Source organism: Phyllobates terribilis, unplaced genomic scaffold (genome assembly GCF_046119375.1).
Source record: "Phyllobates terribilis strain yellow unplaced genomic scaffold, ASM4611937v1 Scaffold_12__6_contigs__length_324123572, whole genome shotgun sequence".
Classification (NCBI taxonomy): Eukaryota; Metazoa; Chordata; class Amphibia; order Anura; family Dendrobatidae; genus Phyllobates; species Phyllobates terribilis.
The window spans coordinates 68,190,696-68,479,053 of NW_027362772.1; the positions used below are offsets into that span (position 1 = coordinate 68,190,696).

The following is a 288,358-nucleotide window of genomic DNA, read 5'->3' on the forward strand; positions in this document are numbered from 1 at the left end:
GTGCAATACGTTCTGACGTATAGCCTGGGCCAACGAGATCCAGAGGTGGGGCAAATCACGCTGGAGGAGTGGTCTCAGATCAGGGACCTATGCACCCTTCTGCACAGTTTTGAAATGGCGAAGAAGATGTTTAGTACTGACGATGCCATTATCAGCATGACTATTCCGGTGATTTACATGCTGGAGCATATGTTAAACAGAATTCGGAGTCAGGTGGTGGCACAAGAGGAGGTGGAGGAAGTAGAAGAGGAGGAGTTATATGCGGAAGGGCTAACATCTGCAAGGTCCAGACGGTCGGCAGCACCAAGGCGGCAGGCATGTGAGGGTGGGGGAGATGGTTTTACCAGGGCGCATGGTAGCAGCCAAACTAGTGAGGAAGGTGCAGGAGCCCAGGAAGAAGTGGAGGACGAACTGATGGAAGACTCATCAGATGAGGGAGACCTTGATCACATTTCTGTTGTGCGAGGTTGGGGGGAGAGGACAGAGGAAGGAAGCATGATTGTTACCTCGCCACCAACACAACAGGGACTTGGTGCTCCTGGATGCGCAACACACATAAGTGCCTTCTTGCTGCACTACCTGCAACATGACCCTCGAATTGTGAGAATTAGAAATAATCCTGACTACTGGGTTGCCACACTGTTAGATCCCCGGTACAAAAGTAAATTTGCAGAAATTATTCCTGCCATAGAAAGGGATGCACGCATGCAGGAGTATCAGCAGAGACTGTTGCAGAATCTTACATGTGCTTTTCCACAAAACACCAGTGGTGCACGTAGTGAATCTCACAGTTCCAACTTGCCAACCGTGGGACCGTCGAGTCTTCATCACTCAAACCGTAACAGAAACACAGTATCTGCTGGTAACATCAATTTTGCGGAATCATTTCACCACTTTTTTAGCCCATCCTTTGCAAGGCCACAGGAGACAAGAAGTCTGACACATAGTCAACGCCTAGAGACGATGGTACAGGAGTATCTCCAAGTAAACATTGAAGCCATGACTGTGTCACTGGACCCTTGCTCTTTTTGGGCTTCCAATCTGGATAAATGGCCGGAGCTAGCCACTTACGCCTTGGAGATCTTGTCATGCCCCGCAGCCAGCGTTCTGTCTGAACGTGTGTTCAGCGCTGCTGGTTGTGTGCTGACAGATAAGCGCACGCGGCTCTCCACTGATAATGTAGACAGACTCACGTTCATAAAGATGAACAAATCATGGATCCGAAACGACTTTTCTACCCCTGTGTCATCCTGGGGAGAGTAAAAGCTTGATGATTGGTTAAAATCACCCTACCAACCGTTTTAAGCTTTCAAATTACTAATCATGTTTATCTGTATCTTGGCTGGAAAATAATTTGGGCTTTGTAGCAGTGTGCAGCACTGATCCTATTAGGCCATCTATACTAAGCTCCACCAGATTTAAAATTAATAATAATTTTTAGCTGCATCTAGCCCGGAAAATAATTTTGGGGCTCCGAGATGCGCAAGACACATAAGTGCCTTCTTGCTGCACTACCTGCAACATGACCCTCATATTGTCAGAATTCGAAGTAATCATGACTACTGGGTTGCCACACTCTTAGATCCCCCAAACTTTTCGATCAACCTTTTCATTTTAATAAAGACCAAAAAAATGGTCATTTTTGAAATTATAAGCATTAGCAGGTTATTAGAAACAGAAATCAAACAGTTTTCAACTCAAAACTTTATTCTAGGTGATGTTACATTTTCACATAGGACCCCTTGTTCGAAAGGAGCTTCTGAACTCTCTCGTCCATTGAATTTGTCAGGTTTTGGATGGTTTCTGCTTCAATTGTTTTGCATGAGGACAGAATACCCTCCCAGAGCTGTTGCTTAGATGTGAACTGCCTCCCGCCATCATAGACACTCCTTTTGATGATTCTCCAGAGGTTCTGAATGGGGTAGAGGTCAGGGGAGCATGGGGGTCACACCATAAGTTTGTCCCCTTTTATGCCCATATCAGCCAGAGATGCAGATGTTTTATGTGCAGCATGAGATGGTGCATTATCATGCAAAAAAATGATCTTGCTGTGAAATACATGGTTCTTCTTCTTGAACCATGGCAGGAAGTGCTGTTTGAGAAAATCCACATACATTATGGAGTTCATCTTTAGCGCCTTCAGGGATCCTCTCTCCCCATGATTCCAGCCCAAAACATTACTCCACCTCCTCCTTGTTGGCACTGTAGCCGTGTTTGCGTGGGGCTTCCATCAACCAGCCATCCTCCACTCCATCCATCTGGACCATCGAGCGCTGCACGGCACTCATCCGTGAACAAAACAGTTTTGAAATCAGTCTTCATGTAATGTTTGGCCCACTGGAGCCATTTCTGCTTGTGTGAAGTGGATAGAGGAGGTCGACAGGATGGCGTATGCACAGCTGCAAACCTCTGAAGGACCCTGCATCTTGTTGTTCGGCGGACGTTGGAGGCACCAGCAGCTTCAAAAACTTGTCTGCTGCTATGACAAGGCTTTTTTGCCGCTGCTCTTTTAACCTGACGTAATTGCCTGTAGGAAAGAGTCCTCAATTTGCCCTTATCAGCACACACACGTGTGTACTGTGAATCAGCTACATACTTCTTGATTGCCAAGTCACTTCATCCTGATCATCGCACAATGTTGATTGTAGTCATGCCTTGACCTAAACACTCCACAATTTGTTGCTTCTCAGCAGCCGACACATCCTTTTTCTTTCCCATTTTGGCAGAAAATGTAGGCTGCTTAATAATGTGAGAGAGCCTTCTTAAGTAGTCTTGCCTTTCATTGGACACACCTGCCAAACTAATTAGCACAGGTGTCTGCAATTGCTTACAGTGATATAAAGAGCCCTGACACACATCACCATCAATGAGTTTAACTGACAAACAAACAAATTCTTCCCTTATCACTCCTAAACACTTTTTGCATAATAATTTGGAACACAGTGTATATGTGCTTTTCCACAAAACACCAGTGGTTCACGTAGTGAATCTTACAGTTCTAACTTGCCAAACGTGGTCTGTATGGAGTTGTTCAATGAAGGGCCCAAAATTAAGATAACATAGATGGGAGAGGTCTCTATGAATAGGAATTCCTAAGTATTTGATACCCTGTGAGGGCCAGGCAAAGGGAAAGTTGGACTGGATGGAATCCTATATGGATTTGGGGAGGGAGACATCGAGGGCCTCAGACTTCGCTGCATTGATTTTAAAATTTGACCATGTAACAAAGTGATCTATTTCAGCCATAACAGCATGGATGGATATATGTGATTGAGTGATATATACTAGGACATCATCAGCAAATAGAGAGCACTTGTACTCGGTGCCTCCCACCTCAATCCACCTAATATTGGGGTTATGGCGAATTGATGAGAGCAGGTGCTCCGTCACTAGGATGTATAAGAGAGGGGACAGAGGACATCCCTGCCTTGTCCTATTGGTGATTGTGAAAGGTGATGAAAATGTTCTGATGCACCCCCTGGGCCTTGGGACACCCGGAGCCGGACCCTTTTTGGTGGATGCTGGTGGTTGTAGTCTTCGTGGCGGTGACCCGGTTCCGTGGCTCAGGGTGGTCAAACCAGTGGCGGAACTATTTATGTGGTTTTGATGTTTAAATGTCCGACTACGCCACCCGTGGATTGCGGTCAGAGTGAACCGCCGCTGCAGGGCAGACCGCTGAGGCTGGTGTTGTGGGTGCAGCAGAGCGTAGCATAACTCCCCACGGGAGGAGTATAGCCTCAGGGCAGTGTATGCGGAGGATGGGGGTGATGGTGCAGGGCAGCAGCAGTAACAACGTGGAGTTAGTGATGCAGTCCAGGGCCTTTACTCACAGTTCTTATTATCCAGACCACGTCTGCAGGTAACGGCTGCCCACGTCGTACTGTGCTCACCAGGTGAGGGGCTCAGACAACTCCCAGATAACTTTGGAGCGCTTCACAGGACCCCCTTTGTGTGTCCTTTGTCTGGCCTTTCTTACCAACCCTTCTGTCCGGCTGCCTCGGGCCTCCTCTTGGTAAACTTGGCGCCAGTTTCCCTAACCCTATGTGCTGCCCTCCTAGCGGGTGTAGCGAGGGGCTGCGCCACATAAAATGTCACAGCCTCCGGTTTCTAGCTGAGGGTCGTTTCCTGCCTCCACTAGTTTCGGGGACCGGTCTCCCCCTTTGGCCTGACCCCTCCACGCAGGTGGATTCGGGCGTGCGGTGGCGACTCGCCCGTCCGCACCCCTGGGATCCCTTCATTCCTCGTTCCTGGAGCCTTCTCCGCTCCTCTTCCTTCCTTCTCCCTCTTCCAGGCCTGGGCCTCTGTTACTAGGCCCGCCTCCGGAGCAGAGCTCATGCAGAGCCCCTGCTCCCTGCCACTTCTGCTCAGACTTCTCTGCACTGAACTAAGATGGTGCCCACCTTTTATACTCCCTTCTCAATGCACCCAGGAACTGCTTCCTCCCTGCTCCTGCACTCAGGGGCATATTGGTCGCCCTGCCCCACGGCAATGTGGTGTAATGCATGCAGGTGTCGGGTCCTGATCCACACTCCATCCTTACCTGAAAGTGAGATATCACACCTCTGGGTGAGGTGCAATACCTCTGTAGCAACCGAGCCCTCAGGGTGCTACAGTTCCATTTATCTTCAGCCTAGGTGACGTATTGTGATACAGGGCCATGATTTTAGCTATAAAAGGGTCCCCTAGACCCCTACCCCAAGCTTTTTAAGAGAATCATATATGGCGTGCCAGGAGACTCTATGGAATGCTTTCTCAGCATCCAACGAGAGTATCTAATTACAAATTTTTAACTGCATCTAGCCCAGGAAATACTTTGTGCCTAGTAGCAGTGTCTGCTAGTCAGCGGATTATCCCGGCTGTTAAGCAAGCTACACCACCTGTAGTTTGGACACTTAATTTTTTCAAAGGAAATGCTTCGGGACCATGGGATACTCAGTGAAGAGCATCAGGAGGCACCCCAAGGCATAGGGGCTGGGACTGGCAGTAGGATGCCTTGCGGTGGACAGCCGAGCTCGATCCTTATAAAAGCTTTTTAACTGCAGCAGCTTTAGTGGACGCTACTGGAGCTGGAATTACGCGGCTGCTGGCATGAGACTTGCCCTCCAATAGATCCTTGTAAATGGATTTAAAGTGTATTCATTCAAATTAGAGAGACAATTTAAATTAAAAAGCTTAGAGCTGCCTCCACCACAGGGGGGCTCGCTCGACCCACCAGCGGACAGGCACCAGTATTGGGAGAGGGGGGCTGGCCGTCAGGGTTCACCGCGGCTCTGGCACAAACCCGGCGACACGGAGGTGGCACGGGCAGGAGCGGACTGAACGTGTCGGCTTCACACTTTTTGGATTTTAGAAGGGCATGACATGCCTATATCTGTGTCTCCCCCTCCTTTTACTCCTCCACCTCTTTTCTTTTCGCATGACTATATGTACTTGTCACTTTTCCATGTGTTAGTTGTGTCTTCTGAGCAGTTTGTCAGCTTTTGGACACATTTGAAGGTGTTTTCTATGTGTTTCTATGTGTTTTTGTTTGCCTGCCATTGGTTCTAACGGTGTTCGAAGGTGTTCGACGAACAGTTCGACGAACAGTTCGGCGAACACACGGGTGTTCGACGAACCGAACTCGAACACTACGGGGGTGGCTCAACACTACCAGTGACATCCATTTAATATCCAGAGAAGAAGACTCAATCACTGTGTAACCACATTTGCCATCATTTGTGTGCAAATAAGTCAATAACTATGGTGCACATCACCAACAACATCCTCAGGCGATTAGAAACACAATATGTAGCATAGAAGCAGTTAAATTTTTGATGATTTAGAGCAATTTCTTACCAGTCCAAAAACAGTAATACTTGGGTCTTCCCAGCTGTGCCATCATCTCCACAGTACAACCCACAAGGTCTCTATTTACAACCACTGCACCCAAAGTCATGACCAGGTACGACTAGTACGGCTTTCTTACCGTATTTACCTGGTTCCACCTTCTCCAATGCTACACCTTACCCCCATGAATAAAAACACTTCAATAGAGGATTCTTTGTATAAATTTGGCCACAGCGGTCATTTTATTAACAAACAAACATTAACATATTAACAATAATAATAATACCAGATAAATTAAGAGGGGAGTGTTCTTGAAGCTAATAGGTCTGGCTTTTATAACAAGAATGAAATCCAACTGTCATCTTACCCTCAGCCATGCACCACCAGCTCGAGGGCACCATACTTCCACAATACGTGAAATATTAATCACCTAAGAGCTCCCAGGGTAAAAACCCCGTCCAGAGCCCTGACCAGAAATTGCCAGACCACCCCCATGTAACTTCAAATTACCCGGAATTCTCGCAAATTCCTTGTATCAACAAATCCGTACCCACTCCAAGAACCCCACCCTCCACTAATCCAGCCACTGTGACAGTCACGAAGCCTCACCACCCATCTAAAAAACTTCCCTATACCTACTAGCCCTATTCCCTGCATTACAGAACTTATAAATAACGCAGTAAAAAAGAGGGTGGGTGGGTCTTCTCTGTCCGAATCCTACAGAAGAATGGCCCTTCCCACACTATTCCCCATAGCCACCCCTCAATCCTTATAGTGCCCGCCCCCATACTTCGGTACCCAATCCTAAACCCCCGCATCTTCCAAACTCAAATCCTCCCTGCCAATCCCAGTCATGGGGGGCTTATCTCTAACTATGCCCGACTCCAGTCCCCTCCTTCTTCTTCACTCTCAAACAGGAGAGCACTTGAAAAAACTGTCTGAATACAGATTCTTACTCAAACTGTTAGAACCCTCCTGTTTGTTTTTGTTTCTATCTTGTGTTTTGCGGTCATGTGACCATCTTCCTATATATTCCAGCTCCGCCCTTCTGGCCTTCCTGGACTTCAGTGTTGTTTTGACTGTCTCTCTAGCCAGGTGCTTTTGTGCCTATCTATCTCTAGTTTGCTTGGTCCTCTGGACCGCTAGTACTTTTGTCAGTTTATCTTTTGCTCTGCAACAACTTCTGTTAGGAGGTGTCCCATTTTTGTCCCAGTCCTTAGTTCTTTTATGGACCCCTCCCTTTCTCTATAGGTCTCCGTTCAGACTAGCCGAGGACGAAGGCGGGTCTGTTCACAAGGAACAGGTCGCCCACTACAACGTAGGGACTCAGCTTAGTCTTACTGTAGGGACAGCTCTCCTCTTCTTTCCCTAGTTTATGTTGCAGATCATAACATTAAGTCCAGCCCAAACAATAAAAAACTTTAAGGAAAGAAATCCGGGGATCAGTATGGTTTCTGTTCAAGATTTGGCTCAACGCCTGCAGGGATTGTCTCTGGAGGTGTCCGAGCTCCGGCAACACGTGAGTAGCTGTCCTGGAGCGCATTTTGTCGAACCCAAGGTAGGACTCCCTGATATTTTTTATGGTAAACAACAAGATTTTTTTTCCTTTAAAAATGCTTGTTTATTATATTTTTGTTTGAGACCAAGGTCCCCTGGGAATGAATCACAGCGCATTGGGTTTTTCATGTCACTTTTGGCAAAGGAACCACAGGGGTGGGCCTTTTCTCTCCAACCTAATGATCCATGTTTTAGGTCAGTGGAGGATTTTTTTTCTGCTATGGGGCTATTGTATGATGATCCAGATAGAGTCTCATCTGCTGAGACAGAACTGTGGCGTTTGAATCAGGGGTCAGGTGATGTTGAAAATTATTGTACACACTTCAGAAGGTGGTCCTCAGAAGTGAAATGGAATGATTCGGCGTTAAAATGTTTTTTTCTTGCTGGTCTAAGTGAAAGGGTTAAGGATCTGCTGATTGCATTTCCTGCACCTGAGACCTTGCAGGAAGCCATGCAATTAGCTATACGTGTGGACAGGAGACTGCATGCCAGGGTTAATGATGAAAAAATTCCTGCAATGGCAGCTCCTAGTCCCCAGAGGGTCTGCTCAGACGGCAGAGAACTGATTGAGGTTGGTGCGATGTCGCTCCGCTCTCAGGAATGAGACCGCAGGTTTTCCAAGGGATTGTGTTTTTATTGTGGTAAAATTGACCATTTGATTAAGAACTGTGAGCTTCGTTTAGGTAAAGATAAAAAAAGGTCAGTTATGCCCGTATTGCTTGTTTGAGCTCTAAGGGAGTATTTCTTTCAGGGAGTACCTCATTGCAGGAAGATTTGATTGAATTTCAGGTATTTGTGGATTGTGGTTCAACACTTAATGTGATTGATAAGGGGTTTTTGGAAAAACTTAAATTGGAATCCAAACCTTTGTCATCACCTATTTCTGTGATTGCAATTGATAACACTCCTTTGAAATGTATTACTCACAAGGTTGCTGCATTTCCCCTCACTATAAATGGCATTCACAAAGAAAATTTGGATTTGGTGGTATTAAATAATTTACCCTCTCCAGTCGTTTTAGGTTTGCCTTAGTTAAAACTGCACAATCCTTTACTGAACTGGTCTACTAATGAGATTAAGTCTTGGAATCCTAAGTCCTATGATAAATGTTGTAATGGTCGCATTGTGGCTGTGGAAAAAGGGGAATTACCTGTACCTATTCAGGATTTTTGGAAGTTTTTTTCAGAGGAGGAGTCGCAAGTTTTACCTCCTCATAGGGACTATGATTGCACCATTGAGTTTGTTCCTGGAGCTACTCTTCCCAAGAGTCGCTTATTTAATCTAACTATCCCTGAAAGAAAGGCCTTGGAGGAATTCATACAGACGAGCATGGCTGCTGGTCACATTAGACCCTCTAAGTTGCCTGTGGCCGTTGGATTTTTGTTTGTTAAAAAAAAAGGACCGTGGTTTACGTCCATGTCTGGACTTTCGTGAAATTAATAAGATTACCGTACGCAATTCCTACCCATTGCCGTTAATTCCGGACTTGTTTAACCAGTTAGTGGGGGCCAAGTGGTTCTCTAAAATTGATCTCCGGTGGGCATACAATTTGTTACGAATGAAGGAGGGTGATGAATGGAAAACTGCTTTTAACACTCCGGTAGGTCATTTTGAGAATCTGGTGATGCCTTTTGGTCTTACCAATGCACCCGCGTTTTTTCAGAACCTTATTAATGACATCCTGAGACCTTTGATTGGTAAGAATGAGGTTGTGTATTTCGATGACATTCTGATTTATTCACCAGATCTGGAGTCCCATTGGCAGAGCGTATGTGAGGTGTTGCAGTTATTGAATGATAATTCACTTTTTGCTAAGCTGGAGAAATGTGAGTTTGCTGTGCAGAGAATTAGTTTTTTGGGCTACATTATCTCCAGCGAGGGCTTTGAGATTGACCCGGTGAAGGTTCAGGCTGTGCAGGAATGGCCTAGGCCTATTGGTTTGAAATTGATACAGAGATTTTTGGGTTTCGCCAATTATTACAGGAAATTCATTAAGAATTTTTTCTATAATTGTTAAGCCGCTGACTGATCTCACAAAGAAAGGTGCGAATACGGTCCAGTGGACTACTGAGGCCATTGAAGCTTTTGTGTATCTCAAGAAGAGGTTCAGTTCTGCCCCTATCCTTATGCAGCCTGATGAGACCAAGCCTTTTTTGGTCGAGGTTGATGCTTCTTCGGTGGGGTCGGTGCAGTTTTGTCTCAGGAGAACAAGGATGGAGTACATCCCTGTGCTTTTTTTTCTAAAAAATTTTCAGAAACCGAACTTAATTATGATGTTGGTAATCGGGAATTGCTGGCTATTAAACTTGCGTTTGAACATTGCCGTCATTTCTTGGAAGGTGCTAAATTTCCTATTCAGGTTTTCACAGATCATAAGAATTTGATCTATCTGGATGCTGCGAAACGCTTGAATGCCCGTCAAGCTAGGTGGGCACTTTTTTTTTCTCGGTTTAATTTTTCTGTTACCTATATCCCTGGTACTAAGAATGTTAAAGCTGATGCTTTATCTCGCAGCTTTTCTCCCATGGTTGGTACCGAGGAGGAGGAGAGCATTTTACAGGAAGGAGTTGTGGTAGCAGCATTGGACTCCATTTTGCAAGATGGGATTCTGAAAGCCCAAGAGGATGCCCCATCTAACACACCTCATGGGAGGTTGTTTGTGCCTAGAACCTCTAGGAGAGATTTGTTTGTGGAGTATCATGAGTCTCGGTTGGCAGGTCATCCAGGAATTTCTGAGACTAAGAGACTTAACAGTCGCAGTTTTTGGTGGCCTGGGTGGCAGAAGGAAGTTATCAAGTGGGAGCGTCAATGTACGGTGTGTGCTAGGTCAAAGGCTTCACATACCCCTTCTGCAGGGTTGCTTTGCCCTCTGGAGGTTCCTAGTGCGCCTTGGACGCATCTGGCAATGGATTTTATTACTGACCTTCCTGTGTCCGAGGGTTTCACTGTCATCTGGGTGGTCGTGGACCGTTTTAGCAAGATGTGTCATTTAGTTCCATTCATTAAGCTACCCTGCGCTAAGACACTCGCTAAGGCGTTTGTTAAGGAAATTGTCAGGCTCCATGGCGTTCCCACCGACATTGTTTCTGATAGGGGACCTCAGTTTGTTTCTTGCTTTTGGCGTGCTTTTTCTGACAGGTTGGGAGTCCATTTGTCATTTTCGTCTGGTTATCATCCTGAGTCTAATGGACAGACTGAAAGAAAGAACCAGGATGTTGAACAGTTTTTGCGTTGTTTTGTGGCAGACAATCAAGAGGGGTGGTCTGAGTTTCTGCCACTTGCTGAATTTGCTCTTAACAACCATACATCCTCCTCTGCTGGGTGTTCTCCTTTTTTTTGTTGTACTGGTAGATATCCGTCTTTTGGTTCGTTCTCCAAATTGGGGTCGGCGGTGCCGAAGGAGGAGAATTTTTCCGGTGATTTGGAGAGAGTTTTGACTAATGTACGTTGTAACCTTCAAGAGGCTAACAAAAAGTCCAAGAAGTATTTTAACAGGAAACATAAAGAGGTTTTGTTTACTGCGGATGACATGGTTTGGTTGTTCTCAAAGAATCGGCCGTTGAGGATTCCCTCTAAAAAATTGGGTCCGAAGTTTGTGGGGTCATTTAAGGTGCTTCAGGTGGTTAACCAGTCTGCTGTTAGGTTGGAGGTTCCCTCCTCCTGGAAGATTAATCCTGTGTTTCATGTTTCCTTGTTAAAAAAGGCTGATGTATCGGATAGGGAGGCCACTGTCACAGTTCCTCCGGTGGTGGAAGACGGCGAATATGAAATTTCTCATATCCTGAATTCCAGAGAGCATAGAGGGAGATTGCAGTATCTCATTGGTTGGAAAGGTTTCGGTCCCGTGGATAACTCCTGGGTAAAGGCGGATGATGTCTCTGCCCCTAGACTTGTCAGAGCTTTCCACAGGAGATTTCCGGATAGGCCTGAGCCTGGAGGATCCGGAGGATCCTCATAAAAGAGGGGGTACGGTTAGAACCCTCCTGTTTGTTTTTGTTTCTATCTTGTGTTTTGCGGTCACGTGACCATCTTCCTTTATATATTCCAGCTCCTCCCTTCTGGCCTTGCTGGACTTCAGTGTTGTTTTGACTGTCTCTCTAGCCAGGTGCTTTTGTGCCTATCTATCTCTAATTTGCTTGGTCCTCTGGACCTCTAGTACTTTTGTCAGTTTATCTTTTGCTCTGCAACAACTTCTGTTAGGAGGTGTCCCATTTTTGTACCAGTTCTTAGTTCTTTTAGGGACCCCTCCCTTTCTCTATAGGTCTCCGTTCAGACTAGCCGAGAACGAAGGAGGGTCTGTTCACAAGGAACAGGTCGCCCGCTACAACGTAGGGACTCAGCTTAGTCTTACTGTAGGGACAGCTCTCCACTTCTTTCCCTAGTTTATGTTGCAGATGATAACACGAACAGCAGTTGAAAGCAGCTTCTAAAGAGCATAAACTAGTCACATAAAAGAGCAATTTCAGTATGATGTATGGAAGAGAAGTAAGCAAAATAAGATGATCGAAGGTATTACAAAGACTCATAACTTTGATCAACAGAGAGTAGAACTTTTTTAATTTTAGTATGTTTGCTCTATATTTTGTACTTGATATCATGTTTAATCATTTTTTTTGTGGTAATAAAATATATACATCTTTTTCTTGCAGGATTTACAGTTCAGAACTGAGAACACATACGCAGAGCTCAAAACCTAAGACAGCACAATTCACTCTGACACAAGAATATTTGCATTGGAAGTCAATGATGACTCCAGGGAACTTGAGCACAGACTGAATTCCACCATAATCCTTGTCCTTTTCCCAAGTCATTCGTACAGGGATTATTCTCTTTATATATTTTTACAGCATCAGTTATAGCAGCTCTATAATATGAGAAGCACATGCAATAACCGAAAGAATTTCTGAAAATGAAAAGTGTCTGGTGACATTCACACTCATTTCTGATCCTTACTGAAAGGATAAAGTATTTGGTAATCCAGTCATCTTCTCTTAGACTAGAATCAAAATATCTAGGAGCTCCACAGAGTCTTAGTCCTCTTTACTGGACAGGTAATGTTGTCACCAGTCCAGTAAACTACAAGCCTGATTTGGATTGGATAGTCCTCCTTTGCTCAATATGCTGCACCTTGGCTTTAGGTTAACATGACAAGGAATAGCTGAGAAATGTCATTGACCGCTGCAGGAGATTGATATGGACACGGTGCTTTAGACGTTCCAGCAGATGGACATGTGTACACTACCTGATTGCACCAACTTAAGAGTCAAAACTGGAGGTTGGAGGAATTCATCTAAAGTCCAGTAAGTCATTGCCCGTCTTACCCTCCCAGATTTCAGTAGAAGATCAGAAGTGCAAAATCACAAACTTACCCACATTTTTCCTGTGTCAGAATGCAAACAATTTGCAAAAAAACAAAATTAACAAGCACCTCCTGGCAAAATGGAATAAATTGACAGGTGCAGATGGCTGTGACTGCATTTGACTAATAAACAAAAACCGATACAACATCTGAGCTCTCTGAGGTCTAAGTGAACATTGAATATAATGAAAATTGGACTGCATTACTGTTACATAGACTTCGTGCACATTTTGATTAAATTGTGTGAGCTTACCTGCTGGCAATAAAGCGACATCCATGTGTTCATCTCATTTATTTTTCTGGCAAAATTGTTTAAAATTGAGGCAAAAAATACACAAAAGTGTCCAGTGTCCTTATTCCAAGAAACTCAAATTAAAAAAAGTTGTTATCACCCTATAAATACCTTTCAAAATTCGTGCAAGAATGGTCGTACAATACCCTCAGGCAGATAAGGAGATTTAGTTTTAGTGATAACAGGAGCTTGGGGGCAGTAAAAAGCCACCACTCACAGGCACAAAGTAGCAGCTTTTGGTGGACACCATGGATTGGATCCTATGCCTGACTTTTGGGGTTAGAAGAGGTTAACTGTTTTTTGAAGGGGCTTAAAGAGGGAATTTTTAGGGAGGGGATTTAAGGTCATGGAGTACATGGGCTCACCACTTCAGTTTCAGTGGAAGAGTTCAAAAGAAGAGGATATCATGGGATGTTCATTTTAAGCAGCAGACCATTGATCACAGAGCTTAAAATTACTTGGAATTTCTATGGAAGGCAAATTGGGGAACTTTTTCCTTTGTTGGTATAAAAAAAGAAGGCGGTCGTTGAAAGATCTATTTCTTGGGAGGATAGTGGAGCCCATCACAGGTATAATAGTATTGCAGTATTTATATAAGAAGGTCCATACTGGGCTTAGACTACAATGGGTCACTTGTATGGGCAACAATCAGCTGAGGTTCCCTCAAGTCATTGTGGAGTGTCTGAGGGCCAAGTGGAAGAGGGAAAAACGTTGAGCTAGATCTACAATGCCCCTCCTTTTTAATTGATATATACAGTGCCTACAAGTAGTATTCAACCCCCTGCAGATTTAGCTGGTTTGATAAGATGCAAATAAGTTAGAGCCTTCAAACTGCAAACGAGAGTAGGTTTTATGAACAGAAGCATAAATCTTACAAACCAAAAAGTTATGTTGCTCAGTTGAATTTTATTAAATTTTAAACATAAAAGTGTGGGTCAATTATTATTCAACCCCTATGTTTAATATTTTGTGGAATAACCCTTGTTTGCAATTACAGCTAATAATCGTCTTTTATAAGACCTGATCAGGCCGGCACAGGTCTGTGGAGTTATCTTGGCCCACTCCTCCATGCAGATCTTCTCCAAGTTATCTAGGTTCTTTGGGTGTCTCATGTGGACTTTATTCTTGAGCTCCTTCCACAAGTTTTCAATTGGGTTAAGGTCAGGAGACTGACTAGGCCACTCCAACACCTTGACTTTTTCCCTCTTGAACCAGGCCTTGGTTTTCTTGGCTGTGTGCTTTGGGTCGTTGTCTTGTTGGAAGATGAAATTATTACCCATCTTAAGATCCTTGATGGAGGAGCGGAGATTCTTGGCCAAAATCTCCTGGTAGGCCGTGCTATCCATCTTCCCACGGATGCGGACCAGATGGCCAGGCCCCTTGGCAGAGAAACAGCCCCACAGCATGATGCTGCCACCACCATGCTTGACTGTAGGGATGGTATTCTTGGGGTCGTATGCAGTGCCATCCAGTCTCCAAACGTCACGTGTGTGGTTGGCACCAAAGATCTCGATCTTGGTCTCATCAGATCATAGAACCTTGAACCAGTCTGTCTCAGAGTCCTCCAAGTGATCATGAGCAAACTGTAGACGAGCCATGACATGACACTTTGAAAGTAAAGGTACCTTACGGGCTCGTCTGGAACGGAGACCATTGCGGTGGAGTACGTTACTTATGGTATTGACTGAAACCAATGTCCCCACTGCCATGAGATCTTCCCGGAGCTCCTTCCTTGTTGTCCTTGGGTTAGCCTTGACTCTTCGGACAAGCCTGGCCTCGGCACGGGAGGACACTTTCAAAGGCTGTCCTGGCCGTGGAAGGCTAACAGTAGTTCCATAAGCCTTCCACTTACGGATGATGCTCCCAACAGTGGAGACAGGTAGGCCCAACTCCTTGGAAAGGGTTTTGTACCCCTTGCCAGCCTTGTGACCCTCCACGATCTTGTCTCTGATGGCCTTGGAATGCTCCTTTGTCTTTCCCATGTTGACCATGTCTGAGTGCTGTTCACAAGTTTGGGGAGGGTCTTAAATAGTCAGAAAAGGCTGGCAAAAGAGATCTTTAATCCATACATGTGAAGCTCATTATTCTTGGTGCCTGAACTACTTCTTAATACTTTAGGGGGACCAAACAGAATTCTTGTGGTTTGAGGGGTTGAATAATAAATGACACTCTGAATTAACTTTTAACGTTTTAAAAAAAAAACTTGCTGCAGTGCATTTCCCACTTCCAGGCTGATCTACAGTACAAATGTCACAATGCCAAGTTAATTCCGCATGTGTCAACCAGCTAAATCTGCAGGGGGTTGAATACTACTTGTAGGCACTGTATATATATATAATGTTATAATAATTATTGTTATATATTATTTTAATAAAAAGGCTGCAGAGGCCATCGCATCCAAAGTCACACAGTCTTGTGTTTTTGATTTATAGGGAGGAGGAGCAGGACTTTTTAGTAAATAAAAAGTGAAAGGAAAGGGCCCGATATAGTTAAATTCCAAAGTGATGGTGTGAGGGTGTGGATCACAAAGGAGAGGAAAATGGACATTAGTATTGGAGGGATAACTTGGAAAATGTAACACAGAAAAGAAGAATGGCTGCTCCTCCACCTCGCCCATTTTAAAATTTGCTGCTTGACATCAAGGTAACATAATTACAATGATGGGAAGACAGCAGAAGTGAGACAGGTCATCAACTTGGGGCTATTCATATTGGGAAAAATATGTCTTTGAAAGATCTCTGTAAAGTCCATTCATATATTTATAGACTGTAATTGGATCATGATCCATTTTTCATATGGGCATCGACTATGTCTAGAGGAGAGAAGGTTTCCTCATTGTCACAGACAGGGATTCTTTACTAGAAGAGCTCAAGCTCCTGAAGCGCCTTGATGCGTTTTTAGAAAAAGTTATTGGTACTTGATTTCTACGTGTGCTGAAGCCCTTAAATTACTTTCAGGACGAGCTATTCTGAAAATACCTCGGAAAACTCTTTTAAAAAAAAGTTTCCTTCCAGCTTCTTCTTGATTTCTGCTCCAAACACTCATTGAAAAACTATGCATGCACATAGCCACTGAGTGGAAACTCTACAAAATTCTGCTGAGTTTCCAAAAACTCAGGAAAAAAGTTTCAATGTGGAAATATCCTAAAATTTCTTGAAAGACTCTTCCTATTTATTTGTGTTGTAAAATCCCTTTACTTTTCTTCATTTCAGTCTTTTGAGCATATTTTTTCTGTTTTAGATTTTGAAAAACTCCAGGTAGGAAAAAAATGTAGGTCACTTTTCTGAAGCTGTTTCTGATGGAATCCACTCCAAACAAAGCACCGACCAATGACAGGGCTGCAAAAAAACAGTTTAGGGAAAAAAAATAACTATTCAGGAAGCGAAAACTCCTCTAAAAACTCCCCCCCCCCCAAAAAAAATAAATTACCATTTCATAAAGTAGTTTTCATCCAAAAAAAACCAACATATTTTTTGGCCACCTCTAGAAAACTCTGTGTAAATTACTTTAAGGGTAAGTTCACTTTACTTTTTTGGGCAAGTTTTAAAAGTTTGTTGTTTTTTTTTACTTTTTCTGAAGCATATTGTTGCAATTTTTCTTCGGGGTTTCCCGTTAAGGTTTTCCGAGCATCTTTTTTTTTCTCCTCTTAGTGTCTTTTGGGGGCGATTTTCTCCTGTTTTTTTGTAAAATCCATGAAGCAATGAAAAAGGCACTAACACATGCAAAACTACACTAAGAGTAATGTGGTTAATTTCAGAGGTAAAACAACAGGATGTTTATTGCTTCATTTCACTGGAATCAGTGATAAAGTTTGCATCTCAGACAACTTCCTTATTCTATGATAAATCTACAGGAGACACACAATAATCCACCATCTGCAATGAGGGGATTCATAAAAACAGGTAAGATCTGTATAAATATAAGATGCTTTCTTAATATAATAATAAGCAAGTGACTGTTCTGCCGTTAGCTACGTATCTTTCCTATTAATTAGACATTGCACATGGTGTTAGTGTAATGATTGGTTACTGGTCACTATTGCTTCTCCTTTTTTGTACTAGTCTAAACCCTTCTAATAATATTTGTAGACAGCCACAAATTATGTGATGATTGCCCGTGTTTGTCAGGAAATCTTCAAATGTTTTGTGGCTGTCTAACAGCCACGAAACATACGGCTGCGGGGACTCGAGCATGTCACTCAAGCACCCACGATACTCAATACATACCCAATCACGCTCGGCAAACTCTAGTAATGAGCACCTGCGCCCATCACTATTCCGCACCATTCTAGCAGCACTATAGATACAGTAACTTACTTTCTCTTGCATTTCACCATCCATTTGTGGCAACCTTACTTAAAATCTGCTTGGATTCAGTTTGACAGTCAGGAGAGCAGGAGCACAAAGACAAAAACCTTCCCCCACTTTCAGTAATCTGTCTCATTGTCTCTGCTGTTAGAGATGGATTAAACTTGACAACAGGCGGTGGACAGCAAGTTATGCACAAAGGAGACGCCTAGTGATTTTTTTCAGGGACTATGCAACAATTTTAAGTAAAGTGATTTGACACATCTAAAGCAATATGTAAACCAATTAAAATTCTTCCAGGGGCAAAAATACAACCGTAGCAGATATAGTGACCGATCCTGGACTCAGTATGTCAGGGAGAGCCCAGCTGCCTCTGTCTCAGTGTGTTCTTGTTCCAGTATGAGTTGAGACAGTCTTGGGGTCGTGCAGCTCAGCACTGGGGAGAATTACATTTATAATGTATATAATGCATTCTGCAAAGCGATGAGCTTCTAGTAATGTAAGATTTGTAAGAGGCTGCACAACAACTATCTACAGTGGTAGCAGAGCATGGGAGGACATGGAGGCTGAAACAACAGTCCTGTTCGGGCTGTATCCGCTAGCTTTCTGCAGCTGGTCATCATCTTTCTCTTTTATGTTCCCCACCCCATTTACATCTCCCTTGGGTAGGGGCAAGTGCAATGCTTGCATGATACCGTGTATGTACAGCATGTGTGTGTGTATATATATATATATATCCATATATATATACAGTGGTGGCCAAAAGTATTGGCACCCCTGCAATTCTGTCAGATAATACTCAGTTTCTTCCTGAAAATGATTGCAATCACAAATTCTTTGGTATTATTATCTTCATTTAATTTGCTTGCAAGGAAAAAACACAAAAGAGAATGAAGCAAAAATGAAATCATTGATCATTTCACACAAAACTCCAAAAATGGGCCAGACAAAAGTATTGGCACCCTCAGCCTAATACTTAGTTGCACAACCTTTAGCCAAAATAACTGCGAACAACCGCTTCCGGTAACCATGAATGAGTTTCTTACAATGCTCTGCTGGAATTGTAGACCATTCTTCTTTGGCAAACTGCTCCAGGTCCCTGATATTTGAAGGGTGCCTTCTCCAAGCTGCCATTTTGAGATCTCTCCACAGGTGTTCTATGGGATTCAGGTCTGGACTCATTGCTTGCCACCTTAGAAGTCTCCAGTGCTTTCTCTCAAACCATTTTATAGTGCTTTTGGAAGTGTGTTTTGGGTCATTGTCCTCCTGGAAGACCCATGACCTCTGAGGGAGACCCAGCTTTCTCACACTGGGCCCTACATTATGCTGCAAAATTTGTTGGTAGTCTTCAGACTTCATAATGCCATGCACACGGTCAAGCAGTCCAGTGCCAGAGGCAGCAAAGCAACTCCAAAACATCAGGGAACCTCCGCCATGTTTGACTGTAGGGACCGTGTTCTTTTCTTTGAATGCCTCTTTTTTTCCCTGTACACTCTATGTTGATGCTTTTTGCCAAAAAGCTCTACTTTTGTCTCATCTGACCAGAGAACATTCTTCCAAAACGTTTTAGGCTCTCTCAGGTAAGTTTTGGCAAACTCCAGCCTGGCTTTTTTATGTCTCGGGGTAAGAAGTGGGGTCTTCCTGGGTATCCTATCATACAGTCCCTTTTCAATTAGACACCGATGGATAGTACGGGATGACACTGTTGTACCCTCGGACTGCAGGGCAGCTTGAACTTGTTTGGATGTTAGTGGAGGTTCTTTAGCCACCATCCGCACAATCTTGCGTTGAAATCTCTCGTCAATTTTTCTTTTCCGTCCACATCTAGGGAGATTAGCCACAGTGCCATGGGCTTTAAACTTCTTGATGACACTGCGCACGGAAGACTCAGGAACATTCAGGTCTCTGGAGATGGACTTGTAGCCTTGAGATTGCTCATGCTTCCTCACAATTTGGTTTCTCAAGTCCTCAGACAGTTCTTTGGTCTTCTTTCTTTTCTCCATGCTCAATGTGGTACACACAAGGACACAGGACAGAGGTTGAGTCAACTTTAATCCATGTTAACTGGCTGCAAGTGTGATTTAGTTATTGCCAACACCTGTTAGGTGCAACAGGTAAGTTACATGTGCTGTTAATTACACGAATTAGAGAAGCATCACATGATTTTTCAAACAGTGCCAATACTTTTGTCCACCCCATTTTTTAGGTTTGGTGTGGAATTGTATCCAATTTGACTTTAGGACAATTATTTTTGTGTTTTTTCATTGAAGACAAATTAAATGAAGATAATAATACCCAAGAATTTGTGATTGCAATCATTTCCAGGAAGAAACTGAGTATTATCTGACAGAATTGCAGGGGTGCCAATACTTTTGGCCACCACTGTATATACAGTACAGACCAAAAGTTTGGACACACCTTCTCATTTAAAGATTTTTGTGTATTTTCATGACTATGAAAATTGTACAGTCACACTGAAGCCATTAAAATTCTGAATTAACACATGTGGAATTATATACTTAACAAAAAAGTGTGAAACAACTGAAAATATGTCTTATATTCTAGATTCTTCAAAGTAGCCACCTTTTGCTTTGATGACTGCTTTGCACACTCTTGGCATTCTCTTGATGAGCTTCAAGAGGTAGTCACCGGAAATGGTCTTCCAACAATCTTGTAGGAGTTCCCAGAGATGATTAGCACTTGTTGGCCTTTTTGCATTCACTCTGCGGTCCAGCTCACCCCAAACCATCTCGAGTGGGTTCAGGTCTGGTGACTGTGGAGGCCAGGTCATCTGGCGTAGCACCCCATAACTATCATTCTTGGTCAAATAGCCCTTACACAGCCTGGAGGTGTGTTTAGGGTCATTGTCCTGTTGAAAAATAAATGATGGTCCAACTAAATGCAAACTGTATTGAATAGCATGCCGTGCAAGATGCTGTGGTAGCCATGCTGGTTCACTATGCCTTCAATTTTGTATAAATCCCCAACAGAGTCACCAGCAAAGCACCCCCACACCATCACACCTCCTCCTCCATGCTTCACGGTGGGAACCAGACATGTAGAGTCCATCCGTTCACCTTTTCTGCGTCGCACAAAGACACGATGGTTGGAACCAAAGGTCTCAAATTTGGACTCATCAGACCAAAGCACAGATTTTCACTGGTCTAATGTCCATTCCTTGTGTTCTTTTACCCAAACAAGTCTCTTCTGCTTGTTGCCTATCCTTAGCAGTGGTTTCCTAGCTGCTATTTTACCATGAAGGCCTGCTGCATAAAGTCTCCTCTTAACAGTTGTTGTAGAGATGTGTCTGCTGCTAGAACTCTGTGTGGCATTGACCTGGTCTCTAATCTGAGCTGCTGTTAACCTGCGATTTCTGAGGCTGGTGACTCGGATAAGCTTATCCTCAGAAGCAGAGGTGACTCTTGGTTTTCCTTTCCTGGGGCGGTCCTCATGTGAGCCAGTTTCTTTGTAGCGCTTGATGGTTTTTGCAACTACACTTGGGGACACTTTCAAAGTTTGCCCAGTTTTTCGCACTGACTGACCTTCATTTCTTAAAGTAATGATGGCCACTCATTTTTCTTTACTTAGTTGCTTTTTTCTTGCCATAATACAAATTCTAACAGTCTATTCAGTAGGACTATCAGCTTTGTATCCACCAGACTTCTGCACAACACAACTGATGGTCCCAACCCTATTTATAAGGCAAGAAATCCCACTTATTAAACCTGACAGGGCACACCTGTGAAGTGAAAACCATTTACGATGACTACCACTTGAAGCTCATCAAGAAAATGCCAAGAGTGTGCAAAGCAGTCATCAAAGCAAAAGGTGGCTACTTTGAAGAACCTAGAATATAAGACATATTTTCAGTTGTTTCACACTTTTTTGTTAAGTATGTAATTCCACATGTGTTAATTCATAGTTTTGATGGCTTCAGTGTGAATGTACAATTTTCATAGTTATGAAAATACACAAAAATCTTTAAATGAAAAGGTGTGTCCAAACTTTTGATCTGTACTTCATATACAGGGATTTCTTGCCTTATAAATGGGGTTGGGACCATTAGTTGTGTTGTGCAGAAGTCTGGTGGATACACAGCTGATAGTCCTACTGAATAGACTGTTAGAATTTGTATTATGGCAAGAAAAAAGCAGCTAAGTAAAGAAAAACTAGTGGCCATCATTATTTTAAGAAATGAAGGTCAGTCAGTCAGAAAAATTGGGCAAACTTTGAAAGTGTCCCCAAGTGCAGTTGCAAAAACCATAAAGCGTTACAAAGAAACTGGCTCACATGAGGACCGCCCCAGGAAAGGAAGACCAAGAGTCACCTCTGCTTCTGAGGATAAGTTTATCCGAGTCACCAGCCTCAGAAATCGCAGGTTAACAGCAGCTCAGATTAGAGACCAGGTCAATGCCACACAGAGTTCTAGCAGCAGACACATCTCTTCAACAACTGTTAAGAGGAGACTTTGTGCAACAGGCTTTCATGGTAAAATAGCTGCTAGGAAATCACTGCTAAGGACAGACAACAAGCCAAAGAGACTTGTTAGGGCTAAAGAACACAAAGAATGGAGATTAGACCAGTGGAAATCTGTGCTTTGGTCTGATGAGTCCAAATTTGAGACCTTTGGTTCCAACCACCGTGTCTTTGTGCGACGCAGAAAAGGTGAACGGATGGACTCTACATGTCTGGTTCCCACCGTGAAGCATGGAGGAGAAGGTGTGATGGTGTGGGGGTGCTTTGCAGGTGACACTGTTAGGGATTTATTCAAAAATGAAGGCATACTGAACCAGCATGGCTACCACAGCATCTTGCAGTGGCATGCTATTCAATCCAGTTTGCGTTTAGTTGGACCATCATTTATTTTTCAACAGGACAATGACCCCAAACACACCTCGAGGCTGTGTAAGAGCTATTTGACCAAGAAGGAGAGTGATGGGGTGCTACGCCAGATGACCTGGCCTCCACAGTCACCAGACCTGAACCCACTCAAGATGGTTTGGGGTGAGCTGGATCGCAGAGTGAAGGTGAAAGGGCCAACAAGTGCTAATCATCTCTGGGAACTCCTTCAAGATTGTTGGAAGACCATTTCCGGTGACTACCTCTTGAAGCTCATCAAGAGAATGCCAAGAGTGTGCAAAGCAGTCATCAAAGCAAAAGGTGGCTACTTTGAAGAACCTAGAATATAAGACATATTTTCAGTTGTTTCACACTTTTTTGTTAAGTATATAATTCCACATGTGCTAATTCATAGTTTTGATGCCTTCAGTGTGAATGTACAATTTTCATAGTCAAGAAAATACAGAAAAATCTTTAAATGAGAAGGTGTGTCCAAACTTTTGGTATGTACTGTAGTATGATACCCCCACATTGAATTCCTCCACACGCTCAGTATGAAGACCCTGCTGTACCCCGTCTTAACTCCACCAGGAAAGTATAATAACCCCAACACAATAGAAACCCAACTGTGACCCCCACACAGCCATCCATACAGTATTATGGGTCTACTATTATTATTATTATTTATACTATATATATTATATATAGTATATATATGTGAGGAGCTGCCCACTTACTAAAGACTATGATAGTTTTCCAGCAACGGACCACCATTTGTGTCAATATTATTATTGTGTATTATTAGTGATTTACTTGGTATGTTTTATATAGTTCTGCTTACTTGTCAGTATATAAGATTCACTTGTAAAATGTCCAGCATTTCACTAATCTCATCTTTTTCTCAGGAGTCCATTGTTTCAACAGCCAATGCTCTCATTAGTTGAGTGTGGATTGAGACACAGTGGAGCCGTCACCACAGGGGGTCTTGCAGGCAGTCTCAGATGCAGGCTTCTAGAAAATTCTTCATTGCTTTTTGGCTTACAGTGAATGCTTGAGGGGGGTGGTGATCATTTCTGACCTGGGAGGGGACTGATCCCAGGGAAAGAAAGGAGAGTCATGTTTTAGAGAGTGGTGTGGGAGGATTGAAGGAAGAGGATGGAGACCGTGGACTTGGAAGGATGGATTGATATACAGTGGTGGCCAAAAGTATTGGCACCCCTGCAATTCTGTCAGATAATACTCAGTTTCTTCCTGAAAATGATTGCATTCACAAATTCTTTGGTATTATTATCTTTATTTAATTTGCTTGCAATGAAAAAAAACAAAAGAGAATGAAGCAAAAATGAAATCATTGATCATTTCACACAAAACTCCAAAAATGAGCCAGACAAGAGTATTAGCACCCTCAGCCTAATACTTGGTTGCACAACCTTTAGCCAAAATAACTGCGAACAACCGCTTCCAGTAACCATCAATGAGTTTCTTACAATGCTCTGCTGGAATTGTAGACCATTCTTCTTTGGTAAACTGCTCCAGGTCCCTGATATTTGAAGGGTGCCTTCTCCAAGCTGCCATTTTGAGATCTCTCCACAGGTGTTCTATGAGATTCAGGTCTGGACTCATTGCTGGCCACGTTAGAAGTCTCCAGTGCTTTCTCTCAAACCATTTTATAGTGCTTTTGGAAGTGTGTTTTGGGTCATTGTCCTGCTGGAAGACCCATGACCTCTGAGGGAGACCCAGCTTTCTCACACTGGGCCCTACATTATCTACATTATGCTGCAAAATTTGTTGGTAGTCTTCAGACTTCATATTGCCATGTACACGGTCAAGCAGTCCAGTGCCAGAGGCAGCAAAGCAACCCCAAAACATCAGGGAACCTCCGCCATGTTTGACTGTAGGGACCGTGTTCTTTTCTTTGAATGCCTCTTTTTTTTCCTGTACACTCTATGTTGATGCTTTTTGCCAAAAAGCTCTACTTTTGTCTCATCTGACCAGAGAACATTCTTCCAAAACGTTTTAGGCTTTCTCAGGTAAGTTTTGGCCAACTCCAGCCTGGCTTTTTTATGTCTCGGGGTAAGAAGTGGGGTCTTCCTGGGTATCCTACCATACAGTCTCTTTTCATTCAGATGCCGACGGATAGTACGGGATGACACTGTTGTACCCTCGGACTGCAGGGCAGCTTGAACTTGTTTGGATGTTAGTCGAGGTTCTTTATCCACCATCCGCACAATCTTGCGTTGAAATCTCTCGTCAATTTTTCTTTTCCATCTACATCTAGGGAGATTAGCTACAGTGCCATGGGCTTTAAACTTCTTGATGACACTGCGCACGGAAGACACAGGAACATTCAGGTCTTTGGAGATGGACTTGTAGCCTTGAGATTGCTCATGCTTCCTCACAATTTGGTTTCTCAAGTCCTCAGACAGTTCTTTGGTCTTCTTTCTTTTCTCCATGCTCAATGTGGTACACACAAGGACACAGGACAGAGGTTGAGTCAACTTTAATCCATGTTAACTGGCTGCAAGTGTGATTTAGTTATTGCCAACGCCTGTTAGGTGCCACAGGTAAGTTACAGGTACTGTTAATTACACGAATTAGAGAAGCATCACATGATTTTTCAAACAGTGCCAATACTTTTGTCCACCTTCTTTTTTAGGTTTGGTGTGGAATTGTATCCAATTTGTCTTTAGGACAATTCTTTTTGTGTTTTTTCATTGAAGACAAATTAAATGAAGATAATATTACCAAAGAATTTGTGATTGCAATCATTTTCAGGAAGAAACTGAGTATTATCTGACAGAATTGCAGGGGTGCCAATACTTTTGACCACCACTGTACATGTTACCATTATGGATTATGTTGTTTGGATTTAAACTGTTAAAAGGACTGCTGCTACTGGACACCTGTGCTTTCATCGTTTTATCTGCCATCTAGAGGATCATGGACTCTGGCTACAGACTATACTGGCTGGAGATACGAAATCTGTGGGCCAATCAAAAGTTGGGAGTAGAGATGAGCGGTGTTCGACTCGAACTGTTCGCCAATCTCAAATTCGAGCTGTTTTGGGCGGTGTTCGAGCCATTCGGCGAACACGAACGATTTGAAAAAAATTCGGCTGTTCGAGGTTATGTTCGATAACTGTTCGTGCACCAAAATCATAACTGGATTTTTTCTCAGTAATGCTGAAAATTAATGTTAATACGCAGTTTGAGTGTACAGCGGAAATAATGAAGATCTCCATTTTTTTTTCTCTTTCCCACATTTACAGTGGGGAGGTGCAATCTGTCAGCCTATCAGCAGCGCACACACGGAGCGAACTGCTTTTTTTTCACACAAGCAAGGGCATGTGTCATTGGCAGTGTATGTCACATGTCCTTGCCCTATAAGACCCAGCCATTTTCCCCGTCGCCACCATTTTCTCACTGCTGCAGCTGTGTGTTAGACGGCACCGCTGTTGCTGTGTGTGCTATACTTTGTTAATTTGAAGCCAATTTTCGCACAAATCTACAGATAGCTTGGGAGTAGGGAATAGTTGTGATTGCAGTCCTTTTAAGGACTAGGTTACAACATTTCCTACGACTTTTATCAGGCAGGTCTGTGCTCTTAAATAGATAGGTTGGGAGTAAAGACTAATTGTAATTGCAGTCCTTTTCATGGCTAGGTTACATCAGTTCCTATCACTTTTATCAGGCAGGTCTGTGCTCTTAAATAGATAGGTTGGGAGTAAAGACTAATTGTAATTGCAGTCCTTTTCAGGGCTAGGTTACATCAGTTCCTATCACTTTTTGCCAGGCAGGTCTGTGCCAGTGCTGTGCAAGTATTTTTCACAGCATTTGGCTAAATCTAACAAAGCAAATCCTTTTTGTCCTCTTGCAGTGTGTGTTAGTCAGTGGAGAAGCCTATCTGTGTTGCAAGCTACACCACCTGTGTATAGAATACAATTTTTTTTACTGCACTTAGTGAAGTAAAACCTTTTGGGCATAGCATCATTCTATTAGTCCATCTATACTAACCTCCATCAGGTTGCAAATTCAATATAATTTTTTTCTGCATCTAGCTCTGAAAAAATATTTCGGCTTGTAGCAGTGTGTGGGACTTGTTCTATTAGTCCATCTACACTAACCTCCAGCAGGTTGCAGATTCAAAATAATTTTTTTCTGCATCTAGCTCTGAAAAAATATTTCGGCTTGTAGCAGTGTGTGGGACTTGTTCTATTAGTCCATCTACACTAACCTCCATCAGGTTGCAAATTCAAAATAATTTTTATCTGCATCTAGCTCTGAAAAAATATTTCGGCTTGTAGCAGTGTGTGGGACTTGTTCTATTAGTCCATCTATACCAACCTCCATCAGGTTGCAAATTCAATATAATTTTTTTCTACATCTAGCTCTGAAAAAATATTTCGGCTTGTAGCAGTGTGTGGGACTTGTTCTATTAGTCCATCTATACTAACCTCCATCAGGTTGCAAATTCAAAATCATTTTTATCTGCATCTAGCTCTGAAAAAATATTTCGGCTTGTAGCAGTGTGTGGGACTTGTTCTATTAGTCCATCTATACTAACCTCCAGCAGGTTGCAAATTCAATATAATTTTTTTCTGCATCTAGCTCTGAAAAATATTTTGGCTTGTAGCAGTGTGTGGGACTTGTTCTATTAGTCCATCTATGCTAACCTCCACCAGGTTGCAAATTCAATATAATTTTTATCTGCATCTAACCCAGCCAATACTTTTGGGCCAATACCACAATTTGGCCACTCAGCTCTGCTCGGTTCCCATCCACTGTTTTTTGTGCAAACAACTCCAGAGTTGTGAATTAGTTAACCACCAAAATGAGTGGAAAAAGGCCTGCTCCTGGTGGAAAGGGGAATAGGCGTGTTGGGAAGGGAAAAAAAGATTGTGTCCGTGGGGTAGGTGTTAAAGCAACAGTAACATCTGCAGAAGAAAGACCATCTTCCAGCCAAACTAAGATGTCTACTTCTTTTAGCGGACAATGTGATAAGATCCCTTTCTTACGGCCACTCCAATCGCTACAAATTCCAGATGAGGCACAAAAACAGCGGGTGCTTCAACGGATATCAAGTGCTCCTTTAAGTGGGCTCTCCTCCACCTCAACTTCAACATCACAAATACTCCAGTCCTCAGAGGTGTCACCCTAATCGCACTTGCTTCCTCACAGCTCCCAAGTCTCCAGCTGCCCGTCTGAGTATGAGGTAGAACAGATGGTTGAGTCTGCAGAGCTGTTTACTCATACTATAGCCTGGGAATCAGAGGTCAGCTCAAGAGCTTCTGTGAATCCAGACGAGGAAATGATCTGCACTGATGCCCAGAATCTTTATGAGTCGGATCCAGGAACAGACGCAGAAGGTTCTGACCATAATATAGACCCTCGCTCCCAAACTGTAACTCCTGTTGGTGGAGACAATGAGGAAGATGATGATGAGACCCAAATACCTGATTGGAGCGACAACTTTAGTTTTTTGTCAGGGCAGGAACAGGTTGGCTCTGAGGATGACGGGTGTGATAACACACAGGGTGATGATGACGAGGTTGGAGATCCCAATTACTGTCAACCCACAGTCAGCCAAGAGATGAGGTCAGCAGAGGAGGTGGAGGAGGATGCTAGTGACGACGAGGTCAGGTTACGCCTTCCTGGACAAAGACGTAGTACTGGAAGCACGTCAACAACTGCATCATCAAACACAACTCTGCCTCTCACCACAAGTCGTGGTGGCTCTTCAGGTCGCATGGTTGCTAAGCTTTGCATAGCCTGGGCATTTTTTCAGATCGATAAAGATGACCCAACTCGTGTTATCTGTAACATTTGTCAGCAAAAGCTAAGTAGAGGACAAAAAATCCATAGTTTGAGTACTTCATGCATGAACCGGCACATGGATATGAAGCATAAGTTGCAGTGGGAAGCTCACTGTGCTACAATGCGGCCTAGCCGGCCGGGCCAACCACCGTCTGCCACATCTTGTGCATCCGCGGCCTCTTCATCCTCTGTCACTGGGGGGACAGCAGTCACACCTGTTTTGGGACGCAGACCTGCCACCTCTTTACCCGCAACAGCCAGCGTGATTGGCAGGTCATCATTTTCTTTGGAGGTGGAAATACCAGCTGGTGTTGAGCGCTGTCCAACATCAATAGCACCACCTTTGGATCAAGGCAACCTAACATGTCCGCCTGCATCCTCCTCACAGACCGTCAGTTTGCCGGCGACACCCTTCTCAACCCCGTCTAAGCACAACAGCCAGCCCTCGGTCCTTCAGATGTGGACAAGTAAAAGACCATTTCCTCCTAGCCATGACAAAGCTAAGAGGTTGAATTTCACCATCTGCAAGCTCTTGGCTACAGAAATGCTTCCTTTCCGCCTTGTGGACACAGAGGATTTTCGAGACCTTATGTCCGTCGCAGTGCCCCAGTACCAGATGCCCAGTTGGCACTACTTCTCAAAGAAAGGTGTGCCTGCGCTCCACCAGCATGTCGCACACAACATCACCGCTTCTTTGAGAAACTCTGTGTGTGACAGGGTGAATTTCACCACAGACACTTGGACGAGTAGGCATGGACAGGGGCGTTACATGTCGCTGACTGGGCACTGGGTAACTATGGTGACAGCAGGACAAGGGGCTGCTGTCCAAGTCTTGCCGTCCCCACGAGTTGTGCGTCAATCCTCTTTATCTCAAAGTTCCTCCACTGCTTCTGTCTCCTCAACCTCCTCTCGGTCCTCCACCTGCACCCAAAGCCTGTCTGGTCATGCCACAAGCTTTCTAACTGCGCAGAAGGGATCCTGCACACCTCCTTACTATGCTGGCAGCAGGGCTCAACGTCATCAGGCGGTTTTTACTTTGAAATGTCTGGGAAATGTGAGTCACACAGCTGAGGAGTTGTGGTCAGCTCTGGAGAACCAGTTTCATGAATGGTTGTCTCCACTGGACCTGAAACCAGGGAAGGCCGTGTGTGACAATGCTGCAAACCTCGGTGCGGCCCTTCGCCGGGCAATGTCACACACGTGCCTTGTATGGCTTACGTGTTGAACCTGGATGTCCAGCAATTTTTAGCCCACTATCCCGGACTAGATGGCCTTCTGCAGTGGGCACGGTCGCTGTGTACTCACTTCCACCATTTGCATCCAGCAGCTCAGCGACTTACATCTCTACAGAAGTCGTTGGGCCTGCCACTTCACCGGCTAAAATGCGATGTGCCTACCAGGTGGAATTCAACTCTGCACATGTTGCAGCGACTGTGGCAGCACCGACAAGCCCTGGTTTAATACGTTGTGACGTATAGCCTGGGCCAACGAGATCCAGAGGAGGGGCAAATCACGCTGGAGGAGTGGTCTCAGATCAGGGACCTATGCACCCTTCTGCACAGTTTTGAAATGGCGACGAAGATGTTTAGTGCTGACGATGCCATTATCAGCATGACTATTCCGGTGATTTACATGCTGGAGCACATGTTAAACAGAATTCGGAGTCAGGTGGTGGCACAAGAGGAGGTGGAGGAAGTAGAGGAGGAGGAGTTGTATGCGGAAGGGCTAACATCTGCAAGGTCCAGACAGTCAGCAGCACCAAGGCGGCAGTCATGTGAAGGTGGGGGAGATGGTTTTACCAGGGCGCATGGTAGCAGCCAAACTAGTGAGGAAGGTGCAGGAGCCCAGGAAGAAGTGGAGGACGAACTGATGGAGGACTCATCAGATGAGGGAGACCTTGATCACATTTCTGTTGTGCGAGGTTGGGGGGAGAGGGCAGAGGAAGGAAGCATGATTGTTACCTCGCCACCAACACAACAGGGACTTGGTGCTCCTGGATGCGCAAGACACATGAGTGCCTTTTTGCTGCACTACCTGCAACATGACCCTCGAATTGTGAGAATTAGAAATAATCCTGACTACTGGGTTGCCACACTGTTAGATCCCCGGTACAAAAGTAAATTTGCAGAAATTATTCCTGCCATAGAAAGAGATGCACGCATGCAGGAGTATCAGCAGAGACTGTTGCAGAATCTTACATGTGCTTTTCCCCAAAACACTAGTGGTGCACATAGTGAATCTCACAGTTCCAATTTGCCAACCGTGGGACCGTCGAGTGTTCAGCACTCAAAACGTAACAGAAACACAGTATCTGCTGGTAACATCAATTTTGCGGAATCATTTCACCACTTTTTTAGCCCATCCTTTGCAAGGCCACAGGAGACAAGAAGTCTGACACATAGTCAACGCCTAGAGACGATGGTACAGGAGTATCTCCAAGTAAACATTGAAGCCATGACTGTGTCACTGGTCCCTTGCTCTTTTTGGGCTTCCAATCGGGATAAATGTCCGGAGCTCGCCACTTACGCCTTGGAGATCTTGTCATGCCCCGCAGCCAGCGTTCTGTGTGAACGTGTGTTCAGCGCTGCTGGTGGTGTGCTGACAGATAAGCCCACACGGCTCTCCACTGATAATGTAGACTGACTCACGTTCATAAAGATGAACAAATCATGGATCCGAAATGACTTTTCTACCCCTGTGTCATCCTGGGGAGAGTAAAAGCTTGATGACTTGTTAAAATCACCTCATCAACCATTTTAAGCTTTCAAATTACTAATCATGTTTATCTGTATCTTGGCTGGAAAATAATTTGGGCCTTGTAGCAGTATGCAGTACTGATTCTATTAGGCCATCTATACAAAACTCCAACAGATTTTAAATTACTAATCATGGTTATCTGTATCTTGGCTGGAAAATAATTTGGGCCTAGTAGCAGTGTGCAGTACTGATTCTATTAGGCCATCTATACTAAGCTCCACAAGCTTTCAAATTAATAATAATTTTTAGCTGCATCTAGCCCGGAAAATAATTTTGGGGCTCCTAGATGCGCAAGACACATGAGTGCCTTCTTGCTGCACTACCTGCAACATGACCCTCAGATTGTAAAGTAATCCTGACTACTGAGTTGCCACACTCTTAGATCCCCCACACTCTTCGATCAACCTTTTCATTTTAATAAAGAACAAAAAAATGGTCATTTTTTAAATTATAAGCATTAGCAGGTTATTAGAAACTGAAATCAAACAGTTTTCAACTCAAAACTTTATTCTAGGTGATGTTAAATTTGACTCTCTCGTCCATTGAATTTGTCAGGTTTTGGATGGTTTCTGCTTCAATTGTTTTGCATGAGGACAGAATACCCTCCCAGAGCTGTTGCTTAGATGTGAACTGCCTCCCGCCATCATAGACACTCCTTTTGATGATGCTCGAGAGGTTCTGAATGGGGTTGAGGTCAGGGGAGCAGGGGGGGGGGCACACCATAAGTTTGTCCCCTTTTATGCCCATATCAGCCAGAGATGCAGATGTGTTATGTGCAGCATGAGACAATGCATTATCATGCATGAAAATGATCTTGCTGCGGAATATACGGAATATACGGCTCTTCTTCTTGAACCATGGCAGGAAGTGCTGTTTGAGAAACCCCACATACATTATGGAGTTCATCTTTACCCCTTCAGGGATCCTAAAGGGGCCGACAATCTCTCTCCCCATGATTCCAGCCCAAAACATTACTCCACCTCCTCCTTGTTGGCGCTGTAGCCGTGTTTGCGTGGGGTGTCCATCAACCAGCCATCCTCCGCTCCATCCATCTGGACCATCGAGCATTGCACGGCACTCATCGGTGAACAAAACAGTTTTGAAGTCAGTCTTCATGCATTGTTTGGCCCACTGGAGCCGTTTCTGCTTGTGTGAAGTGGATAGAGGAGGTTGACAGGATGGCTTACGCACAGCTGCAAACCTCTGAAGGACTCTGCATCTTGTTGTTCGGGGGACGTTGGAGGCACCAGCAGCTTCAAAAACTTGTCTGCTGCTATGACAAGGCTTTTTTGCCGCTGCTCTTTTAACCTAACGTAATTGCCTGTAGGAAAGAGTCCTCAATTTTCCCTTATCAGGACGCACACGTGTGTACTGTGAATCAGCTACATACTTCTTGATTGTGCGATGATCAGGATGAAGTGTCTTTGCAATGTTGATTGTAGTCATGCCTTGAGCAAAACACTCCACAATTTGCTGCTTCTCAGCAGCCGACACATCCTTTTTCTTTCCCATTTTGGCAGAAAATGTAGGCTGCGTAATAATGTTGCACAGCCTTCTTAAGTAGTCTTGCCTTTCATTGGACTCACCTGCCAAACTAATTAGCACAGGTGTCTGCAATTGCTTACAGTGATATAAAGAGCCCTGACACACATCACCATCAATGAGTTTAACTGACAAACCAAAAAATTCTTCCCTTATCACTCCTAAACACTTTTTGCATAATAATTTGGAACACAGTGTACATGTGCTTTTCCACATAACACCAGTGGTTCACGTAGTGAATCTTACAGTTCTAACTTGCCAACCGTGGTCTGTATGGAGTTGTTCAATAAAGGGCCCAAAATTAAGATAACATAGACGGAAGAGGTCTCTATGAATAGGAATTCCTAAGTATTTGATACCCTGTGAGGGCCAGGCAAAGGGAAAGTTGGACTGGATGGAATCCTGTATGGATTTGGGGAGCGAGACATCGAGGGCCTCAGACTTCGCTGCATTGATTTTAAAATTTGACCATGTAACAAAGTGATCTATTTCTGCCATATCAGCAGGGATGGATATATGTGATTGAGTGATATATACTAGGACATCATCAGCAAATGCAGAGCACTTGTACTCGGTGCCTCCCACTTCAATCCACCTAATATTGGGGTTATGGCGAATTGATGAGAGCAGGTGCTCCGTCACTAGGATGTATAAGAGAGGGGACAGAGGACATCCCTGCCTTGTCCCATTGGTGATTATGAAAGGTGATGAAAATGTTCCATTTATCTTCAGCCTAGGTGACGTATTGCGATACAGGGCCGTGATTTTGGCTATAAAAGGGTCCCCTAGACCCCTACCCCAAGCTTTTTAAGAGAATAATATATGGCGTGCCAGGAGACTCTATGGAATGCTTTCTCAGCATCCAACGAGAGTATCTAATTACAAATTTTTAACTGCATCTAGCCCAGGAAATACTTTGTGCCAAGTAGCAGTGTCTGCTAGTCAGCGGATTATTCCAGCTGTTAAGCAAGCTACACCACCTGTAGTTTGGACACTTAATTTTTTAAAATGAAATGGTTCGGGCCCCTGGGACACTCAGTGAAGAGCATCGGGGAGGCACCCCAAGGCATAGGGGCTGGGACTGGTGGTAGCACGCCTTGCGGTGGACCGCTGAGCTCGATTATTATAAAAGCTTTTTAACTGCAGCAGCTTTAGTGGACGCTACTGGAGCTGGAATTACACGGCTGCTGGCATGAGACTTGCCCTCCAATAGATTCTTGTAAAAGGATTTAAGGTGTATTCATTCAAATTAGAGAGACAATTTAAATTCAAAAGATTAGACCTGCCTCCACCGCAGGGGGGCTCGCTCGACCCACCAGCGGACAGGCACAAGTATTGGGAGAGGGGGGCTGGCTGTCAGGGTCCACCGCGGCTCTGGCACAAAGCCGGCGACACGGAGGTCGCACGGGCAGGAATGGACTGGCCGTGTCGGCTTCGCACTTTTTTGGTTTTAGAAGGGCATGACATGCCTATATCTGTGTCTCCCCTCCTTTTACTCCTCCACCTCTTCTTTTCACATGACTATATGTACTTGTCATTTTCCATGTGTTACTTGTGTCTTCTGAGCAGTTTGTCAGCTTTTGGACACCTTTGAAGGTGTTTTCTATGTGTTTCTATGTGTTTTTGTTTGCCTGCCATTGGTTTTAATGGTGTTCGAAGGTGTTCGATGAACAGTTCGACGAACAGTTCGGCGAACATACGGGTGTTCGATGAACCGAACCGAACTCGAACACTACGGGGTTGGCTCAACACTAGTTGGGAGACAGTGAGTATGGCCTTATACAAAGCCAGTGGAACTACTGAACCCAGATTGGGAACTTGAGTACTGAGAGAACTGTATTTTGGCTATTTACCTTGAATTGCTTTATTACCATGGCTGTGATCAATAAAATATTGTTGCATCGTTAACCTGCCTAGGTGATTATTTACAACCCACAACCTCATATCTTTACAAGTGGTGGCAAGCGGTGTGATCACCTTTCTCTGGAGAGCATACCAGGGAAAGTTACCGAGCGGTGACTTGGTAGAAGAGATGACAGAGGATGGACCGTCTGAGTTGAGGTGGATGCTGGACAAGCTAGGAGATTGGGCTACGGAGATAGAGCAGTCGGCAGCGTTAAGCAAATATCTGGGTGTGCATGTAGCAGTACCCCAACCCCCCCCCCCCCCCATTGCAGAGGACAGTGGATAACAGAAGAGAGGGGCCCGCATCTTTAAGGTACCTGGATATACCACAGTTCATTGAGGACACCTTGGATATTGATGAACATCTCCGGTTATTTGAGGACCTCTGTATGCTGCATGAGGTATCAGTCAGTGACTGGCCCAGATTTTTGAGTGTTGGCCTGACTGGAAAAGCAAGAGAGGCATTTAATAACTTGTCTTCTGGGGATCAGAGATGTTACTATACCATTCACAGCGCATTACTAGAGAGGTATGCGGTCACACCGGAAACCTACCGGAGGAAGTTTTGGGAGACTGAAAAGCCCGCTGCACACACACATCGGGAGTTTGCCAACAAATTACATACGGCATGCACTCGGTGGATAGAAGGACTGAGGGCTCAGGAAGCAGAACATGTAATGGATATAATCATGCTGGAACAATTTATGTCAAAGCTCCCAGGTAATTTAAAAGAATGGGTGGCAGATAGAAAACCACTCAGCCTGGATGAGGCCGCAAGATTGGCTGATGATTGGTCTGCTAATCGACCTGGGCAATGTGGAAGTACAGCCCCAGTGAGTCAGGAACAGGAGCTTACTGGGAGGCCATCGAGACCCATAGACTGGCCAGATGAGGAACTGCAGGGATTTTGGACTTCACAAAGAGGGGGAGGTTTCTCTAGCCCCAAGTTCGGTCTGTTCTGGGGCGAGGAGGGCTAAACTGCCATAACTGTGGCCACATGGGGCATTTGGCCAGGGAATGCTGAGAACGTTCTAGCCCACATCACAACCTAGGACGAGGATTGGTGTGCCACTGGGCAAATGTCGAAACCCAAAGCCAAAGACCGGTTCTCAATGCTTCAGCCGAGAGGGAGCGGCACTATCGGCAGACTAACCCCCCACCTGTGGTGAGTAATACACAAAATACAATAACTGCAACCATGAAGGAATGTGACCGGGGGAGGGAAATGACAACAGGGAGGAGGGTCAGGGACTTCGGGACACTTGTTCTACCATCACTCTGGTCAGCCCAGATATTGTCCCCCCAGAACACTATTTATCAGGCCGCCAAGTGACCATCCCCCTAACTGGGTGTCAGCACTCTGGGGTTGGTCGCAATGGATACAAGTTTGGTTCTCATCGGGCACGTGTGGAGTTTCCCAGGACAAACTGGGGATCAGGGGGAGGATATGCAGGACTCCGTGGAAGGGACAGAACCCTGATCCAGCAAACTAAATACAGAGTCCTCGTCTCAGGGCTTCCCCCACTGGGAAGTTGGCAGGATCTGAAAGACCATATGAGAGAAGCTGGAGATGTCTATTACACTGACGTATACCAAGGTGGAATGGGGACTGTGGAGTATATTCATAAGGATGACATGGAATATGCTTTGAGGAAACTGGATGATACAAAGTTTCGTTCTCTTAAAGGCAAGACCTCTTACATTCGTGTCCATGCTGTAAAGTGGGGGAGGTATGTGAGGAGCTGCCCACTTACTAAAGACTGTGATACTTTTCCAGCAACGGACCCCATTTTTGTCAATATTATTATTGTATATTATTTGTGATTTACTTGTTATGTTTTATATAGTTCTGTTTACTTGTCAGTATGTAAGATTCACTTGTAAAATGTCCAGCATTCCACTAATCTCATCTTTATCTCAGGAATCCATTGTTTCAACAGCCAATGGTCTCATTAGGTGAGTGTGGATTGAGACACAGTGGAGCCATCACCACAGAGTGTCTTGCAGGCAGTGTCAGATGAAGGCTTCTAGAAAATTCTTCATTGCTTTTTGGCTTACAGTGAATGCTTGAGGGGGGTGGTGATCACTTCTGACCTGGGACGGGACTGATCCCAGGGAAAGAAAGGAGAGTCATGTTTTAGATAGTGGTGTGGAAGGATTGAAGGAAGAGAATGGAGACCGTGGACTTGGAAGGATGGACTGATATACATGTTACCATTATGGATTATGTCGTTTGGAGTTAAACTGTTAAAAGGACTGCTGCTACTGGATACCTGTGCTATCATCGTTTTATCTGCCATCTAGAGGATCATGGCCTGTGGCTACAGACTATACTGACTGGAGATACAAAATCTGTGGGCCAACCAAAAGTTGGGAGACAGTGAGTATGGCCTTATACAAAGCCAGTGGAACTACGGAACCCAGATTGGGAACTTGAGGACTGAGAGAACTGTATTTTGGCTATTTATCTGGAATTGCTTTATTACCATGGCTGTGATCAATAAAATATTGTTGCATTGTTAACCTGCCTAGGTGATTACTTACAACCCACAACCTCAGATCTTTACAATATATATACTATATATATTATTATATACCATTGATTCCATGGTGCTGTACAGAAGAAGGGGTTACATACCAAATACAGATATCACTTACAGTAAACAAACTAATAATGACAGACTGGTACAGAGAGAAGAGGAACCTGCCCTTGCCGGCTTACATTCTACATAGTTGGGGAAGGAGATAGAAGGTTGGGTGGGTTGCAGTAGCTCCAGTGTTCTTGAGGTGGCAACAAGCAAGGTCATGGCAGGCTGTAAGCTTGTTTGAAGAGATGAGTTTTCAGGTTTCGTCTGAACGATCAAAATGCGGAGGCTAATTGGACGTGTTGAGGCACAGAATTCCATAGGATGGGGGATATTGGGGAGAAATCTTGGAGGCGATTGGGTGAGGATCAAAGGAGTGTGGAGGAGAAAAGGAGTTCTTGGTAGGACCGAAGATTATGTAATGGAATATATCGGGAGATTAGTTCAGAGATGTACGGAGGACAAAGGTTGTGAATGGCTTTGTAGGTCAGTGTTAGTAGTTTCAACTGGATACGCTGGGCAATTGGGAGCCAGTGAATGGATTTGTAAAGGGGGGTAGCAGAGGAGTAGTGAGGCAACAGATGAACTAGTCACGCAGCAGAGTTAAGGATAGACTGGAGGGGTGCGAGAGTGTAAGCAGGTAGGCCACAGAGGAGGGTGTTGCAATAGTCGAGGTGGGCAATGGTGAGGGCATGCACAAGCGGTTTAGTAGATTGAGGATTGAGGAAAGGACAGATTCTGGAAATATTTTTGAGCTGGAGACGACAGGAGGTGGCGAGAGCTTGGATGTGGGGTTTGAAGGACAGGGCAGAATCAAGGGTTATTCAGAGGTTGCGGATTGCCGATACATGGGAAAGTGTGATGTCATTTATTGTGATAGAAAGATCAGGTGGGAAAGATATGCGAGATCGGGGAAAGATGATAAGTTCAGTTTTGTTCACATTGAGCTTGAGGAAGCGAGAGGAGAAGAAGGAGGATATGTCTAATAGACATGCTGGAATTCTGGACAACAGAGAGGTGACATCTGGGCCAGTGAGGCAGATCTGGGTGTCATCAACGTACAGATGGTATTGGAAGCCATGGGATTTTATGAGCTGTCCCAGGAAAAGGGTATAGATTGAGAAGAGTAGGGGTGCTAGGACAGAGCCTTGAGGGACTCCAAAGAGAGGGGGCAGGATGAGGAGGTAGTGTGGGAGTGGGAGACGCTAAATGTGTGGTTAGACAGATATGAGGATATCCAAGATAGGGCAAGGTCTTTGACACCAAAGGAAGAGAGGATCTGTAGTAGGAGGCAGTGGTGAACGGTGTCGAAGGCAGAGGACAGGTCAAGAAGCAGGAGTACAGAGAATTGTCTGTTAGCTTTGGCTGTAAGTAAGTCATTAGTAATTTTGGTAAGGGCAGTTTAGGTGGAATAGTGGGGGCGGAAGCCAGATTGTCGATTGTTGAACAGAGAGTTAGATTAGCAGGGAGAGAAAAGTTCAGCATGAACATGTAGCTCAAGGAGTTTGGAGGCAAATGGGAGAAGCGATATGGGGTGGTAGATGGACAAGGCGGTTGGGTCAATGGATTTTTGACGATGGGCGTGATTGTGGCATGTTTGAAGGTAGAGGGGAAGGAACCAGAAGTTAGTGATAGATTGAAGAGATGGGTTAGGGCCGGGATAAGTGTGGAGGTGAGATTGAGGAAGAGGTAGAATGAGATGGGGTCGAGTGCACAAGTGGTGAGGTGTGATTTGGAGAGGAGAGGAGTGAGGTCCCCTTCTGTGATGTTGGAAAGGGAGGTTATGGTGGAAGGGCAATGGTCTGGGAAACAAAGGGGTTGTGGTGGTTGGACAGTAAAGACTTGCCTTGTTTGGTCAATCTTGTTTTTTAAGTGTGTGGCAAACTCCTCAGCAGAGATAACGAAGGTCTGAGGGGGCAGTAGAGGGTGGAGGAGAGAGTTAAAAGTGTTGAATAACTGTTTGCGTTTGTTGGATAAGGAAGATATGAGGGTTGTCAAGTAGGTCTGTTTAACAGAGGTTAAGGCTCATTTGAATGTGAGTGTTGCTTGTTTGAATGCAGTGAAGTCATCTTGCGAATGTGTTTTCTTCCATGCCTCTCCCCAACCCTGGCCGCTTGTCAAAGCTGTTTAGTGAGTGTAACATACCTGGCGGCGTCCTTGCATAGTGGTCCATCTCCCACTGTGCAAGAGCGCGCACTTGATTTCCAGTCCAGACTATCACTCTGGCTTTCCTCCATGCTGTCTGCTTGCCTCTGTTTCTTCTGCTTAAGGGCGGCGCCCGATCACTTCCTGCTTCTTGTAGCTGCTGCGGGCACACCCCTTGTGCGTCCTCAGCCTATTGCTGTCTTTCACCTGGTATTTAACCCAGCTCTTTCCTGGAATCCTTGCCTGAGCATCTTGTTCTGTCAGTTGGCCTTTGGTTGCTGACGTGCCAGGTCCATCCCTGTTCCCTGCCTTACGGTATCAGTTCCCGTGTCTGAACTGTGTCCTGTCTGTGCACTCTAGCCAGCTACCTGTCTGAATACGCTCTTAGCATTTTCATCCTGCCTTCTAGGGGCTGCATACCTAGATCTGTTTCTATGTTTGTTTGCCTGTCTGTCCGCCTTCCTGAGACTGTATTTCTAGGCGACTCTGAACACGCTCCTTGCCTGTTTCTCCCGCCTCTCTGGGGGCCGCATACCCAGACTTGCTCCTGTCTCTCGCTGCAGTGTCGGTTTCTGTCCGAACACTCATTTCCTGTCTGAACACTCTCCTACCTTTTACCTGTTTTGTTTATATGTCCGTCTCTTCCCTTTTTCTGGAGAGTCTGAACCTGCTCCTAACTCCTACTCGTAGTCGCTGTACTTTCGTTTGTGAGTTTAGTGTCCACTCGCTACTTCATTGCAAGTATCCAGTGTGTATCTGGTTCTGCTTTTCCCTTCCTGTCTGATCCGTGTGAACAGAGCCCTGTCGCTCTGCTCCGCCTTGCTCACCGCTCCTGCGGTTTCCGCTCTGCTCCGCCTTGCTCACCGCTCCTGCGGTTTCTGCTCTGCTCCGCCTTGCTCACTGCTCCTGCGGTTTCCGCTCTGCTCCGCCTTGCTCACCGCTCCTGCGGTTTCCACTCTGCTCCGCCTTGCTCACCGCTCCTGCGGTTTCCGCTCTGCTCCGCCTTGCTCACCGCTCCTGCGGTTTCCGCTCTGCTCCGCCTTGCTCACCGCTCCTGCGGTTTCCGCTCTGCTCCGCCTTGCTCACCGCTCCTGCGGTTTCCGCTCTGCTCCGCCTTGCTCACCGCTCCTGCGGTTTCCGCTCTGCTCCGCTTCGCTCACCGCTCCTGCGGTTTCCGCTCTGCTCTGACCCTTTGCTCGCTGCTCCGGCAGCCTCGCTCTGCTCTGACCCTTTGCTCGCTGCTCCGGCAGTCTCGCTCTGCTCTGACCCTTTGCTCGCTGCTCCGGCAGCCTCCCTCTGCTCTGTCGCTTTGCTCGCTGCTCCGGCAGTCTCACTCTGCTCTGACCCTTTGCTCGCTGCTCCGGCAGCCTCGCTCTGCTCTGACCCTTTGCTCGCTGCTCTGGCAGTCTTGCTCTGCTCTTGCCCGCCGCTCTGGGCGGTCTCACCCTGCTGTGTTTGTCCACCGCATCTGCGGTTCTGTTCTGGAAGTCCCAGTCTGTACTGGGTTCTATCCACTCTGTGCTCCAGCCTGTCATACCTGTCAGTACCTCCCTGCCTGCATACCAGTCGTGCTTACCAGCATCCACCTGCCTGCATTCTGGCCGTACCTGCCAGCACCTCTCTGCCTGCATACCAGTCGTGCTTACCAGCGTCCACCCATCTGCATACCAGCCGTGTCTGCCTATACCCCCAGTCTGTGTTCCAGCCTTACCTTCCAGTTCCTGTTTTCCCTGGTGTGGGCCAACAGCCGTGTCCGGAGTCTGACCTGGAGTAGACCCTGGTCCCTCTGCTCGGTTCCTTCCTGGTGCACTGGCGTCGTATGCCGTCTTGCGACCTTGGTCGGATCGGGCAGATACTTAGTTACGCCCCTCCCGGCACTCTCCGGTTCATGGCCCAGTGGAACTACTAAACACGCACACGCCAGTCAGTCCGGGCGTGTGCATTACAGCATGCTCAGGCCATGGTTCCCATTGAGCCGCACGGCCTTCGCTATCTGAGACGTTTTCCAGCGAATACTTGCTTCTAGAAGAAATTTTTTTTTTTTTGCTACCAGCTGAGTTTCAGGCGAATTACGCACCGGTCCAGATGGATCTATCAGCACTCGTTCCTGCGGATCTGCTACGGTACTATGGGGATCCAAGACTGAGTCGTGCATTTGTGGAGCAATGCATGCTACGCTTCAAGTTCTACCCTCTTTGTTTTCCCACCGATCGGGTTAAGGTGGGATTCATGATGTCTTACCTAATGGGTGATGCCTTGGAATGGATCAATCCCCTATGGGAAGCACAGGATCCTATCGTCCTGGACCTTCAGGCCTTCCTGGTGGCCTTTCTAATGGTCTTCGATGACCCTAACCCAGAGACCCCTGCTGAAGCTTCACTTCCCAATGTCCCGGAGCAGCCCCGATGGGTCATGTATGTGGGTAGCGCACTAGTCCTCCTGCCCGAAGAGACTACTGCCCACCCAGAATCCACACAGGATGACTACACTCTCCGGAATACTTCTCCCAACCTCAAGAGGTAGTCCAGACGTGCTAGGCGGAGAGGCAAGCCGTCACGTCAGCGTCTGTCCTCCCAAAGACCTCCTGATCCCAACCGTGAAGTCCCTGCTGAAGATTCATTTCCCTGTATCCCGGAGCAGCCCCGATGGGTAATGTGCGTTGGTAGCGCACCAGTTCTCCTGCCCGAAGAGACTACTGCCCACCCAGAATCCACACAGGAGGACTTCCTGCACCCGGCATCTGATACCTCACCCACTTTAACCAGTGAGCCTGTCCAAGGGTGCTCCGAAGCAGTGATTACCTCCGAGTCTGTGCACCTCTACTACCTGGCAGAGGACCCCCTGTTGCCTCCTGAATCCTCCGGGATACCACTTGATTACAAATGGAGAGAGACTTCCCTATACCCGGTACCCGATACTTCGTCCGCTCCGTCCTGTGAGCTTGACAATGGGTACCTCAAAGCGGTAGTTACCCCCGAGTCTCTACACCCCTCCGACCAGGCGGAGGACCTCCAGTTGTCTCCAGAACCCTTCGGGGTGCTACCTGGTAGCGAATGGACAGAGACTTTTCTACACTCTGTACCTGATACCTCGGCTGCTTCATCCAGTGAGTCCGACCTAGTGTACTCCGAAGCAGCAGTTACCCCCGAGTCTCTACACCCCTCCGACCAGGCGGAGGACCTCCAGTTGTCTCCAGAACCCTTCGGGGTGCTACCTGGTAGTGAATGAACAGAGACTTTCCTACACTCTGTACCTGATACCTCAGCTGCTTCATCCAGTGAGTCCGACCTAGTGTACTCCGAAGCAGAGGTTACCCTCTAGTCTCTGCACTCTTCCGACCAGGCGGAGGACCTCGAGTTGTTTCCTGAATCCTCCGGGTGACCACCAGATAACAAAGGGACAGTGACTTTTCTTCATCTTGTACCTGATACCCCGCCCATTTCTTACTGTGAGCTTGACAAGATGTACCCCGAAGCAGAGGTTACCCCCGAGTCTCTGCCCCCCTCCAACCCGGCAGAGGACTTCCAGTTGTCTCCTGTACCCTCTGGGGTGCCACCTGAAAATATGTGGAGAGAGACTTCCTTGTGTGCTGTTCCTGGTACTCCACCCGTTTCGTCTGTTGCTAAGGATGGCTGGATAGGAGGTAGCATCCTAGCTACCCAGATGAGACCAGTTTTTCCTGTGGACAGTGGGAGTGATCTCCTTGAAGTGAAGGATTGGCCCTCGAATTCCCTGCGGAAGATTCTGGCAGGCCTGAAGTAGAGGGGGCGTAAGGGGGGGGGGTACTGTAACATACCTGGAGGCGTCCTTGCATAGTGGTCCATCTCCCACTGTGCAAGAGCGCGCACTTGACTTCCAGTCCAGACTATCACTCTGGCTTTCCTCCATGCTGTCTGCTTGCCTCTGTTTCTTCTGCTTAAGGGCGGCGCCTGATCACTTCCTGCTTCTTGTAGCTGCTGCGGGCACACCCCTTATGCGTCCTCAGGCTATTGCTGTCTGTCACCTGGTATTTAACCCAGCTCTTTCCTGGAATCCTTGCCTGAGCATCTTGTTCTGTCAGTTGGCCTTTGGTCGCTGACGTCCCAGGTCCTTCCCTGTTCCCTGCCTTACGGTATCAGTTCCCGTGTCTGAACTGTGTCCTGTCTGTGCACTCTAGCCAGCTACCTGTCTGAACACGCTCTTAGCCTGTTCATCCTGCCATCTAGGGGCTGCATACCTAGATCTGTTTCTGTGTTTGTTTGCCTGTCTCTCTGCCTTCCTGAGGCTGTATTTCTAGGCCAGTCTGAACACGCTCCTTGCCTGTTCGTCCCCCCCCTCTGGGGGCCGCATACCCAGACTCGCTCCTATCTCTCACTGCAGTGTCGGTTTCTGTCCGAACACTCATTTCCTGTCTGAACACTCTCCTACCTTTTACCTGTTTTGTTTATATGTCCGTTCCTTCCCTTTTTCTGCAGAGTCTGAACCTGCTCCTAACTCCTACTTGTAGTCGCTGTACTTTCGTTTGTGAGTTTAGTGTCCACTCGCTACTTCATTGCAAGTATCCAGTGTGTATCTGGTTCTGCCTTTCCCTTCCTGTCTGTTCTGTGTGAACAGAGCCCTGTCGCTCTGCTCCGCCTTGCTCACCGCTCCTGCGGTTTCCGCTCTGCTCCGCCTTGCTCACCGCTCCTGCGGTTTCCACTCTGCTCCGCCTCGCTCACCGCTCCTGCGGTTTCCGCTCTGCTCCGCCTTGCTCACCGCTCTTGCGGTTTCCGCTCTGCTCCGCCTTGTTCACCGCTCCTGCGGTTTCCGCTCTGCTCCGCCTGCTCACCGCTCCTGCGGTTTCCGCTCTGCTCCGCCTTGCTCACCGCTCCTGTGGTTTCCGCTCTGCTCCGCCTTGCTCACCGCTCCTGCAGTTTCCGCTCTGCTCTGACCCTTTGCTCGCTGCTCCGGCAGCCTCGCTCTGCTCTGACCCTTTGCTCGCTGCTCCGGCAGTCTCGCTCTGCTCTAACCCTTTGCTCGCTGCTCTGGCAGCCTCGCTCTGCTCTGTCCCTTTGCTCCCTTCTCCGGCAGTCTCGCTCTGCTCTGACCCTTTGCTCGCTGCTCCGGCAGTCTCGCTCTGTTCTGACCCTTTGCTCGCTGCTCCGGCAGTCTCGCTCTGCTCTGACCCTTTGCTCGCTGCTCTGGCAGTCTTGCTCCGCTCTTGCCCGCCGCTCCGGGCGGTCTCACCCTGCTGTGTTTGTCCACCGCATCTGCGGTTCTGTTCTGGAAGTCCCAGTCTGTACTGGGTCCTTTCCACTCTGTGCTCCAGCCTGTCGTGCCTGCCAGTACCTCCCTGCCTGCATACCAGTCGTGCTTACCAGCATCCACCTGCCTGCATTCTGGCCGTACCTGCCAGCACCTCTCTGCCTGCATACCAGTCGTGCTTACCAGCATCCACCCATCTGCAAACCAGCCATGTCTGCCTATACCCCCAGTCTGTGTTCCAGCCTTACCTTCCAGTTCCTGTATTCCCCGGTGTGGGCCAACAGCCGTGTCCGGAGTCTGACCTGGAGTAGACCCTGGTTCCTCTGCTCGGTTCCTCCCTGGTGCACTGGCGTCGTATGCCATCGTGCGACCTTGGTCGGATCTTGCAGATACTTAGTTACGCCCCTCCAGGCACTCTCTGGTTCATGGCCCAGTGGAACTACTAAACACTCACACGCCAGTCAGTCCGGGCGTGTGCATTACAGTGAGGTTGTTGTGCCAGGGTTGCCTATTGACTCGTCATGCTGTGCCATTCACAAGAGGGTCGACCAAGTCAATAACTAATGCAAGAGTGACATTGTAGAAAGCAATGGTGCTGTTTGTGTCGTGGAGTGAAGATATGGATGTCAGTGGTAGAACAGAGTCATAGAGTGTGTGAGTGTCTAGATGTGCAAGGTTTCTGCGGGGGTGTGCTAGTTGCTGGACATGGGTGACAGGTAAGGAGGACAGGGATAAGAACGTGAGTAGATGGTGGTCAGATAGGGGTAGGGAGGAGGTTGTGAGGTTAGATAGAGAGCAGAGTCTGGTGAAGATGAGGTCTACTGTGTGTGTGTCTGTGTGGGTGGCTGAGGGGGACCACTGAGCAAGTCCCTTACAGTATAATGGCACCTACACCTATTCAAATACGTGGGCGGCGCCAGCAGTGACTGTATGCGGCGCCGCCCCTGACTGAATAGCAGAATCACACCCCTATGACTGAATACGAGCAGGTAGGACAAAGTATATATAATGTTATAGAATCATTATACTGCCACCGATTTTAATGAAAAAAGCTTGTTAGTGATGCACATTGCATCACTAACAAATCCACGGGGGCAGTGTAGATAGCTACTAGGATGTGACAGGTTCCCTTTAAAGCCAGGAATGTCAAATTCAAATACACAGAGGGCCAAAGTTCAAAGCTTGGACAAAGTCGCGGACCAACCTTGATATTTATTAAAAAATATGTCTACAATTGAGGAAATTTTTCTTTATCAAATATAGCGATTAATTTAAAAATTATAGTGGAATATTATATGTTATGTAAAAGCAGTAAAAAGCATATGGCTCTAAGGCCTAATTTAAATATGTAATTTAACACAGGATAAAAATCCTTGAATGAAACAGATAATGATGTATGATCCAAACAAAAGTGCCCCACACCCAGTATAATACTCCCACAGTGAATTCCTCCACACTCACAGTATGATGACCCTACTGTACCCCTCCCTCAATCCCCCCAACAAAGAATGGTGACCCCATCACAGTATGATTCTCCAACTGTAATCCTCACACAGCCCTCCCTATAGTATAATGGCCTTACATAATCCTTTATACAAAATAATTGGCCCCATATAGTCCTCCTTACAATATAATGGCCCCACATAGTCCTCCAGACAGAATAATAGTCACAAAGAGTCCTCCATACAGTATACAGGGCCCCACATAGTCCTCCATACAGTATAATGGTCACAAAGAGTCCTCCATACAGTATAATGGCCCCACATAGTCCTCCATACAGTAAAATGGCCCCACACAGTCCTCCATACAGTATAATGGTCCCACATATTCCTCCTTGCGGTATACAGGGCCACACATAGTCCTCCATACAGTATAATGGCCACAAAGAGTCCTCCATACATTATAATGGCTACAAAGAGTCATCCATACAGTATAATGGACCCACATAGTCCTCCATACTGTATAATGGTCCCATATAGTCCTCCATACAGTATAATGGCCACACATAGTCCTCCATACAGAATAATGGCCCCACATAATCCTCCATACATAATAATGGGCCCACATAGTCCTCCATACAGAATAATTTGCCCCACATAGTCCTCCATACAGTATAATGGGCCCCACATAGTCCTCCATACAATTTAATGGCCCCACATAGTCCTCCATACAGATTAATGGCCCCACATAATTCTCCATACAGAATAATGAGCCCCACATAGTCCTTCATACAGAATAATGGGCTCACATAATTCTCCACACAGAATAATGGGCCCCTCACAGTCCTCCATACAGAATAATGGCCCTATATAATCCTCCATACAGTATAATGGCCCCACATTATCCTCCATACAGTATAATGGGTCCCACATAGTCCTTCATACAGAATAATGGGCCCACATAGTTCTCTATACAGAATAATGGGTCCCACATAGTTCTCTATACAGAATAATGGGCCCCTCATAGTCCTCCGTACAGAATAATGGCCCCACATAGTCCTCCATAGAGTATAATGGCCCCACATAGTCCCCCATACAGAATAATGGACCCACATAGTCCTTCATACAGAATAATGGGCCCCTCACAGTCCTCCATACAGAATAATGGCTCCACATAGTCCTCCGTACAGAATAATGGACCCGCATAGTCCTCCATACAGAATAATGGACCCACATAGTCCTTCATTCAGAATAATGGGCCCCTCACAGTCCTCCATACAGAATAATGGCTCCACAAAGTCCTCCGTGCAGAATAATGGACCCGCATAGTCCTCCATACAGAATAATGGGCCCCACATAGTCCTCCATACAGTATAATGGGACCCACATAGTTCTCCATACTGTATATTGGACCACACATAGTCCTCCATACAGAATAATGTTACGCTAGCGCCCAGACTGACTGACGTGATTAGTGATCCCACTGGACCATGAACCGAGGAGTGCCTGGAGGGGTGTAATTAAGTATCAACCCGGTCCAACCAAGGTCGCACAGCAGCTCAGTCGACTCAATGAACCAGGGAGGAACTGAGCAGAGGGACCAGGTGCTACTCCAGGTCAGACCCCGGTCACAGCTGTTGACCCACACCGGGGAATGCAGGAACAGGCAGGTTAGCTGGTATGCAGACAGGCGGGTACTGTCAGGCATGGCTGGTATAAGGGCAGGTGGGTACTTAGCAGGCACGGCTGGTATGAAGGCAGGTGGGTACTGGCAGGCACGGCTGGTATGCAGAGAGGCGGGTGCTGACAGGCACAGGTGGAATGCGGACAGGCAGATACTGTCAGGTATGAACGCAGGCTGGATAGGGACCAGTACAGACTGGGATACAGGTACAGAGCCGGTTGGCTAGCAGAGCAAAACCGCAGGAACGGTGAACAAGCAGAGCGGAGCAAAACCGCAGGTGCGGTGAACAAGCAGAGCGGAGCAAAACCGCAGGTGCGGTGAGCAAGCAGAGCGGAGCAAAACCGCAGGTGTGGTGAACAAGCAGAGTGGAGCAAAACCGCAGGTGCAGTGAACAAGCAGAGCAGAGCAAAACCGCAGGTGCGGTGAGCAAGCAGAGCAGAGCAAAACCACAGGTGCGGTGAACAAGCAGAGCAGAGCAAAACCACAGGTGCGGTGAACAAGCAGAGCGGAGCAAAACCGCAGGTGCGGTGAACAAGCAGAGCGGAGCAAAACCACAGGTGCGGTGAACAAGCAGAGCGGAGAAAAACCGCAGGTGCGGTGGACAAGCAGAGCGGAGCAAAGCCGCAGGTGCGGTGAACAAGCAGAGCGGAGCAAAACCGCAGGTGTGGTAAACAAGCGGAGCAGAGCGGAACCGCCGTAGCGGTGAACAAGCAAAGCAGGACAGAACCGCAGGTGTGGTACACAAGCGGAACAAAGCGGAACCGCCGGAGCGGTGAACAAGCAGAGCAGAACAGAGCAGAAGGTGAAGGCATACAGGACAGGTCTCTGTTCACATGGAACAGACTGGAAAATACAGGAAGATGGTTAGAACACAGGAGGAAGATACGGAGGCAGGGAAAGGGGAAAAGCAGAACCAGATACACACAATGTACTTACAATGAAGTATCGAGTGGACACAAAACTCACAAACAGAAGAACAGAGACAACGAGTTGGAGTTAGGTGCAAGTTCAGACACTGCAGGAAAAGGGAAGGCACGGACATAGAGAGAAACAAATAACGGACTAGGACACTGTTCAGACAGGAACTGAACCGGGAACAAGATACAGGAACGAGCCTGGGAACTTAGCCCCCAGGGTGGCGGAAACAGACTTGAAGTCAGAGATACAGGTAGCGTCCCTGGGTACTCAGCCCCCAGGGTGGCGGAAACAGACTAGAAGTCAGAGATACAGGTAGCGTCCCTGGGTACTCAGCCCCCAGGGTGGCAGAAACAAACTAGAAGTCAGAGATACAGGTAGCGTCCCTGGGTACTCAGCCCCCAGGGTGGCAGAACAGACTAGATACAGGACAGGACCTGGCAACTCAGTTACAAAAGACAAACTGAGTGAAAGTGTAGCTCAGGCACCTCCTACTGGGTGGAGGGGGTTTAAGTATAAAGTGACTCACAGCAAGAGGCTGGGGACGCATTAGGACTGTGCACACAGTAGCTATAAGAAACAAGCAGAAAATGGCGCTGATGCCCTAAGTAATCAGACAAGAGACATGGACACAGCAGGTACTGGAGCAAAGAGTGCAGCATGGACTGACAGGTAAGATTGCGGTCTTGCACGGTGGGAGGTGGTGCACCATGCAAGTACTCCACCATAGGATGTTACAAATGACCTCAGATAGTCCTCTATACAGAATAATGGCCCCACATAGTCCTCCATACAGAATAATGGGCCCCACATAGTGCTCCATACTATATACAGGGCCCCGCATGGTGCTCCATACTGTATACATGGCCCCACATAGTGCTCCATACTGTATAAAGTACATGGCCCCGCAATAGTGTTCAGTACTATAAACATGGCCCCGCATAGTGCTCCATACTGTATACATGTCCCCGCATGGAGCTCCGTACTGTATACATGTCCCCGCATAGTGTTCCATACTGTATACATGGCTCCGCATGGTGCTCCGTACTGTATATATGGTCCCGCATGGTGCTCCGTACTGTATATATGGCCCTGCATAGTGCTCCATACTGTATACATGGCCCCGCATAGTGCTTTGTACTGTATACATGGCCCCGCATAGTGCTCTTTACTGTATACATGGCCCTGCATAGTGCTCTGTACTGTATACATGGCCCCGCATAGTGCTCCATACTGTATACAGTACATGACTCCGCAATAGTGTTCGGTAATATAAACATGGCCCCGCATGGTGCTCCCTACTGTATACATGGCCCCGCATGGTGCTACGTACTGTATACATGGCCCCGCATAGTGCTCCATACTGTATACATGGCCATGCATAGTGCTCCATACTGTATACATGGCCCTGCATTGTGCTCTGTACTGTATACATGACCCCGCATAGTGCTCCGTACTGTATACATGGCCCCACACAGTGCTCCGTTCTGTATACAAGGCCCCGCATAGTGCTCTGTACTGTATACAAGGCCCCGCATAGTGCTCCATACTGTATACATGGCCCTGCATAGTGCTCCGTACTGTATACAAGGCCCCGCATGGTGCTCCATACTGTATACATGGCCCTGCATGGTGCTCCCTACTGTATACATGACCCCGCATGGTGCTCCGTACTGTATACATGGCCCTGCATAGTGCTCCGTACTGTATACAAGGTCCCGCATGGTGCTGTGTACTGTATACATGGCCCCGCATGGTGCTCCGTACTATATAGTCATAGTCATAGTTTGTAAAGCCGAATAAAGACTTGCGTCCATCAAGTTCGACCTGTTAGTTCTGTAATTGCTAAAGTTGATCCAGAGGAGGGCAAAAACCCCAAATGATTTAGCCAATCTTCACCTGAGGAAAAATTCCCTCCCGACTCTGAAACCAGCAGTCAGAATAAATCCCTGTATCAACCTACTATTTTATTTTATTTTTAAGTATATGCTGAAATCTGCCTGGTATCTAGAAATGCATCCAGTCCCCGCTTGAACTGGTGTAGTGAATCTGACATTACCGTCTCCTCACTCAGTGAATTCCATATTCTCACTGCTCTTACCGTAAAGAACCCCTTCCTATGCTGGTGCTGAAACCTTTTCTCTTCCAGTCTAAGTGAATGCCCTCTTGTTACCGTAATATCCCTCCTTTTGAACAAATCCCGGGCAAGATCTCTATACTGTCCCCTAACATATTTGTACACATTTATTATGTCCCCCCTCAACCTTCTGTTTTCCAGGCTGAATAGTCCTAGTTTTGCCAACCTCTCTGGGTATTGCAGTCCCTCCATTCCCTTTATTAATTTTGTTGCCCTCCTTTGTACCTTTTCAAGCTCATTTATATCCTTTCTATATATTGGGGCCCATAACTGAGCACAGTATTCCAATTGTGGTCTGACCAGTGCTTTGTACAGTGGAAGAACAATGTTCTCATCCTTTGCAGCTATACCTCTTCTAATACATCCCATTACCCTGTTTGCCCTTACAGCAGCGGCCTGACTTTGGGCACTCCAATTTAGTTTGCTATCAATCAAGATGCCCAAGTCCTTCTCCATCTCTGAATTCCCCAATGATTTCCCATTCAGTGAGTACTGGTGATTTCCATTTTTCCTTCCCATATGTATGACCTTACATTTCTCCTCGTTAAACCTCATTTGCCATTTAATGTTCCACCTACCCAGCTTATCCAAATCCCTCTGTAGGTCTGCACTGTCCTCTTTTGTATTAATTGTTTTACATAACTTTGTGTCATCTGCAAATATTGATATTTTACTATTTATCCCGTTGACTATGTCATTAATAAAGATATTAAATAACATTGGGCCGAGTACAGACCCCTGTGGTACCCCACTAGTGACGCTTACCCAATCTGAGAATATTCCATTTATAACCACCCTCTGCCTTCTATCCTTTAGCCAGTTAGCTACCCACTTGCAGACATTTTCCCCCAGCCCCATCATTCTCATTTTGTATACCAACCTATTATGTGGCATGCTATCGAACGCTTTTGAGAAGTCGAGATACACGACATCCACTGGTTCCCCCTGATCTAATCGAGAGCTAACCTCCTCGTAGAAGTCAATGAGGTTTGTTTGGCAGGAGCGATTCCTCATGAATCCATGTTGGTTCGGGATTAAAAGATTATTAGCATCAAGATGCTCCATGATTGCCTCATTAATAAAGCTTTCAAAAATTTTGCCCACAACGGACGTCAGACTCACCGGCCGATAGTTTCCGGCGTCACTTTTCGTTCCCTTTTTGAATATTGGCACTACATTCGCCTGTCGCCAATCAAGTGGTACAGACCCAGTCTCAACAGAGTCCTTAAATATAAGATATAACGGTCTGTCTATCACATTACTTAGTTCCGTTAGTACCCGTGGGTGTATGCCATCAGGTCCTGGTGATTTGTTTATTTTAATGTTACCAAGGCGTTTCTGTACCCCATCTTGGGTTAGATTTGTCATACTTAGTGGAGGATTAAGCTTGTCACTTCTCATTTCTCCTGTTAGTTCTATTTCCTTTGTGAAAGTTGTCGAAAAAAAAATTATTTAATAGATTAGCTTTATCCTCATCTTTCTCTATGATTTTGCCTTCCTCACTTTTTATCGGTCCAATATTATCCGATTTAATCCTTTTACTATTTATATACGTAAAGAACAGTTTGGGATTTGATCTACTTTCCCTAGCAATACGTCTCTCTGTTTCCTCCTTCGCTATTTTTATTTGTTTTTTGCAGGTTCTCGTTTTTTCCTTGTAACACATTAGTGCCTCCTTGCTGTTTTCCTTTTTTAATCTCTTGAATGCCTCTTTTTTGCTATTTAACGCCCCTTTTACGTTCTTATTCAACCATATTGGTTTCCTCTTATTTCTGGCCCTTTTATTCCCATACGGTATATATCTCTCGCACTGAGTATTCAGAATTCTTTTGAAGGTTTCCCATTTACTATTCGTATTCCATTGATTAAGAACTTTGTCCCAGTCAATAAGTTGAAGGTTTTCTATCAGCTGATCAAACTTCGCCCTCCTAAAGTTTAATGTTTTTGTTGTTCCCTTATTGATAACCCTACTGAAGGGCATTTTGAAGTCGATAATATTATGGTCGCTATTACCTAGGTGCCCCCCTATCTGTACGTCAGTTATTCTATCAGGCCTATTAGTCAATATTAAGTCCAACACGGCCTTCCCTCTCGTTGGTTCCTGCACTAGTTGGGAGAGATAATTATCCTTAATATTTGTCAAGAACCTTTTTCCTTTCTGAGATCTACAGGTTTCTGTTTCCCAGTCAATATCCGGGTAGTTGAAATCCCCCATTACAATCACTTCATTATGTTTTGCTACTTTGTCTATTTGTCCTAATAGCAGATTCTCATTCTCCTCTGTTATATTTGGTGGCTTATAGCAGACCCCCAGTAATATTTTATTATTATTTTTTGCCCCCTCTATCTCTACCCACATGGACTCGACCCCCTCTTCTCCCTCTCCTATATCTTCCCTTAGTCTGGGTTTTAGACATGACTTTACATATAAGCAGACTCCTCCGCCTTTCCCCTGTTTCCGGTCCCTTCTAAATAAACTATAATCTAATAAATTTACCGCCCAGTCGTAGCTATCGTCTAGCCAAGTCTCTGTTATACCTACGATGTCATACCTCTCCTCCGATATAAGCGCCCGCAGCTCATCCGCCTTATTGGTCAGGCTTCTTGTGTTGGTCAGCATGCAAGATAAAACTTTGGGGTTATTTAGCATCCTATTCTTCTCTAACGATCTAACTGTACTATCCCCACCCCCCTCTCCACCCTCATTATATTCACTTCTCCCCTTCCCCCTTGCTTGACTCACATCCCACCTATTTCCTTGGTCCCCCCCCCCGTCTCTAGTTTAAAAACTTCTCCAACCTATTAGCCATCTTCTTCCCCAGCACCGCTGCACCCTCCCCATTGAGGTGCAGCCCGTCCCTACGGTAGAGCCTGTAGCCGACCGCGAAGTGGGCCCAGTTCTCCATGAACCCAAACCCTTCTGCCTTGCACCAACTCTTTAGCCACTTATTCACCTCCCTAACTTCCCGTTGGCGCTCCTGTGTGGCTCTCGGGATTGGTAGTATTTCTGAGAAAACTACCTTGGAGGTCCTTGCCCTAAGCTTCCTTCCTAGGTCCCTGAAATCATTTTTAAGGACCCTCCAGCTACCACTCACTTTGACATTGGTGCCGATGTGGACCATGACCGCTGGGTCTTCGTCAGCCCCACCCAGTAACCTGTCAACCCGATCCGCGATGTGCCGGACTCGAGCGCCAGGGAGGCAGCACACCGTTTGGCGATCCCGGTCTTTGTGACAGATTGCCCTGTCTGTCCCCCTAATAATAGAGTCACCCACTACCAGAACCTGTCTTGCCTGCCCTACACTTCCCCCCTCCCCCTCATTACTGGAGCATACACTCCCCCGGCGGTCAGAGGATCTGTCGTGCTCCAATAATGCCGGTTCTGAACCAGCCTTCCTATACTTCTTCCCTCTATCCCTCCTAACTGTTATCCAGCTCCCTGCCTGTTCAGGCCCCGCATAGTGCTCCATACTGTATACATGGCCCTGCATAGTGCTCCGTACTGTATACATGGCCCCGCATAGTGCTCCATACTGTATACATGGCCCTGCATAGTGCTCCGTACTGTATACATGGCCCCGCATAGTGCTCCATACTGTATACATGGCCCCGCATGGTGCTCCGTACTGTATACATGGCCCCGCATAGTGCTCCATACTGTATATGTAGCACCCCGAGGACTCGGCTGCTACAGGGGTAGTGCACCTCGAGCCAGAGGTGTGGTATTCCACTCCCGGGTAAGGATGGAGTGTGGGACTGAGCTCAGCTAGCTGCATGCACTACACTCATCCCATTTCCGGGGGACAGAACAACGGTACTCCCACCAGATAGATGTGCAGGTACGACAGCGTCTGTCCCTGACTGGAGTGGGAGGGGGGGAGGAACATCCCAGTAGTGTAGGGGCAGATAGGGGAGGGACTCTGGGCATAGAGGTAGGAGTCCATTGGGTGCTAGTCACCTGGGCTCACACATAGAGGGAGTATATATGGTGGGCACCATCTAGAGACAGGGCGGAGTCCAGGAGGGAGCTCTGAGAGAGAGTTCAGCCAGGAGGGCTGACGGGGAGCTGTGGCTCCGGCTGGGCCCAGCTCCAGGGCCAGGCCTGTAGTGGAGAGGAGGAGGAAGAAAGGCCCAGAGACGCAGGACAAGAGGGAACCCTGAGATCCCACAAGTTAACGGGTGAAGGGTTGGCAGATCAGGGTACCGGATCCCAAACTGGTGGAGGCTAATGATCCTCAGCCAGGAACCGGAGGTCGTGGTCAAGTTTTGGCACGACCCTCACCACATCCACCAGGAAGGCACACCACGAATAGGGTCAGGAAAGCCAGAGAAGGTTTTACCACCAAGAGGCCCGAGGGAGCCGGACAAAAGTGGATCCCTGGTGGGAACGGCCAGTAGGAAGGAAGAGAGGGGAGCTCAGGACCACGGACTGCCTGGGAGTTGGCCGAGTCCCACACCTGGTGGACGCAGCACGGCTCGGGTGGTCACTCAAGGCCGGAGTGACCAGAGCAACACCTGTGAGTAAAAACCCTGAAACTGCATCGCATGTCTCTGAGCTTCCTTGCTGCACCATCACAACCACCATCTTCCACATCTGCTGCCCTGAGGCCATACCCCTCCCGTTGGGGGTTATACCATCCTTGCTGCACAATCCTACCACCGGCCTCAGCGGTCTGCTCTGCAGCGGCGGCCTCCTAGCCGCAATCAACGGGTGGCGTAGTCGACACTTAAACAACATCTACAAAGACTGCCACACACGTAGTTTGACCACCCTGGGCACGGACCGGGTCACCGCCACAAGGACTACTACCCCTATCCAGATCCGGCTCCGGGTGTCCCTTGAACATGGCCCAGGGGGCGCGTCAACTTTGGCATAGTCGGCAGGATTACGTGCCCGCAACCACCGGGTACTGCGTGCCTGAAGAAAAGTTCATATTTACCGTAAGAAGAAGTCTCCCGCCGGTTCCGGAGGGTCCCCGCCATCGGACGCCATCTCGGGTCGTTTCCCGCCGTTTGCCCGCCATCTGCAGCCTTTTCCCGCCATCTGAGACGATTTCCCGCCCTGGCAGAGCGGACGCCATTATGGGCGTGCCAGAGGGTGACAAGAGACCACCTCCCATCGTGGGCCTGGTCCCAGAAGAGCGCCAAAAGCGGAGACCGCCCCCACCAGCAGAGACTGCAATGATAGAGATGTCCATCAGAGCGAGGGGTCTGCCCCTGGAACTGACAATCACCAGGTGGCCCCGGGACCACCCTCAGGAGGGGCGGATCAAGAACAAAAGAGAGAGGATGGGTGCAGCCTGGAGGAGTCTGGAGAGATCGCACCCGGAGATGGAGGGAGAGTCAGGCAGCACCGACCCTCTGGTCAGGAGCCTGTTGCAGGCCACCACCCCAGAAGGCCTGGTGGAGATTCTGGCACAGCTCCCCAAAGATCGGGAGCATGCACAGACCGCGCTGGAGGGCTTGGCCCGGAAGATGGCCCGAGTGCAGCAAGAAGTGCTGACAGAGTGGAGCAGAGAAATGGCCTTGCAGGCTGGAACCCGCCAGCAAAGGACGCCACCCGGGACGAGGAGTCTGTCTGCCTCTGAGGATGGTGCAGGAGGGACGAAGGCCGGAGACGACGCCGTGGAAGGAGCTGAAGAGATGGAAGCAGGTAAAGGGGACGTCACCACCCCAAGCCTAGTAGCCGTAAGCCTGCCCCAGCTCCCCGTCGCAGAGCCCGAAATCCCACCGACCGTGCCCGTTGCTGCACCGCCACCGCTCCGAACTAGGCCTCAAGCGGCAGGAGCCGCGGCCACGCCCCCTGTGACGTCACGCGCCTTAACTCTGAGCGCGGCCAAGCAGGAAACGCCACCGGCCTGGTCGCAAGGCCGAGTGCCCCCGGGCGCCGCCGTCTCCACAGTGCCCTTCACCTTTAAAGTGCCACCGGCCTGGTCGCAAGGCCTGGTGAATCCGGGCGCCGCTACCACCACCGCGCCCTTGACCTCCACAGTGCTGCCCCTAGGCGAAGACCTATTAGCGCAACATATTTGCCCGGATGGGCAGCCCTTTGAGTGGCCACCGGAATACCTCAATCCCCGATTCCGGAAGGAATGGCCCCTGTGTGAGCCCCTGATCCCGGCTCCGGCACCCGCCAAGATCACCCCACTCCCGTTGGAGGAGGCGCAGTTCGCATGGGACCCCACCGGTGAAAACCTCATGGGGTTCACCCAAGAGACCCGGGCGGCCGCAGCCCAGCGTGCGGAGTGCTGCCGGCAACAACTGGAGGTCTTCGACAGGGAGCGGCGAGAGAGGCGGGTCCGCGAGGAGCGGCTGCAAGTTCAGAGTGCGGAGCAGAAAAGCCGGACCCGGCGAAACCGCCGTGCGGCCCACGGTCCCCGCGCCACCGGGACCGTAATCAAGTTCCAACTGGAGCACGGTTGGGACTTTATCCGGGATCACCGAACCCCCGGCGACGTCTTTGTCACCCGCAGGGATGTCGAGTCTCATCTGCCGGAGGGACATCGCGGATGTGACCTTTACCTGGGTGACGAGGTCACTTTCACCCGGCACCAGTGTGCCAAAGGACCGTACGCCCTTCATGTACACCGGTTGACGGAGGAAGAGCTGCGGTATGAGGAGAATCAAGAGGACCCGGACGGGTTTGAAGATTACCCTCAGGAAGGAGCAGGAGGATGCCGTTACTGAAGTACGGTAAAGTGGAACTGTACATAGTTACCCGTAGGGTACTTGTTATGCTGCTAGAGTAAAGTGAGTTCCCCGTTGGGACAAGTGTGAACTGTTACCTGCGTCCCCTATCCTTAAACAGGCTGAGGACTGTGAGCAGCCATTCCCCTATTCCCACTGACCGAGGACTGAGAGCGGTCGTTCTTTCCCTTTACCTGGCCGAGGACTGAGAGCGGCCATACCCTGTATATAGTTGCGCTTTCTAAAGCGCCCCCTTCCGGTTTTAAAGAAAAACTGTTTTTCTACAAGTGACTGTTGCACTTTACCTGGTCACAAGTTGCACGGTGGCCAGGGATCAAGAATGTTTCTTATGAAAAAGTTTTTATTATGCTAAAAGAGTTAATGATATTTTATAAATGTGTGTGTTCGTAATGTTTTATACTTGTAACGTTAAAAGAGAAAAGTACCTCCCATAAAGGGATGAGTGAAAGTTAAAATATCTTATATGTAAGTGCACTTTAAAAATTTTTTTGTATGTTTGTATGTTTTGCTCTTTTACAGCCCGAGGACGTGCTGTGGTTTACCAGGGGGGAATGTAGCACCCCGAGGACTCGGCTGCTACAGGGGTAGTGCACCTCGAGCCAGAGGTGTGGTATTCCACTCCCGGGTAAGGATGGAGTGTGGGACTGAGCTCAGCTAGCTGCATGCACTACACTCATCCCATTTCCGGGGGACAGAACAACGGTACTCCCACCAGATAGATGTGCAGGTACGACAGCGTCTGTCCCTGGCTGGAGTGGGAGGGGGGGAGGAACATCCCAGTAGTGTAGGGGCAGATAGGGGAGGGACTCTGGGCATAGAGGTAGGAGCCCATTGGGTGCTAGTCACCTGGGCTCACACATAGAGGGAGTATATATGGTGGGCACCATCTAGAGACAGGGCGGAGTCCAGGAGGGAGCTCTGAGAGAGAGTTCAGCCAGGAGGGCTGACGGGGAGCTGTGGCTCCGGCTGGGCCCAGCTCCAGGGCCAGGCCTGTAGTGGAGAGGAGGAGGAAGAAAGGCCCAGAGACGCAGGACAAGAGGGAACCCTGAGATCCCACAAGTTAACGGGTGAAGGGTTGGCAGATCAGGGTACCGGATCCCAAACTGGTGGAGGCTAATGATCCTCAGCCAGGAACCGGAGGTCGTGGTCAAGTTTTGGCACGACCCTCACCACATCCACCAGGAAGGCACACCACGAATAGGGTCAGGAAAGCCAGAGAAGGTTTTACCACCAAGAGACCCGAGGGAGCCGGACAAAAGTGGATCCCTGGTGGGAACGGCCAGTAGGAAGGAAGAGAGGGGAGCTCAGGACCACGCTCTGGACTGCCTGGGAGTTGGCCGAGTCCCACACCTGGTGGACGCAGCACGGCTCGGGTGGTCACTCAAGGCCGGAGTGACCAGAGCAACACCTGTGAGTAAAAACCCTGAAACTGCATCGCATGTCTCTGAGCTTCCTTGCTGCACCATCACAACCACCATCTTCCACATCTGCTGCCCTGAGGCCATACCCCTCCCGTTGGGGGTTATACCATCCTTGCTGCACAATCCTACCACCGGCCTCAGCGGTCTGCTCTGCAGCGGCGGCCTCCTAGCCGCAATCAACGGGTGGCGTAGTCGACACTTAAACAACATCTACAAAGACTGCCACACACGTAGTTTGACCACCCTGGGCACGGACCGGGTCACCGCCACAAGAACTACTACCCCTATCCAGATCCGGCTCCGGGTGTCCCTTGAACATGGCCCAGGGGGCGCGTCATATACATGGCCCTGCATAATGCTCCGTACTGTATACATGGCCCTGCATGGTGCTCTGTACTTATACATGGCCCCGTATGGTGCTCCGTACTGTATTCATGGCCCCGCATACTGCTCCGTACTTTATACATGGCTCCGCATGGTGCTTCTTATTGTATATATGGCCCTGCATAGTGCTCTGTACTGTATACATGACCCCGTATGGTGCTCCGTACTGTATACATGGCCCTGCATAGTGCTCCGTACTGTATACATGGCCCCGCACAGTGCTCCATACTGTATACATGGCCCCACACAGTGCTCCGTACTGTATACAAGGCCCCGCATAGTGCTCTGTACTGTATACAAGGCCCCGCATAGTGCTCCATACTGTATACATGGCCCTGCATAGTGCTTCGTACTGTACACAAGGCCCCGCATGGTGCTCCATACTGTATACATGGCCCCGCATGGTGCCCCATACTGTATACATGGCCCTGCATAGTGCTCCGTACTGTATACATGGCTCCGCATAGTGCTCCGTACTGTATACATGGCCCTGCATAGTGCTCCGTACTGTATACATGGCTCTGCATAGTGCTCCATACTGTATACATGGCCCCGCATGGTGCCCCATACTCTATACATGGCCCTGCATGGTGCTCCGTACTGTATACATGACCCCGCAAGGTGCTCCGTACTGTATACACGGCCCTGCATAGTGCTCCGTACTGTATACATGGCCCCGCATGGTGCGCTGTACTGTATACATGGCCCCGCATGGTGCTCCGTAATATATACATGGCCCTGCATAGTGCTCCGTACTGTATACATGGCCCCGCATAGTGCTCCGTACTGTATACATGGCCCCGCATAGTGCTCCGTACTGTATACATGGCCATGCATAGTGCTCCATACTGTATACATGGCCCTGCATAGTGCTCCGTACTGTATACATGGCCCCGCATAATGCTTCATACTGTATACATGGCCCTGCATAGTGCTCCGTACTGTATACATAGCCCCGCATAATGCTTCACACTGTATACATGGCCCTGCATAGTGCTCCGTACTGTATACATGGCTCCGCATAGTGCTCCGTACTGTATACATGGCCCCGCATAGTGCTCCGTACTGTATACATATCCATGCATAGTGCTCCATACTGTATACATGGCCCTGCATAGTGCTCCGTACTGTATACATGGCCTCGCATAGTGCTCCATACTGTATACATGGCCCCGCAAGGTGCTCCGTACTGTATACATGGCCCCGCATAGTGCTCTGTACTGTATACATGGCCCTGCATAGTGCTCCGTACTGTATACATGGCCCCGCATGGTGATGCGTACTGTATACATGGCCCTGCATAGTGCTCCGTACTGTATACATGGCCCTGCATGGTGCTCTGTACTTATACATGGCCCCGCATGGTGCTCCGTACTGTATTCATGGCCCCGCATACTGCTCCGTTCTTTATACATGGCTACGCATGGTGCTTCGTATTGTATATATGGCCCTGCATAGTGCTCTGTACTGTATACATGACCCCGTATGGTGCTCCGTACTGTATACATGGCCCTGCATAGTGCTCCGTACTGTATACATGGCAATGCATAGTGCTTCATACTGTATACATGGCCCTGCATAGTGCTCCGTACTGTATACATGGCCCCGCACAGTGCTCCATACTGTATACATGGCCCCACACAGTGCTCCATACTGTATACATGGCCCTGCATAATGCTCCGTACTGTATACAAGGCCCCGCATTGTGCTCTGTACTGTATACAAGGCCCCGCATAGTGCTTCATACTGTATACATGGCCCCGCATGGTGCTCCATACTGTATACATGGCCCCGCATGGTGCCCCATACTGTATACATGGCCCTGCATAGTGCTCCGTACTGTATACATGGCTCCGCATAGTGCTCCGTACTGTATACATGGCCCCGCATAGTGCTCCGTACTGTATACATGGCCCTGCATAGTGCTCCATACTGTATACATGGCCCCGCATGGTGCCCCATACTGTATACATGGCCCTGCATGGTGCTCCGTACTGTATACATGACCCCGCAAGGTGCTCCGTACTGTACACACGGCCCTGCATAGTGCTCCGTACTGTATACATGGCCCCGCATGGTGCTCCGTACTATATACATGGCCCCGCATAGTGCTCCGTACTGTATACATGGCCCCGCATAGTGCTCCGTACTGTATACATGGCCCCGCATAGTGCTCCGTACTGTATACATGGCCATGCATAGTGCTCCATACTGTATACATGGCCCTGCATAGTGCTCTGTACTGTATACATGGCCATGCATAGTGCTCCATACTGTATACATGGCCCTGCATAGTGCTCCGTACTGTATACATGGCCCCGCATAGTGCTCTGTACTGTATACATGGACCCGCATAGTGCTTCATACTGTATACATGGCCCCGCATAGTGCTCCGTACTGTATACATGGCTCCGCATGGTGCTCCATACTGTATACATGGCCCTGCATAGTGCTCCGTACTGTATACATGGCCCCGCATAATGCTTCATACTGTATACATGGCCCTGCATAGTGCTCCGTACTGTATACATAGCCCCGCATAATGCTTCACACTGTATACATGGCCCTGTATAGTGCTCCATACTGTATACATGGCTCCGCATAGTTCTCCGTACTGTATACATGGCCCCGCATAGTGCTCCGTACTGTATACATATCCATGCATAGTGCTCCATACTGTATACATGGCCCTGCATAGTGCTCCGTACTGTATACATGGCCTCGCATAGTGCTCCATACTGTATACATGGCCCTGCATAGTGCTCCGTACTGTATACATGGCCTCGCATAGTGCTCCATACTGTATACATGGCCCTGCATAGTGCTCCGTACTGTATACATGGCCTCGCATGGTGATGCGTACTGTATACATGGCCCTGCATGGTGCTCCGTACTGTATACATGGCCCTGCAAAGTGCTCCGTACCGTAAACATGGCTCCGCATCGTGCTCCATACTGTATACATGGCCCCGCATAGTGCTCCGTACTATATACATGGCCATGCATAGTGCTCCATACTGTATACATGGCCCTGCATAGTGCTCCATACTGTATACATGGCCCTGCATAGTGCGCCGTACTGTATACATGGCCCCGCATGGTGCTCCGTACTGTGTACATGGCCCCGCATAGTGATTCATACTGTTTACATGGCCCCGTATAGTGTTCCGTACTGTGTACATGGCCCCGCATAGTGATTCATACTGTTTACATGGCCCCGTATAGTGTTCCGTAATGTATACATGGCCCCGCATAGTGATTCATACTGTATACATGGCCCCGCATAGTGCTCCGTACTGTATACATGGCCCCGCATAGTGATTCATACTGTATACATGGCCCCGCATAGTGCTCCGTACTGTATACATGACCCCGCATAGTGCTCCGTACTGTATACATGGCCCTGCAAGGTGCTCCGTACTGTATACATGGCCCCGCATAGTGATTCATACTGTATACATGGCCCCGCATAGTGTTCCGTACTGTATACATGGCCCCGCATAGTGATTCATACTGTATACATTGCCCCGCATAGTGCTCCGTACTGTATACATGGCCCCGCATAGTGATTCATACTGTATACATGACCCCGCATAGTGCTCCGTACTGTATACATGACCCCGCATAGTGCTCCGTACTGTATACATGGCCCTGCATAGTGCTCCGTACTGTATACATGGCCTCGCATAGTGCTCCATACTGTATACATGGCCCTGCATAGTGCTCCGTACTGTATACATGGCCTCGCATGGTGATGCGTACTGTATACATGGCCCTGCATGGTGCTCCGTACTGTATACATGGCCCTGCAAAGTGCTCCGTACCGTAAACATGGCTCCGCATCGTGCTCCATACTGTATACATGGCCCCGCATAGTGCTCCGTACTATATACATGGCCATGCATAGTGCTCCATACTGTATACATGGCCCTGCATAGTGCTACATACTGTATACATGGCCCTGCATAGTGCGCCGTACTGTATACATGGCCCCGCATGGTGCTCCGTACTGTGTACATGGCCCCGCATAGTGATTCATACTGTTTACATGGCCCCGCATAGTGTTCCGTACTGTATACATGGCCCCGCATAGTGATTCATACTGTATACATGGCCCCGCATAGTGCTCCGTACTGTATACATGGCCCCGCATAGTGATTCATACTGTATACATGGCCCCGCATAGTGCTCCGTACTGTATACATGACCCCGCATAGTGCTCCGTACTGTATACATGGCCCTGCAAGGTGCTCCGTACTGTATACATGGCCCCGCATAGTGATTCATACTGTATACATGGCCCCGCATAGTGTTCCGTACTGTATACATGGCCCCGCATAGTGATTCATACTGTATACATTGCCCCGCATAGTGCTCCGTACTGTATACATGGCCCCGCATAGTGATTCATACTGTATACATGACCCCGCATAGTGCTCCGTACTGTATACATGACCCCGCATAGTGCTCCGTACTGTATACATGGCCCTGCATGGTGATCCGTACTGTATACATGGTCCCGCATAGTGTTCCGTACTGTATACATGGCCCCGCATAGTGATTCATACTGTATACATGGCCCTGCATAGTGTTCCGTACTGTATACATGGCCCCGCATAGTGATTCATACTGTATACATGGCCCCGCATAGTGCTCCGTACTGTATACATGACCCCGCATAGTGCTCCGTACTGTATACATGGCCCTGCAAGGTGCTCCGTACTGTATACATGGCCCCGCATGGTGCTCCATACTGTATACATGGCAGGGCATAGTGATCCGTACTGTATACAAGGTCCCGCATGGTGCTGTGTACTGTATACATGGCCCTGCATAGTGCTCCATACTGTATACATGGCCCTGCAAGGTGCTCCGTACTGTATACATGGCCCCCTATGGTGCTCCGTACTGTATACATGGCCCCGCATGGTGCTCCGTACTTTATACATGGCTCCGCATGGTGCTTCGTATTGTATATATGGCCCTGCATAGTGCTCTGTACTGTATACATTACCCCGCATGGTGCTCCGTACTGTATACATGGCCCTGCATAGTGCTCCATACTGTATACATGACCCCGCATAGTGCTCCATACTGTATACATGGCCCCGCATAGTGCTCCATACAGTATACATAGCCCTGCATAGTGCTCTGTACTGTATACATGGCCCCGCATGGTACTCCATACTGTATACATGGCCCTGCATAGTGTTCCGTACTGTATACATGGTCTCGCATAGTGCTTCATACTGTATATGACGCGCCCCTGGGCCTGAGTCGCGCAGCGTTGCGCACGCGGGAGCCTACCCGGAGCCGGATCGGATAGGGAGTCAGACTAAGTGGCGGTATATTAGCAGTAGATGTAGGACGACTACACCACCCGTTGAATGCAGCTATGGAGCTGCCGCTGCAGGGCAGACCGCTGAGGCCGGTGGAAGGATGGTGCAGCGTGGATGGTGTAACCCCCAACGGGAGGGGTATGGCCTCAGGGCAGCCGACGTGGATAATGGGGGTAGCAGGAACCACTCAGAGACGATGCGGTGTAGTTCAGGGTCTTTACTGGTGACAAAGATGGACCCTCCCGGAGTACTGGCTAGCGGTCAGGGCCTGGTCAGTCCTTGAGCAGATGGGATCCCCCTTGGCCAGGCGGAGTTGTAGGCCTCCCCAACTAATTGTACTCTTCTGGCTTCCTTGCTAGAGGCGGGTAAAGGTAGCCCACGTCCCTGAGTGTATCGTGTGGTGCTCACCCGTATGGCCGGTGACTCGGGGCCTACTAGTGGCTTCCGCTCCACGACGGCGGTGCTGGTCCCACGCGTGTGACCGTGCCTTCGGGTTTCTTGGCCAGAGGACCTGAAATCCCCTGCTGGTCGGTTTCTGCTGCTGGGTCAGGGTTAATCCCCACAGCCTCGGACTCCGGGTCCGGTGGTAACTCTTCAATCAGGGCGAGCTCTTCAGCTGCCAGCCTCTGATTCCTTTTAGCACTGCTCCCACTGAGCTCCTGATCTTTCTTTCCTAAGCTGCTCCTCTTCTTCTTCTCTAACCCTGCCTCAGCCCCAGTTTTATATAGGGGAAGTCCTTCCCCTCCCAGGACCGGGCATGGAGGTGTGGCATGCATAGGATTCCTGACCAAGAGACCTCCCACCTGCTCTCAGACATAACATTGCTATTACTGTGGAGACCAGACCCCTGGGGTGCCACATTCCCCCCTAGTGAAAGTTAGTACTCCGGGACTAAACACACTTTTGAGGAAAACAATGGTGTCAATTTCACCAACACAGGGAGACGTAACCAGGTAGGGGTCTGTCCTGCCCCGAGTCCTTAACAGTCTTTCAGTCCATTCCTGGGTTACGCTCCAACATATGTACAAAGGATTCCCGGTAAATCCACCAAAGACTCCTATAAATAACTAGAAACACATAATTATACACAAGCAACAATAAACAGGTAAACATTAATAAAATAGCTTGAACATTTAGATCCTCCACCGTATGGGCAGCTGGCCTCTAGTGACCCTAGTGGACCTACGGGGCTGGTTGATTGGTCCTGAGCTACAGGGTATAGGAGCTGTCAAGGGTAAACTGGGCAGCCGTCTACGGACTCTTTGGCTCACTAGGGGTATGGCAGGCTCACTATAAGCAGAGGGTTGATTTTCCTGGTCTGCTTGTGTGGGGCCTTCTGCCTCCTGGACCGGCTGTTCTTCCAGCTCTACCTGTGTCTCCGTAGGCACTTGGGATGCTGGTTGGAGGAACGTGAGGACGGGTACCACAACAGCACCATTGACTTGAGTCCAAGACCGAGGGAAGTCTCCGAGCACAGTACTAACCATATCTTCCCTTTCCTCTACGGGTCGAGGGTCCTCTTGTTCCTCTTCAGGGTTCCGTAGCTGTTCGGGACACTTCTTTAGGTGATCCCGGGATACAATGGCTGTGGTTTCCCCTCCGTCTTTACTGATTGTACAGATCTTTGGGTTGTCGTGGCTTGAGGGCAGTACGGTGTACGGGTCCTTCTCCCATTGGTCGTCCAACTTGTGGAGCCGTCTTTTCCTCTTCAAGACCTGCTCTCCGGGCACCAGGGGAACAGCGGGAGCATACTGGTTGTAAGTTTTCTCTTGTCTTTCCCTAGCTTGACAGAGACTACGCTCCACGCTCTCCTGTACTTTTCGGTATTGCTGCTGCCTCTCTGTGTCCCAGTTGGCTTCTGGTGAAGTGTCCTCGGGTGTCAGGACTCCCATCTCCTGATCAACAGGAAGCTTACCAGGTCTTGCCCTCATTAGGTAAGCCGGGGTACAGTTGGTGGAACCTACAGGGATGTGGTTGTATAGGTCCACCAGGTCGGGCAGCTTCTCAGGCCACAGACTGCGTTCCTCCAGGGGCAATGTTTTCAGGAGATCTATCACCACCTGGTTCATTTTCTCACAAAGTCCATTAGTTTGCGGGTGATAGGGTGTTGTTCTTATCTTCCGGCATCCATACAGGGTGCAGAACTCCTGGAAGACCTCCGCTTCAAAGGCAGGCCCCTGGTCCGTCAGCACCTGCTCCGGGTATCCATGCGGACGGCAGAAGTGCTGCTGGAAGGCTCTAGCTGCTGTGTGAGCCGTTAAGTCCTTGACGGGGACGACAACCAAGAACCGGGAGTAGTGATCCACGATGGTTAACGCGTAGACGTAGCCACTTCTGCGTGGGGTCAGTTTTACATGATCCAAGGCTACCAGTTCCAACGGCTGTCTGGTGATGATGGACCGCAGGGGAGTCTTCTGGCTGGCACGGTCCCTCCTTCTTAAGTTGCATGGGCCACAGTCTCTGCACCACCTTTCGATGGTTCCTCTCATGCCTACCCAATGGAACCGCCCGCGCAGCAGGAACTCCAGCTTCTTCCATCCGAAATGCCCAGCTCCGTCGTGGTATGCCTCCATCACCATAGCTGCGTCTCTTCTTGGCACCACTACTTGCCAGACTAGTTCATGCGTCCGGGAGTTAACCATTCTGCGGCACAACTTCCCCTTGTAAAGGAACAGTCGACTCTTCTCAGCCCACAGTTGCTTGGCTTCCTCCGGAGCGTCTGGGTCAAGGCGTGCATCTGGCCGAGTCAGCATCTCCTTTACCAGTCGGACGGCAGGGTCACTGTCTTGCGTCTCCACCCAGTTGTAATGAGGTAAGGGGTTGAACGTAGCGGTTTGCTTACTTCTTACACGGTGGGAATACTGGATAGTCCCATGACGGTGGAACGCGGGGAGCTCAACTTCTTTCAGTTCCTCTGAATCTTCCCCTACGTCCGGTAGGTTTGGCACTCTGGACAAGGCATCCGCGTTGGTATTGGAGCGTCCTGCCCGGTACTTGATCGTAAACTCATAGTTGGACAAGCGTGCCATCCATCTCTGCTCTAGGGCACCGAGTCTTGCAGTGTCCAGGTGTGTCAACGGGTTGTTATCCGTGTACACGGTGAACCGGGAAGAAGCGAGGTAGTGCTTAAAGCGTTCGGTGACTGCCCACACCACTGCCAGGAACTCTAGCTTAAATGAGCTGTAATTCTCAGGGTTTCTTTCGGTGGGTCGCAGTTTTCGGCTGGCGTAAGCAATTACCCGTTCTTTCCCCTGCTAGATCTGGGATAGTACGGCTCCTAGCCCGATGTTACTGGCGTCGGTGTAGAGGATAAAGGGCTGGCTATAATCAGGGTACACCAGGATTTCATCCCCCGTGAGGGCCATCTTCAGCTGGCGGAAGGACTCTTCTTCCAGCTTCTCCCATCTGAAGGGTGGCTTCTGGTTCTTGGCCTTCCTGGACTGGCCTATCAGGAGGTCCTGCATAGGAGCTGCCTTTTTGGTGAAACCGGGAATGAACCTTCGGTAGTAGCCTACCAACCCGAGGAACTGCCTCACTTCCTTTACGCTGGAGGGGCTTGGCCATTCCTTAATTGCGGTGATCTTATCAGGGTCGGGAGCCACTCCGTCAGCACTCACCACGTGTCCCAGGTACTGCACCTTTGGCTTCAGGAGGTGACACTTGGAAGGTTTCACCTTTAGGCCGTAACTTGCCAGAGCTTCAAACACTTCCGCCAGGTGCTTCAGGTGGTCCTTGTAGGTCTTGGAGTAGACGATGACATCGTCCAGGTATAACAGGACCGTCTCAAAGTTCCGGTGTCCCAGACAGCACTCCATCAATCGCTGGAAGGTTCCTGGTGCGTTGCAGAGTCCAAACGGCATGCAGGTAAACTCGCTAAGTCCCATCGGGGTGGTGAATGCGGTCTTCTCCCGATCCGCCTCTGCTACAGGAACCTGCCAGTACCCGCTAGTGAGATCCAAGGTGGAGAAGAAGTTAGCAGATTTTAAAGCAGCCAAAGACTCCTCTGTTCTTGGTAAGGGGTACGCATCTTTGTGTGTGATACGGTTAATTTTCCGGTAATCTACACACATTCTCATGGTGTTGTCTTTCTTTTTGACCAAGACTAGTGGAGCTGCCCAGGGGCTACAGCTATCCCTGATTACCCCAGCCTCCTTCATGTCTCTAAGCATCCCCTTGGCGTGTTGGTAGTGTGCAGGGGGTACGGGTCGATACCTCTCTTTTATGGGAAGATGGTCTCCCGTGGGGATGTGGTGTTCTACCCCCTTGACTCGCCCGAAGTCTAACGGGTGTTTACTAAACACTCTCTCATACTCTTGAACCACCCGGTAGACTCCCTGTTTCTGGTGGGAGGGAGTGGAGTCAGTACCCAAATGTAGTTGCTGACACCAATCCTCCATTATTTTCTCAGAGCCGTTACCTTCCTCCGGATGAGATGGAGGCAAGTGTTCCACAGACTGTATAGAATTTTGGTTGATAGTATATAATTTGGCTAGCGTAGCATACCGGGGCAGGTATACTTCCCTTTTCCCAATATTTATTATGCGAACGGGTACCCTCCCATGGCGTACATCAACTACCCCCCGGGCTGTCAAAATGGTGGGCCTACTGTCTGAGTAGACTGGCTCTACCATGGCCTGGTAATCTCTACCTCTCAGACCAATAGCTGCCCGGCACCAAATCATCATTTCACTTTTCGGGGGTATGGCAATAGGGAAAGGGTCACACATTCTTACGCTACCAATCTCACCGCCGGAGAGTTCCACTTGTTGCCGTCGCATCAGTGCCCGGATCTCTTTCTGGAGCACTCGCTGCTGGCCGGAGCTGGCGTTCTTGGCAACCTGCTGTAAAATGAAAATCACCTCTGCAAGACAACTTTCAATCACATTAGTTCCTAGAGTTATCTTTGGGTGACTCTCGCGCTTGTCAATGTCCACAATGATCAGTCCCTGTGCTGCCAGTTCGACTCTACCGATTTTAATGGTCAACTCTTTAAATCCGATCTGCGGCACGGGTTGACCATTGCTGGCAATGATACTCAAGTCGTCGTCAGGGTAGCGGGTTATATCCGAGTCATTCCAGTACTGCTTGAAGAGCACGTACGGGATGGTGGTGACCTGTGACCCGGTGTCCAGTAGGGCACTCATAGGAATGCCATCCAGTACCACAGGCAAGACTGGACGTCCTCCCACATATTTGTCGCGCTAGTTCGATGGGCCTGGTGATCTTTTTCCTGGGGGTTGGCCCTCTACCCCAGGTTGTGCCAGTTTAAAGGACAGTACCTTGCCATATGTCCGGGTTGATTGCAGCGGCGGCAGATGGGTTGTCCGTTCTCGTTGTATCGGTCGCTGGGTCTTCCTCTGGCCGGTGGGGTCCTCCTTGGTCGACGCCACGGGATGTCCTCCGGTCCGGATGCCAGCTGGATCTTCCCTGGAGTGGAAACCTGTAAAGACTGCACAGTTCGGGTTAGCGCAGCAACGCTTTTAGCTAGCTCTTGGACCTGATGGTGCAGGTCTGGAGCCGGGTCATTGTTCAAAGCCTGCGCATCAGCCCCCACAGGCCCTGCCGAAAAGGGCGCCGCCTCCTGGTGGTAAGTGATAGCTGGGCGCCTGTGGGTCACAACGCCACCCGGTGCCGGTCCTCGGAGCACCCGGATGGCTCTGTCCTTGAACTGTGCAAAGTCCAGATGAGGATACTGTAAGGCTATGGCCCGCAACTGGGTTCGGTGGACATTGCAATATAGTCCCTCTATAAATTGTTCGGTCAACAGCCTGTCCTCGTTTCCCACGCTGTCGGGGTCGGTCTGCTTAATGGCTCTCAGGGCCTCTTGTAGGTTTAGTGCATAGTCCCTTATACTCTCATGTGCTCGCTGCTTGCACCCATAGAATTTAAGCTTAATCTCGGCTGAGGTGCGGGTATCAAAGGTGTCCCTCAGCCGGGTTAGTATCCCCGCGACAGTCCTCCTCCCAGGTGGCCAGGACTTTACCTCCCTTTGGGCTGCCCCGGTTAGTTGGGCCACCAGGATGCTCACTTTTTGCTCTTCTGTGAGGGGGTACACCTGGAAGAGGCTATCCAGCTTTTCTCTAAAGTCATTCAGGGTATGTGACTCCCCTGAGTATTGGGGTAGCCAGGCTGCTCCCGGGATATAGGGCATGGTAAAAGGCATGACTGCAGCAGCGCTGGCGCTGGCGGGGGTTGAGGCAGTGAATCTCTCCTCCGTATCCGACATCTTCCTCCCCCCTAGTGGACCGTGGCCTACCTTGCGATGATCCTCTTCCGTAGGCCGCGGCTCCGCAGTGGATCGTCAGGGTTGAGGACCTTCCGTCGCGCTCCTGTGACGTCAACGTCTGCTGGGCTCCTTCCAGGACCTTACGCGACGTCTGGACGTGAGGCGGGGCTTCAGTTCTCGCGCGCTTTTGGAGTCCACGCCCCTCTTCTTCCCGCGCGGCGTCTTCAAGATGGCGTCCAACGGCGGGAAAACTCCACGGAAGGCGGGAAGAAGGCTGAAAATGGCGCCGGATGGCGGGAATCTTCACCGATGGCGGGAAGAAGGCTGAAGATGGCGCCGGATGGCGGGAATCTTCACCACAGGTAAGTTTAAAAGTCTCTTTTTTTTCAGGCACGCAGTACCCGGTGGTTGCGGGCACGGGATCCTGCCGACTACGCCAAAAGCTGACGCGCCCCTGGGCCTGAGTCGCGCAGCGTTGCGCACGCGGGAGCCTACCCGGAGCCGGATCGGATAGGTGTAGTAGTCTCGTGGCGATGACCCGGTCCGTGCCCAGGGAGTCAGACTAAGTGGCGGTATATTAGCAGTAGGACGACTGCGCCACCCGTTGAATGCAGCTATGGTGCTGCCGCTGCAGGGCAGACCGCTGAGGCCGGTGGAAGGATGGTGCAGCGTGGATGGTGTAACCCCCAACGGGAGGGGTATGGCCTCAGGGCAGCCGACGTGGATAATGGGGGTAGCAGGAACCACTCAGAGACGATGCGGTGTAGTTCAGGGTCTTTACTGGTGACAAAGATGGACCCTCCCGGAGTACTGGCTAGCGGTCGGGGCCTGGTCAGTCCTTGAGCAGATGGGATCCCCCTTGGCCAGGCGGAGTTGTAGGCCTCCCCAACTAATTGTACTCTTCTGGCTTCCTTGCTAGAGGCGGGTAAAGGTAGCCCACGTCCCTGAGTGTACCGTGTGGTGCTCACCCGTATGGCCGGTGACTCGGGGCCTTCTAGTGGCTTCCGCTCCACGACGGCGGTGCTGGTCCCACGCGTGTGACCGTGCCTTCGGGTTTCTTGACCAGAGGACCTGAAATCCCCTGCTGGTCGGTTTCTGCTGCTGGGTCAGGGTTAATCCCCACAGCCTCGGACTCCGGGTCCGGTGGTAACTCTTCAATCAGGGCGAGCTCTTCAGCTGCCAGCCCCTGATTCCTTTTAGCACTGCTCCCACTGAGCTCCTGATCTTTCTTTCCTAAGCTGCTCCTCTTCTTCTTCTCTAACCCTGCCTCAGCCCCAGTTTTATATAGGGGAAGTCCTTCCCCTCCCAGGACCGGGCAGGAGGTGTGGCATGCATAGGATTCCTGACCAAGAGACCTCCCACCTGCTCTCAGACATAACATTGCTATTACTGTGGAGACCAGACCCCTGGGGTGCCACATATACATGGCCCTGCATGGTGCTCCGTACTATATACATGGCCCTGCATAGTGCTCCGTACTGTATACATGGCTCCGCATCGTGCTCCATACTGTATACATGACCCCGCATAGTGCTCCGTATTGTATACATGGCCATGCATAGTGCTCCATACTGTATACATGGCCCTGCATAGTGCTCCGTACTGTATACATGGCCCTGCATAGTGCTCCATATTGTATACATAGCCCTGCATAGTGCTCCGTACTGTATACATGGCCCCGCATGGTGCTCCGCACTTTATACATGTCCCTGCATAGTGTTCCATACTGTACACATGGCCCTGCAAAGTGCTCCGTACTGTATATGACGCACCCCTGGGCCTGTGTCGCGCAGCGTTGCGCACGCGGGAGCTTACCCGGAGCCGGATCTGTTGAGGGTTGTAGTCTCGTGGCGGTGACCCGGTCCGTGCCCAGGGAGTCAGACTAAGTGGCGCTGTATTAGTGGTAGATGTTGTACGACTACGCCACCCGTTGAATGCAGCGAAGGAGCTGCCGCTGCAGGGCAGACCGCTGAGGCCGGTGGTAGGATTGTGCAGCGTGATAGTATCACCCCCAACGGGAGGGGTATGGCCTCAGGGCAGCCGACGTGGATGATGGGGGTAGCAGGAACCACTCGGAGACGGTACGGTGTAGTTCAGGGTCTTTACTGGTGACAAAGATAGACCCTCCCGGAGTACTGGCTAGCGATTGGGGCCTGGTCAGTCCTTGAGCAGATGGGATCTCCCCTAGCCAGGCGGAGTTGTAGGCCTCCCAAACTAACTGTACTCTTCTGGCTACCTTGCTAGAGGCGGGTATAAGTAGCCCACGTCCCTGAGTGTACCGTGTGGTGCTCACCCGTATGGCCGGTGACTCGGGGCCTTCTAGTAGCTTCCGCTCCACACGGCGGTGCTGGTCCCACGCGTGTGACCGTGCCTTCGGGTTTCTTGGCCAGAGGACCTGAAATCCCCTGCCGGTCGGTTTCTGCTGCTGGATAGGAGTTAGTCCCCACAGCCTCGGACTCCGGGTCCGGTGATAGCTTCTTAGTCAGGGCGAGCTCTGCAGCTGCCAGCCCCTGACTCTTTGTAGTACTGCTCCCACAGAGCTCCTGTTGTTTCTTCCTATGCTGCTTCTCTTCTCTGTCTCTACTTCTTCTCTACTCACCAACCCTGCCTCAGCCCTAGGTTTATATAGGGGAAGTTCTTCCCCTCCCAGGACTGGGCAGGAGGTGTGGCATGCACAGGATCCCTGACCAAGAGACCTCCCACCTGCTCTCAGACATAACATTGCCGTTATTGTGGAAACCAGACCCCTGGGGTGCCACATTCCCCCCTAGTGAAATTTAGTACTCCGGGACTAAACATATTTTTAGAAAAACATAACAAGGTATAAACAATAATAATACAATAAGAAAAACACATAAAAATGGTTACGGCGTGTCCGCAACCGGGTGCAGTCTTTGAAGAAAAGCAAGGTGTCCATTTCACCAAAACAGGGAGACGTAACCAGGTAGGGGTCTGTCCTGCCCCGAGTCCTTAACAGTCTTTAGTCCATTCCTAGGTTACGCTCCAACCATGTACAAGGATTCCCGGTAAATCCACCAAGGACTCCTATAAATAACTAGAAACACATAATTATACACAAGCAACAAGAAAAACAGGTAACCACAAATAAAACAATTTATACACTTCAAATCCTCCAACGTGCGGGTAACTGGCCTCTAGTGGCCCTAGTGGACCTACGGAGCTGACTGTCTAGCCCTGAACTACAGGGTGTAGGAGCTGTCAAGGGTAAACTGGGCAGCTGTCTACCGGCTCTTTGGCTCACTAGGGGTACGGCAGGCTCACTATAAGCAGAGGGTTGATCCTCCTGTTCTGCTTGTGTGGAGTCTTCTGCCTCCTGGACCGGCTGCTCTTCCAGCTCTACCTGTTGCTCCGTAGGCACTTGGGATGCTGGTTGGAGGAACGTGAGGACGGGTACCACAACTGCACCATTGACTTGAGTCCAGGACCGAGGGAAGTCTCCGAGCACAGTACTAACCATATCTTCCCTTTCCTCTACGGGTCGATGGTCTTCTTGTTCCTCTTCAGGGTTCCGTAGCTGTTCAGGACACTTCTTCAGGTGATCCCGGGATACAATGGCTATGGTCTCCCCTCCGTCTTTACTGATGGTACAGACTTTCGGGTTCTCGTGGCTTGAGGGCAGTACGGTGTACGGGTCTTTCTCCCACTGGTCGTCCAACTTGTGGAGCCGTCTTTTCCTCTTCAAGACCTGCTCTCCGGGTACCAGGGGAACAGCGGGAGCATACTGGTTGTAAGTTTTCTCTTGTCTTTCCCTAGCCTGACAGAGACTTCGCTCCACGCTCTCCTGTACTTTCCGGTACTGCTGCTGCCTCTCTGTGTCCCAGTCTGCTTCTGGTGAAGTGTCCTCGGGTGTCAGGACTCCCATTTCCAGGTCAACAGGAAACTTACCAGGTCTCGCCCTCATTAGGTAAGCCGGGGTACAGTTGGTGGAACCTACCGGGATGTGGTTGTATAGGTCCACCAGATCGGGCAGCTTCTCAGGCCACAGACTGCGTTCTTCCAGGGGCAACGTTTTCAGGAGATCCATTACCACCTGGTTCATTTTCTCACAAAGTCCATTAGTTTGCGGATGATAGGGTGTCGTCCTTATCTTCCGGCAGCCATACAGATTGCAGAATTCCTGGAAGACCTCCGCTTCAAAGGCAGGTCCCTGGTCCGTCAGCACTTGGTCCGGGTACCCGTGTGGACGGCAGAAGTGCTGCTGGAAGGCTCTAGCTGCTGTTTGAGCCGTTAAGTCCTTAACGGGGACGACAACCAAGAACCGGGAGTAATGATCCACAATGGTTAACGCGTAGACGTAGCCACTTCTGCTTGGGGTCAGTTTTACATGATCCAAGGCTACCAGTTCCAACGGCTGCCAGGTGACGATGGACTGCAGGGGAGTCTTCTGGCTGGCACGGTCCTTCCTTCTTAGGTTGCACGGGCCACAGTCTCTGCACCACCTCTCGATGGTTCCCCTCATGCCTACCCAGTGGAATCGCCCACGCAGCAGGAACTCCAGCTTCTTCCATCCGAAGTGTCCAGCCCCGTCGTGGTATGCCTCCATCACCATGGCTGCGTCTCTCCGTGGCACCACTACTTGCCAGATTAGTTCATGCGTCCGGGAGTTAACCATTCTGCGGCACAACTTCCCCTTGTAAAGGAACAGTCGACTCTTCTCAGCCCACAGTTGCTTGGCTTCCTCCGGAGCGTCTGGGTCAAGGCGAGCCTCTGGCCGAGTCAGCATCTCCTTCACCAGCCGGACGGCAGGGTCACTGTCTTGCGTTTCCTCCCAGTTGTGGTGAGGCAAGGGCTTAAACGTAGCGGCTTGCTTACTCCTTACCCGATGGGAATACTGGATAGTCCCATGACGGTGGAACGCGGGGAGTTCGACTTCTTCCAGTCCCTCTGGATCTTCTCCTACGTCCGGTAGGTTTGGCATCCTGGACAGGGCGTCCGCGTTGGTATTGGAGCGTCCTGCCCGGTATTTGATTGTGAACTCGTAGTTGGACAGACGGGCCATCCATCTCTGCTCTAGGGCACCGAGTCTTGCCGTGTCCATGTGTGTCAACGGGTTGTTATCCGTGTACACGGTGAACCGGGAAGAAGCGAGGTAGTGCTTAAAGCGTTCGGTGACTGCCCACACCACTGCCAGGAACTCTAGCTTAAATGAGCTGTAATTCTCAGGGTTTCTTTCGGTGGGTCGCAGTTTTCGGCTAGCGTAAGCGATTACTCGTTCTTTCCCCTGCTGGATCTGGGACAGTACGGCTCCTAGCCCGAAGTTACTTGCGTCGGTGTAGAGGATAAAAGGCTGGCTGTAATCAGGGTACGCCAGGATTTCATCCCCCGTGAGGGCCATCTTCAGCTGGCGGAAGGACTCTTCTTCTAACTTCTCCCATTTGAAGGGCGGCTTCTGGTTCTTGGCCTTCCGGGACTGGCCTATCAGGAGGTCCTGCATAGGAGCTGCCTTTTTGGTGAAACCGGGGATGAATCTGCGGTAATAGCCTACCAACCCGAGGAACTGCCGCACTTCCTTTACACTGGAGGGACTTGGCCATTCCTTAATTGCGGTGATCTTATCAGGGTCGGGAGCCACTCCGTCAGCGCTCACCACGTGTCCCAGGTACTGCACCTTTGGTTTCAAGAGGTGACACTTGGAGGGTTTTACCTTTAAGCCGTAGCTTGCCAGAGCTTCGAACACTTCCGCCAGGTGTTTCAGGTGGTCCTCATAAGTCTTGGAATATACGATGACATCGTCCAGGTACAACAGGACCGTCTCGAAGTTTCTGTGGCCCAGACAGCACTCCATTAATCGTTGGAAGGTTCCCGGTGCGTTGCAGAGTCCGAACGGCATACAGGTAAACTCGCTAAGTCCCATCGGGGTGGTGAATGCAGTCTTCTCCCGGTCCGCCTCTGCTACAGGAACCTGCCAGTACCCGCTAGTGAGATCCAAGGTAGAGAAGAAGTTAGCAGATCTTAAAGCAGCCAAAGACTCCTCTATCCTTGGTAAGGGGTACGCATCCTTGTGTGTGATACGGTTAATTTTCCGGTAATCTACACACATCCTCATGGTGTTGTCTTTCTTTTTGACTAAGACTAGTGGAGCTGCCCAGGGGCTACAGCTATCCCTGATCACCCCAGCCTCCTTCATGTCACTAAGCATCCCCTTGGCGTGTTGGTAGTGTGCAGGGGGTACGGGTCGATACCTCTCTTTTATGGGAAGATGGTCTCCCGTGGGGATGTGGTGTTCTACCCCCTTGACTCGCCCGAAGTCTAACGGGTGTTTACTAAACACTCTCTCGTACTCTTGAACCACCCGATAGACTCCCTGTTTCTGGTGTGAGGGAGTGGAGTCAGTACCCAAATGTAGTTGCTGACACCAGTCCTCCATTGTTTCTTTAGAGCCGTTACCTTCCTCCGGGGAAGATGGAGGCAAGGGTTCTACGGACTGTATGGAATTTTGATTGATGGTATACAATTTGGCTAGCGTGGCATACCGGGGCAGGTACACTTCCCTCTTCCCGATATTTATTTGCGAACGGGCACCCTCCCATGGCGTACATTGACCACCCCCCGTGCTGTCAAAATGGTGGGCCTACTGTCTGAGTAAACTGGTTCTACCATTGCCTGGTAATCTCTACCTCTCAGACCAATAGCTGCCTGGCACCAAATCATCATTTCACTTTTTGGGGGCATGGCAATAGGGAAAGGGTCACACATTCTTACGCTACCAATCTCACCACCGGAGAGTTCTATCTGTTGCCGTCGCATCAGTGCCCGGATCTCTTTCTGGAGCACTCTCTGCTGGCCGGAGCTGGCGTTCTTGGCAACCTGTTGTAAAAGGAAAATCACCTCTGCAAGGCAATTTTCCATTACATTAGTTCCTAGAGTTATCTTTGGGTGACTCTCGTGTTTGTCAATGTCTACAATGATCAGTCCCTGTGCTGCCAGTTCGACTCTACCGATTTTAATGGTCACCTCTTTAAATCCAATCTGTGGCACGGGCTGACCATTGCTGGCGATGATACTCAAGTCGTCGTCAGGGTAGCGGGTGATATCCGAGTCATTCCAGTACTGCTTGAAGAGCACGTACGGGATAGTGGTGACCTGTGACCCGGTGTCCAATAGGGCACTCATAGGGATGCCATCCAGTACCATAGGCAAGACTGGACGTCCTCCCACATATCTGTCGCGCCAGTTCGATGGGCCTGATGATCTTTTTCCTGGGGTTTGGCCCTCTACCCCAGGTTGTGCCAGTTTAAAGGACAGTACCTTGCCATATGTCCGGGTTGATTGCAGCGGCGGCAGATGGGTTGTCCGTCCTCGTTGTATCGGTCGCTGGGTCTTCCTCTGGCCGGTGGGGTCCTCCTTGGTCGACGCCACGGGATGTCCTCCGGTCCGGATGCCAGCTGGATCTTCCCTGGAGTGGAAACCTGTAAAGACTGCACAGTTCGGGTTAGCGCGGCAACGCTTTTAGCTAGCTCTTGGACCTGATGGTGCAGGTCTGGAGCCGGGTCATTGTTCAAAGCCTGCGCATCAGCTCCCACAGGCCCTGCCGACAAGGGTGCCGCCTCCTGGTGGTAAGTGGTAGTGGGGCGTCTGTGGGTCACAACGCCACCTGGTGCCGGTTCTCGGAGCACCCGAATGGCTCTGTCCTTGAACTGTGCAAATCCCAGATGAGGGTCCTGTAAGGCCATTGCCCGCAATTGGGTTCGGTGGGCATTGCAATATAAACCCTCTATAAATTGTTCAGTCAACAGCCTGTCCTCGTCTCCCACGCCGTCAGTGTCGGTCTGCTTAATGGCTCTCAGGGCCTCTTGTAGGTTCAGGGCATAGTCCCTTATACTCTCATGTGCCCGCTGTTTGCACCCGTAGAATCTAAGCTTGATCTCGGCTGAGGTGCGGGTATCAAAGGTGTCCCTCAGCCGGGTTAGTATCTCTGCGACAGTCCTCCTCCCAGGTGGCCAGGACTTTACCTCCCTTTGGGCTGCCCCGGTTAATTGGGCCACCAGGATGCTCACTTTTTGCTCCTCTGTGAGGGGATACACCTGGAAGAGGCTATCCAGCTTTTCTCTAAAGTCATGCAGGGTATGTGACTCCCCTGAGTACTGGGGTAGCCAGGCTGCCCCCGGGATATAGGGCATGGTGAAAGGCATGACCGCAACGGCGGTGGCGCTGGCAGGGGTTGAAGCGGTGAAGCTCTCCTCCGTATCCGACATCCTTCTCCCCCCTAGTGGACCGTGGCCTACCTTGCGATGATCCTCTTCCGTAGGCCGCGGCTCCGCAGTGGATCGTCAGGGTTGAGGACCTTCCGTCGCGCTCCTGTGACGTCAGCGTCTGCTGGGCTCCTTCCAGGACCTTACGCGACGTCTGGACGTGAGGCGGGGCTTCAGTTCTCGCGCGCTTTTGGAGTCCACGCCCCTCTTCTTCCCGCGCGGCGTCTTCAAGATGGCGTCCAACGGCGGGAAAACTCCACGGAAGGCGGAAAGAAGGCTGAAAATGGCGCCGGATGGCGGGAATCTTCACCGATGGCGGGAAGAAGGCTGAAGATGGCGCCGGATGGCGGGAATCTTCACCACTGGTAAGTTTGAACAGTCTTTTTCAGGCACGCAGTACCCGGTGGTTGCGGGCACGAGATCCTGCCGACTACGCCAAAAGTTGACGCACCCCTGGGCCTGTGTCGCGCAGCGTTGCGCACGCGGGAGCTTACCCGGAGCCGGATCTGTTGAGGGTTGTAGTCTCGTGGCGGTGACCCGGTCCGTGCCCAGGGAGTCAGACTAAGTGGCGCTGTATTAGTGGTAGATGTTGTACGACTACGCCACCCGTTGAATGCAGCGAAGGAGCTGCCGCTGCAGGGCAGACCGCTGAGGCCGGTGGTAGGATTGTGCAGCGTGATAGTATCACCCCCAACGGGAGGGGTATGGCCTCAGGGCAGCCGACGTGGATGATGGGGGTAGCAGGAACCACTCGGAGACGGTACGGTGTAGTTCAGGGTCTTTACTGGTGACAAAGATAGACCCTCCCGGAGTACTGGCTAGCGATTGGGGCCTGGTCAGTCCTTGAGCAGATGGGATCTCCCCTAGCCAGGCGGAGTTGTAGGCCTCCCAAACTAACTGTACTCTTCTGGCTACCTTGCTAGAGGCGGGTATAAGTAGCCCACGTCCCTGAGTGTACCTTGTGGTGCTCACCCGTATGGCCAGTGACTCGGGGCCTTCTAGTAGCTTCCGCTCCACGACGGCGGTGCTGGTCCCATGCGTGTGACCGTGCCTTCGGGTTTCTTGGCCAGAGGACCTGAAATCCCCTGCCGGTCGGTTTCTGCTGCTGGATAGGAGTTAGTCCCCACAGCCTCGGACTCCGGGTCCGGTGATAGCTTCTCAGTCAGGGCGAGCTCTGCAGCTGCCAGCCCCTGACTCTTTGTAGTACTGCTCCCACAGAGCTCCTGTTGTTTCTTCCTATGCTGCTTCTCTTCTCTGTCTCTACTTCTTCTCTACTCACCAACCCTGCCTCAGCCCTAGGTTTATATAGGGGAAGTTCTTCCCCTCCCAGGACTGGGCAGGAGGTGTGGCATGCACAGGATCCCTGACCAAGAGACCTCCCACCTGCTCTCAGACATAACATTGCCGTTACTGTGGAAACCAGACCCCTGGGGTGCCACATATACATGGCTCCGCATAGAGCTCCGTACTGTATACATGGCCCCGCATAGTGCTCCGTACTGTATACATGGCCATGCATAGTGCTCCATACTGTATACATGGCCCTGCATAGTGCTCCGTACTGTATACATGGCCCCGCATAGTGCTTCATACTGTATACATGGCCCCGCATAGTGCTCTGTACTGTATACATGGCCCTGCATAGTGCTCTGTACTGTATACATGGCCCCACATAATGCTCCATACTGTATACGTGGCCCTGCATAGTGCTCCGGACTGTATACATGGCCCCGCATAGTGCTCTATACAGTATACATAGCCCTGCATAGTGCTCCGTACTGTATACATGGCCCCGCATAGTGCTTCATACTGAATACATGGCCCCGCATGGTGCTCCATTCTGTATACATGGCCCTGCATAGTGTTCCGTACTGTATACATGGCCCCGCATAGTGCTTCATACTGTATACATGACCCTGCATGGTGCTCCGTACTATATACATGGCCCTGCATAGTGCTCCGTACTGTATACATGGCTCCGCATCGTGCTACATACTGTATACATGGCCCCGCATAGTGCTCCGTACTGTAAACATGGCACCGCATAGTGCTCCGTACTGTATACATGGCCCCGCATAGTGCTTCATACTGTATACATGGCCCCTCATAGTGCTCCGTATTGTATACATGGCCATGCATAGTGCTCCGTACTGTATACATGGCCCCGCATAGTGCTCCATACTGTATACATAGCCCTGCATAGTGCTCCGTACTGTATACATGGCCCCGTATCGTGCTCCGTACTGTATACATGGCCCTGCATAGTGTTCCGTACTGTACACATGGCCCCGCATAGTGCTTCACACTGTATACATGGCCCTGCATGGTGCTCCGTACTGTATACATGGCCCTGCAAAGTGCTCCGTACTGTATACATGGCTCCGCATCGTGCTCCATACTGTATACATGGCCCCACATAGTGCTCCATACTATATACATGGCCATGCATAGTGCTCCATACAGTATACATGGCCCTGCATAGTGCTCCATACTGTATACATGGCCCCGCACAGTGCTCCGTACTGTATACATGGCCCCGCATAGTGCTCCATACTGTATACATGGCCCTGCATAGTGCTCTGTACTGTATTCATGACCCCGTATGGTGCTCCGTACTGTATACATGGCCCCGCATTGTGCTCTGTACTTTATACATGGCTTCGCATGGTGCTCCGTACTGTATACATGGCCCTGCATAGTGCTCCATACTGTATACATGGCCCTGCATAGTGCTCCGTACTGTATTCATGACCCCGTATGGTGCTCCGTACTGTATACATGGCCCCGCATTGTGCTCCGTACTTTATACATGGCTTCGCATGGTGCTCCGTACTGTATACATGGCTCTGCATAGTGCTCCATACTGTATACATGGCCCTGCATAGTGCTCCGTACTGTATACATGGCCCCGCGTGGTGCTCTGTACTGTATACATGGCCCTGCATAGTATTCTGTACTGTATATGTAGAATGAGCTAAAAAGCTTGTAAAAGAACTGCAACATGACGTTTCAAGGTTGGAGCGAGACTCCCATCTACTGGCCAGAGACAGTCAAACGGAACCAAAATATACAAAGGAAGTTGCAGGGAGGGCAGAATCAGAGGCTGGACCCGATCAGGTGACTTCCAGGAAGGAGTTCAGAGAGATAAGAGGCCAGCGCGCCAAACCTGAGGGGTCTTTGGCGCCAAGCAGCAGAGAGGAGCAGACGTGCTCCCTGCGTCCTGAGAAACCCCGCGTGATAGGCCAAATCCAGAGGCCTGAGAGGTGCTCCAGCCGGGCACTGGTAAAAGAGCTCCGGATCCCTCACAGTTGTGACTCGAGTGCTGTGCCTGCTGAGGATACTAGGAACCTGATCGCGGTGCTGAGTGAGTTCGCGGAACCCGACGTCGGCCGACAGACGAGGCCTGGACCCCCCTATCCAAGGCTCGAGAGACTGCCCCCAACAGCCAAGCAGAGAGGAGCTACATGCGTGAGCAGGGCCGTCACTTCCACTGCTCACCCACGGTACCGGGGACAATTGGGTTTAAGTACTCAGGTTGGGAGGGGAACGGTTGGGGCTAAAGTAGCACAACGTGATTTAATTGAATTCATCCGGAAAGAGACTCACGGCCTAGCGGGAATAACCGGTGACCCCCGCTAGGGCCAAATTCACGGTTAAAGAACTTGTGTGGTGCTTCTCATGCTTGAGGGCATCACCTTACTTTAAGAGACTGCGCCTTATTTTAAGAGACTGCGCCTTACTTTGAGAAATTTCGTATTTTTCTGATATTTCAAACCACTGTTCATTACCCTTGTTGCTAATCCCTTGTTTCAGTATACCTGTTGTATAAAACTGTTTACAAACATCTCTGACTGTTCTCGCCTTGTGTCTCTGTGCGTTGCATTCCGGTACCTGCATTACATTTGGCGTAGTCGGCAGGATGCAACATTCAGACGCAGAGATGGCGGATCAGTCTGTGGCTGGGTCCGGCCAGAGCCATATACCCCTGGGGGCTATGCTCAGCCATCTTCCCAAGTTTACAGGGCATGGCATGTCACTTTGGGACTGGGCAGAAAGACTGAGAAGTATGCTACGTATGTATCCCCTTGACCCTCTAGCCCAGGCGGAGCTGGCCCTCCTAACCCTTGATGGAGAGGCCCGACAGACTGTGATGTACCGCCCACCTGGGCACCGTGACACCGTGGATAAAGTGATAAAAATTGTAGAGGACATGCACGGTGACACTACAGATTTGGGACACTTGCGCTTACGGTTGTTTCAGCGGGTCCAAGGGGAAAATGAGACAGTAAATCAGTATGTTAATGCATTACAGGAAGTGACGGCCCATATCACTAAGAAAACTCGAGATGGGAACCGAGGACTGGGACCATTGGATGAGGTGTTGCGTGATCCTTCCCTGAGGCAGATCCTGAAGGAGCGGCTGCGATTGAGCCCTGATATGGGCTTCCTGGAGGTAGGGGCTGAAGCTAGAGTCCTGGAGAGAGAAGTTCCTGTTCTCAATGCCACAGTTAGAAGTCATGAGGCAATTGCTCCTGGATTCACCAACCAAGAGCCTGATTGGGTACGGGAAATACATCAGGAAATTCGAGACATTCGGGGTGAGCTGAATTCTATTAGGAAGACTCCTACTGCCCCCTTGCCGACGGACCGTACTGCTCAACGTGGACGGAGACCAGAACGAGACAGACGTTCCTATCCGGCCACAGCACGACATGTACCAGACCTATCGGCAGAATGAGGACCGGAGTGCTGGACCTGCGGAGGTAGGGGGCATATCTCCAAAGACTGTACCAACCGAGAAAGGAGGAGGAGGGGACAGCCGTTAAACTAAAATGCCCCACGGTTGTGGAGCATACCGTGGGGTCTTGAGCTTCAGAGAGTAGAAGAGGGAGCTCTGAAGACATTGTCTCCGAGAGGCCCATTATCTGGGCTGAATTCAATGGGCAGTGGATCCGCTGTTTGATGGACACCGGGTCTCAAGTGACCACTATGCCTGAGACGTACTTCCAAAGTCACTTTCCTGAAGTCGCTCGTTCCTGCCGGGAACCCACTGTCAAACTGGTGGCGGCTAATCAACTACCTATCCCAGTAGCGGGAGTAGTATTAATGTCCGTGCGGGCATGTGGAAAGGACCTCGGTCGAAAAGGGATTGTACTGACTACCGGGCCCGGAGGCGATGGGCCCATTGTAACCCTGGGCATGAATGTGCTGAAAGAAGTCGGACAGTTCCTGGCTGAGGGCTGTAGCAAAAACATCTGGACCCGCGCCACTCGAGACCCAGCTAACAAGAGAGTGTTCCAGCACCTCGTGCGGGTCAGTCAGATTCAAAAGTTGCCCACTACCTCCCAGTACCTTGGTAAGCTATCGATACCGCCCGAAGCCACAATGACACTGCCGGTGGGACAGACTGTACTCACTTTGCCGGTGATGGCACATGTGTCCTTAGAGGGCGTGGACATTCAAGTTGAACCAATGGAGGGAGAAGAAGCGCCCTCTGGACTCCTGATTGCTCGAACTCTGGCCACCGTGCGGCACGGTCGAGTACCCGTGTGCTGCATCAATTTAAGTGGCACCAGTTTACAGTTGTTGCCCCGACAAGAGGTGGCGCGAGTGTGCGTAATGCCGGAGGCCCTTACTAGAGCTGACGCTATAGGGCTGGCACCTGTGGAAGGAAAACCATGGACCCTAGAGGTGTCCCTCAATAGCCAGGAACATGGAAGAGAACCATTGGCTGGACGCCACCTCCTGGAAGAAATGGAAGCTAACCTGACTGAGTTTTCTGCTGGACAAGTAAGGCAGATTGAACAACTTCTACAGCGATATCAGGGAGTGTTTGCACAGCATGAAGATGATTTCGGGTGCACTCGGGACATTCAGCACGAAATACCCACCGGAAATACTGCTCCCATCCGAGAGAGATATCGGCAGATCCCGCCTCAAATGTACCAGGAGGTGAAAGAGCTGTTGGCCCACATGTTGCGGAACGGTGTGATCCGTGAAAGCCAGAGCCCCTGGGCGGCTCCGATCGTGCTGGTCCGAAAGAAGGACGGTACCCTGAGATTCTGCGTAGACTATCGGAAACTGAATGCCTGTACAGTACGGGACTCCTATCCACTCCCCCGAATCGAAGAGTCTCTATCTGCACTAGGGAGCGCCAAATTCTTCTCCTCCCTCGACCTGGCCAGTGGCTATTGGCAGGTCCCAGTAGCTGAGAAGGATCGTCCGAAGACAGCTTTTGTTCTCCCTATGGGCCTGTTTGAGTTCAATCGAATGCCGTTCGGACTAACAAATGCGCCAGGAACCTTCCAACGGCTGATGGAGAGATGCTTGGGGGACCTCAACTTTGAAACCACTTTAATATATCTGGACGATATAATTATCTATTCCGCAACGTTTGAGGATCATCTCCGCCGATTGGAACAAGTGTTAGAATGGCTACAAAGGCACGGCCTGAAAATTAAGCCTCGTAAGTGTCGTCTCTTCAAACGAGAAATTGAATATCTGGGGCACACTGTGTCCAGTGCAGGGGTGCACCCCACTGCGGAGAAAGTAGCTGCCGTGCAGAAGTGGCCCACGCCCGCCAATATAAAGGAACTAAGGGCATTCCTGGGGCTCGCTGGATACTACCGCAGATTCATTAAAGACTTCGCTAAGATTGCGAACTCGCTCAATGAATTGCTGAGAGGAACAGCCGGGGGAGCCAAGCGGCAGCCCATTCAGTGGGGCCCACGACAAGAAGAGGCATTCCGAGTAGAGATGAGCGTTGTTCTACTCGAACTGTTCGCCAATCTCAAATTCGAGCTGTTTTGGGCGGTGTTCGAGCCGTTCGGCGAACACGAACAATTTGAGAAAAATTCGGCTGTTCGAGGTTATGTTCGATAACTGTTCGTGCACCAAAATCATAACTGGATTTTTTCTCAGTAATGATGAAAATTAATGTTAATACGCAGTTTGAGTGTACAGCGGGGTGGGGGGAGGGGCAGGGGATGGATCTCTGCAGGAACAATGAAGATCTCCATTTTTTTTTTCTCTTTCCCGCATTTACAGTGGGGAGGTGCAATCTGTCAGCCTATCAGCAGCGCACACACGGAGCGAAGTGCTTTTTTTCACACAAGCAAGGGCATGTGTCATTGGCAGTGTATGTCACATGTCCTTGCCCTATAAGACCAAGCCATTTTCCCCGTCGCCACCATTTTCTCACTGCTGCAGCTGCGTGTTAGACGGCACCGCTGTTGCTGTGTGCGCTATACCTTGTTAATTTCAAGCCAATTTTCGCACAAATCTACAGATAGCTTGGGAGTAGGGAATAGTTGTGATTGCAGTCCTTTTAAGGACTAGGTTACAGCATTTCCTATGACTTTTATCAGGCAGGTCTGTGCTCTTAAATAGATAGGTTGTGGGAGTAAAGACTAATTGTAATTGGAGTCCTTTTCAGGACTAGGTTACATCAGTTCCTATCAGTTTTTGCCAGGCAGGTGTGTGCCAGTGCTGTGCAAGTTTTTTTCACAGCATTTGGCTGAATCTAGCAAAGCTAATCCTTTTTGGCCTATTGCAGAGTGTGTTAGTCAGTGGAGTAGCCTATCTGTGTTGCAAGATATAGCACCTGTGTATAGAATACCAATTTTTTTACTGCACCTAGTGAAGTAAAATATTTTGGGCATAGAATCATTCTATTAGTCCATCTATACTAACCTCCATCAGGTTGCAAATTGAATATAATTTTTTTCTGCATCTAGCTCTGAAAAAATATTGGGCTTCTAGCTGTGTGTGGGACTTGTTGTATTAGTCCATCTATACTGACCTCCATCAGGTTGCAAACTGAATATATTTTTTTCTGCATCTACCTCTGAAAAAATATTGGGCTTCTAGCTGTGTGTGGGACTTGTTCTATTAATCCATCTATACAGACCTCCATCAGGTTGCAAACTGAACATATTTTTTTCTGCATCTACCACTGAAAAAATATTGGGCTTCTAGCTGTGTGTGGGACTTGTTCTATTAATCCATCTATACAGACCTCCATCAGATTGCAAACTGAATATATTTTTTTCTGCATCTACCTCTGAAAAAATATTGGGCTTCTAGCTGTGTGTGGGACTTGTTGTATTAGTCCATCTATACTGACCTCCATCAGGTTGCAAATTAAAAATAATTTTTATCTGCATCTACCTCTGAAAAAATATTTGGGCTTCTAGCTGTGTGTGGGACTTGTTCTATTAATCCATCTATACAGACCTCCATCAGGTTGCAAACTGAATATATTTTTTTCTGCATCTACCTCTGAAAAAATATGTGGCCTTCTAGCAGTGTGTGGGACTTTCTCTATTAGTCCATCTATACTGACCTCCATCAGGTTGCAAATTCAAAATAATTTTTTGTCTGCATCTAGCTCTGAAAAAATATTGGGCTTCTAGCTGTGTGTGGGACTTGTTGTATTAGTCCATCTATACTGACCTCCATCAGGTTGCAAACTGAATATATTTTTTTCTGCATCTACCTCTGAAAAAATATTGGGCTTCTAGCAGTGTGTGGGACTTTCTCTATTAGTCCATCTATACTGACCTCCATCAGGTTGCAAATTCAAAATAATTTTTTGTCTGCATCTAGCTCTGAAAAAATATTGGGTTCTAGCTGTGTGTGGGACTTGTTGTATTAGACCATCTGTACTGACCTCCATCAGGTTGCAAATTAAAAATAATTTTTATCTGCATCTACAGTACCTCTGAAAAAATATTTGGGCTTCTAGCAGTGTGTGGGACTTTCTCTATTAGTCCATCTATACTGACCTCCATCAGGTTGCAAATTGAATATAATTTTTATCTGCATCTAGCTCTGAAAAAATATTTGGCCTTCTAGCAGTGTGTGGGACTTTCTCTATTAGTCCATCTATACTGACCTCCATCAGGTTGCAAATTAAAAATAATTTTTATCTGCATCTACCTCTGAAAAAATATTTGGGCTCCTAGCAGTGTGTGGGACTCATTGTATTAGGCCATCTATACCAAGCTCCACCAGCTTTGAAATTAATAATAATTTTTAGCTGCATCTAGCCCTGAAAATAATTTTTCTCAATAGTGGTAGCAATACAAATATGGGGCGCGCGCCTGGCTAACAAAAATATACGCTTCATAACACAAAACACCAGCCTAGCGCACTGCATTAATAAGATAGCATCATTGTCTCTCCCAGTGCTAGGCCTACTACTCAGGCTAGTATTCCTGTGCCTATAACACAATGTATGGGTCCGCGCTAGCCACTTTGCTGAGGGGTATAAAGCTGCTGCTAACGCTTTATAACAATTCAATTGGCAGATTTTCACAGAGCTCTTCCACAACGCCCACCCATCGGGCAACAGTTGCCCACCCTCCCTATGGGATCTAGTGGCGAATAGTTGATGCCATTAATCAGAGCGTCAGTTGCCCCGTCAACGTGGCAAGCATACGGTAAGGCATGGGAAGAGTGGACACGACTAGTAGCAGGCAGACGGGTTGACCAATGTGAACAAGCCAGATCACAAGTCACCATAGAATTTCTCCACCAGCTAATGATGAGGGGCATATCAGGGGCGTCAGCGCAGCGGTGTCTGACCGGAGTAGCATTTCACTTCCAACTACTGAATTGGGGAGATGTGACAAAGATTCATCATCAGACAATCCATAAAAGGGTGGAAAAGGGGTCAGCCAAGTCAGGAATGTAGACGTCCCGTCCCGTGTCACTAAAACTGATTTCTCACATCTTATCCCTAACACCATTAACATGACACTCACAATTTGAAGCAACACTAATGTCTACTGCATTTGTGATCGCCTTCTTCGGGGCGCTATGTATAAGCGAATTAGTCCCTCAATCCAAAATTACCACCAGTGGACGCTTATTACACCAGGAAGTAGTCATAGCCAATAATGCAATACGTGTACGCATACACCAATCGAAAACGGTTCCAGCGGGAAGGGGTACTTGGGTACTTCTACAACCCACAAACGGTACACTGAGTCGGGTAACAATAGTAAAAACATATCTAACCATCAGATCACAAAGTAATTTCTTCGTATCACACATTGATGGAACGCCATTATCAAGATACCTGTTCCAAGCTATATTTAATAAATGCATAACATCGGCAGGGAACCACCCCAAAGATTACGGGACACACTCATTCCGCATAGGTGCGGCCACGGAAGCAGCAAGAGCAGGACTGTCAGAAACGGAAGTTCAGAGGATAGGGAGATGGCAATCCACGTGTTTGGCGAGATACATAAGACCGGACTTGTTATCCTAACGTGGGTTGTTTCTTTTACAGGTGACGCTAAGCCAACAGTGTGAGTGTTAGGCCACTCGTATATATATTGGGCACAAAAAAGGGCGAAAGTCCGCCCAGGCGGGAGGAAATTAGAGTTTCATAACACATATTTCAACTGGAGAGGTATTAGAGGCCTGCTATGGCCACAGGTACTAATGGAGGTAATCAAGGTAGGGAGAGAGGCAAGAGGTCCAGTCATCTTAGTTATACAGGCCGGGGGAAACAACCTAGGTCATCACAAGAGCGCATAACTAATGGCAATAATGAAACTAGACACTGAGCGCTTCAGAGAATTTTTCACAAAATTAGCTATAGTATGGTCAGAGATTGTGCCGATAGGGGTATGGCAAGGTGCGCGAGACATCACGGCCATCGAATGGACAAGGCGGGTAATAAATATTCGGATGGCAAAATTTAGAAGAGACAGAGGCGGTGTAGTGATACGACACCGACAACTGGAAGGAGATAAAGCAGGCCTCATACGGCCCGACGGTGTTCACTTAATAGATATTGGACTGGACATATTCCTGTCAGGACTCCAGGACGGAGTGGAACAAGCGTTAAGAGTGATGGGTGGGGGTCAGAGTCCTGCATACGAGTACGCTGGATCCTCAGTGGCCTGGAAATAGAAAGGACATGTTGGAGAGTTACACTTGTTGGCCAACTTGCCGGAGTGGGGACCCAGGGCATGCTGCAACAAGCTGAATTATTTTAGAAATAAAATGCCTTTCTAATGGAATGAGTATAAAGAGTTAATAAAGCTGTGACCGATCCTCACCCATCCAGTTGTAAGAGTTACATTATTGGGTTGTCCATGAAAGGGGGGCGGTAGGGGGGCTGAGCATCTGGGTTTGGTTGGGGGTCCCCACAGTCTGCCTAGGCTAGATTAATTTAAAAATTCTTATTAGATACACAGGCGGTGCAGCTTGCTTCGCAGCTGGGCTACTAAGCCCAAAGTATTGCCTAGACTAGATGCAGTTAAAAATTCTACGCTGACTAGCAGACACTGAAGATTTGGAGCAGACCTCTGAGTAAACAGCTCTTCAGACTCAACCATCTGTGTTACCCCAAGCCATAGTGTATGTAGTTTCTTACAGTTAAAAGGGGGGGGGTGCGACCCAACCCACCTGGAATTGACGATGCCAACGTCACGTAAGACACAGCAAGGGGACTCCCAAAATTGTGGCACAGACACCACTTAACCCTAGAACGCATACCTGTGGCCTTGCAGGCCCGCCCAGTTAATTGTTTTCTATTTTCTGCAAGATTGCTTTAGTTAGAATTTTGAAACTCTAGGTATTCTTCATGTATATAGTTGTTTGTCATTTGAGTTTGAGTTATTCCATGTTATTTGCACACGGGCCTAAAGGGCCCCAGGTATGTGAAAGTGAAGATTTTTATGGTCATGCGTTCTAGGGTTAAGTGGCATCAATTGCCCCACTGTTGCTTAAAACGGTTGGTGAGGTGATTTTACCAAATCCCCAAGCTTTTAGTCTCCCAAGGATGACACAGGGGTAGAAATGTCCTTGCAAATCCATGATTTGATCATCTTTATGAACGTGAGTCTGTCTACATTCTCAGTGGACAGCCGCATGCGCTTATCTGTCAGCACACCACCAGCAGCGCTGAACACACGTTCAGAGAGAACGCTGGCTGCATGGCATGACAAGATCTCCAAGGCGTGAGTGGCGAGCTCCGGCGATTTTTCAAGATTGGAATACCAAAATGAGCAAGGGTCCAGTGACACAGTCATGGCTTCGATGTTCACTTGGAGATTCTCCTGTACCATCCTCTCTAGGCATTGACTATGTGTCAGACTTCTTGTCTCCTGTGGCCTTGCAAAGGATGGTCTAAAACAGTGGTGAAACGATTCCACAAAATTGCTGTTACCAGCAGATACTGTGTTACTGTTACTGTTTGAGTGATGAAGACTCGACAGTCCCACCGTTGGCAAGTTAGAACTGTGAGATTCACTACGTGCACCACTGGTGTTTTGTGGAAAAGCACATGTAAGATTCTGCAACAGATACTCCTGCATTCGTCAATACCTTTTTATGGCAGGAATTATTTCGGCAAATATACTTTTGTACCGGGGATCTAAGAGTGTGGCAACCCAGTAGTCGGGATTACTTCGAATTCTGACAATCCGGGGGTCATGTTGCAGGTAGTGCAGCAAGAAGGCACTCATGTGTCTTGCGCATCCAGAAGGACCAAGTCCTTGTTGTGTTGGTAGCGAGGTAAGAATCATGCTTCCTTCCTCTGCCCTCTCCCTCCAACCTCGCACAACAGAAATGTGATCAAGGTCTCCCTCATCTGATGAGTCTTCCATGCCCATTGCCAGTTCGTCCTCCACTTCTTCCTCGGCTCCTGCACCTTCCTCAACAGTTTGGCTGCTACCATGCGCCCTGGTTAATCCCTCTCCCCCACCCTCCCATGCCTGCCGCCTTGGTGCTGCCAACCGTCTGGACCTTGGAGATGTTATCCCTTCCGCATACGACTCCTCCTCTACTTCCTCCACCTCCTCTTGTCCCACCACCTGACTCCGAATTCTGTTTAACATGTGCTCCAGCATGTAAATCACAGTAATAGTCATGCTGATAATGGCATCGTCAGCACTAAACATCTTCGTCGCCATTTCAAGACTGTGCAGAAGGGTGCATAGGTCCCTGATCTGAGACCACTCCTCCAGCGTGATTTGCCCCACCTCTGGATCTCGTTGGCCCAGGCTATACGTCAGAACGTATTGCACCAGGGCTTGTCGGTGCTGCCACAGTCGCTGCAACATGTGCAGAGGTGAATTCCACCGTGTCGGCACATCGCATTTCAGCCGGTGAACTGGCAGGCCCAACGACTTCTGTAGAGATGTAAGTTGTTGAACTGCGGGATGCGAACGGCGGAAGTGAGCACACAGCGACCGTGCACTCTGCAGAAGGCCATCTAGTCCGGGATAGTGGGCTAAAAATTGCTGGACAACCAGGTTCAACACGTGAGCCATACAAGGCACGTGTGTGACATTGCCCCGGCGAAGTGCCGCACCCAGGTTTGCAGCATTGTCGCACATGGCCTTCCCTGGTTGCAAGTCCAGTGGAGACAACCTTTCATGAAACTGGGTCTCCAGAGCTGACCAAAACTCCTCAGCTGTGTGACTCACATTTCCCAGACATTTCAAAGTAAACACTGATGCGTTGAGCCCTGCTGCCAGCATAGTAAGGAGGTGTGCAGGATTCCTTCTGCGCAGTTAGAAAGCAGGTGGCATTACCAGACAGGCTTTGGGTGCAGGTGGAGGACCGAGAGGAGGTTGAGGAGGCAGAAGCAGTGGAGGAAGTTCGAGATAAAGAGGATTAACACACAACTCGTGGGGACGGTAAGACTTAGACAGCAGCCCCTTGTCCTGCTGTCACCATAGTTACCCAGTGCCCAGTCAGCGACATGTAACGCCCCTGTCCATGCCTTCTCGTCCAAGTGTCTGTGGTGAAGTGCACCCTGTCACACACAGAGTTTCTCAAAGAAGCGGTGATGTTGTGTGCGACATGCTAGTGGGGCGCAGGCACACCTTTCTTTGAGAAGTAGTGCCGACTGGGCATCTGGTACTGGGGCACTGTGACGGACATAAGGTCTTGAAAATCCTCTGTGTCCTCCAGGTGGAAAGGCAGCATTTCTGTAGCCAACAGCTTGCTGATGGTGAAATTCAACCTCTTAGCTTTCTCATGGCTAGGAGGAAATGGTCTTTTACTTTTCCACATCTGAGGGACCGAGGGCTGGCTGTTGTGCTTAGACGGTGTTGAGTAGGGTGTCCCCGGCAACTGCCGGTCTGTGAGGAAGATGCAGGCGGACATGTTAGGTTGCCTTGATCCAAAGGTGGTGCTCTCGATGTCGGAGAGCGCTCAACACTAGCAGGTGTTTCCACTTCCCAATGAACTGACGACCTGCCAATCACACTGGCTGTTGCGGGTAAAGAGGTGGCAGGTCTGCGTCCAAAAACATGTGTGACTGCTGTCCCCCCAGTCACAGAGGATGAAGAGGCTGCGGATGCACAAGATGGGGCAGATGGTGGTTGGCCCAGCCGGCTAGGCCGCATTGTAGCACAGTGAGCTTCCCACTGCAACTTATGCTTCATATCCATGTGACGGTACATGCATGAAGTACTCAAACTATGTATTTTTTGGCCTCTACTTAGCTTTTGCTGACAAATATTACAGATAACACGAGTTGGGTCATCCTTATCGATCTGAATAAATGCCCAGGCTATGCAAGGCTTAGAGCCCATGTGACCTGAAGAGCCACTACGACTTGTGGTCAGAGGCAGAGTTGTGGTTGAGGATGCAGTTGTTGACGTGCTTCCAGTACTCCGTCTCTGTTCAGGAAGGCGCAACCTATCCTCTTCGTCAATAGCATCTGTGATGCCCCGCTGCGCTTGGTATCACAGATCCTACAAGAGTGCATTGATGGAATCCTCCACAAGAGGCCCCCATAAACATTCACACATCTCCACCTTCCACCTCAGACCAGCAGAGGGAGCCCGTTAGGGATATAAATAGGGAAGGTGGAGCTAGGCAGTTCAGTTCCTCTGAAGAGTTCCTGCAGTAGAGAAGCCTAAGAGAGGTCAGTCTGCAGTGGAGCTCAGTCTAGTCTAGAGAACGCAGTTAATAGTTCAGCAGTGGAGCACGAGGCTCCTGCTTGCTAGATTCAGGGAGCCCAGATAGAGCTTAAGGTGTGCCGGTGCCGTAAGATCAGTGAAGCGCGGCAAGCTGCCGTTAGTGTGTATAGCCTAGTGAGGGCCCGAGTAGGCCGAAGGCGAGTGGCGAGTTAGTACATAAGGGGCAGAGGAGCTTAACCAGCTCACCCCGAAGCAGTTACCGGACACAGGATCCGAGCTTACCGGTATCTCTATGACCCAGTAAGGCATAACCGGAATCCCTGGAGAACTACAAGTCCCAGGATCGCTAAGGTGCTGATATGTAACAAAGCCAGGAGACGCTTAGGCCCCGCATACTGGGAGCGTGAACTCCAAGAGAAGGCCTTACCACAAGGTCAGCCAGCGCAGGACAGAGACAAAGTTAGGCCTAGCTCCAGGCAGGTCATAAACTTACTACGCAGAGGCAAGAAACAGGAGGCCCTACACCCGCTCATTGGGGAGGATCCTGATATGCACCCTTCACCCTACAGTGCTCCGGGATGTGCCTGAATTTCCACCAGTAAAAGGTACTGAAGTGACTACCGTGTCCGTTCCCGTTCTTGCTCTGACCCAGCTGGGTCTCGCCTGTCCTGCATTCCCCCTGCATACGCTGCCCTGAGACCTAGCTCCACCTGTGGGGAGATATACCATTGAGCTGCCTTATCACCGGCCTCAGTGGACTGCTGCAGCGCTGGTGCTTGTCACCAGATACCACAGGTGGCGTCATGAACTCTTATAAAATTAACAATTATCCACCCTTTTAAAGAGAGACCCCAGGGTACGGGCCAGGGAGCCGACCACCGCGACATCCCCAAGGCCAGGCAAATGCCCGGGTACCGAGTCATCCCCATCCCCAGGGCTAGTCACATCCTCCTCCACCTCCTCTGCTGACCTCATCGACTGTCTGACTGTGGGTTGACAGTAAGTGGGATCTCCAACCTCGTCATCATCACCCTGTGTGTTATCACACCCGTCGCCCTCAGAGCCAACCTCTTCCTGCCCTGACCGAAAAGTCAAGTTGTCGCTCCAATCAGGTATTTGAGTCTCATCATCGTCTTCATCATTGTCTCCACCAACAGGAGTTACAGTTTGGGAACAGGGGTCTACATTATGCTCAGAACCTTCTTCATCTGGTCCTGGATCCAACTTATAAAGATTCTGGGCATCGGATCAGATCATTTCCTCATCTGGATTAACAGAAGCTCTGGAGCAGACCTCCGTTTCCCAGGCTATAGTATGAGTAAACAGCTGGGCAGACTCAGCCATCTGTGTTACCCCATACTCAGACGGGCAGCTGGAGACTTGGGAGCTGTGAGGAAGCAAGTGCGATTGGGGTGACACCTCTGAGGACTGGAGTATTTGTGATGTTGAAATTGAGGTGATGGAGAGCCCACTTGAAGGAGCACTTGATATCCGTTGAAGCACCTGCTGTTTTTGTGCCTCGTCTAGAATTTGTAGCGATGGGTGTGTCCGTAAGAATGGGATCGTATCACATTGTCCACGAAAAGAAGTCGACATCTTAGTTTGGCTGGAAGATGGTCTTTCTTCTGCAGATGTTACTCCCCCCCCCCACCGTGGGGGGCCTCGACCCACCGGCGGACAGGCACCAGTATTGGGATAGGGGGGCTGGCCATCAGGGTCCACCGCGGCTCTGGCACAAACTCGGCGACACAGAGGTGGCACAGGCAGGAACGGACTGGCCGTGTCGGCTTCTCACTTTTTGGATTTTAGAAGGGCATGACATGCCTATATCTGTGTCTTCCCCTCCTTTTACTCCTCCACCTCTTTTCTTTTCGCATGACTATATGTACTTGTCACTTTTCCATGTGTTAGTTGTGTCTTCTGAGCAGTTTGTCAGCTTTTGGACACCTTTGAAGGTGTTTTCTATGTGTTTCTATGTGTTTTTGTTTTCCTGCCATTGGTTTTAACGGTGTTCGAAGGTGTTCGACGAACAGTTCGACGAACAGTTCGGCGAACACACGGGTGTTCGACGAACCGAACCGAACTCGAACACTACGGGGGTGGCTCAACATTAATTCCGAGCATTGAAAATGGCGCTAACAGATGCCCCGATTCTGGCCTACGCTGATTTTTCGCAGCCGTTCATGTTGTACACTGATGGAAGCTTGCATGGGCTGGGAGCAGTGCTGGCTCAAGTACAAGGAGGGAAAGAGCGAGTAATCGCGTATGCCAGCAAGTCACTCCAAGATACAGAGAAGAATCCGGACAACTACAGTTCGTTTAAGCTGGAGCTACTGGCACTGGTGTGGGCCATGACCGAGAAGTTTGCTGAGTACCTGTCAGGGTCAGAAGTGCAAGTGCGGACAGATAACAACCCTTTGGCCCACTTGGAGAACGCCAAACTGGGCGCGTTAGAACAGCGGAGGGTTGCAAGGATGTCCAAATTCCAGCATAAAATCGCCTATCGGTCCAAGGCCCTGAACACACATGCATATGCCCTGTCCCGGGTTACTCAGGCGGGGCCGAAGAAGGACAGAGATGAGGAGCTCGAAGGAGATCCCGGATTTCAGCCAGTTCGCCGCTGCTGTGGTCGACGCCCAAGAGACCAGAGGGGAGCCGAGGCCCACTCACATTCTGGGCCGTTCAAGAGACGAATGGATACATCTGCAGCAATCCGACCCGGAGCTAGCAAAGTTGAGAGAATGGGCCGCCCTTAATCAGAGACCCGACCAGGAAACCAGAGCCGCTTCACTTCCAACTACCCTACAAATCCTAGGCCAGTGGGAGAGGCTCCTCCTGAAGGACGGCTTGCTATGCCGAAGAATCCAGCTGCCTCGTGAGTTTGATGTTACCTGGCAAGTGGTTGTTCCAGGAGTGCTAGTAACACAGCTAGCCCAAGAAGCTCATAGAAGAGGTGCTCACTTCGGAGTAGAAAAGACCTTCCGGTGGTTGCAACGGCTGGTGTATTGGCCTCAACTGCGACAAGAAGTCGAGGGGGTCTGCCGAACATGTCGCCAGTGTGAATTGAACAAGCCCCCGGAGCAAAGAGCTCCCATTCAGACCATCCGAACTTCTGCCCCCTTGGAAGTATTGATGATTGACTACTTGATGGTAGGAACTTCATACAACGGTTATGGACACTGTTTAGTCATGACTGATCACTTCACCAAGTTTGCAGTAGTGACGCCCACTAAAGATCAGACGGCAGAAGCCGCAGCCAAGGCCATCTGTCAAGATTTCATCCGGATTTATGGGTGCCCGAAGTGAATACATTCTGACCAGGGGGCCTGCTTCCAAGGACGAGTGATGGATGAGCTATACCGCATCTATGGGATCGACCGTTCCCGGACAACGCCCTACCACCCGCAAGGGAACGGTGCATGCGAGCGCTTTAACCGAACCCTGTTGCAAATGTTGCGAACACTGGAAGCGGACAAAAAGATGAAGTGGCCCGAATTCGTGTCCGAGCTGGTGTGGGTGTATAATAATCGAGTTCATGCAACCACCGGCTACACCCCCTACATGTTGCTGTTTGGAAGAAGTGGCCGAGAAATCACCGAACTGGAGCTAGACTCAGAAGACCCCGGTCCGGGCAGTAGCCCAAGTACCTGGATTCGAGAACACCAGCGTCGACTCCATACCGTGAGAAGACTGGTTGCTCAGAAGTTTCAGGAAGTAGAGCATGCAGTTCGGCCCCCGACCACAGGTGGATCGCTTCAGCCAGGAGACCGAGTGCTGGTGAGGGCTAAACGATTTGGGAGTAAGCTGGACCATCGTTGGGAGGCAATACCATATCGGGTGGTAAAGAAGGTTCACCCAGACAACCCCGTCTACGAGGTTAGGCCCGAAGGGGATGACGCCGCGACATCCAGGGTGTTGCACCGTAATATGTTGCAACCTTGCTCCTCTGAAGCAGAAGTCTGTAACAGGGCTGGGCCCTCAGACGTGTTGGCTGAAGTGCCACATACAGGAACCTTGGGGGGATGAAGAAGGGTGGGCCACAATGCAGTTGGGCCCGTCAGAACCGTTGGTGCTACTCCCCATTTGCAATCCCCAGTAGTTGATTCCTCGGATCTCCCGGAGTCTCCTCCGCAAGAAGAGCCCCGCAGAACTAAGCGGGCTAATGCCGGAATTCCTCCTAACCGGTATGCTCAGGAAGAGTTTATCTGGTCTCGAATCCAACAGAAAACGCAGAAGTGTGCCCAACTCCTGTCTGAGCTTGCACTGCCTGGAAGGAGACATCAATTCTGCGAGGAATCCACTCGCCCGAGGACTGGCGAGCAAAAAGGAGAGAGGAATGTAGTACGAGCTAAAAAGCTTGTAAAAGAACTGCAACATGACGTTTCAAGGATGGAGCGAGACTGCCATCTACTGGCCAGAGACAGTCAAGCGGAACCAAAATATACAAAGGAAGTTGCAGGGAGGGCAGATTCAGAGGCTGGACCCGATCAGGTGACTTCCAGGAAGGAGTTCAGAGAGATAAGAGGCCAGCGCGCCAAACCTGAGGGGTCTTTGGCGCCAAGCAGCAGAGAGGAGCAGACGTGCTCCCTGCGTCCTGAGAAACCCCGCGTGACAGGCCAAATCCAGAGGCCTTAGAGGTGCTCCAGCCGGGCACCGGCAAAAGAGCTCCGGATCCCTCACAGTTGTGACTTGAGTGCTGTGCCTGCTGAGGATACTAGGAACCTGGGGCTAAAGTAGCACAACGTGATTTAATTGAATTCATCCGGAAAGAGACTCACGGCCTAGCGGGAATAACCGGTGACCCCCGCTAGGGCCAAATTCACGGTTAAAGAACTTGTGTGGTGCTTCTCATGCTTGAGGGCATCACCTTACTTTAAGAGACTGCGCCTTATTTTAAGAGACTGCGCCTTACTTTGAGAAAATTCGTATTTTTCTGATATTTCAAACCTCTGTTCATTACCCTTGTTGCTAATCCCTTGTTTCAGTATACCTGTTGTATAAAACTGTTTACAAACATCTCTGACTGTTCTCGCCTTGTGTCTCTGTGCGTTGCATTCCGGTACCTGCATTACATTTACATGGCCCCGCATAGTGCTTCATACTGTATACATGGCCCTGCATGGTGATCCGTACTGTATACATGGCCCCGCATAGTGCTCCGTACTGTATACATGGCCCCGCATAGTGCTTCATACTGTATACATGGCCCCGCATGGTGCTCCGTACTGTATACATGGCCCTGCATGGTGATCCGTACTGTATACATGGCCCTGCATAGTGCTCCATACTGTATACATGGCCCCGCATAGTGCTCTGTACTGTATACATGGCCCTGCATAGTGCTCCGTACTGTATACATGGCTCCACATCGTGCTCCGTACTGTATACATGGCCATGCATAGTGCTCCGTACTGTATAAATGGCCCCGTATAGTGCTTCATACTGTATACATGGCCCTGCATAGTGCTCCGTACTGTATACATGGCTCCACATCGTGCTCCGCACTGTATACATGACCCTGCATAGTGCTCCGTACTGTATACAAGGTCTCGCATAGCGCTCCGTACTGTATACATGGCCCTGCATGGTGCTCCGTACTGTATACATGGCCCCGCATGGTGCTCCGTACTGTATACGTGGCCGCGCATGGTGCTCTGTACTGTATACTTGACACCGCATGGTGCTCCGTACTGTATACATGGCCCCGCATGGTGCTCCGTACTGTATACATGGCCCGCATGTTGCTTCGTATTGTATATATGGCCCTGCATAGTGCTCTGTACTGTATACTTGACACCGCATGGTGCTCCGTACTGTATACATGGCCCTGCATAGTGCTCCGTACTGTATACATGGCCCTGCATAGTGCTCCGTACTGTATACATGGCCCCGCATGGTGCTCCGTACTGTATACATGGCCCCGCATGTTGCTTCGCATTGTATATATGGCCCTGCATAGTGCTGTGTATTGTATTTATGGCCCCGCATGGTGCTCCGTACTGTATACATGGCCCTGCATAGTGCTGTGTATTGTATTTATGGCCCTGCATAGTGATGTGTATTGTATTTATGGCCCCGCATGGTGCTCCCTACTGTAAACATGGCCCTGCATACTGCTTCGTATTGTATTTATGGCCCTGCATAGTGATGTGTATTGTATTTATGGCCCCGCATGGTGCTCCGTACTGTATACATGGCCCTGCATAGTGCTGTGTATTGTATTTATGGCCCTGCATAGTGATGTGTATTGTATTTATGGCCCTGCATAGTGATGTGTATTGTATTTATGGCCCCGCATGGTGCTCCGTACTGTATACATGGCCCTGCATAGTGCTTCGTATTGTATTTATGGCCCTGCATAGTGCTCCGTACTGTATACATGGCCCTGCATAGTGCTGTGTATTGTATTTATGGCCCTGCATAGTGCTGTGTATTGTATTTATGGCCCTGCATAGTGCTGTGTATTGTATTTATGGCCCTGCATAGTGCTTCGTATTGTATTTATGGCCCTGCATAGTGCTGTGTATTGTATACAAGGCCCTGCATAGTGCTGTGTATTGTCTTTATGGCCCTGTGTTTATGCTCCTCACAGTATAATGACCATATTAAAAAAATAATCAAATACTCACCTCAGCCATTCCAACGCTGATTCCTACTTACCTTTGGGCCCACGAGCCATCCTCCTTTCACTAGCGCCACGGCCACTCTTTTCTGCACGTGCTCTCCCAGCAGGCCGCACGCTCTCCCAGCAGGCCGCGCGTCCTCCCATCAGGTCAGGAGCCCTGATGGGATGGCGCGTTCGCGTGCAGAGGCGAGTGGCCGCGGCAGTATTGCCGTCAGGCGGCACAGTTTGGGCCGCTTGGCCAAGGTGATGGCTGATTGCAAAACCGCTGCTGGAGGACCGGCCTGGGGGGCAATTGCCCCTCTGCCACCCGGCCCAGTCCAACCCTGCCACACAGCCTTCTATATAGTATAATGGGCCCCATAAATCCTTCCATACAGTATAATTGGCCCACATAGCCCTCCATATAGTATACTGGGCCCCACATAGTCCTCCATATAGTATAATGACCCCCCATATCACTATAACAGTATAATGGGTCCACATAGTCTTCTATGCACTATAATGGGCCCCACATGGTGCTCCATATGGTATAATGGGCCAAACATAGTCCTCCATATAGTATAATGGGGCCCATACAGTCCTTCATACATAATAATGGACCCTACACAGTTATCCTTATATTATAACGGGCCCACATAGTGCTCAACACAGCATAATGGGCCTCATATGGTCCTCCAAACAGAATAATGGGCCCCATATGGTCTTCCATATTGTATAAAAAATATACATTTTTATTTTAAAAAAAAAAAAATACTCGCCTCTCCTCATTTCCCCTTTTGCTACGGTCTCTTCAACGTGTGTTCTGCAGCTCTGCACTGCACAGATGAAGTGACGTCATCGTGCCCACTGCGCTGAGACATCAGATCTCAGAGGAGAATTATGGGGGAGGGAGCAGACGGCTCCTTCTTCCATCATTGCTTTCATCTGTATCAGCATACAGGATGGTGATATGGTTGAATGTGCGATTACATGCGGGTGAGGGGGGTTCCTCTGTCCGTCTCACAGGCCTATAGCGGCCACAGATAGAGACGTCCATTTTGGATTCGGGATGCGATTTAAAACCATCCATATAAGTATAGGGCTTCTAAAAGCCCTATACTGCAGAGCACATGGACACCATTTATTTGCAATCTGAAATGTCCGTTTTTAACATTTTATTGGGCCAGAGAAGCTTTGGATTTTTTTTTTTGCACATGAAAAAAAATCATTGATGGTGCAAATGGTCCAAACATGATAAAGATCTGACCCAAAACACTTATGAAAATTGTTCCTTTTATTACAGGTACAAGAAAAAAAAACGGTGTCTGATGGGCTGCAGCCATCACCCTTCCATCAGACACAAGGCAACAGATGATTTTCACTTTTCTAGCCTTGTACTTTGTATTTATGAATCAGGAAATGTTTTTTTATACTCTGAATATGTCCATAAGGTCCTATTGATCTGGCAGATACCATAAGATTGTCCTTTTGGCGCAGGAGTGGAGTACGTATCAGTATCAGGTCTATGTCCAGTGTATACATCCAGATACACAGCAAATGTCTAAGTCAATAATGGTTTAACAAAGTTTTGAGGGAATGTAAAAACTATATAGAATCTGATGAGCTTTTCTCTTTTAGTTCTCCTCATCTTCACGATGGATGTGACCAGTGGACAGATCAGTATCCAGCCGATCCCTCAGTATCCGGTTATCAATGGGTCTGTCACCCTCAGCCTTTCTGGGATTAATGAGATACTGGACAGTGTCACCTGGTATAAAGGACAAGATAGCTTTCCTTGGCTTTTCATTGTGAAATATTCTCCTAGAAGTTCCACAATATTTCCTGGAAAACAGCACAATGATCGTATCTCAGTCTTTAATAATGGATCATTACGCATCAAAGATCTTCAGATCACAGATGAGGGGAGATATACAGCAGAGATATATAGGGAGAAATCATTAGAGAAAGTAAAAGGGATCCTTACTATCTATGGTGAGTATGACTTTCTATTTCCCTCTCTCCGTTTGTTACACACTGCGCCTCATTTCTGAGAACTGTCTCAAGGAAAAGTGTCCTAATTAATTACACATCACAGCCAATCAGATGTCAGCTTCTATTTCCTAACCTGCAATAGAGAAATGAACCGTGGACTTTAATTGCCTGCCAAGAGAAACTCTTCATACACGATTAGGTATCTGACATCAGAATGTATGGCTCCAGGACATTTTGGAGGGATCTGCATGGGTTTATTACCATCCTAATGGTTAATAACTGGAAAACTATTAATCTGTGGTAATTTTTGTTGGGTTTTTCCAACCAAAATTGCCATTTTCATGCGTGGATTAAAGATAGAATACTTGTTGGGAAGCAGTGGTCATTGACTCAGTCATTACTTTGATCTAATGCCAATGCAGTTGCTCAGGATGTCACGCAAGGTGTGGGAAAGACTAAGTGCAACATGATGGGACGAGGGGGAGGAAGCCCAAACACTAGGGAAAGGGGGAGTGGAGACCCTTAGGCAGATCTAATAACACCCTGCCTACCCTACCGTCCCTACGTAGGTTCCACACCTATCGCCGAGCAGGACCTTAAACCCTAGAGCTTGGCCATTGATAGGGAGGGGAAGCTAGTGCTCCAAGCCAGCACAAAGGAACATAGAACTATCACAAGCGATTGCCTGGATCAAACTGAGGATTTTTAACTTACATGCAAGAATGTGTCAATCAGCAGCAAGAGGGAGGTCGCTGCTGGATCTTAAAGGAAGAAGGATTAAGAAGGTGTCTACAATGTCAAGCACAGTGACCTTCTACAACCAGATCCAGAGCGCCTGTCTATTACACCTGACACACCCGAAACACAGGGTTTAACTAAAGTCTCATTCAGAAGTCCATACACATCAGTCAGAGATCAAACCACAAAGCATGGACTGGCCACGGGTCTCTCAAGCAAAGTTCTTCAGATATTTCTTGGGTTGGGAGAGCCACGGCCAGTCCGATCTCAGACCGATTTGCATGGAAGCCTGAATGCCTAACCTTTGGCTGAGTGATAAAACGTCATTGCGCAATTGGTTTTCAGGTGATCTATGTTAATATGTATTCAGTAACAAACAAAAGGGTAACAATGTTTTGAACTCTTGACTTTCAAGTTCCATATCTCACCATCCAATACTGCTTTGAACGTGAGACTACCATAATTTTATACACAATCATCTTGGCTATCTCTAGAAAAAAGGAAAAAAATCTCACCTTACTATATCATCTCATGCCTGCTTCATCTCAGTGGAGAGCTGTATCCAAAACTGCTGATCCGGAGATAAATCCATCAAAAGCATGAAGTGGGAAGGCACCTCCAGTTAAAACAATCTTCAAACTTTATTTTTTCCACATGTTGGCGTTAAAAACACTTTGACATGTTTCTGGAGCTGAGCGCGCCCTTAGTCATTATGGAGAACGCTGGTTTGGTTGGCCAGGTATTGCTTGACCATCTTTAAAAATGTTTCCCTCCTTGTCAAAAATACCCGGTCATGAAGGCATGGAGCTGGGAGGGTGTTATGAAATTTGCCCAGCCCTTTGATAGTGTACCCCTGCCTCTGCTGTACCTGGTGTGTGTCTCCCTCACCTTTCCTCCTTGGTTGGGCATGGAAGCTTGCCACCTGCCGCTAGCGTTGTCTGATGGGAGTTTTTTAACATATTTTCCACAATGGCCTTCTGGTATGGCACCATTTTAGAAGACCTCTACACCTCAGGATGAAGACCTGCAAAGTTCTCCGTGTAACATGGGTCAAGCAGGCTGAACAACCTGTACTCTTTTTTTGGCCAAGATGAATGTAACACGAGGGTAATGGGAAAAGCAGCAGTACGTAAAGTCTGCCATATGTCACAAGCTTCCTACAGCCAACAGTTCCCTGTCTCCACCATGAGGCTTACTACATCTGCTCCTCTTCCCTCTCTTCCTCCTCTTTCCCCTCCTCACCCCAACCATGTAGCAGAGAAGGGATGAAGTTTGTGTGGGTACTAGCCTCTTTTGTGCTTGCCACCAAATCCTGTTCCTCCTCCTCTTCCTCAACCTCCACCTCCTCATTGTTACCCAATCTTCACTGAGCAGATGAGATGAGGCTAGGTTGGTAATATCTCCCTGTCTCATGTCTTTCTCCTTCTCTACCTGGTCCGCATGCACATCTTCATGTTTAACAGGCACAGAAGTGGGATTGTTGCACTAATTATGGTATTCTCACTGCTCACCATCTTTGTGAAGTCCTCAAAGTCTTGGAGAACTGCACAAATGTCTGACATCTATACCCACTCTTCAGTTGTTATGTGTGAAGGCTGATCAGAATACCGATTGGCGGGTTACAGCTGGTAATCCACTACTGGTATCTACTGCTCACAAAGCCTAGCCAGCATGTGCAGTGTGTAGTTCCAGAGCATGGCATATCGCATATCAGTCGGTGAGCTGGCACTTGCATGCACTGCCGCAGTAGCGCCGAAGCGGCGGCAGCTATTTCTGACTTGCGGAAATGGGTGTTGACACGGCATACTTTGACCAGAATCTCTGTCAAATCTGGGTAGGTTATCAGAAACCGCTGAACGACTAAGTTGAGCACGTGGGCCAAGCATGGTATGTGTGTGAGCTTGCCAAGTTTCACAACTGCCACCAGGTTACTCCCATTATCACACACAAACATGCCTGGTTGCAGGTTCAGCGGCAAGGTCCACAGATCTGTCTGGTCTGTTATGCCTTTCAATAACTCTACAATGGTATCCTGTTTGCCTGCCAAATTAGCTGCAGCAGAGCCTGTTGCCACTTCACTGAGTCAATGCTGCAGAACTTCCAGCTTCCGGCTGATGTGCGTGAGATAACATATCGGAGATGGAGGATGAGGGGGTGCAGGAACTGGTGTAGAAGTCCACAAGCACTTGTCCACATGTCGATTGTTGAGTGGACAATTCCAGTCACCTTGTTAGTTAGGGTGTGGGTGATGTTCCTGGACACGTGCTGGTACAAGGTGGGGACGCCACAATAGGAGAAGTAATGGTGGCTGGGGACCGAGTACCGAGGGTCCAAACTTTTCCACCTGTATCAGGAAAATTTTTATTTTTATTTGAAAGAGACAAAATTTTACACAAACCAAGTTCCATAGTACATATGAGAATAGTCAATTTTGGAACAACAAAATATCTACAGTAGAGGGACAATTTTTGATTTTATTAGAAAGAGATGAAATTTCACACAAACCTAGTTCTAAACTATATATGACAAGTACAACTAATCCACTTTTTTCCGAAATATTTTAAATTTTTTAACCCTCCGTCACATACAATATCGGTTCTAACGAGTTCACATACAATGTGACTGTCAGGCGCAGGCTAGAAAAATACCTATAATATCTAATGTTTTCAATTTCAGTGCTCTAAAAGTGATCAGTGACCTTCATAGGGATGTAATAAAAGAGAATTCACATAATCAGGTGCAAAAAAAACCATTTACTTAACCTGGAGGGAGGGGATTTCCTCACAATCTGGTGAGGAAGGAGAAATGAAAGTAAAAGAGATGTGCCTGTCAGGCCTATTGTATGTGACGGAGGGTTAAACTCTACACTTTGCAAGAAATGAAACATCTGTAAGTGAAAAGATTATTGTAAAAAACGCTTAAAGAATTGAAATGATGCAGATTTCAAAGACGATGCAGTTTTCTAATTCTGTCTGGGAATTTTTTTTTTTGCAGCAAGTAAATGGCAAACACTGTGATCTTTCTATGACTAATACAATTAATATGATTTTTCAGTTATTCTGAGACACATAAGCTTTTACTTTATTACTGTTTCAATTTTAGTCTTTATCTATATAGAAACTGATATACAGTGCCTGACAATTGTTCCTAATTTTCCCTCATTTACAGAACCGGTCACTAAACCTAAAATTATAGGGTCTATCACCCAAACCAAGGAAAATGATCCATTAACCCTAACTTGTAACTAGAGATGAGCGTTGTTCTACTCGAACTGTTCGCCAATCTCAAATTCGAGCTGTTTTGGGCGGTGTTCGAGCCGTTCGGCGAACACGAACAATTTGAGAAAAATTCGGCTGTTCGAGGTTATGTTCGATAACTGTTCGTGCACCAAAATCATAACTGGATTTTTTCTCAGTAATGATAAAAATTAATGTTAATACGCAGTTTGAGTGTACAGCGGGGTGGGGGGAGGGGCAGGGGATGGATCTCTGCAGGAACAATGAAGATCTCCATTTTTTTTTTCTCTTTCCCGCATTTACAGTGGGGAGGTGCAATCTGTCAGCCTATCAGCAGCGCACACACGGAGCGAAGTGCTTTTTTTCACACAAGCAAGGGCATGTGTCATTGGCAGTGTATGTCACATGTCCTTGCCCTATAAGACCAAGCCATTTTCCCCGTCGCCACCATTTTCTCACTGCTGCAGCTGCGTGTTAGACGGCACCGCTGTTGCTGTGTGCGCTATACCTTGTTAATTTCAAGCCAATTTTCGCACAAATCTACAGATAGCTTGGGAGTAGGGAATAGTTGTGATTGCAGTCCTTTTAAGGACTAGGTTACAGCATTTCCTATGACTTTTATCAGGCAGGTCTGTGCTCTTAAATAGATAGGTTGTGGGAGTAAAGACTAATTGTAATTGGAGTCCTTTTCAGGACTAGGTTACATCAGTTCCTATCAGTTTTTGCCAGGCAGGTCTGTGCCAGTGCTGTGCAAGTTTTTTCACAGCATTTGGCTGAATCTAGCAAAGCTAATCCTTTTTGGCCTATTGCAGAGTGTGTTAGTCAGTGGGGTAGCCTATCTGTGTTGCAAGATATACCACCTGTGTATAGAATACCAATTTTTTTACTGCACCTAGTGAAGTAAAATCTTTTGGGCATAGCATCATTCTATTAGTCCATCTGTACTGACCTCCATCAGGTTACAAATTGAATATAATTTTTTTCTGCATCTAGCTCTGAAAAAATATTGGGCTTCTAGCTGTGTGTGGGACTTGTTGTATTAGTCCATCTATACTGACCTCCATCAGGTTGCAAACTGAATATATTTTTTTCTGCATCTACCTCTGAAAAAATATTGGGCTTCTAGCTGTGTGTGGGACTTGTTCTATTAATCCATCTATACAGACCTCCATCAGGTTGCAAACTGAATATATTTTTTACTGCATCTACCTCTGAAAAAATATTGGGCTTCTAGCTGTGTGTGGGACTTGTTGTATTAGTCCATCTATACTGACCTCCATCAGGTTGCAAATTAAAAATAATTTTTATCTGCATCTACAGTACCTCTGAAAAAATATTTGGGCTTCTAGCTGTGTGTGGGACTTGTTCTATTAGTCCATCTATACTGACCTCCATCAGGTTGCAAATTGAATATAATTTTTATCTGCATCTAGCTCTGAAAAAATATTTGGCCTTCTAGCAGTGTGTGGGACTTTCTCTATTAGTCCATCTATACTGACCTCCATCAGGTTGCAAATTAAAAATAATTTTTATCTGCATCTACAGTACCTCTGAAAAAATATTTGGGCTTCTAGCTGTGTGTGGGACTTGTTGTATTAGTCCATCTATACTGACCTCCATCAGGTTGCAAACTGAATATATTTTTTTCTGCATCTACCTCTGAAAAAATATTGGGCTTCTAGCTGTGTGTGGGACTTGTTCTATTAATCCATCTATACAGACCTCCATCAGGTTGCAAACTGAATATATTTTTTTCTGCATCTACCTCTGAAAAAATATTGGGCTTCTAGCTGTGTGTGGGACTTGTTGTATTAGTCCATCTATACTGACCTCCATCAGGTTGCAAACTGAATATATATTTTTTTGCATCTACCTCTGAAAAAATATTGGGCTTCTAGCTGTGTTTGGGACTTGTTCTATTAATCCATCTATACAGACCTCCATCAGGTTGCAAACTGAATATATTTTTTTCTGCATCTACCTCTGAAAAAATATGTGGCCTTCTAGCAGTGTGTGGGACTTTCTCTATTAGTCCATCTATACTGACCTCCATCAGGTTGCAAATTCAAAATAATTTTTTGTCTGCATCTAGCGCTGAAAAAATATTGGGCTTCTAGCTGTGTGTGGGACTTGTTGTATTAGTCCATCTATACTGACCTCCATCAGGTTGCAAACTGAATATATTTTTTTCTGCATCTACCTCTGAAAAAATATTGGGCTTCTAGCTGTGTGTGGGACTTGTTCTATTAATCCATCTATACAGACCTCCATCAGGTTGCAAACTGAATATATTTTTTTCTGCATCTACCTCTGAAAAAATATTGGGCTTCTAGCTGTGTGGGGGACTTGTTCTATTAATCCATCTATACAGACCTCCATCAGGTTGCAAACTGAATATATTTTTTTCTGCATCTACCTCTGAAAAAATATTGGGCTTCTAGCTGTGTGTGGGACTTGTTCTATTAATCCATCTATACAGACCTCCATCAGGTTGCAAACTGAATATATTTTTTTCTGCATCTACCTCTGAAAAAATATTGGGCTTCTAGCTGTGTGTGGGACTTGTTTTATTAGTCCATCTATACTGACCTCCATCAGGTTGCATATTAAAAATAATTTTTATCTGCATCTACAGTACCTGTGAAAAAATATTTGGGCTTCTAGCTGTGTGTGGGACTTGTTCTATTAGTCCATCTATACTGACATCCATCAGGTTGCAAATTGAATATAATTTTTATCTGCATCTAGCTCTGAAAAAATATTTGGCCTTCTAGCAGTGTGTGGGACTTTCTCTATTAGTCCATCTATACTGACCTCCATCAGGTTGCAAATTGAATATAATTTTTATCTGCATCTAGCTCTGAAAAAATATTTGGCCTTCTGGCAGTGTGTGGGACTTTCTCTATTAGTGCATCTATACTGACCTCCATCAGGTTGCAAATTAAAAATAATTTTTATCTGCATCTACCTCTGAAAAAATATTTGGGCTTCTAGCAGTGTGTGGGACTCATTGTATTAGGCCATCTATACCAAGCTCCACCAGCTTTGAAATTAATAATAATTTTTAGCTGCATCTAGCCCTGAAAATAATTTTTCCCAATAGTGGTAGCAATAGAAATATGGGGCGCGCGCCTGGCTAACAAAAATATACGCTTCATAACACAAAACACCAGCCTAGCGCACTGCATTAATAAGATGGCATCATCGTCTCTCCCAGTGCTAGGCCTACTGCGCAGGCTAGTATTCCTGTGCCTAAAACACAATGTATGGGTCCGCGCTAGCCACTATGCTGAGGGGTATAAAGCTGCTGCTAACGCTTTATAACAATTCAATTGGCAGATTTTCACAGAGCTCTTCCACAACGCCCACCCATCGGGCAACAGTTGCCCACCCTCCCTATGGGATCTAGTGGCGAATAGTTGATGCCATTAATCAGAGCGTCAGTTGCCCCGTCAACGTGGCAAGCATACGGTAAGGCATGGGAAGAGTGGACACGACTAGTAGCAGGCAGACAGGTTGACCAATGTGAACAAGCCAGATCACAAGTCACCATAGAATTTCTCCACCAGCTAATGATGAGGGGCATATCAGGGGCGTCAGCGCAGCGGTGTCTGACCGGAGTAGCATTTCACTTCCAACTACTGAATTGGGGAGATGTGACAAAGATTCATCATCAGACAATCCATAAAAGGGTGGAAAAGGGGTCAGCCAAGTCAGGAATGTAGACGTCCCGTCCCGTGTCACTAAAACTGATTTCTCACATCTTATCCCTAACACCATTAACATGACACTCACAATTTGAAGCAACACTAATGTCTACTGCATTTGTGATCGCCTTCTTCGGGGCGCTATGTATAAGCGAATTAGTCCCTCAATCCAAAATTACCACCAGTGGACGCTTATTACACCAGGAAGTAGTCATAGCCAATAATGCAATACGTGTATGCATACACCAATCGAAAACGGTTCCAGCGGGCAGGGGTACTTGGGTACTTCTACAACCCACAAACGGTACACTGAGTCGGGTAACAATAGTAAAAACATATCTAACCATCAGATCACAAAGTAATTTCTTCGTATCACACATTGATGGAACGCCATTATCAAGATACCTGTTCCAAGCTATATTTAATAAATGCATAACATCGGCAGGGAACCACCCCAAAGATTACGGGACATACTCATTCCGCATAGGTGCGGCCACGGAAGCAGCAAGAGCAGGACTGTCAGAAACGGAAGTTCAGAGGATAGGGAGATGGCGATCCACGTGTTTGGCGAGATACATAAGACCGGACTTGTTATCCTAACGTGGTTTGTTTCTTTTACAGATGACGCTAAGCCAACAGTGTGAGTGATAGGCCACTCGTATATATATTGGGCACAAAAAAGGGCGAAAGTCCGCCCAGGCGGGAGGAAATTAGAGTTTCATAACACATATTTCAACTGGAGAGGTATTAGAGGCCTGCTATGGCCACAGGTACTAATGGAGGTAATCAAGGTAGGGAGAGAGGCAAGAGGTCCGGTCATCTTAGTTATACAGGCCGGGGTAAACAACCTAGGTCATCACAAGAGCGCATAACTAATGGCAATAATGAAACTAGACACTGATTGCTTCAGAGAATTTTTCACAAAATTAGCTATAGTATGGTCAGAGATTGTGCCGATAGCGGTATGGCAAGGTGCGCGAGACATCACGGCCATCGAATGGACAAGGCGGGTAATAAATATTCGGATGGCAAAATTTAGAAGAGACAGAGGCGGTGTAGTGATACGACACCGACAACTGGAAGGAGATAAAGCAGGCCTCATACGGCCCGACGGTGTTCACTTAATAGATATTGGACTGGACATATTCCTGTCAGGACTCCAGGACGGAGTGGAACAAGCGTTAAGAGTGATGGGTGGGGGTCAGAGTCCTGCATACGAGTACGCTGGATCCTCCGTGGCCTGGAAATAGAAAGGACATGTTGGAGAGTTACACTTGTTGGCATCTGGGTTTGGTTGGGGGTCCCCACAGTCTGCCTAGGCTAGATTAATTTAAAAATTCTTATTAGATACACAGGCGGTGCAGCTTGCTTCGCAGCTGGGCTACTACGCCCAAAGTATTGCCTAGGCTAGATGCAGTTAAAAATTCTACGCTGACTAGCAGACACTGAAGATTTGGAGCAGACCTCTGAGTAAACAGCTCTTCAGACTCAACCATCTGTGTTACCCCAAGCCATAGTGTATGTAGTTTCTTACAGTTAAAAGGGGGGGGTGCGACCCAACCCACCTGGAATTGACGATGCCAACGTCACGTAAGACACAGCAAGGGGACTCCCAAAATTGTGGCACAGACACCACTTAAGCCTAAAACGCATACCTGTGGCCTTGCAGGCTTGCCCAGTTAATTGTTTTCTATTTTCTGCAAGATTGCTTTAGTTAGAATTTTGAAACTCTAGGTATTCTTCATGTATATAGTTGTTTGTCATTTGAGTTTGAGTTATTCCATGTTATTTGCACACGGGCCTAAAGGGCCCCAGGTATGTGAAAGTGTAGATTTTTATGGTCATGCGTTCTAGGGTTAAGTGGCATCAATTGCCCCACTGTTGCTTAAAACGGTTGGTGAGGTGATTTTACCAAATCCCCAAGCTTTTAGTCTCCCAAGGATGACACAGGGGTAGAAATGTCCTTGCAAATCCATGATTTGATCATCTTTATGAACGTGAGTCTGTCTACATTCTCAGTGGACAGCAGCGTGCGCTTATCTGTCAGCACACCACCAGCAGCGCTGAACACACGTTCAGAGAGAACGCTGGCTGCATGGCATGACAAGATCTCCAAGGCGTGAGTGGCGAGCTCCGGCGATTTTTCAAGATTGGAATACCAAAATGAGCAAGGGTCCAGTGACACAGTCATGGCTTCGATGTTCACTTGGAGATTCTCCTGTACCATCCTCTCTAGGCATTGACTATGTGTCAGACTTCTTGTCTCCTGTGGCCTTGCAAAGGATGGTCTAAAAAAGTGGTGAAACGATTCCACAAAATTGCTGTTACCAGCAGATACTGTGTTACTGTTACCGTTTGAGTGATGAAGACTCGACAGTCCCACCGTTGGCAAGTTAGAACTGTGAGATTCACTACGTGCACCACTGGTGTTTTGTGGAAAAGCACATGTAAGATTCTGCAACAGATACTCCTGCATTCGTCAATACCTTTTTATGGCAGGAATAATTTCGGCAAATATACTTTTGTACCGGGGATCTAAGAGTGTGGCAACCCAGTAGTCGGGATTACTTCGAATTCTGACAATCCGGGGGTCATGTTGCAGGTAGTGCAGCAAGAAGGCACTCATGTGTCTTGCGCATCCAGAAGGACCAAGTCCTTGTTGTGTTGGTAGCGAGGTAAGAATCATGCTTCCTTCCTCTGCCCTCTCCCTCCAACCTCGCACAACAGAAATGTGATCAAGGTCTCCCTCATCTGATGAGTCTTCCATGCCCATTGCCAGTTCGTCCTCCACTTCTTCCTCGGCTCCTGCACCTTCCTCAACAGTTTGGCTGCTACCATGCGCCCTGGTTAATCCCTCTCCCCCACCCTCCCATGCCTGCCGCCTTGGTGCTGCCAACCGTCTGGACCTTGGAGATGTTATCCCTTCTGCATACGACTCCTCCTCTACTTCCTCCACCTCCTCTTGTCCCACCACCTGACTCCGAATTCTGTTTAACATGTGCTCCAGCATGTAAATCACCGTAATAGTCATGCTGATAATGGCATCGTCAGCACTAAACATCTTCGTCGCCATTTCAAGACTGTGCAGAAGGGTGCATAGGTCCCTGATCTGAGACCACTCCTCCAGCGTGATTTGCCCCACCTCTGGATCTCGTTGGCCCAGGCTATACGTCAGAACGTATTGCACCAGGGCTTGTCGGTGCTGCCACAGTCGCTGCAACATGTGCAGAGTTGAATTCCACCGTGTCGGCACATCGCAATTCAGCCGGTGAACTGGCAGGCCCAACGACTTCTGTAGAGATGTAAGTCGTTGAACTGCGGGATGCGAACGGCGGAAGTGAGCACACAGCGACCGTGCACTCTGCAGAAGGCCATCTAGTCCGGGATAGTGGGCTAAAAATTGCTGGACAACCAGGTTCAACACGTGAGCCATACAAGGCACGTGTGTGACATTGCCCCGGCAAAGTGCCGCACCCAGGTTTGCAGCATTGTCGCACATGGCCTTCCCTGGTTGCAGGTCCAGTGGAGACAACCTTTCATGAAACTGGGTCTCCAGAGCTGACCAAAACTCCTCAGCTGTGTGACTCACATTTCCCAGACATTTCAAAGTAAACACTGATGCGTTGAGCCCTGCTGCCAGCATAGTAAGGAGGTGTGCAGGATTCCTTCTGTGCAGTTAGAAAGCAGGTGGCATTACCAGACAGGCTTTGGGTGCAGGTGGAGGACCGAGAGGAGGTTGAGGAGGCAGAAGCAGTGGAGGAAGTTCGAGATAAAGAGGATCAACACACAACTCGTGGGGACGGTAAGACTTGGACAGCAGCCCCTTGTCCTGCTGTCACCATAGTTACCCAGTGCCCAGTCAGCGACATGTAACGCCCCTGTCCATGCCTTCTCGTCCAAGTGTCTGTGGTGAAGTGCACCCTGTCACACACAGAGTTTCTCAAAGAAGCGGTGATGTTGTGTGCGACATGCTAGTGGAGCGCAGGCACACCTTTCTTTGAGAAGTAGTGCCGACTGGGCATCTGGTACTGGGGCACTGTGACGGACATAAGGTCTTGAAAATCCTCTGTGTCCTCCAGGTGGAAAGGCAGGTCGAACAGCGTCGAACACCGTTAAAACCAATGGCAGGCAAACAAAAACACATAGAAACACATAGAAAACACCTTCAAAGGTGTCCAAAAGCTGACAAACTGCTCAGAAGACACAACTAACACATGGAAAAGTGACAAGCACATATAGTCATGCGAAAAGAAAAGAGGTGGAGGAGTAAAAGGAGGGGGAGACACAGATATAGGCATGTCATGCCCTTCTAAAATCAAGAAAGGCTGGAGTAAAAATCTAAAATCAGCCTACCAACACCCAGACGTCATGGCAAGAAAATTAAAAAAAGAAATATCTGTAGGTAGAATGGCGGTTCCATTCACAACACTTTCCTTAAAAGACCTAGTGGTATCCCTGTTGGGAGTTGTGCCAAAAACGGAACCTAATACATTCGGACTAATCCACCATTTGTCATATCCAAGGGGCAGGTCAGTAAACGACAACAACGACGCAGAACCAAGTACAGTAGTATACACTGTACATCCTTTGACAAGGCAATCAGGCAAATGAAGAAGTTGGGAAGGGTCACCCTAATGGCCAAAACAGACATTGATGCGGCGTTCCGGTTACTTACTACCTGTGCCTCCGAATAGTGTCCATCTATTGGGCTGCTTCTGGAAAGGAGCATAATATATAGATTGCTGTTTGCCCATGGGGTGGTTCAGATCCTGATCACTATTTGAGGCGTTTAGTTGCTTCCTCGAATGGGTTGTAATGGACGTTTCTAAGGGGGCACATATTATCCAACAATGTCTTATGCCTGGGCCCAAAAGATTCGCCACAGTGTGAATACATGCGGTAGTCCACCTGTGAGAAGGAGAGAGCTGGAGGGAGAGCGGACACCACAGAGCCGAGGGGTTAGATGGAGAACGGAAGAAGGAAAGAGGGCGAGGGAGGTAAGGGAGTACAGTGGAAGGCCGACCTGAGCTCCCCCACGTTCCTGCTGGGCGGGGAACAGCCCTGGGAAAAGCCGCTTGCGCATCCCTTTGAGGTTACGGGCGCGAGCGGGCAGAGGGACTACGCTGGAGTGCGAAGCCGACACGGCCAGTCCGTTCCTGCCCGTGCGACCTCCGTGTCGGGTTTGTGCCAGAGCTGCGGTGGACCCTGACGGCCAGCCCCCCTCTCCCAATACTGGTGCCTGTCCGCTGGTGGGTCGAGCCCCCCCGCGGTGGAGGCAGGTCTAAGCTCTGTAATTTAAATTGTCTCTGTAATTTGAATGAGTACACTTTAAATCCTTTTACAAGAATCTATTGGAGGGCAAGTCTGATGCCAGCAGCCGTGGGAATTCCAGCTCCAGTAGCGTCCACTAAAGCTGCTGCAGCTAAAAAGCTTTTATAAGGATCGAGCTTGGCGGTCAACCGCAAGGCGTGCTACCGCTAGTCCCAGCCCCTTTGCCTTGGGGCGCCTCCCCGATGCTCTTCACTGAGTTTTCCGGGGGACCGAAGCATTTCGTTTGAAAAAGTTAAGTGTCCAAACCACAGGTGGTGTAGTTTGCTTAACAGCTGGGATACTCCGTTGACTAGCAGACACTGAAGCTTTGGAGCAGACCTCTGATTCCCAGGCTATAGTATGAGTAAACAGCTCTTCAGACTCAACCATCTGTGTTCCCCCAAGCCATAGTGTATGTAGTTTCTTATGGTTAAAAGGGTGGGGGAGAGACCCGACCCACCTGGAATTGACGATGCCAACGTCATGTAAAACACGGCAAGGGGACTCCAAAAAGAGTCTCCATTTTTTCCAAAAATTTTGGCACAGACTCAACTTAAGTGGCATCAATTGTCCCAGAGTTGCTTAAAATGGTTGGTGAGATGATTTTCCAAAATCCTCAAGTTTTTCGTCTCCCCAGGATGACACAGGTGGGGCAGATGGTGGTTGTCCCGGCCCGCTAGGCCGCATTGTAGCACAGTGAGCTTCGCATTGCAACTTACGCTTCATATCCATGTGACGGTTCAAGCATAAAGTACTCAAACTATTGTTTTTTTGGCCTCTACTTAGCTTTTGGTGACAAATGTTACAGATAACATGAGTTGGGTCATCCTTAGCAATCTCAAAAAATGCCCAGGCTATGCAAGGTTTAGAGCCCATGCGACAATGCTACTAGCAATACTAGCAAATGATTGGCTGGGTTAGATGCAGTAAAAAATTATTAGATACACAGGCGGTGCAGCTTGCTTCACAGCTCGGCTACTACGCCCAAAGTATTGCCTGGGCTAGATGCAGTTAAAAATTCTTATTAGATACACAGGCGGTGTAGCTTGCATCACAGCTGGGCTACTACGCCCAAAGTATGGGTAGACTTTATACTAAATAAGGAAGGAGTCACTGACTGTGGTGGCCCCTCCGCGGGCTGTGGCGATTGATCATCCCCTTTCGCTGCCCCTTAATCAACGAATTCACAAACATCTCCCGTTGGTTTTGAGTCCCATTATGCCAAACAAAAACCATAGGCCCCACAACAAAGCTATCGATCTTAGGCATCGAAATCGACACAACAGCAAGGTTGTTCTGCCTCCCATGGGAAAAAATACCAAAACATTACACCTGATGGAGGGTTTTTGCACAGTATGGAAAGTAACACTACAGCAGATGCAAGTATTACTAGGTCTCCTCGTGTTTGCAAGCCGGGTGATGCCAGTCGGAAGGGTTTTTTCTCGTCATTTATCACCCGCAACAAAAGGGGCATCAAAACCGAGTCATAGAATCAGAATTAGCAGGCAGCTACGGGCGGACTTAGAGGTGTGGAAAACCTTCTTATAATCATTCAACGGTCACACATTATTTGTGTCAGCAGAACAGTCCAACATTGAACTAAGATTATTCTCCGGGGCCGCAGAATCAGGCAGATATGCAGCGATACTAAATAACCAATGGTGCACAAGCTTATGGCCTCCGTATTGGGCAGAACAAGTGCTGACAAAAAAACAGACACTCCTGGAACTCTTCCCAATAGTGGTAGCAATAGAAATATGGGGCGCGCGCCTGGCTAACAAAAATATACGCTTCATAACAAAATACACCAGCCTAGTGCACTGCATTAATAAGATAGCATCATCGTCTCTGCCAGTGCTAGGCCTACTACGCCGGCTAGCATTCCTGTGCCTAAAACACAATGTATGGGTCCGCGCTAACCACGATGCTGAGTGGTCTAACGCTGCTGCTAACGCTTTATCACCATTGAATTGGCAGATATTCACAGAGCTCCCATCGGGTAACAGTTGCCCACCCTCCCTATGGGATCTAGTGGCGAATAGTTGATGCCATTAATCAGAGCGTCAGTTGCCCCGTCGACGTGGCAAGCATACGGTAAGGCATGAGAAGAGTGGACACGACTAGTAGAAGGCAGACGGGATGACCAATGTGAACAAGCCAGATTACAAGTCACCATAGAATTTCTCCACCAGCTAATGATGAGGGGCATATCAGGGGATTCAGCACAGTGGTGTCTGACCAGAGTAGCATTTCACTTCCAACTACTGAATTGGGGAGATGCGACAAAGAGATTCATCATGAGACAATCCATAAAAGGGTGGAAAAGGGGTCAGCCAAGTCAGGAGAGTAGACGTCCCGTCTAGTGTTGAGCGAGCATGCTCAACACTGCTCGGTACTCGCCCGAGCATCACGCTACTCGGGATGTTCGGCGAACACCGAGCATTTCCGGTTTACTCGGTATGGAGCTCGGGTCTCCGCCCTGCATGTTTGTCGCTCTTTACAGAGCCAATGAACATGCAGGGATTGCCAGCCAGTCACTGCAATGCCGCAGCCTTGTTGTTTGTGGGCATTACAGTGATTGGCTGGCCGCACAGCGTCACCTCGAGTATTTAAAATTGGGCGCCGCCATCTTGGACACAGTTGCTCCGGATTAGACAGTGTAGAGACAGTGCTGCTGAGCTAGGGAGAGATTTATCCTGCAAAATAGTTAGTGTAGGGTCTGTAAACAAACAGTCCTTCTCATGACTAACACCCATCCCAGATATCAGGCAGGCAGGCTGTATAGGAGACGCAGTGGTTATACCAGCAAACGCTGCATTACAGTCCTGTGTGCTCCTGTTTCTGAAATTGCTGGACTTAGCTCCAGGTCTCGGGGGCCAGTAAAAATCCTTTTTTTTTCATCCAAATCCTCTTTTTTTTCCTCCTTCACACTGTACAAATACCCGTCTTATTAAACTATTGGTGTCCACCCCCCTCCCCCCCAAAAAAAAGTGTGTCTCTGATTTTTCAGACACAAATATATCTGTTGAAAAGAGTCTGGTATAGGCCACAGAAATAGAAGTGTGGTTTTGCAGTTCCATAGGTCAAATCTCTGTAGTATCCAGTTTTGGGCCTTTTGTATCTAAAAAAAACAGTTTGAGTGTGTCGCTCACTGTTCAGCCGCAAATCTAAATATTTTAAAAAGTCTGGTATGTGCACAAGTAAATTAAAACTGTACTTTTGCTGTTCCACGGTAAAAAATCTCTATAATCCTTTTTTTGCGCATTTTTTGCCTTAAAAACAAAACAGTAGTGTCTCCTGACTGTTCTGACACAAAAATATATCTGTTGAAAATGGTCTGTTGTAGGCCCGGCAAATCCTAGTGTGGTTTTGCAGTTCCACGGGTCAAATCTCTGTAGTATCCAGTTTTGGGCCTTTTGTATCTAAAAAAAGCAATTTGAGTGTGTCGCTCACTGTTCAGCCGCATATCTATATATTTTAAAAAGTCTGGTATACACCAGTAAATTAAAACTGTGGCTTTGCTGTTCCACGGTAAAAAATCTCTATAATCCTGTTTTTGCGCATTTTTTGCCTTGAAAAATACAGTAGTGTCTCCTGACTGTTCTGAGAAAAAAATATATCTGTTGAAAATAGTCTGTTGTAGGCCAGACAAATCCCAGTGTGGTTTTACAGTTCCACGGGTCAAATCTCTGTAGTATCCAGTTTTGGGCCTTTTGTATCTAAAAAAAAACAGTTTGAGTGAGTCGCTCACTGTTCAGCCGCAAATCTATTTATTTTAACCTCTTCCCGACCGCCCACTGTAGATAAACGTCTGCGCTGCCTGGGCTCTGTGCAGGGCGGACGTTTAAAAACGGTGGGCGGTCCCGCAGCACTCAGGACCCCCAGGGTCCTGCGGGTGCAGTGCAGAGCAATAGCTCTGACAGGGAACATCATCGGTACCAGATTGGATCAGGTCCCAGTGATGTTAACCCTTTGCTGTCTTCTATATGCCGCGATCTAAAGTGATTGTGGCATATAGAAGACAGCAGGAGGAGAGGGGGTCATCCACTTACCTCTCCGACGACCCCCTTATACCTTCCAGGACCTGACGTTGCTATGGCAGCTGGAGGTCACATGACCGCCTCCAGATCTGCCATATATGCAGCTGAAACATGGCAGGAGACACAGTGTGAAACAGTCAGCGAAGATCTCATGTAATGTAATATATGTCTATTACATTTCATGAGATCAGTGATCAGAAAAATAAAAATTAATGTCCCATACAGGGACTAAGTAAAAATGTAAAAAAAAAGTAAAAAAGTTTTGAAACTGTAAAAAAAAAATTACAAAATAAATAAAATAAATAAATAAAATATTAAACCGATAAATCCATATATTTATGCAAAAATAAAAAAAGTACACATATTTGGTATCGCCGTGTCCGAAACAACCCGAGCTATAAAACTGTCACACTAGTTAACTCCTTCTGTGCACACCGTTATAAAAATAAATAAAAAACGGAGCAAAAAACAATGCTTTATCATCATACTGCCAAACAAAAAATGGAATAACACGCGATCAAAAAGACTAATATAAATAAAAATGGTACCGCTGAAAACGTCATCTTGTTCCGCAAAAAACAAGCCACCATACAGCTCCATCAGCCGAAAAATAAAAAAGTTATACCTCTCAGAATAAAGCAATGCAAAAAAAATATTTTTTCTATAAAATTCTTTTATTGCGTAAAAGCGCCAAAACATAAAAAAATATACAGTAAGTGAAGTATCACTGTAAATGTACTGACCCGAAGAATAATGCTGCCTTATCACTTTTACCACACGCAGAACGGCATAAAAAAAATCTCAAAAAACAATTCCTGAATTGTTGGTTTTTGTTAATTTTACCTCCCAAAAAGCGGAATAGAAAGCGATCAAAAATTGTCGCGTACCCAAAAATGGTACCAATAAAAATGTCAACTCGTCCCGCAAAAAACAAGCCATCACATGACTCTGTCGGCCAAAATATGGAAAAATTATAGCTCTCAAAATATGGCGATGCAAAAACTAGATTTTGCAAAAAAAAGGGTCTTTTAGTGTGTGACAGCTGTCAATCATAAAAACCCGATATAAATCTGTTTTCTCTGTAATCGCACTGACCCGAAGAATAAAGTAAACTCATCACTTATACCGCACGAGGAACGGCGTAAAAAATAAATGAAACCAATTCTGCTACTGATTTGTTTATTATGTCCCCAATGTGCTCACCACACATCTAGATAAGTTCCCTAAGGGGTCTAGTTTTGAAAATGGTGTCACTTGTGGGGGGTTTCCACTGTTTAGGCATATCAGGGGCTCCCCAAATGCAACATGGCGCCCGCTAATTATTCAATCAAATTTTACATTCAAAAAGTCAAATGGCGCTCCTTCCCTTCCAAACCCTGCCGTGCACCCAAACAGTGGTTTTCCCCCACATTTGGGGTATCGGCGTGTTCAGGAGAAATTGCACAACAAATTTCATTGTGCAATTTATCCTATTACCCTTATGATAATGCAAAATTAGGGGATGAAAAACATTTTTGTGGGAAAAATGTGAAAATTTTATTTTTACAGCTCAATATTATAAACTTTTGTGAAGCACCTGGGGGTGCAAGGTGCTCACCACACATCTAGATAAGTTCCCTAAGGGGTGTAGTTTCCAAAATGGTGTCACTTGTGGGGAGTTTCCACTGTTTAGGCACATCAGGGGCTCTCCAAGCGCAACATGGCGTCTGCTAATTATTCAAACAAATTTTACATTCAAAAAGTCTAATGGCGCTCCTTCCCTTCCGAACCCTGCAGAGCGCCCAAACAGTGGTTTTCCCTCACATATGGGGTATCAGCGCGCTCAAGAGAAATTGCATAAAAATTTTTGGGTCCATTTTTTCCTGTTACCCCTGCGAAAATAAAAAAAATTGGGTCTAAAGTAACATTTTTGTGAAAAAAGTTAAATGTTAATTTTTTTCTTCCACATTCCAAAAATTCCTGTGAAGCACCTGAAGGGTTAATAAAGTTCTTGAATGTGGTTTTGAGCACCATGAGGGGTGCAGTTTTTAGAATGGTGTCACTTTTGGGTATTTTCTGTCATAAAGATCCCTCAAAGTGACTTCAAATATGATGTGGTCCCTAAAAAAATGTTTTTGAAAATTTTGTTGTAAAAATGAGAAATCGCTGGTCAACTTTTAACCCTTATAGCTCCCTAACAAAAAAAATTTTGGTTCCAAAATTGTGCTGATGTAAAGTAGACATGTGGGAAATGTTATTTATTAACTATTTTGTGTGAAATATTTCTCTGATTAAGGGTATGAAAATTCAAAGTTTGAAAATTGCACATTTTTCAAAACTTTTGCCAAATTTCCGATTTTTTTCACAAATAAACGCAAATGATATCAAAGTAATTTTACCGCGATCATGAAGCACTTTATGTCACAAAATAACAATCTCAGAATCAGGGGTATCCATTGAAGCATTCCAGAGTAATTACTTCATAAAGTGACAGTGGTCAGAATTGAAAAATTTGGCCCGATCACGAAGTCAAAAACAGGCTCTGGCGCAAAGTGGTTAAAAAGTCTGGTATATGCACCAATAAAGTAAAACTGTACTTTTGCAGTTCCACGGTAAAAAAATCTCTATAATCCTGTTTTTGCACATTTCTTGCCTTAAAAAATACAAGTAGTGTCTCGTGACTGTTCTGACACAAAAATATATCTGTTGAAAATAGTCTGTTGTAGGCCTGACAAATCCCAGTGTGGTTTTGCAGTTGCACGTGTCAAATCTCTGTAGTATCCAGTTTTGGGCCTTTTGTATGTAAAAAAAACAGTTTGAGTGTGTCGCTCACTGTTCAGCAGCAAATCTATATATTTTAAAAAGTCTGGTATACACCAGTAAATTAAAACTGTGGTTTTGCTGTTCCACATTAAAAAAACGCTATAATCCTGTTTTTGCGCATTTTTTGCCTTGGAACAAAACAGTAGTGTCTCCTGACTGTTCTGACACAAAAATATATCTGTTGAAAATAGTCTGCTGTAGGCCCGACAAATCCCAGTGTAGTTTTGCAGATCCACGGGTCAAATCTCTGTAGTATCCAGTTTTGGGCCTTTTGTATCTAAAAAAGACAGTTTGAGTGTGTCGCTCACTGTTCAGCCGCAAATCTATATATTTTAAAAAGTCTGGTATATACACCAGTAAATTAAAACTCTACTTTTGCTGTTCCATGGTAAAAAATCTCTATAATCCTGTTTTTGCGCATTTTTTGCTTTAAAAAAAAAACAGTAGTGTCTCCAGACGGTTCTGACACAAAAATATATGTGTTGAAAATAATCTGTTGTAGGCCCGACAAATCCCAGTGTGGTTTTGCAGTTCCACGGGTCAAATCTCTGTAGTATCCAGTTTTAGGCCTTTTGTATCTAAAAAACAGTTTGCGTGTGTCGCTCACTGTTATGCCGCAAATCTATATATTTTAAAAAGTCTAGTATATACACCAGGAAATTAAAACTGTACTTTTTCTGTTCCACGGTAAAAATCTCTATAATCCTGTTTTTGCTCATTTTTTGCCTTGAAATAAAACAGTAGTGTCTCCTGACAGTTCTGACACAAAAATATATCTGTTGAAATAGTCTGTTGTAGGTCAAACAAATTCCAGAGTGGTTTTGCAGTTCCACGGGTCAAATCTCTGTAGTATCCAGTTTTGGGCCTTTTGTATCTAAAAAACAGTTTGAGTGTGTCGCTCACTGTTCAGCTGCAAATCTATATATTTTAAAAAGTCTGGTATATACACCAGTAAATTAAAACTGTACTTTTGCTGTTCCATAGTAAAAAATCTCTATAATCCTGTTTTTGCTCATTCTTTGCCTTAAAAAAACCCAGCAATGTCTCCTGACTGTTCTGACACACAAATATATCTGTTGAAAATAGTCTGTTGTAGGCCCGACAAACCCCAGTGTGGTTTTGCAGTTCCACGGGTCAAATCTCTGTAGTATCCAGTTTTGGGCCTTTTGTATCTAAAAAAGACAGTTTGAGTGTGTCGCTCACTCTTCAGCCCCAAATCTATATATTTTAAAAAGTCTGGTATATACACCAGTAAATTAAAACTCTACTTTTGCTGTTCCACGGTAAAAAATCTCTATAATCCTGTTTATGCACATTTTTTGCCTTGAAAAAAAACAGTAGTGTCTCCTGACTGTTCTGACACAAAAATATATCTGTTGAAAAGAGTCTGTTGTAGGCCCGACAAATCCCAGTGTGGTTTTGCAGTTCCACGGGTCAAATCTCTGTAGTATCCAGTTTTGGGCCTTTTGTATCTAAAAAAACAGTTTGAGTGTGTTGCTCACTGTTCAGCCGCAAATTTATATATTTTAAAATGTCTGGTATATACACCAGTAAATTAAATCTGTACTTTTGCTGTTCCACGGTAAAAATTCTCTATAATCCTGTTTTTGCGCATTTTTTGCCTTAAAAAAAAAAACAGTAGTGTCTCCTGACTGTTCTGACACAAAAATATATCTGTTGAAAATAGTCTGTTGTAGGCCCGACAAATCTCAGTGTGGTTTTGCCATTCCACGGGTCAAATCTCTGTAGTATCCAGTTTTGGGCCTTTTGTATCTAAAAAAACAGTTTGAGTGTGTCGCTCACTGTTCAGCCGCAAATCTACATATTTTAAAATGTCTGGTACACACCAGTAAATTAAAACTGTGGTTTTGCTGTTCCACAGTAAAAAATCTCTATAATCCTGTTTTTGCGCATTTTTTGCCTTGGAAAAAAACAGTAGTGTCTCCTGACTGTTCTGACACAAAAATATATCTGTTGAAAATAGTCTGTTGTAGGCCCGACAAATCTCAGTGTGGTTTTGCTGTTCCACGGGTCAAATCTCCGTAGTATCCAGTTTTGGACCTTTTGTATCTAAAAAAAAACAGTTTGAGTGTGTAGCTCAATGTTCAGCCGCAAATATACAGTACAGACCAAAAGTTTGGACACACCTTCTCATTTAAAGATTTTTCTGTTTTTTCATGATTATGAAAATTGTACATTCACACTGAAGGCATCAAAACTATGAATTAACACATGTGGAATTATATACTTAACAAAAAAGTGTGAAACAACTGAAAATATGTCTTATATTCTAGGTTCTTCAAAGTAGCCACCTTTTGCTTTGATGACTGCTTTGCACACTCTTGGCATTCTCTTGATGAGCTTCAAGAGGTAGTCACCGGAAATGGTCTTCCAGCAATCTTGAAGGAGTTCCCAGAGATGCTTTGCACTGGTTGACCCTTTTGCCTTCACTCTGCGGGTCCAGCTTACCCAAACCATCTCGATTGGGTTCAGGTCTGGTGACTGTGGAGGCCAGGTCATCTGGCGTAGCACCCCATCACTCTCCTTCTTGGTCAAATAGCCCTTACACAGCCTGGAGGTGTGTTTGGGGTCATTGTCCTGTTGAAAAATAAATGATGGTCCAACTAAACGCAAACCGGATGGAATAGCAATGCCGCTGCAAGATGCTGTGGTAGCCTTGCTGGTTCAGTATGCCTTCAATTTTGAATAAATCCCCAACAGTGTCACCAGCACAGTACCCCCACCCGATCACACCTCCTCCTTCATGCTTCACGGTGGGAACCAGGCATGTAGAGTCCATCCGTTCACCTTTTCTGCGTCGCACAAAGACACAGTGGTTGGAACCGAAAATCTCAAATTTGGACTCATCAGACTAAAGCACAGATTTCCACTGGTCTAATGTCCATTCCTTGTGTTCTTTAGCCCAAACAAGTGTCTTCTGCTTGTTGCCTGTCCTTAGCAGTGGTTTCCTAGCAGCTATTTTACCATGAAGGCCTGCTGCACAAAGTCTCCTCTTAACAGTTGTTGTAGAGATGTGTCTGCTGCTAGAACTCTGTGTGGCATTGACCTGGTCTCTAATCTGAGCTGCTGTTAACCTGCGATTTCTGAGGCTGGTGACTCGGATAAAGTTATCCTCAGAAGCAGAGGTGACTCTTGGTCTTCCTTTCCGGGGGCGGACCTCATGTGAGCCAGTTTCTTTGTAGCGCTTGATGGTTTTTGCAACTGCACTTGGGGACACTTTCAAAGTTTGCCCAATTTTTCGGACTGATTGACCTTCATTTCTTAAAGTAATGATGGCCACTTGTTTTTCTTTACTTAGCTGCTTTTTTCTTGCCATAATACAAATTCTAAGAGTCTATACAGTAGGACTATCAGCTGTGTATCCACCAGACTTCTGCACAACACAACTGATGGTCCCAACCCCAATTATAAGGCAAGAAATCCCACTTATTAAACGTGACAGGGCACACCTGTGATGTGAAAACCATTTCCGGTGACTACCTCTTGAAGCTCATCATGAGAATGCCAAGAGTGTGCAAAGTAGTCATGAAAGCAAAAGGTGGCTACTTTGAAGAACCTAGAATATAAGACATAATTTCAGTTGTTTCACACTTTTTTGTTAAGTATATAATTCCACATGTGTTAATTCATAGTTTTGATGCCTTCAGTGTGAATGTACAATTTTCAAAGTCATGAAAATACAGAAAAATCATTAAATGAGAAGGTGTGTCCAAACTTTTGGTCTGTACTGTATATATTTAAAATTTTATGGTATAAACAATAACAATAACGGTAAAAAATCTCTATTATTCAGGTTTTGGTATTTTTTCCGTAAGGAAAAACAGTAATAGTTTCTCCCTGATTGTTCTGATTGTTTAAAAGAGTCGGGTGTAGGCCAGAAAAACAGAACTGTGGTTTTCCTCTTCCACAGTTCTAATCTACTTTTTATTACCCTTTTTCCATTGATAGTGCGAGTGTAAGCTATTTTACTTCCTTTACAATGAGTAAGGCGCTTGGCAAGGGACGTGGAACTGGACGTTCTGGTGATGGTGCGTGCAGAGGATGGGGCCATAGCCAAGGTGAAAATGTGCCACAACCAATAGCCACATCTTCTCGCTAACACTTCTTTACTGAATTACTAGGGAAGCACAGAACAACACCAGTATTGCGAACTGATCAATGTGAACAGGTTATTAATTGGATAGCAGATAATACTTCCAGTTACCTGAGCACCACCACCTCCGGTCTGTCTTCCACACGGTCAACTCTTTGTAGCCATGAGTCTCGACTCCTCCTCACCCTGATGCTCCTTCCTCCCACCATGCCGAGTGTCGTCAGACAGCAACTGATCCCACACTTGGACACTCTGAAGAGCTTTTCACTGGTCCATTTCCATATTTGTGCCCCTCGCCTGCTCCTCTTGAAATGGTGGAAGAGGAGATCCCATGTAGCGATGCCCAAATATTTGAACAGCCACGGCCACAAGAAGTCGACGCTGGCAATATGTCACAAAAGGCGGACGATGACGAGACACAATTGCCACGAAGTGAGGAGGAGGATCGTGGTGTGCAAGTGAAAGGAGGAGGTGGTGGATGATCTAGTAACTGACCCAACGTGGCAGGAGGACATGCAGAGTGAGGCCAGCAGCACACAGGGGGAGGGAGGAAGAGTACTACAACAGGCAGGAAGAAGCAGTGTGGTGGCCGCAGACAGAAGGCGGGCAACCGTTCCCCGTAACACCAACACGAGGGACGTTGCCAGTAGAAGCGGTAGGTCTTCCAGAGTCTGGAATTTTTTTAACGACTCTGCTGATAACCCCAAAAAGGCCATTTGTACCACCTGCCATGCCAGGATCAGCAGGGGTGACAAAACTACTAGCCTGACCACCACCAGCATGATCAGGCACATGGCAGCAAAGCACCCGACTTTGTGGGGCGAACCCCAGGGTCCCCGACCAGTGTCAGCGGGTGTCACCACTGCTTCTTCCGCTGTTGTGCGTGCAAAAGAACGCCCTGTTGTGTGTGCAAGGCAATCCCCTGTCCATACTGCATGTAAAGATGCCCCCTCCTCTCAGTCTTGACTTGTTATGGCAGTTTCTCAAGAAACAGCATCAACGTCCACGTCCACGTCCCACCGCAGCGTTCAATTGTCCATATCCCAGACCTTTGAACGAAAGCGGAAATTCGCAGCTAACGCCCCACAGGCCACAGTCCTAAATTCGCACATTTCATGACTGCTTGCATTGGAAATGCTGCCTTTTAGGCTGGTGGAGACGGAATCCTTCCGTAACCTTATGGCGGTGGCCGTCCCTCGGTACTCGGTCTCCAGCCGACACTATTTTTCCCAGTGTGCCATCACCGCACTACACAAGCACGTGTCCCAAAACATCTGCCGTGCCTTCAACAACGCAGTTACTGGGAGAGTCCACCTGACAACGGACAGGTGGACAATTGATTGTGGCCAGGGACGGTACATTTCCCTGATGGCTCACTGGGTAAACATAGTGGAAGCCGGGACCCAGTCAGACCTTGGGACGGAACACATCCTCCCCACACCGAGGATTGCGGGCCCTATGTCAGTCAGAGTTGCCCCCACAGTGTACTGCTCCTGCGCATCATCCTCCTCCTGCTTCTCATGTTCAGCCTCCATCTCAGATATCACCACATCAGTTACAAGCTGGAAGCACTGCAGTACTGCCAAGCGCAACAGGCTGTGCTGAAACTCATAAGCTTAGGTGAGAAACCTCACACTGCTTGTGAGTAGAGATGAGCGTTGTTCTACTCGAACTGTTCGCCAATCTCAAATTCGAGCTGTTTTGGGCGGTGTTCGAGCCGTTCGGCGAACACGAACAATTTGAGAAAAATTCGGCTGTTCGAGGTTATGTTCGATAACTGTTCGTGCACCAAAATCATAACTGGATTTTTTCTCAGTAATGATGAAAATTAATGTTAATACGCAGTTTGAGTGTACAGCGGGGTGGGGGGAGGGGCAGGGGATGGATCTCTGCAGGAACAATGAAGATCTCCATTTTTTTTTCTCTTTCCCGCATTTGCAGTGGGGAGGTGCAATCTGTCAGCCTATCAGCAGCGCATACACGGAGCGAAGTGCTTTTTTTCACACAAGCAAGGGCATGTGTCATTGGCAGTGTATGTCACATGTCCTTGCCCTATAAGACCAAGCCATTTTCCCCGTCGCCACCATTTTCTCACTGCTGCAGCTGCGTGTTAGACGGCACCGCTGTTGCTGTGTGCGCTATACCTTGTTAATTTCAAGCCAATTTTCGCACAAATATACAGATAGCTTGGGAGTAGGGAATAGTTGTGATTGCAGTCCTTTTAAGGACTAGGTTACAGCATTTCCTACGACTTTTATCAGGGAGGTCTGTGCTCTTAAATAGATAGGTTGTGGGAGTAAAGACTAATTGTTATTGGAGTCCTTTTCAGGACTAGGTCACATGAGTTCCTATCAGTTTTTGCCAGGCAGGTCTGTGCCAGTGCTGTGCAAGATTTTTTCACAGCATTTGGCTGAATCTAGCAAAGCTAATCCTTTTTGGCCTATTGCAGAGTGTGTTAGTCAGTGGAGTAGCCTATCTGTGTTGCAAGATATAACACCTGTGTATAGAATACCAATTTTTTTACTGCACCTAGTGAAGTAAAATCTTTTGGGCATAGCATCATTCTATTAGTCCATCTATACTGACCTCCATCAGGTTGCAAATTGAATATAATTTTTTTCTGCATCTAGCTCTGAAAAAATATTTGGGCTTCTAGCAGTGTGTGGGACTTGGTCTATTAGTCCATCTATACTGACCTCCATCAGGTTGCAAATTAAAAATAATTTTTTTCTTCATTTAGCTCTGAAAAAATATTTGGGCTTCTAGCAGTGTGTGGGACTTGTTCTATTAGTCCTTCTATACTGACCTCCAGCAGGTTGCAAATTGAATATAATTTTTTTCTGCATCTAGCTCTGAAAAAATAGTTGGGCTTCTAGCGGTGTGTGGGACTTGGTCTATTAGTCCATCTATACTGACCTCCATCAGGTTGCAAATTAAAAATAATTTTTTTCTGCATCTAGCTCTGAAAAAATATGTGGGCTTCTAGCAGTGTGTGGGACTTGGTCTATTAGTCCATCTATACTGACCTCCATCAGGTTGCAAATTAAAAATAATTTTTTTCTGCATCTAGCTCTGAAAAAATATTTGGGCTTCTAGCGGTGTGTGGGACTTGGTCTATTAGTCCATCTATACTGACCTCCATCAGGTTGCAAATTAAAAATAATTTTTTTCTGCATCTAGCTCTGAAAAAATATTTGGGCTTCTAGCAGTGTGTGGGACTTGGTCTATTAGTCCATCTATACTGACCTCCATCAGGTTGCAAATTAAAAATAATTTTTTTCTGCATCTAGCTCTGAAAAAATATTTGGGCTTCTAGCGGTGTGTGGGACTTGGTCTATTAGTCCATCTATACTGACCTCCATCAGGTTTCAAATTAAAAATAATTTTTTTCTGCATCTAGCTCTGAAAAAATATTTGGGCTTCTAGCAGTGTGTGGGACTTGGTCTATTAGTCCATCTATACTGACCTCCATCAGGTTGCAAATTAAAAATAATTTTTTTCTTCATTTAGCTCTGAAAAAATATTTGGGCTTCTAGCAGTGTGTGGGACTTGTTCTATTAGTCCTTCTATACTGACCTCCAGCAGGTTGCAAATTGAATATAATTTTTTTCTTCATTTAGCTCTGAAAAAATAGTTGGGCTTCTAGCGGTGTGTGGGACTTGGTCTATTATTCCATCTATACTGACCTCCATCAGGTTGCAAATTAAAAATAATTTTTTTCTGCATCTAGCTCTGAAAAAATATTTGGGCTTCTAGCAGTGTGTGGGACTTGGTCTATTAGTTCATCTATACTGACGTCCATCAGGTTGCAAATTAAAAATAATTTTTATCTGCATCCACAGTACCTCTGAAAAAATATTTGGGCTTCTAGCAGTGTGTGGGACTATTTGTATTAGTCCATCTATACTGACCTCCATCAGGTTGCAAATTCAAAATAATTTTTTTCTGCATCTAACCCAGCCAATAGTTTTGGCCTAATACCACAGTTTGGCCACTCAGCTCTGCTCGGTTACCATCCATTGTTTTTTTGTGCAAACAACTCCAGAGTTGTGAATTAGTTAACCACCAAAATGAGTGGAAAACGGCCTGCTGCTGGTGGAAAGGGGAATAGGCGTGTTGGGAAGGGGAAAAAAGGTTGTGTCCGTGGGGTAGGTGTTAAAGCAACAGTAACATCTGCAGAAGAAAGACCATCTTCCAGCCAAACTAAAATGTCTACTTCTTTTAGCGGACAATGTGATAAGATCCCTTTCTTACGGCCACGCCAATCGCTACAAATTCCAGATGAGGCACAAAAACAGCAGGTGCTTCAACGGATATCAAGTGCTCCTTTAAGTGGGCTCTCCTCCACATCAACTTCAACATCACAAATACTCCAGTCCTCAAAGGTGTCACCCAAATCGCACTTGCTTCCTCACAGCTCCCAAATCTCCAGCTGCCCGTCTGAGTATGAGGTAGAACAGATGGTTGAGTCTGCAGAGCTGTTTACTCATACTATAGCCTGGGAATCAGAGGTCGACTCCAGCGCTTCTGTGAATCCAGACGAGGAAATGATCTGCACTGATGCCCAGAATCTTTATGAGTCGGATCCAGGACCAGACGCAGAAGGTTCTGACCATAATGTAGACTCTCATTCCCAAACTGTAACTCCTGTTGGTGGAGACAATGAGGAAGACGATGTTAAGACTCAAATACCTGATTGGAGCGACAACTTTAGTTTTTTGTCAGGGCAGGAACAGGTTGGCTCTGAGGACGACGGGTGTGATAACGCACAGGGTGATGATGATGAGGTCGGAGATCCCACTTACTGTCAACCCACAGTCAGCCAAGAGATGAGGTCAGCAGAGGAGGTGGAGGAAGATGCTAGTGACGACGAGGTCAGGTTGCGCCTTCCTGGACAGAGACGTAGTACTGGAAGCACGTCAACAACTGCATCCTCAAACACAACTCTGCCTCTCACCACAAGTCGTGGTGGCTCTTCAGGTCGCATGGGTGCTAAGCCTTGCATAGCCTGGGCATTTTTTCAGATCGATAAAGATGACCCAACTCGTGTTATCTGTAATATTTGTCAGCAAAAGCTAAGTAGAGGCCAAAAAATACATAGTTTGAGTACTTCATGCATGAACCGGCACATGGACATGAAGCATAAGTTGCAGTGGGAAGCTCAGTGTGCTACAATGCGGCCTAGCCGGCCGGGCCAATCACCGTCTGCCATATCTTGTGCATCCGCGGCCTCTTCATCCTCTGTGACTGGGGGGACAGCAGTCACACCTGTTTTGGGGCGCAGACCTGCCACCTCTTTACCCGCAACAGCCAGCGTGATTGGCAGGTCATCATTTTCTTTGGAGGTGGTAACACCAGCTGGTGTTGAGCGCTGTCCGACATCGATAGCACCACCTTTGGATCAAGGCAACCTAACATGTCCGCCTGCATCTTCCTCACAGACCCTCAGTTTGCCGGGGACACCCTTATCAACCCCGTCTAAGCACAATAGCCAGCCCTCGGTCCCTCAGATGTGGACAAGTAAAAGACCATTTCCTCCTAGCCATGAGAAAGCTAAGAGGTTGAATTTCACCATCTGCAAGCTCTTGGCTACAGAAATGCTGCCTTTCCGCCTGGTGGACACAGAGGATTTTCGAGACCTTATGTCCGTCGCAGTGCCCCAGTACCAGATGCCCAGTCGGCACTACTTCTCAAAGAAAGGTGTGCCTGCGCTCCACCAGCATGTCGCACACAACATCACCGCTTCTTTGAGAAACTCTGTGTGTGACAGGGTGCATTTCACCACAGACACTTGGACGAGTAGGCATGGACAGGGGCGTTACATGTCGCTGACTGGGCACTGGGTAACTATGGTGACAGCAGGACAAGGGGCTGCTGTCCAAGTCTTGCCGTCCCCACGAGTTGTGCGTCAATCCTCTTTATGTCAAAGTTCCTCCACTGCTTCTGCCTCCTCAACCTCCTCTCGGTCTTCCACCTGCACCCAAAACCTGTCTGGTCATGCCACAAGCTTTCTAACTGCGCAGAAGGGATCCTGCACACCTCCTTACTATGCTGGCAGTAGGGCTCAACGTCATCAGGCGGTTTTTACATTGAAATGTCTGGGAAATGTGAGTCACACAGCTGAGGAGTTGTGGTCAGCTCTGGAGAACCAATTTCATGAATGGTTGTCTCCACTGGACCTGAAACCAGGGAAGGCCGTGTGCGACAATGCTGCAAACCTGGGTGCGGCCCTTCGCCGGGGCAATGTCACACACGTGCCTTGTATGGCTCACGTGTTGAACCTGGTTGTCCAGCAATTTTTATCCCACTATCCCAGACTAGATGGCCTTCTGCAGAGGGCACAGTCGCTGTGTGCTCACTTCCGCCGTTCGCATCCCGCAGCTCAGCGACTTACATCTGTACAGAAGTCGTTGGGCCTGCCACTTCACCGGCTAAAATGCGATGTGCCTACCCGGTGGAATTCAACTCTGCACATGTTGCAGCGACTGTGGCAGCACCGACAAGCCCTGGTGCAATACGTTCTGACGTATAGCCTGGGCCAACGAGATTCAGAGGTGGGGCAAATCACGCTGGAGGAGTGGTCTCAGATCAGGGACCTATGCACCCTTCTGCACAGTTTTGAAATGGCGACGAAGATGTTTAGTGCTGACGATGCCATTATCAGCATGACTATTCCGGTGATTTACATGCTGGAGCACATGTTAAACAGAATTCGGAGTCAGGTGGTGGCACAAGAGGAGGTGGAGGAAGTAGAGGAGGAGGAGTTGTATGCGGAAGGGCTAACATCTGCAAGGTCCAGACGGTCGGCAGCACCAAGGCGGCAGGCATGTGAGGGTGGGGGAGATGGTTTTACCAGGGCGCATGGTAGCAGCCAAACTAGTGAGGAAGGTGCAGGAGCCCAGGAAGAAGTGGAGGACGAACTGATGGAAGACTCATCAGATGAGGGAGACCTTGATCACATTTCTGTTGTGCGAGGTTGGGGGGAGAGGACAGAGGAAGGAAGCATGATTGTTACCTCGCCACCAACACAACAGGGACTTGGTGCTCCTGGATGCGCAACACACATGAGTGCCTTCTTGCTGCACTACCTGCAACATGACCCTCGAATTGTGAGAATTAGAAATAATCCTGACTACTGGGTTGCCACACTGTTAGATCCCCGGTACAAAAGTAAATTTGCAGAAATTATTCCTGCCATAGAAAGGGATGCACGCATGCAGGAGTATCAGCAGAGACTGTTGCCGAATCTTACATGTGCTTTTCCACAAAATACCAGTGGTGCACGTAGTGAATCTCACAGTTCCAACTTGCCAACCGTGGGACCGTCAAGTGTTCAGCACTCAAACCGTAACAGAACCACAGTATCTGCTGGTAACATCAATTTTGCGGAATCATTTCACCACTTTTTTAGCCCATCCTTTGCAAGGCCACAGGAGACAAGAAGTCTGACACATAGTCAACGCCTAGAGACGATGGTACAGGAGTATCTCCAAGTAAACATTGAAGCCACGACTGTGTCACTGGACCCTTGCTCTTTTTGGGCTTCCAATCTGGATAAATGGCCGGAGCTAGCCACTTACGCCTTGGAGATCTTGTCATGCCCCGCAGCCAGCGTTCTGTCTGAACGTGTGTTCAGCGCTGCTGGTGGTGTGCTGACAGATAAGCGCACGCGGCTCTCCACTGATAATGTAGACAGACTCACGTTCATAAAGATGAACAAATCATGGATCCGAAACGACTTTTCTACCCCTGTGTCATCCTGGGGAGAGTAAAAGCTTGATGATTGGTTAAAATCACCCTACCAACCGTTTTAAGCTTTCAAATTACTAATCATGTTTATCTGTATCTTGACTGGAAAATAATTTGGGCTTTGTAGCAGTGTGCAGCACTGATCCTATTAGGCCATCTATACTAAAGCTTCACCAGATTTAAAATTAAAAATAATTTTTAGCTGCATCTAGCCCGGAAAATAATTTTGGGGCTCCGAGATGCGCAAGGCACATAAGTGCCTTCTTGCTGCACTACCTGCAGCATGACCCTCATATTGTCAGAATTCGAAGTAATCATGACTACTGGGTTGCCATACTCTTAGATCCCCCAAACTTTTCGATCAACCTTTTCATTTTAATAAAGACCAAAAAAATGGTCATTTTTGAAATTATAAGCATTAGCAGGTTGTTAGAAACTGAAATCAAACAGTTTTCAACTCAAAACTTTATTCTAGGTGATGTTACATTTTCACATAGGACCCCTTGTTCGAAAGGAGCTTCTGAACTCTCTCGTCCATTGAATTTGTCAGGTTTTGGATGGTTTCTGCTTCAATTGTTTTGCATGAGGACAGAATACCCTCCCAGAGCTGTTGCTTAGATGTGAACTGCCTCCCGCCATCATAGACACTCCTTTTAATGATGCTCCAAAGGTTCTGAATGGGGTAGAGGTCAGGGGAGCATGGGGGTCACACCATAAGTTTGTCCCCTTTTATGCCCATATCAGCCAGAGATGCAGATGTTTTATGTGCAGCATGAGATGGTGCATTATCATGCAGAAAAATGATCTTGCTGTGAAATACACGGTTCTTCTTCTTGAACCATGGCAGGAAGTGCTGTTTGAGAAAATCCACATACATTATGGAGTTCATCTTTAGCGCCTTCAGGGATCCTAAAGGGGCCGACAATCTCTCTCCCCATGATTCCAGCCCAAAACATTACTCCACCTCCTCCTTGTTGGCGCTGTAGCCGTGTTTGCGTGGGGTGTCCATCAACCAGCCATCCTCCACTCCATCCATCTGGACCATCGAGCGCTGCACGGCACTCATCCGTGAACAAAACAGTTTTGAAATCAGTCTTCATGTAATGTTTGGCCCACTGGAGCCGTTTCTGCTTGTGTGAAGTGGATAGAGGAGGTCGACAGGATGGCGCATGCACAGCTGCAAACCTCTGAAGGACCCTGCATCTTGTTGTTCGGGGGACGTTGGAGGCACAAGCAGCTTCAAAAACTTGTCTGCTGCTATGACAAGGCTTTTTTGCCGCTGCTCTTTCAACCTGACGTAATTGCCTGTAGGAAAGAGTCCTCAATTTGCCCTTATCAGCACGCACACGTGTGTACTGTGAATCAGCTACATACTTCTTGATTGCCAAGACACTTCATCCTGATCATCGCACAATGTTGATTGTAGTCATGCCTTGACCTAAACACTCCACAATTTGTTGCTTCTCAGCAGCCGACACATCCTTTTTCTTTCCCATTTTGGCAGAAAATGTAGGCTGCTTAATAATGTGAGAGAGCCTTCTTAAGTAGTCTTGCCTTTCATTGGACACACCTGCCAAACTAATTAGCACAGGTGTCTGCAATTGCTTACAGTGATATAAAGAGCCCTGACACACATCACCATCAATGAGTTTAACTGACAAACAAACAAATTCTTCCCTTATCACTCCTAAACACTTTTTGCATAATAATTTGGAACGTAGTGTACATGTGCTTTTCCACAAAACACCAGTGGTTCACGTAGTGAATCTTACAGTTCTAACTTGCCAACCGTGGTCTGTATGGAGTTGTTCAATAAAGGGCCCAAAATTAAGATAACATAGATGGGAGAGGTCTCTATGAATAGGAATTCCTAAGTATTTGATACCCTGTGAGGGCCAGGCAAAGGGAAAGTTGGACTGGATGGAATCCTATATGGATTTGGGGAGGGAGACATCGAGGGCCTCAGACTTCGCTGCATTGATTTTAAAATTTGACCATGTAACAAAGTGATCTATTTCAGCCATAACAGCATGGATGGATATATGTGATTGAGTGATATATACTAGGACATCATCAGCAAATAGAGAGCACTTGTACTCGGTGCCTCCCACCTCAATCCACCTAATATTGGGGTTATGGCGAATTGATGAGAGCAGGTGCTCCGTCACTAGGATGTATAAGAGAGGGGACAGAGGACATCACTGCCTTGTCCCATTGGTGATTGTGAAAGGTGATGAAAATGTTCTGACGCACCCCCTGGGCCTTGGGACACCCGGAGCCGGACCCTTTTTGGTGGATGCTGGTGGTTGTAGTCTTCGTGGCGGCGACCCAGTTCCGTGGCTCAGGGCGGTCAAACCAGTGGCGGAACTATTTATGTGGTTTTCATGTTTAAATGTCCGACTACGCCACCCGTGGATTGCGGTCAGAGTGAACCGCCGCTACAGGGCAGACCACTGAGGCTGGTGTTGTGGGTGCAGCAGAGCGTAGCATAACTCCCCACGGGAGGAGTATAGCCTCAGGGCAGTGTATGCGGAGGATGGGGGTGATGGTGCAGGGCAGCAGCAGTAACGACACGGAGTCAGTGATGCAGTTCAGGGCCTTTACTCACAGTTCTTATTATCCAGACCACGTCTGCAGGTAACGGCTGCCCACGTCGTACTGTGCTCACCAGGTGAGGGGCTCAGACAACTCCCAGATAACTTTGGAGCACTTCACAGGACCCCCTTTGTGTGTCCTTTGTCTGGCCTTTCTTACCAACACTTCTGTCCGGCTGCCTCGGGCCTCCTCTTGGTAAACTTGGCGCCAGTTTCCCTGACCCTATGTGGTGCCTTCCTAGCGGGTGTAGCGAGGGGCTGCGCCACATAAAATGTCAGAGCCTCCGGTTTCTAGCTGAGGGTCGTTTCCTGCCTCCACTAGTTCGGGGACCGGTCTCCCCCTTTGGCCTGACCCCTCCACGCAGGTGGATTCGGGCGTGCGGTGGCGACTCGCCCATCCGCACCCCTGGGATCCCTTCATTCCTCGTTCCTGGAGCCTTCTCCGCTCCTCTTCCTTCCTTCTCCCTCTTCCAGGCCTGGGCCTCTGTTACTAGGCCCGCCTCCGGAGCAGAGCTCATGCAGAGCCCCTGCTCCCTGCCACTTCTGCTCAGACTTCTCTGCACTGAACTAAGATGGTGCCCACCTTTTATACTCCCTTCTCAATGCACCCAGGAACTGCTTCCTCCCTGCTCCTGCACTACAGGGTTCCCCTTCCTCAGTGTTCCCTCCCCCCACTCCAGCCAGGGACAGGGACTGTCGTGCCCATCTCAGGGGCATATTGGTCGCCCTGCCCCACGGCAATGTGGTGTAATGCATGCAGGTGTCGGGTCCTGATCCACACTCCATCCTTACCTGAGAGTGAGATATCACACCTCTGGGTGAGGTGCAATACGTCTGTAGCAACCGAGCCCTCAGGGTGCTACAGTTCCATTTATATTCAGCCTAGGTGACGTATTGCGATACAGGGCCGTGATTTTGGCTATAAAAGGGTCCCCTAGACCCCTACCCCAAGCTTTTTAAGAGAATCATATATGGCGTGCCAGGCGACTCTATGGAATGCTTTCTCAGCATCCAACGAGAGTATCTAATTACAAATTTTTAACTGCATCTAGCCCAGGAAATACTTTGTGCCTAGTAGCAGTGTCTGCTAGTGAGCGGATTATCCCGGCTGTTAAGCAAGCTGCACCACCTGTAGTTTAGACACTTAATTTTTTCAAAGGAAATGCTTCGGGACCATGGGATACTTAGTGAAGAGCATCAGGAGGCACCCCAAGGCATAGGGGCTGGGACTGGCAGTAGGATGCCTTGCGGTGGACAGCCGAGCTCGATCCTTATAAAAGCTTTTTAACTGCAGCAGCTTTAGTGGACGCTACTGGAGCTGGAATTACCGCGGCTGGTGGCATGAGACTTGCCCTCCAATAAATCCTTGTAAATGGATTTAAAGTGTATTCATTCAAATTAGAGAGACAATTTAAATTAAAAAGCTTAGAGCTGCCTCCACCACAGGGGGGCTCGCTCGACCCACCAGCGGACAGGCACCAGTATTGGGAGAGGGGGGCTGGCCGTCAGGGTTCACCGCGGCTCTGGCACAAACCCGGCGACACGGAGGTGGCACGGGCAGGAGCGGACTGGCCGTGTCGGCTTCTCACTTTTTGGATTTTAGAAGGGCATGACATGCCTATATCTGTGTCTCCCCCTCCTTTTACTCCTCCACCTCTTTTATTTTCGCATGACTATATGTACTTGTCACTTTTCCATGTGTTAGTTATGTCTTCTGAGCAGTTTGTCAGCTTTTGGACACCTTTGAAGGTGTTTTCTATGTGTTTCTATGTGTTTTTGTTTGCCTGCCATTGGTTTTAACGGTGTTCGAAGGTGTTCGACGAACAGTTCGACGAACAGTTCGGCGAACACACGGGTGTTCGACGAACCGAACCGAACTCGAACACTACAGGGGTGGCTCAACACTACTTGTGAGTTGTGGACAGCTGTGAAAGAGCAGGCAGATCTGTGGCTTAGACCGCTGAACCTACATCCAGGCATGGTCGTGTGTGTGTGACAATGGCCGTAACCTGGTGGCGGCTCTAAGGTGAGGCGAGATCACACGTACCATGCCTGGCTCATGTGCTTAACCTCGTGGTTCAGCGGTTTCTTAAATCGTACCCCGAGTTGCCAGATCTGCTCGTGAAAGTACGTCACCTGTCAGCTCATTTTCGCAAGTCGGCTACAGCTTCCACTGCCCTTGCTGTGTTGCAGCAGCGTTTGCAGCTTCCGGCACACCAACTGATGTGTGATGTCCCATTCGTTGGAACTCTACCCTGCACATGTTGCAAAGGATTTGTGAGCAGAAGAGAGCAGTTGTGGAGTACCAGCTGCAACAAAGCCGTCTATATTTAGGTCAGTCTCCACACATAAGACCTCAGGAGTGGACCTGGATGTCTGACATATGTACCATCCTGACAAACTTTGAGGAGGCCACCAAGATGGTGAGTGGTGAAGACGCCATCATTACTGTCAGCATCCCACTTGTCTGTCTTTTGCAACGCTCTCTGCAGAGAATTAAAGAGTAGAGATGAGCGTTGTTCGACTCGAACTGTTCGCCAATCTCAAATTCGAGCTGTTTTGGGCGGTGTTCGAGCCGTTCGGCGAACACGAACGATTTGAGAAAAATTCGGCTGTTCGAGGTTATGTTCGATAACTGTTCGTGCACCAAAATCATAACTGGATATTTTCTCAGTAATGATGAAAATTAATGTTAATACGCAGTTTGAGTGTACAGCGGGGTGGGGGGAGGGGCAGGGGATGGATCTCTGCAGGAATAATGAAGATCTCCATTTTTTTTTCTCTTTCCCGCATTTACAGTGGGGAGGTGCAATCTGTCAGCCTATCAGCAGCGCACACACGGAGCAAAGTGCTTTTTTTCACACAAGCAAGGGCATGTGTCATTGGCAGTGTATGTCACATGTCCTTGCCCTATAAGACCAAGCCATTTTCCCCGTCGCCACCATTTTCTCACTGCTGCAGCTGCGTGTTAGACGGCACCGCTGTTGCTGTGTGCGCTATACCTTGTTAATTTCAAGCCAATTTTCGCACAAATCTACAGATAGCTTGGGAGTAGGGAATAGTTGTAATTGCAGTCCTTTAAGGACTAGGTTACAGCATTTCCTACGACTTTTATCAGGCAGGTCTGTGCTCTTAAATAGTTAGATTGTGGGAGTAAAGACTAATTGTAATTGCAGTCCTTTTCAGGACTAGGTTACATCAGTTCCTATCAGTTTTTGCCAGGCAGGTCTGTGCCAGTGCTGTGCAAGTTTTTTTCACAGCATTTGGCTGAATCTAGCAAAGCTAATCCTTTTTGGCCTATTGCAGAGTGTGTTGGTCAGTGGAGTAGCCTATCTGTGTTGCAAGATATACCACCTGTGTATAGAATACCAATTTTTTTACTGCACCTAGTGAAGTAAAATCTTTTGGGCATAGCACCATTCTATTAGTCCATCTATACTGACCTCCATCAGGTTGCAAATTGAATATAATTTTTTTCTGCATCTAGCTCTGAAAAAATATTTGGGCTTCTAGCTGTGTGTGGGACTTGTTCTATTAGTCCATCTATACTGACCTCCATCAGGTTGCAAACTGAATATAATTTTTTTCTGCATCTAGCTCTGAAAAAATATTTGGCCTTCTAGCAGGGTGTGGGACTTTCTCTATTAGTCCATCTATACTGACCTCCATCACGCTGCAAATTCAAAATAATTTTTATCTGCATCTACCTCTCAAAAAAATATTTGGCCTTCTAGCAGTGTGTGGGACTTTCTCTATTAGTCCATCTATACTGACCTCCATCAGGTTGCAAATTAAAAATAATTTTTATCTGCATCTACCTCTGAAAAAAATATTTGGGCTTCTAGCTGTGTGTGGGACTTGTTCTATTAGTCCATCTATACTGACCTCCATCAGGTTGCAAACTGAATATAATTTTTTTCTGCATCTAGCTCTGAAAAAATATTTGGCCTTCTAGCAGTGTGTGGGACTTTCTCTATTAGTCCATCTATACTGACCTCCATCAGGTTGCAAATTAAAAATAATTTTTATCTGCATCTAGCTCTGAAAAGATATTTGGCCTTCTAGCAGTGTGTGGGACTTTCTCTATTAGTCCATCTATACTGACCTCCATCAGGTTGCAAATTAAAAATAATTTTTTGTCTGCATCTAGCTCTGAAAAAATATTTGGCCTTCTAGCAGTGTGTGGGACTTTCTCTATTAGTCCATCTATACTGACCTCCATCAGGTTGCAAATTCAAAATAATTTTTTGTCTGCATCTAGCTCTGAAAAAATATTTGGCCTTCTAGCAGTGTGTGGGACTTTCTCTAGTAGTCCATCTATACTGACCTCCATCAGGCTGCAAATTAAAAATAATTTTTATCTGCATCTACCTCTGAAAAAATATTTGGCCTTCTAGCTGTGTGTGGGACTTGTTCTATTAGTCCATCTATACTGACCTCCATCAGGTTGCAAACTGAATATAATTTTTTTCTGCATCTAGCTCTGAAAAAATATTTGGCCTTCTAGCAGTGTGTGGGACTTTCTCTAGTAGTCCATCTATACTGACCTCCATCAGGCTGCAAATTAAAAATAATTTTTATCTGCATCTACCTCTGAAAAAATATTTGGCCTTCTAGCTGTGTGTGGGACTTGTTCTATTAGTCCATCTATACTGACCTCCATCAGGTTGCAAATTGAATATAATTTTTTTCTGCATCTAACCCAGCCTATAGTTTTGGCCTAATACCACAGTTTGGCCACTCAGCTCTGCTCGGTTCCCATCCATTGTTTTTTTGTGCAAACAACTCCAGAGTTGTGAATTAGTTAACCACCAAAATGAGTGGAAAAAGGCCTGCTGCTGGTGGAAAGGGGAATAGGCGTGTTGTGAAGGGGAAAAAAGGTTGTGTCCGTGGGGTAGGAGTTAAAGCAACAGTAACATCTGCAGAAGAAAGACCATCTTCCAGCCAAACTATAATGTCTACTTCTTTTAGCGGACAATGTGATAAGATCCCTTTCTTACGGCCACGCCAATCGCTGCAAATTCCAGATGAGGCACAAAAACAGCAGGTGCTTCAACGGATATCAAGTGCTCCTTTAAGTGGGCTCTCCTCCACATCAACTTCAACATCACAAATACTCCAGTCCTCAAAGTTGTCATCCCAATTGCACTTGCTTCCTCACAGCTCCCAAATCTCCAGCTGCCCGTCTGAGTATGAGGTAGAACAGATGGCTGAGTCTGCAGAGCTGTTTACTCATACTATAGCCTGGGAATCAGAGGTCGACTCCAGCGCTTCTGTGAATCCAGACGAGGAAATGATCTGCACTGATGCCCAGAATCTTTATGAGTCGGATCCAGGACCAGACGCAGAAGGTTCTGACCATAATGTAGACCCTCATTCCCAAACTGTAACTCCTGTTGGTGGAGACAATGAGGAAGACGATGATGAGACTCAAATACCTGATTGGAGCGACAACTTTAGTTTTTTGTCAGGGCAGGAACAGGTTGGCTCTGAGGACGACGGGTGTGATAACGCACAGGGTGATGATGATGAGGTTGGAGAACCCACTTACTGTCAACCCACAGTCAGCCAAGAGATGAGGTCAGCAGAGGAGGTGGAGGAAGATGCTAGTGACGACGAGGTCAGGTTGCGCCTTCCTGGACAGAGACGTAGTACTGGAAGCACGTCAACAACTGCATCCTCAAACACAACTCTACCTCTCACCACAAGTCGTGGTGGCTCTTCAGGTCGCATGGGTGCTAAGCCTTGCATAGCCTGGGCATTTTTTCAGATCGATAAAGATGACCCAACTCGTGTTATCTGTAACATTTGTCAGCAAAAGCTAAGTAGAGGCCAAAAAATACATAGTTTAAGTACTTCATGCATGAACTGGCACATGAACATGAAGCATAAGTTGCAGTGGGAAGCTCAGTGTGCTACAATGCGGCCTAGTCGGCCGGGCCAACCACCGTCTGCCATATCTTGTGCATCCGCGGCCTCTTCATCCTCTGTGACTGGGGGGACAGCAGTCACACCTGTTTTGGGGCGCAGACCTACCACCTCTTTACCCGCAACAGCCAGCGTGATTGGCAGGTCATCATTTTCTTTGGAGGTGGTAACACCAGCTGGTGTTGAGCGCTGTCCGACATCGATAGCACCACCTTTGGATCAAGGCAACCTAACATGTCCGCCTGCATCTTCCTCACAGACCGGCAGTTTGCCGGGGACACCCTTATCAACCCCGTCTAAGCACAATAGCCAGCCCTCGGTCCCTCAGATGTGGACAAGTAAAAGACCATTTCCTCCTAGCCATGAGAAAGCTAAGAGGTTGAATTTCACCATCTGCAAGCTCTTGGCTACAGAAATGCTGCCTTTCTGCCTGGTGGACACAGAGGATTTTCGAGACCTTATGTCCGTCGCAGTGCCCCAGTACCAGATGCCCAGTCGGCACTACTTCTCAAAGAAAGGTGTGCCTGCGCTCCACCAGCATGTCGCACACAACATCACCGCTTCTTTGAGAAACTCTGTGTGTGACAGGGTGCATTTCACCACAGACACTTGGACGAGTAGGCATGGACAGGGGCGTTACATGTCGCTGACTGGGCACTGGGTAACTATGGTGACAGCAGGACAAGGGGCTGCTGTCCAAGTCTTGCCGTCCCCACGAGTTGTGCGTCAATCCTCTTTATGTCAAAGTTCCTCCACTGCTTCTGCCTCCTAAACCTCCTCTCGGTCTTCCACCTGCACCCAAAGCCTGTCTGGTCATGCCACAAGCTTTCTAATTGTGCAGAAGGGATCCTGCACACCTCCTCACTATGCTGGCAGTAGGGCTCAACGTCATCAGGCGGTTTTTACTTTGAAATGTCTGGGAAATGTGAGTCACACAGCTGAGGAGTTGTGGTCAGCTCTGGAGAACCAATTTCATGAATGGTTGTCTCCACTGGACCTGAAACCAGGGAAGGCCGTGTGCGACAATGCTGCAAACCTTGGGTGCGGCCCTTCGCCGAGGCAATGTCACACACATACCTTGTATGGCTCACGTGTTGAACCTGGTTGTCCAGCAATTTTTAGCCCACTATCCCAGACTAGATGGCCTTCTGCAGAGGGCACGGTCGCTGTGTGCTCACTTCCGCCGTTCGCATCCCGCAGCTCAGCGACTTACATCTCTACAGAAGTCGTTGGGCCTGCCACTTCACCGGCTAAAATGCGATGTTCCTACCCGATGGAATTCAACTCTGCACATGTTGCAGCGACTGTGGCAGCACCGACAAGCCCTGGTGCAATACGTTCTGACGTATAGCCTGGGCCAACGAGATCCAGAGGTGGGGCAAATCACGCTGAAGGAGTGGTCTCAGATCAGGGACCTATGCACCCTTCTGCACAGTTTTGAAATGGCGACAAAGATGTTTAGTGCTGACGATGGCATTATCAGCATGACTATTCCGGTGATTTACATGCTGGAGCACATGTTAAACAGAATTCGGAGTCAGGTGGTGGCACAAGAGGAGGTGGAGGAAGTAGAGGAGGAGGAGTTGTATGCGGAAGGGCTTACATCTGCAAGGTCCAGACGGTCGGCAGCACCAAGGCGGCAGGCATTTGAGGGTGGGGGAGATGGTTTTACCAGGGCGCATGGTAGCAGCCAAACTAGTGAGGAAGGTGCAGGAGCCCAGGAAGAAGTGGAGGACGAACTGATGGAAGACTCATCAAATGAGGGAGACCTTGATCACATTTCTGTTGTGCGAGGTTGGGGGGAGAGGACAGAGGAAGGAAGCATGATTGTTACCTCGCCACCAACACAACAGGGACTTGGTGCTCCTGGATGCGCAACACACATGAGTGCCTTCTTGCTGCACTACCTGCAACATGACCCTCGAATTGTGAGAATTAGAAATAATCCTGACTACTGGGTTGCCACACTGTTAGATCCCCGGTACAAAAGTAAATTTGCAGAAATTATTCCTGCCATAGAAAGGGATGCACGCATGCAGGAGTATCAGCAGAGACTGTTGCAGAATCTTACATGTGCTTTTCCACAAAACACCAGTGGTGCATGTAGTGAATCTCACAGTTCCAACTTGCCAACCGTGGGACCGTCAAGTGTTCAGCACTCAAACCGTAACAGAACCACAGTATCTGCTGGTAACATCAATTTTGCGGAATCATTTCACCACTTTTTTAGCCCATCCTTTGCAAGGCCACAGGAGACAAGAAGTCTGACACATAGTCAACGCCTAGAGACGATAGTACAGGAGTATCTCCAAGTAAACATTGAAGCCATGACTGTGTCACTGGACCCTTGCTCTTTTTGGGCTTCCAATCTGGATAAATGGCCGGAGCTAGCCACTTACGCCTTGGAGATCTTGTCATGCCCCGCAGCCAGCGTTCTGTCTGAACGTGTGTTCAGCGCTGCTGGTGGTGTGCTGACAGATAAGCGCACGCGGCTCTCCACTGATAATGTAGACAGACTCACGTTCATAAAGATGAACAAATCATGGATCCGAAACGACTTTTCTACCCCTGTGTCATCCAGGGGAGAGTAAAAGCTTGATGATTGGTTAAAATCACCCTACCAACCGTTTTAAGCTTTCAAATTACTAATCATGTTTATCTTTATCTTGGCTGGAAAATAATTTGGGCTTTGTAGCAGTGTGCAGCACTGATTCTATAAGGCCATCTATACTAAGCTCCACCAGATTTAAAATTAAAAATAATTTTTAGCTGCATCTAGCCCGGAAAATAATTTTGGGGCTCCGAGATGCGCAAGACACATAAGTGCCTTCTTGCTGCACTACCTGCAACATGACCCTCATATTGTCAGAATTCGAAGTAATCATGACTACTGGGTTGCCACACTCTTAGATCCCCCAAACTTTTCGATCAACCTTTTCATTTTAATAAAGACCAAAAAAATGGTCATTTTTGAAATTATAAGCATTAGCAGGTTATTAGAAACTGAAATCAAACAGTTTTCAACTCAAAACTTTATTCTAGGTGATGTTACATTTTCACATAGGACCCCTTGTTCGAAAGGAGCTTCTGAACTCTCTCGTCCATTGAATTTGTCAGGTTTTGGATGGTTTCTGCTTCAATTGTTTTGCATGAGGACAGAATACCCTCCCAGAGCTGTTGCTTAGATGTGAACTGCCTCCCGCCATCATAGACACTCCTTTTGATGATGCTCCAGAGGTTCTGAATGGGGTAGAGATCAGGGGAGCATGGGGGTCACACCATACGTTTGTCCCCTTTTATGCCCATATCAGCCAGAGATGCAGATGTTTTATGTGCAGCATGAGATGGTGCATTATCATGCAAAAAAATGATCTTGCTGTGAAATACACGGTTCTTCTTCTTGAACCATGGCAGGAAGTGCTGTTTGAGAAAATCCACATACATTATGGAGTTCATCTTTAGCGGCTTCAGGGATCCTAAAGGGGCCGACAATCTCTCTCCCCATGATTCCAGCCCAAAACATTACTCCACCTCCTCCTTGTTGGCGCTGTAGCCGTGTTTGCGTGGGGTGTCCATCAACCAGCCATCCTCCACTCCATCCATCTGGACCATCGAGCGCTGCACGGCACTCATCCGTGAACAAAACAGTTTTGAAATCAGTCTTCATGTAATGTTTGGCCCACTGGAGCCGTTTCTGCTTGTGTGAAGTGGATAGAGGAGGTCGACAGGATGGCGTATGCACAGCTTCAAACCTCTGAAGGACCCTGCATCATGCTGTTCGGGGGACGTTGGAGGCACCAGCAGCTTCAAAAACTTGTCTGCTGCTATGACAAGGCTTTTTTGCCGCTGCTCTTTTAACCTGACGTAATTGCCTGTAGGAAAGAGTCCTCAATTTGCCCTTATCAGCACGCACACGTGTGTACTGTGAATCAGCTACATACTTCTTGATTGCCAAGACACTTCATCCTGATCATCGCACAATGTTGATTGTAGTCATGCCTTGACCTAAACACTCCACAATTTGTTGCTTCTCAGCAGCCGACACATCCTTTTTCTTTCCCATTTTGGCAGAAAATGTAGGCTGCTTAATAATGTGAGACAGCCTTCTTAAGTAGTCTTGCCTTTCATTGGACACACCTGCCAAACTAATTAGCACAGGTGTCTGCAATTGCTTACAGTGATATAAAGAGCCCTGACACACATCACCATCAATGAGTTTAACTGACAAACAAACAAATTCTTCCCTTATCACTCCTAAACACTTTTTGCATAATAATTTGAAACACAGTGTACATGTGCTTTTCCACAAAACACCAGTGGTTCACGTAGTGAATCTTACAGTTCTAACTTGCCAACCGTGGTCTGTATGGAGTTGTTCAATAAAGGGCCCAAAATTAAGATAACATAGATGGGAGAGGTCTCTATGAATAGGAATTCCTAAGTATTTGATACCCTGTGAGGGCCAGGCAAAGGGAAAGTTGGACTGGATGGAATCCTATATGGATTTGGGGAGGGAGACATCGAGGGCCTCAGACTTCGCTGCATTGATTTTAAAATTTGACCATGTAACAAAGTGATCTATTTCAGCCATAACAGCATGGATGGATATATGTGATTGAGTGATATATACTAGGACATCATCAGCAAATAGAGAGCACTTGTACTCGGTGCCTCCCACCTCAATCCACCTAATATTGGGGTTATGGCGAATTGATGAGAGCAGGTGCTCCGTCACTAGGATGTATAAGAGAGGGGACAGAGGACATCCCTGCCTTGTCCCATTGGTTATTGTGAAAGGTGATGAAAATGTTCTGATGCACCCCCTGGGCCTTGGGACACCCGGAGCCGGACCCTTTTTGGTGGATGCTGGTGGTTGTAGTCTTCGTGGCGGCGACCCGGTTCCGTGGCTCAGGGTGGTCAAACCAGTGGTGGAACTATTTATGTGGTTTTTATGTTTAAATGTCCGACTACGCCACCCGTGGATTGCGGTCAGAGTGAACCGCCGCTGCAGGGCAGACCGCTGAGGCTGGTGTTGTGGGTGCAGCAGAGCGTAGCATAACTCCCCACGGGAGGAGTATAGCCTCAGGGTAGTTTCAGGGACCGGTCTCCCCCTTTGGCCTGACCCCTCCACGCAGGTGGATTCGGGCGTGCGGTGGCGACTCGCCCGTCCGCACCCCTGGGATCCCTTCATTCCTCGTTCCTGGAGCCTTCACCGCTCCTCTTCCTTCCTTCTCCCTCTTCCAGGCCTGGGCCTCTGTTACTAGGCCCGCCTCCGGAGCAGAGCTCATGCAGAGCCCCTGCTCCTTGCCACTTCTGCTCAGACTTCTCTGCACTGAACTAAGATGGTGCCCACCTTATATACTCCCTTCTCAATGCACCCAGGAACTTCTTCCTCCCTGCTCCTGCACTACAGGGTTCCCCTTCCTCAGTGTTCCCTCCCCCCACTCCAGCCAGGGACAGGGACTGTCGTGCCCATCTCAGAGGCATATTGGTCGCCCTGCCCCACGGCAATGTGGTGTAATGCATGCAGGTGTCGGGTCCTGATCCACACTCCATCCTTACCTGAGAGTGAGATATCACACCTCTGGGTGAGGTGCAATACCTCTGTAGCAACCGAGCCCTCAGGGTGCTACAGTTCCATTTATCTTCAGCCTAGGTGACGTATTGTGATACAGGGCCGTGATTTTGGCTATAAAAGGGTCCCCTAGACCCCTACCCCAAGCTTTTTAAGAGAATCATATATGGCTTGCCAGGAGACTCTATGGAATGCTTTCTCAGCATCCAACGAGAGTATCTAATTACAAATTTTTAACTGCATCTAGCCCAGGAAATACTTTGTGCCTAGTAGCAGTGTCTGCTAGTCAGCGGATTATCCCGGCTGTTAAGCAAGCTACACCACCTGTAGTTTGGACACTTAAGTTTTTCAAAGGAAATGCTTCGGGACCACGGGATACTCAGTGAAGAGCATCAGGAGGCACCCCAAGGCATAGGGGCTGGGACTGGCAGTAGGATGCCTTGCGGTGGACAGCCGAGCTCGATCCTTATAAAAGCTTTTTAACTGCAGCAGCTTTAGTGGACGCTACTGGAGCTGGAATTACGCGGCTGCTGGCATGAGACTTGCCCTCCAATAGATCCTTGTAAATGGATTTAAAGTGTATTCATTCAAATTAGAGAGACAATTTAAATTAAAAAGCTTAGAGCTGCCTCCACCGCAGGGGGGCTCGCTCGACCCACCAGTGGACAGGCACCAGTATTGGGAGAGGGGGGCTGGCCGTCAGGGTTCACCGCGGCTCTGGCACAAACCCGGCGACACGGAGGTGGCACGGGCAGGAGCGGACTGAACGTGTCAGCTTCTCACTTTTTGGATTTTAGAAGGGCATGACATGCCTATATCTGTTTCTCCCCCTCCTTTTACTCCTCCACCTCTTTTCTTTTCGCATGACTATATGTACTTGTCACTTTTCCATGTGTTAGTTGTGTCTTCTGAGCAGTTTGTCAGCTTTTGGACACCTTTGAAGGTGTTTTCTATGTGTTTCTATGTGTTTTTGTTTGCCTGCCATTGGTTTTAACGGTGTTCGAAGGTGTTCGACGAACCGAACCGAACTCAAACACTATGGAGGTGGCTCAACACTATTAAAGAGGAGGCATTGCAGTCACAGTGTGATGAGATGGATCAAGAAGCCGTAGCGGTCGATTATACACAGCCCAGCCTCATCTCATCCCAACATGCATTGGGGGACAATGAGGGAGAGAAGGAGGAGGAGGAGGAAGAACAGGAGCTGGTATCATGCGCTGTAGACGGTAGTACCTTTACAACTGTCAAACCGTCGGTTCAGCGTGTGTGGCCTGAGGACAGGGGGAGGAGGAGGAGAGCATGGTCAGTCGTCATCTTGGTGAGGACACGGAAATCTTGCCCGTTACCAGTCTGGCACGCATGGCTGACTTTATGTTACGCTGCCTTAACTGTGACCCTCGCGTTTTCAAAATGTTGGGTGACAGTCATTACTGGTTGGTGACACTTGTAGACCCCCGCTACAAGGAGATCTTTCACTCTCTTATTCCTGAGGTGGAAAGGTCTACAAAAATGGTGCAGTACCAGAAGGCCCTTGCTGCAGAACTCTTAAAAAAATTCCCATCAGAACAAGCTAGCGGCAGAGGTCACAGTTCGTTGTTGCCCAACCAAGGTGTACATGAGAGAGAGACGCAACTACAATCCAGCAGAGACAGGGGAACACTGTCAATGTTCTGGGATAGTTTTCTCAGACCCTCCCTTCGGACAGACCCTGAGGCGCGGGGTACTCTCACAAGGAGTGGAAAGTTTCAAAAGATGGTGAGGGAGTACCTTGCCGAAAGTACCAGCATCCTCCGTGATTCCTCTATGCCTTTTAATTTTTGGGTATCCAAGCTGGACACTTGGAATGAACGCGCTCTGTACGCCTTGGAGGTCCTTGGCTGCCCTGCCGCTAGTGTGTTATCGGAGCGTGTCTTTAGTGCCGCTGGGGGAATTATAACTGATAAGCGCACTCGCCTGTCAACTGACAATGCTGACAAGCTGACCCTTATCAAAATGAACAAGGGCTGGATTGGGCCAGACTTCTCATCACCACCAAATGACAGCAGAGTAACATAAAGTCAAATCCAGTGTGTTATTTCGGGAGGTGTATTCACATGCACCGCTTCACACCCACACATGGGTATAAGCTTCCTCATTTCGGCTATTTTATGCTCTTCTCCTTATCCTCAGCCTCCACTACCACTATACCACCAAGGTGACTGTGGTCCATGTTGCCATTATTGAAAGTTCCTCCATCCTGTTTTTTGTCAGCTTTTGCTTGGAAGGCATAAGCAAAGACTGTGGGAGACCCACTCCCCAATAATGGGAATAATATTTTTAAGATGCTGTACTGTATGGCTCTTCCAAGGGGCATTAAAAGCGTCTTGTTATACCACTCTGACCTCCACGTCTCTTCTGAGGGGCATTGAAAGCGTCTTGTTAAGCTACTGGGACCTCCATCATTTTTTCAAGGGGCATTAAAAGCGTCTTGTTATACCACTCTGACCTCCACGTCTCTTCTGAGGGGCATTAAAAGCGTCTTGTTAAGCTACTGGGACCTCCATTATTCTTTCAAGGGGCATTAAAAGCGTCTTGTTATACCACTCTGACCTCCACGTCTCTTCTGAGGGGCATTAAAAGCGTCTGTTAAGCTACTGGGACCTCCATCATTCTTTCAAGGGGCATTAAAAGCGTCTTGTTAAGCTACTGGGACCTCCATCATTCTTTCAAGGGGCATTAAAAGCGTCATGTTATACCACTCTGACCTCCATGTCTCTTCTGAGGGGCATTAAAAGCATCTTGTTATACCACTCTGACCTCCACGTCTCTTCTGAGGGGCATTAAAAGTGTCTTGCTATTCCACTCTGACCTCCACGTCTCTTCTGAGGGGCATTAAAATCATCTTGTTAAGCTACTGGGACCTCCATCATTCTTTCAAGGGGCATTAAAAGCGTCTTGTTATACCACTCTGACCTCCAAATCTCTTCTGAGGGGCATTAAAAGCGTCTTGTTAAGCTACTGGGACCTCTATCATTCTTTCAAGGGGCATTAAAAGCGTATTGTTATACCACTCCGACCTCATTGTCTCTTCTGAGGGGCATTAAAAGCGTCTTGTTATACCACTCTGACCTCCACGTCTCTTCTGACGGGCAATAAAAGCGTCTTGTTAAGCTTCTGGGACCTCCATCATTCTTTCAAGGGACATTAAAAGTGTCTTGTTAAGCTACTGGGACCTCCACGACTCTTCGAACGGGCACTGCATTTCCTCATAATTTTTGGAAGCTTTTGCTTGGAAGGCATAAGCAAATACTATGGGAGACCCACTCCCTAATAATGGGACTTATGTTTCTAATATGCTGTACTGCATGGCTCTTGTAAGAGGCATTGCAAGTTGCTCCGTCCTTATTTTTGGAAGCTTTTGCTTAGAAGGCATAAGCAAATACTATGGAAGACCCACTCCCCAATAATGGGAATAATGTTTTTAAGATGCTGTACTGTATGGCTCTTGTAAGGGGCATTAAAACCGTCTTGTTAAGCTACTGTGACCTCCACGTTTCTTCAAAGGGGCATTAAAAGCGTCTTCTTAAGCCACTCTGAACTCCACAGCTCTTCCAAGGGGCATTGAAATGTTGTTTTTAATTACCTTCCCTCTAATCTACACGACTCTTCCAAAGGGCATTGCATTTCCCCCTAATTTTAGTCAGCTTATGCTTTTCAATGCAAAGATGAAAACTAAGGGAGACACACTCCCCAATAATGGGTAGAAGGTTTTTAGTACGCTGTAATCCATATCTGTTTCAAGGGGCATTGCAGTTCCACATAATTTTTGGAAAGCCTTCCATTCACTGCTTAGGCCAACAATGCACAGGAGACCCAGTTGCTATAAATGGAAAAAAAGGTTTAGTTAAGGCCCTCCGACCTCCATGTCATTTCCAAGGGGCATTGGTTTGCCCCCAAATTTTTGGTAGGCATTGCACTCACTGTATGACCTATAGCTGTGTAGCCGAACTGCTCCTTTTGGTACCGAAACATATCCTACAAGACATATGTGGTTGACTGGCCTGATATTGATGTGAATGGTCCCTGTTCCTCCTGCTCTTTCTCCTTTGCCACTACCTCATCCATCATTTATCACCTGAAGCTTTGTTTTAACGGGAGTCATAGAACTTGGATAGTAGCCGGAAAGCATCCAGCAATCCTAGCATCCAGCAGGCGTAGCCACTACTACATACATGCGCTTGCATTCCTTGAAAACAAAGCAGATGCTAACTTCTATCATCCTCATCATGCTCCTCACCTTGGCACTCTCAACTCCCCTGATGGAGAAGCTAGGGCCCAACGGAGGAGTCGGTTTCTCTGGTGGGCTCGTCCAATGCTGCCCTAAACAGGCCAGTCTAAGAAAAGTGTGTGGGGATGTTTCGGGGAGAAATCGGGGCGGCTGGGGACCGTTTATGGACATCCGGCCGCCCCCTAGCGGCTGGGGACCGTGTGTGGACACCCGACCGCACGGCGGCTGGGGACCGAGTGTGGACACCCGGCCGCCCCCTGGCGGCTGGGGACCAAGCGTGGACACCCGGCCGCCGGGCGGCTGGGGACTGAGTATGGATAAAAGGGCCGCCGACGCAGCCATGACATGGTGGCTGGCGTCTGCCTCCACATGCCTAAAAAGCCCAATTTCAAGTGCAAGCAAGCTAGCAGTATGGTATTGCAGACTGGGGGTGGGTGGGTGGCAGGTTGCACACTTACTCTTGCATTCCAAGAAAACAAAGCAGATGCTAACTTCTATTATCATCATGCTCCTCACCTTGGCACAAACAACTCCCCTGATGGAGAAGCCAGGGCCCACCGGAGGAGTCGGGTTCTCTGGTGGGCTCGTCCAATGCTGCCCTAAAGCATTTCAGTCTAAGAAAAGTGTGTGGGGATGTTCCGCGGAGAAATCGGGGTGGCTGGGGACCGTTTATTGACACCTGGCCGCCCCCTGGCGGCTGGGGACCGTGTGTGGACACCCGGCCTCGGGGCAGCTGGGGACCGAGTGTGGACTCCCGGCCATCCCCTGGTGGCTGGGGACCGAGCATGGGCACTCGGGCGCCGGACGGCTGGGGACTGAGTATGGATAAAAGGGACGCCGACGCAGCCATGACATGGTGGCCGGCGTCTGCCTCCACATGCCTAAAAAGGCCCAATTTCAAGTGCAAGCAAGCTAGCAGTATGATATTGCAGCCTGGGGGTGGGTGGGTGGCAGGTTGCACACTTACGCTTGCATTCCAAGAAAACAAAGCAGATGCTAACTTCTATCAGCATCATGCTCCTCACCTTGGCACAAACAACTCCCCTGATGGAGAAGCCAGGGCCCACCGGAAGAGTCGGGTTCTCTGGTGGGCTCGTCCAATGCTGCCCTAAAGCAGGCCAGTCTAAGAAAAGTCTGTGTGGATGTTCCGCGGAGAAATCGGGGTGGCGGGGGACCATTTATGGACACCCGGCCGCCCCCAGGCGGCTGGGGACAGTGTGCGGACACCCGGCCGCGGGGCAGCTGGGGACCGAGCGTGGACACCCGGCCACCGGGCGGCTGGGGACTGAGTATAGATACCTCGCTGCCGAAGCAGCCATGAGGTAGTGGCAAGATTCGGCCTCCTCAAAACTAAAAGGCCCCATTTCAAGTGCAAGCTAGCAGTATGGTATTGCAGCCTGGGGGTGGGTGGGTGGTTGGCTGCATATTTGCGCTTGCATTGCAAGGAATGGGAGAGGTACAATTGAACACTGCCCTGGGACAAGGACTTGCACAGGGATAGATGCAAGTCTGCATCTTCTGTTGCGGCAAGGATCACTTTTGATGTGCACACTTTTAGGCAGTGACCTGGGAGTCAGAGATGCTTCCAGGGGTTTTCCCCATGCTGTCCCCATGTCTTTTCAGCACTGTATGCATGTGTCACACAGCACATGGCCAAATAAGGTTGTAAAATGTTAAAATTACATTTCCCGGTGAATGCATTTGTCACAGTTGAAAGCAATACAAAAGTGCAAAAACGCATAAAAAATGCTACTTGTGAACATAGCCCAAGGTGTGTAGGAGTATTTTTGTTTTTGGTTATTTATTTTACCTTATACACAAGTCTTTACCCTGGAAAAGAAATTTGTTTACATATTTCACAGGAAAAAAGTTTCACTTTCGTTTTTGAACGTTTTATTATGAGCCTGTAAAAGTGGCTTATTACCTCAGACCACGTTGTTGACAGCAGTGACCTGGGGGTCATAAATGCTTCCTGGGGCAATCCCCATGCTGTCCCCATGTCATTTGAACACTCTCACTATCGTTTTGGGCACTTGTTAGGTTTTTAAAAGACTGCCGGGGGTGCCGACGCAAAAATGCTCGGGTCTCCCATAGACTAACATTGGGCTCATTGCTCGGGTCGAGCACCCGAGTATCACGGCGAGCTCGGCCCGAGCTTCAAGTACCCGAGCATTTTAGTGCTCGCTCAACACTAGTCCCGTCCCGTGTCACTAAAACTGATTTCTCACATCATATCCCTAACACCATTAACATGACACTCACAATTTGAAGCAACATTACTGTCTCATGCTTTTGCGATTGCCTTCTTCGGGGCGCTATGCATAAGCGAATTAGTCCCTCAATCCAAAATTACGACCAGTGGAGGCTTATTACACCAGGATGTAGTCATAGCCAATAATGCAATACGTCTATGCATACGCAAATCGAAAACGGTTCCAGCGGGCAGGGGCACTTGGGTACTTCTACAACCCACACACGGTACACTGAGTCGGGTAACAATAGTAAAAACATATATAACCATCAGATCACAAAGTAATTTCTTCCTATCACTCATTGATGGAACGCCATTATCAAGATACCAGTTCCAAGTTATATTTAATAAATGCCTAACATCCGCAGGGAACCACCCCAAAGATTGTGAGACACACTCATTCTGCATAGGCGCGGCCACGGAAGCAGCAAGAGCAGGACTGTCAGAAACGGAAGTTCAGAGGATATGGAGATGGCGATCTACGTGTTTGGCGAGATAAGACCGGACATGTTATCCTAATGTGGTTTGTTTCTTTTACAGGTGACGCTAAGCCAACAGTGTGGATGATAGGCCACTCGTATATATATTGGGCAGAAAAAAGGGCGAAAGTCCGCCCAGGCGGGAGGAAATTAGAGTTTCATAACACATATTTCAATTGGAGAGGTATTAGAGGCCTGCAATGGCGACAGGTACTAATGGAGGTAATCAAGGTAGGGAGAGAGGCAAGAGGTCCAGTCATCTTAGTACAGGCCGGGGGAAACGACCAAGGTCATCACAAGAGCACAAAACTAATGGCAATAATGAAACAAGACACTGAGCGCTTCAGAGAATTTTTCACAAAACTAACTATAGTATGGTCAGAGATTCTGCCAATAGCGGTATGCAAAGGTGCGCGAGACATCACGGCCATCGAACGGACAAGGCGGGTAATAAATATTCGGATAGCAAAATTTAGAAGGGACAGAGGCGGTGTAGTGATACGACACAGACAACTGGAAAGAAATAAAGCAGGCCTCATACGGCCCGACGGTGTTCACTTAATGGATATTGGACTGGACATATTCCTGTCAGGACTCCAGGACGGAGTGGAACAAGCGTTAAGAGTGATGGGTGGGGGTCAGAGTCCTGCGTACGAGTACGCAGGATCCTCCGTGGCCTGGAAATAGAAAGAACATGTTGGAGACTTACACTTGTTGGCCAACTTGCCGGTGTGGAGACACAGGGCATGCTGCAACAAGCTGAATTATTTTAGAAATAAAATGCCTTTCTAATGGAATGAGTATAAAGAGTTAATAAGGCTGTGACGAATCCTCACCTATCCAGTTGTAAGAGTTACATTATTGCATTGTCAAGGAAAGGGGGGCAGTAGGTGGGCTGAGCGTCTGGGTTTGGTTGGGGGTCCCCACAGTCTGCCTAGGCTAGATGCAGTTAAAAATTCTTATTAGATACACAGGCGTTGCAGCTTGCTACGCAGCTGGGCTACTACGCCCAAAGTATTGCCTGGGCTAAATGCAGTTAAAAATTCTTATTAGATACACAGGCGGTGCAGCTTGCTTCACAGCTGGGCTTCTATGCCCAAAGTATTGCCTAGGCTAGATGCAGTTAAAAATTCTTATTAGATACACAGGCGGTGTAGCTTGCTTCAGAACTGGGCTACTACGCTGACTAGCAGACACTGAAACTTTGGAGCAGACCTCTGAGTAAACAGCTCTTCAAACTCAACCATCTGTGTTACCCCAAGCCATAGTGGATGTAGTTTCTTACGGTTAAAGGGGGGGGGAGCGACCCAACCTACCTGGAATTGACGATGCCAACGTCAAGTAAAACACATCAAGGGGACTCCAAAAAGAGTCTCCATTTTTTCCACAAATTGTGGCACAGACACCACTTAAGTGGCATCAATTGCCCCAGAGTTGCTTAAAACGGTTGGTGAGGTGATTTTACCAAATCCTCAAGCTTTTAGTCTCCCCAGGATGACACAGGGGTAGAAAAGTCCTTGCGAATCCTTGATTTGTTCATCTTTATGAACGTGAGTCTATCTACATTCTCAGTGGACAGCCGCGTGCGCTTACCGGTCAGCACACCACCACCGTTCAGGGAGAACGCTGGCTGCAGGGCATGACAAGATCTCCAAGACGTGAGTGGCGAGCTCTGGCCATTTTTCCAGATTGGAAAGCCAAAATGAGTAAGTGTCCAGTGACACAGTCATGGCTTCGATGTTCACTTGAAGATACTCCTGTACCATCCTCTCTAGGCGTTGACTATGTGTCAGACTTCTTGTCTCCTGTGGCCTTGCAAAGGATGGTCTAAAAAAGTGGTGAAACGATTCCACAAAATTGCTGTTACCAGCAGATACTGTGTTACTGTTACGGTTTGAGTGATGAAGACTCGACAGTCCCACGGTTGGCAAGTTAGAACTGTGAGATTCACTACGTGCACCACTGGTGTTTTGTGGAAAAGCACATGTAAGATTCTGCAACAACCTCTGCTGATACTCCTGCATGCGTGAATCCCTTTCTATGGCAGGAATTATTTCGGCAAATTTACTTTTGTACCGGGGATCTAAGAGTGTGGCAACCCAGTAGTTGGGATTACTTCGAATTCTGACAATCCGAGGGTCATGTTGCAGGTAGTGCAGCTAGAAGGCACTCATGTGTCTTGTGCATCCAGGAGGACCAAGTCCTTGTTGTGTTGTTAGCGAGGTAAGAATCATGCTTCCTTCCTCTGCCCTCTCCCCCCAACCTCGCACAAAAGAAATGTGATCAAGGTCTCCCTCATCTGATGAGTCTTCCATGCTCATCGCCAGTTTGTCCTCCACTTCTTCCTCGGCTCCTGCACCTTCCTCAACAGTTTTGCTGCTATCATGTGCCCTGGATAATCCCTCTCCCCCACCCTCCCATGCCTTCCGCCTTGGTGCTGCCGACCGTCTGGACCTTGGAGATGTTATCCCTTCCGCATACGACTCCTCCTCTACTTCCTCCATCTCCTCTTGTCCCACCACCTGACTCCGAATTCTGTTTAACATGTGCTCCAGCATGTAAATCACCGGAATAGTCATGCTGATAATGGCATCGTCAGCACTAAACATCTTCGTCGCCATTTCAAAACTGTGCAGAAGGGTGCATAGGTCCCTGATCTGAGACCACTCCTGCAGCGTGATTTGCCCCACCTCTGGATCCCGTTGGCCCAGGCTATATGTCAGAATGTATTGCACCAGGGCTTGTCGGTGCTGCCACTGTCTCTGCAACATGTGCAGAGTTGAATTCCACCATGTCGGCACATCGCATTTCAGCCGGTGTAGTGGCAGGCCCAACGACTTCTGTAGAGATGTAAGTCATTGAGCTGCGGGATGTGAACGGTGAAAGTGAGCACACAGCGACCGTGCCCTCTGCAGGAGGCCATCTAGTCCGGGATAGTGGGCTAAAAATTGCTGGACAACTAGGTTCAACACGTGAGCCATACAAGGCACATGTGTGACATTTCCCCGGCGAAGGGACGCACCCAGGTTTGCAGCATTGTCGCACACGGCCTTCCCTTTTTGCAGGTCCAGTGGAGACAACCATTCTTGAAACTGGGTCTACAGAGCTGACCACAACTCCTCAGCTGTGTGACTCACATTTCCCAGACATTTCAAAGTAAACACCGACTGATGCAGTTGAGCCCTACTGCCAGCATAGTAAGGAGGTGTGCAGGATTCCTTCTGCGCAGTTAGAAAGCGAGTGGCATTACCAGACAGGCTTTGGGTGCAGGTGGAGGACCGAGAGGAGGTTGAGAAGGCAGAAGCAGTGGAGGAACTTCGAGATAAAGAGGATTGACGCACAACTCGTGGGGACGGCAAGACTTGGACAGCAGCCCCTTGTCCTGCTGTCACCATAGTTACCCAGTGCCCAGTCAGCGACATGTAACGCCCCTGTCCATGCCTACTCGTCCAAGTGTCTGTGGCGAAATGCACCCTGTCACACACAGAGTTTCTCAAAGAAGCGGTGATGTTGTGTGCGACATTCTGGTGGAGCGCAGGCATACCTTTCTTTGAGAAGTAGTGCCGACTGGGCATCTGGTACTGGGGCACTGCGACGGACATAAGGTCTCGAAAATCCTCTGTGTCCACCAGGCGGAAAGGCAGCATTTCTGTAGCCAACAGCTTGCAGATGGTGAAATTCAACCTCTTAGCTTTGTCATGGCTAGGAGGAAATGGTCTTTCACTTGTCCACATCTGAGGGACCGAGGGCTGGCTGTTGTGCTTAGACGGGGGTTGAGTAGGGTGTCCCCGGCAAACTGACGGTCTGTGAGGAAGATGCAGGCAGAAAAGTTAGGTTGCCTTGATCCAAAGGTGGTGCTTTCGATGTCGGAGAGCGCTCAACACCAGCTGGGGTTTCCACTTCCAAATGAAATGATGACCTGCCAATCACACTGGCTGTTGCGGGTAAAAAGGTGGCAGGTCTGCGTCCAAAAACATGTGTGACTGCTGTCCACCCAGTCACAGAGGATGAAGAGGCCGTGGATGCACAAGATGGGGCAGACGGTGGTTGGCCCAGCCTGCTAGGCCGCATTGTAGCACACTGAGCTTCCCACTGCAACTTATGCTTCTTATCCATGTGACGGTTTATGCATGAAGTACTCAAACTATGGATTTTTTGGCCTCTACTTAGCTTTTGGTGACAAATATTACAGATAACACGAATTGGGTCATCCTTATCGATCTGAAAAAATGCCCAGGCTCTGCAAGGCTTAGAGCCCATGCGACCTGAAGAGCCACCACGACTTGTGGTCAGATGCAGAGTTGTGGTTGAGGATGCAGTTGTTGATGTGCTTCCAGTACTCCGTCTTTGTCCTGGAAGGTGCAACCTAACCTAGTCATCAATAGCATCCTCCTCCACCTCCTCTGCTGACCTCATCATCTGGCTGACTGTGGGTTGACAATAAGTGGGATCTCCAACCTCGTCATCATCACCCTGTGTGTTCTCACACCCGTCGTCCTCAGAGCCAACCTCTTCCTGCCCTGACCGAAAAGTCAAGTTATCGCTCCAATCAGGTATTTGAGTCTCATCATTATCTTCATCTTTGTCTCCACCAACAGAAGTTACAGTTTGGGAACGAGGGTCTGCATTATGCTCAGAACCTTTTTCATCTGGTCCTGGATCCGACTCATAAAGATTCTGGGCATCAGTGCAGATCATTTCCTCGTCTGGATTAACAGAAGCTCTGGAGCAGACCTCCGTTTCCCAGGCTATAGTATGAGTAAACAGCTCTGCAAACTCATCCATCTGTGCTACCCCATACTCAGATGGGCAGCTGGAGACTTGGGAGCTGTGAGGATGCAAGTGCGATTGGGGTGACACCTCTGAGGACTGGAGTATTTGTGATGTTGAAGTTGAGGTGGAGGAGAGTACACTAGAAGGAGCACTTGATGTCCATTGAAGCACCTGCTGTTTTTGTGCCTCATCTGGAATTTGTAGCGATGGGAGAGTCCGTAAGAAAGGGATCGTATCACATTGTCCACGAAAAGAAGTAGACATCTTAGTTTGGCTGGAAGATGGTCTTTCTTCTGCAGATGTTACTGTTGCTTTAACACCTACCCCACGGACACAACCTTTTTTCCCCTTTCCAACATGCCTATTCCCCTTTCCACCAGCAGCACGCCTTTTGCCACTCATTTTGGTGGTTAACTAATTGACAACTCTGTAGTTGTTTGCACAAAAAACAATGGATGGAAACCGAGCAGAGCTGAGTGGCCAAACTGTGGTACTAGCCATAAAGTATTGGCTGGGTTAGATGCAGTAAAACAATTTTATTAGATACACAGGTGGTGTAGCTTGGTACAGATGGGCTACTACAATGAGTAGCAGACACTGCTACAGGCCCAAAAGTATTTACTGGGCTAGATGCAGTAAAAAATGTTATTAAATACAAAGGTGGTGTAGCTTGGTACAGATGGGCTACTACAATGAGTAACAGACACTGCTACAGGCCCAAAAGGTTTTACTTGGCTAGATGCAGTAAAAAATTGTTATTAAATACAAAGGTGGTGTAGCTTGGTACAGATGGGCTACTCCAATGAGTAACAGACACTGCTACTATGCCCAAAAGGTTTTACTTGGCTAGGTGCAGTAAAAAATTGGTATTAGATACACAGGTGGTATAGCTTGCAACAAAGATAGGCTACTCCACTGACTAACACACAGTGCTAGAGTCCCAAAAGGATTGGCTTAGCTAGATTTAGCCAAATGCTGAGAAAAACACTTGCACAGCACTGGCACAGACCTGCCTGGCAAAAAGTGCTAGGAACTTCTGTAACCTAGCCCTCAAAAGGGCTGCAATTACAACTAGTCCCTACTCCCTAAACTTATCGGTCTATTTAAGAGCAAATTCGCTTGCAATTCACACAGTTACAAAGTATAGCGCCCACAGCAGCAGCAGTGCCGTCTAACACTCAGCTGCAGCAGTGAGAAAATGGTGGCGGCGGGGAAAATGGCTGCGTCTTATAGGGCAAGGACATGTGACATACACAGCCAATGACACATGCCCTTGCTTGTGTGAAAAAAAAGCACTTTGCCACGTGTGTGCGCTGCTGATAGGCTGACAGACTGCACCTCCCCACTGTAAATGCGGGAAAGAAAAAAAAATGGAGATCGGCATTATTTCTGCAGAGATCTATCCCCTGCCCCTCCCCCCGCCCACTCTACACTGAAACTGTCTATTAACATTGATTAACAGTATTACTGTGAAAAAATCCAGTTATGATTTTGGTGCACGAACAGTTATCGAACATAACCTCGAACAGCCGGATTTTTTGCAAATCGTTCGGGTTCGTCGAATGGCTCGAACACCGCCCAAAACAGCTCGAATTTGAGATTGGCGAACAGTTCGAGTCGAACACTGCTCATCTCTAGTGACCATTGTAGACTATCTTTCCATTCTGTGTCATTCCTGATATTTTGACATCACATTTATGATGATTGACCAAAACCTTTAAGGTAAAAAAGAACAGTGCCAAAAATAGAAAAACAAGTGGATAAAGCTCAAATATAATTACCAGATCAGCTACAAATAGTTATATACACCATATTCTTCACATTACAACCAAATGCAGTATGTGAAAATCATCCAAAATAATGTGAAGTTTTCAGGAGAACATGTCATCTGAGAGGTAAAAAGCATTAAAATTTTAAAAGTCATAGGGAGCAAAACTTGTAAATTTCAAGATGATGCATAAATAAGTGACTGTGATGGAGACATAATTTAAAGGGGTTGTCCCATGAACAAAGTGCATTTTAATTAATAGATCTTTGAATAATAATAAGTTACACAACTGGATGTGTTAAAGAAATTTTACTGCTCTTAGATAATGTTATAAAGCCCTGCTACATACTGTAGAGTTATTTGCTGTGTCTGACAGCGTAGAGCTGCTCCAGTTTATGGTCGGCTTATACCACATCTCCTGGACAGGGGGGAATGCATAAGTCAATTATGATAAGTGAGAATAGAGACTAAATAGCAGGTTCTACTTTGAGGTAATGCACATCCCTTTTTTAACACAGGAGCGAGAGTTTCTGCAGTGTTTCCAATCCTGTGAACTTAAACATTAAGTCAGTGACATATAAGCTCAGCAGCCACTTAAGCTCCTAGATCACTGACTTGATTTCTCATGAGCTCAGAGGTCTTGAGATGGGCCAGAAACAGTCACTCCTGTGATAAAACAGGCAAATGTGTTACCTCAGGTAGGGATACAGTGGGGAAAACAAGTATTTGATAAAATAAGTATCTCCATCCAGACCAAGACAGCGTAGTGTGTTACATAACGGTAATTTTTGATACTGAGGTCCCAGCTCTCTTCATGTCATTGACCAGGTCCTCCCATGAAGTTCTGGGCTGATTCCTGAGCTTTCTCAAAATCATCCTTACCCCACAAGGTGAGAGCTTGCATGGAGCTCCAGACCGTGGAAGATTGACAGTAATCTTGTGTTTCTTCCATTTTCTAACAATTGCGCCAACAGTTGTTGCCTTCTCACCAAGCTGCTTGCCTATTGTCCTGTAGCCCATCCCAGCCTTGTGCAGGTCTACAATTTTGTGCCTGGTGTCCTTAGACAGCTCTGTGGTCTTGGCCATGGCAGAGAGGTTGGAGTGTGACAGGTGTCTTTTATACAGGTAACAAGTTCAAACAGGTGCAATTAATACAGGTAATGAGTGCAGAGTAGGAGGGCTTCTTAAAGAAAAACTAACAGGTCTGTGAGAGCCAGAACTCTTGCTCGTTGATCTAATGTAATAAAGTGAAATTTAATTATTTACAAATCATACAATGTGATATTCTGGTTTTTATTTTTCGATTCTGCCTCTCACAGGTGAAGTGTACCTAGGCTAAAAATTACAAACCTCTCCATTCTTTGTAGGTGGGAAAGCTTGCCAAATTGTCAGTGTATCAAATACTTATTTTCCCCACTGTATGCGTTACCTCAAAAAGTTGCAGTTGCGAGCCCCTGCTGTTCACTTATTATAATTGACTCATACTTCTTACCTGGAAAGGAGATCTGGTATGTGGCGATCATGAAATGGAGCAGCTCTGCATGGTTGCACACAGCTATTACACAGTACATAGAAGTGGCATATTTATAAGATTATCTCAGCAGAGGAATATTTTTTTAACAAACCCAATGGGGCAACTTATTATTATTATTAGACCTATTGATTAAAATGTACTTTGCTTGTGGGACAATCACTTTAAAACTTTACTGCACAGTTATACTGTACTTTTGCAATGCATATCGCATTAACATTACACAACATGTGCATTTAACTTTTCCCATGCTAGACTCAGAAGCAAGATGATCTCTGTGTCACATAGCTGACCTAAATCAGTGAAACACTAAACTGGAGCGAATCAGTGTAACAAGCCCCAATTTACATTTGTCACAAATATAACTTTAGGTCACAGCAACTCTATCAGGGAGAGGTTCAATGTGTCTGAACTAAGCACTGGTGAGGCACCTCCATCCACTGCAGCACTACCTACAATACATACTGAGCTAATCAGTCTCACTTGAACAAGCTTTTGCTATGGCCATACCTACTCACTAGTTCAGAGTCACTTCATCCACTACCAGACCGATTTCACACTCTAAGGGTATGTTCACACTAGGCGTTTTTTTCAGCATTTTTTTTCTTTTCTGCAGCAAAACCTGATCTCTTGGCTGGAAAGAAGCTGCATCAAAAATGCAGGTTTTGGGGCGCTTTTTGGTGCATTTTTCAGGATCCCAAAGTTTAGCTTTGCTTCCACCACAGAAGCATGAACACAGGTCACCAATGCAAGACATATGTGAAACCATATTAACCAGAATTACAAATGTAACAATGAGGGGGTGAGTTGTTTAGGAATAGTTTACCTAAGACACTGGCAGTGCATTGAGTTTGTAGAACACTATTAATTTTCACAGTATGGTCTGCTACTGAGTTGCTCAGGGATTGTTCAATTTCACACCTCCGTGGGCCACAGGTATTACTCAATCTCACATCTAACTCAGCCAATGTTTACATTGTACGTGTCACTAATTTAATTTAACTGTTCTAATCCAAACTGTCATCTCAGGTGACCTAGACAAGATGGTAAATTTGGGAAAATCCCAAAAATAAATGAGTTTCACATACTGCTTTATTTGATCTTTTTTCTCAAAAAACACGGCAAAACCTCATAGCTATGTTCACACTAGGCGTTTTTTCAGTGTTTTTCTCCACCCATTACTTTCAATGGGTGAAAAACGCAGAAAAAACGCTGAAAGAAGTGACGTGCTCTATTGTGCAAAAAAACATGCAAAGCACAAAATACTGATGACACAAAAACCAAGGTGTGTGCATGAGATTTCTGAAATCTCATAGACTTTACTGGTACTGTAAAACAGAGCTGAAAATTTGTATTAATAAACACATGAAAAAAATGCTGAAAAAACAAGTAGTGTGAACATACCCTTACACCCCAGAATTGGCACTTTATCAACTAATAGCCACACACCAACCAGAATTACAAATGTAACAATGAGAGGAATTGTTCAGGAATAGTTTACCTAAGGCTCTGGCAGTGCATTGAGTTTGTAGGACACTATTAATTTTCACACTATGATTTGCCATTGAGTTGCTCAGGGATTGTTCAATTTTACACCTCCGTCGTGGGCCACAGGCATTGTTCAATCTCATACCTAGTTCAGCCAATGTTTACATTGTAAACATCACAAATTTAACTGTCCTAATCCAAACTGCCTGAAACCTCATAGACTTTGCTGGTACTGTAAAACTCAGCTGAAAATTTGTATAATTAAATGCATCAAAAAAAAGCTGAAAAATCACCTAGTGTGAACATACCCTTACACCCCAGAATTGGCACTCTGACCTTTATCAACTAATAGCCACACACTAATGACAAAGGAGCTTTTGCTGCTCACTTTATCCACGTCTTGTGCAGTGCCGCACAATGGTATTGCGACCATATAACTCCCTCTAAGGGTTACAATATGAACTGTCATTTATTTTGGAACCAAGAGAGACCCTATCACCTCTACAAAAATGTATAGTATCAAAACATTACATTCCTTAATAACTTTGGTTTGGTTTCTAAAAGCAATGAACATCTCAACTATTTAGTCTATTAGTTTAATCTCTATCAGATCCAAGGAGATCTTTCTGTTTCAGAACAAAGGTGCTCAAAATTGGATATGGACACACCCACTCCTCCCATAATGTCATAACTACTATAAACAAATCACAAAAGGGAACATCCCAATCCTACACTCCCTTGCAGAATCATTATAGAGAATAATCTCACGTCTATGGGCAGATTTACTTATTGCACCTGCTCCTCTGTTTTCCAGATGGCCCAGACAAGGCAAAAATAAAGATTTCAGTATTGGTGAAGTCTGGTTCCTCCATCACTTTAATATGTTCTGCTGATTCGTATCCACCTCCTGAATACCAATGGAAAGTCAATGGCACAGATTCAAAGGAAAAGTCAAACAAATATGTTATTAATAATGATATAACCGAGGATGAAGGACAGTACACGTGTGTGGTGAGGAATAGTGTTGAGCCACCCCCGTAGTGTTCGAGTTCGGTTCGGTTCGTCGAACACCCGTGTGTTCGCCGAACTGTTCGTCGAACTGTTCGTCGAACACCTTCGAACACCGTTAAAACCAATGGCAGGCAAACAAAAACACATAGAAACACATAGAAAACACCTTCAAAGGTGTCCAAAAGCTGACAAACTGCTCAGAAGACACAACTAACACATGGAAAAGTGACAAGTACATATAGTCATGCGAAAAGAAAAGAGGTGGAGGAGTAAAAGGAGGGGGAGACACAGATATAGGCATGTCATGCCCTTCTAAAATCCAAAAAGTGAGAAGCCGACACGTTCAGTCCGCTCCTGCCCGTGCCACCTCCGCGTCGCCGGGTTTGTGCCAGAGCCGCGGTGAACCCTGACGGCCAGCCCCCTCTCCCAATACTGGTGCCTGTCCGCTGGTGGGTCGAGCGAGCCCCCCTGTGGTGGAGGCAGCTCTAAGCTTTTTAATTTAAATTGTCTCTCTAATTTGAATGAATACACTTTAAATCCATTTACAAGGATCTATTGGAGGGCAAATTCGTAATTAGATACTCTCGTTGGATGCTGAGAAAGCATTCCATAGAGTCTCCTGGCACGCCATATATGATTCTCTTAAAAAGCTTGGGGTAGGGGTCTAGGGGACCCTTTTATAGCCAAAATCACGGCCCTGTATCACAATACGTTACCTAGGCTGAAGATAAATGGAACTGTAGCACCCTGAGGGCTCGGTTGCTACAGAGGTATTGCACCTCACCCAGAGGTGTGATATCTCACTCTCAGGTAAGGATGGAGTGTGGATCAGGACCCGACACCTGCATGCATTACACCACATTGCCGTGCGGCAGGGCGACCAATATGCCTCTGAGATGGGCACGACAGTCCCTGTCCCTGGCTGGAGTGGGGGGAGGGAACACTGAGGAAGGGGAACCCTGTAGTGCAGGAGCAGGGAGGAAGCAGTTCCTGGGTGCATTGAGAAGGGAGTATAAAAGGTGGGCACCATCTTAGTTCAGTGCAGAGAAGTCTGAGCAGAAGTGGCAGGGAGCAGGGGCTCTGCATGAGCTCTGCTCCGGAGGCGGGCCTAGTAACAGAGGCCCAGGCCTGGAAGAGGGAGAAGGAAGGAAGAGGAGTGGAGAAGGCTCCAGGAACGAGGAATGAAGGGATCCCAGGGGTGCGGACGGGCGAGTCGCCACCGCACGCCCGAATCCACCTGCGTGGAGGGGTCAGGCCAAAGGGGGAGACCGGTCCCCGAAACTAGTGGAGGCAGGAAACGACCCTCAGCTAGAAACCGGAGGCTGTGACATTTTATGTGGCGCAGCCCCTCGCTACACCCGCTAGGAAGGCACCACATAGGGTCAGTGAAACTGGCGCCAAGTTTACCAAGAGTTAGCCCGAGGCAGCCGGACAGAAGGGTTGGTAAGAAAGGCCAGACAAAGGACACACAAAGGGGGTCCTGTGAAGTGCTCCAAAGTTATCTGGGAGTTGTCTGAGCCCCTCACCTGGTGAGCACAGTACGACGTGGGCAGCCGTTACCTGCAGACGTGGTCTGGATAATAAGAACTGTGAGTAAAGGCCCTGAACTGCATCACTGACTCCGTGTCGTTACTGCTGCTGCCCTGCACCATCACCCCCATCCTCCGCATACACTGCCCTGAGGCTATACTCCTCCCGTGGGGAGTTATGCTACGCTCTGCTGCACCCACAACACCAGCCTCAGTGGTCTGCCCTGTAGCGGCGGTTCACTCTGACCGCAATCCACGGGTGGCGTAGTCGGACATTTAAACATGAAAACCACATAAATAGTTCCGCCACTGGTTTGACCGCCCTGAGCCACGGAACTGGGTCGCCGCCACGAAGACTACAACCACCAGCATCCACCAAAAAGGGTCCGGCTCCGGGTGTCCCAAGGCCCAGGGGGCGCGTCAGAACATTTTCATCACCTTTCACAATCACCAATGGGACAAGGCAGGGATGTTCTCTGTCCCCTCTCTTATACATCCTCGTGACGGAGCACCTGCTCTCATCAATTCGCCATAACCCCAATATTAGGTGGATTGAGGTGGGAGGCACCGAGTACAAGTGCTCTCTATTTGCTGATGATGTCCTAGTATATATCACTCAATCACATATATCCATCCATGCTGTTATGGCTGAAATAGATCACTTTGTTACATGGTCAAATTTTAAAATCAATGCAGCGAAGTCTGAGGCCCTCGATGTCTCCCTCCCCAAATCCATATAGGATTCCATCCAGTCCAACTTTCCCTTTGCCTGGCCCTCACAGGGTATCAAATACTTAGGAATTCCTATTCATAGAGACCTCTCCCATCTATGTTATCTTAATTTTGGGCCCTTTATTGAACAACTCCATACAGACCACGGTTGGCAAGTTAGAACTGTAAGATTCACTACGTGAACCACTGGTGTTTTGTGGAAAAGCACATGTACACTACGTTCCAAATTATTATGCAAAAAGTGTTTAGGAGTGATAAGGGAAGAATTTGTTTGTTTGTCAGTTAAACTCATTGATGGTGATATGTGTCAGGGCTCTTTATATCACTGTAAGCAATTGCAGACACCTGTGCTAAATAGTTTGGCAGGTGTGTCCAATGAAAGGCAAGACTACTTAAGAAGGCTGTCTCACATTATTAAGCAGCCTACATTCTCTGCCAAAATGGGAAAGAAAAAGGATGTGTCGGCTGCTGAGAAGCAACAAATTGTGGAGTGTTTAGGTCAAGGCATGACTACAATCAACATTGTGCGATGATCAGGATGAAGTGTCTTGGCAATCAAGAAGTATGTAGCTGATTCACAGTACACACGTGTGCGTGCTGATAAGGGCAAATTGAGGACTCTTTCCTACAGGCAATTACGTCAGGTTGAAAGAGCAGCGGCAAAAAAGCCTTGTCATAGCAGCAGACAAGTTTTTGAAGCTGCTTGTGCCTCCAACGTCCCCCGAACAACAAGATGCAGGGTCCTTCAGAGGTTTGCAGCTGTGCATACGCCATCCTGTCGACCTTCTCTATCCACTTCACACAAGCAGAAACGGCTCCAGTGGGCCAAACATTACATGAAGACTGATTTCAAAACTGTTTTGTTCACGGATGAGTGCCGTGCAGCGCTCGATGGTCCAGATGGATGGAGTGGAGGATGGCTGGTTGATGGACACTCCACGCAAACACGGCTACAGCGCCAACAAGGAGGAGGTGGAGTAATGTTTTGGGCTGGAATCATGGGGAGAGAGATTGTCGGCCCCTTTAGGATCCCTGAAGGCGCTAAAGATGAACTCCATAATGTATGTGGATTTTCTCAAACAGCACTTCCTGCCATGGTTCAAGAAGAAGAACCGTGTATTTCACAGCAAGATCATTTTTCTGCATGATAATGCACCATCTCATGCTGCACATAAAACATCTGCATCTCTGGCTGATATGGGCATAAAAGGGGACAAACTTATGGTGTGACCCCCATGCTCCCCTGACCTCTACCCCATTCAGAACCTTTGGAGCATCATTAAAAGGAGTGTCTATGATGGCGGGAGGCAGTTCACATCTAAGCAACAGCTCTGGGAGGGTATTCTGTCCTCCTGCAAAACAATTGAAGCAGAAACCATCCAAAACCTGACAGATTCAATGGACGAGAGAGTTCAGAAGCTCCTTTCGAACAAGGGGTCCTATGTGAAAATGTAACATCACCTAGAATAAAGTTTTGAGTTGAAAACTGTTTGATTTCAGTTTCTAACAACCTGCTAATGCTTATAATTTCAAAAATGACCATTTTTTTGGTCTTTATTAAAATGAAAAGGTTGATCGAAAAGTTTGGGGGATCTAAGAGTGTGGCAACCCAGTAGTCATGATTACTTCGAATTCTGACAATATGAGGGTCATGCTGCAGGTAGTGCAGCAAGAAGGCACTTATGTGTCTTGCGCATCTCGGAGCCCCAAAATTATTTTCCGGGCTAGATGCAGCTAAAAATTATTATTAATTTTAAATCTGGTGAAGCTTTAGTATAGATGGCCTAATAGGATCAGTGCTGCACACTGCTACAAAGCCCAAATTATTTTCCAGTCAAGATACAGATAAACATGATTAGTAATTTTAAATCTGGTGGAGCTTATTATAGATGGCCTAATAGAATCAGTGCTGCACACTGCTACAAAGCCCAAATTATTTTCCAGCCAAGATACAGATAAACATGATTAGTAATTTGAAAGCTTAAAACGGTTGGTAGGGTGATTTTAGCCAATCATCAAGCTTTTACTCTCCCCAGGATGACACAGGGGTAGAAAAGTCGTTTCGGATCCATGATTTGTTCATCTTTATGAACGTGAGTCTGTCTACATTACCAGTGGAGAGCCGCGTGCGCTTATCTGTCAGCACACCACCAGCAGCGCTGAACACACGTTCAGACAGAACGCTGGCTGCGGGGCATGACAAGATCTCCAAGGTGTAAGTGGCTAGCTCCGGCCATTTATCCAGATTGGAAGCCCAAAAAGAGCAATGGTCCAGTGACACAGTCGTGGCTTCAATGTTTACTTGGAGATACTCCTGTACCATCGTCTCTAGGCGTTGACTATGTGTCAGACTTCTTGTCTCCTGTGGCCTTGCAAAGGATGGGCTAAAAAAGTGGTGAAATGATTCCGCAAAATTGATGTTACCAGCAGATACTGTGGTTCTGTTACGGTTTGAGTGCTGAACACTTGACGGTCCCACGGTTGGCAAGTTGGAACTGTGAGATTCACTATGTGCACCACTGGTATTTTGTGGAAAAGCACATGTAAGATTCTGCAACAGTCTCTGCTGATACTCCTGCATGCGTGCATCTCTTTCTATGGCAGGAATAATTTCTGCAAATTTACTTTTGTACCGGGGATCTAACAGTGTGGCAACCCAGTAGTCAGGATTATTTCTAATTCTCACAATTCGAGGGTCATGTTGCAGGTAGTGCAGCAAGAAGGCACTCATGTGTGTTGCGCATCCAGGAGCACCAAGTCCCTGTTGTGTTGGTGGCGAGGTAACAATCATGCTTCCTTCCTCTGTCCTCTCCCCCCAACCTCGCACAACAGAAATGTGATCAAGGTCTCCCTCATCTGATGAGTCTTCCATCAGTTCGTCCTCCACTTCTTCCTGGGCTCCTGCACCTTCCTCACTAGTTTGGCTGCTACCATGCGCCCTGGTAAAACCATCTCCCCCACCCTCACATGCCTGCCGCCTTGGTGCTGCCGACCGTCTGGACCTTGCAGATGTTAGCCCTTCCGCATACAACTCCTCCTCCTCTACTTCCTCCACCTCCTCTTGTGCCACCACCTGACTCCGAATTCTGTTTAACATGTGCTCCAGCATGTAAATCACCGGAATAGTCATGCTGATAATGGCATCGTCAGCACTAAACATCTTTGTCGCCATTTCAAAACTGTGCAGAAGGGTGCATAGGTCCCTGATCTGAGACCACTCCTCCAGCGTTATTTGCCCCACCTCTGAATCTCGTTGGCCCAGGCTATACGTCAGGATGTATTGCACCAGGGCTTGTCGGTGCTGCCACAGTCACTGCAACATGTGCAGAGTTGAATTCCACCGGGTAGGCACATCGCATTTTAGCCGGTGAAGTGGCAGGCCCAACGACTTCTGTAGAGATGTAAGTCGCTGAGCTGCGGGATGCGAACGGCGGAAGTGAGCACACAGCGACCGTGCCCTCTGCAGAAGGCCATCTAGTCTGGGATAATGGGCTAAAAATTGCTGGACAACCAGGTTCAACACGTGAGCCATACAAGGCACGTGTGTGACATTGCCCCGGCGAAGGGCCGCACCCAGGTTTGCAGCATTGTCGCACACGGCCTTCCCTGGTTTCAGGTCCAGTGGAGACAACCATTCATGAAATTGGTTATCCAGAGCTGACCACAATTCCTCAGCTGTGTGACTCACATTTCCCAGACATTTCAATGTAAAAGCCGCCTGATGACGTTGAGCCCTACTGCCAGCATAGTAAGGAGGTGTGCAGGATCCCTTCTGCGCAGTTAGAAAGCTTGTGGCATGACCAGACAGGCTTTGGGTGCAGGTGGAAGACCGAGAGGAGGTTGAGGAGGCAGAAGCAGTGGAGGAACTTTGACATAAAGAGGATTGACGCACAACTCGTGGGGACGGCAAGACTTGGACAGCAGCCCCTTGTCCTGCTGTCACCATAGTTACCCAGTGCCCAGTCAGCGACATGTAATGCCCCTGTCCATGCCTACTCGTCCAAGTGTCTGTGGTGAAATGCACCCTGTCACACACAGAGTTTCTCAAAGAAGCGGTGATGTTGTGTGCGACATGCTGGTGGAGCGCAGGCACACCTTTCTTTGAGAAGTAGTGCCGACTGGGCATCTGGTACTGGGGCACTGCGACGGACATAAGGTCTCGAAAATCCTCTGTGTCCACCAGGCGGAAAGGCAGCATTTCTGTAGCCAAGAGCTTGCAGATGGTGAAATTCAACCTCTTAGCTTTCTCATGGCTAGGAGGAAATGGTCTTTTACTTGTCCACATCTGAGGGACCGAGGGCTGGCTATTGTGCTTAGACGGGGTTGATAAGGGTGTCCCCGGCAAACTGCCGGTCTGTGAGGAAGATGCAGGCGGACATGTTAGGTTGCCTTGATCCAAAGGTGGTGCTATCGATGTCGGACAGCGTTCAACACCAGCTGGTGTTACCACCTCCAAAGAAAATGATGACCTGCCAATCACGCTGGCTGTTGCGGGTAAAGAGGTGGCAGGTCTGCGCCCCAAAACAGGTGTGACTGCTGTCCCCCCAGTCACAGAGGATGAAGAGGCCGCGGATGCACAAGATATGGCAGACGGTGGTTGGCCCGGGCGACTAGGCCGCATTGTAGCACACTGAGCTTCCCACTGCAACTTATGCTTCATGTCCATGTGCCGGTTCATGCATGAAGTACTCAAACTATGTATTTTTTGGCCTCTACTTAGCTTTTGCTGACAAATGTTACAGATAACATGAGTTGGGTCATCTTTATCGATCTGAAAAAATGCCCAGGCTATGCAAGGCTTAGCAACCATGCGACCTGAAGAGCCACCACAACTTGTGGTGAGAGGCAGAGTTGTGTTTGAGGATGCAGTTGTTGACGTGCTTCCAGTACTACGTCTCTGTCCAGGAAGGCGCAACCTGACCTCGTCGTCACTAGCATCTTCCTCCACCTCCTCTGCTGACCTCATCTCTTGGCTGACTGTGGGTTGACAGTAAGTGGGATCTCCAACCTCATCATCATCACCCTGTGCGTTATCACACCCGTCGTCCTCAGAGCCAACCTGTTCCTGCCCTGACAAAAAACTAAAGTTGTCGCTCCAATCAGGTATTTGAGTCTCATCATCGTCTTCCTCATTGTCTCCACCAACAGGAGTTGCAGTTTGGGAATGAGGGTCTACATTATGGTCAGAACCTTCTGCGTCTGGTCCTGGATCCGACTCATAAAGATTCTGGGCATCAGTGCAGATCATTTCCTCGTCTGGATTCACAGAAGCGCTGGAGTCGACCTCTGATTCCCAGGCTATAGTATGAGTAAACAGCTCTGCAGACTCAACCATCTGTTCTACCTCATACTCAGACGGGCAGCTGGAGATTTGGGAGCTGTGAGGAAGCAAGTGCGATTGGGGTGACACCTTTGAGGACTGGAGTATTTGTGATGTTGAAGTTGATGTGGAGGAGAGCCCACTTAAAGGAGCACTTGATATCCGTTGAAGCACCTGCTGTTTTTGTGCCTCATCGGGAATTTGTAGAGATTGGCGTGGCCGTAAGAAAGGGATCTTGTCACATTGTCCGCTAAAAGAAGTAGACATTTTAGTTTGGCTGGAAGATGGTCTTTCTTCTGCAGATGTTACTGTTGCTTTAACACCTACCCCACGGACACAACCTTTTTTCCCCTTCCCAACACGCCTATTCCCCTTTCCACCAGCAGCAGGCCTTTTTCCACTCATTTTGGTGGTTAACTAATTCACAACTCTGGAGTTGTTTGCACAAAAAAACAATGGATGGGAACCGAGCAGAGCTGAGTGGCCAAACTGTGGTATTAGGCCAAAACTATTGGCTGGGTTAGATGCAGAAAAAAATATATTCAGTTTGCAACCTGATGGAGGTCTGTATAGATGGATTAATAGAACAAGTCCCACACACAGCTAGAAGCCCAATATTTTTTCAGAGGTAGATGCAGAAAAAAATATATTCAGTTTGCAACCTGATGGAGGTCAGTATAGATGGACTAATACAACAAGTCCCACACACAGCTAGAAGCCCAATATTTTTTCAGAGGTAGATGCAGAAAAAAATATATTCAGTTTGCAACCTGATGGAGGTCTGTATAGATGGATTAATAGAACAAGTCCCACTCACAGCTAGAAGCCCAATATTTTTTCAGAGGTAGATGCAGAAAAAAATATATTCAGTTTGCAACCTGATGGAGGTCAGTATAGATGGACTAATACAACAAGTCCCACACACAGCTAGAAGCCCAATATTTTTTCAGAGGTAGATGCAGAAAAAAATATATTCAGTTTGCAACCTGATGGAGGTCTGTATACATGGATTAATAGAACAAGTCCCACTCACAGCTAGAAGCCCAATATTTTTTCAGAGGTAGATGCAGAAAAAAATATATTCAGTTTGCAACCTGATGGAGGTCAGTATAGATGGACTAATACAACAAGTCCCACACACAGCTAGAAGCCCAATATTTTTTCAGAGGTAGATGCAGAAAAAAATATATTCAGTTTGCAACCTGATGGAGGTCTGTATAGATGGATTAATAGAACAAGTCCCACACACAGCTAGAAGCCCAATATTTTTTCAGAGGTAGATGCAGAAAAAAATATATTCAGTTTGTAACCTGATGGAGGTCTGTATAGATGGATTAATAGAACAAGTCCCACACACAGCTAGAAGCCCAATATTTTTTCAGAGGTAGATGCAGAAAAAAATATATTCAGTTTTCAACCTGATGGAGGTCTGTATAGATGGATTAATAGAACAAGTCCCACACACAGCTAGAAGCCCAATATTTTTTCAGAGGTAGATGCAGAAAAAAATATATTCAGTTTGCAGCCTGATGGAGGTCAGTATAGATGGACTAATACAACAAGTCCCACACACAGCTAGAAGCCCAATATTTTTTCAGAGGTAGATGCAGAAAAAAATATATTCAGTTTGCAGCCTGATGGAGGTCAGTATAGATGGACTAATACAACAAGTCCCACACACAGCTAGAAGCCCAATATTTTTTCAGAGGTAGATGCAGAAAAAAATATATTCAGTTTGCAACCTGATGGAGGTCAGTATAGATGGACTAATACAACAAGTCCCACACACAGCTAGAAGCCCAATATTTTTTCAGAGGTAGATGCAGAAAAAAATATATTCAGTTTGCAACCTGATGGAGGTCTGTATAGATGGATTAATAGAACAAGTCCCACTCACAGCTAGAAGCCCAATATTTTTTCAGAGGTAGATGCAGAAAAAAATATATTCAGTTTGCAACCTGATGGAGGTCAGTATAGATGGACTAATACAACAAGTCCCACACACAGCTAGAAGCCCAATATTTTTTCAGAGGTAGATGCAGAAAAAAATATATTCAGTTTGCAACCTGATGGAGGTCTGTATACATGGATTAATAGAACAAGTCCCACTCACAGCTAGAAGCCCAATATTTTTTCAGAGGTAGATGCAGAAAAAAATATATTCAGTTTGCAACCTGATGGAGGTCAGTATAGATGGACTAATACAACAAGTCCCACACACAGCTAGAAGCCCAATATTTTTTCAGAGGTAGATGAAAAAAAAAATATATTCAGTTTGCAACCTGATGGAGGTCAGTATAGATGGACTAATACAACAAGTCCCACACACAGCTAGAAGCCCAATATTTTTTCAGAGGTAGATGCAGAAAAAAATATATTCAGTTTGCAACCTGATGGAGGTCTGTATAGATGGATTAATAGAACAAGTCCCACACACAGCTAGAAGCCCAATATTTTTTCAGAGGTAGATGCAGAAAAAAATATATTCAGTTTGTAACCTGATGGAGGTCTGTATAGATGGATTAATAGAACAAGTCCCACACACAGCTAGAAGCCCAATATTTTTTCAGAGGTAGATGCAGAAAAAAATATATTCAGTTTTCAACCTGATGGAGGTCTGTATAGATGGATTAATAGAACAAGTCCCACACACAGCTAGAAGCCCAATATTTTTTCAGAGGTAGATGCAGAAAAAAATATATTCAGTTTGCAGCCTGATGGAGGTCAGTATAGATGGACTAATACAACAAGTCCCACACACAGCTAGAAGCCCAATATTTTTTCAGAGGTAGATGCAGAAAAAAATATATTCAGTTTGCAACCTGATGGAGGTCAGTATAGATGGACTAATACAACAAGTCCCACACACAGCTAGAAGCCCAATATTTTTTCAGAGGTAGATGCAGAAAAAAATATATTCAGTTTGCAACCTGATGGAGGTCTGTATAGATGGATTAATAGAACAAGTCCCACACACAGCTAGAAGCCCAATATTTTTTCAGAGGTAGATGCAGAAAAAATATATTCAGTTTGCAACCTGATGGAGGTCTGTATACATGGATTAATAGAACAAGTCCCACACACAGGTAGAAGCCCAATATTTTTTCAGAGGTAGATGCAGAAAAAAATATATTCAGTTTGCAACCTGATGGAGGTCTGTATAGATGGATTAATAGAACAAGTCCCACACACAGCTAGAAGCCCAATATTTTTTCAGAGGTAGATGCAGAAAAAAATATATTCAGTTTGCAACCTGATGGAGGTCTGTATAGATGGATTAATAGAACAAGCCCCACACACAGCTAGAAGCCCAATATTTTTTCAGAGGTAGATGCAGAAAAAAATATATTCAGTTTGCAACCTGATGGAGGTCAGTATAGATGGACTAATAGAACAAGTCCCACACACAGCTAGAAGCCCAATATTTTTTCAGAGGTAGATGCAGAAAAAAATATATTCAGTTTGCAACCTGATGGAGGTCTGTATAGATGAATTAATACAACAAGTCCCACACACAGCTAGAAGCCCAATATTTTTTCAGAGGTAGATGCAGAAAAAAATATATTCAGTTTTCAACCTGATGGAGGTCTGTATAGATGGATTAATAGAACAAGTCCCACACACAGCTAGAAGCCCAATATTTTTTCAGAGGTAGATGCAGAAAAAAAAATATTCAGTTTGCAACCTGATGGACGTCAGTATAGATGGACTAATACAACAAGTCCCACACACAGCTAGAAGCCCAATATTTTTTCAGAGGTAGATGCACAAAAAAATATATTCAGTTTGCAACCTGATGGAGGTCTGTATAGATGGATTAATAGAACAAGTCCCACACACAGCTAGAAGCCCAATATTTTTTCAGAGGTAGATGCAGAAAAAATATATTCAGTTTGCAACCTGATGGAGGTCTGTATAGATGGATTAATAGAACAAGTCCCACACACAGCTAGAAGCCCAATATTTTTTCAGAGGTAGATGCAGAAAAAAATATATTCAGTTTGCAACCTGATGGAGGTCTGTATAGATGGATTAATAGAACAAGTCCCACACACAGCTAGAAGCCCAATATTTTTTCAGAGGTAGATGCAGAAAAAAATATATTCAGTTTGCAACCTGATGGAGGTCAGTATAGATGGACTAATACAACAAGTCCCACACACAGCTAGAAGCCCAATATTTTTTCAGAGGTAGATGCAGAAAAAAATATATTCAGTTTGCAACCTGATGGAGGTCAGAATAGATGGACTAATACAACAAGTCCCACACACAGCTAGAAGCCCAATATTTTTTCAGAGGTAGATGCAAAAAAAAATATATTCAGTTTGCAACCTGATGGAGGTCAGTATAGATGGACTAATACAACAAGTCCCACACACAGCTAGAAGCCCAATATTTTTTCAGAGGTAGATGCAGAAAAAAATATATTCAGTTTGCAACCTGATGGAGGTCTGTATAGATGGATTAATAGAACAAGTCCCACACACAGCTAGAAGCCCAATATTTTTTCAGAGGTAGATGCAGAAAAAAATATATTCAGTTTGCAACCTGATGGAGGTCTGTATAGATGGATTAATAGAACAAGTCCCACACACAGCTAGAAGCCCAATATTTTTTCAGAGCTAGATGCAGAAAAAAATGATATTCAATTTGCAACCTGATGGAGGTCAGTATAGATGGACTAATAGAATGATGCTATGCCCAAAAGATTTTACTTCACTAGGTGCAGTAAAAAAATTGGTATTCTATACACAGGTGGTATATCTTGCAACACAGATAGGCTACTCCACTGACTAACACACTCTGCAATAGGCCAAAAAGGATTAGCTTTGCTTGATTCAGCCAAATGCTGTGAAAAAAACTTGCACAGCACTGGCACAGACCTGCCTGGCAAAAACTGATAGGAACTGATGTAACCTAGTCCTGAAAAGGACTCCAATTACAATTAGTCTTTACTCCCACAATCTATCTATTTAAGAGCACAGACTGCCTGATAAAAGTCGTAGGAAATGCTGTAACCTAGTCCTTAAAAGGACTGCAATCACAACTATTCCCTACTCCCAAGCTATCTGTAGATTTGTGCGAAAATTGGCTTGAAATTAACAAGATATAGCGCACACAGCAACAGCGGTGCCGTCTAACACGCAGCTGCAGCAGTGAGAAAATGGTGGCGACGGGGAAAATGGCTTGGTCTTATAGGGCAAGGACATGTGACATACACTGCCAATGACACATGCCCTTGCTTGTGTGAAAAAAAGCACTTCGCTCCGTGTGTGCGCTGCTGATAGGCTGACAGATTGCACCTCCCCACTGCAAATGCGGGAAAGAGAAAAAAAAAATGGAGATCTTCATTGTTCCTGCAGAGATCCATCCCCTGCCCCTCCCCCCACCCCGCTGTACACTCAAACTGCGTATTAACATTAATTTTCATCATTACTGAGAAAAAATCCAGTTATGATTTTGGTGCACGAACAGTTATCGAACATAACCTCGAACAGCCGAATTTTTCTCAAATTGTTCGTGTTCGCCGAACGGCTCGAACACCGCCCAAAACAGCTCGAATTTGAGATTGGCGAACAGTTCGAGTAGAACAACGCTCATCTCTAGTGAGGAACCCCGTGACTTTATGCCATGCTACTGACTCTGTATATGTGAATGTGACTGCAGGTAAGGACATAAAGCAATTGTATAATCAGTGGTTTATTCCTGAGCCAATTGTCCACTTGTCCTGAGCCGATTGTCCCCTTGTTCTGTGCCAATTGTCCACTTGTCCTGAGCCGATTGTCAACTTGTCCTGAGCTGATTCTCCACTTGTTCTGAGCCGAATGTCCACTTTGAGGAGGCTGAAATATGGTCGCCACCCCATTTGTCATTTCTGAATAAATAACAGATCCCCATAGACCCCTCTTACTTACATGTAAACTTTAGAGTAATTTCCATTCTATTTGTAATATACTACATATGTTATGCATAATTTTATTTTTCTGCTTCATTTTTTAGAATTTGGAAATGTATGTGAGGATTCCACAGGACATATATATGGACTTGCCTTTGGCTCAATCTTGGGAATTTTATTAATTATTGTTATTAGTGTCTATTTATATAGAAAATGTTTAACGAAGAGGAGAAATGGTAAGAACAAAGTGGTGGATTGCATTCACAGTAACTATAAAAAAAAGTCTAAAAAAGGATGTGAATCATCTAAAAGACCACCACCATTTTACATATTGCAGAACATTGCATCAGCCAGAGAAGGATCGCATATTATTGGGAAGGCTTCCCATAATGCCTTGCAGCTATCAAATGGTATAGCACAGCCAATCAAGAGGGACAATCACAGCCTGTTTAAAAGCAGCAGCAGGGAATGCAGCAGCCATTGAGTGGGGAATCTGGATTATGAGAGATTGTCACAGGTCACAGCTCAGCCATAGAGATAGGGAAAGAAAGTCATGAACACTGAAAAAATTGTACAGATCATTCTAGGGCTGGAAGCGAATATCCAAATGTTGAACCAAACCATTAATGTACAGTATGTTCACACATTATGAATTTTTCAGAGAATTCACAGAAAATAACCACAGCTGACTCTCGGATTTCTGCCGAGGAATGGTCATCCTGTTCTCACATGGGTTAGCCCCATTGTAATTCAATGGAGCCCTATTTACATGAAGAATGGAAGCAAAATAGTTGTTCTATTATTTATATGTGAAACATATACACATGTCCACTAGACTATTTTTCAATCATGTACTTGATGTTTGGACTGTTCAGACTATTTTCCTTTATTAGTAATAGATGAGTGAATTTCAGTAAATGTGAATTCTCAGGATCTGTGGATTCCAAGTGATCGGTAAATTATCACCTAACCCTATAATGCTACGTATTCATGGGATTTGTACCTATCACAGCTCCTGCTATTAAACTGTAAGAAACTAATAACCACAGAATGTTGGCTCTAGAATATATATGGTTCAAAAATGGTATTTACTCTTTAATTGGTTATTCCCATATTCATAGAAGGATATTGTAAAAAACAAGCACTTTGATGTACAGATTATTAAAATTTGCAGCCATTCTTGAGAAACTAACACTTTTCTTTTATCTATGGCTCGATGACTAAGAGACCGACCACCATTGCTGCCTAGCTTGTAAGCACTGCGCTGAAGGTGACCAGGATTAGGAGGTAACAGCGTACTGCAGAGATCCTGGCCAGCTTTAAAACAGCTCTTACAAGCTGCATAGAAAAGAGCTTGTAAGCGCTGCACTTGTTTGGTTGTGTATACAAACACTATCCGACAATATCCATTTATGGAGTTGGGTTTAACCCTTTAGAATATTTGTCTAACCTTAAACCATTTTTCTTTTCTAAATAGGTTCAAAAATCTTTCCAGATAATTTTTCTTCTTATCCAAATTTAACATACTGGCTCATTGAAGCTGCTACCAGAGAGAATGCTAAAAAATCTAAAAAAATATATATAATAATAAATATAATACAAATACTAATAATTCTTTCTCAACTGGATTTGGATCTCTGAATTGACAAAAGATAGCGCTAATTGTGCTTTAACCCCTTCACAACCTTTGATGTATACCTACGTCATAGGTCGTGTCCCTACCTTTGATGGGGGCTCTGACGCTGAGCCCGCATCTTTTCCTGCACTCAATGGCTGATTTATTCAGCCATCAAGTGCCTTTAACAGCTGCGGATGGAGCAGTGCTGTTAACCTGTTAAATACCGCTGTCAATCACGTCAGTCGGAAGTGTGTCACAAATCCCGTCCATCGGCGAACCTGTCAAGTGATCGGGGGCACTGATGGTTTGTTATGACAGGCGGGGGTCTGCAGTAGACCCTTGTGCCTGTCATTGTGAATCTCCTGTGAATGCCGGCTTGTGGCCGGCGTTCATAGGAAATCTTGATTTTTGCTACAGCCTTGCTAAGTATAGCACAAGCCATCAAATGTTCACGGCTTCTTGTCCCCTAAGGGAAGTCAGTGAAAAGTGTGAATTTTTTTATAAAAAAACACAAAAAGTTTAAATCATCCTCTTTTGCCCCATTGAAAATAAAACAATTACGAATAAATTAAAAATACACATATTTGTTATCAAAATATAAAAACAATTAATACGATCAGTAAACGGCATAACGAGAAAATGGAATGAAAACTCCAGAATCACGTTTTTTTTGGCTGCCACAACATTGCTGTAAAATTCAATAAGAGGCGATCATAACATCGTATCTATCCCAAAATTGTATCAATAGAAACATTAGCTTACGGCACAAAAAATAAGCCCTCACCCAGCCCCAGATCCTGAAAAATGATAACGCTACAGATCTCGGAAAATGGCGACATACGCACAAATTTTTTTTCTTACAAATTTTTGAATTATTTTTCACCACTTAAGTAAAAACCTATACACACACTTGGTAACTGCGTTCTTCTAATGACCTGGAGAATCATATTGCCAGGTGAGTTTTAGCATTTAGTGACAAACAATTGTGGAATTGCACTTTTTTTTTGCAATTTCACCGCACTTGGAATTGTTTTTCCCATCTTCCAGCACACTGTATGGTAAAACGAATGGTGTCATTCAAAAGTACAACACGTCCAGCAAAAAACAAGCCTTCATACGGACTTGACGGAAAAAGAAAAATGTTATGGCTCTGGGAAGAAGGGAAGTAAAAAACAAAGGTGCAAAAGGGGAAAATCGCAAAGTCACAAAGTGGTTAAAATTAACCAGAACAGAATTTTGGATTTAAACAACCTGTTAATGATATGGAAATTAACTTTAAAGTGATGATAAAATCGTTAGCTTGAATTTAAGTTTTTCATTCTATCTTTCGAAAAATCCCTCAGGGTCAACAAAGAACGGAGAGGAAAAAATCCATGATTATCAAAATAATATGGTAGGTGACGACGTCCTAACAAGTGAGCCCTGCAATATTATCATAGAAGCAGAGTTATCCGAAAACTTTTCCTGAAAATCCATCCTTTTCTTGTTCTGTAATACACACCCCAACACTGGGGAAATAACAATAGATAGCTGGAATACTATGATCCTATGTATCTGTACGCTCTATGAAAAACATAATGACTTATTTTTATGGTTAATAGGTTGAAAAGAAGATTTTACAAACATTACATAACATTTTAAAACCAAGATCTTATGCCCCAGTAATCCAGAGGGTGAAAACATCAAAGACCAACATAACATAGAGTGGGAAAATTCTTCATGTCCCCTATTGGCAATCAGACAGACCCCCAGATCAACATTGGTTCTTCTTTATCTGTATATAGGAACTAAATACTTAATCAAACTTTGAGTCTTCCTTTTCTATAACAATGAGATCCATTCACTTTTCTGATTATTCTTGATTATTATATGCTATTTTTATTACATTCTTGAATATATTTTCTATTTTTAATAAACTATCACAGATAAAAGATGGAGAATTGTAAATTGCATTTTAGCATTGAACCAACTTGATTTTTGATATCTATAAGATGCGATTAACAGATTCAAACAATATAATCACTTACCATCAAATAATTTCTCTGTAAGGAGTTAGAACACTAAATGACAACACTTGTAGTCTTAATTACCTTCTTGTCACTGAATCACATAATGCTTGATGGTTGCTATCACTTTACATGGTACACAAAGCTTAGTGGTTACACATACGCTTGGTGGGAACCTTGCACTTAACAGAGGACACAGTCGCAAAATACCAAGTTTGGTTTGGCTCTACTTTGTGGTTTCTTCCTAGAGCCCAGACAACAGAGCACCATGAGACTAATTCTCAAAAGTATGGTCATTAGGGATGAGCAGATCCATGGATGTTCAGGTTCATCAGATTTGGCCGAACTGTACCTCAAAGTTCGGAACGGGCATCAGAGCTTGACCCAAACCTGATCCTGAACCCAAATACAATAGAAGTCAATGGGTACCCAAACTTCGGTGCTTTAAAATGGCTGTAAAATGGCCATAGTAAGGGCTAGAGGGCTGCAAAAGGATGCAGACTGGGGGTAAGAGCAGGACAAGAGCTCTGCAAGCAAATTGGATAGGGAAATGACTTAAAATAACAGAGTAAAAAAAATAATCTTGAACCAGGAGGTGGAATCCAAGTGGAGAAGGAAGTTAAGGAGCAGGTTGATGTGGTGGTGTAGATGGAAGAGGCAGAGAAGGAGGTAGGCAGCACTTTTTTTGTGGTGTTTTTGTGATTTTCTTTTTCTTTTTTTTAGGTAAATTACTTAAAATAACATAGAATAAAAAATTATAAACAATCTTGAACCAGGAGGCGAAGGTCTAAGTGGAGGAGGAGGTGGAGTTAGACGTTTTGGTGTAGGTAGAAGAGGTGGATAAAAGGCGGGCTAGCCAACACTGTTTTTGTGGATTTTTTTATTATTTAGACAAATTACTTAAAATAACATAGAATAAAAAAAGATAAAAACAATCTTGAACAAGGAGGAGGAGGTTCAAATAAAGGAAGAGGTGGTTGAGGAGGAGGAGGTAGATGTGGCAGTGTAGGTGGAAGAGGCAGAGGAGGAGAAGGTAGCCAACACTGTTTTTGGATTATTCTCTTTTTGTTTTATGTTTTGTTTTTCTTTAAATTTGGGGAGGCCCCAAAAAATTGGAAATGGCAAATAGAATAAACAATCTGCGGTGGAGTATAACAATGGCTGGGGATACTTCTTTTTCTTTAGTCAGCCAAAGGTAAGGACAAGTCCTGTGGCATCCACGCTTGGTTCATTTTAATGAATGTGAGCTAGTCCACATTGGCTGTGGACAGGTGGATGCGCTTGTCTGTGATCACACTCCATGCTGTGCTAAACACACGTTCCGACAGTACACTGGCCACAGGGCAGTCCAGCACCTTCAAGATGTAAAGGACAAGCTTAGGCCATGTGTTCAATTTAGAGAACAAGAAGTTAAATGGTGCAGGGCAGACTCATCACTCAGTACATGGAGACGTGTGCACACCATTACTCTTCCATCATGTTGTTGAAACACTGCATCCTACTAATACAGACCATATCAGATGGTGGTGCTGGATGTTGTTGTGATTTGAGGAAAGTTTTACACATTTTGGCCAGACTAACCCTCCCATCTGAGGGGGTGCTGGTGTCCCAGTTGTGTTGGCAACTTCATCCTCCTCTTCTGCCTTGCTCTTCCACTGAGCACCTGCTGTCAGGTGGGAATGCTATCAGTAGAGCATCTACCAGCATGCTTGTATTCCCGCATTTTACGATTCCACTCCAGTGACGGAAGTAAGAATACTACATTGTCCTTGTAGCGGGAATCCAGAAAGGGGGCCACCCAGTAATCAGCAATGGTAATAATCTGAGAAACTCGGCAGTCATTGTGCAGGCACATCAGCATATATTGGCTCGTGTGTGCCTGAATGCCCAGAGGCAACGATGGGCTGTCCTCGGTGGGAGATTTATCTTCTGGGTCCTCTGTATCTGCCCAGCCATGCTCCGGTGATGCCTGTGAGCTGTTTTCAGTGCCACCCTGAGGTAAAGACAGTTCCTCTTCCTCCTCATAATCCTACTCATCCACCTCCAAAACTGTCCCATGGCTAGACAGTTGTGTACCTTGCCACTGTTGGTACAGGAACCCACCCTACGAGCCATGTCTTAGCGACTGGCTTAATAATGGCATGAATGTTCCCAGCTCCTCCTCCTCTTCCCCCTGTGCCACCACCTCATTCATCATCACCTGAAGGGTTTTTTCATGCAGGCATAGAAGTGAGATAGTACGTCTTACGATGGCGTCATCAGTGCTGGACATGTTGGTGGAGTTCTCAAAGCAATGCAACATGGCACACACGTTCCGCATGGAAGTTCATTCATTGGTGGTGAAGTGGTGTTGTTCTGCAGAGCCACTCACCCTTGCATGCTGCAGCTGAAACTCCACTATTGTCTGCTGCTCCGTGCACAGTCTTTCCATCATATGCAAGGTGTAGTTCCACCTTGTGGGTACATCGCATATGAGGCTGTGAGCAGGAAGGCAGAAGTAATGCTGCAGACAGGTGAACACTACTTTCAGCAACAGATCTGACATATTGGGCTTATTTTAAAGAAGCTCTGCACCACCAAATTCAGAACATGCGCCATGCAAGGGATGTGCATCAAACTGGCTAGGCTCAAAGCTGCTACGAGTTTTCGCATGTTATAACACATACCACCATGTTGTTTGATCACCGTCCACAGCTCCTGCATGGTGTGGGATCTTTCCACCGAGATGAGTTTCATAACAGCCAGCTGTCATTTACTCCTGGCTGTGCTGAAGTTGGTCCAGTAGGTGTTACGCTGGCCAGATGAGGAAGAAATGGAGGAAGCAGAGTAGAAGGAGGAGGCAACATGGACAGAGTAATGTCCAGCAATCCTCGGTGGTGGCAGGACATGCGCCAGAACGCCTTCCGCCTCAGGACCAGCCACCACTAGATTTACCCAGTTGGCAGTTCGGGAGATATAACAGCCCTGCCCATGCTTACTGGTCCACATATCGGTGGTTATATAGACCTTGCCACTGATGAAGTTGCACAGTGCACACCTGATTTTGTCTGCAACATGTGTGTGCAGAGTAGGGAGGGCTTGCATGGAAAAGTAGTGGTGGCTGGGAACCAAGTACTGTGGGACAGCCACCACCAGCAGTTTTTTAAAACTGTGAGTCTCCACCAGCCGGAATGACAACCTTTCAAAGACAAGGAATTTTGAAATGCTGTCATTCAGGACCATGGCTCATAGGTGGGTAATGGTGTACTTTCTTTTTCTCTCCAGTATTTGGGGGAAGAACAGCTGAACGCTTTTATGGGATGGTGGGGAGATGCTCGGTGAAACTGCTAGTTATGGTGGTGCTGTCATATCCTCTCTTCCAGTAAAAAGTCTATGTTCGGAGTTCGGCACCAGACACTAGGTGTCCGGCAGTTCAGATTTGCTCATCCCTCATGTTACGATAAAGGTAGCTGTTAAGGTCAAACCAACTGTGCCTTTTTGAGTATCTAGGAGACCACCCTCTACCACAGGTTACTCTGTCTGGGCATATTTCATCAACCTCTTGTTTTTGTTACCCTGGCACCTCTATGGGTCCACATTACCACTTGACTGCTAATTTTCATAGAAAATTCCATCTGACAACTTAAGGCTCTGGACCTACACCACATTGCAGTTTCTACCAGAAAATGGACCCTGACTACTTTGTAGTCAATATAGATCGTCTTGAAGTTATTGTAAAAGAAAACAGCTTTTTAACAGTAAACTTACACCGAGATATCTAAAGCATATAGCTCCTATGTTTTAAGGAGGAGAAATAACTATACTCTGACTTATGAATTAGTCTCAGCTGGTTCATCTGACTCTACACACTATGTTCCTTCAATCCCGGCATTCACATTTTTCCTTTGACCAGTCCTTCATGAAATCAGTCTACAATATGAGTACAATTTTTTTTCCAGCTGATGCGATTCCCCCATTCCCATGCATATACAGTATAGTCTCATCTGCCTAGGTCACTCACAAATAACTCCAGCGAGGTCTCATTTTTCACTCTGTCTACTGGTCTCGAGACTAACATGCACCACCCGTGATGGCAACTACATGGCATCTGTACAGAGTCAAGTAACTATTGCAATCTCGCAGCCCCCGGCTTGCTCCTTGGTGGTAAAAATTGGGCTAGAGACCCCCTCTCTCTAACAGCAAGTCCCTCCACTACATGTCATTTGTCAATGGTATCCTCTCTCTTGTCACTATCATCTCTTTCCATTTTTCTTTTACAGGCAGCAGAACCAAGAGAAGATCCCTCCTATATGGTGAGTAGAGAAACGTTGTCCTCCAGTTTTGTTGCGCTGAGTCCAACTGGAAACTTTGCAAATACTGTACATTAAGATTTTTTTCCTTCAATTCCAATTTTTCCTTGTAAATAGATACTGTGTAATAGAAGTAAGGTTGCACCACAAAAAAATGTTTTTACTAGAGATGAGCGGTGTTCGACTTGAACTGTTCGCCAATCTCAAATTCGAGCTGTTTTGGGCGGTGTTCGAGCCGTTAGGCGAACACGAACAATTTGAAAAAATTTCGGCTGTTCGAGGTTATGTTCGATAACTGTTCATGCACCAAAATCATAACTGGATTTTTTCTCAGTAATGCTGAAAATTAATGTTAATACGCAGTCTGTCAGCCTATCAGCAGTGCACACACGGAGCGAACTGCTTTTTTTCACACAAGCAAGGGCATGTGTCATTGGCAGTGTATGTGACATGTCCTTGCCCTATAAGACCCAGCCATTTTCCCCGTCGCCACCATTTTCTCACTGCTGCAGCTGCGTGTTAGACGGCACCACTGTTGCTGTGTGTGCTATACTTTCAGTTTTAATTTCAAGCCAATTTTCGCACAAATCTACAGATAGCTTGGGAGTAGGGAATAGTTGTGATTGCAGTCCTTTTGAGGACTAGGTTACATCATTTCCTACGACTTTTATCAGGCAGGTCTGTGCTCTTAAATAGATAGGTTGGGAGTAAAGACTAATTGTAATTGCAGTCCTTTTGAGGGCTAGGTTACATCCGTTCCTATCACTTTTATCAGGCAGGTCTGTTCTCGTAAATAGATAGGTTGGGAGTAAAGACTAATTGTAATTGCAGTCCTTTTGAGGGCTAGGTTACATCAGTTCCTATCACTTCTTGCCAGGCAGGTCTGTGCCAGTGCTGTGCTAGTTTTTTTCACAGCATTTGGCTAAATCTAGCAAAGCAAATCCTTTTTGGCCTCTTGCAGTGTGTGTTAGTCAGTGGAGTAGCCTATCTGTGTTGCAAGGTACACCACCTGTGTATAGAATACAAATTTTTTTACTGCACCTAGTGAAGTAAAACCTTTTGGGCATAGCATCATTCTATTAGTCCATCTATACTAACCTCCACCAGGTTGCAAATTCAAAATAATTTTTATCTGCATCTAGCTCTGAAAAAACATTTCGGCTTGTAGCAGTGTGTGGGACTTGTTCTATTAGTCCATCTATACTAACCTCCACCAGGTTGCAAATTCAATATCATTTTTATCTGCAACTAGCACTGAAAAAATATTTCGGCTTGTAGCAGTGTGTGGGACATGTTCTATTAGTCCATCTATACTACCATCCACCAGGTTGCAAATTTAATATAATTTTTATCTGTATCTAGCTCTGAAAAAATATTTCGGCTTGTAGCAGTGTGTGGGACTTGCTCTATTAGTCCATCTATACTAACCTCCACCAGGTTGCAAATTCAATATAATTTTTATCTGCATCTAGCTCTGAAAAAATATTTCGGCTTGTAGCAGTGTGTGGGACTTGTTCTATTAGTCCATCTATACTAACCTCCAGCAGGTTGCAAATTCAATATAATTTTTATCTGCATCTAGCTCTGAAAAAATATTTCGGCTTGTGGCAGTGTGTGGGACTTGTTCTATTAGTCCATCTATGCTAACCTCCACCAGGTTGCAAATTCAATACAATTTTTTTCTGCATCTAGCTCTGAAAAAATATTTAGGCTTGTAGTAGTGTGTGGGACTTGTTCTATTAGTCCATCTATACTAACCTCCACCAGGTTGCAAATTCAAAACAATTTTTATCTGCATCTAACCCAGCCAATACTTTTGGGCTAATACCACAGGTTGGCCACTCAGCTCTGCTCGGTTCCCATCCATTGTTTTTTGTGCAAACAACTCCAGAGTTGTCAATTAGTTAACCACCAAAATGAGTGGAAAAAGGCCTGCTGCTGGTGAAAAGGGGAATAGGCGTGTTGGGAAGGGAAAAAAAGGTTGTGTCTGAGGGGTAGGTGTTAAAGCAACAGTAACATCTGCAAAAGAAAGACCATCTTCCAGCCAAACTAAGATGTCTACTTCTTTTAGCGGACAATGTGATAAGATCCCTTTCTTACGGCCACGCCAATCGCTACAAATTCCAGATGAGGCACAAAAACAGCAGGTGCATCAACGGATATCAAGTGCTCCTTTAAGTGGGCTCTCCTCCACCTCAACTTCAACATCACAAATACTCCAGTCCTCAGAGGTGTCACCCCAATCGCACTTGCTTCCTCACAGCTCCCAAGTCTCCAGCTGCCCGTCTGAGTATGGTGTAGAACAGATGGTTGAGTCTGCAGAGCTGTTTACTCATACTATAGCCTGGGAATCAGAGGTCGGCTCCAGAGCTTCTGTGAATCCAGATGAGGAAATGATCTGCACTGATGCCCAGAATCTTTATGAGTCGGATCCAGGACCAGAAGCAAAAGGTTCTGACCATAATGTAGACCCTTGTTCCCAAACTGTAACTCCTGTTGGTGGAGACAATGAGGAAGATGATGATGAGACTCAAATACCTGATTGGAGCGAAAACTTGAGTTTTTTGTCAGGGCAGGAAGAGGTTGGCTCTGAGGACGACGGGTGTGATAACACACAGAGTGATGATGACGAGGTTGGAGATCCCATTAACTGTCAACCCACAGTCAGCCAGTCGATGAGGTCAGCAGAGGAGGTGGAGGAGGATGCTAGTGACGACGAGGTCAGGTTGCGCCTTCCTGGACAGAGACGTAGTACTGGAAGCACGTCAACAACTGCATCCTCAAACACAACTCTGCCTCTGACCACAAGTCGTGGTGGCTCTTCAGGTCGCATGGGTGCTAAGCCTTGCATAGCCTGGGCATTTTTTCAGATCGATAAGGATGACCCAACTCGTGTTATCTGTAACATTTGTCAGCAAAAGCTAAGTAGAGGCCAAAAAATACATAGTTTGAGTACTTCATGCATGAACCGGCACATGGATATGAAGCATAAGTTGCAGTGGGAAGCTCACTGTGCTACAATGCCACCGTCTGCCACATCTTGTGCATCTGCGGCCTCTTCATCCTCTGTGACTGGGGGGACAGCAGTCACACCTGTTTTGGGACGCAGACCTGCCACCTCTTTACCCGCAACAGCCAGCTTGATTGGCAGGTCATCATTTTCTTTGGAGGTGGAAACACCAGCTGGTGTTCAGCGCTGTCCGACATCGATAGCACCACCTTTGGATCAAGGCAACCTAACATGTCCGCCTGAGTCTTCCTCACAGACCGGCAGTTTGCCGGGGACACCCTTCTCAACCCCGTCTAAGCACAACAGCCAGCCCTCGGTCCCTCAGATGTGGACAAGTAAAAGACCATTTCCTCCTAGCCATGAGAAAGCGAAGAGGTTGAATTTCACTATCTGCAAGCTCTTGGCTACAGAAATGCTGCCTTTCCGCCTGGTGGACACAGAGGATTTTCGAGACCTTATGTCCGTCGCAGTGCCCCAGTACCAGATGCCCAGTCGGCACTACTTCTCAAAGAAAGGTGTGCCTGCGCTACACCAGCATGTCGCACACAACATCACTTCTTTGAGAAACTCTGTGTGTGACAGGGTGCATTTCACCACAGACACTTGGGCGAGTAGGCATGGACAGGGGCGTTACATGTCGCTGACTGGGCACTGGGTAACTATGGTGACAGCAGGACAAGGGGCTGCTGTCCAAGTCTTGCCGTCCCCACGAGTTGTGCGTCAATCCTCTTTATCTCGAAGTTCCTCCACTGCTTCTGCCTCCTCAACCTCCTCTCGGTCCTCCACCTGCACCAAAAGCCTGTCTGGTCATGCCACAAGCTTTCTAACTGCGCAGAAGGGATCCTGCACACCTCCTTACTATGCTGATAGCAGGGCTCAACGTCATCAGGCGGTTTTTACTTTGAAATGTCTGGGAAATGTGAGTCACACAGCTGAGGAGTTGTGGTCAGCTCTGGAGAACCAGTTTCATGAATGGTTGTCTCCACTGGACCTGAAACCAGGGAAGGCTGTGTGCGACAATGCTGCAAACCTGGGTGCGGCCCTTTGCCGGGGCAATGTCACACACGTGCCTTGTATGGCTCACGTGTTGAACCTGGTTGTCCAGCAATTTTTAGCCCACTATCCCGGACTAGATGGCCTTCTGCAGAGGGCACGGTCGCTGTGTGCTCACTTCCGCCATTCGCATCCCGCAGCTCAGTGACTTACATCTCTACAGAAGTCGTTGGGCCTGCCACTTCACCGGCTAAAATGCAATGTTCCTACCCGGTGGAATTCAACTCTGCACATGTTGCAGCGACTGTGGCAGCACCGACAAGCCCTGGTGCAATACGTTCTGATGCATAGCCTGGGCCAACGAGATCAAGAGGTGGGGCAAATCACGCTGGAGGAGTGGTCTCAGATCAGGGACCTATGCACCCTTCTGCACAGTTTTGAAATGACGACGAAGATGTTTTGTGCTGACGATGCCATTATCAGCATTACTATTCCGGTGATTTACATGCTGGAGCACATGTTACACAGAATTCGGAGTCAGGTGGTGGCACAAGAGCAGGTGGAGGAAGTAGAGGAGGAGGAGTTGTATGCAGAAGGGCTAACATCTGCAAGTACCAGATGGTCGGCAGCACCAAGGCGGCAGGCATGTGAGGGTGGGGGAGATGGATTTACCAGGGAGCATAGTAGCAGCCAAACTAGTGAGGAAGGTGCAGGAGCCCAGGAAGAAGTGGAGGACTAACTGATGGAAGACTCATCAGAAGAGGGAGACTTTGATCACATTTCTGTTGTGCGAGGTTGGGGGGGAGAGGGCAGAGGAAGGAAGCATGATTGTTACCTCGCCACCAACACAACAGGGACTTGGTGCTCCTGGATGCGCAACACACATGAGTGCCTTCTTGCTGCACTACCTGCAACATGACCCTCGAATTGTGAGAATTAGAAACAATCCTGACTACTGGGTAGCCACACTGTTAGATCCCCGGTACAAAAGTAAATTTGCAGAAATTATTCGTGCCATAGAAAGAGATGCACGCATGCAGGAGTATCAGCAGAGACTGTTGCAGAATCTTACATGTGCTTTTCCCCTAAACTCTAGTGGTGCACGTAGTGAATCTCACAGTTCCAACTTGCCAACCATGGGACCGTCGAGTGTTCAGCACTCAAAACGTAACAGAAACACAGTATCTGCTGGTAACTAGTGTTGAGCGAGCACTAAAATGCTCGGGTGCTCGAAGTTCGGGCCGAGCTCACTGTGATACTCGCATGCTCGACCCAAGCAACGAGCCCAATGTTAGTCTATGGGAGACCCGAACATTTTTGCGGCGGCTCCCCCGGCAGTCTGTAGACAGCGTAAAAAGTGCCCAAAACGATAGTGACAGTGCTCAAATGACATGGGGACAGCAAGGGGATCGCCCCTGGAAGCATTTCTGACCCCCAGGTCACTGCTGTCAACAACGTGGTCAGAGGTATTAAGCCACTTTTACAGGCTCACAATGAAACGTTCAAAAACGAAAGTGAAAGTGCTTTCCTGTGAAATATGTTAACCCCTTAACGACCATGGGTCTTTCTGTTTTTGTGTTTTCCTTTTTTGCTCCCCTTCTTCCCAGAGCCAGAACTTTTTTAATTTTCGTTCAATATGGCCATGTGAGGGCTTATTTTTTGCGGGACGAGTTGTACTTTTAAACACCATCACTGGTTTTACCATATCGTGTGCTGGAAAATGGGAAAAAAATTCCAAGTGCAGTGAAACTGCAAAAAAAATGCAATTCCACAGTTGTTTTTTGGGTCCTTTTTTTACCACGTTCACAGATTGCTAAAACTGACCTGCCATCATTATTTTCAAGGTCATTACGAGTTCATAGACACCAAACATGTATAGGTTCTTTTTTATTTAAGTGGTGAAAAAAAAATCCAAAGCTTGCTTAAAAAAAAAAAAAAAAATGACGCCATTTTCCGAGACCCTTAGCTTCTCCATTTTTCGGGATCTGTGGCCAGGTGAGGGCTTATTTTTTGCGAGCCGGGCTGACGTTTTTATTGATACAATTTTGGGGTAGATCCGATGTTTTGATCGCCCGTTATTGCATTTTATTGCAAAGTTGTAGAGACCAAAAAAACTTAATTCTGGCGTTTAAAATTTTTTTCTCGCTACGCCGTTTACTGATTGTATTAATTCTTCTTTTATATTGATAGATCGGGCGATTCTGAACGCGGCGATACCAAATATGTGTATGTATTTTTTTTTTTATATATATATATATTTTATTTTGAATGGGGCGAAAGGGGGGTGACTTAAACTTTTATATATTTTTTATTTTTTTTATTTTTTTAAAAACTTTTTTTTACACTTTCTGCTTGCTTCTATAGTCTCCAGAGGAGACTAGAAGCAGCAGTTGTCTGATTGCTTCTACTGCATACAAGCGATGAGCAGATCGCTTGTATGCAGGAGAAATGCTCACTTGCTATGAGCGCTGACCACTAGGTGGCGCTCATAGCAATTGAGACATGACAACCACAGGCGTCTGCTGCAGACCCTGAGTTGTAATGCCCACCCACTGGTGACCCGCGATCACGTGACGGGGTCACTGATGGGCAGGGCTTAGGACTCCCGGAAGCGCGAGTTAAATGCCACTGTCAGAGATTTAACATATTAACAGCCGCGGGTGGATTGCGATTCCAATAATCAGCTGACATGTGCTCGCTTCAGTGCGGGCTCACCGCCGGAGCCCCCACTGAACCGGCCTTCCCGACCTGGTGCGTACTATTACTGACCAGGTCGGAAAGGGGTTAAGGAACATCCTTTCCAGGGTAAAGACTTGTGTATAAGGTAAAATAAATAACCAAAAACAAAAATACTCCTCCACACCTTGGGCTATGTTCACAAGTAGCATTTTTTATGCGTTTTTGCACGTTTGTATTGCTTTCAACCGTGACAAATGCATTCACCGGGAAATGTCATTTTAACATTTTACAACCTTATCTGGCCATGTGCTGTGTGACACATGCATACAGTGCTAAAAAGACATGGGAACAGCATGGGGAAGACCCCTGGAAGCATCTTTGACACCCAGGTCACTGCCTAAAAGTGTGCCCATCAGAAGTGATCCTTGCCGCATCAGAAGATGCAGACTTGCAACTATCCCCGTGCAAGTCCTTGTCCCAGGGCAGTGTTCAATTGTACCTCCCCCATAACTTGCAATACAAGCGCAAGTATGCAGCCTGCCACCCACCCACCCCCAGGCTGCAATACCATACTGCTAGCTTGCTTGCACTTGAAATTGGGCCTTTTAGGCATGTGGAGGTGGAATCTGACCACCACGTCATGACTGCGTCGGTAGCCTGGTATTGATACTCAGTCCCCAGCCGCCCGGCGGCCGGGTGTCCACGCTTGGTCCCCAGCCACCAGGGGGCGGCCGGGTGTCCATACTCAATCCCCAGCCGCCCCGCGGCCGGGTGCCCACACACAGTCCCCAGCCGCGTGGGGGTGGCCGGGTGTCCATAAACGGTCCCAAGCCGCCCCTATTTGTCCCGGTGCGCCTTATACACTAGCGCGCATACCAAAACATTACCTGTGCCCTCCCCAGTGCATTTAGTGGGAAGGACAGCCTAACCACAAACACGTGGACAAGCGAATGTGGCCAGGAATGGTCCATCTCACTGACGCCTTCACACTGGGTTAATATTGTGGAAGCCGGGACACAGTTGGACACTGGGATGCAACACGTCCTCCAGACATAGAGGATTGCGGGTCCTGGGTCAATCAGGCTTCAACACAAAGTTCAGAAGGTAGACAGCAGCAGTGGTCGGCCTCCTACACAACGAGTAAATTATTCATGATCATGAGGCCATCCACCTCCTTAGCTTTCTGTTCCTTGGAATGCAAGCGTATGTATGTAGTAGCTGCTAGGTGGTGGAGGTTACAGTGGAATAAAAAGACAATATCAATGCCCCGTGGAAGAGACGTGGAGGTCACAGTAGCTTAACAAGACGGTTTTAATGCCCCTTGGAAGAGTGGTGGAGGTCGCAGTGGAATAAAAAGACTATATCAATGCCCCTTGGAAGAGTGGTGGAGGTTACAGTGGAATAAAAAGACAATATCAACGCCCTGTGGAAGAGACGTGGAGGTCACAGTAGCTTAACAAGACGCTTTTAATGCCCCTTGGAAGAGTGGTGGAGGTCGCAGTGGAATAAAAAGACAATATTAACGACCCTTGGAAGAGACGTGGAGGTCACAGTAGCTTAACAAGACGATTTTAATGCCCCTTACAAGAGCCATGCAGTACAGCATATTAAAAACATTATTCCCATTATTGGAGAGTGGGTCTCCCATAGTCTTTGCCTATGCCTTCCAAGCAAAAGCTGCCAAAAATTAGGAAGGGGGAACTTGCAATGTCCCTTACAAGAGCCATGCAGTACAGCATATTAAAAACATTATTCCCATTATTGGGGAGTGGGTCTCCCATAGTCTTTGCCTATGCCGTCCACCTGTCAGTATTGTCAGTTGACAGGTGACAGGCGAGTGCGCTTATCAGTTATAATTCCACCATTGGCACTAAAAACACGCTCCGATAACATGCTAGCGGCAGGGCAGGCAAGGACCTTCAAGTCGTACAGAGCGAGTTCATTCCAAGTGTCCCGCTTGGATGCCCAATAATTAAAAGGCACAGAGGAATCACGGAGGACGCTGGTACGGTTGGCAAGGTACTCCCTCACCATCTTTGAAACTTTCCACTCCTTGTGAGAGTACCCTGCGTCTCAGGGTCTGTAAGCTTGGTGGGTCTCAGAAAACTGTCCCAGAATGTTGACAGTGTTCCCCTGCCTCTGCTGGATTGGAGTTGCGCCTTTCTCGCCTGTACACCTTGGTTCGGTAAAGAACTGTGACCTCTGCCACTAGCGTGTTCAGATGGGAATTTTTTTAACAGTTCTGCATCATTTTGATAAGGGTCAGGTTGTCAGCATTGTCAGTTGACAGGCGAGTGCGCTTATCAGTTATAATTCCCCCAGCGGCACTAAAAACATGCTCCGATAGCACGCTAGCGGCAGGGCAGGCCAGGACCTCCAAGGCGTACAGAGCGAGTTCATTCCAAGAGTCCAGCTTGGATACCCAATAATTAAAAGGCACAGAGGAATCACGGAGGACGCTGGTACGATCGGCAAGGTACTCCCTCACCATCTTTTGAAACTTTCCACTCCTTGTGAGAGTACTCCGCGCCTCAGGGCCTGTAAGCTTGGCGGGTGTCAGAAAACTGTCCCAGAACGTTGACAGTGTTCCCCTGCCTCTGCTGGATTGGAGTTGCATCTCTCTCGCCTGTACGCCTTGGTTGGGCAATGAACTGTGACCTCTGCCGCTAGCGTGTTCAGATGGGAATTTTTTTAAGAGTTCTGCCCAAGGGCCTTCTGGTATTGCCCCATTTTTGTAGACCTCTCCACCTCAGGAATAAGAGAGTGAAAGTTCTCCTTGTAGCGAGGGTCTAGAAGTGTCACCAACCAGTAATGACTGTCACCCAACATTTTGACAACGCGAGGGTCACGGTTAAGGCAGCGTAACATAAAGTCAGCCATGCGTGCCAGACTGGTAACGGGCAAGATTTCAGTGTCCTCACCAAGATGACGACAGATCATGCTCTCCTCCTCCTCCTCCTCTTCCTCCTCCCCCCTGTCCTCAGGCCACCCACGCTGAACCGACGGTATGACACTTGTACAGGTACTACCGTCTACAACGCATGATAGCAGCTCCTGTTCTTCCTCCTCCTCCTCCTCCTCTCCCTCATTGTCCCCCAATGCACGTTGGGATGAGATGAGGCTGGGCTGTGTGCAATCGCCCGCTACGGCTTCTTGATCCATCTCATCATACTCTGGCTGCAATGCCTCCTCTTTAATTCTCTGCAGAGAGCGTTGCAAAAGACAGACAAGTGGGATGCTGACACTAATGATGGCGTCATCGCCACTCACCATCTTGGTGGCCTCCTCAAAGTTTGTCAGGATGGTACATATGTCAGACATCCAGGTCCACTCCTGAGGTCTTATGTGTGGAGTCTGACCTGAATATCGACGGCCTTGTTGCAGCTGGTACTCCACAACTGCTCTCTTCTGCTCACAAATCCTTTGCAACATGTGGAGGGTAGAGTTCCAACGTGTGGGGACATCACACACCAGTCGGTGTGCCGGAAGCTGCAAACGCTGCTGCAACACAGCAAGGGCGGCGGAAGCTGTAGCCGACTTGCGAAAATGAGCTGACAGGCGGCGTACTTTCACGAGCAGATCTGGCAACTCAGGGTACGATTTAAGAAACCGCTGAACCACGAGGTTAAGCACATGAGCCAGGCATGGTACGTGTGTGATCTCACCTCGCCTCAGAGCCGCCACCAGGTTACGGCCATTGTCACACAAGACCATGCCGGGATGTAGGTTCAGCGGTCTCAGCCACAGATCTGCCTTCTCTTTCACAGCTGTCCACAACTCACAAGCAGTGTGAGATTTATCACCTAAACTTATGAGTTTCAGCACAGCCTGTTGCCGCTTGGCGGAGGCAGTACTGCAATGCTTCCAGCTTGTAACTGATGTGGTGATATCTGAGATGGAGGCTGAACATGAGGAGGAGGAGGAGGAGGAGGATGCACAGGAGCTGTACACTGTGGGGGCAACTCTGACTGACATAGGGCCCGCAATCCTCGGTGTGGGGAGGATGTGTTCCGTCCCAAGGTCTGACTGGGTCCCGGCTTCCACTATGTTTACCCAGTGTGCCGTCAGAGAGATGTACCGTCCCTGGCCACAAGCACTTGTCCACGTGTCCGTTGTCAGGTGGACTCTCCCAGTAACTGCGCTGTTGAGAGCACGGCAGATGCTTTGGGACACGTGCTTGTGTAAGGCGGGGACGGCACACCGGGCAAAATAGTGTCGGCTGGGGACCGAGTACCAAGGGATGGCCACCGCCATAAGATTGCGGAAGGATTCCGTCTCCATCAGCCTAAAAGGCAGCATTTCAAATGCAAGCAGTCGTGAAATGTGCAAATTTAGGACTGTGGCCTGTGGGGCGTTAGCTGCGAATTTTCGCTTTCGTTCAAAGGTCTGGGATATGGACAATTGAACGCTGCGGTGGGACGTGGACGTGGACGTTGATGCTGTTTCTTGAGAAACTGCCATAACAAGTGAAGACTGAGAGGAGGGGGCATCTTTACATGCAGTATGGACAGGGGATTGCCTAGCACACACAACAGGGGGTTCTATTGCACGCACAACAGTGGAAGAAGCAGTGGTGACACCCGCTGACACTGGTCGAGGACCCTGAGTTTCGCCCCACAAAGTCGGGTGCTTTGCTGCCATGTGCCTGATCATGCTGGTGGTGGTCAGGCTGGTAGTTTTGTCACCCCTGCTGATGCTGGCATGGCAGGTGGAACATATGGCCTTTTTGGGGTTATCAGCAGAGTCTTTAAAAAAATTCCAGACTCTGGAAATGCACCGCTTGTACAGGCAACGTCCCTCGTGTTGGTGTTACGGGGAACGGTTGCCTGCCTTCTGTCTGCGGCCACCACACTGCTTCTTCCTGCCTGTTGGGGTACTCTGCCTCCCTCCCCCTGTGTGCTGCTGGCCTCACTCTGCATGTCCTCCTTCCACGTTGGGTCAGTTACTAGATCATCCACCACCTCCTCCTCTTCCACTTGCGCACCACGATCCTCCTCCTCACTTCCTGGCAATTGTGTCTCGTCATCGTCCACCTCTTGTGACAGATTGCCAACGTCGACTTCCTGTGGCCCTGGCTGTTCAAATATTTGGGCATCGCAACATGGGATCTCCTCTTCCACCACTTCAAGCGTATCAGGCGAGGGGCCCAAATATGGAAATGGACCAGTGAACAGCTCTTCAGAGTGTCCAAGTGTGGGATCACTTGCTGTCTGACGACACTCGGCATGGTGGGAGGAAGGAGCATCAGGGTGAGGAGGAGTATGCGGTCGAGACTCACGGCTACTAAGAGTTGACCGTGTGGAAGACAGACCGGAGGTGGTGGTGCCCAGGTAACTGGAAGTATTGTCTGCTATCCAATTAATAACCTGTTCACACTGATCAGTTCTCAATACTGGTGTTGTTCTGTGCTTCCCTAGTAATTCGGTCAAGAAGTGGGAGCGAGAAGATGTGGCTGTTGGTTGTCGCACATTTTCACCTTGGCCACGGCCCCGTCCTCTGCACGAACCATCACCAGAACGTCCACTTCCACGTCCCTTGCCACGCGCCTTGCCCATTGTAAATGAAGTAAAATAGCTTACACTTGCACTATCAATGGAAAAAGGGTAATAAAGAGTAGATTAGAACCGTGGAAGAGGAAAACCACAGTTATTGTTTACTGGGGTATACCTAACTTTTTTAAATAGAGATATTTGCGGCTGAACAGTGAGCGACACACTCAAACTGCTTTTTTTTTAGATACCAAAGGCCCAAAACTGGATAGTACAGCGATTTGACCCGTGGAACTGCGAAACCACACTGGGATGTCGGGCCTACACAAGACTATTTTCAACAGATATATTTTTGTGTCACAACAGTCAGGAGACACTACTGTTTTTCCTTACGGAAAAAACTACCAAAACCTGAATAATAGAGATTTTTTACCGTGGAACAGAAAAACCACAGTTATAATTTACTGGTGTATACCAGGCTTTTTAAAATATATATATATTTGTGGCTGAACAGTGAGCGACACACTCCAACTGTTTTTTTTAGATACAAATGGCCCAAAAGTGGATAATACAGAGGTTTGTACCGTGGAACTGCAAAACCACACTTGTATTTCTCGGGCCTACACCAGACTATTTTCAACAGATAAATTTGTGTCTGAAAAATCAGGGAGACACTATTTTTTTTTTTTTTTTACAGCAAAAAATGCAAAAAGCAGGATAATAGAGATTTTTTACCGTGGAACAGCAAAAGCACACTTCTGTCTCTCTGGCCTACACCAGACTATTTTCAACAGATATATTTGTGTCTGAAAAATCAGTGAGACACTATTATTATTTTTATACAGCAAAAAATGTCAAAAACAGGATAATAGAGATGTTTTACCGTGGAACATCAAAACCACAGTAATAATTTACTGGTGTATACCAGGCTTTTTAAAATATATATATATATTTGCGGCTGAACAGTGAGCGACACACTCCAACTGTTTTTTTTAGATACAAATGGCCCAAAAGTGGATAATACAGAGGTTTGTACCGTGGAACTGCAAAACCACACTTGTATTTCTCGGGCCTACACCAGACTATTTTCAACAGATATATTTGTGTCTGAAAAATCAGGGAGACACTATTTTTTTTTTTTTTACAGCAAAAAATGCAAAAAGCAGGATAATAGAGATTTTTTACCGTGGAACAGCAAAAGCACACTTCTGTCTCTCTGGCCTACACCAGACTATTTTCAACAGATATATTTGTGTCTGAAAAATCAGGGAGACACTATTATTATTTTTATACAGCAAAAAATGCCAAAAACAGGATAATATAGATGTTTTACCGTGGAACATCAAAACCACAGTAATAATTTACTGGTGTATACCAGGCTTTTTAAAATATATATATATATTTGTGGCTGAACAGTGAGCGACACACTCCAACTGTTTTTTTTAGATACAAATGGCCCAAAAGTGGATAATACAGAGGTTTGTACCGTGGAACTGCAAAACCACACTTGTATTTCTCGGGCCTACACCAGACTATTTTCAACAGATATATTTGTGTCTGAAAAATCAGGGAGACACTATTTTTTTTTTTTTTTACAGCAAAAAATGCAAAAAGCAGGATAATAGAGATTTTTTACCGTGGAACAGCAAAAGCACACTTCTGTCTCTCTGGCCTACACCAGACGATTTTCAACAGATATATTTGTGTCTGAAAAATCAGTGAGACACTATTATTATTTTTATACAGCAAAAAATGCCAAAAACAGGATAATAGAGATGTTTTACCGTTGAACATCAAAACCACAGTAATAATTTACTGGTGTATACCAGGCTTTTTAAAATATATATATATTTGCGGCTGAACAGTGAGCGACACACTCCAACTGTTTTTTTTAGATACAAATGGCCCAAAAGTGGATAATACAGAGGTTTGTACCGTGGAACTGCAAAACCACACTTGTATTTCTCGGGCCTACACCAGACTATTTTCAACAGATATATTTGTGTCTGAAAAATCAGGGAGACACTAATTTTTTTTTTTACAGCAAAAAATGCAAAAAGCAGGATAATAGAGATTTTTTACCATTGAACAGCAAAAGCACACTTCTGTCTCTCTGGCCTACACCAGACTAATTTCAACAGATATATTTGTGTCTGAAAAATCAGGGAGACACTATTATTATTTTTATACAGCAAAAAATGCCAAAAACAGGATAATAGAGATGTTTTACCGTGGAACATCAAAACCACAGTAATAATTTACTGGTGTATACCAGGCTTTTTAAAATATATATATATTTGTGGCTGAACAGTGAGCGACACACTCAAACTGTTTTTTTAGATACAAATGGCCCATAGAACTGCAAAACCACACTTCTATTTCTCTGGCCTACACCAGACTATTTTCAACAGATATATTTGTGTCTGAAAAATCAGTGGCACACTTTTTTTTTTTGGGGTGGGGGGCACCAAAAGGTTAATAAGATGGGTATTTGTACATTGTGAAGGAGGAAAAAAAAAAGAGGATTTAGATAAAAAAAAGGATTTTTCCTGGCCCCCGGGACCTGGAGCTAAGTCCAGCAATTTCAGCAACAGGAGCAGCACACAGGACTGTAATGCAGCGTTTGCTGGTATAACCACTGCGTCTCCTATACAGCCTGCCTGCCTGCCTGCCTGATATACCTGGGATGGATATTAGTCCTGAGAAGGTCTGTTTGTTTGATCTGGGAGCCTTTACTGACCCTACACTAACTATTTTGCAGGATATATTTCTCCCTAAATCAGCAGCGCTGTCCCTACACTGTCTGATCCGGAGCGACTGTGTCCAAGATGGCGGTGCCCGGTTTTAAATACTCGAGGTGACGCTGTGCGGCCAGCCAATCACTGTAATGCCCACAAACAACATGGCTGCGGCATTACAGTGACTGGCTGGCAATCCCTGCATGTTCATTGGCTCTGTAAAGAGCACCAAACATGCAGGGCGGAGACCCGAGCTCCCGCCCGAGTAACCCGGAAATGCTCGGTGCTCGCCGAACATCCCGAGTAGCGTGATGCTCGGGCGAGTACCGAGCAGTGTCGAGTATGTTCGCTCAACACTACTGGTAACATCAATTTTGCGGAATCATTTCACCACTTTTCTAGCCCATCCTTTGCAAGGCCACAGGAGACAAGAAGTCTGACACATAGTCAACGCCTAGAGACGATGGTACAGGAGTATCTCCAAGTAAACATTGAAGCCATGACTGTGTCATTGAACCCTTGCTCTTTTTGGGCTTCCAATCTGGATAAATGGCCGGAGCTCGCCACTTACGCCTTGGAGATCTTGTCATGCCCCGCAGCCAGCATTCTGTCTGAACGTGTGTTCAGCGCTGCTGGTGGTGTGCTGACAGATAAGCGCACGAGGCTCTCCACTGATAATGTAGACAGACTCACGTTCATAAAGATGAACAAATCAGGGATCCGAAATGACTTTTCTACCCCTGTGTCATCCTGGGGAGAGTAAAAGCTTGATGATTTGTTAAAATCACCTCACCAACCGTTTTAAGCTTTCAAATTACTAATCATGTTTATCTGTATCTTGGCTGGAAAATAATTTGGTCCTTGTACCAGTTTGCAGTACTGATTCTATGAGGACATCTATACTAAACTCCACCAGATTTAAAATTACTAATCATTAGTGTTGAGCATTCCGATACTGAAATATCGGGTATCGGCCGATATTCGCGGTATCGGAATTCCGATACTTAATTCCGATACTTTTACAATATCGAATACCGGAATCGGAAGTTCCCATAATGCCTGCGCTCTGCAGGGTCTCTGAAGGATGACAAGCTGGATGGCAGCGCTCAGCTGAGATCCAGCCTGTCATCAGAATGCCATCCCGGCGTGGGAGAATTCTCCTGATTGTTTAAAAGCCGGCGGGAGGTAAAAAGCCGCCGGCTTTTAAACAATCACACAGCCCCATACTGCTTCCCCGCAGCCTCCCACCTCGATCCTCCGCTCCCCTCGCCACCTCCCATCCCGATCGTAAGTTAGGACCGGGCGGGGAGCGCAGCACCAAGGAGCGGGGAGCGAAGGACCCGGGCGGGGAAGCCGGCAGTGAAAAGACTTCACCGCAGGCTTTCCCGTTCTGTGCTGCGCTTTCCCGCCGGTTATTTCAAATGAACAGCTGAGGTATCAGGTGATGCCGATCAGCTGTTCATTTGAAGTAGTCGCGGTGCCCTCAGAGGGTTCATGTGAGTTCATGCTTGACTGCATGAACTCACATGAACTTTCCCACGGTCGCACAGGTCAGCCTCACCTCCCAGACCCGTCATGATTGGTGTGTGTGGGTGCCTGTGCGATGTGTGCTTGTGGGCGCGGTGTCTGTGCGATGTCTGCGGGTGTGTGTGTGCGGTGTCTGTGCGATGTGTGCGGGTGTGTGCGTGCAGGCAGACATAGGCCGATGTGACACTACTACTCCCATCGGCCTATGTCTGTCCCCCGTCCACTCGTGCCAGCAGGATCAGCTCGATGGGAGCAGTAGTTCCCATCAGCCTGATCCTGCTATATAAATTGCCCTACTGTGTCCCCAATAAATGTTAAATACATGTCATTGGTGGCCAGTGGTTGCCTACAATAAATTAGTTCATACATTACCTGTCCCCGCCGATCGCCACCTAAAATAAAGTAAAAAATAAAAAACTACACCTATACTCACCTAGACACCTAATTCCCCGAAGCCATCGATCTCCTGTAATAAAATATAAAATAATAAACCACAACCTTATCCTTACCCCTCCGTAGTAGTCCACGAGTGTCCCACGAAGATCTCCAGTTCAGAGCAGCCACATAGAATGTGACCGCTCTGAACCGCTGCCGCCGCTAGAATGACGGGGCCGTAAAGCAGCCCCGTCATTGCATAAGCGGGTTCACCGGAGTTCAGGCAGCGCTGCTCCGGTCAACTCCTTTACGGCCCTGCTGTATCGTGAGAAATTCCCACGGTACAGCAGTGCCGTAAAGGAGGTCTCCGGAGCAGCGCTGACTGAATGCACTCCGGTGACCTCAGTCAGGGCTCACGCTGCCGGGAGCGGACGTGTTCCCGGCAGCGTGAGCTTACAGCAGCCATGCACAGCTGTCACCATCTCCAGATGTGACAGCTGTGCATGGGAGATCAGCGCAGGAACGTGGACAGGTAACTATTTTTTTTTAGTAAACTAAGAATTAAATAAAATTGTGTGTTTTATTTCAAATAAATTATTTTTTTCTGGGTGTAGTGTGTGTTTTTTCTTTTTAACACTTTGTAGGTTAGTAATGGGGGTGTCTTATAGACGCCCATCATTACTAACCTGGGCTTCATGGCAGCTGGCGCTGACATGAACCCCAGCCCTATTACCCCCTGCCACCGCACCAGGGCAGCGTGGAAGAGCGAGGCTAAGTGCCAGAATTGGCGCATCCTATGGATGCGCCATTTCTGGGGCGGCTGACGGCTGGTGTTTCTAGCCTGGGAGGGGGCCAATATTCATGGCACCCTTCCTGGGCTATTAATATCAGCCCCCAGCTGTCTGCCTAGCCTTTGCTAGCTATTTATTTAGGGGGGACCCCACGTCATTTTTTTTGGGGGGTCCCCCATTTTAATAGCTAGTAAAGGCTAGGTATTCAACTGGGGGCTGATATTAGTAGTCTGGGAAGATCCATGGGTATTACACCCTTCCCAGGCTTCAAACATCTTCCCCAGATGTCTGCTTAACCTCCGCTAGAGACTAAAATTATGGGGGATCCCACGCCAATTTTTTTTTAAAATAAATCCTTTATTTTAACACTAAATGACATTTGAGGAGTTAATAAAGATGCAGTCCCTAAATTATTATTTATTTTTTAATTAATTTTTCCCAAAAATTTTGACGTGGGCTTTGCCATATTTTTGTATGCCAGCCAGGTACAGCATCCAGCTTCTATGAACGCGTCATTTTCCGGGGCGGCTGCGGACTGCAATTTGCAGCGGGGGGGGGGCCCAGAAAGCTTGGGCCTCCCTGTGCTGCAGATTCCATCCCCCAGCTGCCTAGTTGTACCTGGCTGGACACAAAAATAGGGAGAAGTCCCATGTATTTTTTTTTTTAATTATTTCATGAAATTCATGAAATAATAAAGAAAAAAAGGGCTTCCCTATATTGTTGTGTCCGGCCAGGTACAAATAGGCAGCTGGTGGTTGGGGGCAGCCCGTTCCTGCCTGCTGTACCTGGCTGAACACAAATATAGTGCGAAGCTCCACGTCAATTTTTTTTTAATTATTTCAGGAAATTCATGAAATAATTTTAAAAAAATTGACGTGGGGCTTCGTCCTATATTTGTGTCCAGCCAGATACAGCAGGCAGGAACGGGCTGCCCCCAACCACCAGCTGCCTATTTGTACCTGGCCGGACACAACAATATAAGGAAGCCCTTTTTTTAAAAAATTATTTCATGAAATAATTAAAAAAAAATTGATGTGGAGCTTCGCACTATATTTGGGTCCAGCCAGGTACAGCAGGCAGGAACGGGCTGCTCCCAACCACCAGCTGCCTATTTGTACCTGGCCGGACACAACAATATAGGGAAGACCTTTTTTTAAAAAATTATTTCATGAAATAATTAAAAAAAAATTGACGTGGAGCTTCGCACTATATTTGGGTCCAGCCAGGTACAGCAGGCAGGAACGGGCTGCCCCCAACCACCAGCTGCCTATTTGTACCTGGCCGGACACAACAATATAGGGAAGCCCTTTTTTTAAAAAATTATTTCATGAAATAATTTAAAAAAAATTGACGTGGAGCTTCGCACTATATTTGGGTCCAGCCAGGTACAGCAGGCAGGAACGGGCTGCTCCCAACCACCAGCTGCCTATTTGTACCTGGCCGGACACAACAATATAGGGAAGACCTTTTTTTAAAAAATTATTTCATGAAATAATTAAAAAAAAATTGACGTGGAGCTTCGCACTATATTTGGGTCCAGCCAGGTACAGCAGGCAGGAACGGGCTGCCCCCAACCACCAGCTGCCTATTTGTACCTGGCCGGACACAACAATATAGGGAAGCCCTTTTTTTAAAAAATTATTTCATGAAATAATTTAAAAAAAATTGACGTGGAGCTTCGCACTATATTTGGGTCCAGCCAGGTACAGCAGGCAGGAACGAGCTGCTCCCAACCACCAGCTGCCTATTTGTACCTGGCCGGACACAACAATATAGGGAAGACCTTTTTTTAAAAAATTATTTCATGAAATAATTAAAAAAAAAAATACGTGGGGCTTCGCCCTATTTTTGTGTCCAGCCAGGTACAACTAGGCAGCTGGGGGCTGGAATCCGCAGCGCAGGGAGACCCAAGCTTTCTGGGCTCCACCCGCTGCAAATTGCAGTCCGCAGCCGCCCCGAAAAATGGCGCCTTCATAGAAGCGCCATCTTCTGGCGCTGTACCCAACTCATCCAGGGCCCTGGTGCGGTGGCTCACTGGGTAATAAAGGGGTTAAGGCCAGCTTGGCATTATCAGCTGGCCCTAAGCCCGAAATTCATGGGGTCACGCCAATATTAGACATGACCACCATGAATTTCTAGTAAAGTATTTAAAAAAAACACAACACCCAGAATAAAGTCCTTTAATAGAAATAAACACACAATTCTTTATTGTTCTAAATTAAACCATACTTACCGTCACGCCCATTCCAGCTGAAGCCAACGATCTCCTGCAATAAAAGAAAAATAATAAACCAACCTCATCCTTACCTTCCCATGGATCCCACGACAGCTTCAGCTCTGCTACATCGAGATGACAGGCTGGACCGCAGCAGAACGTTGCCATCCAGCCTGTCATCCCGCAGACACTGAGAAGCACAGGCATGCTTGCGCTTCTCAGTGTCTCTCTGTGACGGCATAAAGATGAGCTGAGTTCATGTCCAATGAACTCAGCTCACCTCATGCACGTCACTGACAGCGTGGGAAAATTCTCCTGCACTCAGCGCTTCAGCGTGAGAATTCTCCCATGCTGTCAGTGACGTGCATGAGGTGAGCTGAGTTCATTGGACATGAACTCGTCTCATCTTTATGCCGTCACAGCCAGACACTGCAGAGCGCAAGCATGCCTGCGCTTCTCAGTGTCTGCGGGATGACAGGCTGGATGGCAGCGTTCTGCTGCGGTCCAGCCTGTCATCTCAATGTAGCAGAGCTGGAGCCGTCGTGGGAACCATGGAAAGGTAAGGATGAGGTTGCTTTATTATTTTTCTTTTATTGCAGGAGATCGTTGGCTTCAGCTGGAATGGGCGTGACGGTAAGTATGGTTTAATTTAGAACAATAAAGAATTGTGTGTTTATTTCAATTAAAGGACTTTATTCTGGGTGTTTGTGTTTTTTTTTTTAACTTTCACTATGGGGTTAGTAATGGGGGTGTCTTATAGACGCCTCTCCATTACTAACCTGGGCTTGATGTCAGCTGGCATTATAAGCTGACATCAACCCCAGCCCTATTACCTCACTGCCACAGCTACAGGGCAGTGGGAAGAGCGAGGCTAAGTGCCAGAATTGGCGCATCCTATGGATGCGCCATTTCTGGGGCGGCTGACGGCTGGTGTTTCTAGCCTGGGAGGGGGCCAATATTCATGGCTCCCTTCCTGGGCTATTAATATCAGCCCCCAGCTGTCTGCCTAGCCTTTGCTAGCTATTAAAATAGGGGGGACCCCACGTCATTTTTTTGGGGGGGTCCCCCATTTTAATAGCTAGTAAGGGCTAGGTATTCAGCTGGGTGCTGATATTAGTAGCCTGGGAAGCTCCGTGGGTATTACCCCCTTCCCAGGCTTCAAACATCTGCCCCAGCCGTCTGCTTAACCTCCGCTAGAGACTAAAATTAAGGGAAACCCCACGCCAATTTTTTTTTAAATAAATCCTTTATTTTAACACTAAATGACAAGTACAGTAATCAACACTGTCACTGTACTTCTTATATATGTGACTGACATGTTTCTATCTATCTGATCTATGTGTGATGCTCTATTCCTTCTATTCTAAATTGTCGGGTACCGCTGCTGAATTGCCGGCCGGCTTTTTTAAAGAGACGGTGCATGAAAACACTATTATTTTTTTAAATAAATCCTTTACACTAAATGACAAGTACAGTAAGCAACACTGTCACTGTACTTCATATATATGTGACTGACATGTTTCTATCTATCTAATCTATGTGTGAAGCTCTATTCTTTCTGTTGTAAATTGTCGGGTACCGGTGTATGCCGCTGATGAATTGCCGGCTTTTCGCATAATACATTCTACATTATTCTTAGTTTTTTTACTTCATGTAGAATTAACCTACAAGGAAAGAAAGGGTTTATTTTCATTCCGATATTAGTGTCCCATTGACTTGCATTGGTTTCCGGTATCGGAATCGGCGATATCCGATACTTTTTGAGTATCGGTCCGATCCAATCCGATACGATATTTCCTGATATCGGAAGGTATCGCTCAACACTACTAATCATGCTTATCTGTATCTTGGCTGGAAAATAATTTGGGCCTTGTAGCAGTTTGCAGTGCTGATTCTATTAGGCCATCTATACTAAGCTCCACCAGCTTTCAAATTAATAATAATTTTTAGCTGCATCTAGCCCGGAAAATAATTTTGGGGCTCCTAGATGGGCAAGACACATGAGTGCCTTCTTGCTGCACTGCCTGCAACATGACCCTCAGATTGTCAGAATTCGAAATAATCCTGACTACTGGGTTGCCACACTCTTAGATCCCCCACACTCTTCGATCATCCTTTTCGTTTTAATAAAGAACAAAAAAATGGTCATTTTTGAAATTATAAGCATTAGCAGGTTATTAGAAGCTGAAATCAAACAGTTTTCAACCCAAAACTTTATTTTAGGTGATGTTACATTTGCACATAGGACCCCTTGTTCGAAAGGAGCTTCTGACTCTCTCGTCCATTGAATTTGTCAGGTTTTGGATGGTTTCTGCTTCAATTGTTTTGCATGAGGACAGAATACCCTCCCAGAGCTGTTGCTTAGATGTGAACTGCCTCCCGCCGTCATAGACACTCCTTTTGATGATGCTTCAGAGGTTCTCAATGAGGTTGAGGTCAGGGGAGCATGGGGGTTACACCATAAGTTTGTCCCCTTTTATGCCCATATCAGCCAGAGATGCAGATTTGTTATGTGCAGCATGAGACGGTGCATTATCATGCATGAAAATGATCTTGCTGCAGAATACACGTTTCTTCTTCTTGAACCATGGCAGGAAGTGCTGTTTGAGAAACTCCACATACATTATGGAGTTCATCTTTACCCCTTCAGGAATCCTAAAGGGGCCGACAATCTCTCTCCCCATGATTCCAGCCCAAAACATTACTCCACCTCCTCCTTGTTGGTGCCGCAGCCATGTTTGCATGGGGTGTCCATCAACCAGCCATCCTCCACTCCATCCATCTGGACCATCGAGCGTTGCACGGCACTCATCGGTGAACAAAACAGTTTTGAAGTCAGTCTTCATGTATTGTTTGGCCCACTGGAGCCATTTCTGCTTGTGTACAGTGGATAGAGGAGTTCGACAGGATGGCTTACGCACAGCTGCAAACCTCTGAAGGACCCTGCATCTTGTTGTTCGGGGGACATTGGAGGCACCAGCAGCTTCAAAAACTTGTCTGCTGCTATGACAAGGCTTTTTTGCCACTGCTCTTTTAACCTGACGTAATTGCCTGTAGGAAATAGTCCTCAATTTTCTCTTATCAGCATGCACACGTGTGTACTGTGAATCAGATACATATTGATTGATTGTACGATGATCAGGATGAAGTGTCTTGGCAATGTTGATTGTAGTCATGCCTTGACCTAAACACTCCACAATTTGTTGCTTCTCAGCAGCCGACACATCCTTTTTTGGCAGAAAATGTAGGCTGCTTAATAATGTGGGACAGCCTTCTTAAGTAGTCTTGCCTTTCATTGGACACACCTACCAAACTAATTAGCACAGGTGTCTGCAATTGCTTACAGTGATATAAAGAGCCCTGACACACATCACCATCAATGAGTTTAACTGACAAACAAACAAATTCTTCCCTTTTCACTCCTAAACACTTTTTGCATAATAATTTGGAACACAGTGTACATGTGATTTTCCACAAAACACCAGTGGTTCACGTAGTGAATCTTACAGTTCTAACTTGCCAACCGTGGTCTGTATGGAGTTGTTCAATAAAGGGCCCAAAATTAAGATAACATAGACGGGAGAGGTCACTATGAATAGGAATTCCTAAGTATTTGATACCCTGTGAGGGCCAGGCAAAAGGAAAGTTGGACTGGATGGAATCCTGTATGGATTTGGGGAGGGAGACATCGAGGGCCTCAGACTTCGCTGCATTGATTTTAAAATTTGACCATGTAACAAAGTGATCTATTTCAGCCATAACAGCAGGGATGGATATATGTGATTGAGTGATATATACTAGGACATCATCAGCAAATGCAGAGCACTTGTACTCGGTGCCTCCCACCTCTATCCACCTAATATTGGGGTTATGGCGAATTGATGAGAGCAGGTGCTCCGTCACTAGGATGTATAAGAGAGGGGACAGAGGACATCCCTGCCTTTTCCCATTGGTGATTATGAAAGGTGATGAAAATGTTCCATTTATCTTCAGCCTAGGTGACGTATTGCGATACAGGGCCGTGATTTTGGCTATAAAAGTGTCCCCTAGACCCCTACCCCAAGCTTTTTAAGAGAATAATATATGGCGTGCCAGGAGACTCTATGGAATGCTTTCTCAGCATCCATCTAATTACAAATTTTTAACTGCATCTAGCCAAGGAAATACTTTGTGCCTAGTAGCAGTGTCTGCTAGTCAGCGGATTATCCCATCTGTTAAGCAAGCTACGCCACCGGTAGTTTGGACACTTAATTTTTTCAAAGGAAATGCTTTGGGCCCCCGGGACACTCAGTGAAGATCATCGGGGAGGCACCCCAAGGCACAGGGGCTGGGACTGGCGGTAGGGCGCCTTGCGGTGGACCACCGAGCTTGATCCTTATAAAAGCTTTGTAACTGCAGCAGCTTTAGTGGACGCTACTGGAGCTGGAATTACGCGGCTGCTGGCATGAGACTTGCCCTCCAATAGATCCTTGTAAAAGGATTTAAAGTGTACTCATTCAAATTAGAGAGACAATTTAAATTAAAAAGATTAGACCTGCCTCCACCGCAGGGGGGCTCGCTCGACCCACCAGCGGACAGGCACCAGTATTGGGAGAGGGGGGCTGGCCGTCAGGGTCCACCACGGCTCTGGCAGAAACCCGGCGACACGGAGGTCGCATGGGCAGGAACGGATTGGCCGTGTCGGCTTTGCACTTTTTTGGTTTTAGAAGGGCATGACATAACTATATCTGTGTCTCCCCCTCCTTTTACTCCTCCACCACTTTTCTTTTCGCATGACTATATGTACTTGTCACTTTTCCATGTGTTAGTTGTGTCTTCTGAGCAGTTTGTCAGCTTTTGGACACCTTTGAAGGTGTTTTCTATGTGTTTCTATGTGTTTTTGTTTGCCTGCCATTGGTTTTAACGGTGTTCAACGGTGTTCGACGAACAGTTCGGCGAACATACGGGTGTTCGATGAACCAAACCGAACTCGAACACTACGGGGGTGGCTCAACACTAGTTATTACATTTTTTGTCTGGTCAAAAAAGGTTTCAACTGGATCTATTTTTATGGGTTAACATAATGGATAATCATCTGATGGCTTGTTTCACACTACATTTGTGTGGTCTACTTGACATATCCATTTATATTGTAAAGAACATATTCAAACAGATATTTACATAGAACACAATAGGAAAAACGGATGTCAAAGGGGTATCCGTTAGAAATAAGTTTGTGATCATATCTTTTTTGATCCGGTCTTCTACAACATGAATAAAAATGCAGACTTCTTTGCTTTTTCATCTTATAGAGCAAAAGATCCATTTTTTTACAACATTGTAGTCTATGGAAGACATATGCATGCATTTGTATCTGTTTGTTTTTTCATTCATTTTTTTCTTTTTTTGTTTTCTCCTCATTGATCCGCTATTTAAAAAAATGGATTCCAATGGATGTGTTTGCTAAAAAATAGGACACGCTTGCTTTAATATGCATCAGTTTAACAATGGATACATTTTTTAGTTTATAAGAAAGTAAAAATAAGCACATACATTAGATAGAATACAAAAAAGTAGTTATGCATCTGTCAAAGCTTTTCTACTCCCTTCCCACATGCTCACGCATAAATGTTTGTAAGGCAGCAGCTGAAAGCAGCTTCTAAAGATCAAGAGTTGGGCAGATAAAACAGCACTTTCAGCATGAGGTTTGGGAGAGTAGGAAGCAAAAAAGGGTAATAAAATATATTACAGTCTTATAAATGTCTTATAAATAATAGCATAGTGAAAGGTTTAACTAATCATCATATGATATATACATATATATATATGAGTATGTATATTTCAGACTCTTATGTTTATTGTTTTTGCGCTAATATATTAAAATATCTAAATCTTTTTCTTGCAGGGTTTGGAGTCCAACACTGAGGACATATATACTGAGCTGAAACATTAAGAGATTACTAATCTTTCACGGAATATCTCTTAAAAGTCACTGGTGATTCCAGCTAAACCCAAGTCCACTCTAATTCTTATCTCCTTCCCCATGTTATTCCTATTTTAGCCATTTTATAGGGGCAGGTACAGCAGTTTCATAATATGAGTGAAACACAAAATAATCATCAATCTTCCTTTTTTTTTTCAAAATTTCTTGTACCTTCTATCCTCTTGAATTGCTGTGAATTCTAAGAACTCTTCCACTCTTAAAATTTCCCTTTGAAGATTCCACACTTTTTTTTGAATAATCCAAGTATTAAGCAGCAGCTCAAGCACTTATCGATAAATCTACCCGATTTTGCTAAATCAAAAAGTGGACTATATTTATTACTGCTTCTACAATACGTTAGTAATATACTTGTATCCCACCACCCATTGCACTATATTATGACGTCACAAAACATTCCACTTCCAGACCTCAGTTTTTAATCAGAAAATTGGAAAAATTTTCCGGCTAATTGTCCTTTCCTTCCTTTCCAAATCTGATCCCTCCTCTAAAAATGTTAAACATTAAATCACTTATCCAAATAAGAATATTTTGAAAATGAAACGCATTTGTGTTATAAAAAATTAATAAACTTATTCTTAGAAACAATAAAATCTATTTGAAATAAAAACGAGTCAAATTTTTAGAAATATGCCAAAGTGACCCATTATTCTCTCTTGGACAGGGCAGATAGAGCAGCTCTAAAATATGAGCAACGCATGCAATATCAAATAGCAAAATATTGGTTCTTCAAAAAGTATGAACAGAGGACTAACATCTGAAGTAATCCTTAAAATATAACCTTTATTAGGTATTAATAAAAAATGTCCAAACAAAAAAATACCAAAAGGAATAAAGTGCTTGTACAAAAAGACATACTAAGTGTACATAGATAATGCGAGGGGTGTATCAGGTTTGACAGACAGTCGTTCTGGATCCAGCTGTAGAAGGTCGCTGCCCTTGGCTTTGAAGACACCTTTTTGATCCTTTCATCTTCCTTCTCTCGTAGGACCCAGCGGTGATCTCCACCTTCTGCTGCTAATTCACACACCCTTGCTTCATTTTTAAATACCCTTATTGTCTCCAGAGAGTAGCCAGTGATAGACTAAATTCCTCTATTCAGGTCTGATGTGCTAGCAGTCAGCTATATTCATCTTGAAGTTCCTTTGAGGATTGTAGTTGTGATCTCTCGAGTGTTTTCTCAAAGTTAAGTGTTTCCCTTCGTCTGTTTCCCTTGTTTGTCTTTAGTTGCAGTGGGGCTGACTAGTGCTCACCCCTTCACCTCCCTATCTAAGGCCCAGTTCTAGGGACAGAAAGGGTTTAGGTATCCTGCTCGGCGATAGGTGAGGTTCCTATTTAGGGATGATAGGGGAGTCAGGGTGTTGCTAGATCTACCTAGGGGTCACCACTCTCCCTTTCCCTAGTTGCTGGGTCTCCCCCCCTTTCCCGTCATCGTTTGCTGGGTCCTTCCCATATCTAACATGACAGATAAATTCATTATGAAACACCGTAACAGAAAAAATATTTGAAAAATCTCTCGCTGCTATCCCCTAATAAAAAGGAAAGCAGTGGCTGTATTTAGCGCTGCCAAGGTTTAAAACAAGCGATACCACTGGAGAAATCACCATGTGAACAGGTGTCTGATGTTTTGCTATGCGTTTCAGAGCTGTTCTAACTCCTTCATCAGGCAAATATTAATGCACAATGCAATCAAACAGTTATATACACTTCACAGAAGGCGTCACCCTATCAGGTTTAGCATTGCCATTAGTTGATTAATTAGCACCTATGGCATACAAATAGTGAGTGACAAGTATACTCAGACTGGCTGATACGTTGTTGAATACAAAATAAATTTGAAGATCCAATACGACTATTGATAAGTCTCTGCAGTCTGTTAGATGCATTAGTCGGTATTTGCTCAAGGATAATGAGTTTGAGATTGGTGGGATCTTTATTATGTTCTATCAAGTAATGTTATTTTTTAGGTTCATGTTCCTCTGAAAAATAGTATTTGGTTGAATGGTGATGTTTCCCGATAATATAGGGTCATTGGTGAGCAGAACCCAATATTTGGAAAGAGTATCTCTTATTAATTTGTGGAATTGATTGTAAATCATAATAAAACTGTATTATATTTTATAATTCCATATTATCCCCTACTGATTTAGTTACACTGTTGGTTTCCCCTAGGCAATCATTTTGATTTAATTTGAATGTGTGTTTGAATGCACCATCTATTATAGCACTGGGGTACTGTTTTGCCCTAAATCTCTTTTTTAAAATATTGGCTTCTTTTAGAAATTCTTCATATTCTCCTATATTGACCGTATATTGAATGTTTAGTAATTAGTGTAGAGCGAGCACTAAAATACTCGGGTGCTCAAAGCTCGGGCCGAGCTCGCCATGATACTCGGGTGCTCGACCCGAGCAACGAGCCCAATGTTAGTCTATCGTAGACCCAAGCATTTTTGCGGCGGCACCCCCGGCAGTCTGTAGAAAGCCTAAAAAGTGCCCAAAGCGATAGTGATAGTGCTCAAATGACATGGGGACAGCATGGGGATCGCCCCAGGAAGCATTTCTGACCCCCAGGTCACTGCTGTCAACAACGTGGTCAGAGGTATTAAGCCACTTTTACGGGCTCATAATAAAACGTTCAAAAACGAAACTGAAATGGTTTTCCTGTGAAATATGTTAAGGAAGTTCCTTTCCAGGGTAAAGACTTGTGTATAAGGTAAAATAAATAATCAAAAACAAAAATACTCCTCCACACCTTGGGCTATGCTCACAAGCAACATTTTTTATGAGTTTTTGCACTTTTGTATTGCTTTCAAACGTGACAAATGCATTCACCGGGAAATGTCATTTTAACATTTTACAACCTTATCTGGCCATGTGCTATGTGACACATGCATACAGTGCTGAAAAGACATGGGAACAGCATGGGGAAGACCCCTGGAAGCATCTCTGACACCCTGGTCACTGCCTAAAAGTGTGCCCATCAGAAGTAATCCTTGCCGCATCAGAAGATGCAGACTTGCAACTATCCCCGTGCAAGTCCTTGTCCCAGTTCAGTATTCAATTGTACCTCCCCCATTCCTTGCAATGCAAGAGCAAACATGCAGCCATATATCCACCCACCCGCAGGCTGCAATACTATACTGCTAGCTTGCACTTGAAATGGAGCCTTTTAGTTTGGAGGAGGCTGAAGCTGGCCACTACCTCATGGCTGCTTCAGCAGCGAGGTCTCCATACTCAGTCCGCAGCCGCCACTATTTGTCCCAGTAACTTTCCCACACTTTTCTTAGCCTGGCCTGCTTTAGGGCAGCATTGGACGAGCCCACCAGAGAACCAGACTCCTCCGGTGGGCCCTGGCTTCTCCATCAGGGGAGTTGAGAGTGCCAAGGTGAGGAGCATGATGATGATGATAGAAGTTAGCATCTGCTTTATTACTTGGAATGCAAGCGTAAGTGTGCAGCCTGCCACCCACCCACACCCAGGCTACAATACCATACTGCTAGCTTGCTTGCATTAGAAATGAGGCCTTTTAGGCTTGTGGAGGCAGACGTCGGCCACCATGTCATGGCTGCGTCGGCAGCCTTGTATCCATACTCAGTCCCCAGCCACCCGGCGGCCAGGTGTCCACACTCGGTCCCCAGCCGCCAGGGGGCGGCCGGGTGTCCATGCTCGATCCCCAGCCGCCCCGCGGCCGGGTGCCCCCACACGGTCTCCAGCCGCCTGGGTGCAGCCGGGTGTCCATAAACAGTCCACAGCCGCCCCTATTTGTCCCGGTGCGCCTTATACACAAGCGCGCATACCAAAACATTACCTGTGCCCTCCCCAGTGCATTTAGTGGGAAGGACAGCCTAACCACAAACACGTGGACAAGTGAATGTGGCCAGGGATGGTCCATCTCACTGACGCCTTCACACTGGGTTAATATTGTGGAAGCCGGGACACAGTTGGACACTGGGATGAAACAAGTCCTCCAGCCTGGGACAATCAGGCTTCAACACAAAGTTCAGAAGGTAGACAGCAGCAGTGGTCGGCCTCCTACACAAGGAGTAAATTATTCATGATCCTTCATGAGGTCATCCATCTCCTTAGCTTTCTGTTCCTTGGAATGCAAGCGCATGTATGTAGTAGCGGCTAGGCCTGAGGTGGTCAGTGTTTTGGCGCATATCCTACCTCCTCCGAGGATTGCTGGATGTTTTTCTGCTACTATCCCAGTTCTATGACTCCCGTTAAAACAAAGCTTCAGGTGATGAATGATGGATGAGGTGGTGGCAAAGGAGAAAGAGCAGGAGGAACAGGGACCATTCACATCAATATCAGGCCAGTCAACCACACATGTCTTGTAGGATATGTTTCTGTACCAAAAGGAGCGGTTCAGCTACACAGTTATAGGGCATACAGTGAGTGCAATGCCTACCAAAAATTTCGAGGCACTCCAGTGCCCCTTGGAAGTGACATGGAGGTCAGAGGGCCTTAACTAAACCGTTTTTTCCATTTATAGCAACTGGGTCTCCTGTACATTGTTGGTCTAAGCAGTGAATGGAAGTATGGTGCCGCAGAGGGTTCAGTCGCCACAGAGGTACTGCGCCTCACCCAGAGGTGTTGTATCTCCTTCTCTCAGGTAAGGATGGAGTACTGCCCGAGTCCCCAACACCTGCCCTCAACACTACACTACTCTAGGCCAGCAGGAAGTGCAAGATGCACTGTGATTTGCTGCCCAGTCCCTGGCTGGAGAAGTGGGAACCAAAGAGAGGGGGAACGATGTAGTGGGTGTCAGTGCAGGACATAGTTCAGGGGAGCACTTAGGGAAGATATATAAAAAGAGAGGCCATCTTGATAAGAGGGTCCTTTTTAGCCTGTTGTCAGTGAGATGAGGAGAGGAGTAGTCAGGGAGCAGAGTCTCTTTAGGAGCTCTGCTCCAAAGTGGGGCCTAGCCAGGAAGGCCCAAGAGGGGAGCAGAGGAGTAAGGCTCCAATAAGGAATGGGATCCCAGGGGTACGGAAGGAGCAGGAGGCCACCCGTATGCCCGAATCTGCCAAGCGTCAGAGGGATCAGGCCGCCAGAGGGGAACTGGTCCCCGGACTGGCCGAGTACTTCACATCTCAGCCCGAAAACCGGAGGCTTCTGCACTTCCAGGGTGCAGTTGCCGTACTCTCACACCTAAGTCACCGAGAAGGGCACCAAGTAGGTCCGGGAACTCCAAGTTACCCAGAGGGATCACAAAGTACCCGTTTGGGACTTTACTGGGAGGCGCAGGGCAGGAGGGAGAAGACCAAACGCGGGAAGTCGGTCAAGAAAGGAACATAAAAAAGCGGGGTCCCGTCAAGTGCTCCTGATATACTTGAGAAAGTGCTGAACCCCTGTCTGGCAGACGCAGTGTGACGCGGGAGGCTGACACCCGTACAGTGTACCTGAGGAACTTGAACAGAACTGTGAGTAAACTCGGAGGACTGCACCCCACTGCCTCTGCACCATCTCTCTTGCACTTCAAGTCCCAGCATCACCTCCTATCATCCTACACTGCCCTGGGGCCCGCTCCACCTGTGGGGAACCTTTCCAACCCAGCTGCCCTATCAACTGCCCCAGAGGTCTGCAGCAGTGCTGGTACCTACTACCAGAAACCACAGGCGGCGTCATGAACACTTCATAAGAACTATAAATCCCTTGTAAATATTCCCCTTTTGTTGACTGCCCTGGGCCATGGACCGGGTCGCCACCACTATGACATCCTCCCCAGCATCTATAGGCCCGGCACCGAGTACCCTACGGTCCTGGGGACGCGTCAGGAGTAGAGATGAGCGTTGTTCTACTCGAATTGTTCGCCAATCTCAAATTCGAGCTGTTTTGGGCGGTGTTCGAGCCGTTCGGCGAACACGAACAATTTGAGAAAAATTCGGCTGTTCGAGGTTATGTTCGATAACTGTTCGTGCACCAAAATCATAACTGGATTTTTTCTCAGTAATGATGAAAATTAATGTTAATACGCAGTTTGAGTGTACAGCGGGGTGGGGGGAGGGGCAGGGGATGGATTTCTGCAGGAACAATGAAGATCTCCATTTTTTTTTCTCTTTCCCACATTTGCAGTGGGGAGGTGCAATCTGTCAGCCTATCAGCAGCGCACACACAGAGCGAAGTGCTTTTTTTCACACAAGCAAGGGCATGTGTCATTGGCAGTGTATGTCACATGTCCTTGCCCTATAAGACCAAGCCATTTTCCCCGTCGCCACCATTTTCTCACTGCTGCAGCTCCGTGTTAGACGGCACCGCTGTTGCTGTGTGCGCTATACCTTGTTAATTTCAAGCCAATTTTCGCACAAATCTACAGATAGCTTGGGAGTAGGGAATAGTTGTGATTGCAGTCCTTTTAAGGACTAGGTTACAGCATTTCCTACGACTTTTATCAGGCAGGTCTGTGCTCTTAAATAGATAGATTGTGGGAGTAAAGACTAATTGTAATTGGAGTCCTTTTCAGGACTAGGTTACATCAGTTCCTATCAGTTTTTGCCAGGCAGGTCTGTGCCAGTGCTGTGCAAGTTTTTTTCACAGCATTTGGCTGAATCTAGCAAAGCTAATCCTTTTTGGCCTATTGCAAAGTGTGTTAGTCAGTGGAGTAGCCTATCTGTGTTGCAAGATATACCACCTGTGTATAGAATACCAATTTTTTTACTGCACCTAGTGAAGTAAAATCTTTTGGGCATAGCATCATTCTATTAGTCCATCTATACTGACCTCCATCAGGTTGCAAATTGAATATAATTTTTTTCTGCATCTAGCTCTGAAAAAATATTGGGCTTCTAGCTGTGTGTGGGACTTGTTGTATTAGTTCATCTATACTGACCTCCATCAGGTTGCAAACTGAATATATTTTTTTCTGCATCTACCTCTGAAAAAATATTGGGCTTCTAGCTGTGTGTGGGACTTGTTCTATTAATCCATCTATACAGACCTCCATCAGGTTGCAAACTGAATATATTTTTTTCTGCATCTACCTCTGAAAAAATATTGGGCTTCTAGCTGTGTGTGGGACTTGTTCTATTAATCCATCTATACAGACCTCCATCAGGTTGCAAACTGAATATATTTTTTTCTGCATCTACCTCTGAAAAAATATTGGGCTTCTAGCTGTGTGTGGGACTTGTTCTATTAATCCATCTATACAGACCTCCATCAGGTTGCAAACTGAATATAATTTTTTTCTGCATCTACCTCTGAAAAAATATTTGGGCTTCTAGCAGTGTGTGGGACTTGTTCTATTAGTCCATCTATACTGACCTCCATCAGGTTGCAAACTGAATATAATTTTTTTCTGCATCTAACTCTGAAAAAATATTTGGCCTTCTAGCAGTGTGTGGGTCTCATTGTATTAGGCCATCTATACCAAGCTCCACCAGCTTTTCAATTAATAATAATTTTTCGCTGCATCTAGCCCTGAAAATAATTTTTCTTCCCAATAGTGGTAGCAATAGAAATATGGGGCGCGCTCCTGGCTTACAAAAATATACGCTTCATAACAAAAAACACCAGCTTAGCGCACTGCATTAATAAGATGGCATCATCGTCTCTCCCAGTGCTAGGCCTACTACCCAGGCTAGCATTCCTGTGCCTAAAACACAATGTATGGGTCCGCGCTAGCCACTATGCTGAGGGGTCTAAAGCTGCTGCTAACGCTTTATAACAATTCAATTGGCAGATTTTTACAGAGCTCTTCCACAATGCCCACCCATCGGGACAACAGTTGCCCACCTTCCCTATGGGATCTAGTGGCGAATAGTTGATGCCATTAATCAGAGCGTCAGTTGCCCCGTCGACGTGGCAAGCATACGGTAAGGTATGGGAAGAGTGGACACGACTAGTAGCAGGCAGACGGGTTGACCAATGTGAACAAGCCAGATCACAAGTCACCATAGAATTTCTCCACCAGCTAATGATGAGGGGCATATCAGGGGCGTCAGCGCAGCGGTGTCTGACCGGAGTAGCATTTCACTTCCAACTACTGAATTGGGGAGATGTGACAAAGATTCATCATCAGACAATCCATAAAAGTGTGGAAAAGGGGTCAGCCAAGTCAGGAGTGTAGACGTCCCGTCCCGTGTCACTAAAACTGATTTCTCACATCATATCCCTAACACCATTAACATGACACTCACAATTTGAAGCAACACTACTGTCTACTGCATTTGTGATCGCCTTCTTCGGGGCGCTATGCATAAGCGAATTAGTCCCTCAATCCAAAATTAGCACCAGTGGAGGCTTATTACACCAGGACGTGGTCATAGGCAATAATGCAATACGTCTACGCATACACAAATCGAAAATGGTTCCAGCGGGCAGGGGCACTTGGGTACTTCTACAACCCACAAACGGTACACTGAGTCGGGTAACAATAGTAAAACCATATCTAACCATCAGATCACAAAGTAATTTGTTCCTATAACACATTGATGGGACGCCATTATCAAGATACCAGTTCCAAGCTATATTTAATAAATGCATAACATCAGCAGGGAACCACCCCAAAGATTACGGGACACACTCATTCCGCATAGGCGCGGCCACAGAAGCAGCAAGAGCAGGACTGTCAGAAACGGAAGTTCAGAGGATAGAGAGATGGTGATCCACGTGTTTGGCAAGATACATAAGACCGGACTTGTTATCCTAACGTGGTTTGTTTCTTTTACAGGTGACGCTAAGCCAACAGTGTGGGTGATAGGCCACTCGTATATATATTGGGCAGATTAAAGGGCGAAAGTCCGCCCAGGCGGGAGGAAATTAGAGTTTCATAACACATATTTCAACTGGAGAGGTATTAGAGGCCTGCTATGGCCACAGGTACTAATGGAGGTAATCAAGGTAGGGAGAGAGGCAAGATGTCTGGTCATCTTAGTTATACAGGCCGGGGGAAACAACCTAGGTCATCACAAGAGCGCATAACTAATGGCAATAATGAAACTAGACATTGAGCGCTTCAGAGAATTTTTCACAAAACTAGCTATAGTATGGTCAGAGATTGTGCCGATAGCGGTATGGCAAGGTGCGCGAGACATCACGGCCATCGAACGGACAAGGCGGGTAATAAATATTCGGATGGCAAAATTTAGAAGAGACAGAGGCGGTGTAGTGGTACGACACCGACAACTGGAAGGAGATAAAGCAGGCCTCATACGGCCCGACGGTGTTCACTTAATGGATATTGGACTGGACATATTCCTGTCAGGACTCCAGGACGGAGTGGAACAAGCGTTAAGAGTGATGGGTGGGGGTCAGAGTCCTGCATTCGAGTACGCAGGATCCTCCGTGGCCTGGAAATAGAAAGGACATGTTGGAGAGTTACACTTGTTGGCCAAGTTGCCGGAGTGGAGACCCAGGGCATGCTGCAACAAGCTGAATTATTTTAGAAATAAAATGTCTTTCTAATGGAATGAGTATAAAGAGTTAATAAAGCTGTGACCGATCCTCACCCATCCAGTTGTAAGAGTTACATTATTGTATTGTCAAGGAAAGGGGGGCGGTAGGGGGGCTGAGCGTCTGGGTTTGGTTGGGGGTCCCCACAGTCTGCCTAGGCTAGATGCATTTAAAAATTCTTATTAGATACACAGGCGGTGCAGCTTGCTTCGCAGCTGGGCTACTACACCCAAAGTATTGCCTAGGCTAGATGCAGTTAAAAATTCTACGCTGACTAGCAGACACTGAAGATTTGGAGCAGACCTCTGAGTAAACAGCTCTTCAGACTCAATCATCTGTGTTACCCCAAGCCATAGTGTATGTAGTTTCTTACAGTTAAAGGGGGGGGGAGCGACCCAACCCACCTGGAATTGACTATGCCAACGTCACGTAAGACACAGCAAGGGGACTCCAAAAAGAGTTTCCATTTTTTCCCAAAATTGTGGCACAGACACCACTTAACCCTAGAACGCATACCTGGGGCCTCGCAGTCCTGCCCTGTTAATTGTTTTCTATTTTCTGCAAGATTACTTTAGTTAGAATTTTGAAACTCTAGGTATTCTTCATGTATATAGTTGTTTGTCATTTGAGTTTGAGTTATTCAATGTTATTTGCACACGGGCCTAAAAGGCCCCAGGTATATGAAAGTGTAGATTTTTATGGTCATGCGTTCTAGGGTTAAGTGGCATCAATTGCCCCACAGTTGCTTAAAACGGTTGGTGAGGTGATATTACCAAATCCTCAAGCTTTTAGCCTCCCAAGGATAACACAGGATTAGAAAAGTCCTTGCGAATCCATGATTTGTTCATCTTTATGAACGTGAGTCTGTCTACATTCTCAGTGGACAGCCGCGTGCGCTTATCTGTCAGCACACCATCAGCAGCGCTGAACACACGTTCAGAGAGAACACTGGCTGCAGGGCATGACAAGATCTCCAAGGCGTGAGTGGCGAGCTCCGGCCATTTTTCCAGATTGGAATACCAAAATGAGCAAGGGTCCAGTGACACAGTCATGGCTTCGATGTTCACTTGGAGATACTCCTGCACCATCCTCTCTAGGCATTGACTAGGTGTCAGACTTCTTGTCTCCTGTGGCCTTGCAAAGGATGGTCTAAAAAAGTGGTGAAACGATTTCACAAAATTGCTGTTACCAGCAGATACTGTGTTACTGTTACGGTTTGAGTGATGAAGACTCGACAGTCCCGCGGTTGGCAAGTTAGAACTGTGAGATTCACTTCGTGCACCACTGGTGTTTTGTGGAAAAGCACATGTAAAATTCTGCAACAGCGTCTGCAGATACTCCTGCATGCTTCAATCCCTTTTTATGGCAGGAATTATTTCGGCAAATTTACTTTTGTACCGGGGATCTAAGAGTGTGGCAACCCAGTAGTCGAGATTACTTCGAATTCTGCAATCTGAGGGTCATGTTGCAGGTAGTGCAGCAAGAAGGCACTCATGTGTCTTGCGCATCCAGGAGGACCAAGTCCTTGTTGTGTTGGTAGCGAGGTAAGAATCATGCTTCTTTCCTCTGCCCTCTCCCCCCAACCTCGCACAACAGAAATGTGATCAAGGTCTCCCTCATCTGATGAGTCTTCCATGCCCATCGCCAGTTCATCCTCCACTTCTTCCTCGGCTCCTGCACCTTCCTCAACAGTTTGGCTGCTATCATGCGCCCTGTTTAATCCCTCTCCCCCACCCTCCCATGCCTGCCTCCTTGGTGCTGCCAACCGTCTGGACCTTGGAGATGTTATCCCTTCCGCATACGACTCCACCTCTACTTCCTCCACCTCCTCTTGTCCGACCACCTGACTCTGAATTCTGTTTAATGTGTGCTCCAGCATGTAAATCACCGGAATAGTTATGCTGATAATGGCAACGTCGTCAGCACTAAACATCTTCGTCGCCATTTCAAAACTGTGCAGAAAGGTGTGTGGCGCCCCTGAGGGTGCAGTCACCACAGAGTTACTGCATCTCACCCAGAGGTGTGGTATCTCACCCTCAGGTAAGGAAGGCGTATGGCTCGGGACCCTAACACCTGCATCCAACACATACCCGCAGTGGGGTTAGGGCGAGATTGCTCCTAAGGGAGAGCACAGTCCCAGGTCCCTAGCTGGTGGGAGGATCCTATGTAGTGGGTGCTTAGGGGAGCAGCTTAGGGGAGCACATGACAGGGAGAGTATAAATAGGAAGCCATCTTAGAAAGAGCAAGCCAGTCAGAGGAGGAAAAGTGACAGGAGCAGAGGCTCGGCATGAGCTCTGCTCCGGAGGCGGGCCTAGCCTGGGAGGCCCAGGACTGAAGGAGAGAAGAGAGGAGTGGGAGCAGGAAGGCTCCAGGAACCGAAGGGACCCTAGGGCTACGGGCCGTGCAGAAGGCCACCTGTACTCCCGCTGCTACCAGGAGGTAGAGGGGTCAGGCCAGATAAGGGGAACCGGTCCCTCAACTAGAGGAGAAACAGCAAGGCTCAACTAGAAACCGGAGGCTGCAGCATTTCATGTACTGCAGGCAAAAGTCCACACCAGTCTCACTAAGAAGGTAGCCACATAGGACCCAGGGGACGGAACACAAGTCGCCCGCCAAGGCCCGGGGATACCGGATAGAAGTGTCACTGGGTGTGAGGTGCAGGGAGAAGGCCAGAGAAAGGACACACAGAAGGGGGTCCTGCTAAGTACTCCGGAGCTATCTGGTGGTGGACTGAGCCCCTCACTGAGTACGCACAGCAGGACGGGTGAGATAGCTCTGGTACCTGTAATCTGGACTGCAACAACTGTGAGTAAAGATCTTGGGACTGCATCACACGGACTCTGTGTTCATTACTGACTCCCTGAACTACAACCACCATCATCCACCCACACTGCCCTGAAGCTACACTCTTCCTGTGGTGAGTAGTGTTGAGCCACCCCCGTAGTGTTCGAGTTCGGTTCGGTTCGTCGAACACCCGTGTGTTCGCCGAACTGTTCGTCGAACTGTTCGTCGAACACCTTCGAACACCGTTAAAACCAATGGCAGGCAAACAAAAACACATAGAAACACATAGAAAACACCTTCAAAGGTGTCCAAAAGCTGACAAACTGCTCAGAAGACATAACTAACACATGGAAAAGTGACAAGTACATATAGTCATGCGAAAATAAAAGAGGTGGAGGAGTAAAAGGAGGGGGAGACACAGATATAGGCATGTCATGCCCTTCTAAAATCCAAAAAGTGAGAAGCCGACACGGCCAGTCCGCTCCTGCCCGTGCCACCTCCGTGTCGCCGGGTTTGTGCCAGAGCCGCGGTGAACCCTGATGGCCAGCCCCCCTCTCCCAATACTGGTGCCTGTCCGCTGGTGGGTCGAGCGAGCCCCCCTGTGGTGGAGGCAGCTCTAAGCTTTTTAATTTAAATTGTCTCTCTAATTTGAATGAATACACTTTAAATCCATTTACAAGGATCTATTGGAGGGCAAGTCTCATGCCAGCAGCCGCGTAATTCCAGCTCCAGTAGCGTCCACTAAAGCTGCTGCAGTTAAAAAGCTTTTATAAGGATCGAGCTCGGCTGTCCACCGCAAGGCATCCTACTGCCAGTCCCAGCCCCTATGCCTTGGGGTGCCTCCTGATGCTCTTCACTGAGTATCCCGTGGTCCCGAAGCATTTCCTTTGAAAAAATGAAGTGTCCAAACTACAGGTGGTGTAGCTTGCTTAACAGCCGGGATAATCCGCTGACTAGCAGACCCTGCTACTAGGCACAAAGTATTTCCTGGGCTAGATGCAGTTAAAAATTTGTAATTAGATACTCTCGTTGGATGCTGAGAAAGCATTCCATAGAGTCTCCTGGCACGCCATATATGATTCTCTTAAAAAGCTTGGGGTAGGGGTTTAGGGGACCCTTTTATAGCCAAAATCAGGGCCCTGTATCGCAATACGTCACCTAGGCTGAAGATAAATGGAACTGTAGCACCCTGAGGGCTCGGTTGCTACAGAGGTATTGCACCTCACCCAGAGGTGTGATATCTCACTCTCAGGTAAGGATGTAGTGTGGATCAGGACCCGACACCTGCATGCATTACACCACATTGCCGTGGGGCAGGGCGACCAATATGCCCCTGAGATGGGCACGACAGTCCCTGTCCCTGGCTGGAGTGGGGGGAGGGAACACTGAGGAAGGGGAACCCTGTAGTGCAGGAGCAGGGAGGAAGCAGTTCCTGGGTGCATTGAGAAGGGAGTATAAAAGCATCTCGGAGCCCCAAAATTATTTTCCGGGCTAGATGCAGCTAAAAATTATTATTAATTTTAAATCTGGTGGAGCTTAGTATAGATGGCCTAATAGGATCAGTGCTGCACACTGCTACAAAGCCCAAATTATTTTCCAGTCAAGATACAGATAAACATGATTAGTAATTTTAAATCTGGTGGAGCTTATTATAGATGGCCTAATAGAATCAGTGCTGCACACTGCTACAAAGCCCAAATTATTTTCCAGCCAAGATACAGATAAACATGATTAGTAATTTGAAAGCTTAAAACGGTTGGTAGGGTGATTTTAACCAATCATCAAGCTTTTACTTTCCCCAGGATGACACAGGGGTAGAAAAGTCGTTTCGGATCCATGATTTGTTCATCTTTATGAACGTGAGTCTGTCTACATTATCAGTGGAGAGCCGCGTGCGCTTATCTGTCAGCACACCACCAGCAGCGCTGAACACACGTTCAGACAGAACGCTGGCTGCGGGGCATGACAAGATCTCCAAGGTGTAAGTGGCTAGCTCCGGCCATTTATCCAGATTGGAAGCCCAAAAAGAGCAATGGTCCAGTGACACAGTCGTGGCTTCAATGTTTACTTGGAGATACTCCTGTACCATCGTCTCTAGGCGTTGACTATGTGTCAGACTTCTTGTCTCCTGTGGCCTTGCAAAGGATGGGCTAAAAAAGTGGTGAAATGATTCCGCAAAATTGATGTTACCAGCAGATACTGTGGTTCTGTTACGGTTTGAGTGCTGAACACTTGACGGTCCCACGGTTGGCAAGTTGGAACTGTGAGATTCACTACGTGCACCACTGGTGTTTTGTGGAAAAGCACATGTAAGATTCTGCAACAGTCTCTGCTGATACTCCTGCATGCGTGCATCCCTTTCTATGGCAGGAATAATTTCTGCAAATTTACTTTTGTACCGGAGATCTAACAGTGTGGCAACCCAGTAGTCAGGATTATTTCTAATTCTCACAATTCGAGGGTCATGTTGCAGGTAGTGCAGCAAGAAGGCACTCATGTGTGTTGCGCATCCAGGAGCACCAAGTCCCTGTTGTATTGGTGGCGAGGTAACAATCATGCTTCCTTCCTCTGTCCTCTCCCCCCAACCTCGCACAACAGAAATGTGATCAAGGTCTCCCTCATCTGATGAGTCTTCTATCAGTTCGCCCTCCACTTCTTCCTGGGCTCCTGCACCTTCCTCACTAGTTTGGCTGCTACCATGCGCCCTGGTAAAACCATCTCCCCCACCCTCACATGCCTGCCGCCTTGGTGCTGCCGACCGTCTGGACCTTGCAGATGTTAGCCCTTCCGCATACAACTCCTCCTCCTCTACTTCCTCCACCTCCTCTTGTGCCACCACCTGACTCCGAATTCTGTTTAACATGTGCTCCAGCATGTAAATCACCGGAATAGTCATGCTGATAATGGCATCGTCAGCACTAAACATCTTCGTCGCCATTTCAAAACTGTGCAGAAGGGTGCATAGGTCCCTGATCTGAGACCACTCCTCCAGCGTGATTTGCCCCACCTCTGGATCTCGTTGGCCCAGGCTATACGTCAGAACGTATTGCACCAGGGCTTGTCGGTGCTGCCACAGTCGCTGCAACATGTGCAGAGTTGAATTCCACCGGGTAGGAACATCGCATTTTAGCCGGTGAAGTGGCAGGCCCAACGACTTCTGTAGAGATGTAAGTCGCTGAGCTACGGGATGCGAACGGTGGAAGTGAGCACACAGCGACCGTGCCCTCTGCAGAAGGCCATCTAGTCTGGGATAGTGGGCTAAAAATTGCTGGACAACCAGGTTCAACACGTGAGCCATACAAGGCACATGTGTGACATTTCCCCGGAGAAGGGCCGCACCCAGGTTTGCAGCATTTTCGCACACGGCCTTCCCTGGTTTCAGGTCCAGTGGAGACAACCATTCATGAAATTGGTTCTCCAGAGCTGACCACAACTCCTCAGCTGTGTGACTCACATTTCCCAGACATTTCAAAGTAAAAACCGCCTGATGACGTTGAGCCCTACTGCCAGCATGGTAAGGAGGTGTGCAGGATCCCTTCTGCGCAGTTAGAAAGCTCGTGGCATGACCAGACAGGCTTTGGGTGCAGGTAGAAGACCGAGAGGAGGTTGAGGAGGCAGAAGCAGTGGAGGAACTTTGACATAAAGAGGATTGACGCACAACTCGTGGGGACGGCAAGACTTGGACAGCAGCCCCTTGTCCTGCTGTCACCATAGTTACCCAGTGCCCAGTAAGTGACATGTAACGCCCCTGTCCATGCCTACTCGTCCAAGTGTCTGTGGTGAAATGCACCCTGTCACACACAGAGTTTCTCAAAGAAGCGGTGATGTTGTGTGCGACATGCTGGTGGAGCGCAGGCACACCTTTCTTTGAGAAGTAGTGCCGACTGGGCATCTGGTACTGGGGCACTGCGACGGACATAAGGTCTTGAAAATCCTCTGTGTCCAACAGGCGGAAAGGCAGCATTTCTGTAGCCAAGAGCTTGCAGATGGTGAAATTCAACCTCTTAGCTTTCTCATGGCTAGGAGGAAATGGTCTTTTACTTGTCCACATCTGAGGGACCGAGGGCTGGCTATTGTGCTTAGACAGGGTTGATAAGGGTGTCCCCGGCAAACTGCCGGCCTGTGAGGAAGATGCAGGCGGACATGTTAGGTTGCCTTGATCCAAAGGTGGTGCTATCGATGTCGGACAGCGCTCAACACCAGCTGGTGTTACCACCTCCAAAGAAAATGATGACCTGCCAATCACGCTGGCTGTTGCGGGTAAAGAGGTGGCAGGTCTGCGCCCCAAAACAGGTGTGACTGCTGTCCCCCCAGTCACAGAGGATGAAGAGGCCGCGGATGCACAAGATATGGCAGACGGTGGTTGGCCCGGCCGGCTAGGCCGCTTTGTTGCACACTGAGCTTCCCACTGCAACTTATGCTTCATGTCCATGTGCCGGTTCATGCATGAAGTACTCAAACTATCTATTTTTTGGCCTCTACTTAGCTTTTGCTGACAAATGTTACAGATAACACGAGTTGGGTCATCTTTATCGATCTGAAAAAATGCCCAGGCTATGCAAGGCTTAGCACCCATGCGACCTGAAGAGCCACCACGACTTGTGGTGAGAGGCAGAGTTGTGTTTGAGGATGCAGTTGTTGACGTGCTTCCAGTACTACGTCTCTGTCCAGGAAGTCGCAACCTGACCTCGTCGTCACTAGCATCTTCCTCCACCTCCTCTGCTGACCTCATCTCTTGGCTGACTGTGGGTTGACAGTAAGTGGGATCTCCAACCTCATCATCATCACCCTGTGCGTTATCACACCCGTCGTCCTCAGAGCCAACCTGTTCCTGCCCTGACAAAAAACTAAAGTTGTCGCTCCAATCAGGTATTTGAGTCTCATCATCGTCTTCCTCATTGTCTCCACCAACAGGAGTTACAGTTTGGGAATGAGGGTCTACATTATGGTCAGAACCTTCTGCGTCTGTTCCTGGATCCGGCTCATAAAGATTCTGGGCATCATTGCAGATCATTTCCTCGTCTGGATTCACAGAAGCGCTGGAGTCGACCTCTGATTCCCAGGCTATAGTATGAGTAAACAGCTCTGCAGACTCAACCATCTGTTCTACCTCATACTCAGACGGTCAGCTGGAGATTTGGGAGCTGTGAGGAAGCAAGTGCGATTGGGGTGACACCTTTGAGGACTGGAGTATTTGTGATCTTGAAGTTGATGTGGAGGAAAGCCCACTTAAAGGAGCACTTGATATCCGTTGAAGCACCTGCTGTTTTTGTGCCTCATCTGGAATTTGTAGCGATTGGCGTGGCCGTAAGAAAGGGATCTTATCACATTGTCCGCTAAAAGAAGTAGACATTTTAGTTTGGCTGGAAGATGGTCTTTCTTCTGCAGATGTTACTGTTGCTTTAACACCTACCCCACGGACACAACCTTTTTTCCCCTTCCCAACACGCCTATTCCCCTTTCCACCAGCAGCAGGCCTTTTTCCACTCATTTTGGTGGTTAACTAATTCACAACTCTGGAGTTGTTTGCACAAAAAGACAATGGATGGGAACCGAGCAGAGCTGAGTGGCCAAACTGTGGTATTAGGCCAAAACTATTGGCTGGCTTAGATGCAGAAAAAAATTATATTCAATTTGCAACCTGATGGAGGTCAGTATAGATGGACTAATAGAACAAGTCCCACACACAGCTAGAAGCCCAAATATTTTTTCAGAGGTAGATGCAGAAAAAAATTGTATTCAGTTTGCAACCTGATGGAGGACAGTATAGATGGACTAATAGAACAAGTCCTACACACAGCTAGAAGCCCAAATATTTTTTCAGAGGTAGATGCAGAAAAAAATTATATTCAGTTTGCAACCTGATGGAGGTCAGTATAGATGGACTAATAGAGAAAGTCCCACACACTGCTAGAAGGCCAAATATTTTTTCAGAGCTAGATGCAGACAAAAAATTATTTTTAATTTGCAACCTGATGGAGGTCAGTATAGATAGACTAATAGAGAAAGTCCCACACACTGCTAGAAGGCCAAATATTTTTTCAGAGCTAGATGCAGAAAAAAATTATATTCAGTTTGCAACCTGATGGAGGTCAGTATAGATGGACTAATAGAACAAGTCCCACACACAGCTAGAAGGCCAAATATTTTTTCAGAGGTAGATGCAGATGACGCACCCCCTGGGCCATGTTGTGCAGCGTTGCGCATTCGGGGAATACCCGGAGCCGGATCTGATAGGGGTAGTAGTCCTCGTGGCGGTGACCCGGTCCGTGCCCAGGGTGTCAAACCAAGTGGCAGAACTTAGAATAAGATGTTATAGAGTTCGACTACGCCACCTGTTGAATGCGGTTATGAAACCGCCGCTGCAGGGCAGACCGCTGAGGCCGGTGGTACGGTTGTGCAGCGTGGATAGTATAACCCCCAATGGGAGGGGTATGGCCTCAGGGCAGCGGACGTGGATGATGGGGATAGCAGAATTGCACACAGGCACCAGGAACCACTCAGACGGTGCGGTGTAGTTCAGGGTCTTTACTGGTGGCAAAGGTAGACCCTCCCGGGAGTACTGGCTAGCGATCGGGGCCTGGTCAGTCCGTGAGCAGATAGGATCTCCCCTGGCCAGGCGGAGTTGTAGGCCTCCCCAACTATTGTACTCTTCCTGGCTACCTTGCTAGAAGCGGGTAGAAGTAGCCCACGTCCCTGAGTGTACCGTGTGGTGCTCAACCGTATGGCCGGTGACTCGGGGCCTTCTGGTAGCCTCCGCTCCACGCCGGCGGTGCTGGTCCCTTGCGTGTGACCGTGCCTTCGGGTTTCTTGGCCAGAGGACCTGAAATCCCCTGCCGGTCGGTTTCTGCTGCTGGGTATGGATCAGTCCCCACAGCCTCGGACTCCGTGTCCGGTGAGATCTCTTCAGTCAGTATGAGCTCTACAGCTTCCAGTCCCTGACCCCTTCTATCACTGCTCCCACAGAGCTCCTGATCTTGCTCTCCCTGTATCTGCTCCACTCCAGACCAGACTGTGTCTCTGTCTGGGACTCCTCTTCTTCTTCTCTAACCCTGCCTCAGCCCCAGTTTTTATAGGGGAAGTTCTTCCCCTCCCAGGACTGGGCAGGAGGTGTGGCATGCTTAGGGTACCTGACCAGGAGACCTCCCACCTGCTCTCAGACGTAATATTGCTATTACTGTGGTAACCAGACCCCTGGGGTGCCACATTCCCCCCTAGTAAAATTTAGTACTCCGGGACTAAACATATTTTTGAAAACTTAACAGGGTATAAACAGGAACAATACAATAAGGAAAAACACGTTAGGGTGGTCACGGCGTGTCCGCAACCGGGTGCAGTTTTTGAAGCAATAAGGGTGTCCATTTCACCAAAGAACGGGGAGCTGTAACCAGGTGGGGGTCTGTCCTGCCCCGAGTCTTTAACAGTCTTTAGTCCGTTCCTGGGTTACGCTCCAAACATATATACAACAGAGTTCCGGTTAATCCACAAAAGACACCTATAAAATAACTGGAAAAACATAATTATTTACAAGCAACAGTAAACAGGTAAATACCACTAAAACAGCCTGAACACTTTAGATCCTCCAACGTACTGGCAACTGGCCTCTAGTGGCCCTAGTAGACCTACGGAGCTTACTGACCGGTCCTGAGCTACAGGGTGTAGGAGCTGTCAAAGGTAAGCTGGGCAGCTGTCTACGGGTTCTTTGGCTCACTAGGGGCACGGCAGGCTCACTATAAGCAGAGGGTCGATTCTCCTGGTCTGCTTGTGTGGGGTCTTCTGCCTCCTGGACCGGCTGCTCTTCCAGCTCTACCTGTTTTTCCGTAGGCACTTGGGATGCTGGCTGGAGGAAAGTGAGGACGGGTACCACAACAGCGCCATTCACTTGTGTCCAAGACCGAGGGAAGTCTCCGAGTACAGTACTGACCATCTTTCCCCTTTCCTCTGCGGGTCGAGGGTTTTCTTGATCTTCTTCAGGGTTCCGTAGCTGCTCGGGACACTTCTTCAGGTGATCTCGGGAGACAATGGCTGTGGTTTCTCCTCCATCCTTACTGATTGTGTAGATTTTTGGGTTTTCATGGCTCGATGGCAGTACGGTGTACGGGTCCTTCTCCCACTGGTCGTCCAACTTGTGGAGCCGTCTCTTCCTTTTCAAGACCTGCTCTCCAGGTACCAGGGGAACAGCGGGAGCATACTGGTTGTAAGCCTTCTCCTGTCTTTCTCTTGCTTGACAGAGACTTCGCTCAACGCTCTCCTGTACTTTCCGGTACTGCTGCTGCCTCTCTGTGTCCCAGTCTGCTTCTGCTGAAGTGTCCTCGGGTGTCAGGACTCCCATATCCAGATCAACAGGCAGCTTACCAGGTCTTGCTCTCATTAGGTAAGCCAGGGTACAGTTGGTAGAACCTACACTGATGTGGTTGTATAGGTCCACCAGATCAGGCAGTTTCTCAGGCCACAGACTGCGTTCTTCCAGGGGCAATGTTTTCAGAAGGTCTATCACCACCTGGTTCATCTTCTCGCAGAGTCCATTGGTTTGCGGATGATAGGGTGTTGTTCTTATCTTCCGGCAGCCATACAGAGTGCAGAACTCCTGGAAGACTTCCGCTTCAAAGGCAGGTCCGTGGTCCGTCAGCACCTGCTCTGGGTATCCGTGTGGATGGCAGAAGTGCTGCTGGAAGGCTCTAGCTGCTGTTTGAGCCGTTAAGTCCTTGATGGGGACTACAACCAAGAACCGGGAGTAGTGATCCACGATGGTTAACGCATAGACGTAGCCACTTCTGCTGGGGGTCAGTTTTACATGATCCAAGGCTACCAGTTCCAACGGCTGCCTGGTGACGATGGACTGCAGGGGAGTCTTCTGGCTGGCACGGTCCTTCCTTCTTAGGTTGCATGGGCCACAGTCTCTGCACCACCTCTCGATGGTTCCTCTCATGCCTACCCAGTGGAACTGCCCGCGCAGCAGGAACTCCAGCTTCTTCCATCCGAAGTGCCCAGCTCCGTCGTGGTATGCCTCCAGTACCATAGCCGCGTCTCTTCTTGGCACCACTACTTGCCAGATCAGTTCATGCGTCCGGGAGTTAACCATTCTTCGGCACAACTTCCCCTTGTAAAGGAACAGTCGACTCTTCTCAGCCCACAGTTGCTTGGTTTCCTCCGGAGCGTCTGGGTCAAGGCGAGCATCTGGCTGAGTCAGCATCTCCTTCACCAGTCGGACGGCGGGGTCACTGTCTTGCGTTTCTGCCCAGTTGTAATGAGGTAAGGGGTTGAACGTAGCGGATTGCTTACCCCTTACACGGTGGGAATACTGGGTAGTCCCATGACGGTGGAACGCGGGGAGTTCAACTTCTTCCAGTTCCTCTGGATCTTCCCCTACGTCCGGTAGGTTCGGCATTCTGGACAAGGCATCCGCGTTGGTATTGGAGCGTCCTGCCCGGTATTTGATTGTGAACTCATAGTTGGACAGGCGGGCCATCCATCTCTGCTCCAGGGCACCGAGTCTTGCAGTGTCCAGATGTGTCAACGGGTTGTTATCCGTGTACACGGTGAACCAGGAAGAGGCGAGGTAGTGCCTAAAGCGTTCGGTGACTGCCCACACCACTGCCAGGAACTCTAGCTTGAATGAGCTGTAATTCTCAGGGTTTCTTTCGGTGGGTCGCAGTTTTCGGCTGGCGTAAGCAATTACCCGTTCTCTTCCCTGCTGGATCTGGGACAGTACGGCTCCTAGCCCGATGTTACTTGCGTCGGTGTAGAGGATAAAGGGCTGGCTGTAATCAGGGTACGCCAGGATTTCATCCCCCGTGAGGGCCATCTTCAGCTGGCGGAAGGACTCTTCCTCCAGCTTCTCCCATCTGAAGGGCGGCTTCTGGTTCTTGGCCTTCCTGGACTGGCCTATCAGGAGGTCCTGCATAGGAGCTGCCTTTTTGGTGAAATCGGGAATGAACTTTCGGTAGTAGCCTACCAACCCGAGGAACTGCCGCACTTCCTTTATGCTGGAGGGTCTTGGCCATTCCTTAATCGCGGTGATCTTATCAGGGTCGGGAGCCACTCCGTCAGCACTCACCACGTGTCCCAGGTACTGCACTTTTGGTTTTAGCAGGTGACACTTCGACGGTTTCACCTTCAGACCGTAGTTTGCCAGGGCTTCAAACACTTCCGCCAGGTCTTTCAGGTGGTCCTCGTAGGTTTTGGAATAAACTATAACATCATCCAGGTACAGCAGGACCGTCTCAAAGTTCCGGTGTCCCAGACAGCATTCTATCAATCGTTGGAAAGTTCCTGGTGCGTTGCAGAGTCCGAATGGCATGCAGGTAAACTCGCTAAGTCCCATCGGGGTGGTAAATGCGGTCTTCTCCCAGTCCGCCTCTGCTACAGGAACATGCCAGTACCCGCTAGTGAGATCCAAAGTGGAGAAGAAGTTAGCAGATTTTAAAGCAGCCAAAGACTCCTCTATCCTTGGTAAGGGGTACGCATCTTTGTGTGTAATACGGTTGATTTTCCGTTAATCTACACACATTCTCATGGTGTTGTCTTTCTTTTTAACCAAGACTAGTGGAGCTGCCCAGGGGCTACAGCTATCCCTGATTACCCCAGCATCCTTCATGTCTCTAAGCATCCCCTTGGCGTGTTGGTAGTGTGCAGGGGGTACGGGACGATACCTCTCCTTTATGGGAGGATGGTCTCCCGTGGGGATGTGATGTTCCACTCCCTTTACCCGCCCGAAGTCTAGCGGGTGTTTACTGAACACTCTCTCGTATTCCTGGATCACCCGGTAGACTCCCTGCTTGTGGTGAGCGGGTGTGGAGTCGGTACCCAAATGCAGTTGCTGACACCAGTCCTCCATTTTTTGCTTAGAGCCGTTACCTTCCTCTGGATGAGATGGAGGCAAGGGTTCCACGGACTGTACAGAATTTTGGTTGATGGTATACAATTTGGCTAGCGTAGCATACCGGGGCAGGTACACTTCCCTCTTCCCGATATTTATTATGCCAACGGGCACCCTCCCATGGCGTACATCAACCACCCCCCGTGCCATCAAAATGGTGGGCCTACTGTCTGAGTAGACTGGTTCTACCATTGCCTGGTAATCTCTACCTCTCAGACCAATAGCTGCCCGGCACCAAATCATCATTTCACTTTTCGGGGGCATGGCAATAGGGACAGGGTCACACATTCTCACGCTACCAATCTCACCACCGGAGAGTTCCACCTGTTGCCGTCGCATCAGTGCCCGGATCTCTTTTTGGAGCACTCGCTGCTGGCCGGAGCTGGCGTTCTTGGCAACCTGCTGTAAAATAAGAATCACCTCTGCAAGACAATTTTCAATCACATTAGTTCCTAGAGTTATCTTTGGGTGACTCTCGCGCTTGTCAATGTCCACAATGATCAGTCCCTGTGCTGCCAGTTCGACTTTACCGATTTTAATGGTCACCTCTTTAAATCCGATCTGTGGCACGGGCTGACCATTGCTGGCGATGATACTCAAGTCGTCGTACGGGATGGTGGTGACCTGTGACCCGGTGTCCAGTAGGGCACTCATAGGAATGCCATCCAGTACCACAGGCAAGACTGGACGTCCTCCCACATATTTGTCACGCCAGTTCGATGGGCCTGGTGATCTTATTCCTAGGGGTTGGCCCTCTACCCCAGGTTGTGCCAGTTTAAAGGACAGTACCTTGCCATATGTCCGGGTTGATTGCAACGGCGGCAGATGGGTTGTCCGTCCTCGTTGTATCGGTCGCTGGGTCTTCCTCTGGCCGGTGGGGTCCTCCTTGGTCATCGCCACGGGATATCCTCCGGTCCGGATGCCAGCTGGATCTTCCCTGGAGTAGAAACCTGTAAAGACTGCACAGTTCGGGTTAGCGCAGCAACGCTTTTAGTTAGCTCTTGGACCTGATGGTGCAGGTCTGTAGCCGGGTCATTGTTTAAAGCCTGCGCATCAGCTCCCACAGGCCCTGCCGACAAGGGCGCCGTCTCCTGGTGGTAAGTGGTGGTAGTAGGGCGTCTGTGAGTCACAGCGCCACCTGGTGCCGGTTCTCGGAGCACCCGGATGGCTCTGTCCTTGAACTGTGCAAAGTCCAGATGAGGGTCCTGTAAGGCCATTGCCCGCAACTGGGTTCGGTGGGCATTGCAATGTAGACCCTCTATAAATTGTTCAGTCAACAACTTGTCTTCGTTTCCCACGCCGTCAGGGTCGGCCTGCTTAATGGCTCTCAGGGCCTCTTGTAAGTTTAGTGCATAGTCCCTTATATTCTCATGTGCTCGCTGCTTGCACCCGTAGAATCTAAGCTTGATCTCGGCTGAGGTACGGGTATCAAAGGTGTCCTTCAGCCGGGCTAGTATCTCTGCGACAGTCCTCCTCCTCCCAAGTGGCCAGGACTTTACCTCCCTTTGGGCTGCCCCTGTTAATTGAGCCACCAGGATGCTCACTTTTTGCTCTTCTGTGAGGGGGTACACCTGGAAGAGGCTATCCAGCTTTTCTCTGAAGTCAGTTAGGGTATGTGACTCCCCTGAGTACTGGGGTAGCCAGGCTGCCCCCGGAATATAGGGCATGGTGAAAGGCATGACCGCAACAGCGGTGGCACTGGCGGTGGCTGTGGCAGTGAAGCTCTCCTCCGTATCCGACATCCTCCTCCCCCCTAGTGGACCGTGGCCTACCTTGCGATGATCCTCTTCCGTAGGCCGCGGCTCCGCAGTGGATCGTCAGGGTCGAGGACCTTCCGTCGCGCTCCTGTGACGTCGGCGTCTGCTGGGCTCCTTCCAGGACCTTACGCAACGTCCGGACGTGAGGCGGAGCTTCAGTTCTCGCGCGCTTTCGGAGTCCACGCCCCTCTTCTTCCCGCGCGGCGTCCTCAAGATGGCGTCCAATGGCGGGAAAACTCCACGGATGGCGGGAAGAAGGCAGAAGATGGTGTCGGATGGCGGGAAAACTCCACGGATGGCGGGAAGAAGGCAGAAGATGGCGTCGGATGGCGGGAATCTTCACCACAGGTAAGTTTAACAGTCTTTTTCAGGCACGCAGTACCCGGTGGTTGCGGGCACGAAATCCTGCCGACTACGCCAAAGTTGACGCACCCCCTGGGCCATTTTGTGCAGCGTTGCGCATGCGGGGAATACCCGGAGCCGGATCTGATAGGGGTAGTAGTCCTCGTGGCGGTGACCCGGTCCGTGCCCAGGGTGTCAAACCAAGTGGCAGAACTTAGAATAAGATGTTATAGAGTTCGACTACGCCACCCGTTGAATGCGGTTATGAAACCGCCGCTGCAGGGCAGACCGCTGAGGCCGGTGGTATGGTTGTGCAGCGTGGATAGTATAACCCCCAACGGGAGGGGTATGGCCTCAGGGCAGCGGACGTGGATGATGGGGATAGCAGAATTGCACGCAGGCACCAGGAACCACTCAGAGACGGTGCGGTGTAGTTCAGGGTCTTTACTGGTGGCAAAGGTAGACCCTCCAGGGAGTACTGGCTAGCGATCGGGGCCTGGTCAGTCCGTGAGCAGATAGGAACTCCCCTGGCCAGGCGGAGTTGTAGGCCTCCCCAACTATTGTACTCTTCCTGGCTACCTTGCTAGAAGCGGGTAGAAGTAGCCCACGTCCCTGAGTGTACCATGTGGTGCTCACCCGTATGGCCGGTGACTCGGGGCCTTCTGGCAGCCTCCGCTCCACGCCAGCGGTGCTGGTCCCTTGCGTGTGACCGTGCCTTCGGGTTTCTTGGCCAGAGGACCTGAAATCCCCTGCCGGTCGGTTTCTGCTGCTGGGTATGGATCAGTCCCCACAGCCTCGGACTCCGTGTCCGGTGAGATCTCTTCAGTCAGGATGAGCTCTACAGCTTCCAGTCCCTGACCCCTTCTATCACTGCTCCCACAGAGCTCCTGATCTTGCTCTCCCTGTATCTGCTCCACTCCAGACCAGACTGTGTCTCTGTCTGGGACTCCTCTTCTTCTTCTCTAACCCTGCCTCAGCCCCAGTTTTTATAGGGGAAGTTCTTCCCCTCCCAGGACTGGGCAGGAGGTGTGGCATGCTTAGGGTACCTGACCAGGAGACCTCCCACCTGCTCTCAGACGTAATATTGCTATTACTGTGGTAACCAGACCCCTGGGGTGTCACACAGATAAAAATTATTTTTAATTTGCAGCCTGATGGAGGTCAGTATAGATGGACTAATAGAGAAAGTCCCACACACTGCTAGAAGGCCAAATATTTTTTCAGAGCTAGATGCAGAAAAAAATTATATTCAGTTTGCAACCTGATGGAGGTCAGTATAGATGGACTAATAGAACAAGTCCCACACACAGCTAGAAGCCCAAATATTTTTTCAGAGGTAGATGCAGAAAAAAATTATATTCAGTTTGCAACCTGATGGAGGTCTGTATAGATGGATTAATAGAACAAGTCCCACACACAGCTAGAAGCCCAAATATTTTTTCAGAGGTAGATGCAGAAAAAAAATATATTCAGTTTGCAACCTGATGGAGGTCAGTATAGATGGACTAATAGAGAAAGTCCCACACACTGCTAGAATGCCAAATATTTTTTCAGAGCTAGATGCAGACAAAAATTATTTTTAATTTGCAACATGATGGAGGTCAGTATAGATGGACTAATAGAGAAAGTCCCACACGCTGCTAGAAGGACAAATATTTTTTCAGAGCTAGATGCAGATATAAATTATTTTTAATTTGCAACCTGATGGAGGTCAGTATAGATGGACTAATAGAGAAAGTCCCACACACTGCTAGAAGGCCAAATATTTTTTCAGAGCTAGATGCAGAAAAAAATTATATTCAGTTTGCAACCTGATGGAGGTCAGTATAGATGGACTAATAGAACAAGTCCCACACACAGCTAGAAGCCCAAATATTTTTTCAGAGGTAGATGCAGAAAAAAATTATATTCAGTTTGCAACCTGATGGAGATCTGTATAAATGGATTAATAGAACAAGTCCCACACACAGCTAGAAGCCCAATATTTTTTCAGAGGTAGATGCAGAAAAAATATATATTCAGTTTGCAACCTGATGGAGGTCAGTATAGATGGACTAATAGAGAAAGTCCCACACACTGCTGGAAGGCCAAATATTTTTCCAGAGCTAGACGCACACAAAAAATTATTTTTAATTTGCAACCTGATGGAGGTCAGTATAGATGGACTAATAGAGAAAGTCCCACACACTGCTAGAAGGCCAAATATTTTTTCAGAGCTAGATGCAGATATAAATTATTTTTAATTTGCAACCTGATGGAGGTCAGTATAGATGGATTAATAGAGAAAGTCCCACACACTGCTAGAAGGCCAAATATTTTTTCAGAGCTAGATGCATGAAAAAATTATATTCAGTTTGCAACCTGATGGAGGTCAGTATAGATGGACTAATAGAACAAGTCCCACACACAGCTAGAAGCCCAAATATTTTTTCAGAGGTAGATGCAGATAAAAGTTATTTTTAATTTGCAACCTGATGGAGGTCAGTATAGATGGACTAATAGAGAAAGTCCCACACACTGCTAGAAGGCCAAATATTTTTTCAAAGCTAGATGCAGACAAAAAATTATTTTTAATTTGCAACCTGATGGAGGTCAGTATAGATGGACTAATAGAGAAAGTCCCACACTCTGCTAGAAGGCCAAATTTTTTTTCAGAGCTAGATGCAGATAAAAATTATTTTTAATTTGCAACCTGATGGAGGCCAGTATAGATGGACTAATAGAGAAAGTCCCACACACTGCTAGAAGGCAAAATATTTTTTCAGAGCTAGATGCAGAAAAAAATTATATTCAGTTTGCAACCTGATGGTGGTCAGTATAGATGGACTAATAGAACAAGTCCCACACACAGCTAGAAGCCCAACTATTTTTTCAGAGGTAGATGCAGATAAAAATTATTTTTAATTTGCAACCTGATGGAGGTCAGTATAGATGGACTAATAGAGAAAGTCCCACACACTGCTAGAAGGCCAAATATTTTTTCAGAGCTAGATGCAGACAAAAAATTATATTCAATTTGCAACCTGATCGAGGTCAGTATAGATGGACTAATAGAATGATGCTATGCCCAAAAGATTTTACTTCACTAGGTGCAGTAAAAAAATTATTATTCTATACACAGGTGGTATATCTTGCAACACAGATAGGCTACTCCACTGACTAACACACTCTGCAATAGGCCAAAAAGGATTAGCTTTGCTAGATTCAGCCAAATGCTGTGAAAAAAACTTGCACAGCACTGGCACAGACCTGCCTGGCAAAAACTGATAGGAACTGATGTAACCTAGTCCTGAAAAGGACTGCAATTACAATTAGTCTTTACTCCCACAATCTATCTATTTAAGAGCACAGACCTGCCTGATAAAAGTCGTAGGAAATGCTGTAACTTAGTCCTTAAAAGGACTGCAATCACAACTATTCCCTACTCCCAAGCTATCTGTAGATTTGTGCGAAAATTGGCTTGAAATTAACAAGGTATAGCGCACACAGCAACAGCGGTGCCGTCTAACACTCAGCTGTAGCAGTGAGAAAATGGTGGCGACGGGGAAAATGGCTTGGTCTTATAAGGCAAGGACATGTGACATACACTGCCAATGACACATGCCCTTGCTTGTGTGAAAAAAAGCACTTCGCTCCGTGTGTGCGCTGCTGATAGGCTGACAGATTGCACCTCCCCACTGTAAATGCGGGAAAGAGAAAAAAAAATGGAGATCTTCATTATTCCTGCAGAGATCCATCCCCTGCCCCTCCCCCCACCCCGCTGTACACTCAAACTGCGTATTAACATTAATTTTCATCATTACTGAGAAAAAATCCAGTTATGATTTTGGTGCACGAACAGTTATCGAACATAACCTCGAACAGCCGAATTTTTCTCAAATCGTTCGTGTTCGCCGAATGGCTCCAACACCGCCCAAAACAGCTCGAATTTGAGATTGGCGAACATTTCGAGTCGAACAACGCTCATCTCTACCGGGGACGCCCTTCTCAACCCCGTCTAAGCACAACAGCCAGCCCTCGGTCCCTCAGATCTGGACAAGTAAAAGACCATTTCCTCCTAGCCATGAGAAAGCTAAGAGGTTGAATTTCACCATCTTCAAGCTCTTGGCTACAGAAATGCTGCCTTTCTGCCTGGTGGACACAGAGGATTTTCGAGACCTTATGTCTGTTGCAGTGCCCCAGTACCAGATGCCCAGTCGGCACTACTTCTCAAAGAAAGGTGTGCCTGCACTCCACCAGCATGTCGCACACAACATCACCGCTTCTTTGAGAAACTCTGTGTGTGACAGGGTGCATTTCACCACAGACACTTGGACGAGTAGGCATGGACAGGTGCGTTACATGTCGCTGACTGGGCACTGGGTAACTATGGTGACAGCAGGACAAAGGGCTGCAGTCCAAGTCTTGCCGTCCCCACGAGTTGTGCATCAATCCTCTTTATCTCAAGGTTCCTCCACTGCTTCTGCCTCCTCAACCTCCTCTCGGTCCTCCACCTCCACCCAAAGCCTGTCTGGTCATGCCACAAGCTTTCTAACTGCGCAGAAGGGATCCTGCACACCTCCTTACTATGCTGGCAGCAGGGCTCAACGTCATCAGGCGGTTTTTACTTTGAAATGTCTGGGAAATATGAGTCACACAGCTGAGGAGTTGTGGTCAGCTCTGGAGAACCAGTTTCATGAATGGTTGTCTCCACTGGACCTGAAACCAGGGAAGGCTGTGTGCGACAATGCTGCAAACCTGGGTGCGGGCTTTCTCCGGGGCAATATCACACACGTGCCTTGTATGGCTCACGTTTTGAACCTGGTTGTCCAGCAATATTTAGCCCACTATCCCGGACTGGATGGCCTTCTGCAGAGGGCACGGTCGCTGTGTGCTCACTTCCGCCGTTCGCATCCCGCAGCTCAGTGACTTACATCTCTACAGAAGTCGTTGGGTCTGCTTCTTCACCGGCTAAAATGCGATGTGCCTACCCGGTGGAATTCAACTCTGCACATGTTGCAGCAACTGTGGCAGCTCAAACAAGCCCTGGTGCAATACGTTCTGACGTATAGCCTGGGCCAATGAAATTCAGAGGTGGGGCAAATCACGCTGGAGGAGTGGTCTCAGATCAGGGACCTATGCACCCTTCTGCACAGTTTTGAAATGGCAACGAAGATGTTTAGTGCTGACGATGCCATTATCAGCATGACTATTCCGGTGATTTACATGCTGGAGCACATGTTAAACAGAATTCGGAGTCAGGTGGTGGCACAAGAGGAGGTGGAGGAAGTAGAGGAGGAGGAGTTGTATGCGGAAAGGCTAACATCTGCAAGGTCCAGACGGTTGGCAGCACCAAGGCGGCAGGCATGTGAGGGTGGGGGAGATGGTTTTACCAGGGCACATGGTAGCAGCCAAACTAGTGAGGAAGGTGCAGGAGCCCAGGAAGCAGTGGAGGATGAACTGATGGAAGACTCATCAGATGAGGGAGACCTTGATCACATTTCTGTTGTGCGAGGTTGGGGGGAGAGGACAGAGGAAGGAAGCATGATTGTTACCTCGCCACCAACACAACAGGAACTTGGTGCTCCTGGATGCGCAATACACATGAGTGCCTTCTTGCTGCACTACCTGCAACATGACCCTCGAATTGTGAGAATTAGAAATAATCCTCACTACTGGGTTGCCACACTGTTAGATCCCCGGTACAAAAGTAAATTTGCAGCAATTATTACTGCCATAGAAAGGGATGCACGCAGGCAGGAGTATCAGCAGAGATTGTTGCAGAATCTTACATGTGCTTTTCCACAAAACACCAGTGGTGCACGTAGTGAATCTCACAGTTCCAACTTGCCAACCGTGGGACCGTCGAGTGTTCAGCACTAGTGTTGAGCCACCCCCGTAGTGTTCGAGTTCGGTTCGGTTCGTCGAACACCCGTGAGTTCGCCGAACTGTTCGTCGGACTGTTCGACGAACACCTTCGAACACCGTTAAAACCAATGGCAGGCAAACAAAAACACATAGAAACACATAGAAAACACCTTCAAAGGTGTCCAAAAGCTGACACACTGCTCAGAAGACACAACTAACACATGGAAAAGTGACAAGTACATATAGTCAAAGAGGTGGAGGAGTAAAAGGAGGGGGAGACACAGATATAGGCATGTCATGCCCTTCTAAAATCCAAAAAGTGAGAAGCCGACACGTTCAGTCCGCTCCTGCCCGTGCCACCTCCGTGTTGCCGGGTTTGTGCCAGAGCCGCGGTGAACCCTGACGGCCAGCCCCCCTCTCCCAATACTGGTGCCTGTCCGCTGGTGGGTCGAGCGAGCCCCCCTGTGGTGGAGGCAGCTCTAAGCTTTTTAATTTAAATTGTCTCTCTAATTTGAATGAATACACTTTAAATCCATTTACAAGGATCTATTGGAGTGCAAGTCTCATGCCAGCAGCCGCGTAATTCCAGGTCCAGTAGCGTCCACTAAAGCTGCTGCAGTTAAAAAGCTTTTATAAGGATCGAGCTCGGCTGTCCACCGCAAGGCATCCTACTGCCAGTCCCAGCCCCTATGCCTTGGGGTGCCTCCTGATGCTCTTCACTGAGTATCCCGTGGTCCCGAAGCATTTCCTTTGAAAAAATTAAGTGTCCAAACTACAGGTGGTGTAGCTTGCTTAACAGCCGGGATAATCCGCTGACTAGCAGACACGGCTACTAGGCACAAAGTATTTCCTGGGCTAGATGCAGTTAAAAATTTGTAATTAGATACTCTCGTTGGATGCTGAGAAAGCATTCCATAGAGTCTCCTGGCACGCCATATATGATTCTCTTAAAAAGCTTGGGGTAGGGGTCTAGGGGACCCTTTTATAGCCAAAATAACGGCCCTGTATCGCAATACGTCACCTAGGCTGAAGATAAATGGAACTGTAGCACCCTGAGGGCTCGGTTGCTACAGAGGTATTGCACCTCACCCAGAGGTGTGATATCTCACTCTCAGGTAAGGATGGAGTGTGGATCAGGACCCGACACCTGCATGCATTACACCACATTGCCGTGGGGCAGGGCGACCAATATGCCCCTGAGATGGGCACGACAGTCCCTGTCCCTGGCTGGAGTGGGGGGAGGGAACACTGAGGAAGGGGAACCCAGTAGTGCAGGAGCAGGGAGGAAGCAGTTCCTGGGTGCATTGAGAAGGGAGTATAAAAGGTGGGCACCATCTTAGTTCAGTGCAGAGAAGTCTGAGCAGAAGTGGCAGGGAGCAGGGGCTCTGCATGAGCTCTGCTCCGGAGGCGGGCCTAGTAACAGAGGCCCAGGCCTGGAAGAGGGAGAAGGAAAGAAGAGGAGCGGAGAAGGCTCCAGGAACGAGGAACGAAGGGATCCCAGGGGTGCGGATGGGCGAGTCGCCACCGCACGCCCGAATCCACCTGCATGGAGGGGTCAGGCCAAAGGGGGAGACCGGTCCCCGAAACTAGTGGAGGCAGGAAACGACCCTCAGCTAGAAACCGGAGGCTGTGACATTTTATGTGGCGCAGCCCCTCGCTGCACCCGCTAGGAGGGCAGCACATAGGGTCAGGGAAACTGGCGCCAAGTTTACCAAGAGAAGGCACGAGGCAGCCGGACAGAAGGGTTGGTAAGAAAGGCCAGACAAAGGACACACAAAGGGGGTCCTGTGAAGCGCTCCAAAGTTATCTGGGAGTTGTCTGAGCCCCTCACCTGGTGAGCACAGTACGACGTGGGCAGCCATTACCTGCAGACGTGGTCTGGATAATAAGAACTGTGAGTAAAGGCCCTGGACTGCATCACTGACTCCGTGTCGTTACTGCTGCTGCCCTGCACCATCACCCCCATCCTCCGCATACACTGCCCTGAGGCTATACTCCTCCCGTGGGGAGTTATGCTACGCTCTGCTGCACCCACAACACCAGCCTCAGCGGTCTGCCCTGCAGCGGCGGTTCACTCTGACCGCAATCCACGGGTGGCGTAGTCGGACATTTAAACATCAAAACCACATAAATAGTTCCGCCACTGGTTTGACCACCCTGAGCCACGGAACCGGGTCGCCGCCACGGAGACTACAACCACCAGCATCCACCAAAAAGCGTCCGGCTCCTGGTGTCCCAAGGCCCAGGGGGTGCATCAGAACATTTTCATCACCTTTCACAATCACCAATGGGACAAGGCAGGGATGTCCTCTGTCCCCTCTCTTATACATCCTAGTGACGGAACACCTGCTTTCATCAATTCGCCATAACCCCAATATTAGGTGGATTGAGGTGGGAGGCACCGATTACAAGTGCTCTCTATTTGCTGATGATGTCCTAGTATATATCACTCAATCACATATATCCATCCATGCTGTTATGGCTGAAATAGATCACTTTGTTACATGGTCAAATATTAAAATCAATGCAGCGAAGTCTGAGGCCCTCGATGTCTCCCTCCCCAAATCCATATAGGATTCCATCCAGTCCAACTTTCCCTTTGCCTGGCCCTCACAGGGTATCAAATACTTAGGAATTCCTATTCATAGAGACCTCTCCCATCTATGTTATCTTAATTTTGGGCCCTTTATTGAACAACTCCATACAGACCACGGTTGGCAAGTTAGAACTGTAAGATTCACTACGTGAACCACTGGTGTTTTGTGGAAAAGCACATGTACACTGTGTTCCAAATTATTATGCAAAAAGTGTTTAGGAGTGATAAGGGAAGAATTTGTTTGTTTGTCAGTTAAACTCATTGATGGTGATGTGTGTCAGGGCTCTTTATATCACTGTAAGCAATTGCAGACACCTGTGCTAATTAGTTTGGCAGGTGTGTCCAATGAAAGGCAAGACTACTTAAGAAGGCTGTCTCACATTATTAAGCAGCCTACATTTTCTGCCAAAATGGGAAAGAAAAAGGATGTGTCGGCTGCTGAGAAGCAACAAATTGTGGAGTGTTTAGGTCAAGGCATGACTACAATCAACATTGTGCGATGATCAGGATGAAGTTTCTTGGCAATCAAGAAGTATGTAGCTGATTCACAGTACACACGTGTGCGTGCTGATAAGGGCAAATTGAGGACTCTTTCCTACAGGCAATTACGTCAGGTTAAAAGAGCAGCGGCAAAAAAGCCTTGTCATAGCAGCAGACAAGTTTTTGAAGCTGCTGGTGCCTCCAACGTCCCCCGAACAACAAGATGCAGGGTCCTTCAGAGGTTTGCAGCTGTGCATATGCCATCCTGTCGACCTCCTCTATCCACTTCACACAAGCAGAAACGGCTCCAGTGGGCCAAACATTACATAAAGACTGATTTCAAAACTGTTTTGTTCACGGATGAGTGCCGTGCGGCGCTCGATGGTCCAGATGGATGGAGTGGAGGATGGCTGGTTGATGGACACCCCACGCAAACACGGCTACAGCGCCAACAAGGAGGAGGTGGAGTAATGTTTTGGGCTGGAATCATGGGGAGAGAGATTGTCGGCCCCTTTAGGATCCCTGAAGGCGCTAAAGATGAACTCCATAATGTATGTGGCTTTTCTCAAACAGCACTTCCTGCCATGGTTCAAGAAGAAGAACCATGTATTTCACAGCAAGATCATTTTTTTGCATGATAATGCACCATCTCATGCTGCACATAAAACATCTGCATCTCTGGCTGATATGGGCATAAAAGGGGACAAACTTATGGTGTGACCCCCATGCTCCCCTGACCTCTACCCCATTCAGAACCTCTGGAGCATCATCAAAAGGAGTGTCTATGATGGCGGGAGGCAGTTCACATCTAAGCAACAGCTCTGGGAGGGTATTCTGTCCTCATGCAAAACAATTGAAGCAGAAACCATCTAAAACCTGACAAATTCAATGGACGAGAGAGTTCAGAAGCTCCTTTCGAACAAGGGGTCCTATGTGAAAATGTAACATCACCTAGAATAAAGTTTTGAGTTGAAAACTGTTTGATTTCAGTTTCTAATAACCTGCTAATGCTTATAATTTCAAAAATGACCATTTTTTTGGTCTTTATTAAAATGAAAAGGTTGATCGAAAACTTTGGGGGATCTAAGAGTGTGGCAACCCAGTAGTCATGATTACTTCGAATTCTGACAATATGAGGGTCATGTTGCAGGTAGTGCAGCAAGAAGGCACTTATGTGTCTTGCGCATCTCGGAGCCCCAAAATTATTTTCCGGGCTAGATGCAGCTACAAATTATTATTAATTTTAAATCTGGTGGAGCTTAGTATAGATGGGCTAATAGGATCAGTGCTGCACACTGCTACAAAGCCCAAATTATTTTCCAGTCAAGATACAGATAAACATGATTAGTAATTTGAAAGCTTAAAACGGTTGGTAGGGTGATTTTAACCAATCATCAAGCTTTTACTCTCCCCAGGATGACACAGGGGTAGAAAAGTCGTTTCGGATCCATGATTTGTTCATCTTTATGAACGTAACTCTGTCTACATTATCAGTGGAGAGCCGCGTGCGCTTATCTGTCAGCACACCACCAGCAGCGCTGAACACACGTTCAGACAGAACGCTGGCTGCGGGGCATGACAAGATCTCCAAGGCGTAAGTGGCTAGCTCCGGCCATTTATCCAGATTGGAAGCCCAAAAAGAGCAAGGGTCCAGTGACACAGTCATGGCTTCAATGTTTACTTGGAGATACTCCTGTACCATCGTCTCTAGGCGTTGACTATGTGTCAGACTTCTTGTCTCCTGTGGCCTTGCAAAGGATGGGCTAAAAAAGTGGTGAAATGATTCCGCAAAATTGATGTTACCAGCAGATACTGTGGTTCTGTTACGGTTTGAGTGCTGAACACTTGACGGTCCCACGGTTGGCAAGTTGGAACTGTGAGATTCACTACGTGCACCACTGGTGTTTTGTGGAAAAGCACATGTAAGATTCTGCAACAGTCTCTGCTGATACTCCTGCAAGCGTGCATCCCTTTCTATGGCAGGAATAATTTCTGCAAATTTACTTTTGTACCGGGGATCTAACAGTGTGGCAACCCAGTAGTCAGGATTATTTCTAATTCTCACAATTCGAGGGTCATGTTGCAGGTAGTGCAGCAAGAAGGCACTCATGTGTGTTGCGCATCCAGGAGCACCAAGTCCCTGTTGTGTTGGTGGCGAGGTAACAATCATGCTTCCTTCCTCTGTCCTCTCCCCCCAACCTCGCACAACAGAAATGTGATCAAGGTCTCCCTCATCTGATGAGTCTTCCATCAGTTCGTCCTCCACTTCTTCCTGGGCTCCTGCACCTTCCTCACTAGTTTGGCTGCTACCATGCGCCCTGGTAAAACCATCTCCCCCACCCTCACATGCCTGCCGCCTTGGTGCTGCCGACCGTCTGGACCTTGCAGATGTTAGCCCTTCCGCATACAACTCCTCCTCCTCTACTTCCTCCACCTCCTCTTGTGCCACCACCTGACTCCGAATTCTGTTTAACATGTGCTCCAGCATGTAAATCACCGGAATAGTCATGCTGATAATGGCATCGTCAGCACTAAACATCTTCGTCGCCATTTCAAAACTGTGCAGAAGGGTGCATAGGTCTCTGATCTGAGACCACTCCTCCAGCGTGATTTGCCCCACCTCTGGATCTCGTTGGCCCAGGCTATAAGTCAGAACGTATTGCACCAGGGCTTGTCGTTGCTGCCACAGTCGCTGCAATATGTGCAGAGTTGAATTCCACCGGGTAGGCACATCGCATTTTAGCCGGTGAAGTGGCAGGCCCAACGACTTCTGTAGAGATGTAAGTCGCTGAGCTGCAGGATGCGAACGGCGGAAGTGAGCACACAGCGACCGTGCCCTCTGCAGAAGGCCATCTAGTCTGGGATAGTGGGCTAAAAATTGCTGGAAAACCAGGTTCAACACGTGAGCCATACAAGGCACTTGTGTGACATTGCCCCGGCGAAGGGCCGCACCCAGGTTTGCAGCATTGTCGCACACGGCCTTACCTGGTTTCAGGTCCAGTGGAGACAACCATTCATGAAATTGGTTCTCCAGAGCTGACCACAACTCCTCAGCTGTGTGACTCACATTTCCCAGACATTTCAAAGTAAAAACCGCCTGATGACGTTGAGCCCTACTGCCAGCATAGTAAGGAGGTGTGCAGGATCCCTTCTGCGCAGTTAGAAAGCTTGTGGCATGACCAGACAGGCTTTGGGTACAGGTGGAAGACAGAGAGGAGGTTGAGGAGGCAGAAGCAGTGGAGGAACTTTGACATAAAGAGGATTGACGCACAACTCGTGGGGACGGCAAGACTTGGACAGCAGCCCCTTGTCCTGCTGTCACCATAGTTACCCAGTGCCCAGTCAGCGACATGTAACGCCCCTGTCCATGCCTACTCGTCCAAGTGTCTGTGGTGAAATGCACCCTGTCACACACAGAGTTACTCAAAGAAGCGTTGATGTTGTGTGCGACATGCTGGTGGAGCGCAGGCACACCTTTCTTTGAGAAGTAGTGCCGACTGGGCATCTGGTACTGGGGCACTGCGACGGACATAAGGTCTCGAAAATCCTCTGTGTCCACCAGGCGGAAAGGCAGCATTTCTGTAGCCAAGAGCTTGCAGATGGTGAAATTCAACCTCTTAGCTTTCTCATGGCTAGGAGGAAATGGTCTTTTACTTGTCCACATCTGAGGGACCGAGGGCTGGCTATTGTGCTGAGACGGGGTTGATAAGGGTGTCCCCGGCAAACTGCCGGTCTGTGAGGAAGATGCAGGCGGACATGTTAGGTTGCCTTGATCCAAAGGTGGTGCTATCGATGTCGGACAGCGCTCAACACCAGCTGGTGTTACCACCTCCAAAGAAAATGATGACCTGCCAATCACGCTGGCTGTTGCGGGTAAAGAGGTGACAGGTCTGCGCCCCAAAACAGGTGTGACTGCTGTCCCCCCAGTCACAGAGGATGAAGAGGCCGCGGATGCACAAGATATGGCAGACGGTGGTTGGCCCGGCCGGCTAGGCCGCATTGTAGCACACTGAGCTTCCCACTGCAACTTATGCTTCATGTCCATGTGCCGGTTCATGCATGAAGTACTCAAACTATGTATTTTTTGGCCTCTACTTAGCTTTTGCTGACAAATGTTACAGATAACACGAGTTGGGTCATCTTTATCGATCTGAAAAAATGCCCAGGCTATGCAAGGCTTAGCACCCATGCGACCTGAAGAGCCACCACGACTTGTGGTGAGAGGCAGAGTTGTGTTTGAGGATGCAGTTGTTGACGTGCTTCCAGTACTACGTCTCTGTCTAGGAAGGCGCAACGTGACCTCGTCGTCACTAGCATCTTCCTCCACCTCCTCTGCTGACCTCATCTCTTGGCTGACTGTGGGTTGACAGTAAGTGGGATCTCCAACCTCATCATCATCACCCTGTGCGTTATCACACCCGTCGTCCTCAGAGCCAACCTGTTCCTGCCCTGACAAAAAACTAAAGTTGTCGCTCCAATCAGGTATTTGAGTCTCATCATCGTCTTCCTCATTGTCTCCACCAACAGGAGTTACAGTTTGGGAATGAGGGTCTACATTATGGTCAGAACCTTCTGCGTCTGGTCCTGGATCCGATTCATAAAGATTCTGGGCATCAGTGCAGATCATTTCCTCGTCTGGATTCACAGAAGCGCTGGAGTCGACCTCTGATTCCCAGGCTATAGTATGAGTAAACAGCTCTGCAGACTCAACCATCTGTTCTACCTCATACTCAGACGGGCAGCTGGAGATTTGGGAGCTGTGAGGAAGCAAGTGCGATTGGGGTGACACCTTTGAGGACTGGAGTATTTGTGATGTTGAAGTTGATGTGGAGGAGAGCCCACTTAAAAGAGCACTTGATATCCATTGAAGCACCTGCTGTTTTTGTGCCTCATCTGGAATTTGTAGCGATTGGCGTGGCCGTAAGAAAGGGATCTTATCACATTGTCAGCTAAAAGAAGTAGACATTTTAGTTTGGCTGGAAGATGGTCTTTCTTCTGCAGATGTTACTGTTGCTTTAACACCTACCCCACGGACACAACCTTTTTTCCCCTTCCCAACACGCCTATTTCCCTTTCCACTAGCAGCAGGCCTTTTTCCACTCATTTTGGTGGTTAACTAATTCACAACTCTGGAGTTGTTTGCACAAGAAAACAATGGATGGGAACCGAGCAGAGCTGAGTGGCCAAACTGTGGTATTAGGCCAAAACTATTGGCTGGGTTAGATGCAGAAAAAAATTATATTCAATTTGCAACCTGATGGAGGTCAGTATAGATGGACTAATAGAGAAAGTCCCACACACTGCTAGAAGGCCAAATATTTTTTCAGAGCTAGATGCAGACAAAAAATTATTTTCAGTTTTGCAACCTGATGGAGGTCTGTATAGATGGACTAATAGAACAAATCCCACACACAGCTAGAAGCCCAATATTTTTTCAGAGGTAGATGCAGAAAAAAAATATATTCAGTTTGCAACCTGATGGAGGCCAGTATAGATGGACTAATAGAGAAAGTCCCACACACTGCTAGAAGGCCAAATATTTTTTCAGAGCTGGATGTGGATAAAAATTATTTTTAATTTGCAACCTGATGGAGGTCAGTATAGATGGACTAATAGAGAAAGTCCCACACACTGCTAGAAGGCCAAATATTTTTTCAGAGCTAGATGCAGAAAAAAATTATATTCAGTTTGCAACCTGATGGAGGTCAGTATAGATGGACTAATAGAACAAGTCCCACACACAGCTAGAAACCCAAATATTTTTTCAGAGGTATATGCAGATAAAAATTATTTTTAATTTGCAACCTGATGGAGGTCAGTATAGATGGACTAATAGAGAAAGTCCCACACACTGCTAGAAGGCCAAATATTTTTTCAGAGCTAGATGCAGACAAAAAATTATTTTCAGTTTGCAACCTGATGGAGGTCAGTATAGCTGGACAAATAGAAAAAGTCCCACACACAGCTAGAAGCCCAAATATTTTTTCAGAGGTAGATGCAGAAAAAAATTATATTCAGTTTGCAACCTGATGGAGGTCTGTATAGATGGATTAATAGAACATGTCCCACACACAGCTAGAAGCCCAATATTTTTTCAGAGGTAGATGCAGAAAAAAAATATATTCAGTTTGCAACCTGATGGAGGTCAGTATAGATGGACTAATAGAGAAAGTCCCACACACTGCTAGAAGGCCAAATATTTTTTCAGAGCTAGATGCAGACAAAAAATTATTTTTAATTTGCAACCTGATGGAGGTCAGTATAGATGGACTAATAGAGAAAGTCCCACACACAGCTAGAAGCCCAAATATTTTTTCAGAGCTAGATGCAGAAAAAAATTATATTCAGTTTGCAACCTGATGGAGGTCAGTATAGATGGACTAATAGAGAAAGTCCTACACACTGCTAGAAGGCCAAATATTTTTTCAGAGCTAGATGCAGAAAAAAATTATATTTAGTTTGCAACCTGATGGAGGTCAGTATAGATGGACTAATAGAACAAGTCCCACACACTGCTAGAAGCCCAAATATTTTTTCAGAGCTAGATGCAGAAAAAAATTATATTCAATTTGCAACCTGATGGAGGTCAGTATAGATGGACTAATAGAATGATGCTATGCCCAAAAGATTTTACTTCACTAGGTGCAGTAAAAAAATTGGTATTCTATACACAGGTGGTATATCTTGCAACACAGATGGGCTACTCCACTGACTAACACACTCTGCAATAGGCCAAAAAGGATTAGCTTTGCTAGATTCAGCCAAATGCTGTGAAAAAAACTTGCACAGCACTGGCACAGACCTGCCTGGCAAAAACTGATAGGAACTGATGTAACCTAGTCCTGAAAAGGACTGCAATTACAATTAGTCTTTACTCCCACAATCTATCTATTTAAGAGCACAGACCTGCCTGATAAAAGTCGTAGGAAATGCTGTAACCTAGTCCTTAAAAGGACTGCAATCACAACTATTCCCTACTCCCATCTGTAAATTTGTGCGAAAATTGGCTTGAAATTAACAAGGTATAGCGCACACAGCAACAGCGGTGCCGTCTAACACGCAGCTGCAGCAGTGAGAAAATGGTGGCGACGGGGAAAATGGCTTGGTCTTATAGGGCAAGGACATGTGACATACACTGCCAATGACACATGCCCTTGCTTGTGTGAAAAAAGCACTTCGCTCCGTGTGTGCGCTGCTGATAGACTGACAGATTGCACCTCCCCACTGTAAATGCGGGAAAGAGAAAAAAAAATGGAGATCTTCATTATTCCTGCAGAGATCCATCCCCTGCCCCTCCCCCCACCCCGCTGTACACTCAAACTGCGTATTAACATTAATTTTCATCATTACTGAGAAAAAATCCAGTTATGATTTTGGTGCACGAACAGTTATCGAACATAACCTCGAACAGCCGAATTTTTCTCAAATTGTTCGTGTTCGCCGAACGGCTCGAACACCGCCCAAAACAGCTCGAATTTGAGATTGGCGAACAGTTCGAGTAGAACAACGCTCATCTCTATTCAGCACTCAAACCGTAACAGAAACACAGTATCTGCTGGTAACATCAATTTTGCGGAATCATTTCACCACTTTTTTAGCCCATCCTTTGCAAGGCGACAGGAGACAAGAAGTCTGACACATAGTCAACGCCTAGTGACGATGGTACAGGAGTATCTCCAAGTAAACATTGAAGCCATGACTGTGTCACTGGACCCTTGCTCTTTTTGGGCTTCCAATCTGGATAAATTGCCAGAGCTCGCTACTTACGCCTTGGAGATCTTGTCATGCCCTGCAGCCAGCGTTCTGTCTGAACGTGTGTTCAGCGCTGCTGGTGGTGTGCTGACAGATGAGTGCACGCGGCTCTCCACTGATAATGTAGACAGACTCACGTTCATAAAGATGAACAAATCTTGGATCCAAAACGACTTTTCTACCCCTGTGTCATCCTGGGGAGAGAAAAAGCTTGATGATTTGTTAAAATCACCTCACCAACCGTTTTAAGCTTTAAAATTACTAATCATGTTTATGTGTATCTTGGCTGGAAAATAATTTGGGCCTTGTAGCAGTGTGCAGTACTGATTCTATTAGGCCATCTATACTAAGCTCCACCAGATTTAAAATTACTAATCATATTTATCTGTATCTTGGCTGGAAAATAATTTGGGCTTTGTAGCAGTTTGCAGTACTGATTCTATTAGGCCATCTATACTAAACTCCACCAGATTTAAAATTACTAATCATGTTTATTTGTATCTTGGCTGGAAAATAATTTGGGCCTTGTTGCAGTTTGCAGTACTGATTCTATTAGGCCATCTATACTAAACCCCACCAGATTTAAAATTAATAATCATATTTATCTGTATCTTGGCTGTAAAATAATTTGGGCGTTGTAGCAGTTTGCAGTACTGATTCTATTAGGCCATCTATACTAAGCTCCACCAGATTTAAAATTAATAATAATTTTTAGCTGCATCTTGCCCGGAAAATAATTTTGAGTCTCCTAGATGCTCAAGACACATGAGTGCCTTCTTGCTGCACTACCTGCAACATGACCCTCAGATTGTCAGAATTCGAAGTAATCCTGACTACTGGGTTGCCACACTCTTCGATCCCCCACACTCTTCGATCAACCTTTTCATTTTAATAAACAACAAAAAATGGTTAATTTTTAAATTATAAGCATTAGCAGTTTATTAGAAACTGAAATCAAACAGTTTTCAACTCAAAACTTTATTCTAGGTGATGTTACATTTGCACATAGGACCCCTTGTTCGAAAGGAGCTCCTGAACTCTCTCGTCCATTGAATTTGTCAGGTTTTGGATGGTTTCTGCTTCAATTGTTTTGCATGAGGACAGAAAACCCTCCCAGAGCTGTTGCTTAGATGTGAACTGCCTCCCGCCATCATAGACACTCCTTTTGATGATGCTCCAGAGGTTCTGAATGGGGTTGAGGTCAGGGGAGCATGGGGGTCACACCATAAGTTTGTCCCTTTTCATGCCCATATCAGCCAGAGATGCAGATGTGTTATGTGCAGCATGAGACGGTGCATTATCATGCATGAAAATGATCTTGCTGCGGAATACACGGTTCTTCTTCTTGAACCATGGCAGGAAGTGCTGTTTGAGAAACTCCACATACATTATGGAGTTCATCTTTACCCCTTCAGTGATCCTAAAGGGGCCGACAATCTCTCTCCCCATGATTCCAGCCCAAAGCATTACTCCACCTCCTCCTTGTTGGCGCTGTAGCCGTGTTTGCATGGGGTGTCCATCAACCAGCCATCCTCCACTCCATCCATCTGGACCATCGAGCGTTGCACGGCACTCATCAGTGAACAAAACAGTTTTGAAGTCAGTCTTCATGTATTGTTTGGCCCACTGGAGCCGTTTCTGCTTGTGTGCAGTGGATAGAGGAGGTCGACAGTATGGCTTACGCTGAAGGACTCTGCATCTTGTTGTTCGGGGGACGTTGGAGGCACCAGCAGCTTCAAAAACTTGTCTGCTGCTATGACAAGGCTTTTTTGCCGCTGCTCCTTTAACCTGACGTAATTGCCTGTAGGAAAGAGTCCTCAATTTTCCCTTATCAGCACGCACACGTGTGTACTGTGAATCAGCTACATACTTCTTGATTGCGATGATCAGGATGAAGTGTCTTGGCAATGTTGATTGTAGTCATGCCTTGACCTAAACACTCCACAATTTGTTGCTTCTCAGCAGACGACACATCGTTTTTCTTTCCCATTTTGGTAGAAAATGTAGGCTGCTTAATAATGTGGGACAGCCTTCTTAAGTAGTCTTGCCTTTCATTGGACACACCTGCCAAACTAATTAGCACAGGTGTCTGCAATTGCTTACAGTGATATAAAGAGCCCTGACACACATCACCATCAATGAGTTTAACTGACAAACAAACAAATTGTTCCCTTATCACTCCTAAACACTTTTTCCATTATTATTTGGAACACAGTGTACATGTGCTTTTCCACAAAACACCAGTGGTTCACGTAGTGAATCTTACAGTTCTAACTTGCCAACCGTGGTCTGTATGGAGTTGTTCAATAAAGGGCCCAAAATTAATATAACATAGACGGGAGAGGTCTCTATGAATAGGAATTCCTAAGTATTTGATACCCTGTGAGGGCCAGGCAAAGGGAAAGTTGGACTGGATGGAATCCTGTATGGATTTGGGGAGGGAGACATCGAGGGCCTCAGACTTCGCTGCATTGATTTTAAAATTTGACCATGTAACAATGTGATCTATTTCAGCCATAACAGCAGGGATGGATATATGTGATTGAGTGATATATACTAGGACATCATCAGCAAATGCAGAGCACTTGTACTCGGTGCCTCCCACCTCAATCCACCTAATATTGGGGTTATGGCGAATTGATGAGAGCAGGTGCTCCGTCACTAGGATGTATAAGAGAGGGGACAGAGGACATCCCTGCCTTGTCCCATTGGTGATTATGAAAGGTGATGAAAATGTTCCATTTATCTTCAGCCTAGGTAACGTATTGCAATACAGGGCCGTGATTTTGCCTATAAAAGGGTCCCCTAGACCCCTATCCCAAGCTTTTTAAGGGAATAATATATGGCGTGCCAGGAGACTCCATGGAGTGCTTCCTCAGCATCCAACGAGAGTATCTAATTACACATTTTTAACTGCATCTAGCACAGGAACTACTTTGTGCCTAGTAGCAGTGTCTGTTAGTCAGCGGATTATCCCACCTGTTAAGCAAGCTACATCACCTGTAGTTTGGACGCTTATTTTTTTCAAAGGAAATGGTTCGGGCCCCCGGGACACTCAGTGAAGAGCATCGGGGAGGCACCCCAAGGTATAGGGGCTGGGACTGGCGGTAGGACACCTTCCGGTGGACCGCCAAGCTCGATCCTTATAAAAGCTTTTTAACTGCAGCAGCTTTAGTGGATGCTACTGGAGCTGGAATTACGCGGCTGCTGGCATGAGACTTGCCCTTCAATAGATCCTTGTAAAAGGATTTAAAGTGTATTCATTCAAATTAGAGAGACAATTTAAATTAAAAAGCTTAGACCTGCCTCCACCACAGGGGGGCTCGCTCGACCCACCAGCGGACAGGCACCAGTATTGGGAGAGGGGAGCTGGCTGTCAGGGTCCACTGCAGCTTTGGCACAAACCCGGCAACACGGAGGTCGCACGGGCAGGAACGGACTGGCCGTGTCGGCTTCGCACTTTTTTGGTTTTAGAAGGGCATGACATGCCTATATCTGTGTCTCCCCCTCCTTTTACTCCTCCACCTCTTTTCTTTTTGCATGACTATATGTACTTGTCACTTTTCCATGTGTTAGTTGTGTCTTCTGAGCAGTTTGTCAGCTTTTGGACACCTTTGAAGGTGTTTTCTATGTATTTCTATGTGTTTTTGTTTACCTGCCATTGGTTTTAACAGTGTTCTAAGGTGTTTGACGAACAGTTCGACTAACAGTTCGTCGAACATACGGGTGTTCGTCGAACCGAACCGAACTCGAACACTACTCGAACTCTACCGGAGACTCCTCCGGCGGGCCCTGGCTTCTCCTTCAGGAGAGTTCATAGTGCCGAGGTGGGGCCATGATGATGATAGAGGCCACCATCTGCTTAGTTTTCTGTTACTTGGAATGCAAGTGCAAGTATGCAGCAAGCCAGCCACCCACCCACAGGCTGCAACACTAAACTGCCAGATTTCTGGGCAGCTTTTTGCACTTGAAATATGGCCTTTCAAGAACTTTGACAGTGTTCCCCTGCCTCTGCTGGATTGAAGTTGTGTCTCTCTCGTCTGTACTCCTTGGTTGTCCAACAAAGTGTGCCCTCTGCTGCCAGCGTTTTCAGATGGGAATTTTTTTAATAGTTCCGCAACAAGGGCCTTCTGGTACAGCCCCATTTTTGTAGACCTGTCCACCTCAGGAATAAGAGATATAAAGTTCTCCTTGTAGCGTGGGTCTAGAAGTGTCACCTACCAGTCATGACTGTCACCCAAAATTTTGAGAATGCGAGGGTTATGGGAAAGGCAGCGTAACTTAAACTCGGCCATGCGTGCCAGACTACTAATAGACAAGACTTCCGTGTCCTCACCAAGAGGATGACTGACCATGCTCTCCTCCTCCTCCTCTCTGTCCTCTGGCCATCCACGCTGAACAGACGGTATGACAGCTGTGCAGGTAGTACCGTCTATAGTGCATGAAACTAGCTCCTGTCATTCCTCCTCCTCCTCCTCTTCCTCATTGTCACCCAATCCATGTTGGGATGAGATGAGGCTTGGCTGTGTGTAATCACCCTGTATGGTTCCTTGCTCCATCTCATTGTGCTCCGTCTGCAATGCATCCTCTTTTATTGTGAGCAGAGAGAGTTTCAGAAGACAAAGAAGCGGGATGGTGATGTTAATTATGGCGTCATCGCTGCTCACCATCTTGGAGGAGTCCTCAAAGTTTTGGAGGATGGTACATATGTCTGACATCCATGTCCACTTCTGAGGTCTTATGTGTGGAGTCTGAGCTGAATGCCAATGGCCTTGTTGATGCTGGTACTCAACAACTGCCCTTTTCTGCTCACAAATACTTCCCAACATCTGCAGTGTAGAGTTCCAATGCGTGGGAACATCACACACCAGTCTGTGAGCCGGAAGCTGCAAATGCTGCTAAAACACTGCAAGGGCGGTGGAGGCTGTAGCTGACTTTCTAAAATGGGCACACAGGCGGCGAACTTTGACAAGCAGATCCGGCAGCTCCCGGTAGGATTTGAGAAACCGCTGAACCACGAGGTTAAGCAAATGGGCCAGGCATGGTACGTGTGTGAGCTCGCCTCGCCTCAGAGCCGCCACCAGGTTCTGGCCATTGTCACACACGACCATGCCTGGCTGTAGGTTCAGCGGTGTGAGCACTTGGTGCGGTTTTTCACCTAAGCATATTAGCTTCAGCACAGCCTGTTGCTGCTTGGCCGAGACAGTGCTACAGTGCTTCCAGCTTGTGACTGATGTGGTCATTTCGGAGATGGAGGCTGAACAGGAGGAGGAGGCTGAGGAGAATGAGGTGCAGGAGCTGTAGACCGTGGGGGCAACCCTGATTGACCTAGGGCCCGCAATCCTTGGCGGCGGGAGGACGTGTTCCGTCCCAAGGTTCGACTGGGTCCCGGCTTCCACTATGTTAACCCAGTGTGCCGTCAGCGAGATGTACCGTCCCTGCCCACAAGCACTTGTCCTCGTGTCCATGGTTAGGTGGACTTTACCGGTAACTGCGTTGTTGAGGGCACGGCTAATATTTTGGGATACGTTGTTGTGTAATGCGGGGACAGCACACCAGGAGAAATAGTGGCAGCTGGGGACCGAGTACCAAGGGACGGCCGCTGCCATCAGGTGTGGCCTGTGGGGCGTTGGCTGCATATTTGCGCTTGTGTTCCAAGGACTGGGGTATGGACAACTGAACGCTGCGCTGGGACAAGGACGTGCTTCTGATGCTGCTACTTGAGAGTGTATAACGACAAGTGCAGGGTAGGAGGCATCTTCGCATGCACCATGGACAGGGGATTGGCTTGCATTCACAACAGCGGAAGAAGCAATGGTGCCTCCCCAGACACTGTTCCTGGATCCATTGTCTGGTTTTTTGACTTGTTTGCATTCTGTGCAATTTAAGGGTGTGGCATGCCCTTTGTTGAGCTGATTGGTATATATGTAGCTTACCACGGGCCTAGGTGGTCTGGAGTTGGGACCCGGTCCTATTTGTCTACCCTTTTATATGCATTACTTCAACTTTGATATACAGTAAGGTTTTTAATATAGGCAGTATAGGTACCGTCCCAATTTAGGGTCACCTTGCCGCTGGTGGGACGGCTTGTATACTTTTTTTGATCAAAAATAGTTCACTAAGTACCCTATATTTATTATGCAATTTTGCTTTACATTTATATATAATTATGGTAGGGTATGAGATATATTTTTGTCTTGCTTCTTTTTTGCTAGTGTGAACATGCCTCTGTTTCTTGTATGTCTGCCATCTTAGACCTCAGTTCACATTGTCTGTTTTTTTGACTTGTTTGCATTCTGTGCAATTTAAGGGTGTGGCATGCCCTTTGTTGAGCTGATTGGTATATATGTAGCTTACCACGGGCCTAGGTGGTCTGGAGTTGGGACCCGGTCCTATTTGTCTACCCTTTTATATGCATTACTTCAACTTTGATATACAGTAAGGTTTTTAATATAGGCAGTATAGGTACCGTCCCAATTTAGGGTCACCTTGCCGCTGGTGGGACGGCTTGTATACTTTTTTTGATCAAAAATAGTTCACTAAGTACCCTATATTTATTATGCAATTTTGCTTTACATTTATATATAATTATGGTAGGGTATGAGATATATTTTTGTCTTGCTTCTTTTTTGCTAGTGTGAACATGCCTCTGTTTCTTGTATGTCTGCCATCTTAGACCTCAGTTCACATTGTCTGTTTTTTTGACTTGTTTGCATTCTGTGCAATTTAAGGGTGTGGCATGCCCTTTGTTGAGCTGATTGGTATATATGTAGCTTACCACGGGCCTAGGTGGTCTGGAGTTGGGACCCGGTCCTATTTGTCTACCCTTTTATATGCATTACTTCAACTTTGATATACAGTAAGGTTTTTAATATAGGCAGTATAGGTACCGTCCCAATTTAGGGTCACCTTGCCGCTGGTGGGACGGCTTGTATACTTTTTTTGATCAAAAATAGTTCACTAAGTACCCTATATTTATTATGCAATTTTGCTTTACATTTATATATAATTATGGTAGGGTATGAGATATATTTTTGTCTTGCTTCTTTTTTGCTAGGGTGAACATGCCTCTGTTTCTTGTATGTCTGCCATCTTAGACCTCAGTTCACATTGTCTGGTTTTTTGACTTGTTTGCATTCTGTGCAATTTAAGGGTGTGGCATGCCCTTTGTTGAGCTGATTGGTATATATGTAGCTTACCACGGGCCTAGGTGGTCTGGAGTTGGGACCCGGTCCTATTTGTCTACCCTTTTATATGCATTACTTCAACTTTGATATACAGTAAGGTTTTTAATATAGGCAGTATAGGTACCGTCCCAATTTAGGGTCACCTTGCCGCTGGTGGGACGGCTTGTATACTTTTTTTGATCAAAAATAGTTCACTAAGTACCCTATATTTATTATGCAATTTTGCTTTACATTTATATATAATTATGGTAGGGTATGAGATATATTTTTGTCTTGCTTCTTTTTTGCTAGGGTGAACATGCCTCTGTTTCTTGTATGTCTGCCATCTTAGACCTCAGTTCACATTGTCTGGTTTTTTGACTTGTTTGCATTCTGTGCAATTTAAGGGTGTGGCATGCCCTTTGTTGAGCTGATTGGTATATATGTAGCTTACCACGGGCCTAGGTGGTCTGGAGTTGGGACCCGGTCCTATTTGTCTACCCTTTTATATGCATTACTTCAACTTTGATATACAGTAAGGTTTTTAATATAGGCAGTATAGGTACCGTCCCAATTTAGGGTCACCTTGCCGCTGGTGGGACGGCTTGTATACTTTTTTTGATCAAAAATAGTTCACTAAGTACCCTATATTTATTATGCAATTTTGCTTTACATTTATATATAATTATGGTAGGGTATGAGATATATTTTTTGTCTTGCTTCTTTTTTGCTAGTGTGAACATGCCTCTGTTTCTTGTATGTCTGCCATCTTAGACCTCAGTTCACATTGTCTGGTTTTTTGACTTGTTTGCATTCTGTGCAATTTAAGGGTGTGGCATGCCCTTTGTTGAGCTGATTGGTATATATGTAGCTTACCACGGGCCTAGGTGGTCTGGAGTTGGGACCCGGTCCTATTTGTCTACCCTTTTATATGCATTACTTCAACTTTGATATACAGTAATGTTTTTAATATAGGCAGTATAGGTACCGTCCCAATTTAGGGTCACCTTGCCGCTGGTGGGACGGCTTGTATACTTTTTTTGATCAAAAATAGTTCACTAAGTACCCTATATTTATTATGCAATTTTGCTTTACATTTATATATAATTATGGTAGGGTATGAGATATATTTTTGTCTTGCTTCTTTTTTGCTAGTGTGAACATGCCTCTGTTTCTTGTATGTCTGCCATCTTAGACCTCAGTTCACATTGTCTGGTTTTTTGACTTGTTTGCATTCTGTGCAATTTAAGGGTGTGGCATGCCCTTTGTTGAGCTGATTGGTATATATGTAGCTTACCACGGGCCTAGGTGGTCTGGAGTTGGGACCCGGTCCTATTTGTCTACCCTTTTATATGCATTACTTCAACTTTGATATACAGTAAGGTTTTTAATATAGGCAGTATAGGTACCGTCCCAATTTAAGGTCACCTTGCCGCTGGTGGGACGGCTTGTATACTTTTTTTGATCAAAAATAGTTCACTAAGTACCCTATATTTATTATGCAATTTTGCTTTACATTTATATATAATTATGGTAGGGTATGAGATATATTTTTGTCTTGCTTCTTTTTTGCTAGTGTGAACATGCCTCTGTTTCTTGTATGTCTGCCATCTTAGACCTCAGTTCACATTGTCTGGTTTTTTGACTTGTTTGCATTCTGTGCAATTTAAGGGTGTGGCATGCCCTTTGTTGAGCTGATTGGTATATATGTAGCTTACCACGGGCCTAGGTGGTCTGGAGTTGGGACCCGGTCCTATTTGTCTACCCTTTTATATGCATTACTTCAACTTTGATATACAGTAAGGTTTTTAATATAGGCAGTATAGGTACCGTCCCAATTTAGGGTCACCTTGCCGCTGGTGGGACGGCTTGTATACTTTTTTTGATCAAAAATAGTTCACTAAGTACCCTATATTTATTATGCAATTTTGCTTTACATTTATATATAATTATGGTAGGGTATGAGATATATTTTTGTCTTGCTTCTTTTTTGCTAGTGTGAACATGCCTCTGTTTCTTGTATGTCTGCCATCTTAGACCTCAGTTCACATTGTCTGTTTTTTTGACTTGTTTGCATTCTGTGCAATTTAAGGGTGTGGCATGCCCTTTGTTGAGCTGATTGGTATATATGTAGCTTACCACGGGCCTAGGTGGTCTGGAGTTGGGACCCGGTCCTATTTGTCTACCCTTTTATATACATTACTTCAACTTTGATATACAGTAAGGTTTTTAATATAGGCAGTATAGGTACCGTCCCAATTTAGGGTCACCTTGCCGCTGGTGGGACGGCTTGTATACTTTTTTTGATCAAAAATAGTTCACTAAGTACCCTATATTTATTATGCAATTTTGCTTTACATTTATATATAATTATGGTAGGGTATGAGATATATTTTTGTCTTGCTTCTTTTTTGCTAGTGTGAACATGCCTCTGTTTCTTGTATGTCTGCCATCTTAGACCTCAGTTCACATTGTCTGGTTTTTTGACTTGTTTGCATTCTGTGCAATTTAAGGGTGTGGCATGCCCTTTGTTGAGCTGATTGGTATATATGTAGCTTACCACGGGCCTAGGTGGTCTGGAGTTGGGACCCGGTCCTATTTGTCTACCCTTTTATATGCATTACTTCAACTTTGATATACAGTAAGGTTTTTAATATAGGCAGTATAGGTACCGTCCCAATTTAGGGTCACCTTGCCGCTGGTGGGACGGCTTGTATACTTTTTTTGATCAAAAATAGTTCACTAAGTACCCTATATTTATTATGCAATTTTGCTTTACATTTATATATAATTATGGTAGGGTATGAGATATATTTTTGTCTTGCTTCTTTTTTGCTAGTGTGAACATGCCTCTGTTTCTTGTATGTCTGCCATCTTAGACCTCAGTTCACATTGTCTGGTTTTTTGACTTGTTTGCATTCTGTGCAATTTAAGGGTGTGGCATGCCCTTTGTTGAGCTGATTGGTATATATGTAGCTTACCACGGGCCTAGGTGGTCTGGAGTTGGGACCCGGTCCTATTTGTCTACCCTTTTATATGCATTACTTCAACTTTGATATACAGTAAGGTTTTTAATATAGGCAGTATAGGTACCGTCCCAATTTAGGGTCACCTTGCCGCTGGTGGGACGGCTTGTATACTTTTTTTGATCAAAAATAGTTCACTAAGTACCCTATATTTATTATGCAATTTTGCTTTACATTTATATATAATTATGGTAGGGTATGAGATATATTTTTGTCTTGCTTCTTTTTTGCTAGTGTGAACATGCCTCTGTTTCTTGTATGTCTGCCATCTTAGACCTCAGTTCACATTGTCTGGTTTTTTGACTTGTTTGCATTCTGTGCAATTTAAGGGTGTGGCATGCCCTTTGTTGAGCTGATTGGTATATATGTAGCTTACCACGGGCCTAGGTGGTCTGGAGTTGGGACCCGGTCCTATTTGTCTACCCTTTTATATGCATTACTTCAACTTTGATATACAGTAAGGTTTTTAATATAGGCAGTATAGGTACCGTCCCAATTTAGGGTCACCTTGCCGCTGGTGGGACGGCTTGTATACTTTTTTTGATCAAAAATAGTTCACTAAGTACCCTATATTTATTATGCAATTTTGCTTTACATTTATATATAATTATGGTAGGGTATGAGATATATTTTTGTCTTGCTTCTTTTTTGCTAGTGTGAACATGCCTCTGTTTCTTGTATGTCTGCCATCTTAGACCTCAGTTCACATTGTCTGGTTTTTTGACTTGTTTGCATTCTGTGCAATTTAAGGGTGTGGCATGCCCTTTGTTGAGCTGATTGGTATATATGTAGCTTACCACGGGCCTAGGTGGTCTGGAGTTGGGACCCGGTCCTATTTGTCTACCCTTTTATATGCATTACTTCAACTTTGATATACAGTAAGGTTTTTAATATAGGCAGTATAGGTACCGTCCCAATTTAGGGTCACCTTGCCGCTGGTGGGACGGCTTGTATACTTTTTTTGATCAAAAATAGTTCACTAAGTACCCTATATTTATTATGCAATTTTGCTTTACATTTATATATAATTATGGTAGGGTATGAGATATATTTTTGTCTTGCTTCTTTTTTGCTAGTGTGAACATGCCTCTGTTTCTTGTATGTCTGCCATCTTAGACCTCAGTTCACATTGTCTGGTTTTTTGACTTGTTTGCATTCTGTGCAATTTAAGGGTGTGGCATGCCCTTTGTTGAGCTGATTGGTATATATGTAGCTTACCACGGGACTAGGTGGTCTGGAGTTGGGACCCGGTCCTATTTGTCTACCCTTTTATATGCATTACTTCAACTTTGATATACAGTAAGGTTTTTAATATAGGCAGTATAGGTACCGTCCCAATTTAGGGTCACCTTGCCGCTGGTGGGACGGCTTGTATACTTTTTTTGATCAAAAATAGTTCACTAAGTACCCTATATTTATTATGCAATTTTGCTTTACATTTATATATAATTATGGTAGGGTATGAGATATATTTTTGTCTTGCTTCTTTTTTGCTAGTGTGAACATGCCTCTGTTTCTTGTATGTCTGCCATCTTAGACCTCAGTTCACATTGTCTGGTTTTTTGACTTGTTTGCATTCTGTGCAATTTAAGGGTGTGGCATGCCCTTTGTTGAGCTGATTGGTATATATGTAGCTTACCACGGGCCTAGGTGGTCTGGAGTTGGGACCCGGTCCTATTTGTCTACCCTTTTATATGCATTACTTCAACTTTGATATACAGTAAGGTTTTTAATATAGGCAGTATAGGTACCGTCCCAATTTAGGGTCACCTTGCCGCTGGTGGGACGGCTTGTATACTTTTTTTGATCAAAAATAGTTCACTAAGTACCCTATATTTATTATGCAATTTTGCTTTACATTTATATATAATTATGGTAGGGTATGAGATATATTTTTGTCTTGCTTCTTTTTTGCTAGTGTGAACATGCCTCTGTTTCTTGTATGTCTGCCATCTTAGACCTCAGTTCACATTGTCTGGTTTTTTGACTTGTTTGCATTCTGTGCAATTTAAGGGTGTGGCATGCCCTTTGTTGAGCTGATTGGTATATATGTAGCTTACCACGGGCCTAGGTGGTCTGGAGTTGGGACCCGGTCCTATTTGTCTACCCTTTTATATGCATTACTTCAACTTTGATATACAGTAAGGTTTTTAATATAGGCAGTATAGGTACCGTCCCAATTTAGGGTCACCTTGCCGCTGGTGGGACGGCTTGTATACTTTTTTTGATCAAAAATAGTTCACTAAGTACCCTATATTTATTATGCAATTTTGCTTTACATTTATATATAATTATGGTAGGGTATGAGATATATTTTTGTCTTGCTTCTTTTTTGCTAGTGTGAACATGCCTCTGTTTCTTGTATGTCTGCCATCTTAGACCTCAGTTCACATTGTCTGGTTTTTTGACTTGTTTGCATTCTGTGCAATTTAAGGGTGTGGCATGCCCTTTGTTGAGCTGATTGGTATATATGTAGCTTACCACGGGCCTAGGTGGTCTGGAGTTGGGACCCGGTCCTATTTGTCTACCCTTTTATATGCATTACTTCAACTTTGATATACAGTAAGGTTTTTAATATAGGCAGTATAGGTACCGTCCCAATTTAAGGTCACCTTGCCGCTGGTGGGACGGCTTGTATACTTTTTTTGATCAAAAATAGTTCACTAAGTACCCTATATTTATTATGCAATTTTGCTTTACATTTATATATAATTATGGTAGGGTATGAGATATATTTTTGTCTTGCTTCTTTTTTGCTAGTGTGAACATGCCTCTGTTTCTTGTATGTCTGCCATCTTAGACCTCAGTTCACATTGTCTGTTTTTTTGACTTGTTTGCATTCTGTGCAATTTAAGGGTGTGGCATGCCCTTTGTTGAGCTGATTGGTATATATGTAGCTTACCACGGGCCTAGGTGGTCTGGAGTTGGGACCCGGTCCTATTTGTCTACCCTTTTATATGCATTACTTCAACTTTGATATACAGTAAGGTTTTTAATATAGGCAGTATAGGTACCGTCCCAATTTAGGGTCACCTTGCCGCTGGTGGGACGGCTTGTATACTTTTTTTGATCAAAAATAGTTCACTAAGTACCCTATATTTATTATGCAATTTTGCTTTACATTTATATATAATTATGGTAGGGTATGAGATATATTTTTGTCTTGCTTCTTTTTTGCTAGTGTGAACATGCCTCTGTTTCTTGTATGTCTGCCATCTTAGACCTCAGTTCACATTGTCTGGTTTTTTGACTTGTTTGCATTCTGTGCAATTTAAGGGTGTGGCATGCCCTTTGTTGAGCTGATTGGTATATATGTAGCTTACCACGGGCCTAGGTGGTCTGGAGTTGGGACCCGGTCCTATTTGTCTACCCTTTTATATGCATTACTTCAACTTTGATATACAGTAAGGTTTTTAATATAGGCAGTATAGGTACCGTCCCAATTTAGGGTCACCTTGCCGCTGGTGGGACGGCTTGTATACTTTTTTTGATCAAAAATAGTTCACTAAGTACCCTATATTTATTATGCAATTTTGCTTTACATTTATATATAATTATGGTAGGGTATGAGATATATTTTTGTCTTGCTTCTTTTTTGCTAGTGTGAACATGCCTCTGTTTCTTGTATGTCTGCCATCTTAGACCTCAGTTCACATTGTCTGGTTTTTTGACTTGTTTGCATTCTGTGCAATTTAAGGGTGTGGCATGCCCTTTGTTGAGCTGATTGGTATATATGTAGCTTACCACGGGCCTAGGTGGTCTGGAGTTGGGACCCGGTCCTATTTGTCTACCCTTTTATATGCATTACTTCAACTTTGATATACAGTAAGGTTTTTAATATAGGCAGTATAGGTACCGTCCCAATTTAGGGTCACCTTGCCGCTGGTGGGACGGCTTGTATACTTTTTTTGATCAAAAATAGTTCACTAAGTACCCTATATTTATTATGCAATTTTGCTTTACATTTATATATAATTATGGTAGGGTATGAGATATATTTTTGTCTTGCTTCTTTTTTGCTAGTGTGAACATGCCTCTGTTTCTTGTATGTCTGCCATCTTAGACCTCAGTTCACATTGTCTGGTTTTTTGACTTGTTTGCATTCTGTGCAATTTAAGGGTGTGGCATGCCCTTTGTTGAGCTGATTGGTATATATGTAGCTTACCACGGGCCTAGGTGGTCTGGAGTTGGGACCCGGTCCTATTTGTCTACCCTTTTATATGCATTACTTCAACTTTGATATACAGTAAGGTTTTTAATATAGGCAGTATAGGTACCGTCCCAATTTAGGGTCACCTTGCCGCTGGTGGGACGGCTTGTATACTTTTTTTGATCAAAAATAGTTCACTAAGTACCCTATATTTATTATGCAATTTTGCTTTACATTTATATATAATTATGGTAGGGTATGAGATATATTTTTGTCTTGCTTCTTTTTTGCTAGTGTGAACATGCCTCTGTTTCTTGTATGTCTGCCATCTTAGACCTCAGTTCACATTGTCTGGTTTTTTGACTTGTTTGCATTCTGTGCAATTTAAGGGTGTGGCATGCCCTTTGTTGAGCTGATTGGTATATATGTAGCTTACCACGGGCCTAGGTGGTCTGGAGTTGGGACCCGGTCCTATTTGTCTACCCTTTTATATGCATTACTTCAACTTTGATATACAGTAAGGTTTTTAATATAGGCAGTATAGGTACCGTCCCAATTTAGGGTCACCTTGCCGCTGGTGGGACGGCTTGTATACTTTTTTTGATCAAAAATAGTTCACTAAGTACCCTATATTTATTATGCAATTTTGCTTTACATTTATATATAATTATGGTAGGGTATGAGATATATTTTTGTCTTGCTTCTTTTTTGCTAGTGTGAACATGCCTCTGTTTCTTGTATGTCTGCCATCTTAGACCTCAGTTCACATTGTCTGGTTTTTTGACTTGTTTGCATTCTGTGCAATTTAAGGGTGTGGCATGCCCTTTGTTGAGCTGATTGGTATATATGTAGCTTACCACGGGCCTAGGTGGTCTGGAGTTGGGACCCGGTCCTATTTGTCTACCCTTTTATATGCATTACTTCAACTTTGATATACAGTAAGGTTTTTAATATAGGCAGTATAGGTACCGTCCCAATTTAGGGTCACCTTGCCGCTGGTGGGACGGCTTGTATACTTTTTTTGATCAAAAATAGTTCACTAAGTACCCTATATTTATTATGCAATTTTGCTTTACATTTATATATAATTATGGTAGGGTATGAGATATATTTTTGTCTTGCTTCTTTTTTGCTAGTGTGAACATGCCTCTGTTTCTTGTATGTCTGCCATCTTAGACCTCAGTTCACATTGTCTGGTTTTTTGACTTGTTTGCATTCTGTGCAATTTAAGGGTGTGGCATGCCCTTTGTTGAGCTGATTGGTATATATGTAGCTTACCACGGGCCTAGGTGGTCTGGAGTTGGGACCCGGTCCTATTTGTCTACCCTTTTATATGCATTACTTCAACTTTGATATACAGTAAGGTTTTTAATATAGGCAGTATAGGTACCGTCCCAATTTAGGGTCACCTTGCCGCTGGTGGGACGGCTTGTATACTTTTTTTGATCAAAAATAGTTCACTAAGTACCCTATATTTATTATGCAATTTTGCTTTACATTTATATATAATTATGGTAGGGTATGAGATATATTTTTGTCTTGCTTCTTTTTTGCTAGTGTGAACATGCCTCTGTTTCTTGTATGTCTGCCATCTTAGACCTCAGTTCACATTGTCTGGTTTTTTGACTTGTTTGCATTCTGTGCAATTTAAGGGTGTGGCATGCCCTTTGTTGAGCTGATTGGTATATATGTAGCTTACCACGGGCCTAGGTGGTCTGGAGTTGGGACCCGGTCCTATTTGTCTACCCTTTTATATGCATTACTTCAACTTTGATATACAGTAAGGTTTTTAATATAGGCAGTATAGGTACCGTCCCAATTTAGGGTCACCTTGCCGCTGGTGGGACGGCTTGTATACTTTTTTTGATCAAAAATAGTTCACTAAGTACCCTATATTTATTATGCAATTTTGCTTTACATTTATATATAATTATGGTAGGGTATGAGATATATTTTTGTCTTGCTTCTTTTTTGCTAGTGTGAACATGCCTCTGTTTCTTGTATGTCTGCCATCTTAGACCTCAGTTCACATTGTCTGGTTACTTGAGAGTGTGTAACGACAAGTGCAGGGTAGGAGGCATCTTCGCATGCACCATGGACAGGGGATTGGCTTGCATGCACAACAGCGGAAGAAGCAATGGTGCCTCCCCAGACACTGTTCCTGGATCCTGGGGTTCGGCCTAAAAAGTCGGGTGCTTTGCTGCCATGTGCCTGATCATGCTGGTGGTGGTCAGGCTGTTCGTTTTGCCACCCCTGGTGATGCTGGCCTGGCAGGTGGTGCAAATGTCCTTTTTGGGGTTATCGTCAGAGTCTTTAAAAAGCAACCAGACTCGGGAAGACCTAAGAGTTGTACTGGCAACTTCCTTAATGTTGGTGTTACGGGGAACGGTTGCCTGCCTTCTGTCTGCGGCCACCACACTGCTTCTTCCTGCCTGTTGGGGTGCTCTGCCTCCCTCCACCTGTGTGCTGCTGCACTCGCTCTGCATGTCCTCCTGCCAGGGTGGGTCAGTTACTATATCATCCACCACCTCGTCTTCCACTTTGGCACCCTGGTCCTCCTCCTGACTTTCTGGCAATTGTGTCTCATCATCGTCCACCTCTTGTGACACTTTCCGAACGTCGCCTATGTGTGCCCGTGGCCGCTCAAATATTTGGGCATCACTACACGTGAACTCCTCTTGCCCCACTACAAGTGGACCGGGCGAGATGCCCGAATCTATAAATGGAAAAGTAAATAGCTCTTCAGAGTGTCCAAGTGTGGGATCAGTTGTCTCTGAATACTTGGCATAGTGGGAGGAAGGAGGATCAGGGTGAGGAATATGCGGTCCAGACTCAAGGCTACTGAGACTTAACTGTGTGGAAGACAGGGTGGTGGTGGTGGCTAAGTGACTGGAAACATTATCTGCTATCCAACCAACAACATTTTGACACTGCTCTAGGTTCAATAGTGGTGTGCTGCGGTCCCCTAGAAATTGGGACAGGAAGGTCAGGTGAGAAGATGTGGGTGTTTGTTGTGACCCAATTTTGGCTTGCCCACGGCCTTGTCCTCGGCCTCTGTATGCACCATTACCATCACGTCCAGTTTCCCGTCCCTTGCCATGTGCCTTGCCCATTTTAAATGGAGCACAGTATCTTCCACGCAAACTACAAATGACTGAGTTTGGAGCGAACTTATATGTGATCCGTGTGACTGAGAAAACAGAGTTTTAAATACCTGGCCTATAGGTAAGTAGTTTGAACAGCAAACTGCTGTGCATTGCTTCACTGACACACGAAAGGAAATTTTTAATGGAGGCCAGAAATGGCAGTATTTTCTGACAGCATACAACCCCTGGCAAAAATTATGTAATCACAGGGCTTGGAGGATGTTCATTTGGTTGTTTAATGTTGTTGAAAAAAAGCAGATCACGGACATGGCACAAAACTAAAGTCATTTCAAATGGCAACTTTAGGGCTTTAAGAAACACTAAAAGAAATCAAGATTAAAAATGTGGTACTCAGTAAGGGTAATTTTTTCAGACCAAGCAGAGGAAAAGAATTATGGAATCACTCAATTCTGAGTAAAAAATGATGGAATTGTGACACCCCAGGGGTCTGGTTGCCACAGTGATAGAGATGTTATGTCTGAGAGCAGGTGGGAGGTCCTTTGGTCAGGGATCCTGTGCATGCCACACCTCCTGCCCAGTCTTGGGAGGGGAAGAACTTCCCCTGTATAAACCCTGGGCTGAGGCAGGGTTAGTCAGTCAAGGAGAGTAGAGACAAGAAACAGCAGAAGCAATACTACTACGAGTCAGGGGCTGGCAGCTGTAGAGCTCGCCCTGACTGAGAAGCTTTCTTACCGGACCCGGCGTCCGAGGCTGTGGGGACTAACTCTTACCCAGCAGCAGAAGCCGACCGGCAGGGGATTTCAGGTCCTCAGGCCCAGAAACCCGAAGGCACGGTCACACGCGTGGGACCAGCACCGCCATCGTGGAGCGGAAGCCATTAGAAGGCCCCGAGTCACCGGCCATACGGGTGAGCACCACACGGTACACTCAGGGACGTGGGCTACTTATATCCGCTTCTAGCAAGGTAGCCAGAAGAGTACAGTCAGTTTGGGAGGCCTACAACTCCGCCTGGCCAGGGGAGATCCCATCTGCTCAAGGACTGACCAGGCCCCGTTCACTAGCAAGTACTCCGGGAGGGTCTATCGTTGTTACCAGTAAAGACCCTGAATTACACCGCACCATCTCTGAGTGGTTCCTGCTACCCCCATCATCCACATCTGCTGCCCTGAGGCCATACCCCTCCCGTTGGGGGTTATACCATCTACGCTGCACCATCCATCCACCGGCCTCAGCGGACTGTCCTGCAGCGGCAGCTCCATAGCTGCATTCAACGGGTGGCGTAGTCGTCCTACATCTACCGCTGTTACATCGCCGCTCAGTTTGACTCCCTGGGCACGAACCGGGTCACCGCCACGAGACTACAACCCTCAAGAGATCCGGCTCCGGGTAAGCTCCCGCGTGCGCAACGCTGCGCGACACAGGCCCAGGGGCGCGTCAACTTTGGCGTAGTCGGCAGGATTTCGTGCCCGCAACCACCGGGTACTGCGTGCCTGAAAAAGAGACTTTTCAAACTTACCTGTGGTGAAGATTCCCGCCATCCGGCGCCATCTTCAGCCTTCTTCCCGCCATCCGTGGAGTTTTCCCGCCATTGGACGCCATCTTGAGGACGCCGCGCGGGAAGAAGAGGGGCGTGGATTCCGAAAGAGCGCGAGAACTGAAGCCCCGCCTCACGTCCGGACGTTGCGTAAGGTCCTGGAAGGAGCCCAGCAGACGCCGACGTCACAGGAGTGCGACGGAAGGTCCTCAACCCTGACGATCCACTGCGGAGCCGCGGCCTACGGAACAGGATCATCGCAAGGTAGGCCACGGTCCACTAGGGGGGAGGAAGATGTCGGATACGGAGGAGAGCTTCACTGCCTCAACCCCCGCCAGCGCTACCGCTGCTGCAGTTATGCCCTTCACCATGCCCTATATCCCGGGAGCAGCTTGGCTACCCCAGTACTCAGGGGAGTCACATACCCTGCATGACTTTAGAGAAAAGCTGGATAGCCTCTTCCAGGTGTACCCCCTCACAGAAGAGCAAAAAGTGAGCATCCTGGTGGCCCAACTAACCGGGGCAGCCAAAAGGGAAGTAAAATCCTGGCCACCTGGGAGGAAGACTGTCGCAGGGATACTAACCCGGCTGAAGGACACCTTTGATACCCGCACCTCAGCCGAGATTAAGCTTAGATTCTACGGGTGCAAGCAGCGAGCGCATGAGAGTATAAGGGACTATGCACTAAACCTACAAGAGGCCCTGAGGGCCATTAAGCAGACCGACCCTGATGGAGTGGGAAACGAGGACAGGCTGTTGACCGAACAGTTTATAGAGGGACTGTATTGTAATACCCACCGAACCCAGTTGCGGGCAATGGCCTTACAGGATCCCCATCTGGGCTTTGCACAGTTCAAGGACAGAGCCATCCGGGTGCTCCGAGAACCGGCACCGGGTGGCGTTGTGACCCACAAGCGCCCTGCTATCACTTACCACCAGGAGGCGGCGCCCTTGTCGGCAGGGCCTGTGGGAGCTGATGCGCAGGCTTTGGACAATGACCCGGCTCCAGACCTACACCATCAGGTCCAAGAGCTAGTTAAGAGCGTTGCTGCGCTAACCCGAACTGTGCAGTCTTTACAGGCTTCCACCCCAGGGAAGATCCAGCTGGCATCCGGACCGGAGGACATCCCATGGCGTCGACCAAGGAGGACCCCACCGGCCAGAGGAAGACCCAGTGACCGATACAGCGAGGACGGACGACCCATCTGCCGCCGCTGCAATCAACCTGGACATATGGCAAGGTACTGTTCTTTAAACGGGCACAACCTGGGGTAGAGGGCCAACCCCCAGGAAAAAGATCACCAGGCCCATCGAACTGGCGCGACAGATATGTGGGAGGACGTCCAGTCTTGCCTGTGGTACTGGATGGCATTCCCATGAGTGCCCTACTGGACACCTGGTCACAGGTCACCACCATCCCGTACGTGCTCTTTAAGCAGTACTGGAATGACTCGGATATTACCCGCTACCCTGGCGACGACTTGAGTATCATCGCCAGCAATGGCCAGCCTGTGCCACAGATCGGATTTAAAGAGGTGACCATCAAAATCGGTAGAGTCGAACTGGCAGCACAGGGACTGATCATTGTAGATATTGACAAACATGAGAGTCACCCAAAAATAACTCTAGGAACTAATGTAATTGAAAATTGTCTTGCAGAGGTGATTTTCCTTTTACAGCAGGTTGCCAAGAAGGCCAGCTCCGGCGAGCAGCGGGTGCTCCAGAAAGAGATCCGGGCACTGATGCGACGGCAACAGGTGGAACTCTCCGGCGGTGAGATTGGTAGCGTAAGAATGTGTGACCCTTTTCCTATTGCCATGCCCCCAAAAAGTGAAATGATGATTTGGTGCCGGGCAGCTATTGGTGTGAGAGGTAGAGATTACCAGGCAATGGTAGAACCAGTTTACTCGGACAGTAGGCCCACCATTTTGACAGCACGGGGGGTGGTTGATGTACGCCATGGGAGGGTGCCCGTTCGCATAATAAATATCGGGGAGAGGGAAGTGTACCTGCCCCGGTATGCCACGCTAGCCAAATTATATACCATTAACCAAAATTCTATACAATCTGTGGAACCCTTGCCTCCATCTCACCCGGAGGAAGGTGACGGCTCTAAGAAAAACATGGAGGACTGGTGTCAGCAACTACATCTGGGTACTGACTCCACTCCCGCACACCAGAAACAAGGAGTCTATCGGGTGGTTCAGGAGTACGAGAGAGTGTTCAGTAAACACCCGTTAGACTTCGGGCGAGTCAAGGGGGTAGAACACCACATCCCCACGGGAGACCATCCTCCTATAAAAGAGAGGTATCGACCCGTACCCCCTGCCCACTACCAACACGCCAAGGGGATGCTTAGAGACATGAAGGAGGCTGGGGTGATCAGGGATAGCTGTAGCCCCTGGGCAGCTCCACTAGTCTTAGTCCGAAAGAAAGACAACACCATGAGGATGTGTGTAGATTACCGGAAAATCAATCGTATCACACACAAGGATGCGTACCCCTTACCAAGGATAGAGGAGTCATTGGCTGCTTTAAGATCTGCTAACTTCTTCTCTACCTTGGATCTCACTAGCGGGTACTGGCAGGTTCCTGTAGCAGAGGCGGACCGGGAGAAGACCGCATTCACCACCCCGATGGGACTTAGCGAGTTCACCTGCATGCCGTTCGGACTCTGCAACGCACCGGGAACCTTCCAACGACTAATGGAGTGTTGTCTGGGCCACAGAAACTTCGAGACGGTCCTGTTGTACCTGGACGATGTCATCGTATATTCCAAGACGTATGAGGACCACCTGAAACACCTGGCGGAAGTGTTCGAAGCTCTGGCAAGTTACGGCCTAAAGGTGAAACCCTCCAAGTGTCACCTCCTGAAACCAAAGGTGCAGTACCTGGGACACGTGGTGAGCGCTGACGGAGTGGCTCCCGACCCTGATAAGATCACCGCAATTAAGGAATGGCCAAGCCCCTCCAGCGTAAAAGAAGTGCGGCAGTTCCTCGGGTTGGTAGGCTACTACCGAAGGTTTATTCCCGGTTTCACCAAAAAGGCAGCACCTATGCAGGACCTCCTGATAGGCCAGTCCCGGAAGGCCAAGAACCAGAAGCCGCCCTTCAAATGGGAGGAGCTGGAAGAAGAGTCCTTCCGCCAGCTGAAGATGGCCCTCACGGGGGACGAAATCCTGGCGTACCCGGATTATAGCCAGCCCTTTATCCTCTACACCGACGCCAGTAACATCGGGCTAGGAGCCGTACTGTCCCAGATCCAGCAGGGGAAGGAACGAGTAATTGCCTACGCCAGCCGAAAACTGCGACCCACCGAAAGGAACCCCGAGAATTACAGCTCATTTAAGTTAGAGTTCCTGGCCGTAGTATGGGCAGTCACCGAGCGCTTTAAGCATTACCTCGCTTCTTCCCGGTTCACCGTGTACACGGATAACAACCCGTTGACACACCTGGACACGGCAAGACTCGGTGCCCTGGAGCAGAGGTGGATGGCCCATCTGTCCAACTACGAGTTCACAACCAAATACCGGGCAGGACGCTCCAATACCAACGCGGACGCCCTGTCCAGGATGCCCAACCTGCCGGACGGAGGAGAAGATCCGGAGGGACTGGAAGAAGTTGAACTCCCTGCATTCCACCGTCATGGGACTATCCAGTATTCCCACCGGGTAAGGAGTAAGCAGGCTGCTACGTTGAACCCCTTACCCCACTACAACTGGGCGGAAACGCAAGACAGCGACCCTGCCGTCCGACTGGCGAAGGAGATGCTGACTCGGCCGGAGGCTCTCCTTGAACCAGACGCTCCGGAGGAAGCCAAACAACTATGGGCAGAGAAGAGTCGACTGTTCCTTTACAAAGGGAAGTTGTGCCGCAGAATGGTTAACTCCCGGACGCATGAATTACTCTGGCAAGTAGTGGTGCCACGAAGAGACGCAGCCATGGTGATGGAGGCATACCACGACGGAGCTGGACACTTCGGGTGGAAGAAGCTGGAGTTCCTGCTGCGCGAGCGGTTCCACTGGGTAGGCATGAGGGGAACCATCGAGAAGTGGTGCAGAGACTGTGGCCCGTGCAACCTGAGAAGGAGGGACCGTGCCAGCCAGAAGACTCCCCTGCAGTCCATCGTCACCCGGCAACCGTTGGAACTGGTAGCCTTGGATCATGTAAAACTGACCCCAAGCAGAAGTGGCTACGTCTACGCGTTAACCATCGTGGATCATTACTCCCGGTTTCTGGTTGTCGTCCCCGTCAAGGACTTAACGGCTCAAACAGCAGCTAGAGCCTTCCAGCAGCACTTTTGCCGTCCACACGGGTACCCGGACCAAGTGCTGATGGACCAGGGACCTGCCTTTGAAGCGGAGGTCTTCCAGGAATTCTGCAATCTGTATGGCTGCCGGAAGATAAGGACGACACCCTACCATCCGCAAACTAATGGACTTTGTGAGAAAATGAACCAGGTGGTAATGGATCTTCTAAAAACGTTGCTCCTGGAAGAACGCAGTCTGTGGCCTGAGAAGTTGCCCGATCTGGTGGACCTATACAACCACATCCCGGTAGGTTCCACCAACTGTACCCCGGCTTACCTAATGAGGGCAAGACCTGGTAAGTTACCTGTTGACCTGGAAATGGGAGTCCTGACACCCGAGGACACTTCACCAGAAACAGACTGGGACACAGAGAGGCAGCAGCAGTACCGGAGAGTACAGGAGAGCGTGGAGCGAAGTCTCTGTCAGGCTAGGGAAAGACAAGAGAAAACTTACAACCAGTATGCTCCCGCTGTTCCCCTGGTACCCGGAGAGCAGGTCTTGAAGAGGAAGAGACGGCTCCACAAGTTGGATGACCAGTGGGAGAAGGACCCGTACACCGTACTGCCCTCAAGCCACGAGAACCCGAAGGTTTGTACCATCAGTAAAGACGGAGGGGAAACCACAGCCATTGTATCCCGGGACCACCTGAAGAAGTGTCCCGAACAACTGAGGAACCCTGAAGAGGAACAAGAAGACCATCGACCCATAGAGGAAAGGGAAGATATGGTTAGTACTGTGCTCGGGGACTTCCCTCGGTCTTGGACTCAAGTCAATGGTGCAGTTGTGGTACCCGTACTCACCTTCCTCCAACCAGCATCCCAAGCACCTACGGAGCAACAGGTAGAGCTGGAAGAACAGCCGGTCCAGGAGGCAGAAGACTCCACACAAGCAGAACAGGAGGATCAACCCTCTGCTTATAGTGAGCCTGCCGTACCCCTAGTGAGACAAAGAGCCGGTAGACAGCTGCCCAGTTTACCCTTGACAGCTCCTACACCCTGTAGTTCAGGGCCGGACAGTCAGCTCCGTAGGTCCACTAGGGCCACTAGAGGCCAGTTACCCGCACGCTGGAGGATTTGAAGTGTATAAATTGTTTTATTTATGTTTATCTGTGTATTGTTGCTTGTGTATAATTTTGTGTTTCCAGTTATTTTTAGGAATCCTTGGTGGATTTACCGGGAATCCTTGTACATAGTTGGAGCGTAACCCAGGACGGACTAAAGACTGTTAAGGACTCGGGGTAGGACAAACCCCTACCTGGTTACGTCTCCCTGTTTTGGTGAAATGGACACCTTGCTTTTCTTCAAAGACTGCACCCGGTTACGGACATGCCGTAACCAACTTTATATGTTTTCTTATTGTATTATTATTGTTTTTATCTTGTTATGTTTTTCTAAAATATGTTTAGTCCCGGAGTACTAAATTTCACTAGGGGGGAATGTGACACCCCAGGGGTCTGGTTGCCACAGTGATAGAGATGTTATGTCTGAGAGCAGGTGGGAGGTCCTTTGGTCAGGGATCCTGTGCATGCCACACCTCCTGCCCAGTCTTGGGAGGGGAAGAACTTCCCCTGTATAAACCCTGGGCTGAGGCAGGGTTAGTCAGTCAAGGAGAGTAGAGACAAGAAACAGCAGAAGCAATACTACTACGAGTCAGGGGCTGGCAGCTGCAGAGCTCGCCCTGACTGAGAAGCTTTCTTACCGGACCCGGCGTCCAAGGCTGTGGGGACTAACTCTTACCCAGCAGCAGAAGCCGACCGGCAGGGGATTTCAGGTCCTCAGGCCCAGAAACCCGAAGGCACGGTCACACGCGTGGGACCAGCACCGCCATCGTGGAGCGGAAGCCATTAGAAGGCCCCGAGTCACCGGCCATACGGGTGAGCACCACACGGTACACTCAGGGATGTGGGCTACTTATATCCGCTTCTAGCAAGGTAGCCAGAAGAGTACAGTCAGTTTGGGAGGCCTACAACTCCGCCTGGCCAGGGGAGATCCCATCTGCTCAAGGACTGACCAGGCCCCGTTCACTAGCAAGTACTCCGGGAGGGTCTATCGTTGTTACCAGTAAAGACCCTGAATTACACCGCACCATCTCTGAGTGGTTCCTGCTACCCCCATCATCCACATCTGCTGCCCTGAGGCCATACCCCTCCCGTTGGGGGTTATACCATCTACGCTGCACCATCCATCCACCGGCCTCAGCGGACTGTCCTGCAGCGGCAGCTCCATAGCTGCATTCAACGGGTGGCGTAGTCGTCCTACATCTACCGCTGTTACATCGCCGCTCAGTTTGACTCCCTGGGCACGGACCGGGTCACCGCCACGAGACTACAACCCTCAAGAGATCCGGCTCCGGGTAAGCTCCCGCGTGCGCAACGCTGCGCGACACAGGCCCAGGGGCGCGTCAGAATCACCCTCTAAATTTTCATTTCCAAAACTAACACCTGCATCAAATTAGAGCTGCTTGTTATTCTGCATCTTAAAAGGAGTGATCACACCTTGGAGAGCTGTTGCACCAAGTGGACTGACATGAATCATGGCTCCAACATGAGAGATGTCAATTGAAACAAAGGAGAGGATTATCAAACTCTTAAAAGAAGGTAAATCATCACGCAATGTTGCAAAGGATGTTGGTTGTTCACAGTCAGCTGTGTCTAAAATCTGGACCAAACACAAACAACATGGGAAGGTTGTTAAAGGCAAACATACTGGTGACCAAGGAAGACATCAAAGCGTCAAGACCTGAAACTTAAAGCAATATGTCTCCAAAACAGGAAACAAAACAAATGAGGAACGAATGGGAGGAAACTGGAGTCAATGTCTGTGACCGAACTGTAAGAAACCGCCTAAAGGAAATGGATTTACATACAGAAAAGCTAAACATAAACCATCATTAACACCTAAACAGAAAAAAACAAGGATACAATGGGCTAAGGGAAAGCAATCGTGGACTGTGGATGACTGGATGAAAGTCATATTCAGTGATGAATCGCGAATTTGCATTGGGCAAGGTGATGATGTTGGAACTTTTGTTTGGTGCTGTTCCAATGAGATTTATAAATATGACTGCATGAAGAGAACATGCAAATTTCCACAGTCATTGATGATATGGGGCTGCATGTCAGGTAAAGGCACTGGGGAGATGGCTGTCATTACATCTTCAGTAAATGCCCATGTTTACATTGATATTTTGGACAGTTTTCTTATCCCATCATTTGAAAGGATGTTTCGGGATGATGACATCATTTTTCCAGATGATAATGCATCCTGCCATAGAGCAAAAACTGTGAAAACATTCCTTGAAAGAAGACACATAAGGTCAATGTCATGGCCTGCAAATAGTCCAGATCTCAATCCAATTGAAAATCTTTGGTGGAAGCTGAACAAAATGGTCCATGGCATGGCTCCAACCTGCAAAGCTAATCTGGCAACAGCAATCAGAGAAAGTTGAAGCCAGATTGATGAAGAGTACTGTTTGTCACTCATTAAGTCCATGCCTCAGAAACTGCAAGCTGTTATTAAAGCCAGGGGTGGTGCAACAAAATACTAGTGATGTATTGGAGTGCTCTTTTGTGTGTTTGTTTTTCATGATTCCATAATTTTTTCCACAGAATTGAGTGACTCCATAATTTTTTCCCTCTGCTTGGTCTGAAAAAAATTACCTTTACTGAGTACCACATTTTTTATCTTGATTTCTTTTAGTGTTTCTTAAAGTCCTAAAGTTGCCATTTGAAATGACTTTAGCTTTGTGCGATGTCTGTGATCTGCTTTTTTTTAAACAACATTAAACAACTGAATGAACATCCTCCGAGCCCGATGATTCCATAATTTTTGCCAGGGGTTGTATATGTGATCCGTGTGACGGAGAAAACAGAGTTTTAAATACCTGGCCTGTAGGTAACTATTTTGAACAGCAAACTGCCGTGAATTGCTTCACTGACACACTAAAGGAAATTTTTAATGGATGCCAGAAATGGCAGTATTTCCTGACAGCGTATATGTGATCCGTTTGACGGAGAAAACACTGCTTTAAATAGCTGGATTTCTAGCGCTGTAACATGGAAAGGACCTGGCTTTATTCTGCAGTGCCAACAAGCTAATGGCGCAGAAAAACTGTGTTCTCTGGATTGCTTTTTAAGCAAATAATGAGGATTAAGATCCAAAGAAAAGTATTCCTGACCCCTGAGACCAGGGCCTTTGTAGAGAAATATCTAACAGCAGCAGAAGGCAGAATTGGAATGGAGCCTCTTGTGCTATATGCACTGCAGTCTGCTATATACACTGCCTGCCTATACACTAGAGATGAGCGTTGTTCGACTCGAACTGTTCGCCAATCTCAAATTCGAGCTGTTTTGGGGGGTGTTCGAGCCGTTCGGCGAACACGAACGATTTGAGAAAAATTCCGCTGTTCGAGGTTATGTTCGATAACTGTTCATGCACCAAAATCATAACTGGATTTTTTCTCAGTAATGATGAAAATTAATGTTAATACGCAGTTTGAGTGTACAGCGGGGCGGGGGGAGGGGCAGGGGAAGGATCTCTGCAGGAATAATGAAGATCTCCATTTTTTTTTCTCTTTCCCGCATTTACAGTGGGGAGGTGCAATCTGTCAGCCTATCAGCAGCGCACACACGGAGCGAAGTGCTTTTTTTCACACAAGCAAGGGCATGTGTCATTGGCAGTGTATGTCACATGTCCTTGCCCTATAAGACCCAGCCATTTTCCCCGTCGCCACCATTTTCTCACTGCTGCAGCTGCGTGTTAGACGGCACCGCTGTTGCTGTGTGCGCTATACCTTGTTAATTTCAAGCCAATTTTCGCACAAATCTACAGATAGCTTGGGAGTAGGGAATAGTTGTGATTGCAGTCCTTTTAAGGACTAGGTTACAGCATTTCCTACGACTTTTATCAGGCAGGTCTGTGCTCTTAAATAGATAGGTTGTGGGAGTAAAGACTAATTGTAATTGGAGTCCTTTTCAGGACTAGGTTACATCAGTTCCTATCAGTTTTTGCCAGGCAGGTCTGTGCCAGTGCTGTGCAAGTTTTTTTCACAGCATTTGGCTGAATCTAGCAAAGCTAATCCTTTTTGGCCTATTGCAGAGTGTGTTAGTCAGTGGAGTAGCCTATCTGTGTTGCAAGATGTACCACCTGTGTATAGAATACCAATTTTTTTACTGCACCTAGTGAAGTAAAATCTTTTGGGCATAGCATCATTCTATTAGTCCATCTATACTGACCTCCATCAGGTTGCAAATTGAATATAATTTTTTTCTGCATCTAGCTCTGAAAAAATATTTGGCCTTCTAACAGTGTGTGGGACTTGTTCTATTAGTCCATCTATACTGACCTCCATCACGTTGCAAATTCAAAATAATTTTTTGTCTGCATCTAGCTCTGAAAAAATATTTGGCCTTCTAGCAGTGTGTGGGACTTTCTCTATTAGGCCATCTATACTGACCTCCATCAGGTTGCAAATTAAAAATAATTTTTATCTGCATCTAGCTCTGAAAAAATATTTGGCCTTCTAGCAGTGTGTGGGACTTTCTCTATTAGTCCATCTATACTGACCTCCATCAGGTTGCAAATTAAAAATAATTTTTTGTCTGCATCTAGCTCTGAAAAAATATTTGGCCTTCTAGCAGTGTGTGGGACTTTCTCTATTAGTCCATCTATACTGACCTCCATCAGGTTGCAAACTGAATATATTTTTTTTCTGCATCTACCTCTGAAAAAATATTTGGGCTTCTAGCTGTGTGTGGGACTTGTTCTATTAGTCCATCTATACTGACCTCCATCAGGTTGCAAACTGAATATAATTTTTTTCTGCATCTACCTCTGAAAAAATATTTGGGCTTCTAGCTGTGTGTGGGACTTGTTCTATTAGTCCATCTATACTGACCTCCATCAGGTTGCAAACTGAATATAATTTATTTCTGCATCTAGCTCTGAAAAAATATTTGGCCTTCTAGCAGTGTGTGGGACTTTCTCTATTAGTCCATCTATACTGACCTCCATCAGGTTGCAAATTGGGGCATCAGGTTACTGGGTGGGGCTGGCGAAGACCCAGCGGTCATGGTCCACATCGGCACCAATGACAAAGTGAGTGGTAGATGGAGGGTCCTTAAAAATGATTTCAGGGACCTAGGTAGGAAGCTTAGGGCAAGGACCTCCAAGGTAGTTTTCTCAGAAATACTACCAATCCCGCGAGCCACACAGGAGCGCCAACGGGAAGTTAGGGAGGTGAATAAGTGGCTAAAGAGTTGGTGCAAGGCAGAAGGGTTTGGGTTCATGGAGAACTGGGCCGACTTCGCGGTCGGCTACAGGCTCTACCGTAGGGACGGGCTGCAACTCAATGGGGAGGGTGCAGCGGTGCTGGGGAAGAAGATGGCTAATAGGTTTCAGGAGTTTTTAAACTAGAGACGGGGGGGGGAAACCAAGGAAATAGGTGGGATGTGAGGCAAGCAAGGGGGAAGGGGAAAAGTGAATATAATGAGGGTGGAGAGGGGGGTGGGGATAGTACAGTTAGATCGTTAGAGAAGAATAGGATGCTAAATAACCCCAAAGTTTTATCTTGCATGCTGACCAACGCAAGAAGCCTGACCAATAAGGCGGATGAGCTGCGGGCGCTTATATCGGAGGAGAGGTATGACATCGTAGGTATAACAGAGACTTGGCTAGACGATAGCTACGACTGGGCGGTAAATGTATTAGATTATAGTTTATTTAGAAGGGACCGGAAACAGGGGAAAGGCGGGGGAGTCTGCTTATATGTAAAGTCATGTCTAAAACCCAGACTAAGGGAAGATATAGGAGAGGGAGAAGAGGGGGTCGAGTCCATGTGGGTAGAGATAGAGGGGGCAAAAAATAATAATAAAATATTACTAGCGGTCTGCTATAAGCCACCAAATATAACAGAGGAGAATGAGAATCTGCTATTAGGACAAATAGACAAAGTAGCAAAACATAATGAAGTGATTGTAATGGGGGATTTCAACTACCCGGATATTGACTGGGAAACAGAAACCTGTAGATCTCAGAAAGGAAAAAGGTTCTTGACAAATATTAAGGATAATTATCTCTCCCAACTAGTGCAGGAACCAACGAGAGGGAAGGCCGTGTTGGACTTAATATTGACTATTAGGCCTGATAGAATAACTGAGGTACAGATAGGGGGGCACCTAGGTAATAGCGATCATAATATTATCGACTTCAAAATGCCCTTCAGTAGGGTTATCAATAAGGGATCAACAAAAACATTAAACTTTAGGAGGGCGAAGTTTGATCAGCTGATAGAAAACCTTCAACATATTGACTGGGACAAAGTACTTAATCAATGGAATACGAATAGTAAATGGGAAACCTTCAAAAGAATTCTGAATACTCAGTGCGAGAGGTATATACCGTATGGGAATAAAAGGGCCAGAAATAAGAGGAAACCAATATGGTTGAACAAGAACGTAAAAGGGGCGTTAAATAGCAAAAAAGAGGCATTCAAGAGATTAAAACAGGAAAACAGTAAGGAGGCACTAATGTGTTACAAGGAAAGAACGAGAACCTGTAAAAAACAAATAAAAATAGCGAAGGAGGAAACAGAGAAACGTATTGCTAGGGAAAGTAGATCAAATCCCAAACTGTTCTTTACGTATATAAATAGTAAAAGGATTAAATCGGATAATATTGGACCGATAAAAAGTGAGGAAGGCAAAATCATAGAGAAAGATGAGGATAAAGCTAATCTATTAAATATTTTTTTTTCTTCAACTTTCACAAAGGAAATAGAACTAACAGGAGAAATGAGAAGGGACAAGCTTAATCCTCCTCTAAGTATGACTAATCTAACCCAAGTTGAGGTACAGAAACGCCTCAGTAACATTAAAATAAACAAATCACCAGGACCTGATGGCATACACCCACGGGTACTAAGGGAACTAAGTAATGTGATAGACAGACCGTTATATCTTATATTTAAGGACTCTGTTGAGACTGGGTCTGTACCACTTGATTGGCGACAGGCGAATGTAGTGCCAATATTCAAAAAGGGAGCGAAAAGTGACGCCGGAAACTATCGGCCGGTGAGTCTGACGTCCGTTGTGGGCAAAATTTTTGAAAGCTTCATTAAAGAGGCAATTACGGAGCATCTTGATGCTAATAATCTTTTAATCCCGAACCAACATGGATTCATGAGGAATCGCTCCTGCCAAACAAACCTGATTGACTACTACGAGGAGGTTAGCTCTCGAGTAGATCAGGGGGAACCAGTGGATGTCGTGTATCTCGACTTCTCAAAAGCGTTCGATAGCGTGCCACATAATAGGTTGGTATACAAAATGAGAATGATGGGGCTGGGGGAAAATGTCTGCAAGTGGGTAGCTAACTGGCTAAAGGATAGAAGGCAGAGGGTGGTTATAAATGGAATATACTCAGATTGGGTAAGCGTCACTAGTGGGGTAGCACAGGGGTCTGTACTAGGCCCAATGTTATTTAATATCTTTATTAACGACATAGTCAACGGGATAAATAGTAAAATATCAATATTTGCAGATGACACAAAGTTATGTAAAACAATTAATACAAAAGAGGACAGTGCAGACCTACAGAGGGATTTGGATAAGCTGGGTAGGTGGAGCATTAAATGGCAAATGAGGTTTAATGAGGAGAAATGTAAGGTCATACATATGGGAAGGAAAAATGGAAGTCACCAGTACTCACTGAATGGGAAATCATTGGGGAATTCAGAGATGGAGAAGGACTTGGGCATCTTGATTGATAGCAAACTAAATTGGAGTGCCCAAAGTCATGCCGCTGCTGTAAGGGCAAACAGGGTAATGGGATGTATCAGAAGAGGTATAGCTGCAAAGGATGAGAACATTGTTCTTCCACTGTACAAAGCACTGGTCAGACCACACTTGGAATACTGTGCTCAGTTATGGGCCCCAATATATAGAAAGGATATAAATGAGCTTGAAAAGGTACAAAGGAGGGCAACAAAATTAATAAAGGGAATGGAGGGACTGCAATACCCAGAGAGGTTGGCAAAACTAGGACTATTCAGCCTGGAAAAGAGAAGGTTGAGGGGGGACATAATAAATGTGTACAAATATGTTAGGGGACAGTATAGAGATCTTGCCCGGGATTTGTTCAAAAGGAGGGATATTACGGTAACAAGAGGGCATTCACTAAGACTGGAAGAGAAAAGGTTTCAGCACCAGCATAGGAAGGGGTTCTTTACGGTAAGAGCAGTGAGAATATGGAATTCACTGAGTGAGGAGACGGTAATGTCAGATTCACTACACCAGTTCAAGCGGGGACTGGATGCATTTCTAGATACCAGGCAGATTTCAGCATATACTTAAAAATAAAATAAAATAGTAGGTTGATACAGGGATTTATTCTGACTGCTGGTTTCAGAGTCGGGAGGGAATTTTTCCTCAGGTGAAGATTGGCTAAATCATTTGGGGTTTTTACCCTCCTCTGGATCAACTTTAGCTATTACAGAATTAACAGGTCGAACTTGATGGACGCAAGTCTTTATTCGGCTTTACAAACTATGTTACTATATGTTACTATGTAATTGAATATAATTTTTTTCTGCATCTAGCTCTGACAAAATATTTGGGCTTCTAGCAGTGTGTGGGACTTGTTCTGTTAGTCCATCTATACTGACCTCCATCAGGTTGCAAACTGAATATAATTTTTTTCTGCATCTAGCTCTGAAAAAATATTTGGCCTTCTAGCAGTGTGTGGGACTTGTTCTATTAGTCCATCTATACTGACCTTCATCACGTTGCAAATTCAAAATAATTTTTTGTCTGCATCTAGCTCTGAAAAAATATTAGGCCTTCTAGCAGTGTGTGGGACTTTCTCTATTAGTCCATCTATACTGACCTCCATCAGGTTGCAAATTAAAAATAATTTTTTGTCTGCATCTAGCTCTGAAAAAATATTTGGCCTTCTAGCAGTGTGTGGGACTTTCTCTATTAGTCCATCTATACTGACCTCCATCAGGTTGCAAACTGAATATAATTTTTTTCTGCATCTAGCTCTGAAAAAAATATTTGGCCTTCTAGCAGTGTGTGGGACTTGTTCTATTAGCCCATCTATACTGACCTCCATCAGGTTGCAAACTGAATATAATTTTTTTCTGCATCTAGCTCTGAAAAAATATTTGGCCTTCTAGCAGTGTGTGGGACTTGTTCTATTAGTCCATCTATACTGACCTCCATCAGGTTGCAAACTGAATATAATTTTTTTCTGCATCTACCTCTGAAAAAATATTTGGACTTCTAGCTGTGTGTGGGACTTGTTCTATTAGTCCATCTATACTGACCTCCATCAGGTTGCAAACTGAATACAATTTTTTTCTGCATCTACCTCTGAAAAAATATTTGGGCTTCTAGCTGTGTGTGTGACTTGTTCTATTAGTCCATCTATACTGACCTCCATCAGGTTGCAAATTGAATATAATTTTTTTCTGCATCTAACCCAGCCAATAGTTTTGGCCTAATACCACAGTTTGGCCACTCAGTTCTGCTCGGCTCCCATCCATTGTTTTTTTGTGCAAACAACTCCAGAGTTGTGA

At 47.0% G+C, this 288,358-nt stretch overlaps 1 protein-coding gene across 2 annotated transcripts; it reads left to right on the top strand.

The window, feature by feature from the left end:
- The first annotated feature begins 16,822 nt into the window (after positions 1-16,822).
- On the top strand, positions 16,823-213,267 carry LOC141173078 (cell adhesion molecule CEACAM10-like). Of its 2 annotated transcripts, XM_073657722.1 has the most exons (6): positions 16,823-16,936; positions 101,756-102,109; positions 179,052-179,183; positions 181,909-181,958; positions 186,831-186,863; positions 212,562-213,267. In XM_073657722.1, exons 1-6 carry the CDS (start codon positions 16,873-16,875, stop codon positions 212,607-212,609), a joined length of 681 nt encoding a protein of 226 aa, XP_073513823.1. In that variant the 5' UTR covers positions 16,823-16,872; the 3' UTR covers positions 212,610-213,267. The 2 variants fall into 2 exon arrangements, with proteins under 2 accessions (XP_073513823.1, XP_073513824.1); XM_073657723.1 differs by lacking the exon at positions 179,052-179,183.
- Positions 213,268-288,358: the final 75,091 nt, after the last annotated feature.

Bases quoted from the DNA above. Each gene is read 5' to 3' on its own strand.
- LOC141173078 (XM_073657722.1), top strand. From the start codon at position 16,873: ATGATAAATCTACAGGAGACACACAATAATCCACCATCTGCAATGAGG. The intron at 16,937-101,755 runs GTAAGATCTGTA...TTTCTCTTTTAG, and splicing joins GAGGGGATTCATAAAAACAG to TTCTCCTCATCTTCACGATG. The intron at 186,864-212,561 runs GTGAGTAGAGAA...TTTTTCTTGCAG, and splicing joins GAGAAGATCCCTCCTATATG to GGTTTGGAGTCCAACACTGA.